This window comes from Pleurodeles waltl, chromosome 9 (assembly GCF_031143425.1).
Source record: "Pleurodeles waltl isolate 20211129_DDA chromosome 9, aPleWal1.hap1.20221129, whole genome shotgun sequence".
Classification (NCBI taxonomy): Eukaryota; Metazoa; Chordata; class Amphibia; order Caudata; family Salamandridae; genus Pleurodeles; species Pleurodeles waltl.
The window spans coordinates 1,138,789,766-1,139,043,402 of NC_090448.1; the positions used below are offsets into that span (position 1 = coordinate 1,138,789,766).

Consider the following 253,637-nt stretch of genomic DNA (forward strand, 5'->3'; position numbering starts at 1 on the left):
ATAATAGGAGTAAAATAACTGGTGGGCAATGACTTGGTGGAGAGATCTGCAAGCACTCTAGACACCAGAACATTGACCTGTCATAAAACAGCAAAGGGTTTATGTGCCTGCTGCAAAGCACAGCATTTAGTCATGATTTTATAGGAAGTGCTATATAAATTAATAGTATAATTACTCATATATACAGATGCATTTCACATTCTTACAGTGTATGCATATCTCTTGCATATTAAGCTTAGAAAATGCACAGTGCACCTGCTCCATATCATAGTTTATCTCGAGCACTTAAGAAGGGGCTAACTGATTTCCTTTGCTTCCTTGAATGAAGATGTTAGGCTACACCTAGCCAGGAATTAACTAAAACAAAAAGAGCCCTGATGAGTGAGACATCTGTGTTGGGCCAAGCTGGAACTGAAATTTAGACTCTTAGCTCTCCCTCCTCAGGTTAATACGCTGAACACAAAATTCACAAAGTGCCAGTGTGGCTGAATGTGTCCTTGGGTCAGGACCGGTACCAAGTCAGTACTTTTCTGGGTCGAGCCCAGATCCAGTATCTGACTCAATAATACCTACCTGAGCCACGTGGATCCCTCTAATTTCTACCCAGACTGACCACACCCTAAGCGAGACATAAAATGGTGCCCTTTGTAAGGACGTCGTCAGCGCCCTCTGCTAGTTGGTCCACCACCTGTAAAGCTCACCTACATGCCAGAACTTCGAAAGTTGCGATCACTTAGATTGGAAGCTGAGTTGTGACCCAGTTCCCACAAATTGAGGCTAAAGCAGACGTTTCAGTCCTGCAGTTTGAAGACTTCAACCAACTTGCGCTTATGGTGCTTGCTGGGCCAGGGCTGGCACCACGCCTGGATTTCTGCCTCAGACCTTGCTACTATCTTCTGCCTCAAGGAGCCCCACTCCGTGAGCCTAAAGGAGCCGGTGGCTCTAGGGCCGAGCGGATTGGGTGCAGGCTGGCAGAAGACCGTCTGGTGTTCCTGTGGACTGTGGCACTGAATGCAGGGCGGGGTCGGAGACTCTGAGGGAGCAGGAACTGTGCTCAGGACATGTTTGAAGGCCGTGGTATGTAGGTCTGGTGGTGTGAGGGATCTAGCTATAATCGCCACGGGGCAGTGGCACTGGGCTCCAGGGGTTTATTGGGGCTCAGGGCACCCCAGTTATGGCTGCCTGCTACTACCCAACATGCAATGAAGGAAGGCCCAGCTTCCTTGCTTGCTTTAAAGCTCCTGTGCTTTGCATCTGTGGGACGGGTCACTGGGGGTGTCTGAACACCATGCCCTGCAGTCAGGTTCCAGTGTGCACAGCCAGTGTGTGCTGTAGGCAATCTTTGGGTGTGGGAGCGGGGTACAGGATGCGGTCAGGGACCATTCAGTACATGTAGGGGCCACTCGGTACAGCCAGATCCCTCTCCACGCTCAGTGGATGCTTTCTTTGACTTGAGTCGTGATAGATTACAAACAAACTTGTTAGAGAGATCTTGTGGTTCTTTGTTAGAAGAGAAAATGAAGTGTTTTATAAAGAACCAGAGTAATTCCGCTAAGCGTGTTTAGTTGAAGGGATATTATGGTTAGTATGCACAATCTAAAAAGACGCTGAAGTTCACCAGTTCTGGTGAAAAACCCACTCGTATCTTCCCCTCGATCCTCGCTGAGATGCAAAGGTCGTGATCTCTCGGGACGCAGAGCGTGTAGGGTCAGGCCCTGCACCCAGACACTACCGGGCACAGCCAGGGGGTCACTACAGGGAGCTCTGGGGGAAGGGATGGTGAATATAGGGCTTGAGTCTATGGCACATACCACCGCCACAGACCACAGCCGAGGTCAGTCCCCGTGGGTTTATAGGGGAGAACGCCTATGTGCAGGAAATGCGAACGGCCTTTCACGTGTGGATCCAAAGGGACTGAGACTGTCGAGAAGATCAGGTGCATTAGAGGGGTCCAGGTGTGTTGACCAGAGACAGCAGAGAAGGGATCGCCAGAGCTGGTTGCTTTGCTCGTCTTGGGGATTGTCGTCTTCCTGATGAGTGAATTGGTGCTGTTTGCGGAAACAATATGGGCCACATCTGACCCCTGCGAGGTGTGTATCCCAAAAACCTTTACTATATCAAAATCAGGTCGAACTCCCAATCTTATTGAATCTCGAATGCACCCTAAACTGTCCCTGGAAAGGATCCGTTTTGGGATTTGACATTACACAATTCCAGCTTCCACATTTCTGGCTTTGAATGTACTTTCGCTTACACAATGTGTACATGCCTCAGTAGCATGACTTTTTATACTAGCAGGATAGCTCGGTGGGAGTTTGGCATTCTTCAACCTCCATGTCACTGATGTGTATCCCAGCCGGTCTGGTGCAGACATTCCACATTCCAGGGTCGATGAACCAGCCCTTTGGTGAGGAGATGGTAATCCCTGCCAGACGGGAGTGGTAATGATGGGGTTTTGAGTGCCCTACCAAGCAGGCTCCAACCTTCAGATTTCTACGGAAATTAGAAAAAGCCAACACCTTGTCCCCAAGTGGACTCCACTGTCCGCTGACAAATATTTTTGGCATCCCTTGTGCACAGCCCTTTACGGCTGCTAACAGACTCTGCCACGCTTTATAACAAAACATTAGATCAATTAAGATTTAAAAAGCTGTTACGTTTGGCCCATGGCATGAGCGTTTTTAAAAACGCCCTCGCAAAAAAATGTGAATATCTGGGTCGCCACTGCCATATACTGCTCGCCCCAACCGTGCCCCCACCTCTGACATTCTTTTACCGCCGCCAGTTGTGCCTGCCAGTGCCACCTCCGGGCCTGCGCGGCTGCCATGCAGGGCCCATTCCTCAGCCCCTGAAGAATGCCCCGCGCTCGCTGATAACTTTATTTTTGTCACTGGGTGGGTCCCTGCCAGCCGAGGAGGTGGCTGGCTGCAAGCTCGGCGGGTTGTCGCTGCTCGTGCCCTCTCTGTGGAGTTTCAGGGTTCGGACCACACCGGAGACCTCGAGGTAAGGGCTGGCAGCGTCGTGCTTTATTATCTCAGAGTGAGTGTTCGGTTATTGTGTGCCCAGGTCTGTCCCAGTACCGTCTGCGTCAAGAGCGCCTTGATTTAACCCCCTGTTCCCGTATTCTGCTAGTTAACCGACCCCCAGCAGCACAATATATTGTATATTGCACGGACATTGTCCGTTTTAGCTTTAAGAGGGTTATTTCTGAATATTATGGCGCTCTTATAGCCCACACGTGCCGCGGGACCCGCGCAAAGTGCAAACTGTTTACTAATCGTGTTACCGACATTTTTTTTGCTGTGCACAATTACAAGCCCCGGTCGTTACCGGCAGACAGGCCGTGTTACCGAGATCCCTCGCAGTAATACCACACGTATTCACGGAAATCCCTAAACTGTCCCCAGCAGCCTTTTTGGCCTGAAGAAACATTTCAGAATTACCAGGAAAAAATGGTAATTACCCAAATGTCGGTGCCGAGAAACAAAAATGACTGTCAGTAGTGATGTTCCAGTCTCTGTCCCGGCCCCTGTTTTTACCCCCACCTTATAGTTGGGTGCATGATGTTGAATATTCAAGGAAAACTTCTGATAATGGCTGCCTCATATTACCATTTCCCCACCACAGTTTCTGCAATGGTTAGGCTTTCAATGGAGATTTTTGGTAATAAATAACGGAGGCTGTTTCCCTTGGCGATTCCTGAAGATTCCTTGCAGTAAAAGGCTGCCACATATTCCAGATACTTTTCCATAGATGGTGTGTGCGGTATTAACAGCGCACGCCCTGGTAATTCCAGACATGTTTCAAGTGTCAGGAGAAGTACAAATTGTCAATGACCCAATGATCGGTCATTCTTTCATTTCAAGTCATTTCCACAAAGTTCTACGGGACCAGTTGTCCTCGGTCATTTAGACTCGGGTGCAAGCGCTAAAACCGAGGGGCACCTGTTTTAGCACTAGCAGCCCCAAGGGGTTGAGCCCGAATTGCCCCGACTCATCTGTTGGCACAGCAGTGGGTAGCAAGTATTTTCTCTGTGAGAGGGGTAAAAAGGTGTTGACAGCAAACACAAATACCTCTCGTACGAATAGGAGCCTCTTTTTGAGTGCGGGTACTAATTAGACGCAAAAACTCATTCGACAACTGAAACAAATGCTGTTTGCAATTTATACTGTTTATTATGTCAATTTGCATTTTAGTGTGCCTGTGGATGTCTGCAGAGTTCCAAACTTTTATGAGAATATTTTGCATTGCATTGGAGTAATATAGCGCTTAGTACCCCTGCCAAGTGTTGGAGCTCTGTACGGAGAGTAGACACCAGCCTGTAACCCCAGATCAGTGGTTAGTCCAGGGGGTATAGATCATTGGTGGTTACTGAGATGAATGTTCTGCTCTCAGTGCTCCCTGCCTTTGTCCCAGTTTCTTTGCGCTAGGTTAGTAAGAGGCAGGTGAGGCTGTGAGTTCTTGCACATGGTTTGTGTGATGAATAGATGGGTCAGAGGAAGTTATGGCTTGTTAGGCTGCAGGGGTATGGCTTGAAGGGGGAAGGCTGTGCTCAATGAAATGAAGTGCAGACCGTTTGCAGAAATACATGGAACTAGATGGAGTGAGACTTTCCTGCCACTTAGCGTGGGATGCACGCAGAGGGAGGAGGCCTGTGGAGGGTGAGCTAAGGGGGCTCATTCCAGAGGAAAGGAGAAGAACAATGAAAATTTGAAGTCGAAGTCAGATTTTCATGCATGGCTTTATTATACAATTGTGCAAGGAGGGTTTCTGGGATAGCATGCAATCTGAGGATGTAAAACTGTAGAAATGAAAAATATCATTAAACGGTTCGAAATAAGAAGTTCTGAATGCGTAAATGACTTGTGCGGTTGCTGTGGAAATAAAAGATTTTTTTAATATGCGCTCGTGCATCTGCTGTCATAACACGCTTTTGCTTCAGTAGGTGAATAACATGCAGTTTCTTGGTCCAGTAACATTACATTTTGCACTCCTAGGGCTAATCAAAGCCGGGTCTTTGCTGGGTTTATGCTCTTGTCTATGCATCCTGGCTTGAAATGTAGGATAAAACGTTGACCTGTAGTGTGCATTGTCAATGAGCAACACAACATCAGAGTTCACGTTCAGACAAAAAATGCACATCTGTGTACTATGTTCCTATAATGCCAGCTTGGGCTTCTGTAGTCAGATAAACCACAAGGCCACAGTTCCAGTGGTTTCATATCTTGTGCAAGCACCGAGAGCTGCTTCGCTCCGCTATAATGTACATTAACAAATATGAATTTCTTACACTACCATTAATCAATGAGAGGCAGAATACAATACAGAGGGTTAACGAGTTTATCAGGATCACCAGAAACACACATTGGCATTACATTGTTACAGGTTACAACAACGTTACCTTTATAATTTGGCACTGCATGGTTTAGTTTGGATCAGCGTGGCACGACAAATGTACGTTTCTGAAACAGGAAAATGTTGTTTGCTGAATAATGGTGTTCCACACCTGGTGGTTTGCCGTGAAAAGAATAGACAATTGTTACTTTTAGTCAAAAGGTGGAGTTTTAGTGAGAGCATTTTGTTACATATCCATTTGTTACAAGCAAGCTTTGTAATCAAGGGTGGTTGGTTATGACAAGCAAGTCTTTGCAAAGCTTATTTTACGTTGACTGGTTTGTTGCACAAAATATTTTTGTTGTCTTTATTTTTTGGCTAACTTTCTTTGGGAGTGCACCATTCGTTGGACAAAGGGGGGTAATAAAATGGCAGAACAGAAAGTAATTGACTGATGAGGAAATCAGCCCAGGTGTCTAGTTTTCTTACCATCCCATTATTCACAGAAAGCAGATAATCCACATTAAATATAGACACTAATCATAGATTTTGCATCATTTCTGTGAAGTTTGGGTTTAGTAAATTTATTTGCTTATGCATCTGCTAGGCGCTGAACATATATCATGTCTAGCAAATGATTTCTAACGAACGTGGTATTTTTAAAATGTGTGTTTCTAAGCATATTGCTTTCAAAACTATACGAAGTGCATCTAGTTCAATGGTACTCTAATTGTATTATATATTTATTTCTCTTACACAAACCCAATCATTGTTAGGTCCAAACATACAAGATACACACAGATTACAAAAAGGCCAGTGCTTGCAATGTATTCCTCATTTAAGTCGTTTTTTCAAGCCCTATCTAAAACTAAGACATCTGCACGGGTTTATGACCACCAGAAGTAATTAAGGATTTCCAGCGACGACAAACCGCCAGCTTTTCTGAACCCAAAAGCACTAATACGAACACAATGTTCTAGCGAACTGATATCGGGGATACAGGGAAGCAAATAAAGGTCGAGTAGGGAAACTGGGGATCCTGCCACAGCTACAGTCTTCCACCAGGACGTGGAGAGTGCTGGTCCTAGAGAAGTTCTGGAGATTGGCTCAATGAGTGTATCTAGAAATCTGCAGAGGAAATAAAGGTAAAAGATAGATGATAGCATGTGTACGTCATATGGTGACTAAAGGGGCATGCTAAAACCATAAAGGTCCAGTGAGGGAGAAAACGGATGCAATCTAATGTGAGAGTTAGGAACACCCCAAAACAAGACTCAAGTTTGCCAGGAAGTGAGTGTTTGCATCTTGCTGCCTTCTATCTTGTCTCTGCATGTCTCTAGAGAGGAAGTAGCATCATGACTGCAGTGACGGCTGCCATATTGGATTGGGCACTTGTGCAGTATCAGCCAGTGACTTTATAAGTAAACTCCACCATCTTGGGATGGGAATTGAGCTGACCATGAGCCCCCAATCTCCACCAGTGTCCTGTTTGCCATATCCTCCAATTCCCTTTGTTGCTTACTCTTATCGGCAGTCGCAGACCTCTATCAACCTGCTTGCTATCATGATGTGTGTGGGCTCTAACCTGTCAGTAAGTGAAACTGAGTCTATAGTGAAATTAGTAGTTGGTTACACAGCATGGCACTAAATATAGCAACATGTTTATCACCAAGCTGTGATTGTTGGCATCTGGAAATTGTTATTTTAGGCCCAGTTGCAGAGCATAGTCTAAGTCGTAGATGAACAAAATTATTACAATTTGCTAAGTACTTAGAATCCATCCATGAAGAGCCTTTACAACTATAAACAGATCTCTCATCATTATCTCATGAGAGATGCTAAACTAGACAAGCTCCTCCTGAGGCCGAATACATGATCATATTCAGATAAACCAAAAACAATCTTGATCTATTTCAGACTGCTAGAAGCTTACCAGTGGATAAACTCCCATACATTCTCCTAGCCTAGAAAATGCCATGCCTTGTACCAGGGCTATTCTGTGATTCATGCACAGTAAAGGGCACATCTTTGGTGAGTTATAAAGATGATAACGCACTGTCTTAATTTCTGATAGGGAGGAGGACTTCAGAGGTAGGAGACAATTTCAACTCAAAAGTAATTCCCATGTTTCAAACTGCTGAAACTGGCTAGGATGGAGGTTAACGGTGTAGTCTATAGAATGGTGTTTTGGGATTCTTATGACATCTTAAAAAAACAAGCATTGTCAAAACCAATCGGTCTAGATTGCATGTTGGGTCCTGATTAAAACATTCGAAAAACCCATCGCAGTAAAAAAAAAAAACTAACATTAAGGTGTATTGCAGTACACAAAAATAAAACAAAATGCTTTTATATAGAATATATCTGTGAGATTAATAATTTATTATGTGATGATTCAGTGTACATTTGAGAGGTAGTATAGTCCCTCAGGCATTACGACGCAATCACTCCACAAGAAACAGTAAAATACACCAAATAACCCATAGCATGAGGTGAGAGAATCATACTCCTGTGGGTGGAGCCAACGACCACTCAGTGTATATTTTAGGGAAGCGGTAACAATGTGTCTTGCTGACGGCTGCCCTACAGCTTAAAGAATGGATAACAGTAGGTTGTGGATAGTTGGGCTGTCAAGCCAGGGCTAAAGATGTCTCTACCTTCAGCCTTTTGTTTTATGACCCTAGAATGCCTCTGGTATTACAGGAATATCAAGGGTAGTGACCTATTACCCATTTTTTTAAATGTTTTTTACTACATGGTTTTCGGATAACACAGTGTGCACTGGAGGTTGTACTATAAAAAACAGCAGAATATACTTATTCTAATTTCTAGGCTTCTCATTGGCTGAAATTCATAATCCACTGGGCCAATGTCATTGTTGAAAAATTAATTAAAATAATTGATGGGCACGGCATTAATTTTGTGAAATATCAGGACTGAAACTAGTGTTGGGCGTGCATTACAATAGCCAACAATGTAACACACGCACATTAATACATAGAGTATGCCCCCGCAAACTGAATTATCTCGTTATTTAAACAACGACCTTTCTTATTACCCAATTCATTGTTAATTCGGACATGAATCTCGGAATAATGAACTAATGATTTGGGTTTGCCAGTGATCCAAGTTGTAGGTTCCCCATCGGTGCCTGCAGCAGGCGCCAAAAACTCTGGCATCTTGTTCGATGCATTGAGAAATGTCCTCTCCTTTCAGGCCCATCCTCTGGAGGGAAGGATAACGGCGGCCATGTTTAGAAGGTCAGGTGACCGGGCTGGGCTCGCATTTGCTATCAGTAGCTCTAAGTTTAGAAGTATTGGATGTCAGCCACATGCCTGGCATCCTTCGGCGAGTGTGCAGGAAAGAAAGCGCAACAAATGTCTGGTATCCGAGGACGGTGGCACATGCGAGGTGTCAGTGTCGGTTCTGTTCCGATTCATAAAACCTTTTCCGGTTATAGGGGTCACTTGTGGCTTTGGGAGGAAACACAGTCACACGGGCATGGATGTATGCAGTCCTTTAATAGGGCCCTCTGTTGAAGGTTTTGTAGTAGGTGTAATGGAAATCTACCAGTCGTATATTTCCTTTACCTGCCACGTTTTGTGTCTTCCATAAAATAGAATTCAGAAATAGATGCAGATCTTTGGTGTACACATTGGAGTGCCTCATTTTCTGTCAGGAGTCTCCTGCCTGAACCGGGTCTGTTGGCATGTATGTGAGCATTTCCTGAATTGTATAATTTAATTGCCATTTCAGATGTTTAGAGGGGCGATTCACAAAGGTATCTGAAAGAGCACTACTGGAGAACTATTTAGCATTCTCCAAAATGCTCCAGTATGTATGCAGTTGTTTTTATTATTAGAACACTTTAACATGTCAGAATAGGGTTTTACACCACCTGAACACCCCTGGCCATTCTGAGTGACACCTCACAGTGCAGGGAAGCATTGGGAAAGCACCAGGGGACGTTTGGTAACAAACAAATTTCAGAGACCTTAGTATGGGAGCTAAGAAGATAGCCTGGTGGATTATTTTACCTGTTTGAGACAAAACACACCTGCAGACCTCGTATTCGTATAGAGGCGGACTGACCAGTGTTCTCTTGTTCAGATGTTGGTATAATACATATCACGGCCCTTATTCCATGTCCCACCCAAGTACCTGGAGGTAAAGCCACTCATAGGTCTCACCCCACAAAGACTGTATGCTATATTCCTAGGAGCGTCCTCGAACTGCTTTTGTTGGCAGACAGCACCCGCACACCTGACGCGCATGATCTGGGGCTGTACGCAACCAAATTCCTTCAGGACGGCGGTCCTCTCAGTGCTTACACAGATAGACCACTCAAATACTCCCCGTGGAGGGTACTTCTTGATGGTCATCCTCAGCCTGAATCGGCTGAAGTTACAACCAGATTCCTGGATCTCGCTCCACTGCTAGCGGGCCGAGCTATTACCCATCACTGGAACTCTCGGACCCCCCTTCCATCGCTAGAGGCGTGGCACGCTGACCTCCAGCACCCGGCCCAGGCAGAAGGTACTGCCTTGAGGCGAGAGGAACCGCATGGGCTAAGATGTATCCCCTTAGCTCACATTTGGAACAACCTAGTGAAGGCCCAGGAATAAATGATCAGAAAAAAACAACCTACCACATTGAACACAATTAGTCCAGATTGTGTACACTACTGGCATTGTGACACCATAGAGCCCATCCCTCCACTTCCGCCACACTCTCTCCTCCCCTGGGATTACTCTAAACAAATGGGCCTTCTTATTCCTGTTCTGCTACAAGAGGATCCGTGTGTGTCCCCCAAGTGAAGCAGTTTCTAGTTTATCAGTTATTGATTCCCATGAGTGCTGAATGTGATATTTCTCATATGCACTGGAAGCTAATATGTCCTGAAACACCTATATGTTGTACTTGACCCTTTGACTGTGATTTCATGTTCTTTCTATGAAAATCATAAAATGGTTTTGGAAAAAAAGCCAGCCATAGAAAACTTTATACCAAACCCTGGGTTCCTTCATTCCTCTTTCTCCCCTTGCCCCCCATCTAGCTTCACCTCTTGATTTCGAGTTTCACAGGTTGTAACTCAGGATAACCTTCAGTTGTAATATTACAGCACGGTAAAGCCACAGGGCATATTTACTAAGACTTTGCATCTGCACAAAGTCATGCAAAGTGAATCAAAGCGGCACAAAGTTTTGCAAGGGTATATACTGTTGAGCTAGAAATGCCCATTGGCCAGCACAAATATCACTTTGTACCACACTGCATTACGGGGGCATTAAATGGGTGCGAAATGTGTGAGTCACTGCAAACAACCATAGTTTTTTTACTCAAAGCCCTGAATACTAAAATATTCAGACTGGGCTCTGATTAGTAAAGTTATGCTTCCTTGAAGCAGGTGTTAACCTGTAGAAATGTTTATATTTATGCAAACATTTAATGCATTGTATTTGTACTGCACTGTACAACACACGTCCAATGTGTGGAATGAATTTGTCTAGGCATAGGATTTTGGACTCTGTAAGCGCTTTCTTCCAGTACAAATCCTGGGCTGGACCTCACACAAATCTCTGCACCATAGTGCCAATGTTGTGCGTAGCGCTTCACACCTTGTTTGTGCTCCTGTTCAGGCGATGACAGCAGCAGCAAGCCATTTTTAGGTCTTGCATAGACAGGGCATGCGCTGTCTCCTCTCAACATTTTGTTTATTGTTAGTGGGCTTGGAGCCCTCCCATCACTTACAATTGGTGGGCTTCAAAGTCACTCTCGATTGTTTGCTTCCTGCTGGTCAGCTCTGTGTTCGGCACTTCCCACTCTTTTCATGTGACCCTCCCCTAGAGCATGGCCCAAGTACACTGCTTGCACTTTTGGGACCTACTTTTTTCTTTTTGTTGAGCCACTCTACAGAGTGCATATATCGTAGCTGGTTCTGTCACTTGCTTTTTGTTTTAGACTGACCCACCTTGACTACTGTCTCCAGTGAGCATTCCTTGTGCCTCCGCAGTACTACTGTCTGTAAACAGGCCTTTAAATCCTGTTCTTGTTTTGTCTCATTTGCTGTGCATTCAAATAAAGAGGTCAAATGTCAGGCTTTGTATTCCCAGGAAACTTGGTGTTCACTTATTTGTTTGCTGACTTCAAAGTGAAAGAATTTATGTGACAGTCCATCCTGCCGAGTACCCATGAGGACAGGCTATATTTAGGGTGTTATGTTTTCTAGCATACAACTAAAATGAACTGTGCTGATATTTTAGAATACATCAGAATGAGAATAGAAATGCAGCACTTTTTTGGGGAATTCTGAAGTGTGGTGGAAACAAACATTTTTTTACTATTCGTGCCACGTGCCTTTTACCTGGAGGGATGAGCAGCTCGCATGTGAGATTTGAGATTGATTTGTTCCCACTGTGAGTTTGCTGTTGACTTTTTACTGCTTGCTTACTACTTTCTGTGTCTTCCGGGGCTACAAAGCCTCTTTACCTGAGGGTAAAGGTAATCAGATTGTATAATCAGCCCTGCAAATGTGAAACAGTAAACTCAGACAAAACGTGTGTGAAACATTCAGATCGAAGTGTAACCTTTCTGCTTCCTCTTGTGCTGATTAGGGAATGCCAATTTAATTTTTGCTTGTTTGGTTTTACCCATAACAGAAGACGATGCATATATTTTCAGTATGTCTTTCGGTGACTCAAAATCAGTGAAACCAACAAGCTTACTGTAATTAACACACAAAAACAGATTGCAGGAAACGATAAAATATGGCAAACCTGTAATCATACCTTTAGTGTTTTCACAAGTGCACCCAAAACTAAAGCGCACATGGTCACCTGAGGCTGAACTCACTAATTGGGACACAAGTTGGAATTGGGTTTTACATTAAGATCAGACCTGCACACTACGTAAACCCAGAAATACTCAGAAATGCCTGCAACAGCCATCACAAGCTTTAGTGAACTCCCATACCTCTTTGCGGAACTTTAAAAATTACTCCTGCCAACCACCACCCTTGGAGCTAGTAAAAGTAAAGACCATATTGGATGGTTTGAGCTTACAACAATGATCAGGGTCATGGACCAAGAATACACGATGACTGTGTGGGTGTACTCACCATAGCTGGGCTTACCCTAGTGTTCTAAAACATAACACAATACAAACAGAAAGAAGCTTAAAGACACATATACAAATCAGGAAAACACCAATAATGACATGCGCAGAACAAAAGAAAGAATGTATACAAAATGTAAAATGAACTTTAAAGTCTAACACAAATTAAAATTAAATAGACGCAAATATACAAAGCAGCTAATAACGCTTCCCAATTCTCCGAACCTGCCAGGCATCCATCTGGAACTACAAAGAGAGGTCATGGCATTCAATAACAGACGGTCACGCCTAGAAAATAACAAAAATTCTCTGCGCCACTCACGAAACTGCACTCTGACACTGCATTCTATGACACTATAGTCTGCAAGACTCCACTCTCCGCCACTGAACTCAACGGCACTCTACACCGCACCACTGCATGTTATGTCACTGTACACCATTGCGCTTCATGTCACCCCACTCTTTGCCGCTCCATTCTACTCTGCACCACTGTGCTCTACACAACTTCTTTTTCCGCCATTCTACTCTGCACCACTCTACTGCGCTCTATGCCAATGCATTCTATGCCACTCCATTCTACTCTGCAACACTGTGCTCTACATGACTGCTTTTTCCACCATTCTACTCTGCACCACTCTACTGCGCTCTATGCCAATGCACTCTACACCATTCAACTCTCCGCCACTCTATTACACTCTACTCCAGTACACTCTACTCCACTACATTCTGCATCACTCCACTCCAATCTATTCTGCACTATTGCACTCTACACCACTGTACTCTACGCTAGTCTACTCTGCCCCTCTCTACACTGCATCACTCCACTCTATGCCACTTCACTCCATTCTGAAACAATCTGCTATACACCACTGCATTCTACGCCACTGTACTTTGTCACTGCACTCTACTCTGCACTACTCTGCACCACTGCACGCAGCACCACTCTACATCACTGCACTCTATGCCAATGCACTCTTCTCCACTTTACTCAAAACCAATGCACTCTAAGACACTGCTCTCTACAGTAATCAACTCTGTACCACTGTACTTTACACCAATTCACTTTAGGCCACTCTACAACACTCCACTCAACGATACTCCACTCTGACCCTCGACTCTATCAAACTCTACTCCACTCTATGGCACTTTACTCCACTCTATGCTACTCCACGCCACTTTAGAACACTGCACCACTCTGTGATGCTCTACGCAACTTGCTCTATGCCACGTCATGACATTTTACTCCACTCTGTTCTACAACACACTACTCCACTCTAGTTACTCCACTCTAATCTATACCACTCCACTCTGTGACACTCTATGCCACTCCACACTATTGAACACCACTCAACACTCTACTCCACTCTCCAACACTACTCCACATTATGCCACTCCACTCCACGACAGTCTACTCCAATCTACACCACTCTACAACACTGTACTCCACTCTACGCAACACTCTCTATGCCACTCCACTCTAAACCACTCCTCCATACTCTATGCTACTCCATTCTACAACACTCTACTCCACTCTGATACTCTCCTCCACTCTACACTACTAAACTCTACTCCACGCTCTTCCACTCTACTCACTCCACAACGCTCTAAATCACGCCACTCCATGACAATCCCCTATACCCCACTAACATTTAGCCATGATGAACAGCAGTCATGCTGGTGTGCAACGTAGCTAAAAGATATTAGCAAAGCCAATAGCTTTTACGTAGGTGAGACCTATTGGCTTTGCCAATGTTTGTTACTAAATATGGCTCTGTGCAGTTTTCCTCTTGCACAGCGGAACAACTCTGGTTGCTGTCCTGCATTGTGCTAAACATGAATAAATCAGTCAATATATATTTTATCTGGTCCCAGGCTACGGAACTTTGAGTCTGATTTTTTTTTTCTGTGTTCATTTCGCCATGTATTGACTGGTAAAATGTGCATGGAAGAAAATTACTGATCCAAGTGCGGATGAGACTCCTTAGAGTTTACCTGGGCATGAGTAGCCTGAGAAAGTGTTAGTGGGCTGAGGTTTGCTGGAGGATATGTGTGCCTCTTTAGAGGCTGGTGATTTGCATTTGAGTGTGCTGCTGTCTGGGGAAGCCCCCTTGGAGGAGAACGGGCATGTGTATTCCAAGAGTTGCACAAGTGGGCACTAGGGTCATTTTGAGCACTGATGAATGTTCTTCTTGCCGGGCCAGTCTACCTAGCCACTGCACAGAACACTGTAGCCTTGGAGCTGTTGCCATCTTGGAATCCATGAGGACAGTAAGTTGGTAGACATGCTGGGCCATTATATAGCATCATGTAACACAACAGAACTCCTGGATCTATGAAAGCCAAATCTAAAGTAGGTATAGCAGTGTAACCTAGTCAAGGTGGAGTATCCTTTTTATAGGACGAATTCCCTGATGCATCAAAAGTGGCATGCTTCATCATAGGGAACCTCCTCACACCGTGATAGCTAGTCACGGTGTGGGCTACAACCCCCTCACTTTTGAGAGGGGAGGTTGGCAGCTGTTTTAAGAGGGATCCCTTTAGTGAGCTTGGAAGTGGTGAGGTGAGCAGAGCATGTGTAGAACATGTGAAAGGAGTTACAACTGGCTACAGAGTATGCAGGTACTTTTATTAGGGCATCTCTGGGCCAGGATTAAAAAGCAAAATGCTGCAGGAAAAATTGGAACCTGCTAGGATTCATTGGTCAACATGTTTCTGCCTCTAACCCTTGAAAAAGGTGTAGGGCATTCTTCACGCCCAATTATATTAATGCTTCTGCTCTAAAATGTGCTCAAAACAAGAGGCATCAAAATGTTATTATTATATAATACGTGTAGTAATACAAAACCATCCCGTGGTCAACAGAAGTTCTGGGAGGGATCCACTGGCAGTTACCCACTACTGTTGGACTTCGTACCTCAAGTCATCCTGGCATCTACATTTTGATAGACACAGTCCGACCATTTCCGCATCAGGTCTAAGGGCCATATCTCATTTGGCCCTCTTTTGTGTTCTCATTATATGGCATCACCCACTCAGTGGCTGACTCTGGGCACTGGACAGACCACTACACTAGTCATTGTCCTATAGCAATTTACATGCTTACTGCAGATGACTTTGCCATCCTGTTGATTAAAAATACTAGATGCATATTCGTCATTGTATATAGGGAGCATGTTCTGTTCTCCCTTTAAAATTCCCCTTGCCCCCCTCTCTCGACTTTTATGTACATAAAGATGGCATTCTCGGTTGGGGGTCTTCAAAGCCAAGTCCTTTTAAGGGTACCTAATGAGGCTTTGGGAGGGGATCCCTGTTTTTGACCATCTGGCTCTGTACTGTCCACCTAGGAGAATTCTTTCCACTTTCTCCTACAACGGAGATGACCTTTAGTTTAGGGAAGCCACTGGGATTAGGAACTGGTATTATGGAGAGCCTAGTCTAAGTAAATACCTAGTAACCCAGGTGTCACACTAATCTCCTTCATAAATGTCGAAGCTACTATGGCCAAAATGGGCCTGTTTCCCTGTATGTGTGTAGTGAGTCCACAGACGGGTCTGGGTGGCATTTGATCTCCCCTCGATTCCCTGTAGTGTGCCCTCGTGCAATTCCTCCCCAGTAAGAGCACAACCACATCCTCTTTCCCACCCAATGAAGGGATCTAGCCCTTGCACCGGAACTGATTAGGAGGTCAGTGGATGCTCATAGAGCCCTCTGGGAGCTGCACAGCTGTGAAGGCATTCTGGCTAGCTGTGGTTATTGGGAAATACCGCATGCGCCCACGCGTGTGCATGCTGGTCGACACCGCAGGTTGTGTCCCACTCGTCCCGAACTAGATACCCTATATTGTGGACTTCAAGCCAAAAAGGGAGGCGGAGCCATAACATGGATTTATTTTTCATTTAGATCAAGTGTCCTCATAATGTGATAGGCGATTTATATACATGGTTGAAGCCTTAACCATTTCTATACATAGCAAATCTAAAACTGCACACTCTCCTAGTGTTTAAACAAATAAATGCTGTAAGAAATGTGGTTATTAGTTGGGGGAGTAGGTACCTACCTCAGGTAATCACCACAGTCCCTGACAGGGTGAACCCTTAAGGTCACCAAATTAACCTGAGCTCAACCTCCTGGTAGCCATGGCACAGAGCAGATAAGTATTCAACTTACAGGCAATGTGCAAAGTATTTTTGCAGTGCTAAAACAGTAATAAAGTTGAAATGCAAAACAATAAAAATCTCAAAACAAATCAGAAAGACTAGCAACATTTGATAAACAAAATGACACCAAAATGACAAAAATCCAATAGGAGGAAACACAGATTAATTTTTAGAGTTATAACTAGAAATAGCACCAAGAATCAGAAAGTGCCAATGATAATGGTCATGGTAGAACCAGACCTAGGTGCATTTTGACGCGGACCGCGACAGAGAGTGGGTCAGATACACTAACGAGGATCATCTTGGTCAAAGATTTTACCTTCTGACTGTAGTCCTTTAAGTCCCCATTCACCACAGAAGTACACTTCACTAGCCCCCCAGGATCGCAGGGGAGGCACATAGAGACTCACAGGGTGGCTCAGAGGCCAGCAGGATTGCCCAGTCAAGGTTCCATTGCCACTAGTCAGCTGGACAGTTGCAGGAAAATGCCTCTTGTTGCTTGTTGTGTCCCAGTAGCTTTAACCGGATGTCAGACTTATGACCCTTGGAGTCTACATCTTTGTCCTGGATTCAAGGAGAAAGAGCAGGTCCCCTTCTGTACGGCTTTACCCAGGTCCCAACAGCAGATTCAGTTTTCTTCTGATCTTCCACAGGTCACACGTGTTCTGAAGTGTGTGCCTGGGTGTGTCACATTCATGCCTGACACGAGGTAGTGGGTTGGAATGACCCCTGGGGACGCCCTAACCAATAAGGCGAAGGTTCTTTGGACACACTAAACTTGGGCTCTGAGGGCTGGGAGTGTACTATGGTAATCATAGCATTCTCTCACACCTTACACTAGAATTCAGTTTTTAGGCAGCCTGTGCACCCACACCAAACTAAGAGACAGAAGTCTGGTAGAGCAAAGCTGAGCTTTTAGCAACCAGACAGTGGATGCAAACAAATTCTTTTGCCATTCTATTTCCCTCCTTTAAAATGTGCCCCAAATGTTATATGTAAACCCAGTGCAGACCTGTGAAACAGACACTGCAATGTCAAAAAGTGTCTCACTCTGATTGGGAGCTGACTGGCTCGGAAGACAAAAGAAGGGTCCTGCCGAAGTGCAAGCTAATATTTGCCAATGACAGGAGAGGCCTCTGAAATGCACCCCAATTGTCAAATAAAATACCCCACCATATGTTTCATGCAGGTCTTGACACTCCATCAGGATGTGACACTGTGATGTCATCAAGAGGCCCACTGTGATGGAGGCCAGTCAGGCTGGGGAAAATAAAGAATGGTGCAGGCCAGGCCTGGATGTTAGCTACACCTGCTTGTGACAGGTTAGGCCTCTTTTTAAGTTAGTTAAGTCCTTAGGTCAAGCCCAAAAGCCATCCTATGCAGTATGAGCTGCATGGTCAAAGAAAAGGAATTGCTTCTCAGAGGGACCAAACTAGTCCTTCCTAAATCACTGAGAAAATGTGAAAAAGTGCCTGCTGAAAATATTGTTCACCACGAACTGGTAAAAGAAATGCTTGCCTCCTGCCATGTGTTTGAAAGCCTAAGCAAACAGTCCATTCCTGAGAAATGGTGTTTGTGCTACTACAGCCCTGTCAAGTGGTTTCTACAGGGCCCGGGTTAAAAAAACTTGCAGGGCTCTGTTTGTGTTCTCCCCAGACCATATTTATGAGCAAACACAGCAGCGCCAGCCTCTGGTATCTTCTAGAGGTATGAATGTGCTTAGCTCCCTAGTCAATAATAGGCAGATGCGCTTTAAACTCTATAAATTAATTCTGCGGCAGGAGAGCAGGGCTCTTGGAAACGAGGGGCCTGGGGCATAATGTCCCTTCTTGTCTCCCCTTCTGACTGCTCTGAGGTATCTAGAACAATTGATTTCTTTGGATCAGTCACAACCGGACAATTACTTATTTACAATCATTGATGTGTAGTGTAGAAAAGCAGAGCACAGTCCTCTCTCCTCTGTACTGGCAAAGACAAAAGGCGTACACCAGATAACATTCAGGGATACATGATACGCGTGTGTAACCTGGGACACTCACTGACTCCTACCTTATCCTTCTTCAGGATTTTTAATAGAGGTTCAGGTGCTGTTTCCTCTGAAAGTGAAGACTTCAAGTTCATCATCCTCTTGCGTATGGCTTTCCAATTCAGAATCTCTCATTTCTTGCCTTTTCCACAATATTAGCCCAGCTGAAGAACTTGTGAACAGAATGGTTTAGTTGTTTAGAGTTGCTACGTGGTCTTTGATACATATGGGGGGAGATGTCTCATGATGCTCAAGAGTGGCACACTTCATGTAAGGCATCTGCAGACATGCGATCATGGAAACATTTGGGCCGGGCCAGAGTGGACTTGCTTTGCCTGCCAATGAGTGTGGACCCCATAAACAAGGCTCCCCCTAAACAACGATTATAGACCGTACCTGACAATCGATTCCCATGGTGGGTTGTTCCTCATTATTCTTTGCAGTTTTGTAATAAAGTGATGCTGTGTGGAATCAGTTTACACATTGACACTGAGACAGGGCACTGCTGGATTAGATTGCAATTCATTTGTGTGCTACAAATTACAGAAGTACATATTAAACTGTCCTTCCCGGATGTAGTCTTCAGAACGTGATTTTGCCAGCCCAAAGGGTGGGAGACCACAAAACATTTTTGGTTGGCCCTTAAAACATGTCCTTTGTGGTAAACAATGGCATTGATTGATGCACCACCTTTTAATACTTTCAGGAAAGTTGATATCAGGTGGTGGCAAGGGTGACAAGGGTGACGCTGCACTTTTAAACACAGAGACTGCAACTCAGATACAATAACAGCAACAATAACAACATGACACCACAAGAACAGAATGCATCACTGCATTGTAACCGTGCAACACAGCATTGCACTGACACAGGAGCAGTGCAACACAGCACAACACATCATACAATCAGCACAGCATACAAATACAGCCAACGGCAGACCAACCCAACACAGAAACAACTCATGGCACAAAACAAACCAGCACAGCACAACCTACCAAGACAACAACATCGCACACTGCATAATGCAACAACATAACACAGCATGCATCACTGCATTGTAACCGTGCAACACAGCATTGCACTAACTCAGGAGCAATGCAACACAGCACAACACATAATACAATCAGCACAGCATACAAATACAGCCAACAGCAGACCAACCCAACACAGAAACAACTCATAACACAAAACAAACCAGCACAGCACAACCTACCAAGACAACAACATCGCACACTGCACAATGCAACAACATAACACAATACACCAGCACAACAAAATTCATACAACAGCTACATTATTTTTCATGGCTCTGCTGGTTGTGCTATGTTCTGTTTATATATTATGTTGTGTTGTCGATATGTGCTGTTATTCTGCTGTGCTTTGATAGTGTAGTGTTTATTTTATGGTTTGTAATATTATTTTGAGTTTGTTTAATGTGCTTTTGTTGATGTGTGCCCTATTGAGGTTTTGTTGCATTATTTGGTTGTTATGGTGATATCTATTTGTGTTGTTGAGTTCTGTTGTGGTGTTATTAAGCCATTCCACAGACTTAAAAAGGCTGCCACCATTCCTAGCTAACTTGGTGCTGGGTCAGGTGAGGGAGTGAAGATGTATGCCCTCTAAAAACAATGGGAAATCGACCACTGACGTTATGGATGAAAAGAAACCAATTAGTTACCGGGCACATGGATTAGTCGTGGTCACTATTGAAAAATACATTATATTGCTTATGATTACTTGACAGAGGAAATATCTTTTTTTTTAAAACAGTAAGTTTCATATCCTGTATATTAAGCTGATTCGTCAGTGTATTTTGTATATTGATGAATGATAAATAATTAGAAATAGTTATATTGGCTGTAATTGTTCACAGTCCCGCATTGTGGAAAAAATACACCTGCACACAGGTGAGTAGATACATGTGCAAGGGAAATGTTCTGTGAGACAATATAGACCATGTACATCTGATGTAGAAAGGATTATCAAAGAGCCTATTTGAAGTGCAGCCCTTCCAGGGGTTGTAGCATCACAATGCGGCTCTGCACAGTGTGTATAGTTACCATGGCACAGTTCAAGCTTGGAGCCTTTGGGACAAAGGGCCTCTGTAATCTTAGAAACTGATCATAACTCTCCTTCCTTACTCTCCATGTTTCCTATTAAGTGTAATCCAGTTGTGGTAGCTGTGCGTTCGACCTGGAGGACTGGTTTCCAGGGTCTTTCTCAGGACTGTACTCCATGATTCCTTGGTGTAGAAGTCAACATGCTTATCCTAGATAGAGATTTCAAATTTCTTTGCATTGCAAGAACAAAAAGTCACATATCAAAGGCTGACGGCATCGCGGGGAGGACGTTATAAGTCGAGTTGAACCTGTGTGCTTGTCTTTTTGGGTTCACATAGGCATCAGTAGCAAGGGTTGCAGAAGATTGCACATAGTCGTGTGCCCCAGTTTCAGTACTCAAAGGTAGTTAGTGGCTTGGTGCCAAAGTCAGGTTCCATTTCCTGACCAAAGCAGCAAATCCCCTTGCAGTTTTAATGAAAAACAAACATTTGCCACTGCCAAAGGAGGTAACCTACCACACTGCAGCTCTACAACTTTATAAGATGCCAGTGAGCTTAAAGCCATGTCACTGATCCTGCCATAAAATAGCATCTCCCAAACTAGTGTTATCTTATCCACCACATATACCTTCTGGTCTGTTATGTGTTCTTTATATAGATCACATTGGCCAATTATTTGGTCCAGGAGCGCCCTTTAAAGTATATGTCTGTCGTTGTGGATTTGTCCTTAAGTGGTCTTCAGTGGGGGTGTCTGCGGACTGACCTTGCTAAGCATAGTGCTGTTGTGTTTTCGGTTTCCCTGCAGTTGTGTTTCGTGATGAGTGGGGAATGGATCTTGCGACCTGCCACCCAAAGCCTTGTGTCGATGATGGAAACTATGTTATTCTCTTATAGGATGCATAACAGTGCGGCACAGCTTTTCACTCCTCACCTAACCTGTGTCGGCTCTGTGGTGTTGACTGCAGATTGTGCACTTGTTCGACCTTGCACTGCATGGCTTGTTACTGCACTTTCACTTTCCTGGGTGTTTGTGGAATGAAGTGCAGTTGCTTGTTGGCGTTGTGTAGGTGTTTAAGCTGATCTTCGAATTATGGCCACTGAGAAGATGGTTTCTTCTTACCATCATCCATCAAGAACACGGCAGCCAGACTCATCCTCAATCTTCCTTGCAAAACACACATCACACCTCAGGGACCTCTACTGGCCCCCAATGCACAAATGCATGCAATCAAACACCTTGCTCACACATTCAAACTACCACACAACACCAAACTTACCTACCTGACTAGTCTCATCTCCGCCCATCAACCACCCAGACACATCCCCTCTGTTGGACGCCTACATGCGCATGTTCCTTGCATACACAGAAACAGAGCCGGAGATTGAGCCTTCTCTCAGTTTGCTCCTGAAGCTTGGAACAAACTCTCCCTCCACATCAGATCCGTCTTGCTTCTACAGTCCGGAAGTAGCTGAGAACCTGGCTTTTCAATTAACCCCCCTCACCTCCCTTTAGGGCAAACCTGCCTCACCTTCTCAGCGCTGGGATACCTTTAGGGGAGACATTGCACTCTACACATAACATGGTTGTAGCAGATTCTGTGCTGTCATCTCCTCACTTTCTGCTTTTGATCTTGATAGTTCTATATTCGTATTCATCCTCACCTGTTTACTCCTCACTTGTTTTTGATCATGGGATTTGTATAATGGTTTTCTTCTTCAGCTCGTTCCCTGGTTCCTTTGTCTACATGTTCCTGTCTTTCGTAATTCGATTCTTCAGGGTCCTGTTCCCAACAATATGTGGGTTTCCTCAGAATGCTATTTCTGTTCTGTCCTTTTCTCAGCTTGTTCAAAGTTGTGTGCTCAGCAGTACAATCTATTATGTGTGCTTGCCAGTACTGTTCTCCTTCAGCCTGTTATTGTCAAAAAGGGGCCATGTGTTTCAACTCAAAGAAGCTGTCAGTGTTGTAGCTGCATGATAGAAGAATGGGGTTTTGTGGTTGTCCTCTTTGTAGGCTGGACTGCAATGAATGCCAGAGGAATAATTCCATCTTATGTTGGATGGTGTTGAGAGTGTGTGTGGTTTATTTATAGGGTTATGTGTGTTTATAGTTGTGCATGATGTGTTTTGGAGTTGTCCTGTCTTCTCCGTCAATCTCTGCTGGTGTTAGCTACCGTTCTGCTAGTCAGCGTTCGAATACTGAGACCTGGACTGAATCCCTGTTTAAGATTCAGTTACAAGTTGTTTTTTGTGTGTTGAAACTTATGGTGAGGGGTGGTGCTTGGTGTGGCGATGACTTGTGTTAAATTTGTGTTTAGTGAGAAACTGTGTTATGTTGGTGTCATGTTCATTATGGCTCTTGGCGTTGTTTGGAGCAATGAGGTGCATGTTGAGAGGTGCATTAAAGTGCACTGTAATTGGTTGGTGTGCATTGAGCTGTAGGATGTGGGGAGTGGGTTGGGTTTATTCGATGTGGTGCGTTGGGTGTATATTGAACACTTGTAGCTGTGTGCCTTCTTCACGGCCTGGTATTTAGTGTGATATCATGTATTGCATTGTATGGGGTAGTGTGGAAATGTTAGTGTTTTGAGTAGGTCATTTGTGCAATAGATGGTTGTGTTTGGGAATCGTGAGCTGACGAGGAACGTTATGAGTGGTGTTTGTTGTGGTGGGGTGATCAAGGTGAATTCTTGCACATCGGGAGTAATGTGGTATATGGAGCGGAGGTCTAAGTTTGTGGAAATGTGTGGTCTTATGTGTGATTGGCTGTGCTTGGTTCCAACCGTGCCAAGCAGGGGAACTAGGAGCAGATCTGTGTTGTACCCTCGAGTGTGTCTTCCTGTGCATGTATGTTCAGATCTTGTTTCTAGTTTCTACCAGCTGGAAGCAGAGGTTGCAGTGAGAAGCTGCCAGCTGCAAATGGGGATGTCAGTACCCTCTTATCTTGGAGTCTGTAACATCAATAAATAAACTGCTTTTGTACTAAACCTTGAAAGGCACTATATGATTTTGATCGCTGCCTGTGTCTGCTGTCGGATCTATTCCTGAAGCAGCGCGTCCGAAACATTTGAGAACCAAGATCTACTTTTTAATACGGCAAACATTTGTGACCCACCTAGCTTTAATGGACATGAGGCAGGCAAGTTTTTAATGTAGCTAAAGAACGGTGGGCCACTGTCATTTACAGACAGCACATTATACATTGAAATGGCCACTATGTTTGCAGAGACATATAGTTTTACATACAGTTTTGATGTATGTTATGAAAAATGACATATTACTGCCTTTCCTTTCTCACTTCCTGTACCCCAGCAAGATTGTCGCCTAATATACTTTACTTTTCTTTCTCTGACTACAAAGTGAGAGGAGTTTGTAAACACTGGTTCCCATGTTAAAAATATAATCAGCAGAAAACATAGCCTGACATTTGACCTCTGGCTTTGAAGCGCAGCAAATGTGCCCAGATAAATATAGAATCTAAAGACATCTATATTTATTCATGGTTTAGGAGACACTATCTCAAGGTATTTTTGGAAGAGACCCCTGGGTTGTTCAACAGTTTACTGTGAGATGATGCCCCACATTCTTCTGTAGCCTCCTTGCTTCTAGCGCAAGGAATCCGGCCCCCACTACCCAAGCACTATATAAAACAACAAATAAAACAGAGGGGCCTTGAATTTATTTTACTTTCTGCCACTTGGAGTAGAGACACTGTTGCTGTAGAATTGACCTTTTGCAGGGTGAAGTTTTGAAGCAGCTGGAATAGTGTTGTAATTATGTGTACATTCCTATCCCTTGAGTCCCACATACTTAGAGGTACAGAGACAGGTGACAGATAAACACTGCAAGGCCTTTGGAGCTCTGCTGAAAGCCTCGTGTAGACACAGGCTCAGAGGTAAAATCAGAGGCAAATGACATTTTCAGCAGTACATTTTTTTTTCCTGCTGCACCTATAACAAGATGAGCTCAAATAATGTTACCTAGTTGGGTTTTTGTGCTCTTGTTTACCAGTAGCTGTCAGCTCGCGCTAAAACAGAGTGCAAAAACTGGTAACCAGTGGTGCAAAACGGCATAAAGCCTGTTTGCATTAACTTCCCCCTGTTTTTGCACCAAGCGGGAAATCAAGGGCAGGCAGGATCCCATTTTGCACCAAACAAAACCTTGTCCACTAAATCTGAAATACTCTGCTGTTGCACCTACAGATGTACCCGACATTAGACACAGGTTATTTCTTATTTATAACTTCATAGGAGTTGCACAGACCGCTTTAGCTGTTTCTTTAAATTCAAGTAATCTGTCCAGAGACTCAGCCATTTATCACATTCAGGGGCCATTGGTTGATTTTAACTGTTCATGATGTGGACTTTTGTTCTAACACAATTAGCACTAGACATCTCACCATGTAATTAGTACAGCAGTGAGATGGGGCGAGAAAGCGATAGTTTTCTCTTTTTTTATTTTGAGCAGCTATTATTTTTTGTTTTCTGACTTGGAAAACATTTTCAGCAGCGACAGTAACTACTGAGCGAGGACTGTTCCTTGTAGAGTTGTCCAATGAGTCTGCTTTGTGTTTCTGGGTGAGACCACATGGCAAACGCTGCTAAAATCCACTAGTTGTGCCTCTCTAACACAAATGGAAAGGACAACAAACGAGTTTCAGAATTCAGAAAATTTCCTGTGTTGGATTTAACAAGCTAGGAGCTGTAATGGGCACAACAGACCTATTGAACAGATTAGAGCTTGGGAGGCAAAGCACGCTGAGCTCTGGCCTCTGGAGGAGTAGGAGAATGTTGGACCTGACCCTTTTTACAGTCATCCCCAAACTTTTTGCCTCCTTCCTCCTATTTTTTCTAACAGCTTTAGGACTCTGGACACATTACCACTGCTGACCAGTGCTAAAGTGCAAGTGCTCTCTGTCTAAACTGTATGGTTGACTGGTTCCTCCATGAGTGGCTAATTTGATTTACTGGTAATTCCCTAGTAAAGTGTGCCAGAGGTGCCCAGGGCCTGTAACTCAAATGTTATTATTGATTGTGCCACCCATGTGAGTAGCCCTGTAAACATGTCTCAGACCTGCCACTGTAGTGTCTCTGTGTGCAGTTTGAAACTGCCAGTTTGACCTGGCAAGTGTATCCACTTGCCAGGCCCAAACTCTCCCTTTTACTACATGTAAGTCACCCCTAAGTGAGGCCCAAGGCAGCCCCATGGGCAGGGTGCAGCGTATTTAAAAGGTAGGGCATGTACTGGTGTGGTTTACATGTCTTGATAGTGAAATACTCCTAAATTCGGATTTCACTATTGCAAGGCCTATCTCTCCCATAGGTTAACATGGGGATTGGCTTGAAATAACTGTAATTTCCCATTGGGAGCAGATAGAGATTTAGAGTTTGGAGTCTCTGAACTCACAATTTAAAAATACACCTTTTGGTGAAGTTGTTTTTTTAGATTGTAAGTTTGAAAATGCCACTTTTAGAAAGTGAGCATTTCCTTGCTTAACCATTCTGTGCCTCTGCCTGTCTGTGGAGGACACATCTGGGTCTGGATGACAGTTGGGCTGTTTGTGAATTCACTCTAGTCAGTCACACAAAGGGAGCTGAGGTGTACCCTGCATTCTGATGGGGGGCTTGAGTGGTGGGAGGAGCTGACACTTTCACCTGAACGGGGCTGTACTGTCCTTACACAAAGCAGTCGCCAACCCCCTGGAGTGTGTCTGGGGCCAGGGCAGGAAAGGGAGGGTATTGTGCACTACAAAGACTTTCCTTTGAAGTTTGCCTACTTCAAAGGCAGAAACGCCACTGAGACCACAACTCCAGAACACTTCTGGAGTGAGGACATTCTGCCAGGAAGAAGAGCTGGATGCTGTAGGTGGGACTGCCCCTTTGCCTGTTGCTTTGCTGTGCTGCCCTACTGCTTGCTGCTTCTGTCCTGGGAGTGACAGGACTGGACTTTGCTTTCTGCATCCTGCTTTCCAAGGTTCTCCAAGGGCTTGAACTGAGCTTACCTCCTGTTAGACGTCTCAGGGACATCAAAGACTTCATCTGCCAGCACCTGGGCTTTCTTGCTGAGAGTACTGACTTGTCAATTGGTGCCAAATCCAGTCCCTGGGCCCTTGGAAGTGAGTTCTGATGAAACCAAGAAGAAACCAAGTGTATCGACTCCCGAGCAACTTCCGAACTGGCCCCGCTGAGTGCAACGACTGTGACTGATGCCGCAGGCCTGATGCCACTGCAGCGCCTCAAAAGTTCTACCACAGCACGAGTCCTGAGTGTCATGTCCCCGATGTCTGGGACACATGACTCCTACTCTGTGCAGCACCTGTGGCCCCATGGTGTGATCACAACTCCGTGAAGTCGACGCCGCATGTCTTGAGCTGCTGGATTCATCAACCCCACTGAATCGTAAGGAACTGACGCCTCCCTACTGACGCCGCATCACCTCCCCTGCAGCCATAAGGAACCAGCACCTCACCTTCCCTGCCTCACCATAAGGCACTGACCCCTCACTTCCCCGGTAGCAGTAAGGAACCAATGCCACACCTGCTCCAGTGACGCGTCACTGCCTCAACTCCGTGCAACGTCTTTGCTTCCTCATCATTTTCAAGGGTACTGTACCTGGGGGTCCATGCAACTCCGTGACTGGCCCACACTCCCTTGCAAGTGGCGTTGGACTGTTGGGAACGACTCCGTCCATAGTTGGAGCTAATTTGTTTCCAAGCGCTTTACTGAGATATAATCTTTAAAAAATTGGTATCTTTACTTGAGTATGTTGGATTTTTGGCATTTTGCTCTTGTTTTATTCAAATAAATATTAGTTATTTTTCTAAACTGATGTGGAGTACTTTTGTGGCGTTTTCACTGTGTTACTAGGTGTTTGTATAAATACTTTACACATTGCCTCTGAGATAAGCCTTATTGCTCGTGCCAAGCTACCAAGGGGGTGAGCAAGGTTTATCTTAGGTTTGAGACTCCCTTACCCTGACTACAGTGAGGGTCACTACTTAGATAGGGTGCATACCACTGCCAACTAGAGACCCTATTTCTAACAGAAAACTGTTGATAAGTAAGTGCCCCTGAAAACCTACTAGGCTGGGGCAGAGTCAAAACACGTCAAGCGTGACTCTGATAGTTTTGCAGGGATGGAGCAGTCACTTACATACCAGCCTTAGCTCTGTACCGGCCAGTAAGGCTGGGGCAAAGTCAGTCAAACTGAAGTGCACATCTAAGTTAGCAGTAGAGCTGGATAAGACTTATTTGCAGCCCAAGGGCACCTCCAAAATCCCAATACTATGGGACAGAATCAGTCACATGCAATACTTGCATCTGAAAGTCAGGTAGGGATGGTGCAGAGTCTGTCATATGTTAAACATGAAAGGCGGGTGTCAGACCCTATTCAGGAGACCACCAGTCAGGCAGGGCTTACTGGGTCACAGCCGGGGAAGCTGGGGTCATTTGCCTGTATTATCCTGGGTCCTGTTCTACTGTGGCTTGGAAAACTAGGCCAAGTAAAATCCTTGCAGCACTTGACTGTCAGTGGTAGCCATGGTGAGACATCAAAGGATTATCAGGGTTAGTGTGGGGAACGTGGACTCAGCACTCAAAACCACCAGTAACAGCACAATATGGCCAATTTCCAGCCCTGTGCTTGTCCTTATATAAGACAGGTACCTTATTATGCAAAAAGCAGAAATACCACACACGGCAATCACATGGGAATACCAGATTCATGGTGTGAGTCTTAGGTGCTTTAAAGTGGACCCACTCCTTCTAGGTGCTATAACGTCCTTCCCACTCTTTCTTAATGTCATGGTCTTCAAGGTTTATGGCCTTGGCTCATCACATGTTGGCAGGGTCACAGGTGAAAGGCGGGGCACGGGATGAGGCGATGCAGCCACTGGATGCAAACAGCTTTCGGCCGAGTGGAAGTGTGTTTTTAGGAGGTGGCCCTCTTTTATGTGTTGATGCCTGTCGATGCTGATAGGCAAGAGGCCGCATGCAATAATCACACGCCATACCATCATGCACTGTAAATGGCCATTTATTGGGAAAACATTTAGGCAACTATAACGTAACATTTAAATAATGTCAGAACATTTGTACATTGTCATTCCCTTTTTCACCGAACACTTCTCGCTTCTCATCAAACTTCCCCCCCAAATGCCACATACTTTGCTCCATTCTTTCCCCCTTTCACTCACTGACCTCCTTCCATTCCCCAATCTCTCTTTCACTTCCCCTTCCAAACATTCTCCAATGAAAACTCTTTGACCTGTTCAAAGAATCCTGCACACCGTCTTCCTTTGCTTGTGCTCCCTTCATTCCCCCTGGAGGGTGGATCCGCCTGCATGTGACTCTCCACCCCCCAAAAAATACCCCCTGCACTCTTGCAACCTATCCTATACTGTACTGGCAATCGCTGCAAAACTTAATCCCCCATCCCAAGACCCAAATCTTTGCAGAGTGGGTGGGTGGACCTTTTTAATCAAACAAACCCTTTCCCTGGTGACGCTCAGGAGTCGGAACGAGGCCAAGCATGCCTCACCTGACTCCTTTATACTTAAACTAAAACCTGCCCCTTCCATCCAACCCTCCCTACCTTTGCCACTGTCTTCATAGCAGTCGTTCACAAAGTTCGCTCTGCGAGTCGAGGTCATTCGCTTTAGATTTGGTGGTGGATTCACCATCATTTCAGGCAAAGAAACCTCAGAACCTCGGAGGAGCTGGTCTTGAAGCCAGAGGAGTCTCTGGTGCAGTAGCGTAGCAAGGATGCCATGGGCCATGGTGCAAGCAAGGAAGGTGGCTCCTTTTACTGCTGTGGGCCCTGGGCCGCTGCGCCAGTGGTACCTACACCCTGCTCTGTGATGGTATATCTGCTGAAGGTGAGGGTCGGATTGGATAGTATCAGAGCAAGGAGGGGGAACTGCAGAAAGAAATCAACACTTTCTGAGCCCATCTTCACTTCTGTTCATTCTGCTGCCTTCATGTTATGCTTTGCATCCATGTAGGAACTACAAAAAAGTTATATGTCTTTTTACTGTTTCAATAGACCACGTGAGCTGTAACTGAATGCAAAAATTAAACTGATATCTAATATTCATTAACTCAACCAGAAACAACTTCTTGGTTATGAGTATGTAATTGCAAATGGACCCTTCTGATAAGACACGCCACATTAGCTGGGGTTTTTGTGTAGTTAGTGCTTTGTGCTTTAAAACCGATTAAGAGATAAAAGAGCCCTGCAGAAAAAAATCTCTTTGGGAGATAGGGATATAGTGGTATTTGCCTAATCTTAGAACATTATTTCCAGTAGCAGCTCAAGGGCCGCAGAAGGGGCGGGGAGGCGAAGGGGGGAGCTGCCACTAGTTAATTCAATTAACTTAATTTGACTAATGCATCAGGAGGCTAACTGACGTAGAGGATGGGTAGCACTGGACACAGTTCATTATATTTTATTTTATTTAGCATTTTCACCCTTGGAGAATCTTCCAGGCAAGCAAAGAAGGCTATACGAGTAAAACCTATGGATGATTTTTAAATCAAATAATCTTTACATTGATTGCGATGGAATGAATATTAGAACTCGTCCACAACACTGAGTATCCAAGGCACGTATATCCCCACCGAACAGTTCCCTTCATGTCCTGCTGGATACAGTGGGATGTGCTTTAAAGTGGCTAACAGGCAGCAGAGACACTGGTGGGCTGCTGCACACTTCCATGAGCCTTACCGTGAGGCGACTGGCCCACTGACGCTGTCTCCTACGGTGTAGCCCCCAGGGGCCATGCTGTAGAATTCCACGGGCTCTCCTGCCACTATCCCAGAATTCTCAAGGAAGGATTCATGGGAATAATAGAACCCAGTCCAAGATCGCTGCTATCCCATAACTTTTTATGAGATGTTTCCCAACTTATCATGGATGCACTATTTTATGAGATCATTTCCTGTTCTTGGTGTATATGAACACTTCTTTGCTCCTGTTGGTGTGTATCCTCGCTCCTGGTGGTGGTATTCCTTGCTCCCTTGAGGAGTTTTCCTCGCTCCTGTTAGTGGTTTTCCTCGCTCCTGCTGGTGTCTTTCCTCTCTCCTGTTTACTCTGGGATTCCGCCTCCCTTTCCAGAGTCTCCCGTTCTGTCCCTTGCGTCCTTTATCAGTCTGTTGGCTCCTTTCTTCTTATGCCCTTGTCATTTTTGCCTTCGGGTTTTTTCCTCCCTTGGGGCTCCTTCTGGAGGGCACTATCTGCTTAGGTGCTTAAAGTGTCAGCGGCATAGTGGCTGGAAGGGGTCGCTCTTACCACTGGCAAAACATGACTACCAAGAACTGGGCTCCAAGATCCTCTCGCTATCCAAGGTCGGCAGACAGAAGTTCTCCACCTGAGAAAGTTGAAAGGGTGCCACCCCAGAAAGTTAGACTAGTGTTTTGGTGAGGACAAGTGCTGCGTATCTTGAAGTGGTAGGCTGTACAGATGTTTTTGTTTATAGGTTGGTTAGTAATAGTGCCTTAGGGCAGAGCGGGCTGCACTAGGTGTTGTGTGTGCAGACTGGTTTCAGCAAATGTCTTGAAGACGTAGCTGTGGTTAGCTAGCATGGACTAGCACCCTCATTTGGGTCGCATCACACCAAGACATGTGACATGACTGAGGACTGGTGTCTAAGGACACCTCGTAGACTAATGATTTGATTGTGAGCCACAGTAAAAGGGTCTTGTGTTAGTGTTTGGAGGTGTTTCTTGGTCATTGTTCTCCATGAGGGACAATGGAAACGGAGCTAGATTGTTCGAGAGGTGATGTCTAGTGTTCAAGATGTTTTGCAGTTGCTTGTTAGTTCTGAAAGTTTCTTCAATGAGTGCATGGGAGGTGTGTGAGCCCGAGGGAAGTATTATTGTGTCTGTTTGTTGTATGTGTAAGGAAAGGTTACGATGATGGTGTCTTTTGGCCTGAATGTTTTTTCTGCACTTTGCCTGAGATGCTATTTAGTATGAGTGTAGCTGACATAATGTGATGATGCTTGGAACTTGGGAGTCTTGGCAGGGAGCTAGAGATGGAGGGAAGATGATTTATTGACTCAAACTATAGAGGCAATGCCTTGCTTATAACCTGATGGTAAAGAAAACAAGTCTTTGTACCTGGGTGTCTCCTATCCCTTCCTTGTGGACACCTATCCACTAGTTTCATCCGTCTTCCATAATTTAATTGAAAGAGCTCACGGTTGTTTGGGCTGTTTGAAATTCTAAGGTATATTTTTCTATGATCATCTTACAATGAATGCCAAGTCAAACATTCTAACTACTAGAGTTCTCATGTTATCTTAGGTCGGGATGAGAAGGTCTTCTGGTCCAGGTTTCTTCTTTGTGTTCTGGTATGTGTTTCTTTGGTTTCCTTTTTTTAAATGCAGAATTGAATACTAAGTAAAAAGACAGGGCCGAATGAGGTAATCTTTCTCTTAGATTGTCTTCTATATAGTGCTTTCTTACCCCCAATTAGGTTCAAAGCACTATCTGTGTGGTTTAGTAAGTAGCTACTCAGTTCCCATTATTTAGATGGCACGTCATACCCCAGATGGGCTCAGTGGCGTAATGAAACTCGAGGGAGACCCCCTGCAAAGTACATGAAGCAGCACCCCTTCTAGACTTTTTAGGAGCTTTCAGTGCCGGATACGGTGCTGAGGGGGCCCTCAGAAAGCTGCCAGGCCTGTTGTGCACCGACGTGCCCCGTGTGCAGTGCACACAGGACAGGCCGGTTCACAAGAGACCTGAAATGGCAGCTTTCACTGCCTACAATATTTTTGTCCGTTTCAGTCCCTGTTTGTGCACTAGTTTGCACAAACAACAAAACAAAAGAAAGAGACGAGGACTTACCTGGGTCTTCCAGGGGGTCCTCCTCTCCTCATCATCTGACGGCGGGAGTCTTCAACGGCTGCCTCCCTCTGGCCACTGCTCCGGTGCACACTGCAGCCCAGTTATGGGCTGCACAGTACAAGTGCAGACTGTCTGCGCTTGCGCTGTGCAGCCCATAAGTGGGCTGCAGCGTGCAACAGGTGAGCTCCACTCCGCTGACAGGGCTAGCAGAGTTTTTAGATAACCCTGCGCTCCAAGCAGCGTGCAGCGCTCCAAAAACTCCTCAAGATCCGCCAGCGGAGCAGAGCTCCCCGCACACCCCTAATAATAATGTGTATGAGCAGTGCTTACTATGTAAAAGAAAAAAGTGCATGGACCTACATTTTTACATAGACATCCCCCGATAGTGCTGCTGAATGCTCGTGTTGCTGAGTACCAAGCCTACCTAAACTTGATTGCACCTCATGCCTCTCTCTTCCACCACCCTACTATTCCTGTCCCTTTAATTCACTCTTGCAGTTTCTTTTTCATTCCTGCTTTCTCCCTTTGTCACTATTTTGCCATCTTTCTTTTCCTCCTTCTCCCTTTGCTGCATCTCTCTCTCATAGACTCGGTGAGCTACAAATGACAGTAGATCTTCATACCGCGTGTAGTTAGCAAACCAAACATAGTGCCTGATTTAGATATCTAAATCAGGCCAATGGTCATCGACCCTAAGATTTTTCCTCAAATATCTCTTTGCCTCGCTTCCTTCATGTTTGACACCCGGAACTAACTTGACGTATGGCCATCATTTGCAGAGCTAAGGGTCTTCGACAATTGCTATCTTTCACATGTGACATCTTCTTTTATTCATCATTTTTTATTTATCTTTTATAGTTGACCTCTCTGACCTTTGTTATTTGACTTTTCATTCAATCAGTGATTTCAATCAATCAGTGATTTTTAAAATGCGGCTAATCACCGATAGGGTCGCAAGGCACTATTTGTGGGTGTGCTGCTCAATCAAAGAGGCAGGTCCGAGGTCCTTCCTGACCTGCTTCAGTGATGCAGTCTGCCTGAGCTCGAGAGGTAGCGTGTTCCATGTCCAGGCTGCAAGGTAGAAGAAGGATCTTCCTCCTGCTGTGCTTTTCTGGTTCAGACTCCTTTGTAGAGTCATCGGACAGAGAGAGAATCAGTTGGGTATGGTCAGCCTTGCAGACTATGTTTAGCCCATGTTGTTTGATGATCTTGGCTAACTGGGCCATGTAGATGTTGAAAAGCGTTGGGCTGAGTGATGATCCTTGGGGCGCTCCGCAGCATGTGTCTTTGGGTTCAAACGTGAACGGCGGTAATCTGACACTCAGTGGGCACTAGCTCACTGAAGCTTTAAAGGTCTGGGAGGTAGAAAACAGACACAGAACTCAAGCTTAAGATGATTATGAGGGGTTTGGAAAGCAGGATGGTGCAGACAGGTTTTGAATCCTTTTCTGAAAGGACAAACCTCAGGTTTTTAGTTGGAAGGTAATTGTGCTACTTTACAGAGTCTATATCATTTAGAGAACATAGAATTCGATCGGTACTTACAACTGAAAACTGCTATCACTAAGGCAAACAGACGTATTTCTACTCTCTCCATTGCTATGCTGCAATCTCTAAATGTTATGAGATGTTTTTACTGAAAGATACAACATGAGTTCAATTACAGAATCGAAATGGAAAATGGAGGATAGACAGGATCCACTGACCTGTACCTGGGCCTGAATCTGGTCAAATGACCCCTTCATTGGCAAAAACAAAATGCTTTCTATTGCATAGGGCATATTGGACCCTTTAAAGATTACATAAACTCAATCATTGAGACAAATCCCTATGCTGGAACTGTGATGCTCATATAATGTTTAATTGTTCCAATTTACGTAAATTTTGTCAGCTGTATTTTATTTTATTGAGGGCATCTTACACATAATTCCTACCAGGAACTTTACACATCTATTGATTGATCTCTCTAATCTTGAATTACTCCCTAAAGATGATGCATATGTTTTGGATTTGTCCCTCACATTGGCGTGCAAAATGATTTTGTGTCATTGGAAGGATTTTGCAAAAATCTTTATTCAAAAACTAAAGGATTGCTTTTTTTTCATTAGAGGAGCTGCCCATATGGCCATGTCACAATCCCCATGGAAAACACATTCTCGACATATATGGGAACTGGATCTCTACCTAGCCAAAACCAAACCACCACAAACATTCTGTTGTACTATGTGAAATTTCCATATACATATTGCATACCATATTTGACTTCAGATTGATATTGTTATATGTTGTGTTTGAATGATAACACAAGAAACATCTTAGTATATTTTTATTATTGGATTGTGCTTCAATTTATTTGGAGGTATTTGTTTGTCATACAAAGTAACTTGAGCATTATCGAGATGTTCTTGCCAGCTGATTGCAAATGATAAGCCTGCCTGTTGTGCTTGCTACTGGATGTATTTTGAACTCTACTCCATGTTTGACTTTGGACATTATGTTGAGGTCTTTGATGTGGCATCTTTGTTTCACTGGTAGCAAGTACAGGTTTTCGATAGTCAGTGATCAGTGGCGTATTTTCTCTGTGTTGGAGATAGCGGAACTGGGAAATTTTATTGCATTAGTAGCTCCCTCGCCTACTTCTTCATTCCCATCTATAGGGTGCTGTGTGAGCCATTTTCCTTGGAGAGGAACACTTTGGTTGCAGACAGAAGTGTTTAAGAAGAAGCTATTTTAGATTGTGGATGCCCAGGTGGGCATCAAAGCTTAATGCCATCAGGATGTACCTTGGGGTTCGCTTGAGAGCAGTGGGTGGAGTAGAAATATTAAGTTCTTTACTGCTCATCCATTTGTTGATGTTTCAGCGAATGCTGTTGGCTTTCATCTCATCTGAACCCACCTAGATAAAGTTGGGTAATACCTACTCAATGTAATATCTTCCTGAGTTTTGTGGAATTTCTCAGATTGTTGGCCTACAAATTGAAGAGACCGGAGAGCACTGAACTTTGGGACACAGAACAACAAAAAACTGGAGTAAGGGGATAAGGCTACATCTTCAAAGGAAGCTCTGAGTGAATTGTTAGAACGGTGTAGTAACATGGCATGTCTGCTATGTCCTGGTTGTAAAGAAAGGGGATGATGTAGTGATGCATTGTTCTTGCATGGACTGAGGTAAGGTATGTTGTACAATGGTTGGTGTGGATGCGGTTAGAGAGGATCTGGCATAATGGCCAGAGCTGCCAACTTCAGAGTTAGGGATCCAGGTGCGAATCTCGGCATCGGCTCAACATCCTGTGATTCTGGACAAATCTCTTCATCTCCCCGTGCCTATGCACAGCGCCTGGATACCCTCACGGGTGATTAGCCACACTATACAAATCTGAATATTATTATAATGCTGTGGGAATGTGGGAATGTAATGATGCATTAGGTGATTTTGGTGTCCTAGTGCTGGCTGAAGCTTGAGAACTGATTACAGGATGGAGCTCCAAAAGGACCTATTGGACTGTGGCTGTAACAAAAGTCTAATTTGCGCATTAAAACATGCCGGTGCCCAAATCCCTCCTCTGAAACTCACAGCTGCTGCATTTAAATGCACAAGCACAAAATACTGAGGCAGCATAATCCTAAAGCCATCTCGGGCCTCTTTAATCCATTTACAGCCCCTCCCTCCCCCTTCAGCTTAATCTTGCAGCTTTCTGCTTTCTCCTTTTATGATGCTTTCTGTCTTTCTTTGCTCTGTCTTTCGAATATGTGTCTTTTGCTCGCAGTAGTTAAATAATGCAGAAAAATAAGTGCCGGCCCTCAAAAATAAGTCTGTGTGTCTCCCACCGGCAACCACCGGCTCAAATTAAGCACTGCCGAGCATCAGGGGGAGGGGAGAGCAGGGCACCTGGGGGTAGGAGGACCAAACTGGACACCGGCAGGAAGCAGGATAGAGTTTGAAGGTGGTCTGACTCACTATGTTTACTTGGTGCGGTATGGGGCTAGTAGTACAGCATTTTCTTGTGGGTCACAGTGCATCCCCGAGTTTCACCCAATATCCCCCTTCTTACTTCACAGAATGGGGATGCTGGGAAAATGCTACATAGGGACTGTGAACAAAGAATATCGGGGAGCACTAAAAAGGCATGGGAGGCAACTGCACTTCACAGGAGGGGGAGCTGGCAAAATGCAGAGTAACACCTTCCATGCCTGAAAAACCTTAATTCACTCTGCAGGAACTCAGGGTCCCAGATTAGACCAGCTAGCTCAAAGGTAACATTTGTGGGCTCTCACTTTAGGCACTCAGTCATTAGACGAAGACGAAATGTATGCCGTGAACCCACCTGCACAAGGTTCATTAGCACACATCTAGCACCCAGCATGCAGCAGCGGATAAGAGGTGGAGTTGGGTGCAGGGACTCACTCCAAGCCAACATGCAGGGATCACCCTCCGCGCTCCACATGTGACATGTTAGGATCGAAGCTCGGACGATTGCCCCCACTATTGCACCCTGATGTCTGCACAATGTGCGGAAAGGTAAAGTTAAGGGCGTGTGCTGTACTGTACAGAATACCCAATAAGATACGATTTAAAATTGATACATGGTCCCTCATTACCAGTGTCTCAGTAATTGGTATATTTATTGCGCTTAAAACATAAAAAAATCCAACTCTGCTGAGTTGGAGTTTATCAGATACCATTAATGCCACCTATTTATGAGTTTTTGAGGAATAGTGTGTGGATTTTGCTGCTTACTGCAGTAAAATCTGCATGCTCTACTAAATACATTCCATTTTTCACCTTAGTAAAATTACATCTGTAATATACTTCAAATGCCTTTCAGCCTGCCCTATTCATCCATTGGTCTGCTGTTGTGTCATTCACATTTCCTTCCACTCACAACCGCAAATAGAATGGGATAATGCTTTAGCCCACTTAAACCACTTGCTAACTTCACTGATGAGTGTCTGCCTCGTCCTTTCACAAAGGGCTCCTCCGCACACAAAATAGTGCCTACCCTTCAGTGCTAGGGACTACTATGGCAGCGTGTGCTTTTTGAGACCAAACAACGTTTAGGTCATGCTTTTGTGTCTATGTGGTGCCGATGGCCCAGCAATAAGGTTTCACAAAAACTTGACAAAAGCACGAGCATCGACAAAGCCCAAAGGCCGGCAGCCAAAGCATGACCTTTTGGCTTTGCCAGTGCTTGTTTAGTCCGTGTCACCTTCTGTTCAATCTTTTTACAGCTCTCAGCGTTCCCGTAACAAAGAGGGGGTGGCGAAAGGAAGGCACAAGGCAGCTGCTGATGATATGTGAGGCACAAGTCTATTTGAAGCTGTTCCTTCTTTTAAAGCTGGGCGGGGGTGGGGGGCGTCGGTGTGGCGCGAGGGACTTCTGTTCAGGCTCAGTCCGTCTTGGGACCAGGGACTCAATTTTGTGTTTATTGGCCCTTGACTCTGGCAGCAAAGGAATGGAGCGAGCAGCCGCCCGGCTGTTTTTCAGAGATACCAAACCTGTAAGTCGAGCAAGGGGACCTTGCAGTTATCGGATGGCCGCGCCTTTCCAGGAACCCCCTGCACTGGAGGGGAAAATGAGAATATCGAAAGAAATGCTTTTTAACACTCACTGTGGCATTTACAATTTTACACCTCAAAAGTTACATTTATTTATTTATTTATTTATTTACTTATTTATTTGATTTTATATAGCAGGGACCTTACCCAAGAGTGTCTTAGCGCTTTACAATAGAACAGAGAAGGTTGAAATATAAGTTGAGAGTAGCAGGGTATTAGGAACCAAAGTGTAAGCTGCTGTGGTAACCCATGACAAGTTATTTATTTACATAGTACTTAAAAATTACATAAAATATATTTAGAGGAATTGCAAAAGAGATCCAAGCCTATACACAAGGACAGTACATATTTACAGAATTAGATCCAGGGTACGGATATGCCAGTAAAGGTGAGGGTGAAGGTCTAGTATGATTCTTGACCAGAGGTGTTATTGTGAAAAATAACTTTGGAAGGGAAAAGTTTTGAGATCCGTTTTGAAGGTTCTGAAGGAGGCTGTGGTGTGGAGGTTTGTGGGCAGTGAGTTCCAGATTCCAGCAGCACTACCTGTGAACGACTGCGCCTAGAGTCATTCCCTTTTGGAAGTAGAAGGTTCCAGGAGCAGATTTTCAGCATTTCCTGAGGGTCTAGAGCCACCAGATAACTTGAGTTTGTTTGCTAGGTAAGGAGGGGTGAATGACTTTATGTGTGATACAAGCAGTCTTATATATGGCCCTGGCTTCAATAGGAAGCCAGCCAAGAGTTATCAGCCTAGGTGTGATATGGTAATTTCTTTTGGCCCCATAGACAAAACACGCAGCCGAATGGAGGCTGGACTTTAGAGAGATCGGTGAGTCTTGGGGAGGCCAGCAAGACAAGAGATACAATAATCAAGACTGGAGAGTACAGAGGATTGGACAAGAGTTTTCAGGTTTTGCTCAGAGATAAAACCTCAGATCCCCTCAGAAAAGATACAGTTGAAATTGTGCAATCTTGGCTCTGGTACTCATTTGGGATTGAAGGTTGAGTCTTTTCTCCAGAAAGGCACTGATAGAAATGGGGTTTCTGGTTGACTAGGGGATGCACCGAGGCCAGGCAGAACTCACCCACTCTAGTCAGTGCGAGGGCCAGGATAACCTCTGCTCACCCCCTTGGTAGCTTGGCACGAGCAGTCAGGCCTATCCCAGAGGCAATGTGGAAAGCAATTGCACAACACACCTGACGCACTATCCCCACCACAAAGGAAACACAACACCAAGTTATATAAAAATAAACTCTATTGTACACAACATCATTAGACCAAACATGTCAGTAATACCCTGGTAAACAAGCAGTTGTCAGAACAATTCTCAGTTACTGGTACTCTGCGAAAGTCAGCAGTAGTCACATGAAACACACAGGTTACCGGTTATTCTGCAACATAAGCAGTAGTCAGGAAAACAATATCACTAGAAATGCACATATCATGAAATATGCATGTCACCTACAAGGTCAAGCAGCATCATTAATTTACACGGTAGCAAACATACTGCGCAAAAATCACCAGGGCTGCACATATCACGAAAAACATGTTACCACCCAGTTCAAAACAGTATCCTGAAATGTACAGTAAAGTTTACAGTGCGCAAAAGTCATTGGAACACCAGGAATGCCCAGAACTATGAAGCATTACCTATTTTCTCATAGGCCAAGTCCCTGAGGCCAGATAGGGGGACTCCTGCGCTCCTTCAGCACACAGGGGGGTCCTAAAGCCGGCTTTACAGGAACAAGGCCTCCATGGAGGTCTCCCTCATGCCCAGCAAGCCAACCGGGCAAGGGGGGGGGGGGCGGCACGCACCTCCTCCCATCACCTGGAGAGGCCTCTCCCCCCACAGAAACATATGCCAAAAAGGGGCGCAAATCGTCCTAATGGCCCCCGGAGGTGACAACTGGCTTTCACGGGGGCAAAGAAGATCACCCAAACTTAAAGTACATATGGAGCATTCACACTCCTCATGCAGTGACTGAGGAATAGGGACCTACCCTTGCCTCCCCCGCTTCCTGCTCTTGTGGTGCCCCCTCCTCATCTGGGGGCCACCGTGCACCACCTCTCTGCCGGGCAGAGCCTCTGTTGAGTCTTCTTCACTGCCTGGTAAGAGGCGAGAGGGTCTAGCAGCCTCTTGCGCCTGGGGGGACCGCAAATCTCCCCCGAGCATGCCACACCGGCCTTATGGGCCCTAGGGTGGCCCAGTGAGCAGGAGTGACCACCGATGAGGTCTCCCTCCCTCCTGGGGCCGTTCCTTGTCACTGGCACTCGTCCGCACCCGATCTGGTGCGCAAGTGAATTCCAAGTCTCTGTTCTGGAACGCCTCGGTGAATCTTGCTAAAGTTGGTGCCTGCCTGTGCCCCGTGTGCACTTTTCTCAGCACTCCTCACCCCAGGGACACTACAGGGAGTACGCTTGCTCTGCTTTCTGTTCTCCCATGCCCCAGGGGCACTCCACGGAGCACGCTCGGATGCGCTAGGCCTGCCCGGGTCGCAGCGGTGATTACTCCCTCGCGGAGACAGATAAAAGCACTCCTAACGCACTCAAACAAATAAAGCAAAGTGCTCCTCACGTGCTACGCTCCAACACAGGAGCCTTCAAATATAGTGTTGTCCTCGAGCTTTAAGCACGTAGTCCACAACGCTTCCCTCACGCTGGGGAAGCAGAGAATGTAGCACTCTGCTAGCGCAGTGAAGCAAGGAACAGGGGCCTCAGCACCCAGCCCCTGGGGACAATATAAGGTAGCGTAGGGCAGTAAGGCCCAAGCAGGCCAGCACAAAGAGCTGCACTCAGTGGCAGTTCCTCCTAGTGACCCAGCAGGTCACGGGTCAGCACAACAGCAGCAGTCCAAGGCAGTTTCTGGTGAGTCCCTCCAGCAGCATTGTGATTTATACTTTTGGACGCAAACCTGCGTTAGCGCAGATTTGCTTCAAAAAGTTTACCGCCGGCTAGCGCTATTCCGGGACGCCAGCCGGCCGTCATATTTAAGGAATGATGCTAGCCAGCGGTAAGGCCCTATTAGCGTCAAAATAAATGATGATAACCGGGTGGGAGAGGCATAGGGGAAACAGGAGGTTGTACATCAAAGAATGGCGCTAGGCTTATATCCCCTGGACATGGCCATTAGGCACAGTGCCATGTAGGGGGGCCCAAGTAAGGCCCCCCTAGCCCCCTATGGCACTTAAAAAAAAAAAAAAACTTACCTGGACATACCTGGGATGGGTCCCCCCATCCTTAGGTGTCCTCCAGATGTGGGTGGGGGTGTCCCTGGGTGCAGGGAAGGGCGCCATTGGGCTGTTTCCATGGCCTCTGACCATGGAAAATGGCCCACAGGTCCCCTAACACCTGCCCTGACCCAGGAATTAAATAATGGCGCTAAACAGGCTTAACGCCATTATTTAAGGCACTCCTCCTCCAGTGTGTGTTTTTACACAGGAGGATAAATAAGGCGCAAAGGCCTTAGAGTCTTTTTTTGCCCGGGAACGCCTACCTTGCATCTCATTGACGCAAGGTAGTTTTCCGCAGGCAAAAAATGACGTTAACTCCAATATTTTGATACTAGACAGCTCTAGCATACAAATATTAATATGGAGTTAAGTTTGCGCCGGATTTGCGTAAAAAAATTACACAAATCCGGCACAAACAGAGTATAAATATGCCCCTCTGTGTCCAGTTCAGTAGTCCATTGATGTCTCAAAGTGTCTCCCTAACATGGGGAAAACCCCCTGTACTTATACTCAGGTTTGCACAAGCTTTCACAAAAGGGGGAGAAAAGGTTCCAACTAGTTCTAGGAGTATCGCCTCTCTCCTCCAGCACAGGCTCCAGACATCAGTTGGGAGTAAACAAGCCCTTTGTGTGAGGCCAGGGCACAGCCTTTACAAATGCAGGTGTGCCCCGCCTCCCTTTCTCTCAGCCCAGGAAGACCATTCAATATGCAGATGCACCCCTGTGACACCCCCACCCTTCCTGTGTACAGGCTGCCTGAAAAGTATACACAAAGCTCAGCTGTCACTCTGCCCCAGACATGGATTGGAGTCAAGCTGCAAAACACCAGAGTCATATACACAGAGATATGCCCAATTTCTAGAAGTGGCATTTCTGCAATAGTAATAAAAGATCCACGTACACCAGTAAGCAGCATTTCTCACTACCATTACAACCATACCAATCATGCCTACGCTCCCCCTCATAGATCAGACAATACCCCTTAGACATAAGGCATGGCATTTCTAATGTAATCCTATGAGCAAGGCAGCACTTACAGCAGTGAGAAACCAACTAGGCTGTTTGTCACTACCAGGACAGGCCACACAACCAGGCACATGTCCTGACTTACATACATGGCACCCTGCCCATAGGGCTAGCTATGGCCTACCTTGGGGGTGACTTACATGTAGTAAAAAGAGGAGTTCCGGGCCTGGAAAGTAAATTTAGATGCCAGGTCTCTGTGGCAGTAAACTGTGCTCACAGACCCTGTGCAAGCAGGCCTGAGACATATTTGAAATGCCACTTCTGTGGGTGGACCAAGCAGTGCTGCAGGCCCACTAGTAGCATTTAATTTACAGGCCCTGGTATGGAGATACAGAAATATAGGTACAAGGGACTTACTGGTAAATTAAATGTGCCAATTAGGTGTAAGCCAATGATACCAACTTTAGAAGGGAGAGCACTGCACTTTAGCACTGATCAGCAGTGATAAAGTGCTCAGAGTCCTAGACCTAACGGCAAGAGGTCAGAAAAAAAAGGAGGAAGGAGGCAAAAGGTTTGGCGATGACCCTGCAAAAAGGGCCTGGTCCAACAGACACCAGGGGATTCGGCACTGTCAACGATAGTGGGTTTGCTGTTGAGAATATTTAAATTATCCATCCATGTTTGAATAGGAACTGGGAAGTCTGAGGTAGAGATGAGAAGGAATTCTGTTTTAGAGAGATTCAGCTTAAGGTGATGAGACGTCATCTATTTTTGAATGGAGTTAAGAGTGGTGGTGAGAAGTGAGATGTTGTGTGCAGAGGAGACCTTAAGGTAGATTTGGGTGTCATCAACGTAGATGTGCCAGAAGATCCCAGATTTAAAAGGGCACCTAGCAGTTGAATGTAAAGATTTTAAAGGGCTGGAGCTAGAATAGAGCCCCGAGGGACACCATGGTCAACAGACCTTGTAGTTGAGCGACTGTTTTCAATTCTAATCATCTGAGATCTCCCTGTGAGGGAGGATTCAAACCATTTAAGTGCTGCGCCTTCAATACCCATTCTTTGTTTCAGTGTGTCGATGCGTATGTGATGGTTGACAATATCAAAGGCTGCAGAGAGGTCAAGAAGGATCAGGAGACAGGAGCTGCCAGAGTCTAGGACTCGAAGGGCATCATCGATAATCTCTAGTTGCGCTCTTTTGGTGTTGCATCCTTGACTGAAGCCAGATTGAAATTCATCGAAAAGATTATTGTCCTTGATATGTTGAGTGAGTTGTTTTGCTACACATCTTTCAGTGATTTTAGCGAGAAAAGGGAGGCTGGTGATAGGTCGGAAATTGTTAAGGTCAGCGAAATCAGCGGAGGATTTCTTAAGTAGATCACCTGACCAGATTTAAGGGCATCGGAAAAGGATCCTTGGCTGAGAAAGAGGTTAATCAGCTTTGTCTAGTAGGCAAGTGTGAGGGTATAGAAATCTACTACAATGTCGCTTGGAATAGGGTCTAGTGGGTGGTTAGAAGATTTGGTGTTCAAGATGTGTTTAAGGCAAGAGTATTCAGTGATAAGATCAAAACAGAACCAGGAGCCTTTGGATTTGCGTACCTCAAATGCAATGAAGGGGCTTGCCAGCGGCTGCCTTTCATGGGCTTTCATAATTTTCCCTTGGGTTAAGGTTCCTTGTTCTGCCTAAAATATCTGCAAAATGGAAGATGTTTACTGTAAGTATTGCACCATTTCGTTTCGCCAGACATTTGAGCTGAAGTGATCTCTCTGATGGGCCTGTATTGGGAGATGGGCAGGGCTGGACTGGCATATGGGGCAATCAGGCAGGGCCAGAAGGGCTGGTCTGACTGGTAGGTGGGTGGGTTGTTTTTAGCTGGTTGTGGGCCTGTTTTATGTTCTTCTGGGTCGGTTTTCATTGTTGATTTATTTCTGTAATATTACCGCAAGCTCAAATTAATACACTCTCCCATACCTTGCAAAACACCTACACAGCGTATTTTTACAAATTCAAAACTGCCCATTTAGCAAATGTGGACCACTTTTTCAACTATCTGATTCGCTAATAGGGCCCACATTTATTTTAGTGCCCGTATTTATTTTCTGCCCCAACTCTGATTGGTGGGGTGGGGTTTCAGGGAGGCCATGCTAGTGAAGCTCTGTGAAAGAGTCCAGCCTGCTGTGTTCTCCAAACATCCAGGAATTGAGCCATTATAAAATAGTAAATTAGTGAACATTATTGTACAGAAAGTCACTTACCACAGTGATGGCACAGATGGTTGTATGTCAGAATTTGTTATACGGAAATATAGTCAGAGATAAATATTGTGCCTAATATTATGTCGTTTACAAAAATATCCTGCCATTGAATACAGATTTCCTATTATCAACTCCTATACAGCGATATTTCTGTAATCAAAACGTCGGGTACAATATTAATGACAGACAGTATTCCAACTATGAGATCTTTTACCACACCGCAGCTGAGCTGTAAAAAATGACTCCAGCAAGAGTAACAGCTACAAACATCCATTTGCCAAGAAACCAATTCAGAGGCAGGACTTTAACTAGCAGAACATTTCTAAAGTCTTGTAAAACCCGGTAACATCAACACTTGGATTCCCGTCTTCACTACCATGTTTACAAACTACATCATAGGTAAATGGATTAACAACTCCCCCATTAAACAAGCCTTGACTCATACATATTTTGTGTTTGACATAGAATTGGGCAAATTGCCTATCTTGAGGATAGCTTGCACAACCTGGCTGAAGAGCCCAAAAGGTTGTATGATTCACTGATGGATTTTAATGGAAAATCTGGAGTGGAACAGTGTGGGCAGAGATGTGATATTATTTGGTTTTTCTTTCCAAATGCTGAGTGACTGGCTCACAAAGTGCCTGTCCTTTCCTGGTGGATTTTTAGCACTGTTTTCTCCACACCTGATGCTATGATTAAGTGGGCTGACATCTTTTTAAAACAGCAAATTTCTAAGAGAACAGATAATAAAGAGGATCTAACGGGCAGTAACACTTATCACCCTAAAACAGGCAAATGGTCAAAGCAACATTTGTAGTCTGTATTGTATTGTAAGATAAAGTTAGATGGGGAGCCATATGCCTGTATTAAAAACATCTATGCGGGATACTAAGCTAATACTGCCTAGTCATGAACCTCATGTAGAGTGTCTGACCCCAAATAACCACGGAGACTCAAATAAAGGGATTAGCAAAACAAGACAACAGCACTCTTATTTTTTTAACCAAACTTTTATACAATAGAGAATAATTTCAAATTGCCAACATATTTAAATAACATGCACTATCTATGCAACTCAGTCAAATTCGAAAACATATTTCCCATATCTTATCCCCGAACCTTAGTTTCACGTTAAATTTCAAGGCAATAGGCTAACAGATAATTGTTTTTACCCAGTGGTTTCCTGTATGAATTCTACATTTCCAGTCTGAGATGCTCAATATATATATATCTTTCATTCTTAAAAAGAATTTCAGATAAACTCATATTTGTCCACATTGCTATAGCATATCTTTTCCAAATATATCACTCTCATCATTTCCATCAGCCATTCTTCAATGTTATGATTTCTAATATTAAAGCAATATGAGATTGGCTACCAAATAAGCATGATGATAAGCTCATGTCATTTAATATGTTTACGAAATTTAACCAGGATTAGTTCAGATGCAGCCTTGCCAAAGTCATTAAGTTGGGTATTTCAGCATTCATGATGTCATTATTTTTACAGATACATCACTCCAAAATTCTTCAGTTTTTCCCAAGTCCAAAGAATGTTAAACAACGTTTCTTGCTTTATTATGCACATCCAGTATAGCCAATCTCTTTATATTATAAATCTCATTTTTTCACTGGTGTCCAGTCTTTTCTATGATAAAGTGTTGTTTATTTAAAGGGCTGAGCTCACCTACTCAGCCGTTACACACTCACCTGACACCAGATTGGGAACTGAGGGAGACAGTGGCTTCCCCAATATTCTAACCTTTTTTTTCAGACATGTAAGAATCAACATTTCTAAAAAGACATCCCAAGTCCACCAAATGCAAATGTTCATACGGGAATGGTTTTAAGTTTGGTAGAAATGGAACACCCTCTGCTTTCTGGAGGAAGGGCAAAAAGAGCATGTCCCTCCAGGTTTTGTTGATGTTTACAACACAAGCGCCGGACCACATTGATACAAAGGAGGAGGATGTGCATGGGTGCAAACTTAAGCAGAGTCTGAAATGTACAAGCCACTTAAGTGATGACAGGTACATAACTGTAGATTATGGGTATACACTAATGCCCCAGGAGGACTGAAGGCACACCGGAATTTCAGGGTGGCTTCTGACTGTGCAAATGAGTTCACCGTATGTAAATGTATCTTACATGATATACTGGAAATGTGGCATAGCTTTTGCTATTCTGGATATATGTTGGTTCCCCCTCAGATGAATTAGAAGTAGAATTTAAAATCTTAAATAGACAGACCTGGCTGATCTCAAGCAAGATGGCCCCGAAATAGGACTAGAATTGATTTATAAATATAAATATTAGAAAGTAGCATTTTTCCATAAACCTTAAAATAATGTTGGCTGTTCCAAACAAACAGAAAGGGTGCCTAGAGGTCAACAATGCTTAAAGACGTAATTTACATAAGAAGTAAAGCAATTATCATCTGCTCTAAGAATCACAATCTGGAATGGAATAGAACTTGTAAACCACAAAATGTCACCTTAAAGGCATCTTGACACTAAAGACAAAACTGAACTATTGTCAGGGTGCAGAGGGATAAAAACTGAATTAGCCGTTTAACAAAATAAAAATGTTTTAGGGAAGTTGTGAACAACATATACAAGGTAATCTAATTAATTCCCAAGAGAAGATTATTCTGAAGGTCCTAAACAGGAGAGGGCCTGTCTCCAGACTTCTTAGCAGGAGTATTGAAAAGTAACTCATTGGAATTGATACTGAGAATGCAAAGTCCTTGGGAAATTGATGACGCTTAAACAAAATAACTAAAGGGGATTTTACTGTTTTCATACAAAATCGTGTACATCAGACACCGTTTTTAAAAAAACAAGCCTCTGCTTGACAGGAAGTGAGTGCAAATTGATCCTGTTTTGTGAGACATGATCTACTTTCTACAATCCACATGTCAGTCTAACTGCAAAGATTTACATTCTAAGCAGATTTTTTAGAGAGGTCTGAGAAAGTCCTAGATAGACTAGGTTACAATAGTCAATTCTATTGAGAACACCTGCCAATACTATCAGGGCATGATGATTGGGTGGACATGGCAGAATTTTATAGATGATCCTGAATTAAATAAAACAAAGCAAACGAGTCTCTTTAATCTGCTGTTTCTTGAGAGGTGGGCATCTAGTTAAATTCCAAGGGACTTCATTTTCTGTGAAGGAGCAGAGCCTAAAGGAATGTGCCAGATATAGTCCTCCCACCTGGCAACTGGATTTCCCACCAATACCTCAGTGTTATTACAGTTCACCTGGAGAACGTTGGATGACATGCAAGACTAAAGCCCTGAAAGGCACAATGTCAGACCTGCCACTGAACTAGGTACATGCTGATCTAATCTTGGAATCAGCTGTGTGTCATGAGTGCAGGAGATGATAGTACATCCAAAAGATTTAACCTAAGCCATCATCAAGCAACCACCCCTTGTCAAGATTATCTTGACTGAGCCTCAATTAGCTCCAGTGCAAAGATTTTATAAGCTGTAGGAAAACTGACATTTTGTTGTTTCCTTGCACATTTTTTTGCATACCAAAAGGACATTTTGAGGCAATTTGTTCCAATCAGACATGCTCTTGCAACCACTTGTGGATGCATCTCAAGGCCTCGGCATAACCACAATGTAGCACTGTCCCTGAATCCAAGCCACACGCTGATCAATGTGTAAAGTGATCGTAACTGAGCCATGCAAGGAGACTTCTAATCATATACAGACCTCTGGTATGATCCAAAAAGGTCTGTGCACACATTAGTGTAACTTATGTGTGCGAAAAAAGCCATTCACATCCTTAATCATGAAATCAAGAGTAGAATTTTAAAAGCACACATTTTACTCCAAGAGTATTGTAGAGATTCTTCATGAACCATGAATGGTGGAAAGTGCACTCCAAACCTAGGAAGAAAACTATGGGCCAGATTTACAAGGCCCAAGCGTCCCCTAGTGCCACACTAGCGTAATTTTGTTATGCTAAGGTGGTGTTAAGGAGGCCATTCCCCTTCGCCACATCTACTTTGCGCCCCCTTGCGCCACAGTATGCCTGCACCAGGCATAATGTATGCAAGGAGGCGTTCCAGTGCAGGGAGGACTGTAAAAATGGCGCAGTGAAATCTACAAGATTTCACTGCACCACTTTTATCGTAATTTTTAATGCCTGCTCAGACGTGCTCATTACTTTCAGTGGGCTTCCCTTTCATTTGCAAGATTAGCGCCACAATTTATGGCGCTAATCCTGCAAAGTACCACAATAACATCATAAATTTTGACACTATTGTCCTAACGTACACCATGGTGCGCCGTATTGTAAATTCAGTGCACATATTTTGTCGTTAGGCGCCGGTGGGGGGATCGCAAAAAAAGTGGCGCATCAGAGCTGATGCACCATTTTCTTGTAAATCTGGCCTTATGTGAGGAGATTTCCATCTAACTAAAGACAGGGTTACCTATTTAAGTCTCTAGCAAAGGGACATGGAGTTTTGTTTGAATTATCAAAGTATAGGTCACCTTTTTGAATTTGCTATGTAGGTGTTTTTTATTTGAGTTTCTATGCAAAACTTTGGTTGTTTGTATCTGGTATGTATGGGCTTCTTGTGTAAATTTGCTCTGGATACTTTCTCTTTGATTTGATTTTTGCTTTTGGATGCACAGGTTTCATATTTGACTTTGGAATATATGATTATTATGTTTGATTTTGTTATACGTTTGTTTGATTTTACAGTGGTTTTCTGGTTTGATTATGCTATACATGGGACTAATATTGTTTTTTTAATGCATCGTCTTCGTGTTTGATTTTCCTATGTTTGGAGTCTTGTTTTAGTTCTCTGTGCAAGCTTTTCTTGTTAGATTTTGCTCTGTATGGATTCCTTGTTATAGTTTGCTCTGTATCGGTATCACTTTTGATTTTCAAAGCTTTGATTGTTTTATCCATTTTAGGGCAAATTTAGGACCAGTGCATCATTAGAGTTAAGCAGTGACCTGGCCACCATGTAAACAAACATAAATAAAAAGCGAGCAGTTGTGCCCCATTACTAGGAAGGCCTAGACCGCCCTAGATGGGGAGGAAGAGGAAGACGCTATGCTCAAGACAGGGAACAATGGCACTGTGGGCAGTGGAATGGGATAACAGCAGGTCAGGAGCCCTGGAAGAAGGTATAAGATGACAAGGTTCTCCTGAAGGGGGCAAGCAGAGCAAGCAGCAGCGTGGAGCACTTGAGTAGAGGACATATGAAAATTAAAAGATTGGAGCACAAGGCAAAAGTGTTCCAGAGTGGTTGACATAAAGAAGGGGTTGGACAGACAGCAGAAGCTGACACGTCTGAGAGGAAGTGTACCTACTTCAGGTTGAGGATACCAGTGATTAGGGGCAGGTTCATTAGGGCATCTGCCCCCTGTGCACCAGGTACAGTACCATGAAAAAGTGTGGCCACCATTGCAAGGGAAGGAAGAACTCCCTCACCTCAAGAGGGCTGGATATCAAAGATGTAGAAGGGGAATTGGGAGTTCGGTTTGGGGGGAATTCAGGCCGTAGAGCAGACACTTTGGGGGGTAGTGCTGAGGCTTACGTTCCTGGGGCAGGGGAAAGTGAACCCCTTGGCCAGCCGTGTTCAAAGTAAGGAGCTGTGCATTGGTAGATAATGATGAGATGACTTTGAGGAACTGAATGGGTCTTCGGAGGAAGAAGCAAGCCATTCAGAGGATGAGGTAGATGTTCAGGTGTGAAGTCCTGGAGAATAGGAAGACAATGGCAACCATCCCAATAGTACCTAGAGCCATGGAAAGAAGAAGCAAAGAGAAACTTTGGTAGGCAAAGGGGGGAGGAGAGAGAAGAGTGGCTAGCTACAGTCAATTCAGGGATGACAAGGTGCAAGGGAAAGAGAACAGAAGGAGGTTGGAGAAAGGAGAGGCAGGGATATGAAAGCCCAGTGTTCTGGGACCTAAACTCTCAGGGACACTAACAGAATGTGAGTATGAAGGGGAATAGTGAGATACATCGAGTCAAAAGGAGACTAAAATGGTGGATATGCCAGGAAAAGGAAGGATTTTGGGTTTATGTCATTTCAAAGAACATGGTGGGACTCCTAGGTCAGGTTTACATCAAGCATTCATAGCAACACAAAAGGATGATGGACAGAGTGCTGAACAATGCAAACACTCACCCCCAGTCACAGATCTGGGTTTAATCCATCGTTCTTTTGCTCACCATGCCACCCCAGTTTGGACCCAGCTGCCGAACTGCCAAGCCAGGTCCTCCCAGACGTGGGTCCCTTGCTCACTGTGCCACTGGAATCAAGCTAGCCTGGCTGAAGAAGGGTGATACCCTGAAAACCGGTCCCAGGATCCTTGTTTCTGGTCCAGGGAGGACCTGGCCTGGCAGTTCGGGCTGAACTGTTCCCATGAGGAACAGGGTCAAGACTGATTTGCATATGGCTGGGTCCGAACTGGGGTGGCATGGTGAGCAAAAGAATGATGGATTAAACCCAGATCTGTGACTGGGGGCGAGTGTTTGCATTGTCAGCACTCCATCCATCATCCTTTTGTGTTACATCAAACATTCATAGCCAATGAAGGGGAAGATGACAGCAAGAGAGGGTAGGCACCAGTGTTAGCTGCAGAGCAAGGTTTGCTAGCCATCTAAGTGAACACAGAAGCACACAAGTAGAAAAGCGGTGGTTGAGGTAATGGTAGAGAAAGGAAAGGCAAGACAGTGTGAAGGAAGCAGGCAAGAAAGGGATAGGAACAGAGGTAAAAGTGCCACATACGAGCTTAGCTGAACATTTAGGGGGTCACTTAATTACATATGTAAAAGAAAAAACGTGGACAGAGAATAAGGTCAAAGGCAGAGAAGTGGTAGATTGCAAACCAACCCAAGCTACCCACCAACATAGAAAGATGGACAGGGACATTCACCATTTATGCCACAGTGTTTTATGAGTAATACATAGAGATCAACGTGGCTCTTTTCAGATACTTAGAGGTCATTAGGATGGCCTAGATCAGCTTTGGGGGCTAGCTTGGCTGAGGTATGATGAAGAGGTTAGGGTGAGATCTGTTCAAGACATGGGGTGAGATTAACTATGATCCATTTGATGACAGTGACTAAACTTGTAACAGTGCTTCAGAGGCATGTGCTTTACTCCTCTTCCAAGTGCCATTTCAAGAACAGAATGGTGGGAGTATGATGTGATTCAAATAAAGGTGCTTGCTATAGATTGGCATATAAGTGCATGTGCAAATGCTCCAAATGCAACCGAAAACACCATCTGGTGCAATGGGTTAGTGGGCAAGGAGCAATGGGAGGTTTCAGAGGTTGGGAGAATAGAAGAAGGCCTTTGGGCAAGGTCCAGTACACCAATCAAATTAGAGGTTATAGATCCATGGTTGAGAAAATACCCAAACATTGCAGTGGAGTGAAATTTGAGGGAAGGAATTAGTGTCAGGTTCAGGATTTCACCCTGGGGACCTCAGCTGGGTTGTTGGACTGATAGCGTTAGTTCAGTGCAAGGGTGGCAAAGATTGCGCAAGCTAAGTTGATAAAAGAGAATCAGGTGGGGAAATTTGCAGGCCCCTTTGGCCATTACCCTTACCAAGCCTGTCATCTCATGGCTAGTAGTATTGAAAAAGGCAAAATGTGAGTCCATGCTGACTTACCCATTATCTTGGTCAATAGGAGGGTTGCTAATTGTCTGTATTGATAGTAGCAAGTGCTCGATGTTATAGTCGACCATTGACTGGACCATTATCGTGGTTTGAAAATGCAGGGTTGGAGCCAAGATGGTTAAGTCAGACATTCAGTCCACTTCCTAGGTACTGCTCATGCACCCAGGTGTGTTTTCCTTATTAGGGTTTCTATTTGAAGGTCAGCTATTTGTTGACAAGGCAATGCTGATGGGCTGTTCAGTGAAATTGGCAGTTTTCAAAACTTTCAGCACTTTTTTAGTTGTAAATTCAGTATCGGGATCTGAGCAAGTGCTGCATTATCTCAGAGATTTTCTGATAGTTGACTGTAATGGGAGCGCAGGAGAATTTGGACACTTAAGGAGAATGCTGGTAGAAGTACCTGACAAATCCTAGATGCTATGGGCACTGGAAAATATTAAAGACCCTGGTATCAAAGAACACCCTTACTGGCTTAGAACCAGGCTTTATGGCCATTGACTCACCTTTACCAACTGATAAGCTGGCAATCTAAGCTACATAAAGTGTCTGACAAAAAGAAATGTGAGATAAGAAAAATGCAGCAGGTTCTGGGTCGTGTGAACTATGCTTGCCAAATGGTCACTCTGGGCACTGCTATCTGCAAACCCATGTTGCTGTAATGCGAGTCCCACAAACACTCAACTGGGTTAGGATTTTGGATTAGGTGTGACAGGACTTGGTGACATGAATTAAGTTCCTGGACAGTTATAATGAGTTACAATGTGGCTGAAAACTAACCCAGTCACTTGAATGGTAGAAATATTTTTGGATGTGTCTGGGGGTTTCAGCTTTACTGGAATGGACATAGTTTTGCAGAGAAGTGGCCCAAGGACCAGAAGAGTGACAAACACAGCATAGCTTTATTGGTATTCTTTCAGTAGTGCTGGTGATGACATTATGGAGGAGGGAACTGGAAAACAAGAAGGTGATGTTTGTCATCTACAATGAGTCTGTGATGTAAGTGATCAACAAACTGTCAGTCAATAACCAGTGAGTACTGGAGGCTGTCACTTGTGTCAGTGTTGAGAAGCCTGCAACGGAGTGATATGTTTCAAGCAAGACTCATGCTTGGGTGGGCAATGAGGCGTCCAATCTCTTGTCTCACTTTCAGTGGTCGAGATTTAGCAGACTAGTCATGACAGAAGACCAACATTGTGAGTCAGTTCTGGAAGAAATATGGAACCTAATAACTGTGAGGTTGCTGCAGTTGGTGGACAGCTTGTTATCTCCATCTGTAAGGAGTACTTACTAGAAGACATGGGAAGAGCTTGCCAATAGCAGTGAAAAGGAGTGGCAGAGACTGGACAGGCATGATGTCAAGGAGGGTCTTATGTTGTGAATTTTGTGACAGCCATGATTGAAAAATAATAACGTTGCTGGGGAAAGCTGTCAGGGATAAAATTCCATGGGAAATGCTTTTGGATGCAAAATGAGTGAGGGTAATTGTGAGGCTGATGCTAGAAGGTTGGACCAGACAGAAGGGAAGGTCACAGGGCAGGAGGCGAGCACCAGGGTGCACATATTGGAAGAGATCATGCTTCCTGTGAGACCTGTGTGCTTCCACCTCAGAAGTATAATTATTTGGGGCTATATTTGCAATCTTATTCTTTGGGAAGATTAAGACACCTGAGGTCCTGGAAGCTAAGGACTATGAGGGCATAAACCTGAGGGTGATGCTAGTCGAAGGGGAGGTTACATAGCAGAGTCTGGAGTCAGATCAGAGAGGGAAAGGGAAGAGGGTGACGATAAGTAAGTTATGGAACTGCTGGTACCCAGATGAAAAACATGTGGATTTGCAACCTCTCCATTGTGATGTGTGCAGAGGAACACACAATGTGACAGTCTTCTGACCAATAGGTGAGCTTGAATGGGCATTAGAGCTCACTGAAAATGCAGTAAAGGTACACAAAGGTGATTCAGCAAGAGGGAAAGAGCAGATACGCTTTGGACACAGTTTAATAGAAAAATGTTGTGGAGGGCAACACAAACCTGCGGCGACTAATAGGGCTTGAAAAGATGTTAATAGGGAGGTGTTGGGGTCTGTGAGGCATACAAGGTGGGGTAGTGAGACATTTTGATTTTGGGAATAAATATCTGGTGTTCATACTAGATGGTGTGCACCTCACGGTACTGGTATTGGGGAACAGTATCTATGGTGCAAGGGAAATGGAGGTAGTAGGGGCGACACAGGACTGGATGGGAGTAGAAGGAGAAATAACACCTCTACAAAGGACTTTAGAATTAGCAAAGCAAGGGCAAAAACCTTAGCAAGGAATAGAACTGGAGGCAATGTGGGCCTGGTGAGGCACGCCTGACTGGTAGTCGATGGATATTTAGGATTAGGAGAATGCAATAGGAAATTAAAGCCATAATGGTTGGGTAATGGTTAGGAGTGTAGGGGTGTTACATATGCTGTGGATGGTAGAGAGTATGCGGGTAAGCCAAGGATTTTTAAATTGCAATTGAGCAATGCTTGTTTACAATAAAGCAGCCTTTTCCACAAACAGCAAGAGTTTCAGGAGTCATTCTTCCCCACGGTGCAATGCTCTGTCACACATAGAGTAGATCTGGCCATTTCGTTAGAGATTTTTACTTGAATCTCCTCCTCCTTGCAAGCTGACTGGAAACCTCGTCTTGTTTTTTTGTGGTGAAATTTTGTACCAGGACCTGCAGAGGAGCCATATTAGCCTGCTTCAATCCGCATGACCCCCAGCTAAACTGTACGTTCGTCGAATTCTTGAAACGCGTCATGCATTAAAAGTGATGTTCAGGCTGTTAGCTCTACTGGGTCGGGCAGTTGCGCACCCTGGAAGCCTCATAAGCACCAATGACCTACCTTAAGCTCCAGGACAGTAATAAACTGAAGTGCTACTGGCCTGTATTTCTTCTATCTCCCATTTTTAAGCGAGACATTTTCTTTTTCTTTATTTCAAGGACACTAAAACGTAAAATTGCTCTTCTTCCCTCTTTTTATGACTCACCAGTTTACATTTTCTGTCTTAAAATTTTTATTCTTTCATTTTTTTCAGAATGTTTTTATGATGCAATTTGGAAAAATTGTTATGGTTTTAATTAACTGAAACTATAAATAAATAAATACCACTTAAATTGTACCTTTAAGCGATTTGTTTTTAATGTTTTGCTTTTGAAGATGGATACAATTTTGGCTTTCTTCACACTTTGCAAAGTTTGTGAAGTTTGATAAGTATAGCAAATTTGATCATTTTCATGAGGTGCTTTCCATACCGAAAAAGGTTTTTGAAGGCGAAATGTCCTGTAAACAATGTTTAATTAAAGAATTTTCCCACCAGAAGTGTTTTTCTAAGAGTTTCTACCCCAAAACTGCTTTGACTAAAACGTTTAAAAGCTGCAATGGGATCTAACTCAGTTTTTCTTTTTTTCACTTTGCTACTTTATCCTTTGAGTTAACTCGCCATCAGGTAAAGGTTTCAGTTTCCCATTAGTCTTTACTGACTTTTCTCTACTTTAGTTTCAGTTTTGTATTTCTGAACATCCACCTTACACTATCCCAGTATTAGATTTGCTTTATGACAAACTAGAAATATTCAATTCATCATAAATATTTATTTTTGTTTTACACCAACAAACGCATTACTTAACCTCAGTGCCATTTATTGTCTGTACCCCAGTATGATGTCATAACCGGCTTACGCAATTAATTTAAACGTTTACCCCCACGTTTTTGTGTCTTACATTCTCCTTTTTAACTTTGTGTGCCCACAAGCGGGCTCTGGGCTGCACTTCCAATTGTGTTTCTATTTGCAAACACAGCTTGAAAGCTCAGGGATTTTTTTTTTATAATATTGCAAGTTGACACCCATGAAAAGCAGCCATCTCCCCATTTATATGGCATAAACATTAATTAGAGAGATGCCTCTCAAAAGGGATGACACAAGAAAATTGCAGTGCCAGATTCTGTATGACCAATTTGGATGTGCACCATCCAGGAGGGCATTCAATGTGATCAGAATTAATGTGTTTCTAGGAACATAAGCTGCACCATTTTGCTACAGATTATTAGATCTTACAAATATGTTGCTGCTTTGTTTGTATTTATTTTAAGCTCTCAAGTTTTTTTGGTCAAATGTGAGCACTATTTAATCAGAAAAACAATACTAAATTTAGCATAATTTAAAATAGACATGTGAGTAGTTGTATGATATTGGAACATAACAAAAGACAGTGTAATGGATCAGTCATAATAGAGTCACATCTTTGTCGTGTAGGAATCCTCCATGACCACAGCAGCTCCTGGACCTAAAAGAGGAAGAAGATGACCACCCCAAGAGATTTCGATAACTTGGAGATCCAGCAGCAATATAGCCACATCAACACACGCTGGGAAATTGTGGATGATGGGGTTGACAATGACAACAGTTCGGCACGGCTGTTTGAGAGATCCAGGATCAAAGCTTTAGCAGGTACTGGATACCGACCGACCGTCGTGTTGTTTCCAGCATTACGTTCTCTGTGTCATTTATGTGTTAGAGGTTTAAATTCAGCACTTGTTCCTTTTGATTGTTCAGTGGCATGTGGTTGTTTAATGCCAGATTCAAGGAGATAACTCATTTTTTGTGATTGGGATTGAAGTTTACTTTCAGATATAATTAATTTAAAACAAGAGCATGTATTGCTGTTTTATTTTTATTTTGAGACCCCAACGTCTTTCTTTATCTAATTTGAATAATACACAATCAAAAGCAATAGAACATTAAACATAATTTAAAATAGATATATGAGTAGTAGAGCAAAAGAACCAAAACATGATAAAAGACAGTGTACAAAAACGTATAAAAAATAATAGAATGAATAAGGATACAAACATATGTGTAAACTCATTTACCAGCAAGTAAAATAATGATTATGGCTTTTCTGTAAAGCATATTATTAAACACTTGTAGAGGCCTGACTTAAGTTGCTGTGCTGAAGTCTTGTTGTTGATGGTCAGAGCATGTGCCTATAGAGTACAAATTACTGAATACAACTATTGATATTCAGGTTTGAGTAAGTCTGTAAATAGTCCACACATTGTACTTTCACATTGCATGATATAGATTGGCCATTTGGTATAAACACAAGCTGATTAAAATGATTTTTGAGAGATTAAGAAAGAGAACTGATTTAAGCACCAGTATAAACAACATAACCTTTAGTAAAATTGTGCCTTCTTTTGTTTTAGTATGTTTTTCACTTAAATATAGATGTTCGCCAAAGGCCAATAATTGATGAGCTGTAGAATCGCAAATGATTTAGTTTCCCACTCGCCTCATTGCATTTGTTGTCAGTTGTCCTTAACTAATGCACCATCTTTTTTGGGGACCCCTGATGTTTATACTGTATATGTACACTAAATGGTAGCATTGTGATGTTATGGGAGTTGACAGAATAACCAACAGAGTAACAAAATATGAAATGTAGGTGATCAATGGACTGTAAGGCAGTTGTCATTGTCCAATGTGTGTAGAAGAGGAACTGCTTGTTGTGTATGTCCAAATATATGACTAATGTTGGTCCATAAAAACCATACTGGGACCCATTTCCCAGTCATCTTTCCTGTCTTTGTGTTCCTTAAGACAAAGGGCCTGATTTTAACCTTGGCGCTCCGCAGCCATGGAGGATTCCCCCGAGCAGCGGAAAGTCGGCGGGAGACCGCCAACTTTCCGCTTCTGACCGCGGCTGAACCGCCGCGGTCAGAATGCTCGTGGGAGCACCGCCAGCCTGTTGGCGGTGCTCCCGTGGTCGGTGGCCCTGGCGGCCTCCGGCCACCAGGGTCAGAATGACCCCCAAAGTTTCTTTAAGTGTGAGGAAATATGTTCCCTTGGTTTTACTCTGATTTATCTTAAGGTTGTGGGATATTTTGTTTGCTATTTAAAACATATCTTTGTAAAACCTGCTATATTTTGATGTGGCATTTAATTTCATTATCAGAGATACAGAATTAGCATTAATTATTTTGTTTTGTGATTTATTGACGTTGATGACGTCAAGATCACATCTGAGATCAGAGATTATATTTGTTCCCCTTGAAGACTTTCTGTTCATAGAGTGAACTGCTTGCTTTGCTAAAAGCAATCAAGGAGGGGAGGGCCGGACTCTCATGAGAGAGGGTGATCCAGAGAATAGGGGCTATAATGACAAATCTACCACTCATCTCCCCCACCCTCCTTGGAGATTTGCAGTAGGGACAAGGCAAATTCAGTAAATGATATCCTTGCAATTGGAAGGATTTGGCAGGCACATATTGTTGCTCTTTTTCTGCTATCTACAATGCTTCACAAGTGTAATTTTGGGATTTAAATATTGCTTGAGGAAAGTTTGAAAATAAAAAAGACTGCAAACCCTCAGGTGTGATGTTTTGTCATTGGGAGCAGCGGTTGTGTGTTTTTTTTTAGAAACTGAACTTTGTGCATAGTTGTAAGTAAATCCTTTGATTGGATAATGAAGATTTTGAACCATTGATGTCTCTTATTGAGGTTGGTTGATGCTTCCTGTCTAGCCATGTTGGAATCAAAGTGTTCGTTTTCTATTTCAGAATCTATGCTTCTGCTTTTTCACTTAAGAGTTTATTATAATTATACTTCATTTACATAAATGCTTGAAGGTATGTGTGCTCTCTGTTTGTATGAGTACATATTATTTAAAAGTTATTTATATTAGCTGATTACTTCTTTATAAACCTTATTTTCTTTCATAATTACGGAGGTCATAGTAATACAAATTGAGGCCTTATAGACATTTCTATCCTTGCTATGGTTCATCATATTGACATTCTTCTAAGAAATGTTTTATTTTGTACAAACTGTAATTTGTTAAATAACTTTTTAAACATTTCGTTCCGACAGTAGTTGATTGCCTTGATCATTTAATTAGAGACATATATTTGTAGGATTGTAGTCTAAAACAAGGACAGGGAGAAAACAAGAACAGAATAGTAAATTAAGCCTTTAAACTTTTCCATTTTGTATGTGTGCTGAATACACACAGTTTTTGCACACATCATAGATAGTTTGCTTTTCAAGGTCCCATCATAACATTCAGCTTTCTCAGAGGACTCAGGGTAGTAAGCACAATGAAGGTATTGTTTAATCATTAAAACTTTACACAGTTTCTGATCTACAGAGGACACAAAGTGGGTTCCATTGCCACTTCTGATTCGGAGAGGATTCCAATCTTTACAATAAAATCTCAGAGCAGTTCCTTACCACCAACAATAGCATTAAATCAGTAACACAGGTCAGCATCAAATCACTCTGAGAACATGCACACCACAACTAGAATATAAACAAAAGAACAAAAGTCAAACATTTGAATTAAATCTATTTGTATATTGGCAAAGGGGAACCATAGAGGTGGGTAGGCAGCCGGGCATGTGGCACATGTTTGATAATACAATTTAAGGGGATTTAGCAACACACCAGTGGTACTTGTAGCACAAATCATGATTTCTCAACTGACAAGGGCAACATATTGGTAACTGAATACATTAAAATACATAATAGCCGTTTTTGACAGGGCTTTCTGCTGGATTGAAAACCTTTGTTGCCTCCGCATGAGTTCAAAGTCATGGGCCTCTCCAAAAGCGTATTACAGTTTTCAGTCCAGCTGAGATGCGAGCACGAGTGAGGGCTACCAGTTCAGCTCCATAAGCAGAATGTACATGAAGTAAAAAAATAAAGCCAACAACTTTATGGTGCAGATAGTAAATCTAGCAACTAAATTTATTTTGATCATTTCTGCAACATAAACCATCAATGCAATGCACAAGATCACAATTTGTTAAGTGTGCATCAGTGAGGTCAGTACGAGGGTTGATCAAGTGGGCAGTTGTTAGAATACAATCTTGAGGTTCCACATCCAGAACCATAGAGAAAAGGGAAGCTGAGGTAATTGTAACTGTTAGAAATGGCCCTTTCTGCAGGATTATCCCCAAACATTTTGTCTTTTTCCTCCTATTTTTCTGACCCTCCTTTTGCAGGCTTTAGGACTCTGGGTACTTACCACTGCTATTCAGTGCTAAACTGCATGTGCTTTCTCCCCTAAAACCTAGTATAATTGGATTACTCATACTTGGCTTATTTAATTTACCAATAAGTCCCTTGTAAAGTGGTATACCATATACCCAGCGCCTGTATATTAAACGCTACTAGTGGGTCTGCAGCTCTTATTGCGCCACCGACAGAAGTAGCCTTTCAAACTTCCCTCAGGCCTGCTACTGCAGTGCCTGCTTGTGCAGTTTACTGCCACATTGGCTTGACAAGTCCAGCTACATGCCAAGGCCTTAGCTCCCCTTTGACTACACCTGAGTCTCCCTAAGGCAGGCCCTAGATAGCCCAATAGGCAGGGTGTTGTGTATGTAAAAGGTAGGACATATATGTTTACATGTTACATGTCCTAGTGGTGAAAAACAGTCTATTTCATTTATATATGTCTAGGTGGTGACTTCTGATCTGTGAAGAGTAGCATGGGCATGTTTGGTATGTTTGGAATGGTGGTGAGAAATCCTGTGTACTGGTGTAGGTGGTTTTTACATTACTATTTTAGAAATGCCACATTTAGAAAGTGGCCATTTCTCTGTGCTCATAACTCTGGTGCTTTGCAGCCTGACTCCAATCCATGTCTAGGACTGAGTGACAGCTCCACTTTGTGCATACTGTCCAGACAGCCATCCATCATGGAGGGTTAGGTGGGGCAGGGTTACAACTGCATTCACCTACATACTGATGGGCTTCCTGTGCTGGGAGAGAGGGAGGGTCATTCACACTTTACACTTTAATAGGCCGTGTCCTGCCCTCACACACAGGGCATATTTACCCCCTACTGATGTCTGGAGCCAGACTGGGGGAGAAGAGAAATTCTGGGAACTGGTCAGGTCAGATCTGGCTGGAGACCTCTCACACCTTCTAGAAGCTAGGCACCTGGAGACTACGTACCATGATTTTTGGAGCACTTTTGGTACTGGAACTGAACCTCTGTCGGAAGGACTGCAAAAAGGACTTATCTGGACTGCTCTTCTGTGGTTGCCCTGCTATCTGATGCTGCTGGATGTCATAAAAGACTCCCTGGAGTGTTTTTCTGCTAGTTGCCCTGCTGCCAGTCTGTTCACTGATCCTGGACTACAAAGGCACTGCAGGACTTCCAAGAGGAACCGCCATTCAGTGCATTAAAGTGCTCGCCTCCATGCACACTGCTGCCTGCCTTGTGTTCCCTTCAGTGTTCTCCCAGGGGCCAGCATGGGATTACTGTTGTGCATTGGCTGCCCCTGGCCCTGCAACTATACCGGCTGTAGAAGCGCTATATTTTGGTATTGGTGCCTGAAAGTATAGATTGGGGAGCATTTTATTGCTTCTCAGCACGTGAGGAGCGATGTACACTCCCCTGAAGTGAACACGTTCTGAAGCGGTTTGCATTGCCGGAGTGCCAGCTGACCTCAGCTTAATCTGCCAGTGTGTTCGGGGTGCTTGGCCCCAGGAGAAGTCAGCATGGCCAGAGTGCTCCTTTGTTTTCTCTCCTTAGCGTATGTTGAGCACCGCCTGCAGCTTCCGGTCACCAGAAGCAGCACATAGGCACTTCCTACACTCCCCCTCAGAGACGTGTGTGTCTCACTGTTATCCCTGGATCAGCGGAGGACTCGGTGAAAGAAAGGAGTGGTACTCTTGCTACTGCAGCTGCGCGCCCACTCGCAGACAGCTGCTGTGTGACAATCCTGTGTGCGGGGAGACCTCAGGGGCCTCCCTGCTATATCCCCGGTGACAGCCCCTGCCCTCCTGTGTTAGTCCCTACCTTGGGGAGGGGTACTGTTGCTAGTGGGTGGAAGCCCTTAGTGAAGGCTCCCCTTCCTGGAAGGCTTGCCATAACCAATCACCATAAATTCACTTCTTCCATGTAACGTGTAATAGGAGTGCAAAGTGCACTGGCCCCTACTCTGTTGTGGGAATAATTGGTGATGTATGCCTTTCTGGTGACATATGGTGGGACTTGTGCCTAATTCTTGCTTGGTCACATCTCATGCTCAGTATAATCTCTGATGCTATGATGACACCTAGTATATATGTGAAAACTGCAAGATCTAGGTGACACATGCATACAAAGTAATCGTTTAGGTATTATGGATGCTCTACGACCAAGAATATATTATCTACACTGAGGTAATGATTCATGTACCTTCGTGTTCCTAATTCGTTCACATTACACACACAGTGGTTGTGATTCCTATCATCCTGCTATCTGAGGGTTGATGTATGCATATGGTATTGCCTGTGGGGATAGTATGTGTCTCCTGCTGCATTTAGAAGGATATTGGGAACTGTTCAGTAGCTGTGCAAACTGCATTGTACTTATGACCTATGTGGTTTTGTGACCCAATGATCTATTTACAATATATGGCATATATGTTTACATAACCCTGTATGTTGTCTCTTTTATTGTGCATTTACTGTGTCACTGGTGTTAGTGTGTTGCACAAATGCTTTACACATGACCTCTGTGGATAAGCCACGACTGCTGTGTGCCAACCTATTAGAGGGTGAGCCAGGTGATCTCCAGTATGTAACTAGCTTTCCCTGACTAGAGTGGTGGGTTCTGCCTGGCTTAGGTGCAACCAGAAACCCAATATCTAACAGTAACAATGTTATATGTGAATCAAAAAGTAATAGTATTTTGTATCTTGACAGCTGCAGCATGAAGTACAGCAATAAAGAGAAGTGATCCAAACACAGTGCATTAGATACTTCAACCAGGTGGGCAGCAGCAGCCACTGTACACAGGCAAAGTGTCAGCGCCACCTCCATGGCTTGCAAGGTCAAGGGATAATAAGCTATTGGGTTTGTCACGATCTTGTGCCAACAAACCCAAAGCAAATCCCTCCTCTCTTGGCAACATAATGTTAATGATTTGGCATAATCGGGTAATCTTAATGTTGGTGTAGAGGATCATTCTTGTTTCAGAGATACAAACACTTGTTCTACCTCTTTTAACCAATGCAAAGGTTCTGGGGTTTACTTCTTGATGATATCTTACAACGATTTCACAATATTAGCACACCCCAGAATGTACTGCCTACACTACCTTGCCATCACCCAAAGAGTGCATGCCCGGGAGACAGTTACAGGCCTGAGGAACTAATGGATACTTTCCATCCAGTCAGCAGACATGCGTCTTTCTACTGCCAAGATGCTGTAACTTAAATATCAGGCATGATGTAAACAAAAATGTTTCTCTTTAGACACTTTGGCTCTCATTTCGAGTTTGGCGGGCAGAAAAGCCTGTCCGCCTAACTCTGACAGGGTAGCCGCTGCCTACACAGTGACCTCCCCGCCAGAGTGATTATGAGTTTCCCGCTAGGTCAGCGGGCGGAAACCTGAGTTTCCTTCCGCCGGCCCAGCGGGAAACAGGCTGCATTATTGTCTCCAGCTCATAACTGAGCTGCCGGTAATGCTGTAGCTTTGCAGACAGTGGACATTGCGAGGGTGCTGGGCAAGGGGGTCTCTGCACTGCCAAGTGCATGGGTAGTGCAGGGGCCCCTCTGTGGCCCCCTGCACATGTCCTTCACCAGCCTTTTCATGGCAGTGTTACCGCCATGAAAAGGCTGGCATACAACGAGGTCGTAATCCGCAGGGCTGTGCTTCATGCAGTGCTGCTCTGACGGATTAGGATCTCTGGCACTGCCGGGATACAAGATCCTGGCGGAGCTGGCAGTTCCCTGGTGGTTGGACCGCCAGGGTTATTATGTGGCGGTCGGACCACCGCATAGGTGGTGGTCCAGAACACCACACTTGTAATGAGGCCTTTTATGTCCATTCGGTAGCCATTTCAGTCAGCCAATGAAGTAGAAACTTTCATCAACAAATTGAACCACCTTGGTACTTTGGGGAAGCTGAGGCTGTCCAGATCTTTCTTGATTGCCAAAGAGAAGGTAGAATGTCATCCAGTATACACTAGTGGTAATCAAGTTAACCCCCAGAAAACGAGGAAGCAAAAACATATTGGCTATCAGTGCATATGGCAACAGAGAAGAAGACAAAATACAACTCTACAACAGTGAAACATGCAGGAGTCATTGGTATACCTGACAGATTGGTTGCAGGGTTTGATATAACAGGAATACCCAGCAGAACAACAGCATCCATCGCACAGACATACTGACCAAAATATTAGCTTGTTTTACCAGGTGATGTGTAAAACCGAAGGATTACAAATGCTTATGGTAAGCACCAAAATCCCTTGCTTCAGCAATGCAGCAATGATTGGGCAGGTCCCCACCTCTGCCTAATGCATATTGTGGTAAGCCGGGAAGTTTTTTCAGTGAGTTACCCTAATTTAACAGGTTCAACTGTTAAACACAATCTGTGGCTTGATCTTGTTCGGAATATAAAGTGGAAAGTACATCAGACATTGAGGTGAAGATTTCACAGATTCATCAATTTCACATGAATCCTTATTTTTTCACAGATTGACCAGTACAGGATTCTCATTTTCAAACAGACCAAATAGGCACCATCACTAGCACAAAACACAATAGAGCTCAATTTACCTTTCCAGGTAATGCTGGCCTCAAGCAAAAGGCATACCTGTCAGTAACTGGACCCAGAGAGAGTGAACCAGGATCAGGAATGTAGTGAGGCATGAACTGAAAGGTTTGCACTTGCAAAGACATTCATTTTAGTTTCAGTTGATTCTTTCTTTGGATCTTGCACAGCAGCACACTGATTTGCAAGTGAATTCAGTTCTCAGAGACCCTTCATTTGCCAACCAATTTGTATTGTGCTTAATTGTTCCTGTATCTTGGGCAATAACCATTGAATGAATGCCCCTCCAACAGGTTCTTGAGTGGTTCCCATAGTATTAACAATACCAGAATTACAATCAAACATATTTTTCAAATGATCAAGATAATCAGCAGGGGTTTCACATTTGTTTTTTGCGAAGTTCTTAATCTGTTTTAACAGCACATACTTTAACAATGCATCTCCAATAGCAATAAGAGCAGCTTCATCAATGGGCACTTGTCCCAGCCAATTGGCTTTGTCTAACAGTCTTTCTTTCCTTGCCCCATTTGTGTTCCTAACTTTCAAAACACAGATTGCAATTGCTTTCGAGACTTTTGAAGTTTATCAAGTAGTTAAAAAAAATGTCAGGTGAGTTTTAGGAGATGGGAAGGAGAAATCATGTGGGTCATCACGGTCCTCCTCTCTAGTTAAAGCAGTTGTTATTCAAGTGGGGTGCTCTTTCAAGCTGACTCGCCCTTTATCCTCCGGAGATGATTAGACTATCTCAAAGGATAGTTGACCGCGAGTCCAACATCTTCTGCCTAAACGTGAGTAAGGGATGGATATGTGCTAATGTAGCAAAATGAAGGACTCCAAAGTAGAAGAGAGGTTAAAGATGGTCTGGTTTCTGGAAACTTTGATAAAGAAATTCACAGTAAAGTGCTGTTTTCTGAAAATAGGTGTGTCCTAAGAAGGGAAGAGAAAGGAAAATAGCTAAAATGGGAGTGCTTGGGTTGTGCTAAACCTGATTTGTATTTACAATAGACATATTTTAATAAATCTCACTCATAATAAATATTATTACACCCATACGAATAAATACATTATGAAGAAGAAATGCACTTATTTATTTAAATACAAATGAAGACATAGATTATGTCTTATAATTAGTACTCTGGATAACATCAATGGAAACAATTTTATAATGCTCTTTTATCTCATGCATTTATTCCAAAGGCTTCTCTTCGGTAAGAGCTAATTATATCATCTAGTGGCCCTGTGTGTATGTGCTATGACTCGACTGCTGCAACTGAAGAGTATTTGTGGGGGTGATGGATGATGGACAGGAGCAGGTGCTAAGTTACTTGCTCAATGCAGCAATGTACAAACACTGGCAGTGCACTTATTTCCATTGCATAATCAGCTGCATGCTGTCATACCCAGTTAATACAAAAAGCATCTGTTTATGTCAGTGTTACCAGGCAGAGTTAGATTAAAGACCCCTTTTTTCGTAGTGTTAGGATGACTGGTTCGCACGTGTACCAAGGCTTCTGAGCCAACCTGGTCAGGGGGTTTATTTTTGTAATGTATTTAAAAAACAGAAATGAGTTCAAGTTTATTAAAACATTCCCTTCAGAATAGAATATGTCCTATAGAATAGAATAGAATAGAATAGAATAAAATAGGATATGTCAACAAACATATAGGAGTTCAACTCCTTTTAACAGTACAGCATCCACCAGAGTATTGTAAACTGTCTTTGAGGGAGAGATGGCCTTGTAGAGAAGAGAACAAAGCTACAAATTAAGAGTATGAAGGTTGCCGGAAGAGGAATTAGAATTTGGTAGCGTACTAAAGGTGAGAATCGGTGACAAAATGGACACAGAGGCGAACACCGCCCTGTGGAAGCAGCATGCTGAAGTGTCAAAGGAGGTCAAGGAGGAGGAGAAAGTGAGAAAAGTGAGAATGTAAAAGAGGAGCAGCCAAAAGAGATGGGAGAAGAAAGAATAAGATAGGAAACCGGATGGGCAAAGAAGAAGCAAGGTTCAATCGAAGTAAAGTTTGAACAAATGGGTTTTGAGGTGTTTTTCCAAATAGTGTTTGGATCTCTGAGTGTCTCAAAATGACTAGAGGTGGATTCTACAGGTCATAGATGCTCCAGAGAACGATTGTTATCAGTGAGTGAGTATTAAATCTTTTTTGTTTCCTGTCATAAGTTATGAACGTTTTATAGGTTTTCAGTGACACTAGATATATTGAGGGCTGACCAAAGGTACTTAAGTTATTGTAGGTTGAGTGTTTTAATCCACTTTGAACTTTATTGTGGCTCCAGGGGCCGATGAATAGCTCTAACCCCATTTTACGCAGCAAGAAGACACGGCTATTACTCCAAAATGTCATCTGGTCATGGCTGGACGTGGCTAAAAATAAGGGGGTAGTCAACTATAAAAGAAAACACTTGTATATTCCAGGAAATCCAGAAAGGGAGCACCTGCCTCACACTCCAGCATGCAGCCAGCCCCAGTGCATCATGGTAAATGCAGTACAAGTTCGTTTTTTATCCTTAAAGTAAACCAAAGTTTTTCACCTTAGTAGGTGTAGCAAGTGCTGTAAATCTCTGGACACGTGTTTCTGGGTTCAGCCCTTCATCAGCAGAGAGCAGCTTTGTCTGTGGGGTTGCTGGAAATGCTGCTCTCTGCTGATGAAGGACTTACCCAGAAACACGTGTCCAGAGATTTACAGCTCTTGCTGCACCTACTAAGGTGAAAAACTTTGGTTTACTTATCCCATTTGCAAACAAAAACTAAGCCCGAATGTTCAAAGGTCTGTCAGTTTCCTTTTTGTGCAAAGGTGACACCCAACTCTGTTACCAGTATGCACTGCTACATCATGTGGCTTTCAGTTGAGAACAGACTCGAGTCTGAAGACACCCGCCTTCTGCACATCATCCTCTCCTGCCAGATACTGTTTATCACTACATTGACATGGCATGGTTGACTCCATGAGTTGGACGTTTGGTGCTGCAGGGTGCAGTGAACATCAGATCTCGGGGTCATATGCCAGCAAGACCATCTCAGCCGTCTACCCTTCTGCAAGTCACTAAATTCAGTACCAGACATTTCAGTACAGTTTTCATGCATCTACTTCTCAAGCATCACTGGGAAGCCCAGCCTCCTTCTCAGCATCATACTTTTATATGCATTTAAATGCTCAGTAAAGCTGGATTTCTTGGTATTTACTGCTTGGAAAAAGATCTTAGAACAGATTAAGAGGGATCATTTTTTAAAGTGAACTTGCGATAAGGAAATACTTCCCTTTATTTGGTTAATATAGGGGCATAAGTTGGGAAGTGCACTGCATAAGGAGAATTATATTATGCAGTTTTACTTTGCTGAAGAGGATCTACCAATGTATTAGATGAATTTGTTTATGGATGTCACTATGGTTTTTCATTCATGTAATTGACTCATCCTCCTCTGCAACTTCCAGACGAACGTGAAGCCGTGCAGAAGAAGACCTTTACAAAATGGGTGAACTCGCATCTAGCCCGTGTGAGCTGCCGGATCTCAGACCTCTATCTGGACCTTCGAGATGGACGGATGCTCATCAAACTGCTGGAGGTTCTGTCAGGAGAACGACTGGTACGATTAGCTTTTCTTTCTTAAAACCTAATTTGGCCACCACAGACTCCATTAATCACATCCACCTTACCCATGTTACCTTTTCAGCTTTTTTACGCATGGCATTACAAGTGAATGTCCTGTTCCTTTGATAGTGCATTAACCCTTGTGGAATGCCCGTCCGGTGGCCTCCTAATGCTGGTACTTGGTAAGTAAGAACTCAGCTTTAGAACTTAGATCTCCTGGTTCCACAGTGAACAAGCTAACCGCATGATCACTCCTTACCCTGATCAACTGCACAGAATCTTAAAATGACAAGTCACACATTTCCTGTCACCCTGAACATGACTTTTAGAATGCCGGATGAGTGTACCACCCAAGAGGAATTTGGGCATCTCTAAGAGAAACATTTAGGATTTGTTTTGTTCTTTCTGGTTCCTAGACTATATAGTAGTAAATTAGAGGCAGCTCAAAAATATATGTGTATATAAAAACAATTTTCTGTAGATACCTCCTTCACAACGTTGTAAATCTTGTTGGCACACTGGAACAACAAAGCCTACAAAAAAATAGCAAGAAGTTTTGTACACCTGATATCGCTTCGGGAAGAAAGGACGTTTTTATGCGTTAATTCCTTCATCAAAAAGAATAGGATCACTGGAATGGTCAACGTGCACAAGTAAACATTTCAATTGCTCAAATAATCCTGGAGAGTTTCTGAGGTAGTAGGTCGGCCAAAAAACCCTGAAATTGTTATATTTTATTTCTATAGTTTTATGAAGAATGTGCTCATGAGACTAAGCTGGAGAGATCACAAACAATGGAAGGGATATTGATTAGCTTTACATATGTAGACAGCATGAAAAAAAGATTTAAACAGAACTGTGTTTCTAATTGACGCCCAACTAAGTTTTTATATTGATTGTAAAATTTGGTACTAAAAAACTCTAGAAATGATCATGAAATAGATATGAAATACACATCTTATACTGATAATCGATGTTCACAATACGATACCAATATGTCAATGACAGTGCATTAGCAATTACAGAGTGGCCAGGGAGTGGCCATGGTTTCTGGCACTGGCTGTAATGAGTACTTCGCTGAAGAAAGCTTACTGTCTCCAATGTCTTCTCCAGTTAGTAGATATGATATGGAGCCTGACTCAGATATGGCAGCTAGATTGTCCATCTCCTACGCCTGACCTCCTGACCTTGGCAAGGCAATTCTAACAGGAATGAGTCAGCTCTCAGGGACTTCCATGGGGCAATAAATGTACATTCCGTTTCCAAGAAAGTCTGATGTGTTCCTTTTATTTGCTGCTTAAGCTGAAAGTGAATTTTTAATTTCTTCACTGCTTATCATTGTCAGCAGATGCAGTTACAAGGGAAAACGTTTTCCTGCAGAATGTCCTTGCTGAACGTTTGGCTTCGATGGGGGTCTGAAATGAACATATACTCATGCCTCTGAATGCTTTAAATGAAAACATTGTGTGTGGCTCGATGTTTAAAAAAGATGTAACATGGCCCCACTACCTCCATAGAAATTCTATGATTATATGAGATCTTCCTGAATAAGGAGGGGCAGAGAGAGGAACCAGATGCCGGTGGACATGCTCTCATCTTGGTGCATTTGACTCAACACCCACTGTTCCACAGCACGGATGCAGGGTCTGATATGACTCTGCAACAGAAAGCATAATAGCATAATGCCACAGGACAAAAGGGAGTTCTAGACCAATTGATGAGAGACCACAAGCAATGTTTGTGTTCTATGTTTTATTTACCCTGACTACATTTATACGTTTTGAGTTATCTAATATGATGGTGATAATTCCAGTACATATGACTTATATTAGCTTAGAAGATAATAAAAACTAATTATATCTAAGAAACAAAGCTTGTGTGCTGAGACCAGGGTAGGTCCCTTATCACTGCAATAATAAGACATTCTGTGGCAGGTCTCTTGGAGGCTAAAACCAACACACTTTTTAATACATACTCCAGAGGAGCGGGTGGGCACTACCTATCTGTTTTCATTGAATTCATGGAAGTAAGGATAGACTTTTGGGCTAAGTTTTTACCTGAATGTCACCCCAGGTTAATAAATGCATTTGATAAAGTGTTGCTGAGGGGACTTGGGGATCTGATCACAATTGCAAGGAAAATCTTGTTAGTCTTGAATAGTAAACACAATACAAATGACCCACACATGTGGAGATAAAACTCCCAGTACATCATGGTTATGTGTTTTTGTTTTTCAGAAACAACCCCTGTTTGGGGGACTGGTGGGTCACCCGCCAATATCTAAAGGATCTCCTAGTCTTTATGAAGTAGTTCTAGATGCCTTGGCTGGCAAAAGGAATTTTGATCACCTGGGCAAACAAAAGCTGTGTTGGTGTGCACAAACAACAGATGTGATGAAAGATAAATTATGTACCTTTTCATGGGATATCCAAAGTTCCTTCCAAACCCTCAGTGTAGGAGGAGGTTTACACTGGTCCCATTGTTTCATGTCCAGAAATGGAAAGTCTCAGTATCGCAAACAGAGATTGGGTGGGTAGGAGCCCCAACATTTGGAAGGAAGGGAAGACTGTGCCATGAAGAAATTGAATCCTTCACATTTATTTTATTTCAATGTGGTACACTGTTTTTTACTAATAGAATCCTTCATCAGTTCAATTTTTCTAATATATTCTTTTATAGAGAGTTTGCTAAACTGAATGGTTTTATGAAAACTGAGTCTCAGAATGTGCAACAGCTTTGATTACATTTGATAGGATGTGTAGGACTGTTGTTAATATGCTTAAGTGACTAATTGTTTTTGTAATTTGTGGTAGTGTAAACTAACAAAAAATGTTATTACTTTATTCGGCTACAACTGTAGAATATATTGAATAGCCTTGTAGGCAGAGGGGCCAACTTTCTTCCAACGTGGTTGCCTATGTTGGATTACTTGGCCAACAAATATAAGGAAGTGGCTTGCCCCAATGGTTTCGAGGTTTTGCACTGTTCAGTTAAGAAAGTGATTCTTCTGAGTTTTCACAGGTATTCTTGGTCAATGTACAGGAGATAACAACATCAATTACTCGTGTTGCCTGTTAATACATTATTCTACATCTTGTTATACCAGCAGATCAGTTAGTAGCGAGGAGTGGTGATGGAAGGGCCTTGGTTACTTGGGATTAGCAGAGGACTTGGTCCATATATTTGTTAAGTGATGTACTCTTTTGCTGCGTTCCTGTCTTTTCCTCAATAACGTTAAAGGGATTGTCCATTTTTCTCAATTTGGTTCAAAATAAATTACTGCTGCACTCCAGTTAACTATATTAGTTTATCCTAGTTTAGGATGTCAAGAGAGTTTTCGGCTGCCCCTGACAACTACAGCACTGTATGTCTGTTTAGGACTAAAGGTGGCCGGGAACATTGAACCGGGTGAGGACTTGCTGAGAGAAGATTGCGTTTTGCCAACATTCTGGAGATGTGATGAGCACTTAGGATGGGGCAACCATGCCTCACCTGTGCACACAAAAGAAGGCAAATTTGTTAATGTGTAAGAATGAGAAACAGTAAAAAAAAAGTTATTAAAGCCTAAGATTCACAAAGGCCAGGAGTAGGGGATAGTCATATATAAACATGACATTGATAGTGAAAATGTTTGACTTAGTTTTACCCACTTGTTATCACTCTGGGAAGCCTGTGTTTATTTGCTCACTTTGTCACTATAAATGGAGACCAACTGTATGCAAATTAGGCTTGGCCCAGCTCCCATATGAACAGCACAGCCCAAAGTGCTAGACCAAGTTTTCTCTAAAGGAGAAAACAAGAAGCCCCAGGCTGGTTTCTGCCTGTGAGGTGCTGTTTGTTCCTGTGGAATAGTGACCTACATGACCACTTCAGGGCATGACAGTCTCACCAAGGGAACCTGGCTGGGACACAAAAGGTGGATGGAATGCTCAAAGCAATCCTAGCTGATGTCAGTATACCACCCACCACTTTGTATGCTGGTAGTTCCATAAAATGCAGAACCTAAGAAGGTTCCTTAGGTGCTACAACAGGTAGGGAAATGGACAGGGTAAAGCATATTTTTTTCTGCTGTCCCCTCAACCAAGTTTGTGTAAATCAAGGAAGAAACTGACTGCCCCAAAAATGGTTTTTCAAAGAAAATTATGACTGGTCAAAAAATGGCTTTTCAATGAAAACTATGACTTAACCATAACTACAGAGTTGCTGATTCAACCAGACTTCGTAAGGACTGGGGCGAGGAAGATGGTCGAGGAGGTAACTTTTTGTAAAAGATTCAAATCTACAAGTTGTAGGTTTGCTCCTAAGATTGGCACTTTGTTTACGTTCTGGGTACTAAACATTAGAGTAGTTATGGAAATATATGCCAGTGGTTATTTCACGCATTCTTCAACTTATTCTTGCAGATAACCAGCTGGAATAATTGCTGCTGATTTTTGTTTAGCAGAAAAACTCCTCACCTCTACTCTTCCGTAAATGTTGGGAATGTTCACTTCACTTTATCACCCTGGAAACAAACTTACCCCAACCGATTTTTGGAGCAATTTTAGGTGAATTTCCAGATTGGGAATGACTGTGCAGAACGCCTGTGAACACACACAAAGCTCTGAATTTGTGTTTGTTCCCTGCGTTATGCAAGGCTGCTTTCCTGGCCCTTCCATCTTGACCAAGGACAATCTGCCTTGCTAGAATATCTCCCCCTGTGTTTTATTCTGCTAGGGGGTTGGATACACCAAAATATTCACCAGAAATAAACAGTCTCTTAATATGAGCGTGCGCTTTCAGGACCATGCCCTGGTCCCGTATGGAGCCTGCACACAGGCGCAGAAAGACTCGTGCACCGGAAGTCATGCTCTTTGCAGAGTTAACAAATGCAACACTTGCGCTCCACGTTTCCAAACTGTGATGTCCGGAGTTTATGCACTAACTTGAAAAAATTGCATTTGATTGCTGCCCTGTTGGGACGGTAAATCTTCTGCATGTCTCTGGAGAGCGTGCTTCCCCTGCTTTATGGTGATCTACTGGCGAATCACTTAAAGGTTGCTGTATGGTTACTGGATCCCTATCTCAGTGAACATAACAAACATGCATGCTCACTGAGGATCTCCCTGTTTGCATGGACTGGGACCCTAAAGCTTAGCTCTGCGGTCGAGGGGGAATGCATAGTGCACCCCGATTTTACAAAGAGTGGCTACTGCCCTGTCTACCAAGGCAGCTGTAGACTGACAGTGGTGGCAGCAATAAATCTATAGTCAGGGATTCGTGTATCCTTGTACCCTTGGTGGGGAGGCCACTAGACACCCTCCTGATCTAGTCTGTGCAGTCTTCTTTGCCTGTGGTCATTTGCCTTTGTCTACCTGGGATGTGTGTTTGAGAGCCAATAGGTTTCCTTGAGGAGAATGGTGATGTGAGCCATGGTGTTTAACATGAGCTGAACTGTTCTGCTTGATATTCCAGCCCCCCTATGCCCCTCCCTATTCCTTGGAGAAGCCTGGTGGGCTGGGGGTAGACACTTGCTCTTAGCTGTGTGTAGCTGCCCTAACTCTGCTAGGAGGGATGATGGTCAGTGCCTTCTGGTCTGGAGGTAATTAAAATTCCTCTCTGGGAAATAGCCTGGGCTGATACCAAGAGCTTGTCCTGAAGGACAGCAGCTCATCCTTGCATGCCTTCACACGCAGTGGGCATGACACACATGTGTCTCATGATTGGAAAGGCACCCAGGATTCAGAAGTAGCAGACCCTCTGATTGGATCAGCCCATCAAATAGAAGGCATACAAGTCTGACCTGAGTGGTTGTTTAAGACTTCAGTTCTAACAAGCATCTACAGAAGCCAGCTGTGTGCATGTGGTGTAAAGGCAAGGAAGCTTGCTCACCACATCTGAACTTGGGGTTTTTCTCTGCAAAGGCATCAATCAGCAGCCTGAAAGCAGAAGACCAGCTGTGTTGTGAGGCTTGTCGAGCATCAGCTTGGAAGACAAAGAAATTGCAAACAGCTGCTCAAGATAAGGAAGCTTGCAGCACATCACCAGAGACAGTGGGAGACAGGGAAGCTTGATTCCAGTCTTTGAAGTTGAGATCACTTTGCCTAGACCACATCCCAGTGCTGTGGGAGCCTGTGATACTTCCACTTACCATCTGTACCTGGGGAACAGTGCCCTGTGGTACAGGCCCCCTACCTTTCTCTTTGTGACACATGGGGGTACCAGGGTGTACTGGCACTCGGCCAGCCATCTACCCTCCTACAACTAGCCAGTGGCTCCTGGACTAGTGGGACTCCAGTAAACTGTGCCAAGACATCAGGCACCTGTGATCAGATCCCTGACGCCACCAGAGTGGTGTTCTTGCTAAGGATGGGAGGGCACTTCTTTTCTTTGGGTGGTATGTTCTGGGGCTGATCTGGAACGTTTGACTTCACATCATATGCTGAAACTACACCATTGCAATACAAGGATTGGTATCCTGGCTCTAGCGAATGAGAGCAACCATGTGCAACATGGTCTGTAATATGCAATGCTAATTGTGTGTCTACGTTATAACTGTGTTTTTATAGAGCTCAGTGTCTAGGTGCTATAAAACTGTTTGGGGTCAGAACTCTGGCCCAGAGGGTTGTAGAGATATCTCATTTTCACTGTTTATCCTAATTTTATGTGTAATATCGTTCTCTTTGTGGGTATTAAAGTACCTTTCTTTTTAGTAAGTAAAACACTGACTGGACATTGATCTTATTAGCTGGTAGTGTGGTGCGCTCTGAACGTCTAAATCCACCTCACCTCTTTGAGTAAGCCTTGGACTGCTCTGTCTCGCTACCCTGAGAGAGTCAAGTGCTGGAGAGGAGTACTTGGTTATCCAGTTATGGGTTCAGTACTACTGAGGCCCCAGGACACCAGCAGGGAACACCCCAGTTGATGCAATTGGAGCATAGTAACCTCTGAGTCCCCTGGTGCCCATGAAACTGGGTCCAACATGCCCACATTGTGATTTACAAACACACACAGGACTGTAATATAGGGCTTTATAAGTGGGAATACAGAAACATTTCAGAAACACTATTCATTATTACATTTTTGTTGCTCAAAATTTCTTCATTTCACTTGTGCATTTTCATACTATAACTTGTTCGTTTTGGTAGGTCCTTTATGGGATTTGAGCTATTCATTTGGCCCAGCACCCCTTAGCTTGTACCATTTGCAGGCACAGTCTTGCTTGCAGCTTTGGTTTCCTGTTCATTTTGCTTTCCGTGTGGGTGTGTCTTTTCCAGTGATTTCCCAAGTGAGTGCAGTGGTTGCCTTTTGTTGTGTGCACCTCACAGCTCTGCGTTACTAACCTCTCAAGTGGGTCAAGAACAGTGGAACCCACCTAGACAAAGGAAAAAGCATCTCCTTTGTCCAGCTGCTCTTGGCTTGCATCTTACATCAGGCCACATCCCCATGTACTTTCGACTTGTCTTATGATGCCCTCAGGTCTGCTAAGGCCCAGTCTCTGTGTTCATATAATCGAGACCAGGGGTCAACCTATGGAACTCTCCCCTCCCTGATCTACGCAATGAATATTGATTGTTGACATCTGTCTTTTCCCCAAACAGGATAAACTTGAAAAACTATGATTACCTGTCTAATTATAAAGGTAACTCTACTGTATTGGGCGAAGACAGTCGCTCCCTTCAAAATCAGAATGTCCTTCTATCTGAAGTCCAGGATCAATAGGGTTTAGGGGGCTGGTTCCAGTCAATATCCAGTCCTCATAGGATCAGATGTACACAGAGTGGCTTTTATCTGAAGGAGAAAATTATTCTGTCACTAAGTTTTAGAAGGACGTGATTTTTATACCTGGAGTGGCTCTGATGGAAAGGCAAGTTGGTCACTGACCACAGGAATCCAGGCAACTCCAGCCTGAAAAGAATCCTTGATTGCCAGTAGGTATTAATGGGATCAATGTATGAGCTGAGGAAGTATAAAAGTGAGTAGTTAGGCAGGAAGCATGTGTCAGTACACATATCCAGTCATGAGAATGCAGAAACCAGATAAACATGAATTTCAATAATCAATTTTAGTGATTTGTTTTTCAGCCAAAACCAACAAAAGGAAGGATGCGCATTCATTGCTTGGAAAATGTTGACAAAGCACTCCAGTTTTTAAGAGAGCAAAGAGTTCACCTTGAAAACATGGGCTCCCATGACATTGTCGATGGAAATCACAGGCTGGTGCTTGGTCTGATCTGGACAATAATCCTTCGATTCCAGGTAGGTGAGCACATGATGTATGGCATGCTGTGATATCCTATGCTTTGCTGGCAGCAAGCTCTTCATCAAAACAAAGGGTCATTGGGCCATATCACTGGCAAGTAGTAATAGGACAGATCCATGTCTATGATGAGTGAGCCCATCCAGATCTTGTTCTAAGAATTCAGAGGCGATCAGCCACAGTTGGTTGTTGTGGATCTCAGTAATGTGTGCCCTACTGCTGTCAGCTCCGGTCCAACATCATTTATCACTCACGCTCTGTTCTCACTCAAAATCATCTGCCCACAGCCACCTCCCACACAAGATTTGTTTATGTTCATGAACAGCGCCCACTCACAATCAGCTCATCCACACCCCAGAACCCCAAAGGTTAGCTCCCTCTCAAATTCAGCTCCCAGTGAAGATCCACTTCTGCCCAAAACCGGCTTCCAGTCAAGATCAGTTTCACCTGCGATCTGCTCCTACTAAAGATTAGCTCCTGCCCAAGTGCAGTTCCTAGCCCAGGTCCCATGCAAGACTAACTGAAGGCATTTATAAAGTGTTCACTAACTGACTGCGTATCTAGGTGCTGCACAGTTTAATTGCTCATATGCTTTCAGTGTAAGCCATTCTGAAATTGTGGGTGGATGGGGGGAAATTTGACATGTCATATATGAAATGTGCTCCTGTTCCACCAGTCATAGGATTCAATATAGCTGGAAGTGAATTTAGTATATATGGGCCAGCTTCAAAAGATGAACAGTGTTGGGTATGACAGTGATGGGGCTGGAGACATTATTTGTTTCCTAATCATGGTTCAGTGGATAAATGCATAAGAGGGATACATTGATGTTCATGTATACTAAATAAAAAGAAACTGCAAAGTGAAAATTGCTGTGCTTATGAAGCATAAAATAAAAGTAAGAGGAAGGGGCCGTTATAGGGATATGCAAAAGTACTCTGATATAACAATTTCCGTAATATGGACATGATTACGATCTTGGCGGATGGAATACTCGGCCACAAGCGTGACGGAGATTCCGTCCGATTTATTATGATTTCAGTAGGATATATTGGAAACGTAATACGGCAGGTCAGATATCTGTCAGGTTTGTGATGGAGTAACCCCATCCGCAAAGCTCATAATCAGGCCCTAAATTGTTTAATCTGAGAAGGGTGACAGAGACAGCCCATACAATGGGAATGATTCCAAACTTTAGAAAAGTCTAAATTGCAAAGAAATGTCATTGTCTGTGATTCTTTACTATGTAAAAAGGAGTAGAACCCATTTTGATGCTCACGGAACCCGGGAGGAGAGTGAAAATAAAAAAAAAGGAATTTCAGGAGGGTGGGAAAGGTAATTTGTATAAAGAGATGGTGGCAAAGAACACAAGTAGGAGAGTGAAAACCAACAAAAAAGAGTAAGTATTGGCAAAACCAATAGGACTAGCTTACAGTTTCAGGCATGACTAGCGCATTATACAATCAGGCTTCAAAAAAAAAAAAAGATAGCTTTTTGTATGCTCTGTGTTTATGAGATAAAGAATTTAATATGTGACTTAGTTTTGAGATGTAAAATAGTCCCTTGTGTATTGCAATGCACATACTCTGTAAGAGTTGGAATGATACACCAAAAAACGAATAGCATAAAGTGAAAGAGTAATGTTCTTCTAACTCAGTGTATAGTACATTGGTAATAATAGGTCTTAAAGACACCTGTGCTATCCAGCCAATCTTAACAATAGCACAGACATGAAAACAAACTTTGTAGACAAATTATTGTGACAGAGAGTGCAGAGGCAGGATTATCTGATTTAATGGAAAATACAAACGTATTGTTCAGAGGGTGAAAACAGACTTAGGGGGTTATTCCAACTTTGGAGGAAGTGGTAATCCGTCCCAAAAGTGACGGTAAAGTGACGGATATACCACCAGCCGTATTACGAGTCCATTATATCCTATGGAACTCGTAATACGGCTGGTGGTAAATCCGTCACATTTGGGACGGATTACCACCTCCTCCAAAGTTGGAATAACCCCCTTATTGATTAAATAATTTTGGGAAATCATGCCATTGAAAACCATGGATCTTTGTATACAGTTGGAAATGAACATATAGATGTGGTGGCTTAAAGGACGTACAAAAGACACAGGCTCAGATTAGGGCATGCAAAATTAAATGTTGATAAAGCAGTGAAGCCAGAAGGGACACATCCTAGATTCTCAGGGAAGATATTTGGAAACACCCCTGGCACCACTATTGTCATTCTCTTGAGGTAGGTGGTGTGACCCTAGTTTGTTAAATTCTGTCACTGTAGATTTGTCACCTTCCTAATCAACTCTTGAAATGGAAGTAAATATATATTTTATTGACGAAAGGTGTATTTCATTAAAGAAATGTGTAGTCTATGCTATCCATCCAACTTATGTAGAGATCTAAGACATTAACGTGTTCCCAAGCCTTGCTATAGCAACATGTGTGGTAATCAACAAAGACAAATTTCTCACACACACACATATACATTTGTTTTTCACCAACTTTGTTTACATTTTTAGATACAAGACATTATTGTTCAGACACAAGAAGGTCATGAAACACGCTCGGCTAAAGATGCATTGCTTCTCTGGTGTCAGATGAAAACTGCAGGGTAAGCTACCCCTTAGGAAATTAGTATGTGGTGCTGTTTAAAATAGCTTTTAATTACTTTCTCCAAATAATATTACATGGAATTGCACAAGGGATCTGCTGCTGGGACTTGCCTTACCTATTACAGTACCATGTGCATTAAAGGCTATATAGCTAATTTACTTGGTTCCATAGCTAATAAAAAGTTAATGATACAAGTGATTTTAGATTTTGGATTGTAACGCTAAGATCTGTTAACCAGATTGCTTACCGTAAGTGACTGTAAAATGTGGTTCCTTGACAGAGAATAAATCAAAAGGCTGAATGCCAAGTTGTTTGCAAATGTCATCAGAATCCTGAGATTACAGTAGTGAAGTGCAATGCACATTTCACATTATGCATTTTTTGATATTACTTTATTTGCCAGGTACGGTTCTTATTGACAGTAGTTAGCTGAATTCTGCACTAAACAATGTGATTATCTGCAACTTTAAGCAAAAATAATACAAGCATGTCTATCTATGTTAGTCAGTATGTTGAGCTAAAGTGAATGATTTTTACTGTTTAAAATGTGTAGTTTGGATGCTGTAATTAGGGGTTTTGCAGCTGGCCTGTGAAGTGTTCACTTAGCAATGGCTAGTTAATACTCTGAATCTTCAGAGCTTGTTTATCTGTTATGAAGGGATGGCTGATTAAGTTGCACCGAATTATGATCTTTTTGATTTTTTATATGTTGTGGCATACTCCAAGACACCTTACCTCTTGATTGCACTGAATGTTGGTGATTTGTTTATTTTTTTACAGCTACAGCAATAAATTAACAAAATGTACAATTACATTTAATCTTCATTATTCAAAGGGTTTGCCTTGTTTAGAAAACAAAGACTGCCTGATTAGTGTGTCGGAAGCAGAGTAAACTGCTGTGTTTCTATAAACATTTCTAAGTTTTACTGATATGTTAAACCACAAGCCAAAATGCATGTTTACCTATTATTTGATTACTATTTTATTTTGTTTGTGTTTTATCAAGTTTTGCATTCCCTAGAATGGGCAATGCTCAAGGGATTGATCCATTCCAAAGAATTAAGGATTTTTAAACCAATACTGAACTTAAAATAAGACACTATTGTTGTTTAATGCACATAGATATGTGTGTTTGTGTCTGTGTAGAATGCACCCGTGTGTACATTAATGTTCTTTTGATATTTTTATAGCTATCCACAAGTTAATGTTACCAACTTCACGTCTTGCTGGAAGGATGGTCTGGCATTTAATGCACTTATACACAGGCATAGGTAAGAAAAATTGTATATGTGCAAATATATGTAAACCAAATGTGAACATGACCATTTTTGTGTTGAAAACTTGGGTGCTGTATCTTAAATTTCATTGCATCTCACATGAGCCACTCTTAAGGCAAAACTCAGATTATTGCATGAGTCCACTATTGCTAAATGTAGGAAGACACCAGGGGGATCAATAAGAGATGCTTCAATAAAACAACTTATGTTATTTTTTTATCAACCCCCTTTGACCACTTTCGATCCTTATAAGTGTGGGATTAACAGGACCATACTGAAAGATAGCTGTTTAGGTGAATACATCCTAACACTTCAGGGATGACAATATTTGGACCATGGGACCTAGAGATGAGCTCATTAACTCACCAAATAGTAAGCTTCACTCAGGCTTTTGTGATAACCTCAATGAATAAGTGTATGACAGATTCACATAAGATAATTTTCATTGCCGATTCTGTGTGTTTTTCGTAATAATCTGGATAAATTTCACAAAAACATTTGGAATTTGGTGTACAAGTGCAGTCTTCTGGTCTGCATGGGCACCGCATCAGAGCACATGTGGTCGTTTCCTCAACAGCATTTTGAAATACATAAATCCGTGTTTCTGTAGGAGTCTTTTACATACTCTTACATACCAGTACATGCCCCAAAACGTTTTCCATGGGAATACAATAGGACTATTCAGGAAATATTCATATACAATTAGTACAAACATAAAAGGTTGGGCCCTCTTACACCTTTAGCAGTAGCGAGCTGGACATTTTACTAAGGCATGTAAGAATAGTAAGAGTACTATTGTATTACTACTTCCCATACTTGTCTTTTTGTGAATCAGCACCAATGTGTGTGGGTGCAAAGTTCCCAAAATGTTTTCCACTCTTTGATCATTCATATTCAAAGTCAAATTTCAAATTTCAAAACAATCTTTATTCGGATTTTACTCCATAAAAGATAAACAATCTCTTTAAAATAAGAAGGTTATACAATAAAATACTTCAAGATACATTACTAGTAAATAAATAAATAAAAACCTTGCTGCAACAAATTAGGTGGTTATTCATTCTCATATCGGAGTTTTTCTAGATAAGACAACTTTTTCCTCTGTTCTATTGCATGTAGGATAAATGTTATCACTGCTTCACATTTCTCATTGGTATCCAATTTAGATAAGTAGTTAAAAGCTTCTCTGCAATAAAATAACTTGTTAATAATAAATAGTGGTTTTAAAAATTGTTTCCTAATGTCATGATAAAATTTACAAGATATAATAAAGTGCATTGTAGATTGTGCAAATTGTCCCACACAGGGGCACTTCGGTAGGCTTTTACTCCAAATCCTCACCTTTGGGAAGGCTACCAAAAAGTGCAACATTCTGAAACGTAATCGGGTCAGATAAAATCTATGCTGAGTGTTTACAACTGTCAGTAAGTAATTTGGTATTACCTCGTTGTTTTCGATCATATAGAGTGCTACTGTTGATTTCATGCATTCTCTATTTTCTCTATCACTAACCCTCCATGCCATTAATTGGTTTTTCAATTCTTTCTTACTAAATTGGAGGACTATGCCTGGGTTGTCCAAATTTGGTGTTAGATTTATACCTTTCAACAGATCTTTTAAATGCATGAACCATGGGATTCTATCCCAATATTCTAATGTAAGACAATCTTTAATAATCTTTTGGGTAAAATGCGCCCCTTCTTTTGACCAAATACCATGCCAAGCCGACAACGCATTAATATATATTAGATCTTCCACGTAAGGGCTGCCCAGTTCCTTATGTACCATGTATGTGGAGGTGGTATTTGGGACTGCAAGTAATCTGTTAAAAAGGGGCAGAACCATATGTGATGCTGCTGATTGATTTGCATTTGTAAATTTGCAGCATTTCCCTTAGGGGTTAATTACCAATTTTTTGGGAAAATCTAAAGACAGCCTCAGTTGTCCTAATATACTTCATCTTAATAATTTCTCTGTGTTGTTTCCAATGACCCATATTAGAAAATTGTATACCCAAGTATGTAAATCCATTCACCTCTTCACATTTATGGCCCTTAATAAAGTATGTTTTCTTCCTGGCCTTTCCCTGTCCACAAGTCATTACCACTGTTTTGCTCATATTCAACATCATATCTCTTTCCTCCATAAATTCCACAAAGCCCTCAATTAACCGCTGCAACCCATTTGCAGTTCGTGACAGCAGTACTGCATCATCTGCGTATAAAAGAATTGGGATAGAACATTCTCCTATTTTAGGGCTATCAATTTCTATATTTTTTAGGTGGGCATCTACTCCATTTATGTAAAGGGAAAATAGGAGAGGCGCCAAAACACAACCTTGGCATATTCCTCTTCCTATCCTAAAACCTGGGGTACACTCACCATTGCTTCCATATCTCACCCGTGCTATTAGATGATTGTATAGTTGCGCCAAGAAGCTTACTATATCTGAGGGCGCACCCATATCTGTTAAAACTTTCCACAATTTAGCATGATTCACCAAATCAAAAGCACTGCTAAGATCTGCAAAACAAAGGAACACATGGCCCTTCTTTGCTATTGTATTCAAAGTCAAAACTCGAAGATAATCAGAAATATTGCGCGGCACCCTTGAAGATGTGCTGGATCATGCACGAAAATTACTTGGTGTCAAAACAATTTGTACTATAGTTGTTGAATCCATTTTTTCAAAGACTGTCTCACAGAAACTCCGCATGAATGAGGGACAACAACAAACATGCAATATAAAATGACCGAAAAACACCAGAACTGAATACAAAAAAGTTAAGTAATTTGTTAACCTTGAGGATATGTGAGGAGAAAAGATGGAGAGAGGGAAGAATCCAGGGCCCTCATTATGAGTGGCCTGGTGTTTGGGCCAATATTTATCAGACCCGATAAATTCCAACTCTGATAGTTTGGAATATATCTGACTCGATGAATAACTCTTTAATAGGAGTTTTCCTGGAAAAGGGGGAATAACATGCAGATTTTGGTTCTTAACACCTCAACATTCTGCATGTCCTGATAATTATTAGGCATTTTCCAATCTATAAATTTCCGCGGGTTGACACACCCAAATGTATTGTGTGGAAAACTGCAGGTATGCTGTGTTTGTAACTCTTGAGATATGTACGGTAACAGGAATTACCACACATATCACTATTAACTGGGCCAATTGTTATGAGAGGGACACGACTTGGTGAATTTGTGAACTTAGAATTATATGACTTCTAAAATGAATGGGAAAGGAATTATCCGGTCTCTTTGGGTTGATGAACTATTTTATATTTGCTCTTTTTAGACTAGATAGCACAGCTGGATAGTCCGGTTCCTGTGTGTACTAAAGGTCATCTACATCATCGTAAGAGGCATCTCTAGCTCTACTAACTTCTAGAGAAGAAGCAAACAATTCAGAAAGATAAATGCAACAATGTGCATCAAAAATTTGCACCACATAAAGGGGGCGATTCTGATTCTGACGGAGGCCGCCCGCCAGAATTCCGCCCTCCATTATACCGCTCCGCAGTCAGAAGACCGCGGAGGGTATTATGAGTTTTTCCCTGGGCTGGCGGGCGGTCTCCAAAAGACCGCCCGCCAGCCCAGGGAAAAACTCCCTTCCCACGAGGATGCCGGCTCGTAATCGAGCCGGCGGAGTGGGAAGGTGCGACGGGTGCAGTGGCACCCGTCGCGTATTTCAGTGTCTGCAAGGCAGACACTGAAATACTTTGCGGGGCCCTCTTACGGGGGCCCCTGCCGTGCCCATGCCATTGGCATGGGCACGGCAGGGGCCCCCAGGGGCCCCGCGACCCCCCCTACCGCCATCCTGTTCATGGCGGCTTTCCCGCCATGAACAGGATGGCGGTAGGGGGGGTCAGAATCCCCTCGGCGGCGCAGCGAGCTGCGCCGCCTTGGAGGATTCTTAGGGGCAACGGAAAACCGGCGGGAGACCGCCGGTTTTCCTGCACTGACCGCGGCCAAAGCGCCGCGGTCAGAATGCCCTGCGGGGCACCGCCGGCCTGTCGGCGGTGCTCCCGCCGACCCTGGCCCCGGCGGTCTAAGACCGCCGGGGTCAGAATCACCCCCAAATTCTTCTAAGCTGCAAGCCCCCCACTTACAAAGGGAACTTGCACATTTTGATGGTAAAATCAGCCTTCTAGCTCTCGAATATTCAAGAGGTGAAGTGATGCCCACCTGCTATGCATTGGTCTTCTATGCACACCAGGGGGACGAGAGGCAGAAAGTGAGAACTAAAAGGGTTCATTCTAAGAATTTCTCACAATTTGCAAGTATTTATTTTCACAGTGGCTGTGCTCCCCTTTTGGCAGACCATGTGCAAGTGCCATACCACATCGGGCCCCAAATGTGAACATAAGCATGAAATGCATATTTGGTGTTCACATTTTGAGATGTTGCTACACAGTTTTCCCATATTTTTGTGCATTTGCTTAAATGTGCTTTGTACTTGGGAGAAACATGTGCACAAGATCAGATCTCCTATTAATTTGTTTCAGAATCCTGTATTGGGTGAACAAGTTATTACAAATGTATCTTACTACAGCCTTGGTTCACACAGATCACCCTTCTTTTTAAATCCTTGTCATTTTCAGACCAGATCTGATAGATTTTGAGAAGCTGAAGAAATCAAATGCCCGGCACAACCTGGAGAACGCTTTCAATGTGGCAGAAAGACAGCTGGGGATCACCCAACTTCTTGACCCTGAAGGTGAGTTACGATGGGAAATACACCAAGCGCTTCATTATCAGTCTGGTAATACTGGTGGTGGTAATATGACAGATACCGTGTATATTAGTATTACTAGGTGCTGTACTTACATTATAAAAGAAGGAGTGCTGGTGGCCAAGGATGTCCTCAGAAGCATTCACCAGTGCTATTAGATGTTGGTGCATCGAACACCAATGTTACGTAGTGTTGATTCCACCTCATGCCTCTTTAATCCACTACCGAGCACTGCCTCCTCCTTTAACTCACTCTTGCGGGACCCTGCTTTCTTCCTTTGTGATGATTCTCCCATGTATCTCTTCCTCCTTCTTTCAACTCTGTGTTTTTTCCTCTCTTGCTCTCTGTAAATGTCCAATGAGGAAAAATAAGTGCCAGCTATTAAAAATGAACACCAGTGGGCTCCACCAGCAACCACCAGCTCAAATTAAGCACTGACTATGTGTGGGACCACCAAAGAATTATAACTTTTTCCCTATAAGCCACTATGTTATAGGGCTGTGACTGGAGCTAGTGCACCAGTTTCCATGTGTGAACCTGTAGTTTCAGGCCTTTCTCCTGATTTAGAATTCTGCATGTTCAATTTGGATGATTTGTCCCTGGGAAAAATACAGTATTAACATGCGATAATATCATTTTCGACTGAACCTCATCTTTCTGCCTTAAACACTGCTAAAAGGCCATTGTAATGAGGGCTAGCCAGGTTAGAATACATCCATCCACCTGTACCCATCTGTTCTATCTGTTTAACCACCCTACCCTCCCATCAATTATTGATCCACCCATCTACACCTTTTGGATTTCAACTGTCCTTGTTTTGTGGATGCATGCCTGCATGTCTTTACCCGAGTGTGTTTTGGCTGTGTGCCTCTGTGTTTTCTTTGCTCATACATGTTTCAAAGGATATCCTGATTTTTCAGGGCTTTTATATTAGATTACTTAAATCATTGTAGTTCCAGTTCAGAGATATTTTTCTATATGTCACAGTAGTCAATCGTCAACACACCAAATGCAAGGGAAACGGACAACTGACAGAAGTACAGGCCTTATCATTGACCAGGCATAACAAAGAAAATCGAGATATGCTACAGTGATAAGGGTATTGTTTAACAAATTGAAATCAGGGAAAATTGTGTTAATTGAAAATCCAAATGAAGAGTCTTAAATCCCTAAAGAAATGTAAAATATGCAAGTAGGAATTGTTGTATTTTTTAAGATGCTTCAGATTAAGTCAACAATTTGTACAGTAACAGTATCTCTGATGGAAAAAGAGCTCACAAATGAGAGCACTCATGGTGCTGCGACTACAGTCATCTTGTTTTGCCGAAACTGTTGATGAGTCATCTTTATTTGTGGTCAGGAGCATGTTGTCTATATTTTGTAATGTAGCTGTCTCCATGCTGCAGCATCATCTGATGCCAGGTTGGTAGTTGTGCAGGAGATGGTTGCTGTTGATGTGATCTTGAAGTTGTGCATGGACTGCTTTTTCAGTGATCTTTCATCTGAATGGTAGGTGAGTGATGGGCCAGTAGTTGGTGAAGTCATCAGGGTCCAGTGTAGGTTTCTTTAAGAGTGGGAGGATCTAGCCTGTCTTGAGAGCTTCCAGGAAGATGCCTTGAGGACATTGACAATGACGAGCGGGATGTCTTCTCTGGAAAGGGCATTGATGAAGGACAAGATGAATAGTACTCCTGGGAATTTATCACGTTTTTAGAAACAGTCCTAGGGACTTTATGAACCCCAGAAAGTGAGAAATGTTCTTACATTAAAGAAGGATGCTGTAAGCGAGACCAAGGGCCAGATGTATCATCACGGCCCATTGTGATTCGGTAATAGCGATTTTTAAGAAATCGCTATTACCGACTCGCAAAGGGCCATGTATCACATTTGCGATTCAGTAATAGCGATTTCTTAAAAATCGCAAATGCTATGACCGAATCGCAAATTGCGATACCGGCCCCATTCGCAGCTATGGGCCCGTTGGCCCATAGCTGCAAATTTTTTGCATTTCCAAAATTGCGATTTCTGAAACAGAAATCGCAATTTTGGAAATGCAAAAGGCCAGGGTGCACCCCAAAATCATTTTTTTAAACATGTAAGGTACACACATGCCAAAAGGGCATGTGTGCTTTACATGTTCAATTTAAAAATGCAGTTTTACTGCATTTTTAAATTTTGCACCAGGTTACCACTTGGTTGCATATCATGGTATTTTGCAAGTGCAATTTGCAATTTTTTCCAGCATAGCCTTGCGACCTGGAATTTGCGAATCGCAAATTGCGACTCGCAATTTCCAGGTCGCAACGCAAGAAAACGCAATTTTAGCAATATCTTATTTGTGGTCTGCGAATGCATTTCATGCATCGCAGACCACTGTTTTGCACTCGCAAACGGCCGAATTTACCAATTCGCACCATTTGTGAGTGCAAAACCTTTTCATACATCTGGCCCCAAATCCTAAGGGTACACGCGTTGTTGCCAATAGGCCCACCTCCTGGCAGCTCCAACTGTACAATCCTTCTTAACAGCGCAGAGTCTTAGAGTGGCCAAGTGGGGGGTAGGGAGTTAAGGAAGGGTGCAGCGGGGAAGGAGGCCTGCGGAAACAAGAATCACAGATACTACAGAGAAATATCAATCACAGAACTCTTCAGAATCTGTCAACTATAAATCCAGCAGTCTCTTGGAACAATAGTAAATCATAGCGCCTTTCATAAGTTTCAACAAATGAAAGGTTAACACGGTATTCACTCAAAGAAATGTTACTTCACATTTCAAAAACGTTCCAAGATACACGATTTCAGTTTGTGTCTGTATTTTACATTAACCATAATCAAATATTCCCTTGAGTTCAAATTATTGCCTTAGCATTTATTCATACCATTTAAACCTCTTCTGAATAACCGCGCTTATACAATGTATCTCTGTCGCTACCGAGCGACTCCACAAGTAAGCAGCTGAAGTTGAAAAGTGACCACGAGAAAGCGGTAACGCTGTAACAGCAAAACATTCGCTTAGTTTGTTATCAGTTTAAATATTTACAGCTGATTGCCAAAGATTACTACTTTCTCCAAAAAAAAGAATATCAACCTTTAAACAGTTTTATCAAATAAGAAAACGGATGATGGAAGATAGAACCCACCATCCGTCTTACCGCCCTGGGTGTCTGCTACTCACTGCTTCAAATGCATCCACATGGGGAAATCCCAGGTGAACAAGCAGGAACATGGAAACACCCGACTTCAAAAAGAAAAGCTCCGGTCCTCACGAGATCCTCAGAATAGTGAGCAGTGAGAACTGGGTGGGGTCACTTAAATAGACTTGTGCCCCGCCCCATGTGCCACACCCAAAGTGCCCCGCCCAAGATGGCTGTTATAAAGGTACTTGGGACCAATGCCATGAATAAAAGATAATGTTCATATAGCGCGCTGCAGCAGCTACTAGACTGTGTGGTGGAAACAGTAATGCACGGATTCTGGTATCAGGCAGGCCCTGGAGCGCACCAGCAGCTCATGGTGTTGACAGATACAGACAATGAATAATTTATTGACTTTTAAAAATAGGCATGTGGTTCACCACTGTTTGACTTCATGGACAGTCACATCTACTCACCAAAATATGTCCCTGCCCGCAACAGCCTGGCTAAATAAACCTTATTTTACAGACGTGTTCACTGAAAATCCGGATGAGAAGTCCATCATCACCTACGTAGTGGCGTTCTACCATTATTTCTCCAAGATGAAGGCTTTGGCAGTTGAAGGCAAGCGAGTAGGCAAGGTAAGGCAGGCTTTACTTGGTTTATGATTTTTCTGTTTGTTTTTAGGGGTGGGCTTTTAAACAACCATTCAGCCTCACATTCAGTGAGCCCAGGCTTTAGATTTTTCAGACATTTCTACCTTTGTTTCTAATGCACCACTATTTAACCTATAAGGCAAGTAACTCTCTTGGTACCCAATTATAAATTGCATTACAATAATTCCAAATTACTCTTATTTCACCTTACTTTTAAGCTTTTAGATAGTGCCATCAAAGAGAAAATTGCTATTATCTATGTATCATATATTTACTTTTTAAAGTTCTATTCTGGTTGTGAACCAGGATAGGAGATTCCAGTGATTTTACAAAGAACATGAGCAATACCTACAGCAGGTTTATGCTATGAAGTTTGGATTTACAGTAGATATATTTAGGCCAATATGTGTTTGGTTGTCTCTGATTGTGTGACCATAACTTACACCGGCCCAACCAGCCTCCCACAAGGATAAATCAATGAAAAAATACATTGATCTCTCTATTGGATTTATAAGTCAGATGTTAGCAGCACTAACTGAATATGTAGCAAAATTGGCTAGACAACATGAGTAGAAGTGATATTAGTTAAACACTCTGACAAAGGACCCTAGCTCCTACTCACTATTGAGATGCAAGAAGCCCAAAACCTGTCCAAAACGCAAGTCATCCGAGACCAGTCTGTGGTTGCTTTTGCTCTAATACAGAGGGGACATAGCCTCGTAGCATGGGTTGGAATGCTTCTATTGGCGCAGGAACAAGGTTAATTTGCATTAGATCATTTCTAGAATGGTACAATGAGGGACAAGGATGGACTACATCTGTATTGTAATTACCAGTGGCTGAAATCAATTAAATTGTGATGCTACATTCATTTCCTGAGAACGAGGCACTGGAGTGGGGGGGGAGGGAAGGGCATGGTCCAGATATAAAAATGGGGTTCAGGCAACCAACAACAGAGTGCCCGGCAAAGGCTATGATGGGGCCTGCAGCAGGCTGGAATCTAAAATGAGGACAAATGCAGCACACCCATCCAAATGTCAGTGATCATACAGATGACCTAGAAAACCAAACAGGTCCCAAGACTCTGGCCTTCTCAGGCTCCCTCCTAGTTCAGATGGCTTGGCTGGACGCAGGCCACGTTGTCGGGGCAGCCTGCACAGAAGCACGTCCTATGGTTATTTGGCTAAAAACGATGGCCTCTGGATTTCCCAGCTGGAATGGTGCAGCTTGTCCCATTGCAGTCCCAAGGAGGTCCTGTTCTTCATAAAACTTCAAATTTGCGTACATGCTTGTAGCACGTGGTACACTGCCTGGCTCCTAGATGTACACTTATTGTGAAGGGATGAAATACCTTGGCTCTGTGGCTCTAACAACACAGCTCTTCTCAGCGTGACTGTCATTGGTACAATCAGTACGTGAAGAAGTTGAGCTCTGCAACCAAAACTGTTGGGATCCCTTGGGAGATCCCAAAACATCAAAGCATGGGCTTAATGCTAAGGAGCCCGGCACCAATTAATCTTCTGTGCCAGACTGTGCATTTGCCTTACATGCACATCAAAACCAGGTCTCTAGGTACATAGATTTTGCCTTCCTCAAGGCCAAGCCCTCCCATTTGTCCACAAAATCTTCTGATTAAGAGCATCAAGCAACTGTGCAAAGCAGCAAAAACGCAGTCCACTTATTTCATTAGTGTGCTTCCAGGTTAAACAGCCATAGTAAAAGATTGATTGATCACCTTTATCCAAAACTAATGAATATACATATGATTACCATTCAGATCCATGGTATGTAAAGATTGCTTGTGAATAATAACTTTGGAGATCTTAAATTCTTAACTCGAGTCACACCTACAGGATTCAAGAATTGTCAGTGCCTATTTGAAGGATTAATTTATGTGGTTGAAAATGTGGACCTCCAAACAAAGCTTTCCCAAAGATGTGTATGGTGATAAACAAAATCTTCTTTCTTAAGGTCATAATGTTTGGTATGATGTGGTAATATGGGGCTTTTTTGCTGACATCATGTTATACAAGCATATTTCAGTTTCGGCTGCCTTTTGTCCACTAAATTAAACATTTTACACGTGTGCCATACATTCCTATCCACGTCTTGGGCATTTTGGAGCAGTTGGTGCAACTTATCCCACCTTTGGGCCTGGTTTGATAACCTATTAAGGTGTAAGTTAGGTGTTCCCATAAGTCTATCACATGCACTTCTAGACTCTTGCACAGGGTTCTAAAGTATGTTACTTTGTGAGGTTTCAGGAAATATCCACTGACACTCCTCCAACACTTCTCTTTTTAATAGTTAAGGTCCTTTTAACTGACACCCTTTCGCACTTATCTCTTGGTTATGAGCTTGTTCTAAAATATTTGCAAACATTTTCTATAAGTAACTTGGAAATTCTTGAGTTATTTCTTGCATGATATAGCGAATTACATTTAAGTTATGCAAGCATGAAGGAGTGAGTCTCACTTATCCTAGAAAAAGCTTTGTACATCTAGGCCAGTGTTGACTGTCCCTGAATATAAGACCATCTAATCTCATATCCTGGGCAGTTGTGCCCGTCTTCATTCCTAATAAATTCAATACTGTAGTACTGTTTGAGTAAAATCAGTGCATCATTAACAATGTTCCTATGTCCCATGCCTGTGTAAAATAGACATAAAAAATCATTTAAAAAATATGATGACTAATTATGAGGTGGACCACTGAAGGGGTTGTCCAACAGGGTGAATGTAGGGTGATATGCAGGTAGATGGTATTATTATACGTCAGATAATGACTTTCTGTAACGTTGAAGGTTTTGGATCATGCCATCGAGACAGAGAAGATGATTGACAAGTATGGAAGGCTGGCGTCGGATTTGCTGAAGTGGATTGAAAAAACCATTACTATCCTTCAAAGTCGTAAATTTGCTAACTCGTTGACTGGCGTACAACAACAGCTCCAGTCATTCAGCACGTACCGAACTGTGGAAAAACCTCCTAAGTAAGTAGCATTTTGAAAATACCTGGGGGCAGAAACCATTGTGGGGTTCATGTTAGAAATTACATGATTAACAAAAAAATCCCTTAATCAATGGAAGTGGTCTGTTCTGTTTCCTTGTCTGTTAAATATCATAAATAAGGATTTATGACGTATCATTGGTGTCGGGGTAGCAGCTGTGCCATCACACTTCCTATTACCCCAGTGACATCACATGGTTGACACCATATCCCACTCTTAGATTCTTAATGGCCTCCTTTTTGCTTTTGAGAGGGAGAGGAAGTGAAATTAATAGGAACTTCTCTTTACTTTCTGTTTCTACCACTGCCTTTGTGACTTCTGAGACTAGGAGTACAAGGGGTAAGGGCAAACTAGAGGTAGTAGCTGCTGCCCCTCGCTTGCTGTAATTGACCTCCATGTTTTTGTAGATGGGTACTTGCTACAATGACAGAGACACACGGGGCAGGCCATTCACAGCTAGAAGTAGGAGTGATTCTGTATGATGTCACACACAAAAAGATTTCTGGGTCGATACAGAAAGGCATTTATGAGTACTTAAAGTAGAACTCAAACATAATTTTATGAATTGTTTGATAAATATTGGCTTCCCTCTGAATTTCTATTTCTTTTCCACAGGAGTTTAATATACGCCTCCACACCCATATTTTTATTGGATAGTAGCTTCAGATGTCTTCAAGTATGAATTCTCATATATTTGAAGCATTTTGATCATTATTAGAACTTTGGAATGCTGGGAGTTCCTCCATTGAAGACAATGGAATAGCTCCGGGCTTATAACGCTGGAATAAGCTCGGGCTCCAACATTACAATGTTTGTCTTTATGTTTCCCCCTTTTTAATTTAGAACATTCTACCCTTAGTAGGTGGAATGTTCTAATAGCCTTATAGCCTTTCTGCCTTGGGCTATACTGTTGTTGAAGGTCCTTTCCCTTGTTATAGAGGCCTTGCCGAACAACCAGTATAGCGCTCAGCAGTGGGCTAGAAGGCTATAATACGTCTTAATGAACAGCATGCTGACTCACTTTGGTGAAATGTTTGCATTCTAAAAAGAAATTAAATTCATTAGCAAATATGGCAATGAAGGAACTGACAATTCTAAGAAACCTCCTGATTCCTGGAGAGGAAATATATTATTATCGAGGATGACACAGTACTAATCTCTTAAAGAGCATCACAATCCTATGTAGTGTGGATTCGATGTAGGTTACCACAACTGTACAGAAATTGTGTAAAGCCAGGGTATGCATTGCTTGGCCAAGGATCTAATTGATGATCTGTAAACACAGTAACTTTTGTAGAATCAAGATTGGCATTTATGGATTCCTTTGGGTCGTCCACTTGTCACGATCTGATTGCTTCTTACCGCGATTGTCTGTTAATCTCGAGGCACCACCTGGTCTCTTGCTGGTTCTGGACTGACCAAGGTAAGGGTGACCCTTTCCAGTAGCCACAGTCCAGCTGATAGAGTAACACCAGGCAGACAGTGACCTCCAGAAGGAGTCCCAGAGTTAAAAACCCAATCCTGGGAAAAACCTCAGAAGCAAGGAACTCCTGAAAAAGAGGTAAGAAAAAAGAGAAGCGTAATATGAACTGAAAACAGCAAAAACGGCAGACAAGAAAAAACAGAAGTCCACAAAATCACCAGATACAGGAGCGAAGAGCACTATCAGAACGGAAGTGTTTGCAACGCAAGGAACAGAAGACAAACTGTGCGTATATACTGGCAAACAGGAAGTGACACACAGGAAGTTCTGAAGACACCATCTTGAATTGGGAAAAGCCACATTTGAGTGAATGGAAAAATAGCCATGGTGTAAAAGAGGAAGCAAAGCATGCAGGGAAGGAAACACAGACTCCTGGGAAGAAGAAAAGATGGCTAAGAGGAAAACCATAAAGAAAGAGAAAACAATAAAAACGGCAGAAAGAATAGGTAAGAGAGATTATAAGGGCAAAAAGCGGGTGCAGCGAAAGCAAAGAAAGATGTACCAGTCGCGTAGACCAAAAAATAGGCATCAGCCCGAAACGTGGCCTGGACCACTGATCTGACCGCGGTCCGCAATTGGGGGGTCGCAGCGTCACACCACTTCGCCCTATGTTGTATATTGCAGCTGCATGTTCCTGTCTATTTTCTAATTTTTAAGTTGAACACTACCCAGGATGGCTTAATTTAAGTGTATGCTCCACACACTATCTTCCATGGTTGAATTTTAACTGGTTACATGTGATTTTGCAATTATTTAAATTTTTTATACTGGTTGTATGATGATAGGTTTTCATCCATATCCAGTGATTTTATAATGACCAAAACCTTATGATGCCACTTCCTGTGAAGCCACTGAAACAAACTCATATAGTAATAATACTTTCTGTGATGTTATTAGGAGGCCAAAGACTGTGTGATGTCACTTCTGCTTTCCCTTAGTAATTCTACACCTGCCCAGCAAACAGGTTCTGAAGCAGTGAATCCTTCTTTTCGATGTACATTTTTCATTAATTAAAACATTATACAGCTTAGTTGCAACTCTGAAATGTACCATACATTAAAAATAATAATTAAATTGTTCTGTTGTGTTACAGGTTTCAGGAAAAGGGAAATCTTGAAATTTTGTTGTTCACAATTCAGTCCAGAATGAGAGCAAATAATCAGAAGGTGTATACGCCTAATGATGGGAAGCTGGTATCTGATGTCAACAGGGTAAATTGATGGACATTTATTTATCTTTTTAGTTTGTATTTTTTCCAAATATAGATGATCATTTGTTTTTAATGAGTGCATTCCACTAGAACTCATAACTGTATCTGAAACATATAACTATAGTCCTCTCTCTCATACAGAACAATGAACTGTGTTAATTTTTTCTCATTGTTTATGAACTGCTGATATTCTCAAAGTATCTCTGATTTTAAATGTTCTCATAAAATTTTATCTGCTTTGGAAAATATATTTTTTTATAAGGAATTGATGGCAGACCTTCTTAATCATATATTCTTATATCATATATTAACAGTTTAAAATGTAATTCTTAAATATTTCTAATATTTCGCCATTACTTTGTTATTTGTATCACATTTTATCTGTGGTGATCATCATTGAATGAGTTTTATTTTTTTAACTCTCCCCATAATGTTGATTCTAATCCTTAACTTGAAATCAAACTTTGTGAATGTTCCCCTTGATTACTATGCTAGTCTTAATTATCACCAAGAAGTCCAATGCTACAAATTGCCCCATTGATTGACATTCATCCCAATTCATCACCAGAAGATACACTTTGGTAAAATTTCTCATTTGGTTGACCTAATCCTAATTACCAACTCTTACATTCTCCCTGCAGTTGATATCCTAGGCCAATGGCCTGATTTAAATCTTAGTGAATGGGATATTCCGTCACAAACATGATAGATATCTCGTCCACCGTTTTACGAACCCCATAGGATATAATGGAATCGCATTACCGTGGACAGGATATCCATCACATTTGTGACAGAGTAGTCCCTTCCACAAAGATCTAAATCAGGCCCCTGACTGTCACCACAAGTTTTCTTAGGTTAGCATTCTCGTTTCTCTGTGCAGACCTATTGACACATTCAAAGATGAGCACATGTGCTGTTTTCATAATTTTTTGACTGTGCCACATGCTGTTTTACTCTTTGTCTGACTCGAGGATTGGAATTTGTAGAAATTAGATGGTTTACAGATATTTTACTATCACAATATTATCCTACTCAACTTACATGGTTTACAGGGCTTCATATTTTATGGCGCGAAGAGAACCTGTTTTAACAATGTACCGTTAACTTTACAGCTTGCTAATTTAGTAGCTGTTGTGATAAATGTACATACCACTCACCCTTTACATCTCAATTTCAAATGCAGAAAAAGCTAAAACTCTGAATAACCAAGTGACAAAAAAAAACATTCTTGGCAATGCCTCTGGGCATCCATGTCCTTCAGAAGTGATTGCCTGCCGCTGTTGGGTCATTGCTCATGTGCCAGTCAATCTTGTGTTTTCCGATGTGGTCACTTGTCGCAGTCAGATCTTGTCTCTATTGTGTCTTCTTTTGTGGTCATGTGACACATTTAGAAGATCTTAATACAGCAACTGCGGCTTCCTCTTATGCCTGCCAACACGGCTGTGTGCTGCACTTGGCGGGCTTTGAATCGTCATAGCCTGATTCCAGATGGTTATTTCTTTTTCCCATAAAATCCATGTAAGACATTATTATGAGATAAGGTATTTTTAAACATATGCTGATATTTAGCTTCACAGCCTATGGGTAGAAATTAATTCCTATTGATCTTGTTCTACCTCTTCCTGGTTAGGAATACAACAGCATATGTTCCATAGAAATTGATCTGCTTGTTACCTTTTTTTTCTGGAATCCACTTTTTCCTCTGAATGTTTTGCCTTTTTTCAGACTCCAATCCTACTTCAATCTGGATTTCAGAGAGATAACAGGGAGTGGCAGACCTTATCTCTGTGTCACGAAAAAGCCTCCAGCGTTACCAAATAATCTAGCTTTTGGCACGTGAAGCCAAAGACTTGTATGTTAAAAAAATCACACGGTGCTTGTTTCAGTACATTAGGAAAAAGTAACACCTGAATAGTGGCAGAAGACCCGATGGGCAAAATTCCTCTTCTGAAGAAAAATAGTAGGAGCAGAAGCTGGAGACTTTGGGTACCCAATCACAGTGTGGCACATAGGTTAGGGCATAACAAAAACAAGTCTTATGAGTGGGCATTAGTACAAAGGGTGTTGATAATGCTGAAAGAACCCCATCCTAGTTTGATGTTCACCTCTTTCAGACCTAGATGAAGAAATGGATTTTCTTGCTAAGGAGTTTAAGTCCCAAGTTTGGGATGAACAATTTAAATTCTGAGAACATATATTTTCTAAACTGTACTTCAAAGATAGGATTGTCTCACACAGCAATTAAAAAAAAAAAGTTTGTCTGACTCAACACCATACTATAGGATGTTTGCTACCCTTCCAAGGTATCTCAATGCTGGTATATCTGATGATCTCATCCAGCTGCTGGAAGTCAGACTACATCATCAAAGTAACAACGTCCTAAACTAGTGCAATCCTCAAGCAAGCACAAAGACTATCCATAGCTCCTGCCCAAAGATTTTATGTATTCAAGTTTTGGAGTGCTGGGAAAACGAGGCATAGAGATGAACTGAGCAGTTGCTGTCTCCTCACGTTGCAACAAAAAGGGGACGGTAACCAGATTATTAACGATAATCATTTCATCTAAGTGATGGTTCTTAGCAAAGCAAGCAGACAAACTGAGCCAGTGACTCTGATAAATGTACTTTGGTTTGAGATACCACAGTCCACGTAAACTGGAGATGAATTTGTCTCATTCTAGAATTTCCTAGCTAAAAAAAAGGAAGTTTGTGCAGATTAAGTGAAATCATTTGTCGACAGTGATTTGGTTTTTAGGTAACTGGACATGTACCTAGACATGTAAATTGAAACCAGAGATCCAACTTTTAAAGCGGTTGCACGAGGACACATATGCTCAGGTGAGATGGGGGAACCTAGGCGAATTAACGGAAAAAATCCCCATAAATAGGGGTGTTCGCCAGGGTTGTGTGTTGGCCCCATTTTTATTCTCTATCTTTATAAACGAGGTTGTACAGGTCTTAATGATGTGCCAGAATGATGCCCCCACCCTATGCGCTCAAAAAATTCCAATCCTCCTTTTTGTCGACGATTCTCTTCTTATTTCTAAATCTCCCATGGGCCTTCAAACTCTTATCAATAGATTTAACTCCTTTTGTCGAGACTACGGCCTAGAGGTAAACCACAAAAAGACCAAGCTAATGGCGTTCCGCTCAGGAGTGCGGAAGAAATGCACTATTCAGCTAGAAGGGAACCTTCTGGATAAGGTTTCCTCCATAGACTACCTGGGCGTAAGGATTGCTGATAATTTAAACTGGGGAGAACAGATCAATAAAAGTGTGGGTCGCTTGCAGCATGGTGCGGCATCAATCCTGTGCTTCTATAGGGGTACTACAGCAAAAATTGTCTCCCCGGCGATCAAGATCTACACCGCAAGAGCACAGGGTGCTGCCGCATATGGAGCAGAGGTCTGGGGTTTTTCTGACTATAACAGGCTCACTATTAGCGAGAATAGTTTTGCGAGGTCCCTGTGTGCTTGTCCTCCTAGTACTCCACTGATACCTCTGTTCTTAGACTTGGGCCTGAGACGCATAGCCGATATAATTATCTTAAGACCATTATTATATTGGATACGACTATGGACCAACCCTGAACTAGACGTTTATAAGACCTCACTCCATGACCTGCTAATGTGTCCCAATTCAACCTCCATTCCCTGGGTCAAACATGTATCCAGTTGGTTTAACAAACTCGGCCTCAATCACTTTTGGGAGGAACCCCACAAACTAGAAAAGGCTCACTCCATTGCACTGAAACGCATATATTGGTCCTATGTATGTAATGACTATATTACCCACAGAACTTATGGCACCTTAACAAATCGTTTCATAGATTTTAAATGGTATCCTCAATTTGAACCATACTTAGATAATATTCCTGACATCCTCGGCAAAAGCTTATATGCCAGATTCCGTTTTGGGTCGCTGCCGTTGAAGACATTGATGTGCAGATGGGGTACAAAAACAGATACAAGTACATGCCCAGCTTGTGGTGCAAAATCTGAAACGATTGAACATTTTATGTTTCTTTGCCCTGCATACTCCCTTCCTAGGTCCAAGTGGATTAGTCATATTTGCCGCGATATGGGGATAAGAGATTGTGCCTCTGCTTTAAGGATTTTAAAAAGTCATCATTCCACGGTTTTAATACTTGCTGTCAGCAAATATTTATTAGCAGCATGGCGAATACGTAACTCCATTGTAAAGACTGTGTTCTGATCTAGAGCCTTCTTAATTCTCTTACTCTTACAAGAAATATAGGAAGTGGGTTGAAACTGTATTATGTGTATTATGTGTACCGAGAATTTTTAATTAGACTATGTTTTTAGGAACCCATGTTCCATAATAATTTTTATCTATGTTTTATAATATTATTACCATTATTGCTTTTATCTCTATTCTTATTATTATTGTATTTTTGCTTTGATGATCGACTGATCGAATAAAGCATGTGCTAAACAGAAACCAGAGATGCCAATATTGGTAGACATTTCTAGCAGAGGTCTCTGACAAATCTGTGTGCTCCCAAATAGACTATCTTCAGGCTGGAACAACAAACCAACCCAAAAAATGACAACCCACCATCCAGTCTAAGAGACTTCTATGATTTCAACTCCATGACTATTCTCTCAGTTGAGAGACAATTACTTTGGCACACCTGGGTAATTAATTATTTGTCCCTTTATGATAAATCTGCTTTCAATAAACAGAAGAATGCCTGGTTCACTGGCTGCTGAATAGGGCTTTTGTTCAGTTGTTCTTGTCAGCGGTAATCTCTGAGAGGGTACCCTGCATTCATAGAGTGAATAAACAACCCGCTTCCCTTTGGGGGGGGGTCAGCGCAATTCTTCTATTTGCACCTGGAACAGAGAGTCGATGCGCTTAGCTTCCATGGGTCTAAGTTATGTTGTAACCAGAAATGAAGTGCATCTTTTGGCTTTAAATGTAATTGTGGCTGCCATCAAGTCCATACACCAGCAGTGCGACTTTGTTTTTTAAATGTTGAGAGTAAATATTCAGACCAATAGTCTCTAAACATTAGTATTCAAGACAGCTACAGGTCCAAAACCTCAGCATTTGTAACTTACATTTATGTCATTGAAAGTTTTGATGAATAGCAAAAAGACTTAGATTTGTTTTTTTATCAAAAACCATTTTTAACAACAGACATTCTTATTTTGCCAAGTACACCAACTGTGTATAATAGGCATTTAAGAGTCTGTAGAAACAGTGCATAGCTAGCTGTCTTAACAAATGATTCATTAGTCCCTCATACATTTCTGTGGAGTTTTCGCATACAGTATTTACTTGAAATCAACCTCCCTTTCCCCTAAGCATTCATGGTAACTCTTTCTAATGTAGTTATCTTTCCCATATCTTCTACCCAAACCTCTATTTTAAGCTTCCTGGTTGATTTCAAATTACTTAGCTCAATATGCTTTCCAGTGGTGAAACACCTTTTACAGGTCTGTAGTTAAAGAACATCAATGATGCATTGCTAAGCCATTTAAACTAAAGGTCTGATGATATTTTTGAGAAGGAGAATAGTAGCCAGATTTATTCTTTGTAGTATATCAGCCCTAAGATGTTCAACTTGACAGGTGCTGATCTGTACCGTTTATTATTACACCTATAAGCTTTAGTTTCCACATTTCATCTGGAACATATTACAGTCTAATGCATATCTAAAACTGTTTATATTTGTTTTGAGTCTTTTATTCAAGTTTAATTGTGCCATAGAGTTCCAAGTTACCTGATTGAGTCCCCAAAATTATGTTTTTTAATACTGCGTCACCTATAAGTCCTCTGAGGGTCATGATGTCAAAATATTCCTTAATCACCCTTTTCAATATATCATGATTTTATGGTTTGTACTTTGGGAGATGAGATTTCAATTTCAGAGTTTTAAATGGTTTTAATTCACCCAGTTCTATTAAATGAAATATAGTTCATTTTCCCAGTTCAGTTCAGTTTCGCAATTTCAGTGTTCTTCTGTCTCCTCTGATTTTCTTAGTTAGTTCACCGTTAGGGCCTGATTCAGATATTGGCAAATGGGTTACTATGTCACAACGATGACGGATATCGCATCTGCCAAAATCTAAACCCCTTTGGACATAATAGGATTTCGATTTCGGCGGACAGGATATCATTGTGACATAGTAACCCATTCGCCAATATCTAAATGATGCCCATAGTTGTCTTTTTTCTGTTTTATTGTTTTGTTGGATCATACATACAGTACAGAAGACATCTGTCAATTGCTCTGTCGACCAATGTAATATCTTTCAGAGTGTAGATACCCAGCTGTGCTATAATTGATTGGTATTTAATCACAATAACAGTCTATAATAAATAGCTCCATAACATACCAATATCAGTGCCCATACGCACACTACACCTTGGTCATAATGAAATTGAGGATTTGTGCTAACTGTTGTTTCACAGGCCTGGGAGTGCTTGGAGAAGGCTGAACATGAACGTGAACTAGCTCTGAGACAGGAACTCATTAGACAAGAGAAACTGGAACAAATGGCGAGACGGTTTGATCGCAAGGCAGCTATGCGAGAGGCCTGGATCAGCGAAAACCAACATCTTGTTTCACAGGTAATTTCCAAGAATAGATACAAAAACATTGGTAAAGTCATTGCAGAGTACTAGATCTGTAGAACATGCAATGGGTACATTTGACTAAATGAATATGATCAAATATTAGAGTACCTCTTAAAAGTTTATAAATTAATTTCAGATTGCTGGCCTTCAGATGTATGGGTAATTGGTCTAGCCGGCTTTAGGTTGCCCACTAAATATTAACCTGGGTTTGAAGGAAAGTGGAAAGGACCCCATTCCCAGGACCCACAGATTTTTCTGACATTTTAAAAAAAGAGTGTTTTGCTGCCCTTTTCTGTTAATTAGCCTCTTGGTGGGCCAGATCCTGGAGGAATTGGGGGCTTTAATAAAGGAGAGGGCGCCACAGCCCCCCCCCCCCCCCCACTTCTTGGGCCTCTATTAACTCCGGGGGCCGTTACCTCCCCAGGGCAATCAGAATGAAAAATGCACAGGGGCCCTCCCACTCCCGGGGACTACCACCTACCACCTCCCTGGGGCAAAAGAAAATTTTCATATGGGGGAGGCCCTGTGGCCTTTCTCAGAGCCCTGAGGAGCGCTACCTCCCGGGTTAAAACTCGAGACTCCCGGCTCAACACTTTTGCCAGTTTAACTAGTGGATCACAGCTCTTCTTAAAGTTTCATTTGTTTCAATTGTGTAATCACCACTGCAGTTTGTAATGCTACATGTGTATATATATATATATATATATATATATATATATATATATATATATATATATATATAATTTTTTTTTACTTAAAAAAATGTGAGCCTAAATAAAACGTCCCCGTAACCAGAGTATCACATAAAGTCTGACTAGTATCAATGAGCACTATTCAGGCATATCTACTACCTGATGTACCAGGCACATGCATAAGAGATACCATTTGCCAGACAACGCAGGCCACCTGACGCCTTGTCTAGCACTGAAAAACATCACACCACTGCATATGATCAAGACAGTTCTAAAATTCTGAACATGCAAATCATTATACAGTCATGAGGTAGGAATACCAAACCAAAGATAATTCTGATGTATGGTCATCAGGCCACATTTCAGAAGCCTTTGCACGACCATCCTAGGAAAAAAAGAGCTGCACGTATGATGTCTTGAACCCAGACTCACTTTACAATTATTTCTCCTTTTCCTTTTGTGTAGGATAATTTTGGATATGATTTGCCGTCTGTGGAAGCAGCAAAAAAGAAACAGGAAGCCATTGAAACCGATATTGCCGCCTATGGTGAGCGGGTGCAGGCAATTGTGGATGTTGCGGCAGAGCTGGAAAGGGAGAGGTACCATGATGTAAAGCGCATCAATGTACGAAAAGATAACATCCTGCGCCTTTGGGATTACCTGCTGGAGCTACTGAAGGCACGGCGGGGAAGACTGGATATCAACCTCACTCTTCAGAGGCTCTTCCAGGAGATGCTGGAAATAATTAACTGGATGGATGAGATGAAAGTAAGTGAATGAATGATTTTATATTGTACATTTCTTTGACCATAATTTCTTGGAAGACCTTCCATCTGGGAGGATTGGATGTATTTAGACAGGGCAGACAGGATTTTTTCTCTCTATAGATGGTCCCTCGGAGCCCAAACTCTAGAGGAATCTTTTGAATATGCAGTACTCTCCTCCTTTGAAGTTGCATAGTGTCTGGCTTTTCTATTGTAAATGTGGACTGATGTGCAGATGGTGTATTCAAGCATTGCTTTTATGAAGTAGTTTGGGCTCTTCTGGAGATGAACCATTGGATTTTGAGGTAGATTATTCTAGGAGGGATTGACATACCAGTCTCTTGGCAGCATGAACCTCTTGATGATGAGAGATGCTTTGTTTCAACAGGTTGTAGGAGAGGCATACATTGATATTCATTCCCACAATGAGTGGCTATGCCTCTGGCCCATACAACACATACTAGAGAGGTAACTGTAAGATGTGTTGACAACAGATGCAATATGCACTTTGTGAGCCATGTTTTGAGTTGATTTCGACTTCTATGATTTAAACCTTTTGATTCGGGGGAAGGTTTTGGTTCATGAAGAAGGTTGTTCTGTGTGTAAGGGCTGCTGGTGTGTAGTGGCACTGTGGCACAGAAAGCTACGTTCTGCAGGTATTGTTCTTTCTGACTTGCAGACTTCAGAACTGACATAGGCAAATGAACATTAAGTAGACTTTTGGCGCTATTCTACTTCTATGTCTAGGTACTAGCAATGGTGTTTCAAGACTTGTCAGTGCTTAAACAGTTTAAAGCATAGCCAGCAACATAAAACAAAAACTATGAAAAAAACTATTTACTTCCTTGTAATGTCCACACCTTTTGCCTGCTGAAACTGGTGTTAATTGCTGAAGGCCTCCTCTTTTTTACAGCGCAAATATTGTAAAGAGGCCATGGGTTCCATTGTCAAATTCAATAGTCCTTTCCCTATTAAGTTGCAGAAGGGTTGCTCCTGTAAACCTTAATTTTAAGGTTTCTGTAAGTCTGCTGAAGGGATATCAGCATATCCTCCAGAGGTCATCAGTGCAATGACAGCCTGAAGAGCTATATATATTTTCAATCAAAATAAGAGAGAGGGCCCCACGTATCAAGGGGACAGAGCACAGTATCTGAGAAGCAGCTGGTGCTGTTACAATTTCATGTAATGTCCAGGAAGGAGTGCAATATGGTGTCTACATAATTCGCTACCGAAAGGAGTCGTGTTATTGAAATTGTAACAGCACCAGCTGCAAATACAGCTATATGCGGAGGAGATTATTCCCCTTTCATTGAAGTTGGAAGCGTGCATCAACGGGGCACATTTCTAGACAAGGAGGATAATTTACCTGGTCTATTATTTGGAGTATTTTTTATTTGTGTAAGGTCACAGTCTTTGGATTTTATTTTGGGGAGTGTGTTCCGTTCTGTCCTGAGGAAGGTGGTATTCAATCAGTTAACCACTGAAACGTGTTGACACTTCAAGTCATTTGAATCTGTCGAAAAAACCCAGATATGACTAGTGAAAGTTGCACAACTCAGCGGCAGTAAAAGCTTTAAGGGCGCAAGTTCAGAAATTAACAGTCGGTGTGCAGCATTAAAGGCACAGCTCTCGGAACTTTACTGAAATGTTTAATATGTTTTTAGAAGTAAAGACTGGTGATAATGCGGCTCCTCAAAAAATTCCCTATGTCAAGACAAAAGTGTCATTCTTTGAGGGTGGTGCCACAGAGCTTCTCTCAGTATTGTGTGTCCAATGGGGATTTGGGGGCAGCCAACGGGGAAATGGAGCAGTCCAACGACTGCTCTTGGGTTGGGGCTACTTTTGTAGCCCAAGAGGGTTGAAAGCTGACATTTTGAGTTACCACCACCAATTTGTATTGGAGACATGGTGGCTGGAATATAGTCAGGGAACGTTTGTGTCGTGGCAGTTTGTTGGGCATTTGAAGGGAAAAAATATAGGGTGAGGGGTATATCATTTTAGACTTGTGTCTATATTAGGGCTTCTGAAATGTTGGCGATGCCCAAGGACGAGATGGTGGTGCAGGCGTTGCAGCTCCTGGAGGCCGCTCATTAGTCAAAGTCCAAAGCACAAATTAAACCAGACATTTATTAGCCGATGAGGAAATGTGGTCAATATTCAGGTCAAAGACCCCATGTGTAATAATACATCCAAGAAGCAACCAGCAGCCGACACGTGTTTCGTCTCCTAGACTTTGTCAAGGCATAAAGTATACAACTATAGACAAGAGTAGGTATTGGAAAAAGGAGGTCCAACGGAGGCGTGTCTGGTATACAGCCTCAACGGTAGCCAATGTAATCCAAAAATTTGGGAGTGAGGATTGCCCTGATAAGCCAAATGCTGAGCGATAATGCCGTGCTTCCAGCATCGGTGAGAAGTCAGTGACTTCTCACTGATGCTGGAAGCACGGCAATCCTCACTCCCAAACTTTTGGATTACATTGGCTACCGTTGAGGCTGTATACCAGATGTATTAATACACATTGTTACACTTTTGTTCATTGTCAAAACTAGACTATGCATCAGTTTTCCCATATTTATGTTTTTCACGCAAATCTTATTAAAGTGCTTTGTCCTTATCAATCCTGCAAATTGGTGTATTAAAATTAAGGGGGTCATTCTGACTATGGTAGTAACTGAACCGCCGTCTTTTAACCGCCATATAATGAGTGTGGCGGTTTGGCCTGTGCCAAACCATCATTTCCCCGTTCCTACCACCAGGGCAGTTGGACCAGCCGGGCCTGAGACGAGCATCTCCGACCCAGCGGGCCACCCAATACCACCGCTGGTATTCCGAGTCACCTTTCCGCAAGGGATTCTGTGGCAGTAGCACCGCCATGAAATCCCTGGCAGAAAGTCCACCGGCAACAGGAATTTGCATTTCTGTTGCCGGTAGATATCTCCCCCATCCCCCCACTCCCAGTAGTGACCCCCCCAAGACTCCCTCCCGGTAGTGACCCCCCACCCTCCTCGATCCCCATACTTAAATCCGCTCCCTGCATACACAATGTACCCACAGACATGCACACATCGACAAACACACTCACAGCGCCCTTACACTCACACGCACACACACGCGCATCACCATCACCACATTTACACACAGACACACACACGCACACACAAACACTCCCCTCCCACCCCCGCATTCATGACACGAATACACACACTCACACACACCCATACACACACCCCACCCCCTTCCCTTGCGGCGGACACTTACCTCGTCTGACGAGGTGCTCCAACCTGAGGGGACGGAACCCGGCTCTCCCACTGCCAGCCCCACCCCGCCATCAGGACACAGCCAGGACGTATTATGGGGTGTAATATGGCTGGCGGAGTCCTTTTGGCGGGACGGGCCCGGCGGTGGAACCCCCTCTGCACTGCCGACCGCCAGCATGACTACTGGAAGATTTCCACCCAGATTGAGGCGGAAATCCTTCATTACTCGGAATCTGGCACCGTGACTTCGGCGGTCTAAGCAAAAGACCGCTGAAGTCTGAATGAGCCCCTAAATGTGCATAGTCCTACGAAATCAGGCCAGTTGGCTTGCTAGAATTTAATAGGATAATAATTGTATCTTCCAAGGTCCTAACAGTCAGTTATCTAATACCTTTCCTGGTATGAGGAGGAACTCTATATAACCCAGTAGATTTTGGGAGAGCATAGCCATTGTAGTGATATCCATTCAATAAAGGGCCACATGCTATGTCAAATCAATCTTTGTAACATGGAGTTGAAATGGTACCAAATCGCAGAGGTCCATCCTCATAATTGACAGAGCTAAGTGCCTCCCATGCCCTTGGCATCTTCTCCCACAGCATGAAGGGAATTTTTCGAGTTATTCTGTTCAGGATCATTGTGGTGCACGTGGCAGGCCGAAACAAAAAAGATAGCTGGTTGAAATGGTGCCAGAAGAGCCACACTAAATTGTACAAACCCTCAGGTGCCATTTCTAGTGGAGTCAGATCTGCCTCAAGGTTTCTCTAATAGTGGAACATGTTATGGCTCTGCCATCAGGAAAGCTGTATTCTACCTAAGTGTAAATTATGTTAGGGTAATAAAAGACTGCAGACAGGACATCTGACAATTTTTGTCAGATTGCCTGTTACAACTCTCTTCTAAATTGGGTAGTATTGTTTTTACTACCCCTAAAGATTGTTGAAGTGCTTTACTGGGCGTTGCACTCTTCTCTGGAACCCAAAGTGGTTACATTAGTGTTTTTTGATTAATTGGTTTAGTCTTGTGTTCTCAGAAGAAATACTTAAGAGCATTTCCCTAGTTTCTTTGCAGTGAATACTGACACATTTTGACTATGAGCAAAGTCAGGGTTTGTGCCAAACATTACAGCCCCTTTAAAGGAACTGCAGTCTCCCTGTAGGCGCCACTCATCCACTTTCTCTATGATATACTGATTTCTGACTTTCCCCTGGCCTGGGGTTATATGATTTTTGATTAGAGAGATGCCAAATAAAGTGTGTCCTTACAGCTCTAGAACAATCAATTTGTGTGATCACTCAGGAGCTATGTGATACCAGTGGAGTGGATTGTCTAATCCGCACTTAAGCCCTACCTCTATGCTCTATCGAGAGACATGTTTCTCTGCAGGCATTTAATACCACTTTTCTAGGCCCTCATGGATTCCAGGAAGGCTTACACAGTGCAGCACTGAAAAGTCAATCAGCTCTAGTGCTCTTGTAGCCCCAAAAACCTTCAATGGTAATAATATGTGCATATACAGGGAATATCAGTATACAATTAGTACAAGGATAAAGGACTGTGCCCACTTTTTTCTAGTAGGAAGTTGGACTTTTGGGGCTGTTTCACAAAGGAATGTATGAACATGTAAAATCATACTCTTGAAGGACTCTTTCCCATAATCATAAATCATTTTGTGAATAGCAAGATATGCTCTCAATGGGCTCCAAATGCCGTGGGACCAGACATAACAGGTTGGAACATAGAATTCGTTTCCACTTGTTCATCACAATCTTCCATGTTCATGATATAGTCTATCACCATGGCTCCCAGTTGTAGGAAATATGATCCTCTGGCCTTAGCTGAGGGATGTAAGGACCCAAATCAATGGGTATGGATGAAAATAGACCTCTCATACTGCCTCAACCGTGGGCTGAACATCTCTAGATGGCACACTACCCATAGTCCTCTAGGTTCAAACAGTATGATGAGAAGGTTAGGTAAATGTATGGACGTCGAGTCACTAAAACTCAAGGGGTCGCAGAAGAGACATCACACACTCTCTGAGCATCAGTGACTTCAGTTAACTACTTTTCCTGTGCTTATCCGCTCACTAGCCTCTTGTTTGCTCCTGAAGGCCCAGAGGATGGGCAAACACTACACACTGCAGGAGGTAAGCAGTTCCATCAGAGCTCTCTTCATGCCTCTTTACACAAGAGGTAGCAATGCCAAAAATAGCACAGGGCAAGCTAGCAGGCAACCCTTTATTGACGTTTGCCGGTCTGTGACCTGCCTTGGCCATTTGTCCTCAACTCCTGAGGTGCTGCCCTGACTGCATCATATGACATAGGGATCAGGGAACTTGCCTTTGTTCTCCTGGGAGGGACTCTTCTGTCCTCATGTCTGAATGCAATGAGGACATGCTCTTTTCTGGAGCCATACTGGGGCTCATCCGAATCTTTGACTCAGGTGACTGTGGGAGGAGGAGGAAGAGTACCAAAAACGAGGGAGGGCATCTGGTGTTTTGAATTACAATATTTAACTAAGAACTCTCAAAGCTAACTTTTATATGCATTTGTGGGTATAGGTTATAGGTTATTCTACTCATCCAGAATTAGGATTAATTCTAAGAAACAACAGGAACACACTTTTAGCAACTAGGTCTGTACAAGTAAAAAATCTTTTTCATTGAGATCTGTGCCATAATCCCTTTTTCAAATTTAATCCCTCATCATGATCTCTAGCCCCTATTCGGTAATGGTTTCTTACCTGCATCACTTTAACTTTGGATCCTCACAGGGTCAGCTCCTATCTCCAGACCTTGGAAAGCACCTCCTGGAAGTGGAGGACCTGCTTCAGAAGCATGCACTGATGGAAGCGGATATCTCAGCCCAGGCAGAGAAAGTGAGATCTGTCAATGCAGCTGCCCTGAAGTTTGCAAATGGGGATGGTAAGTGTGACTTTTTATAATCATTCAATATAATATCTCATTTAGTATTGCTATGATTAGAAACTGGGTCTGGAAGGCAGCCCGACATCTCAAAAAGCTGGGAGAACATGCTTTGTTGAACAAAGAAAAAGTGCTTTCAGCTTGAATAGGGATCAAAAACAGATGAGAATTTGCTACACAACATAAGTAAGTCTTTTTTACCCTTCGTGTAACCAGGCTTTTTGCAGGAATACGCAGGCCCAGTCCAATCAGTGAAAATCATTGGTGGTATATATGACCTTTTTTAGGCCACAAAAAATGTAGTGTCATAAGTACACAAATACTGAAGAATATGCTCCTTTTGGTACCCTAATCCCCATCAGACCAACAAACAAGTGGTGTTAACCAGCTTACAAAGTATGTCAGGCATCAACTATTGGAACAGAGTCTATTCAAGCCTTAATAAAACAACAATTAAAAAGTTACGAATATTGCCAAACCAGGTGGCTGGTACAAGCTTCAGTATGAAGAACCAGAACAAAAGTCTACCCTTAGAATTGCTATTCTAGCTCTATGTGGATTATAGTCAGAATAATATTTGCACATTGCATAAAAAAGTCGCTGTGATACATGAACCATGATAGGCTTTGCTGACTCAGCCCAGAGCCGAGTACCTGTTTTATATGCTGGAGTGCGTAAAGTGAATTCATTTAACTGAACATTTTTCTGAGTTAGTGCTTTATTTTAAGAGAGTACAGCTAGGAATTAGTTATCCAGGTTTATATTTAGAAACAGCACAGTTCAGAACCAGAAATAGGCAAGCCATGTTCAGTGTTTCTAAGCTGTACTAGCTGGAAAAACTACCAACGTTTTTTGCTTGAAATACCACCAAATCCCCCCCAGCACATGCTAATAGTCCAAAGTATGTACATTCCTTCCAGATTTTTTTAATGAAAATCTGGTATGCTAAAGCCACATGTTTACCTACATAAATTCGGGATGTTCTGAGCTACGCCCTTGTGTGCCTGGAACGTTTTGGAACTGTGCGAACCACTGTAAATTTCCAAACATGTGGGCAAGTGCCTTACGGATCCTTATATTTACAGTTTTTGTGTTAAGTAGGCCCAAAATGTTTAATTACATTTAGTACTTGTTGCAGTAGTAATGTGGAATAAAGCCTGCATTTACAAATTTCCTTTTCCATTTTAGGATATCAACCTTGTGATCCGCAGGTGATCAGGGATCGTGTAAACCACCTTGAATTGTGCTACCAGGAGCTTGGTGCTCTAGCAGCAGAGCGTAAATCGCACCTCGAACAGTCCAAACGCATGTGGAAGTTCTTCTGGGATATGGAAGAGGTGGAGAGGTGGATCAAAGAAAAGGAACAGATTTATTCCTCCATGGACTTTGGTAGGGACATAACCAGCATCATGATCCTACAGCGGAAGCACAACACATTTGAAGATGAACTTAAAGGCCTGGAGGCACGCTTGCAGCAAACTGTGAAAGAAGGTGATCGAATGATCGCCAGGAGACATTTTGGGACACCAAAGATAAGAGCCAGGATTGAAGAAGTCATGCACATGTGGGCTCAGCTGAAAGAACTGGCAGCCTTCCGTGAGAAGAGACTTAGAGACGCGGAAAGCTTCTTCCAGTTTCAGGTTGATGCGGATGAGCTCATGGTTTGGTTACAAGATACCTATCGGATTATGTCGAGCAGCGACTTGGGCCACGATGAGTATTCTACCAAGGCGCTGGTCAAGAAGCACAAAGACCTCATGGGTGAAGTTGCGGATAATCAAAAAGTTATTGAGAACTTAACTTCACAAGTTGAAAGCCTTCCCAAGGAATTTAGGGACTCGCCAGAAATTAAAAGCAGGCTAAAGAAACTAAAGGAAGCGTTTGCCAATGTGGCGTCGTTAGCAGAGCAACGGAGGCAAAGGCTGCAAGATGCTCTTGCGCTCTACACAATTTTCAGTGAGACTGATGCATGTGAGCTCTGGATAAGTGAAAAAGAGAAATGGCTTCAGCAAATGGAAATCCCTGATGAGCTGGAGGATCTGGAAGTTATTCAGCATAGGTGAATATTCTGATCTATAATTTCTGGATATTATATTGGTCTAACTTTTCCTATTCAGAGTTCAAATTACTAAATGTTAATAATGCTCATTTTAGTATTTTGATTTCTAATTACTAATAGTAAAGTACCCAGATTTGTGTAGCAATCGAAGTTCTAACTGTTGGCAATTTTAAAGTTCTGACTTTCTTAGTATCCTGAATTCCGATTACTGAATAGTATAATGCATTAAATATTTAGTATTCAGATCCCTCCATATTGAATAGTGTAATGTTATTATTTTTTTAGTGTTTATATTTCTAATTACTGCATACTATAATGGTCAGATTTTTTTTGTATTTGGATTTCTAGTAACTGAACATTGATATTCTTATACTTTTAGTGTTTTGTTTTCTAATTAGTGAATATTATACTTTTCTCAGTTCTTTAGTATTCAGTTGTCTAATTACTGAATGTTAAAATACTAATACATCTTTTTCTTTCTTATTTCCAATTAATGAATATTCTAACACTTTGATGGTTTATTATTCATTTTTAGTTATCTCATATTAAAATTATTTTACTCTTCAGAATAGCTGAGACAATATTGGATGGCATAAAACCAAAAACATGTTGGAGCCAATAGGGTAGCAGAATTAACTTTATGAGATTTTAGAAAGTATTGCACCTTTTGTTAGCCTTGCACAGTTTAGAGGCAGTGGTTTTAGTGCCAACTGCATTGCCTTATTTAGTATAATTCAGGTCACAGGTTTAAATCTCTGGAAGAGCAACTTAACATTTCATCCCACAGATGTCCATTACAACTAACCTTGGTATTACTAACGCCTTTCAATGAAGCACAGTCGGGCAGTTTTGTTTGTGGTGTGTGCTTCAAAAATGAGTCATAAGATATGCATATTTCCTATATTTGGCCTGTTACTAGCCAATAAAGGCATTTGCTTTAGTTATTTTACACAAGTAAAGTTTCAATTGTAATTCATTATTGCATGTTGCTTCCCAAAGGAAAGCTTTTCTATATCAAAAAAACAAAATCAATCTAAAGTAGCTCTACTCACAATTGAATACCCAAACATTTTAAGTAGGAACATTTGAGGAGAATTAAGGATATGGAGCAAGTGCACATGTCAACCTCTTTGGGGTTTCAGTCTCAGACAGAAAAGCACTTTAGTCCAATCCAGGTGCAGGGTTAACAAGGGCTTAATTCCTTCTTCTAATCCCCCAAAACAGGGCCATTACTGCCTGTTCCTTAACCATCCACAGCCCCCAGTTTTCCTTACTGACCTAGGTACCTGGGAGGGGACTGTCACCATAAGACCCCAGATTTTAAAAGTGCCTTATCTGCTAGGGAAAAGAAAACCCTTATGGTTGCAAAGAGTGGCAATTGGGTGCTCCAGGTACGACTGTCATTCCCAGCAAGGGAAACCAGCAATGGCCCATGGTGGACCCATTCTGACATAGATACAATGTAAGGGCCACAATTCCTTGGCAGGATCCACCACACAGTGAATGGTGTTGCATTCGATTAGGTAGGACAACCCACGAGATAGGATATTCTGTGACCCTCTCTACCAGCGTATGCACCTCCAATCCTTTACTTGATATTTGCTGAATACCCTGCATAGGGGACTGTTCTAGGGTTAAACCTGTGAACTCAAGTATACATGGAAGTAAAGATGGTCAGGATTCCAAGGTGAAGTTTCTTTTGCTTTTTCATTACAATTCCCTATGCATATTGAGTTGGAGTGGTTGAGATACTTGTAATTATGTATTTTTTTCTCAAGAAAAATACACATCACCTATTCAACCAACTACCAACAAAGGATGTCACATGACTCTCTGGACTCCCAGTTCCACCTAAAATAATGGAGCCAGATTGAGTGGCTGTGAAAATGAAATGCATATCACTGACTACAAACAATCGAGCTGATCTTGCAGACTCAGGATATCCTTTGTGAAGCTTGAGGCTGGTCAATAACCTGTATTGCAAAACATTTTGGGCCTTATTCACAAAGATGTTTTGGGCTGTAAACATAAGTTTACTGATGGCAATACCTTATTTATGTCTGGATGGAGCTCACAAAGGGATTCTTGGCAGGTCTATATGCATCTACTTCCATTGATTTCTCCACCACAAGTGCTCCACAGGAGCATAGAAATCTACAGGAGCAAATCCCACTTAAGGGGTGGGAAATGGGTGTTCCCAACCTGCTCTCCCACTTCTTTCTACACTGCAAATAATTTGAGATTTACTTAATCTAAGGGCTGGAGTAACTACCATTTCTAGGATGGAAAGGAGTACCCATCACTCCCAGACTAGCTGGTGGTGATGGGGATGGGCTTTCTCCATAGGGGAAAAGTGTTTCTTTGCAAGGAAGACTGCACTTCCCCTGTGCGGACCACTATGCTACATAAAACTCCACACAATAGGAACAGGTGTTCATGAGAATAAACATTTGACATTCTCTGTAGTACTCCTAGAAACCTCCACCTATCACAGCTCTCTAGACATCCCAATGTGAATATTAGTGCATAGGGAAAACAAATTAAAACACTTTCAGGCAGGGATGTATATCTGTACCCATATGTTTACTTTTTTCAACCTGAAAAGGTCTCTTTGTGAATTAAGAGAGCTGAGTCTTATTTTCCTCCATTGCTTTGGAAAAATCCTGAACCGCAGAATACTAACGGCAAAATGAACTGAATTATTTATTTTAAATCAGAAATACGTATTGACTTAGGGAGGGAAGTGAGGACATCATGCAACAGCAGTGCTTAATTTGCGCTGGTAGTTTCCGGTGCGGGGCACTGGTACTTATTTTTGAGTGCCAGCACTACGTTTTCTGCATCAGGCATTTACTGCGAACAAAAGACACATAGGGGAAAGGCGGAGGAAGAGTAAAACGAAAAATCGTCAGAAAGGGAGAGAGCAGAAAGCTGCAAGACTGGGCTCAAGGGTCAGGGAGTGGCTGTGAATGGATTAAAGAGGCCCGAGATAGCTTTAGGATTATGCTGCCTCAATGTTCTGTGTTTGCACATTTAATTTCAGCAGTCGCATGATTCACAGGAGAGCTTTGGGCACTGGCACGTTTTTATTTACAAATTAAGCACTGTGCAACAGGAAGAGAAGGTTGGTAGAGCTTCTAAAATATAAATCATTCTCTTGTGCCAGTAAGGCTCCATATTTCATACTTGACACTGTTTATATGTTATGATATGTTATCTTGTGCTTTACTTATGATGTGTACTGATGCTGAAAATATATGGTGCTGCATGACCACAACACTCTGACTCTTAAAGCCCTCCGTAGCAGGCTATACCCGCCATTAAAGGCCACTAGAGGGCAAAATGTTCTAATAAATAAAACAAAGGTCTCATTTAGCCCAAGGGGATTGAAATCCCCTCAGGCTCCGTGTGGCCTTTGTTCACAGCAAGAGCTGTGTACAAAAACAATGGAATGTTGGAGCTCCGTGCTTCTACTGGCTATTAGAAGCCCAGAGCACTCCACTGTTTTTAGTGGAGCTCCCAACATTTCAATGTTCTAATAAATAAAAAAATGGGTCTCATGCAGCCCAAGGGGATTGAAATCCCCTTGGGCTCCATGAGACTTTTGTTCACAGCTTGTGATGTGAACAAAGAACATTGGAATGTCGATGCTCGGGCTTTTACCAGCCATTAGAAGCCAGGAGCACCCCATTGTCTCCAATGGAGCTCCCAACATTCCAAAGTTCTAATATAGCCTTAGAACCCGTCGTAGCGGGCTCTATCGGCTATTAAAGGCCCGCTCCCGCGTTAAATGCCCGAGCCGAAGGCGAGGGCATTTAACAAGGGAAAGGGCCTTTAATAGCCGGTAGAGCCCGTTACGGCGGGTTCTAAGGCTATTAGAACATTCTGCCACTCAGGGCAGAATGTTCTATTAAAAAAAAGAATTGCTCACGGAGCCCGAGGGGATTAAAATCCCCTCGGGCTCCGTGAGACTTTGTTCACAGCTTTTGCTGTGAACAAAGCAAACATTGGAATGTTGGCGCTGCGGGCTTTTACCGGCCAGTAAAAGCCAGCAGCACTCCATTGTTTTCAATTGAGCTGCCAACGTTCTAATGTTCTAATAAATTGTTAAAACAATCAATATTACAAATGTAAAGCCAGGCCTTTAACAGTGTACAGCCAGCTGTTCAGCTGGTTTGTAATAATTGAGTAATGTGGGTTGAGCAACCAGTGTCCCAATATCTTTGTCGCTGCCACCAAGAAAGCCCTATTTTCAGAGTGGGATTTAGGTTGTGAAGTAATGTACAAAGATTGAAATTTATGGACAGCTGCTTGTTTTAAAAAGGTCATTATAATGCTGTGAATGTATTTGTAGGTTTGAAATCTTGGATCAAGAGATGAACACTTTGGCCTCTCGGATTGACAGTGTTAATCAAGCTTCACAACATCTAATAGAGACTGGACATCCAGGCAGCCTCAAAGTAAAGCAGTGCCAAGATCACCTGAATACCAGGTAACTTTGTTTCATATCTGATAGGGTACTATCATGGGCTAAAGTACCTGCTGCAGAAATATGTGAGTAATCTATATTTCACATGACCTTATGCCTTTGGGGTCAACTTAGCTTCTCACTATTCTAAAGTAGCTGCAATGAGTTTCGTTAGTTGGGTAGGAGCAGCACCTGGACCTGGGCATTAATCTTGGTGGAGGAACTTGTGGTACCCAGGGTTTAGTTGTCATAGTCTACTAGGTCTGCTGAGTACAGTTGTTCAAATGGAGTGGAACGAGATCTGATTCAACAGTGTTCTTAAAGTAGATGAGTGGATGGGCATCCAGAGGCGAAGCAGAAGAGGTGGTTCTTTAATGCTCTTCTGAGCATCAACCAGCCTGGACCAAGACAGAGGAGCAGGAAAGAGAGTTCCAAAATCACAAGATTGCCCTCCAAACATTTTGTAGTGGACCGTTAAAGACTTGGGGCCTGATTTAGAATTGAGCGAATTGGGTTACTGCATCACAAACATGTCAGATATCCAGTCCACCGTATTACGGTTCGATTTTATCATATGGAAATCAGAATATAGCGGACGGGATGTAATTTGTGACCGAGGAACCTGTCTGACAAATTCTAAATCAGGCCTTTGATTTGCATTCAGGATCTGGACAGTCTAATGATGCAAGTTTGGAATGGCTAGTGATGGAGAAATGTATGAGGCCTCCTGCATCTATCTGCTCTTCAGCGGTCCAATGAAGAAATCTGTGTTAAACCTCAAGGCACAGGATCAAATTCCAACAGCACTCTCTCTCTCTCTTACAGCCTTTCAAACACACTCAAATGAGTACAGCTATATAGGGAAAAGGGGACAACTAGTAATCAAATGCAAAGAACCAATTTAATTTGCAGTCAATACCATACTACCATAGTATCACATGGTTTCAGATCCTTCTGCTTTGCTGACTGTTCATGAATGTTCTCACCCAATATGGTGACATCAAATGATTTTGGAAAGGGTGTGTGTGCATGTGTGTGTAAGATGAGGAGCAATTGGAAGGTGGGAAGGTCAGTTGTTATTTCACAGGTCATCTCATTGGGAGTCATTATCACATGGGCATCACATTGGGAGTACTTTTACTTTGCATTCCTTGCTATAACATCAGGAGTTCCTTCCCTTCCCAGTTAATACTACTGTAAGCATTTTTTGGGCTGAAAAAAACTATATATATATATATATATATATATATATATATATATATATATATATATATATATATATATCAACATGTACATGTCCCCTAATAATTCCTCACTCCTCTATACAGCCCCATCTCATAAGTACCAAAATAAACTGAAACAAATTAAACCCATTACTTATCATTTAAAGATTAATTTAAATTTAATTACTGAAAAAACAATTATTTTATATATATAAATATATATGTGCATCTGTCTGTATATAGCTAGATGTATGTATATATATTTATATTCACTGAAACAAAAAAAGGGTATAGTTTGGTACGAGCATTCACTAAAAAAATCTAAAACACAGAAATTAATTGAAATAACCAAAGATTAATGTGACATTATGGTTAGGTGTTGAAATCAGACCACAGCTAACCACGGGTGAAGTATCTGATATTCGGGTTGCAGGTACATCTCAAATGTCCCAACTAAAATAGCAGTGGCCACAAGGTGCATGGGAGAGATGACCAAGTTTTGGGATGGAATGTTCCCATGAGGAACAGCATCAGTAGTCATTTGCATTAGGTGGGCCTCTGGGACTGATTTAGAGTTTGGTAGACAGGTACTCCACTGCAATGGCGACTGGGTAACCTGTCCACCAAACGCAAGTTTGCCCGCCTGATTTTGAGCCGGTTGGACTGCAAGTTTTATGCAGAGTAAAATTTACTGCATCAGTGTAAAACTTCCTCCGATGCCTCGGTGGAGTAGATGTCATTGAAAGTATGCCTGATAGTGACAGACTGTAAAAAATATCTGACCGTCCTAATTAGAGTAGACAGTTGAATGTTTTTCTTCATGTCCATCACCACCAGCAGGTATGTCCCGGTGCAGAGGGGCAGTAAGAAAAAGAAAAAATAACCCCACACCATGGGACAAAACTTCAAAGGTGTGGGGGCCATTATGTTTTGTTTTTATTTTTCAAAAACAAGATACCTCTTTGGTAGTTTGTTTTTAAATAATAAAAAAACTTTGGAAAAATGTCATGGCCAGCCATTATGTTAGAGGGATAAGTCCATCAAACTTTTCCTACATTGACAGGAACCGAAATGACAGCTGTTCCTGCTAATGTATAGAGATGACTGCAGGCCAGCGGACATCCCTAATTTTGGCACATAGAGTACAGGCAGGGTGGTGGACGTAAAGTCTTCCCACTCTCTGCCTACCTTTACTCCATCTGCCAAACCCAAAATCAGGCCCTCTACCTAGAGTGACTCAGTGGGTGAAAAACAATGGTTTGAAATTCTACCCAATGGGATTGTGAATGATTAGACTACCTACGAGCGTTCATCTGACCAACGTTTTGGGTGTTTGATTGCCAGTAGTATGCCTGGAAACATGAGACTGGCGCAGCTTTCCAAGCCTACTACTGCCAATGTTAATGAATTCTAAAAATTAGTACATTTGCATCTATTCAAGGAGTACTTCTGTGCTTGCAGATTTGCTACATTTATTGTAAACTGGTTAATTTGTATATATATATATGTATATATGTGTGTGTGTGTGTATATATATATATATATCAATGACAGCAATTCCACTTAATACTGGCTACGTCCACCAAACGAGGCTGGTGCTGACCAAACGGTTGTGGCCTCCATTTATAATACAAAATAAATCTTTCAGTTCCTTTTTAAACTGTAAGAGAAAGTCGCACCCAACGTGTATGCATCTATGTATTAATTCTTTATTCGGCTACGCATTTCAACCCCGAAGGGTCTTCTTCATGGCCTGATAGAAGAATTGTGCTTAATCCCCCATCAACATAAATACACCAGTTTCATAAACATAGAGAAAATATTCAAAACAAGATAAATATATATACATTACTTTCCAATCTCCTAAACTCATCAAATAAACTTCATTTCCTAAAACAAATTTTGTAGGCGGTCTAAAGTCTTAAATTATAATACAACTGTAAGTGTCTTAATAATTCTTATCTCATAATACATATAAATATGACTCCCATGAATTACACCATCTTGGTTTCTTAGTTGATTTTCTCACAATCACGTTATTATCATTATCTGCAAAAACTCAATATTCTATGCTATATTCTAAATCTTAATAATCAGCCAAGTGGCCATTCATCTATATTCATGAAATAATTCACAATTTATATAACTTTGCAAGACATGATATAACTAATATTTATGCTATCTCAAAAATATAATAAGCAACCCTATATAAAGCATTCAACCCCCAAACAGTGTAATAAAGTTTTGAACTTGTCAAAAAGACAAAACATGTGAAATGAAAATAAATAAACTGCACTCAATTATAGTGAAACAAGAAAAACACACAATCTTCCAATTCCAGTATCCAATCCAGTGGAAATGCAAGAAGGAGACATTTCATGCTAAGATGCTTGAAAAAGACATATACAAATAATGAAAGACTTGCCCTTTACATGTAATAAGAAAAATGATAGTGAGAAGAAAGGATAAAGATACATGTAAAGGTAAAGAAACATTGAAAGAAAAAGGCAAAAAGAAAAGCAAACTCTGTAATTGTACATCCCATAGACAATATATGAAAATGGACCACAGGCTAATAAAGTCTGAAACCACTAATAATGCTGTCACATCAGCCGACGTGTACATAAAGTTCTTCATCCTCATTCAGACCTCCAGGCGACTTACTACAGAATAAGATGAAATATTCTGACTCTTTAACTCTCAAAGGCCTTCCTCTGTCTTCTCCACGTATAGTCTTCTCAATCCTATCAATACCAAAGAATATCAAAAGATCAGCATCCTGGTTGTGTACTTTTGCCCAATGTCTAGCAACAGGATAAGAAACATCATGATTTCTAATCGCTCTGTAATGCTCTAAAATTCTCTTTTTCACAGGACCAATAGTGCTGACAACATATTGTAATCCGCAGGGACATTGTAAGACATAAAGACAATGATCTGAACCACAAGAGATAGATTTGTTTATCTTCCGAACCTCCCCCAGGGCCGTCTTGTATGTTTTCACATTCTTACTCTTTTTACATGCCTTACATTTCCCGCATTTAAAAAAAAAACTTTTTGTTCACTGAACCATCCAGTTTTTTTTACACTGTACCCCCAGATGGCTATGTACTAAAATGTCACGTAATGACCTCGATTTACGATGCGTAAATTGAGGAAAAGGGGCAAGAGTCTTCCAATCACAGAATCTTGTTTTATTATATGCCAATGTCTCATCACCATCCTCTTAATAGCTGTACTTTCTCGATTGAAGGTTGTTATTACTCTCATCTCTGGTATACTACCCTTACACTTACTTCTTTTTACCAAAAGAGTTTCCCTGGTGGTTTTCGCCACTTTATCACTAGCTATCCTCAAAACCTTGTTCCGATAACCTCTTGCTCTGAACCTGCCAATCATTCTACTTTTCTCCTCTTTATAGGCTTTCAAGATGCTGCAATTCCTCCTAGCCCCGAGCAATTTGCTATATATATATATGTATAATTGTGTGTGTGTACATATAAATAGAATATATATATTTATGTATAAATGTGTACGTGTACGTATATATATATATATGTATATATATATACATTTATATATTTATTTATTTAAGTTCCTGATCCAAACAATGAACTAGTTTAATCCTCTTAGTGAAACCAGGACACCCAGAAAACAGCCCAGACATAGCAGACCCAACTGAGGGCCCCCAAATAAAAATAATTTATATTTAAACTATCACCAGAAAATAGAAATTATTCTGTTTTCTATTTTTTTCTCTTTTAAGGTGGGCTCGGTTCCAGGACTTGGTCGCCCAGAGGAGAAAGGCCGTTGACTCAGCACTTGGTCTTCACAATTATTTCATAGACTGCGATGAAACAAAAAGCTGGATTCTTGAGAAGAATAGGGTGATTGTATCAACCAAGGAGCTTGGGAAAGATCTGGCTGGAGTTATTGCCATCCAAAGGAAACTGTATGGCATAGAGAGAGACCTAGCAGCCATTGAGGCCAAACTTGGAAGCCTACAGGAAGATGCCCAAAAGTTGGCAGAAGACCGCCCTAGTCACGCTAAGGAGATCAATGGCAGACTGAAAGATGTCAACAATGTTTGGGCAGATTTACAAAGAACTCTACAAAACCAAGAAGCGTCACTTGGGGAGGCCAGCAAGCTGCACAAGTTCTTGCAGGATCTTGATGATTTACAGGCATGGCTTTTCAAAGCTCAGAAAGATATTGCCACGGATGATATACCTAACACATTGACAGAAGCAGAGCAGCTCCTCCAAAAGCATCATCTTATCAAAGATGACATCAAAGAGCATGAAGATAACTACAACAATGTCATGGACATGGGTAACAAAGTGACCTATGGACAAACAGACCCCCAGTATCAGCAACTGGGCCAAAGACTCAAAGGAATGGACACCGGCTGGAAGGACCTCCTTATGATGTGGAAGAGCAAAGAAAAGTTCCTCTCTCAGTGCTTTGGATTCCAGCAGTTCCTAAAGGAGGCAAAGCAGGCAGAAGCGGTTCTCAGCAATCAGGTAAGCCAAGCATTTGTGGTACTTATTTGGAGTCTTCTTTATGGCTTCTGCTTCTGTTCCACCTTCTTTCTTCTCTCCCTAATTTTATTTCCATTATTTGTTGTGCTCATCTTATATCAATAAGTGTTTGTATACATTTTACAGTCCATAAATGTGAGTTTATTTTCCTGCCTGTGCCCCTCCTTCTGTTCTACCCATCTCCGTGTTCATGCCCCCGCATCTACCTTCTCAGTCTCCTCTATGTTAACAGCAAACAGATACTCAGTATGAAAACATCAGAACATAAACCCTTATCAAAACATTCATCATTGTGGAGCAGTAAATAGATACATGTTTAAACTTGAAGAATCCAAGGGAATCTACAAATACACCTTGGAGTACAATCAATTTGAATAAAGTCTAGAAGCCTTATTTAATAGTGGCTGGTTCAGAATATCTGCCAGAAATGGTGGATGTCCCAATCTCCCATATGCTTTCTTCTTAGCTCATTTAGGGTACAGAAGATTGCAATTTGCAAGGCTGTAGCTTTGGGGGGAGGGGTGGTTGTTTGGGGTGTTACATCCCCTAATAAATGTATTCTGTATTCTCTGGCAGATAGTTGGGTGCATGTGTTTTTGATTGGGTATGATAGGTGTTTGTTGGATTTCACCAGGACTTTTTACATGAAGAAAACACACACACTCTTTCTCCCTCTCCACTTTGAAGGTCTTCAAAAATACTAGTTATTTTGCAAAGTATTGTGTTTTCTCTCATTTACTACCCCTACCAATCCGCATTTGTCTCCCCTTCCACTGCCCCTTTAGCCACTCTTGTGCAGTCGCGTCTCGCTTCGCCCATAAGGGGTGGGCGGGTGCAGCACGCTGGGGAGGAGGGTAAACTTGAATTAAAAAAACATAAAAATAAAAACGTACCTGATCCGCTGCGCCTCTTTCCTTCGTTGCTGCAGGCACAGGCTCCCAGCCTGTCTTGCGGCCAATCCTGATGCTCCTCAGAGCAGCGTTAGGATTGGGTGGGAGCGCCCAGCCAGGGCACCCCCAGGCAGACTGGGAGCCTGTGCCTGCTCTCTCCAGCCCGGCAACGCAGTGCCGGGCTGGAGAGAGCACAGTGCACATGTGTATTTGGCCGGCCCAAGACAGCTGGCCAAACATACATGTGCACACTGCTTGTCACCCCCGTGGCTCCACCCCTTTAACAAACGAAACGATAATAAACATGGTTTATTAACATTTTGTTTGTTAAAGGTTTTGCAGCTTCTGCTGCTGGCGGGGGGCCTACGCTCCTCCGCCCTAACGGAGGAGCCACCGCTGCTCTCATGTGCCCTGCTTGTTGTATTTGTTTTGAAAAAGTTAACCCTACCCCCCTCAATCATACTGACCAAGCTATGCCCCTGGCAATTTTATCTACACTGCAGCAGTCAGCGGGGCACTAACAGTGGAAACACAATGAAAGCAGCTAAACTATTTAGGACAGCCCATTTGCTGCCAATCTGACCTTCCTCCTGTCAGAAAAAAAATGAACAAATATGCCACATGCCTGGGAAAAAAAGATTAAAATAGATAAAAAAGCTACAATTTTCAAAGAGAGCAGCACATCTTTGTTATTCTGTGGATACTGCAACTTTAATGCAAGTATCACTCAGGTTTACCACACTCTTCATTCGAACAAGGTTGATCATGAGGCATCGCCACCAATCGGCCTAAATTATCAATATTCAGAAGGTTATTACAAAACTGTTTTTAATTCATTTTCTTTTCCAGGAAATATATTTTTCCCATTCGACATGGGAGATCTCATTATTATAACATTTTTCATGTGTAATTTGTATTTATCTTCCATTTTTCTTTTTTTTCCTAAGGTTCTTGTCAGTTTTTTTCGCTTGTGTCTTTATTTTCTTAGGTGTTGGTTTAGTCTACAGCACCAAAAAGTTCATGTGCACTTTGCACTATGTAAATGAAAATTGTTTTGTTTTGGGCTTGAGCAGAACAATTGGGTCCCATAGGTGCAAGAGAGAGACAGCCTACTAAGCTTGACAAAAGATTTTTTTTTATTATAATTGCAAAAATAGGTCCAAAAATTGCCCAGCCTTTGTTTGTTGATTTCAGACTCCTGTCTTAATATTTTCAGGTCATTTAGTACCAGCGTAGAATTTGATTTTTGGTTATTTCTGAATTGTGACTAAAAATAATTTGAATTAGCCAGAGATTCAGTTATTAATGGCTAGAAGATTTTTCAAGCAACAAATACAAATTAAAATTGTAAAAGCTGAAATGCATAACACACAAGAAGTCAATATGTTATTCTAGGTCTTGTAGCAACACCTGAATTTTTATCCAGTGACATAAAAGATTAGTTGTTCTAACAAAAATGTTGCCCCTTTTACACAGATTATTATAAATAGACACACAATGGATAAAATTAAAGTGCATGGGGAAAATAGCTTGCTCATTATATCTTTCAAGACTTTGGGCTTCATTTTAATGTTGGCGGAAAGGGAACTCCGTTGCAACGGTGGCGGACTCTATTCCCATCAAAATTGTGGCCTGCCCGCCTGATTTAGAATTGGGAATACCAAAGTTTTGATGACAGAGGAGATTACTTTGTCTCCGCCGTGGTCAGACCCCTCCAACTGCCCAACAGAATAAGGGCTGTTGGAGTTTTCGGTGTATGTCTGTTTTGCTTCACTAATGACCGAGCTAAAACACTCATGACGAAAATCTCTGGAATGCGTTTCTGAGTCTAAAGAAGACATTTATTATTTCACTCTGCAAGGTTCCTAAAAGGAGATTAGCATCCTGAAAGCACATATTTAAAAATGGTCACAGCAATGAAATGAAAACATGTACAAATGATTCTCCACTGCAATATACACAGCAAATATGTGTAACTATATTATAATGCAAAGCAAATAATGAATTAAAAAATATGCATCACCATGAGGAAAGGACATCACTGCTTCATCTCCCTCCTATTCAGCATCAGATCGCCAGATCCCAGAATCGATCCAGGAGAACAAGAGATCAATTATCCTCACTGGAAGGATGACACACTTCAGCGTCCTCGATATGCCTGAGATCTGCAAACACTGTCCCTGGTCCATCCGGTCTCGGCCTCTTATACTTTCAACAAACAAGAGAGGAACATTTTAGAACCTCCCTCTCACTGCAGAAGTTTATTTATTAAAAAAATGCTGATTGCTTTAGGCCAGCTTTGAAAATAACACGCCTGGACTTGGCCACAACCCCAGGGTGCCAATACAAAACAAGACCGTTCCCTGCCTCTTGGTACATTCTTATTAGCCTAAGCCCTTGGTGGGAAAGAACACAAAAAAAAAACATGTGCACAATTTACAATGTGGAAAACTACTTGCAGCCTTTAACGCGGCAGTGGCTAATGCTAAAATAAAGTCAATAGGCAAGATTAAGCTGATGGTCACTAATGTGACGGTGTACTGCTAGGCTAAGTGCAACGTGGAGTCAGTGGTCAAAACTCACATATCATTACAATGTCGCCCTCATAATTTTGGTGGACATACTGCCGATTTTCAATGCCTGTTACTGTCAGAAAAAACCTGAGAAGTATTCAAAGCCTCCCTCTCGATGGTAGGAAACTCCTGTGGCAAGGAGGGGGAGAGGGATTTTTTATTTTTTATTTTTATAAAGAAAATACAGTTTTGGTATTTTCTTTTTGATAATAAGAAAACGTTGTAAGTGTGCAGTGCAGTTCCATCATGTTTATGGAGCCACCTGTCAAACTTACAATGCAATGACAGGAACCACCGTGATGGCAGTTCCTGCCAAAGCTAGAAATGCCCGCTGGGCCAGCGGACGTTTCTAAAGTTAGGCAGGCAGCACCTCTGTCAGGGCGACGGAATAACTTACTCCTTCGCCTTTGGCGGAGAACCTGGCCACCCGCCAAAATATAAATCAGGCTATTTGTTTAATAACAGATTGAAGCTGATGAAATCACAATGCTAAAGGCCTTTCAAAGTATGGTATAACTAACTGAAGAAGAATGAAAATGCAACTAAGAGCAGGAACCAAAACTTGGATTCTCCCATTTGATCAGAGAATGCCTTGACTAATGTCTGGATCCAGTTGGTACAGTTGTATTGCCTTACAGACACCTCTGCCATAGTGGGTGTTGCTTCCTAATGAAATTATATAGTGCATACTGAGCCAGCCTTTTATTTATTAGTTTTGTTCCTCTAAAAATAAATTCTAGACATTGGGCCCTATTTCGAGTTTGGCAGATGGGAAATCCCACCTGACAAACTCCCACCACGGCAGCCACCGCCTACACGGCGACCTCCCGATGGACCTCCCCACCGGTGTTATTAAGAATTTCCCACTAAGTCAGCGGGGCTCCCTGTACCTGTTCTCTGCCAGCCTTTTCATGGCGGTGCTCCTGCCATAAAAGACTGGCAGGGAACGAGGTGGTAACCCCCAGGACAGCGCTGCTTTAGGACCACCACCAACCCTCAGACAGCTGGGATCTCTGATCCTGGCAGAGCTGACGGTTCCCTGGCGGCCTGACTGCCAGGGTTGTAATGTGGCAGTTGGACCGCCACCGCGAGTCTGGCAGTCTAGTGACAGCCAGACTCGTAATGAGGCATCCTGAGCATAAACCAGTGTGCAGGATTGGACAAAATGTGACACTGTTGTTATTAAGAGGTGAACCTGTCTCTATGGTAATCTATATATGGATAACATTACTGAAAAATAACATCACCTGGCCTCTGTCCTGATAATGAAATACCCATCGCATGACGTAAGACACAGAGCAGAATAAATCAGCATGTAACCTCTGCCAAAGACAATACATAGAAAAATAAAAGGTATGACATAAATGTGTGGCCTTAGTAGACTACAGAATGCCATAGAGCCACTAACACGTCTTCATTATTAAACATACCTGTGCAATGTATTCCTGTCAATGAGTTACCCCATATGCTGTGGTGATTGGTGCATTTTACAATGCAACACAAAAGGATGAACGGAGTGCTGAACAATGCAAACACTCACCCCCAGTCACAGATCTGGGTTTAATCCATCGTTCTTTTGCTCACCATGCCACCCCAGTTTGGACAAAGCCATATGCAAATCAGTCTTGACCCTGTGCCACATGGGAACAGTCCAGCCCGAACTGCCAAGCCAGGTCCTCACCGGACCGGAAACAAGCATCCTGGGACCGGTTTCAGGGTTTCACCCCTCATCAGCCAGGCTAGCTTGAATCCAGTGGCACAGTGAGCAAGGGACCCACGTCTGGGCATACCCTTCCCACTTAGGGCAACTTTAGCAACACAAAAGGATGAACGGAGTGCTGAACAATGCAAACACTCACCCCCAGTCACAGATCTGGGTTTAATCCATCGTTCTTTTGCTCACCATGCCACCCCAGTTTGGACCCAGCCATATGCAAATCAGTCTTGACCCTGTGCCACATGGGAACAGTCCAGCCCGAACTGCCAAGCCAGGTCCTCACCGGACCAGAAACAATCATCCTGGGACCGGTTTCAGGGTTTCACCCCTCATCAGCCAGGCTAGCTTGAATCCAGTGGCACGGTGAGCAAGGGACCCACGTCTGGGCATACCCTTCCCACTTAGGGCAACTTTAACAACACAAAAGGATGAACGGAGTGCTGAACAATGCAAACACTCACCCCCAGTCACAGATCTGGGTTTAATCCATTGTTCTTTTGCTCACCATGCCACCCCAGTTTGGACCCAGCCATATGCAAATCAGTCTTGACCCTGTGCCACATGGGAACAGTCCAGCCCGAACTGCCAAGCCAGGTCCTCACCAGACCAGAAACAAGCATCCTGGGACCGGTTTCAGGGTTTCACCCCTCATCAGCCAGGCTAGCTTGAATCCAGTGGCACAGTGAGCAAGGGACCCACATCTGGGCATACCCTTCCCACTTAGGGCAACTTTAGCAACACAAAAGGATGAACGGAGTGCTGAACAATGCAAACAGACGTGGGTCCAGTGCTTCCCATGCCACTGGATTCAAGCTAGCCTGGCTGATGAGGGGTGAAACCCCGAAACCGGTCCCAGGATGCTTGTTTCAAGTCCAGGGAAGACCTGGCCTAGCAGTTCGGGCTGGACTGTTCCCATGGGGAACAGGGTCAAGACTGATTTGCATATGGCTGGGTCCAAACTGGAATGGCATGGGCAGCAAAAAAACGATGGATTTAGGCCCAGATCACTGTACTGGGGGTGAATGTTTGACAATGTTCAGCATTCCGTCCATCACTTGTTTTTGCTTTGTCGCCCTAAGTGGGAAGGGTATGCCCAGACGTGGGTCCCGTTCTTCCCATTCCACTGGATTCAAGCTAGCTTGGCTGACGAGGGGTGAGACCCCGAAACCGGTCCCAGGATGCTTGTTTCCAGTCCAGGGAAGACCTGGCCTAGCAGTTTGGGCTGGACTGTTCCTATGGGGAGCAGGGTCAAGACTGATTTGCATATGGCTGGGTCCAAACTGGAATGGCATGGGCAGCAAAAAAAATATGGATTTAGGCCCAGATCACTGTACTGGGGGTGAATGTTTGACAATGTTCAGCATTCCGTCCATCACTTGTTGTTTTTGCATTTTACAATGCTGCACAACACTCAGACTCTGGCCATTCTCTTTCTACTCAGGAAGTTTAAATTGAGCTTCAAATGCTCTATCTACAGCATCTGCAAAAGCAGTAAGTTGACCCAGATAGTCCTGAAGGCTGTTGTGTGGTCAGAAAGCAATAGGGCATTTGAGGTCTGTTAAGAATGGGTGTTTTTTTAAATAACTTCTGGTAGCAACTAGAGAAGAACTGGACATTGTGGCCTGGGACTAAAAGCTGCCCTAAATAATGTGTTCATAACAGCCCCATACCGAGTCAGTGTATGAAGCCAGCGAGTCAACAGTCTCCATGAGCATTTGGAGGTTTTGGGGACAACTTCTTTGTGACAGTTGTTTGGGTTCACACATGTCTGTTTGCCAAGCGTCAGAGCTGATGATTCCTCTCTCCATCCACTACTACCAGCAGCCCAGCATCCTCATGTTTTTCCCTCTGTCCCATATCCTCAGGGTTTTTTTTCTGTCCTACATAAGCAGTCCTGCCCTGGCACAAAAGACATCACAGTAAAGCATCTTTCAAGCGGTGTTGGGGCTGTTGGCCACAGGGTTGTTACTAAAAACAACAGGTTTTGTAGAAACTCTTTGGATGTGATTGTACAACACAACCTGGGATAACAAGAAACCACTCCTGAAATATCAGATTGGAAGTCACATATAAATCATAATATTTGCCCCATTTCCATTGCTGTTGCTAAAGATGCATTGTGCATTGCAGGCAGCATCCTTTATTGCCAAGAAAGAAGAATTTCAATTTTAACTAATATAATTGGGGATGGTATAGCTGGAGAGTGGAATGGAGGGCATGTTGGTGAATAGCCGAAACAATTTATTAAATGTATGCCTAAAAGGCAAAAAATAGATACTACAAATGCTATGTGCTAGCAATCAAAAACAGTTGCAAAACATAAAACCAGCCCTGTAACTTTGGCTGCATGACCATATAAGTCCTATTTACTTCCAGTATAATTTACAACAAAGCCTGGAAGTGTTCTGCAGGCAATGTGCTTTATCAAGGAGCGGTGCTTCCTACTTGTGAGGGTGTGGTACCAAAATATCGGTGTCAGAATATCATCTAACATAATTATCTTGTTCTAAATATCACCTACAAAAATATTGCCGCGTATAAGTTATTAATAGAAAATCTAGACCCAATGGGACAACATTTCTGTAAAAGGAATTTAGGGCACAATATCTTTGTCAGAGTATTTCTGTATACAATATTCTGCGCTACAACCCAAGATCCAGCAGTTTTGTGCCAGCCTGTTGGGTTCATGGTATTCTTGGGGTACTGGATTATTGCTGTTTCTAAACATCAACCTATAAGATGATAGTCCTTACAAGCCACTAAAACCCTCAGTTTAGTTGTGACTGTGTTTCAACGACCAAGGATGTTTGAGAAACCTTGAAACTATCTTTATGATAACAACATTTTGAAAAAGGCCACCCTCTTTATCAAGCTCTTCATAGTCTGGGCTCTAATGACCAAGGATGTTTGAGAAACCTTGAAACTATCTTTATGATAACAACATTTTGAAAAAGGCCACCCTCTTTATCAAGCTCTTCATAGTCTGGGCTCTAATGACCAAGGATGTTTGAGAAACCTTGAAACTATCTTTGATAAAAACACTTTTATCATGGCCACCTTTCCTCCAAAGCTCTTAGCAATGCTCAGACTTAAAATGTAATTATTTCCTCCACCAGAAAAATGTCCTAAATTAAAAACATAATAATTGATACAGAAGTCCTACTGATTTCAGCCCCATGTTTTTTCTAGCCCGTTCTGTCTGTTAGTGACAAGTGATCTAGATAGACCCATGAGCATCATTGCCACATCCTGTCCACTAGTCAGAAAGATGCGCGGGAAAATCAAAGGAATCGCAATGTATGCCAGAGTTTTTCTCAATTCCAACTGAAGTGAAAAGCATCTGATGCATTATGGGTTGCTCACCTGCCTGTGAGTCGGTATGCTTAGGTAGGGCCCGACAGGAGATAGTGCTAGAAGAATGGCCAACAAAAGCCCAGTGAGAGGGCAAAAGAGAGACTGAAGCATATGGGAGAATCCGACAAAAAAGTGCTGCTAAAACCCAGTGGATCAGTGAGGGAGCCAATGCAAACCATTAGTGCCTGTTAAAAATACTCTGTGCATGTTAGCATTCATATGCAGTCTTATAATAAACAAGGTATTGCATGATTACTAGGATTCATGAGTGGCACTAGAGCCACACTAGGGATTGAACTCAATCAGCAACTATTACACTCATGATCTAAGACAAGAATGCCGCTACATAGATCCAGGAGGGCTGGATCAATGCATGATTCTCAGAATATCTACATAAGCGACTTCTATGTGCCATAGATGTAAATGTGGTTAATTTACGAAGTAAGGGGTTATCTTGAATAACCTGTCATGGATCGGCCCATCCTGGACATTTGTTGGACAGCACCAATCAAAGTAATATATTTTTCTTTGGTGTTTTTAAGGAGTACAACCTTGCTCATGTTGAGCCACCCAATACCCTAGAAGCCGCTGAAGCTGGAATCAGAAAACATGAAGATTTTGTGGCGACCATGGAAAACAACGAAGAGAAGATCTCCGGAACGATTGCTCATGGAAACAAACTGGTAGCTGAAAAAAATATGTATTCAGATAAAATCAAAGAGAAGGTCCTTTCAATCGAAGAAAGGTAATTTTGGCTTGTGGTTAATACTGAGCTATGAGCCGTCTGAGCTCAGTAGTTGTAGGAAGACAGAGAGTTTTCATATTTGGAACATTGCAAATGTTGGGAGATGTGTTGCAAAGGCCTTCGCAGAAGACATTAATTCAATTGAACAGAATAAACCATCTACACTTTTCTTGATCAGAAAGCTCTTGACCTCTCAGTACATTTTCAATCACTTGGTTTGGTGCTATCTAGATTTATAATCGGTTTGGGCTGCTCACAAGGTGTGTTGGTGTTTGTAAAATCTCAAGTTTGTGTTATGCTAGTTTTTGCAATTGTTTAGGACTGGTTCTGATAACTGACTTTTAAAACTGTAATTTGGCATTTGCTTAAAGGTTTTACAATTTTATAATGGGCGAGAATATACTTCTTGAATAGTAGGAAACACGTTTGACCATGATGTATGGCAGGTTGATTAAGACAAATGTCTCCAGGTTTTAAGTGCTTCGAGCAAGGAAAAATGGGGGCACTGTGAGTCCAAAGTTTTTGGTAGCTAGGAAGGAGAAGATCCGCCTGTGGATTGAGACTGTCAAACACAAAGGATACTTGCTACATAAGTATGTGTCAATCTGAGATTCTGTCGAGAAGAGCATCAAGAGTTGCAGGTTCAATGAAAAAGAGGACATGAGTTGTGCAGGAAAATGACAAATGCATAAAACCGTAAAGATTGCCAGTTTGTGGATGGGGAGCCTGTGCTCTATCTTAAAAGTTTGACATCATAAACGGCAAAGAACACTATATCAGTAAGTTGATAGAATCGACTGCTCTCGCCATCCATTCTTGGGTAACTCTACTAGTTTCGCAAGTCAATTTCCCCAGAAGTCTAAAAGCAGCAAGTCCATAGGATAGCTGTGAAGGTGGCGCAAGACATGTTGGTGAAATACAATAATGAGAGACATAGGCAATGAAGTACCAATAATTTGGATTGCAACATTGGAATGTTGAGTACTCCATTGAAGACATGGAGTACTCCGGGCTTTTAATGGCTGGTAAAAGCACTGAGTATCATCATGTTTGCCTTTCACAGCTGGTGCTGTGAACAAAGACCTCACAGAGCCAGAGGGGATTTCAACCCCCTCAGGCTCCGTGAGGCCTTTGTTTTACTAATTAGGTGGTCACTAGACCGCCAGGGTCACCGTCGTAGTCAGACAGCTGCCAAAGTGGCATTACGATTGTGGCCACGGTCGGACCAATGGCACCGCCAGGTTGCCGCCAGTCGACTGCAGTCTTGACAGTTGCAATCTACCAGGGTAGCGCTGCTTGCAGCGGTGCCCTGGTGATTATGAGTCCCCTTTCCGCCAGCCTTTGCATGGCGGTAGCCCCGCCATGCAAAGGCTGGCGGAAAGAGGGTGCCAGGGGCCCCATGGGCTGCCCCTTCGCGCTTTCCACTGCCTGAATTACAGGCAATGGAAAGCGCGATAGGTGCTGCTGCACCCGTCGCACTGTCACATTGGCACCGGCTCGATTACGAGCCAGCGTCAATGTTAAGGCCCTTTTCACCGCAGGACCGGCCGGCAGAAACACTGTTTCCGCCCGCGTGCCCTGTGATGAACTCCTAATAGGGCCCGCGGTGTTCTGGCCACAAAGGTGGTCTGATGGTGGTATGAGTTTGGTGGGCAGCCTCTGCCGCCCACCAAACTCATAATGAAGGCCTTAGTTCTAGGGGCAATATGTTCTAAAAGCCTCATAGCCTGCCATAGCTGGGCTATACCAGCCATTAGAGGCCCACTCCCTAGTTAAAGCCCCTCACATTCGGCTCAGGACTTTAACGCTAAAGAGGGCCTTTAATGCCTGATATAGCCCACTATGGCAGGCTATAAGGCTATAGTAGAGGATGGAGAGCAGAGATATTACACATATGCTAAATACGACACAGCTATGCATACAGTAAAGGATTGTGCAGCATAGGATGGTAGGAGGCTAGCAACAAGGGTAGGAGAGTAGAAGTGATTGATTGTTTTCATCTATTCTTACATGTCTGGGTAACTCATAGAAACATCCAACACACAAAATACACTATTCCTGGCACACAAGGTGGATGGGTACAAAAAGATTGGACAATGGCCAAAGCTGGAGCAAATGTTTTCTGTATGAGTATTAATCTGTACTTTATTAGCAAGAACAAAAGTCTATTTTACTGCAACTAGACAGGCCTCTGAGGGAAAGCTGCAACTATGTAGTAAGATTCGAGGAATGGATTATGAAGCAAACAGTAGCATAGTCGAAAGTGACTTATGCAGGCAGAAGTTTTAAAGAAGAATGGCAGTGTAATACAAGTGATGACTACATGGAGAGGCATATTAGATCAAGCTTAAACCTAATGTGAGTATGATTTACTTGTAATATTCATATTTAATGTAAGAGGAAATGTGGACAGCTCATGGCCTTGTTCATTTAGCATTCTCGTCGTACAGAAATAGTCCAGGAAGAGATTAGGACTATATCTTACTCATGCTGGCCAGGCAGACGATGGCATTAAATTCAGTGGTAAATTTAGAATGAGCAAAGATGTGCCTTCAGTATTCCCCTGCAATTTTGATATGTATGCTACAGCCCTGGCCTAGCAGTGGATTTACTCATGGCTTAGTCTGCATTGACACTATTCACCGTAACCAACTATGATTGCCATCATCATCATATATAGATATTTGGCTCAAGGACATCCACCCAACATCACATTCCACCATCTCTCACTGATACTGCAATTACACATGAAAGCGCCCCTTCAAAGGTGTTTTCAGAACAACAGTACCACCATGTTTCTGTGACATTTCACACCTTGATGACTTCTGTAGTATAAAACTTTATCGAAGAACAACATAATAAAAAACCATTTTTGAGAAACAGATTAATTAAGGTCAATGGATAACCAGAAGAGCAATTAAAAAGATGCAACATTACCCAATAACAGGACTTAGGAAAAGAAGGGGATGAAGGTAAAAAGGAACTAGGAAAAGCCCATAACTCCATACACTCGGAAACACCCAATGACCCTTACCCCCACCACATCTTCATTTTTAACCTCGGAAGCAAGACAATCTGTGACGAGCTCAGGAACGTCCTCAATACCTCCATCACTACGGCCTCCTTCCCGGATGTCTGGGAACACACTGAAGTGAGGCCCCTCCTGAAAAAATCATCCGCTTATCCACTCAAACTATGGGCCCATCTCTCTGCTCCCCTATCAAGCAAATGTCCTCAAGAAAGAGATCAACCAGCAGCTCACCCCACGCCTAGAAGATCACAAGCTCCTGGACTCCTCCCAATCTGGAGCTCGAGCTAACCACAGCACGAGACAGCCCTGATTGTATTCACAGATGACATCAGAGCCCTCCTGAACCATGGGGAAACAGCAGCCTACATCCTCACACCACATCCTTCTTAACAGACTCCACCACATCAGGATTCAAGGAAACACCCTCAAATGGATCCCATCGTACCTTACCAGGTCGAACCCAAAGGATTAGTCTCCCACCGTTCACCTCAAAGCCCAAGAAGATCATCTGCGGAGTCCCCCAAGGAGCGTCCCTCAGCCGGACCCTCTTGAGCACCTACATGACCCCCCTGGCCATCACCGTCAAGTCACGCGAACTCAACATCATCTCTTATGCCTCACTGTCTGAAGATCCCTCCACCACAAAAAAAATAAAAATAACTTCCACAGATGCATGGTGAACGTAGCTGATTGAATGAAGGACAACGGTCTCAAACTCAACATTGAAAAAATGAAATCCTCATCTTTGGGAACAACACCTCACCATGGACTGACACATGGTGGCCCGCAGAGCTTTATACCTCCCCACCCCAACAGACCAAGCCCGCAACCTCTGTATCATCCTGGATAGCAAGCTATCCATGAAGAAACAAGTTGACACAGTCTCATCTGCCTGCTTCCCCACCCTTTGCATTTTCTGAAAGAGCTTCAGGTGGCTCCCAGCAGGCGCAAGGAAGACCGTCACTCAGGCACTCATCACCAGCAGACTTGACTACGGAAACACGCTCAACCTAAGAATCATAGCACACCTCTTGAAGAGACTCCAGACAATACAGAACTCAGTGGCAAGACTCGTACTCTACCTCCCCAGAAGGACCCACATCATACCCCATCTCAAAAAACTACACTGGCTCCCAATTGAGATGAGATGCCAGTTCAAGATGCTGACCCACAACTACAAGACCGTGCAGAACGAAGGACCAGCATACATCAACAAACTCTTGACCTTCTACCAACTGACCAGACACCTCTGATTAACTTCCCTCTGCCTCGCAGACACCCCACGGATACGTCAAGCCAACAGTGGAGTATGCGCCTTCTCGCACCTGGCAGCCAAGGCTTGGAACAACCTCCCCCCTGCACCTCAGCACCACAACGTCACTTCAGCAATTCACAAGAGAACTAAAGATCTTGATGTTCGAAAGATCATTCCTCCACGAGCAGCACATGTAGCAGCATATAGCCCCAGTGCCTCAAGACCCTCACAGGTGATTTGATGCGCTCTATAAATGTTTGACTGATTGATCAATATAGCCTTAGAACCCGCCGTAGCGGGCTCTACTGGCTATTAAAGGCCCGCTCCCGAGTTAAATGCCCGAGCCGAAGGCGAGGGCATTTATCAAGGGAAAGGGCCTTTAATAGCCGGTAGAGCCCGCTACGGCGGGTTCTAAGGCTATTAGAACATTCTGCCACTCAGGGCAGAATGTTCTCTTAAAAAAAACAAATTGCTCACGGAGCCCGAGGGGATTAGAATCCCCTCGGGCTCCGTGAGGCTTTGTTCACAGCTGCTGCTATGAACAAAGCCCATTGGAATGTTGGCGCTGCGGGCTTTTACCGGCCAGTAAAAGCCCGCAGCACTCCATTGTTTTCAATGGAGCTGCCAACTTCCAATGTTCTAATAAACTTTATAAGAGAAATGCATTTAAAAATGATACCAACAATTCATAAGAACAATTTAGAAAAAATAATATATGTATTGACTACAAATGTTTTATAGTGTAAAAAAATATGTATTTTATTAAAGAGAAAAAAACAGCTGAGTAGAGAAGTGTAGAGAGCAGGTGGGAAAGGGTTAAGAGGAAGGACGAGGGTACGGAAAGAGGCCCTCACAAAAAAATGAAAAAAGGAGGAGCAGGAGCCAGGGACAAATAATGCAATTTTCAATGTTCATGAAGGTGGGGGCTGGAAGGATGAATTTGTTCGAAATAATCGAAAAAATGAACAGTTTAATCAAAATAATATTAGTTGCTACAAAAACTGGGTTTAACAGGAATTTAATCCTTTAATATTAAAGTGAAAAAATAGTTAAGAATATAAAGGTTGGGAATGGGTTAAGAAGAGGGTAGGGAACAGGTTAAGAGGAGGAACGAACAAAAAATGAAAATAAGGAAGATTATATTGGATGTGGAAAATAATCTAATTTTACCATGGGTAAAGTGGTGGATTGTAAGCCTGTTGCCCCCCTCCTGTACAAGAAAGGGTAGGGGAAGAAAGTGGAAAAGGAGGATGGAAGGAGTAGGGAATAGGGAAGGGGTCACAAATCTGGAAAAGAGGTCCAGGGATAACCAGAATAGCAATTAAAAAGCAACATTACCCAGTAACAGGACTTAGGAAGAGAAGGGGGTGAAGGGCAAAAGGGAGAAAATAATAGCAATTACACCTTAAAACATGCAAAATACAGTTATGGAAAAAAAGGTATCCAATTAACTGCTGTTAACCAAATGGTAAATACCTGTTATTTTGAAAATATAATTTAAGTACTTTAGGGGAAATGGTATTTTACAATTGGTATTCCATACGTTTGTCGTTCTATGAATTGCTCACAGGCCATAGGTTCTGCTTGGTATGATTCTGCATGTATGTGATTTCAGTGGGTGCTAGCAGCATGGTATATGGATACAGCACAGTTGGGAATGTTTGGCTCCGGCTGTTAGAAAAAGGGAGTAAGTCTTAATTATCTTTCTTTCCAGACACAAAGCGAATGCTGCAAAAGCTAAAGAAGTGTCATTGCTGCTAATGGACAACCGAGATCTGCAGAGCTTCTTACAGAACTGTCAAGAGGTAAACATGTAGCATTATTTCCAGCTGCGGCTCGATGCGCTCACAAGGGTCGGGGCGGGTGCGGTGTGGGTGCGGTGCTCAAAAATTACAACTGCAAAAAAAAATACCTGATCCGCTGCCGCGCCACTCCTCTTTCTCCCGTCGCTGCAGGCAAAGTCTCCCAGCCTGCCCTGCGGCCAATCATGACACTGCTCAGAATAGCGTCAGGATTGGCTGGGAGTGCCCAGCCAGGGAGCTCCCAGGCAGACTGGGAGCCTGTGCCTGCTCTCTCTATCCCGGCAACACATGCGTACTGAGGGAAGTGCACAGTGCACTTCCCTCATCCTTGTCATCCCCAATGTCCGCCCCTTTTACACAGACGAAATGATAATAAACATGGGCCCTCATTCTGACCTTGGCGGTCGGCGGAGAGGCGGCGGTCGGACCGCGAACAGACCGGCGGTCCAAAAAATGGCATTCTGACCGGGGCGGTCACCGCCGCGATCGACCGCCACTTCCCCACTCCGACCGCCACGGCGGTCATGACTGACGGGCTGGAGTTTGCGCACTCCGGCCCGGCGGTCGCCCCAAGACCGCCACCCGTATCATGACCCTGCTTACCGCCGCGGTTTCTGGCGGTCGGGAACCGCCATGCGAACCATGGCGGTAGGCACTATCGGGGCCCGGGAATTCCTTCCCTGGCACTGATAGGGGTCCCCCCCCACCCCCCACTGCCCCCCCGAGTCCTCCCCCCACCCCCTCCACCCCCCTGCCACCCCCCAGAGGTGGTACGAACCCCCTCCCCACCCCCACCCCGAAATGCACATACACGCACCCCGACATGCACTTACCCCAACATGCACATCTGCACACCCCCATGCACGCACACATCACACAACACCCCCCCACCTCCTCCCCTCACGGACGATCAACTTACCTTGTGCGTTGGTCCTCCGGGAGGCGACGGGAGCCATAGGGACGTGACCGCCGACAGCACACCGCCAACAGAAGACCGCCACACAGAAATGTGGGTCGTAATTCTGGGGGCGGTGTTCTGCTGGCGTGGCGGTGGAGGTTGACCAGTCTCCACTTTCCCGCCGACCGCCAGTCTGGCTGCCGGCGGTTTCCCGGCGGAACGCTCCCAGCGGTCGGAATGCGCACAGCGGCATACCGCCGTGGTCGGCGGTCTTCACCGCGGCGGTAACTCGGCGGTCTTGCGAAAAGACCGCCGAGGTCAGAATGAGGGCCATGGTTTCTTATCGTTTCATTTGTTAAAGGATTTGCAGCGGCTGCTGCTGCCGGGGGGCAACGCTCCTCCACACTAACGGAGGAGCAGCCGCTGATCATTTCCTTTCTTTTTTATTTAAATTATATCTGTCTATATTTTCAGAAAGATAGGAAATATGCCTTTGTTTCCACATATGTTACAAAACCTGCAAAACACATATCTAATAAATATACCTGAGTCACTGTCTGCAAAATCTTTTATGTTCGTAGACCTAAGTTCAGTGTTTTATTGGTGGAAGGGAAATAGTCCTTTAATGTGGTTATTTTTGCCAACTAACTTTGGGCAGACAGTACCTACTAATTGTAGAAAAAATGTGCCCCGTCTTTGCAGAAAACATCCTCATGACTGATGAACATTAGTCAAGACAAATGTAAGCATTTGTGTATTGAAATTCTAAATTAATTCTCTACTGGTCATTTTCAGCGACCAATACAAGTAGGCTTAGACTGAGCGCAAGATGAACCACAACCTCACTCGACTGACTGTAACATCTTCATTAATGCTTAGTGTGTTTATCCCCTCTGAGTGAACCATATAAAGAGTAAAAACATAGTCGGCTGGTGACAACGTAGTCATGCTTTTGTGGGGTAGGGATTGCTGGACTCAATAGGCAACATAGAGTCCTGTACACACATGTGCAATGCCTTTAATACCATAAGATTGTGTTCTATAATTAGGTTAGTCCATATATGTTATACCAGTCTCAAGTACACAAGATGACTGCAATGCCCGGGCTGTGACATTCACGTCTTCTCTAATGGGTATATCGTCCTGATGCTGTGGTGATCCTTTTAAGAAAGCCATAAGAGTCTTAATCAGGGCGGATAACTCGTTTCCAAGCTCTCCCGGCGTTTCAGAGATATGGCATGTTAGGACTTAATCCTTTTCCAAACATGGCTAGCCTGTCTCTGGCTCCAACAAAAATTATTTTGTGTTATGAACTGAGTGGATTGTCCTCTTCACTTTTTCAACAACAAAAGAGACTGCAACGTAGATATATTAAATAACATCCTTTAGCTGGGAGTTAGTTTCATCCAAGGCACATATTCTATATGTAAAACACACACACAAATAAAAAACCTAGTGAGTGGTGAGTGACGCAAAGAGTGAGAGACTGAGGCCCTGATAGTGAGTTTGGCAGGCGGAAAAGCCTGCCGCCAAACTCCTGCGGTCGGGTTACCGCCGATGGGGCAGCCCTCCCACAGACCCTATTACAAGTTTACCGCTGGGCCAGCGGGAAACAGCCCACAACATTGACTCCGGCTCGTAATTGAGCTTGCGGCAATGTTGCAGTGCATCGGGCCTAGCAGACAGTGAAAAGCGCGATGGGGCTGTCCGTGGGGGCACCTGCACTGCCCATGCCAAGTGAAACCACCATGTAAAATCCGGCGGAGAGGGGACTCGTAATCCCCAGGGCAGTGCTGCCCTGGCAGATTAAGACCATTGGCACCACCAGGCTGTCAGCCGGCGAAAAAGTGGCGGTGCCTCCGACCATGGCACGTTCACCACAGTCATAATGTGGAGGCGGGACCATCCTACCGCCAGACTCGTAATGAGGGCCTGAGTGTGGAGATTGTTGTAGCATAGCAGCAAACTCTCTGCTTATTTTAATATATAAGATTAAACATATGAAGTGAAAGATTCCAGGGTATGAACCCTGAAAGTGATACAGTTTTTGCAAACATTTAATGAATCTGATGCTGCCAGTTGCAGGACAAGAGGTAGGTTTGTTGTGATTTCTGAGCGTTAAGGGACAAGTGAACTGCGCAAGGAGATGGATGTGCGAGTGCAGTCGAGAGTGCGGTGCTGAAATGTAGGCAGAAGGATGAATATGTGGGCATGAAACAGTGTACTCTCCTCTGCCACACCAAAAAAAAGCGCCATCACTATGGACAGGGAGCGAAGCATGGAATGTAACAGGATAAGCTGTGGAAAATTGATTCAATGTTAAGCTGTGATGTAAATGCTTTCCTTGATGAACTTGCAGCTCACTTTCTGGATCAATGAAAAGCTGCTGACGGCCCAGGACATGTCCTACGATGAAGCTCATAACTTGCACAGCAAATGGCTGAAGCACCAGGCGTTCATGGCGGAGCTGGTGTCCAACAAAGGTTGGCTGGACAAGGTGGACAAGGTATGGGATTTTGCAACTGTTTCCACCTCTCGTCTAAGTAACACATTTCCCTTAACTCACGTAGCCTCCATCTTACAATAGGAACCACTGTCGTGCTCATTTAGCTTGGAGACATATCAACTTCCAGGTCTAAACCCCTCCTAGCCCCCCACCAATATTGAACTTTGCCACAAATCAAGAGCCCCCCCCTCTTCATTTGAATTGGTACCTTTTGTATTCTGTAGCCATGAAGAATTGGCTTTTCCTACATTCCTTAAAGAAGGTACTGCAGTCTATAAAATTTATTGTGCATTACTAATAATGTTTTAATCGGTACCAGATTTACAGATCAAAAACTCGTTCCAACCATTTAAAGTGTATTTCCCTTACGTAAATTAGCCTCCCTTCTGTGAATTTAATTCATAGCTTGAAACAGGAAATGACATCAGAGAAGGACAGGAAATGCAGTGTTCTGTGTAGTACAGCAGTAAAGTTCCACATGCCCTTACACTGTACCTTTGGTGCTGTGATTGATCTTGAGACTGCCCTTCCAGACTACTGAATGTGCATTATAATTATTCACAGCTCTAGCAGTGAAAATGTGTTTATTTCTCTGTGATATGTACCTAAGGAGAGCTATAAGCGAAAGAGGAGAAATGTGGGTGAATACCAGAGATTTTGCGAAGTTTTTATTTTAAGTGGGGAGCCCCAGAGAGGTGAAAGTAGGGTGTGGAAGGGCATTTTGTGTGTAGCTACCCCATAACTCCTCACCCTACACAAGGGATCCAAGGGACTCACTTTCAGGGGTTCTCACAGAGGAGAGCCACTGACAACACACAGTGAGGAGGGCCATGGACAACACACAATGAGGAGGGCCATGGACAACACACAATTGTAGATGGTAGATATCAATAAAGTGGGCTTTTGATGCCTGGGCTTCCAAGTGATATGCACAACTCAAACTTCACTCTTCGCTCTCATTGCTTATGACTACACTTGGAACTCCTCAATCAAAAACAACCCGCTACTGATAATTATCCATCTATAATTCTGCTTGTTCCTGTTATCCGCCACAATTCTTTTCTCATTTATGAAATTTGTGGATCAGAAGGTAGAGTTAAGTCATTGAGGGGGTCATTATGACCCTGGCGGAAGGAGGAGAAGCGGCGGTAAGACCGCCAACAGGCTGGCGGTCTTTTTTTTTGTATTATGACCATGGTGGTTACCGCCATGGTCATCCGCCGCTTCTCCGTTCCGCCCGCCGGGCTGGAGACCTGGGTCTCCAGCCCGGCGGCTGTCACTATACCGGCGGCGGTATTTTGACCCGGCTTACTGCCGTGGATTTCCTGCAGTTGGATCTGCCATGAAATCCATGGCGGTAAGCACTATCAGTGCCAGGGAATTCCTTCCCTGGCACTGATAGGGGTCTCCCCCAACCCCCACACCCACCCCGACTCCCTCCCCTACACCCCCCACCACACCTGCCACCCTTCAAAGGTGGCAGGACCCCCCTCCCCACCCCGACCCCCAACATAACATCATTCATACACACACGACATGCACACAGGCACCACCAACACACATACACACACACACACCGACATACATGCCAACATCCACACACACAGTGAGACACGCACACCCACATTCAAACATACACGCACACATCCATACAGACATACCTACAGACATACACGCACTAATTCCCAAACTCACAACACCCCCGCAAGCATACACGCACTCACACCCCCCCACTACATACACACACGCACACCCCCATGCACGCACACAACACTCAACAGACAACACCCCCTCACCCCCCTCCCCTAACGGACGATCGACTTACCTGGTCCGTCGATCCTCCGGGAGGGGACGGGAGCCATGGTGGCAGCTCCGCCGACACCACACCGTCAACAGAACACCGCCACGGCGAATCACAGGACGTGATTCGCTGGGCGGTGTTCTGTTGGCGTGGCAGTGGAGGTGGAGCAACCTCCACTTCCCCGCCTCCCGCCAGTATGGCTGTTGGCGGCTCTCCGTCCGTAAAAGGACGGAGAACTGCTAACGGTCATAATAGGCTGAGCGGCAAACCGCCACCACTGGCAGTCTTCCGCACAGCGGTCACTCAGCGGTCTTGGAAAAAGACCGCTGAGGTAAAAATGACCCCCTATGTGCTTACAACAACACACTAACTGTGAAGCCATCAATATATGTAACATTACTTCAGTAAAAATGTGCAATTGACAAAATATAGAAATATACACAAGTAACAGTGATAAACAGGGATGTGTTTTGCCAAGGGGTTCTAAGTGACATCAAATAGACAATGAGTGTGGATCCCAAGCGGTGTATGATGTCACTCAGACCCCAGGGTAAAAACCTTTCCTGTCATTCACTGTACAACTCTACAGTTGTCTTGTTATGAATTTGCTTACTCAATTCACCTGGGCCTGTTTTCAACACCTATGCAAATGTATACGAGTATTGGGTGAGCCATACGCAACATGGCCAAACCTGTCTCAGCCAACTTTTCCATCTTGCACCTAGTGCCCTCACACCCACCCACACCACCTTCTGTCCATCAGTCTTCTTCCACCAAGGATACCTAACAGCCTGCAACATCCCACAGAACACCCTGAGAATGATCTCCCCCCCCAAAAAAATAATAAAAATTAGATTGGTATGCTGACAACCACCCTGTCCACCTTATGCATTTCCCACCGACTCAAATGTTTAAAAACCTGGTGTCCTGCCACTACACCACAATACCCTCTCTTCAATCCACCCCTGACCCGTTCAGATATTTAAAAATAATACATGGTCTGCTGCCATCTACCTTCCATTTGTGCCTTCCCTGTCATTCTCAGCCTAAACTGAACTGAACTGAACTGTTGGTCTCTGAACTCAGTTGGAGCAGAGAGCCAGCGTCTCACTGACGGTATGTCTGAGATACCTAACTGCCAAGCCTGGAATTCCTCCATGATATCGCAAGAATGGGAAACAACTCTTGCTAGAGAAACACTCTAGTTCTACTCTGTTGCGACATCATAGAAGTGAATAACCAGATTTAGAATCTGGTATTTGTTCTACTTGCTCTCAGTGAGAGAACTTACTTAGTGTAACAGGGAATAATAGGGATATTGTTCTTCAGAGTGACATCAAACAGACAACAAAAGTGAAGTTAAGATGTCACTCAGTACCGCGACTCGAGTTGTCTATGATGTTACTCATAGCCCTCTTTACCCATCTATATCCTTATGTTACGTATTGCCCCCAAAATGTTCTGCCCCTACTTTCACCAGCTACACAGGGACAGTAGAGTAATGGGACCCCACGGATAACAGGCCGTCTCCTCTGTGTCTCAAATGTAAAAAACACCTGGGGCCAGATGTACGAACACATTTTTCCATAGACACAGAATGGGCAAAACTACTTGCTACATCTGGCCCTCGGTCTCCTCCTGCTCACTCCCACACCGCTGTGCCTTTTCAGTTCCTTCCGCCCCAAGCTTTGCCAACACCACACTGGTGGTCTGTCAGGGGCCCATTCAGAGCAGCCTGAAACTGCTTTATTTGTAGCAACTGCGAGAAACAACTTCTGTTTCCCATAATCGCTCCGTCATTGTAATTAATAGCTAGATTTAGAATCTGGTATTTACGATAATGGCACTCAGTGAGAGCCATACTTAACATACAGAATTATAGATAAATTCCAGTGAATAGAATATTTTCACTAAGGAGTTCTGAGCGAAGCTCATGTCGTCTTTGATGTCACTCAGAACCCTGAGGTTGGAAACATCTGTTGTTCATTGGTGTACATCTACAATTTTATGTTATGCAAGCCCCCCCCAAATCATCTTTCCCACTCTCTTGTGCTGGGCAGGGCCAAAGGAGCAATGATGGAATAACACATAACAAGGCCTTTCCTCCCTGTCCCAAATGTAAAAAAAACTGATCTTCTGCCACCCACCCCACCACCTTCTGTGCCTTTCCTGCCTGTCCAAAGCTGTGCTCTCTGCCCTCCATAGGACCAGAAAGCCAGCGCCACGCTCACAGGTTGTCAGAGAGCCCTGTCAGAACAGCCTGGAATACCTTTATGACGTAGCAACAGTGGGAAACAATGGGTGTCTCCTACTTTTGCCACAGTAGTGTCCAACCAGTCTCATTACTCAACTTGTGCTCTGTGTTTTATTTATGTATTCATTTATTTATCTATTTATTTTAATGAACGTTCTAGAGGACATTATCATGGGATAATTGCAGCTGCCTGAGTTATGAGCCAAGGGCAAGAGCATATAACCAGAGGGGCGATGTATTATTTTTTTGATATTACCTTTGAGAACATTCATCATTGCTACAAGTAAATGCTCAGTAATCTGAGTTAGTCTTACAGTGAGCTAACATGAGGCGTGTCCTTTTGCAAATGTACCTGCAAAGAAATGTTGGTCATTTGCCACTGTGGTGTGACGTAATAATTAATGATTGAAAAGTGTTCAACTGTAAGAAACACATCCTGATTAGTTGATGGGGCATTATTGCATCACAAGCTCCAGAGCTGTGGAAAGTGGGCATTTCTCCCTAGCCAGTGTCTGTTTCCTTTAAAAGCTGATTGGCCATTGCAAACTGAACATTCGAGTGTTCTAAAATAAGGTGGAAGTTGCTGTTTTTGCATTGGTCCATCACGAGGTCCATTACCTTTGTTTCTGTAATGTACAAGGATACAAACAGAATTTATTCAATTCTTTCCAAACAATATTTCTTATCCCAGAGATATTTTATTAGAGTCTTTCCATTCCTTATATAGTGATTGTTTACATTATCAGTTAAATTAGCATAATATCTTATACCCTTAAATAAAAGAGTGCCAAGTTAAGTCATATATTTTGTCCATACTTTTAACATCAGGAGGGAATTACTCTGGCTGCTGGGAAACCCAAGTTGAAGCCACTCGTGAAAGAGAGGCTGGATGAACTGCATCGACTCTGGGATGAGCTTGAGTCCACGACGAATAAGAAGGCGCAGCGGCTTTTTGACGCGAACCGCTCCGAGCTGCATGCACAAACCTACGCCGATATAAAGCAGTGGATCAGCGAATTGGAAGACGAGCTCAACTCCCCAGATTATGGGAAAGATCTAACAAGTGTCAACAAACTTCTGAACAATCATAAGGTCAGAAAAATAGCTTTGGAGATGTTTTCTTTCTAATATATGAAAACAAAAAAAGTCAAATGATATGGGTTGAGCAGTATATTGGGATGGCCCCCCTTTGCTTCAGCCTGCTTGCAACAAGTAAGTCACAAGTTCAAACCCTGGTAGGGGCACTCTAGCCCTTATCTTGTGTACCACTGTTTGTTACAATAATATCAACTATGGATGAAAGTATTTCGAAAATGCAAGCTTGTTGGTATAAATAAATGTGTGTTGTTCATAAAATATAGAAAATTATAACATTGTATTTGTCTAATGAATATGATTACCATTATTACTACAGGAATCTCAAGTAATAATATTGATCACATTATGATTATTATTATTATTGTTATTATTATTAGTAGTAGTATTAATATGTAAAATTGGAGCCTGTGAAATGATTAAACATTTCTTGCACATTAACTGAGACAGTTTGATTACTAAGTCAGCATGCTTGTCAATTGTTTTTAGATGTATTTATTTTTTGTTTATTTTTTCCCCTTTTATGTATTTTCCAAAATATTAAATACAAATACCACATAAATGTAAGATAATAAAAGTGAACCTTAGTATATAAGTTAAACCAATAAATGAATTTTGGGAATCATACTGTTGTAGCATTTCTATACCTGGGTTACCTAAGGGAAAAAGTGACCATATATAGTGCACAAGGAGCCTCACGTGTTGTGATGTAAGAGGGCGTTCCGCATACTGAGATCATACAATTCTCACTCAGGGTCATATAGATTAAATACTTCAGAAGGCTCGGGGACAGGGTTTTGGAGCTCGTTCATAAAGTAATTTCTGCAATAGGTAAAGGATGGAAACTTGCATATTTGTACAAGGGAGCTGCAGATCAGGAAAACTTTTCTGCTTGCAATACCACTGATCAATTCACTGATCTGTCAACTCAGTCCAGACATTATTCATTCCGTGTACTGCTCAGATAAGTAAAATGTTTATTTAACATCTGTTTATCTACAGAGGCTGGAGGATCAAGTAAGTGTGCGGAAGATGGAGGTAGAAGAGCTCTTGTCACAAGCACCTCCTTTACCAAAGGATGGATTGGACCAGGCTGATGCCAAGGAGAGGGACATTGAAGCCAAGTTTGTGCAACTCTTGCAGCCACTGCAGAACAGAAAGAAGAAACTGCTGTCATCCAAAGCTTTGTTTCAGCTTCACAGGGACTTGGCTGATGAAACTGTGAGTGATATTTTGAAATCCTTTTATAATTATTAATGATTATCACCTTGCCTGTTGTTCAACAATGAAACAAAGTCATGCTCCAAAAGGTGGTGCACTGCAAACTATACAGAAGACAATATACAAATGGACAAAGCCAGTGTAACAATGTAAAGAAACAATATTTCCGGTTTAATATTTCGTTGACAGTCCAAAATATTGACTTTACACCACCCAAAGGGGCAGTGTAAATTCTGACCACAAATAATATATAAACAAAAAACAGAGAGCCTTATATCCTTGTAGCGAGTTCATGAACAGATGATAAGCTCACGATGAATGGCCAACGCGTTTCGCCCAGCATAGGGGTTCTTCAGGGCTGTAACATTACCAGAGAAAACATATTTATTCTATACTCTAGTGCAGAGAAGAGCGGATAGATGTATGAATGTAAAAGTACCACTGCCAGAAATAGAGATAAAGATAAAGATAAGTGTACAAAAAAATCAATCAAAAAGATCAATCAAAAATGTATATATCAACATATATTTAATGTGGGCAAACCCGTGCATGGCATGTTCTTGGTCATGCATTCGCATAATGTGCAGCGTGTACCCGTAATAAAGCAAAGGAAAGGTAATTCCGATGGGGTGTATATAGCAGATGGTAGTACGTGTGATAAAAAGTAAAAGTGGCAACAGTAAGGAGAAACTGAAAAACGTACCCTAAAAGGTATCCAGTCAATAGTAACACAATGTGTATTGGTGTATCAGTCACCTAAAGAACAAGTTCCAAAATAGATATAATAATTTATATTGAGTAACAGGACTATGGGATGTTAAATCAATAAGATCTCATGGTCCAAAAAGAGAGTGAAAGAAAATGAGGAGAGAGAGGCTTACCGCTATGTGGTCTTTCAGAAAAGTAACTCTGCAAAAGAAGCAATCCGAAAAACATAGAAAGAAACATGTAGCCAGCCCAATATGTGGCACAGGGAAGGAGAAATATACCTAAAAATCAAAATCAAACCTATAAGGTATATGCAGTAAGGGTGATGGGCACAAAGAGCCCGAGAGTCAGTAAATAATGGGAACCATGTAAGGTTCCAAGGAGGCTTACCGTCCGTTTAGGAGTGAAAAATGAGGTGGCTCCAAATAAATTACTGTCAAAACACGGTCCGAAAAGGCCGCCGGAGCGCGCGTGTGGCCGGCTAATTAAAGAATGGCGGGCCGTAATGTAGAAGATACAGCGCGAATCAAAAGCCGGTCCCGAAAGGCACAAAATATGTGCCCGGAATCCGGAAGTGGGAGTGCCGGTCTCCCTAACCTGAGAGTAAAAATAAAAGACGGACTAGAAATGCCGCCATGTTGGGGGTGGTTATATGAAGAAAGTGAATAAACAACAAGGAACAAAAGGGGGGGAGGCTAGATAAACCCAGAACATTTACCATGTTGGAATGAATTTGTAAAAGGACAAGAGGTAAAAGCAGAAAAATGTATTAAACTGAAAAAGGGGCAAAGATTCTTAAAAAAATAAAAGGAAAAGAAAAGTTGCGGATGAGCTTACTGCATACCTTTTGTCTGAATGAAACAAAGTCACTTTGCAAAGTATTTTAAAACCTAAACTTTATAGTAAAACAACACTCACACATAGGTTTTGAGCAAATTGCATTTAAATGCTGACAAAAGTAGTTAAGTTCCATAACTCATAAGCAAACCATTATGATAAAATATGTTTATTGTTTCAAATGTTGAGAGACAAGTTATGTTTCGCCTGCTGACACGTTTAATTTCCAAGAAAACAACTAATGTCTCACCATTGCAGACTTTGTCATTTTATACGAGACCAGAATGGTCCTTGATATACTTTTGAACAGATTAAAAGAACAATTACAAACAGATAGGACAACATAATGTTGAAATGTTACATACCAGCTAAGTATGGGTCCAATTCCTAAATACTCATCTCAAACATTTGTTAGGTTCAGCTTTTTCCATGAAAATAAATGTTTCCTTCAAAATCCTTTGAACTCTGTTTAAATGCATCAAATAACCAACCAACTAAAATGTACATTGAATCTGGGAGAACATTACAAAGCAGTATCCCTCATACCTTGATACGTATAAGCCTATTAACATAGGAAAAAAATAATAGATATTCAGTTGTCAAAACGTCATTATGCATTGACCCTCAAATGCATAATCCTTCTTAATCTTGAAAACTGGCACACAAAACTGAATGTGCAGACTCCTCTATATTCGGCCAAGTTGGCTTTTTGGAATCTAAAAAGATGATCATTTTAGCTTCCAGGTTCCTGACAGTTAATACTCTAATACCTTTCTTAGGATGATGAGGTACTCTATAAAGTCAACCAGATTTTAAGAGATCATGGTCATTTTACTGATACTCATTCAAATTAGTATTATGTGATAGCTCAAATCAACCTTTGTAAACACTTGCACGCTTTATGATGCAACACCTAGTGTCCCCTACAAGTGGAAATCTCCAAAATGGAGGAAATTTTTATAGCTATTCTGTTCTGAATTGTCAGAACCCAGTCCAAATAAAAGGTATGCATAGTGGAAATGGTGTCAGAGAGGCCACCATACATTTTGCAGCCTTTTCAATGCCATTCGCCCCAGTGTTAGATACACCTAAAGGATTTTCCTCTTAGTGCGCTCAACAGTGGCCGTGCCATTGAGAAAGCTGCCTTTTGCCAAATCTAAATGAGATGGGCAAGCTACAGGTCGCAGACTGGACATCTGCCAATTTTTAGTAGATTAACTGTTATATCCTCCTCTAAACGAAGCCCTGTGTATTGCACAACACAAGGGCATATACTGAGGATGTAGATTCACAATTAATAAAATCTCTAACGTTATATCACAGTGTTGATAATGGTCCTGATTTGGATCTTGGCGGATGGGCTGCTCTGTCACAAATCTGACTGTTATTCTGTCTGATGTATTACAATTTACATAGGATATAATGGAATCGTAATACGGTCATGTTTGTGACAGAGTAACCCCATCTGCCAAGATCTAAATCAGGGCAAATATTTGTTAGTTCCCATTGATTTTACAATGCATGCCTTTACTACGCATGCCTTGACCACACATCCTTTACCACACATATGCCTTTACCATGCACGCCTTTACCACAGAAGGTAAGTAAAGTTATAAATGTGTGTGTGTCTGCTCACACATGTGTGTGTGTGTAATTAAAAAAAAAAATTCATTTTTTTTTTTACTGGGGTAACCACCGAACCCACCTTTTTTTAAATTACCAACCTATGCCCCCACCCGCCCCTGAACCGTGACAATACACTTACCACCCTATACCACTACCCTCTCCAAACCCTATATGTGTGTGTGTGTGTGTGAATGTGTATATATATATAGTTGGGACTTGTTTTGCCAATAACTTTGGCGCAGCATGACAAATCTTCACAAGATTTTCAAAACGTATACTTTGGTCAGTTCAGTTGCTTTCAGGAAAGTTTCAGGGTGATTTGTCAAGCGGGGAAGGGAAAAAGGGAGGCCCAAAATACCTTTTCCCATTCTGTGTCAATGGGATTTTTCAAAATTTTGAACACGACTGCAGCCTGAACTGCAGAATGGAATTACACCATATTTTCCCGAAAGATAGCGCTTGGTCCCAAAAGCACGCTTTTTATGATTTGGAGTAAATCCGTTCAGTAGTTTCTGAGAAATTAGACTTTAAAAAATATAGATATCTAGGGATGCGGCTCTCAGTGGATCCGATTGTCCCCGTATCTGATTGACTGCCAACACTTCAACCATGAAGTTGGCAGCCATCTTGGAACTTGGCTTCAGCTGTGTCCCAGAACAAAAAGAAAATAAAAAAAGAAAATAAAAGGGTCCGGAGTGGGACATCCTGACCCCTTAGCTCTGGTGTTGGGGTCCCAGAGGGACGGCCCCCGGGGCTAAGAAGCATTTTTTTTAAAGAAAAATTCAGAAAATCCACAGACCTGCAGATTTTTCCATTTTTTTTAAATAAAAAAAGGCAGTCTCACCACCTTTTCTTTTAATTAGTCCCTGGGTGGTCCCGGAGACATTGGGGTCTTTCATTAAGGAGGGGGGTGTATGGGGCCCCCTCCTAGGGGTTCCATTAGCCCCAGGGGCTGCCACCTTCCCCAGGGCGATCAGTAATTAGAATGTGAGGTGGGGGCCATGTGGCTAACTCCACGCCCTGGGGACCATCAACTCCCTGTGGCAAAAGTTTATTTTGAAATGGGGGAGGCCCTGTGGCCTGGAGTCCCGGGGACCACCTCCTCCCTGGGACAAAAGTTTATTTTAAAATTGGGGGTCCCTATTGCACCCCCTGCAGCCCTGGTGACCGCCACCTCCCCAGGGCTCTATTCAAATGTGATGTCTGGGCCACTTGCCCCCAGCACCCCCGGAAAACACCACCTCTTGGGACTAAAATTAAATGAGGCAGGTCCATTTCAGACCCCCCCCCCCACCTTCAGGACTGCCACCTCCCAGGGGCAATGTTATACTGTGTGGGAGGGGGGCAGCCCCATGGACCACCACCTCCCCGGAGCAAAGATGAAAAAAAGAAAAGGGAGACTGTTTCGGACCTCCACGGCCTCGGAGACCACAACCTCACTGGGACTGTTTTAGTTGGCGGGGGATTGCGTGGACCCCCTCTTGGAGCCACAGATGGCCCCGGGGACTGCCACCCCCCCCAGGGCTGGCTCCTGCTGTGTCCCAGGATGCCCACACCCGGGACATAGTTGTTTGCTTTTGCTTGGTGGGAGCTGCCATTTTCCACCAAGCAAAAGCAAAGTCCGCTTTCTGCAATTGACAGCTGTCAAACAGCTCTTACTTGCAGAAAGCAGAGTTTTTATCTGTCTTCCCTGCATGCAAATATGCTTGCATGGAAGACAGAAGAAAATATTGCTCCCATAAGCAGGGAGCTGCTATTTAAATCAGTTACCTGCTTGTGGGAGCAATGCTGGCTCCTTCAGGATGTGGGGAGCCAGTGGGACTGCGGGACCTTCAGGCTCCCCTTGTGGTCCTGTCACTCTCTCTCTCTCTTTCATCCTATAATCAGATGGAAGAGAGAGAGAGAGTCATTGCAATGGTCTCTCCATGTAATGACTTCTAAAAAAAAAAAAAGTCACATCTTAGTAAGGAGTCCCCTGTGGCATAATGGTTACGGTCACAGACGCTAACACTAAAAGTTGAGGTTTCTAGTCCAGGTGTGTCTGTGGTCAGTTTCCTAATATCATTTTTTTTCTACTTCAAAATTTGAAGGTTCATAATAAAAGGTGATCTCACTCTTTTTAACTGGCAAATACATTTTTCTTTTCAACTTGTCTAGAAATATCTAATTCTAAGTATCTTATTCACCAAACCCTAAGAAACGCTATCTCTCTCCCCCTCAATTTCTCTTTTTCAGTCTCTTTCTCCCACTCACACACTTACTCAGACAATTATACATCTACCCACGCACCCACTCACAGACCCACTCAGACTCTCACACACCCAGTCACAGACCCACTGAAACCCTCACGCACCCACTTACAGACCCACACTGATGCACCCACTAAGACACTGATGCGCCCACTCTCACACCCAGACAGACACTCTCCCAGTCACTCTAACCCCCAGATGCCCATCTCACACCTATTCTCACACCCAGACAGACAGGCCGCGACCAGCTCCCGCTTCGCACAGCCAAAGGGCTGTGTGCAGGGTAGGGTTGGGCAGTTAGGGGGATTGGCAGCAGGGTCTGGCCACAGACCAGGCCCTGCGGCCAATACCCACTGCGTACGTTGCGTACCTTGTGCGGCGGTGGTTGGATTAATATATAGTAATGAAAATTACTTATAATTATAATAATAAGCATATGAATTTACTTAAAAAAACAAAGGTTACAGGGATGTTATAGTTAGGTTCACATTTTAAAAATACAAACCATAGAAATTCACCTGTTATAGTTATCAAAAGGGCCCTAAGATCCTTTAAGATCCATAAGGTAACTATAACTCGCTCCCTCGCCATGCACTGCTAATTACCCCTCAAATTACGGCACTCATGACATCTTTGATAACATCATTGATAATATCAATGTAATATTTGCAATAACATTTTTGCCGAAAAACTGTGCATGGCGGGGGCCCGAGTTATAGTTACCTTAGGGCACAAGTTATAGTTACTTCAGATCACTCTAACTATAACAAGTGAATTTCTATGGTTTTGTATGTTTAAAATGTGAGTCTAACTGTAACGTCCCTGTAAACTTTGTTTTTTTAAGTGACTATATATATATGTCTATAAATATATATATATATATATATATATATATATATATATATATATATATATATATATATATATACACACACACACACACACACAGTAAATAGGAGGGTAGGAGTAGGCAAATTTCAGTAGTCAAACTTCTTTGATTGGTAGTGCTAGTTTTTGAGAATGTATTGTATCTACCAACCATGGAACAAAATAAGAATTATACAAATAATGCATTTCAGCAGTATATGATACAGCATTTGATGGACTTACCAATAATTAAAGGGTAATAAGAGAGTCTAGAACATTATAAACTTGCAAATCACCGCCTACATAAACCTTAACTCTTGAAAAAGTCTTGGTTATTGGGGCATGCAACATCTGTCAACTGTATTTCTGTGTCTGTTTATGTGCATCACTTAATAGGCTTCTTGTAGAAAACAAATAACTTAGCCAGGGTCCACCTTTGCATGTGATAAAAAAGGGACATACCTAGGAATCTGGTTGATCTAAAGCAGCAGTCTATCCCTAATAGGTCATATGGAATACACTTCATGTACTTGGGGGTGCTCATTTTAAGCATGTAAGATGCTGTTAGAAGCCATGCGTTTCCAGACCATGTTGGCATCAATTTTATCCCACAGTTTTTTAAATAAAAAAAACAATAAATCATAGAATTATCAGCTATTTAACTATCAAGTCACACTTGTATTCATTTGATAGAATTATCAGCTATTTAATTATCAAGTAACAATTGTATTATTTTTTTTTTACATTATTGGTTTAAATGTTTAACTGTCATCCCAATAAATAACCCATCCGTGTAAACCTAAACCACAGTGCTGCATGTTTACAAAGGTGACCCAATGCGCCATCCAATGTAATATTATTCTTCTAGTGACTGTCTGATTTGCATAGAAAAGTGAAAAGCAGAAGCCCATGACAGTGCACTAAATCTACAAGTAAGGCTGACTATCAAACAGAAAATCATTATGGAGCAAGAAATGAACTCTTGTAAACTCAATAACATTACTTTTTTGAGTAACAGAAAGACGAACAGTCATTCAAAAAGTATCCCAAAGCTGCAAGGCCATAATTATTTTTGGCGCTAATATGTAAGGGTCTCGTGGTTATAGAGGAAAGAAAAATAAGACTGATTTGAAGAGAGGAGCACTTTTCTAACAAAGCTGGGTGTTGCATAACTAGTGGTTAGTCCTCCAGGAGTCAAGCCCCTTATATCATAAATTTGGGGTAAAGAAGCCTGTGCAACACCCTTTTATCTTAATTTTTCTTTGTTGTATTTGGAAAGAAAAATATCTCTGCTAAAACTTAAAGCAACAGGAGATTGCATTCAAAACTGATTTAAAAAAACAATTTTAACATCACTAGGAAACAAGGCATGGAATTTATGTATGTATGTATATGTGTAAGTAGTATTTTTACAGTGCACTTTGGTAAAATATAATACTTCATTATCTAGCAAATGAACAAGAGCAGTGAAAAATGTGGCAACTGAAATTCAATGGTAAAAAAAGTCGAATTGTAAATAACTCAAAATATCTGAGAGAAAAAATAATATTACGTCATCTTCAACAAACAAAATATTATAGAGCAATGAAATATGAAAAAAATGACAAATAATGGTATTAACATAACACATAGGGCCGTATTACAACTTTGGAGGACGGTGTTAATCCGTCCCAAATGTGACGGATATATCACCTACCGTATTACGAGCCCATTATATCCTATGGAACTCGTAATACGGTAGGTGGTATATCCGTCACATTTGGGACGGATTAGCACCGTCCTCCAAAGTTGTAATAGGGCCCATAATGTCAGTGGGACCAACCATAATGAACAGTATTCAGAGTGATAAGTTATGGTTAGGTAAAATGATATTAATTATTGATAAGGTTGTCCAGAACGTAGGCAAGCCTTGTCTCTGACTTTCAAACACTTGCAGTCAGATACAAGTTGGGAGGAGGAGGAGGGGCTTGGGGTTCAATGAAGGATTATGCCTTAGTGCTTAGAAATGTCTATGGAGCTCACAAAACATCGGAGAAACCCACCTATGGACTGTATACCATTTGAGTTCCTCAAGGTTGCTATGGAATTGTGAGAATCCTTGGCCAACCATGGTCCTCTAGTTCAAAAGGCTCAGGGCCCTATTACGAGTTTGGCAGACCGGCTTTCCCGCCTTCGCAGTGACCTTCCCGCCAGAGTTATTAAGAGTTTCCTGCTAGGTCAGTGGGCGGAAACCTGAGTTTCCGCCCGCTGGCCTAGTGGGCAGCAGGCTACAGCTTTGTCTCCGGCTCATAATTGAGCCGGTGGCAATGCTGTAGCCTGCAGGGTGCACCAGCACCCTCACAACATTGCGAGGGGGCTGGCCAGGGGTACCCCTGCACTGCCAATGCCAAGTGCATGGGCAGTGCAGGGGCCTACCCGGGGCCCACTGCACCTGTTCTCCACCATCCTTTTCATGGCAGTGCTACCGCCGTGAAACCACTGGCAGAGAAGGGGGTCGTAATCTCCAGCTGCCCTGGCAGATAAGGACCGCCATCATCCTCCAGACTGCCGGGATCTAAGATCCTGGCGGAGCTGGCGGTTCCCGGGGAGGTCCGACTGCCAGGGTTGTAATGTGGGGATCGGACCCCTGCATTGGTGGCGATCTGGACTGCCACCACGAGTGTGGTGGTCTATAGACCACCACATCCATAATCTGGCCCTCAGAGTGGGGGAAATGCACTTCTTCTGACCTTGGTTCAATGCAGACTTGTCTGATTGAAAGTGTAACTACCTCCTTATTAGGTGTCTGGTTTTCTTGTTGTCGCAAAACTCTCTGTAACAATTTCTATTGACCCTGCACACTTGGAAACCATCTTTTGAGGGCATCCTGCCACGGAAACCCAGTCCACTCATGTCAATTTTACTCATCACCACTGGTTTCAGTAGTTTTCTCTAGAGACAGAGGTCCCTCTGCAAGCCAACCACTAGGAGCACAAATTCACAGAAGGCAAACATAAATTCCACCTAAGGGGCACAGGGTCAAATGTGTTTGAGTCTGCTTACAACCTCATACATGTCTAGGTTGAGAGTTTGGCTAATTTGTTCTTCCCCGTTCCCGTTCTTTCTTCTGATTTTTAACATATATGATGATGTTAAGCTCTTCATGGAAAAGACTACCAACTATGCCACTGAATATGCAATTCCTAGTCAATACTTAAATAATTTCCACATCAACTAGTGATGTACGTAGTTGCCATGAAATTTACCCTCCACCTATCAAAATTGTACAGAATCATCTGGGGCAATTTCTATTGGCTTCCTAAATGTAAACAAGCTTACAAGTCAAAGTAAAATTCTAGAGGAACACAATTGTCCCTCTAAAGAGAATACCTTCTATGTATATTCATAGCAGTAATAGGGCCACTCACTGCTGGTATCAGCTGGTTATGAGTCTGCAGCTCTCATTTACTGTGATTAGTCGCTGTCTTTATAGCTCAGTGAACCCCATTACATCCATGGAGAGGTTGTCCCCTACACCACCAACCTCTTCCTACCCTGTGTCCAACAAGGCCTTTGATCTTCCTGTATCAAACGGCATTTACTGCAGGAACCATAATCATAAGCTAATTTGACTTAACTCCAGTCCAGGAAACATAGTTCTCTTGGGAATTCATAAAAAACATACAAATGCAAATTATTTAAAATTAAAATTAAAACCTTCCTGAAGAATTATTCCAGATAAAATACATTAAGGCTCTTACAATTCAAACATAGTAGATTTTCAGTAACCCTCTGAAAATCATATTGTGGTATTACTGATACAGCTTTGAAATATCACGGACTCACTGTCGAAAACTGGACATTGAGAAGGTTTGTTGAGTCTCGTTCTTGATTTCCCAAGGATAAGGTGGTGCCTCCCAGCAGCCACAGTGCCATCATTCATTGAAAAGTACATGTGAAAGGTGTCAAGTTATCCTTAAAAGAATCCCCAATAGGAGAAAAAAACACAAAAGGTAAAAAAAAACCTTTCTTCAATCTTGGAGCTCTTGATTGAAAATGAAGATTAGTACTGAAGCAATAGCAAGGCACCAAACTCCCTCTGACACCAGAAAGAGGATGGAGCCAAACTTAGGTAACCAAACATAGATCCAGGAGAAGTTTCAATTCAACATGCAGGGACAGATTTAGACCCTAGTGGACGGACTACCAGATGTCAGGGTGGTGGGGGACCTAATGTTCTGAACTGGTGGGCAGGTCTCCCTACTATTTGGGGATGACCACCAGCCCAGCAGTCATCTCTGTACATTGAAAGGAACCACTGTCATTGCGGTTCCCTTCAAGATACAAAAGCTTAAGTGGATGCTTGCCATCAGTTTTCACTGCCATCCACCAAACTATTAACATTTTGAAAAACAAAATAAGAATGACCCCCACGCCCTGGGAGCTTTTTTCCCAGGCTCTGGTGGTTATAATTATTTTTTGGGTTTCTCACCACCAGATTTTCCCTGGTCGCGACGGACAGAAAAAAAAAAACAGCGGACCGTCCACTCTACATAGTGTTAATGGAAAGCTGATAGTTCTCCTGCTCCTAAGTAGGGTGGGTGGACCACCAGTTTTGCAGACTTGGTATTTGTAATGGAATACCCTGTCTGCCAAATTCTAATCAGGGACATAAATAGTAGCAAGGGGTGGAATAATGCAACCAAAAAATACATAAATACATGCACTGTGATGCTTCCATCATATGGAAACGCCTCCTTCTGGATGATCCAAACCATAACTGTCATCATAGGAAAAGACTCTCCTTCATCTTGGATTAGGTACCTCAAAATAGCACTTATGGCATCCATTTGCCACATGACAAAGCCCAAGTTTGACATCTTAACTACATGCTGATGGGGGCTTCCAGTAACATGCCACTTGAGAGGCGTGCTTCTCTTCATAGATGCTTATAAGCTCCAGTAAGCTATTGGGACAGCCCTCAGCACCAGCACAGATGTATCACTCATAATGAAGCCCCAAGTAGTAGCCATAGGCTGCAAATACCTACCTAGCCCGGATACAGAAACATAGTGCTCCATAGCCCTGCAGCGCCACCCTGCATTGCAGGAACCACCAAAGGAGAATGTCAAACTCGGACCAGTGATAGTAACTGAATACAGTAGTAATGCCTGTGGGAAGAAGCTCTCATGTATCACCTCATTGGCCCTGTCATTGATCTCTACCCATTGATATATTAAATGTAATAGACCCGTTCCTATGGGCTCTGCTGCCCGAAATGCACTTGGCTTCAAGAGTTGCGCCTTGTTTTACCAGAGGATTGTGGGTGCTTCTGGGACTAGAGCCTGAAGCTTACATTTACTGGCATCCTTTGCAGAGCTCCAGACTCCAGCCTTCACAGAGACTGCTGCAGGCAGGGCCATGCAGATGACAGGGCTGCTGGGTGAGTTGGGGACTCTTCCTCTACACAGATCTACAGGAGTGCCAGGGTGTAGGTTAGTGGTGCTCCAGGACCAATGTGGCCTCGAATGCCCTCCACTGGTGTGTGTCCTGTCTCAGTAGTGCACTGCACACTGGTTTCTGTCAAATACACTGGAAGATAGTGTTATTTGTTATAAGGCTTTCAAGTCATAAACTTCATGGAATCAAACAGTTATAGTTGCACTTTCTGGGGCTTAAACTACAACTTGGTAGATTTGGGAGCGGTCATGCTTGTATTGAGCACCAGATGGTAAAACGGTATCATGTTGTTTTAATACTTCTTTCTTTAACCATGCATTTTGAAAAGTTTGAAGTTATAATTTAAATATTAGTTATAAGGAAAATTAATCCATTTCAAACGTCTTTTTCTGAGCAGATACTGGTTCTTTTGGTGAATGCGTGACATCTCTCAAAGATGTATCTTATAAATAGAGGAGTGTAGTAGGCATGACAAGCTTTTTGTATATGAGGCCATGCTTACCCATCATAGGTAGACCTGATACCTGCCAATGGGTTGAGATGTTGCTTAAGAAGAAATGGATCTCCCATGATATTGTTGGTTCTTCTTTTTCCAGCTTTGGGTGAAGGAACGTTTGCCGCTCGCTGAATCCACAGATCACGGAAATAATCTTCAAACGGTCCAGCTACTGTTGAAAAAAAACCAGGTTAGTACAGTAAATCCCTTGTTTGTACGTACACATATTTCACAGGTTTCCTTCACACCAAGCCTGCTTCCTCTGGAATCCATGAAGCTCAACTAAAAGGAATGTGTGTGTAGTGTCCCACCAAGATTTACTGGCGAACCGCACTTGTATTTCTAGTTCTATTCCATTTTTTGTTAAACTTTCCGGAGATAATGTCATTTTATTTAAGGAGATGCCTGGCTTTCAATCTCCATTTGATTGTAATTCAGGTTCCACTTTCTAATTTTACATGAGTTCTAGCATCAAATTTCCTTCAAATTTTTATTTGGCTGACCCATTGTCTATATTTTGGGAGGCAGTATGGCACTTACATTTCAATATGGTATTAATTTAGTGGGGTCTTGCCATCATTTTGATTCCATTTGCTAATTTGAGAAGTTGAGTCTGTCCCTATATTTTCATATGGTTGCAATTTAGGGCATCTCATTTATTAATGTAATGAGTGGGTGTGGCCCTTAATTTTCTATCTGGTTAGAATGGGCGGTCCCATGTTCTAGTTTTGAGCGGGAGGTCTTAAATTTGATAATCACAGAGGAAAAGGACTGATAATACAGAAAGGCCCTGCACTTTCATGTGGTGAGTGAGGTAAGTCAGTAACACACACAGGCAATGGCTGTAATACTTTCAAAAGTCTCAGCCAGTGGCTGTCTCCTGGCCTTCCAGGTTGGGCCTGGCTGTTGTTACTGAAACAAGACAAAGTCTGATTTGCAGAGGCCTGTCTGGGATGTCATGGTGGGTATAAACACATTAGACCCTCAGTGATGGCCAGTGGCTGAGGCTTATGCAAACATTCAGCCGTCACCTTTTGTGTTTCAGTGCAATGCACCACGTGCAATGGGTTTTTCCAGATTTGGGTCCTACGCTGGTTTGGCCACAGGACTCCAGCTTCACCTCGCTGATGAGGTCCTCTGAGGCTTGGTTTGTGTTTCCATCTGGAGGAGACCTGGCTGTTCAACCTGGACTATTCATATTGAAGCAGAACCAAGTCAGATTTGCATGTGGGTTGTCCCTGTCTAGATTAGCAAAGTGTGCAAACAAAACAATGGATCTAGAGCGACTGCCGGGGGCTGAAACGTATGCAACAATTTCTCCCATCACCCTTGTGTTTCACAGTTTAGTGACCATAACACTCCTCTTCTTGGTGGCATATTACAGCAAAAGACCAATAAAATACCCTTTCTTAGGTGTATGTGGAGCACTAAAGGGGGAAATTATTTTTTTACTGAGCACTGAAAACTATTGTACCTTTATTGGACACACGAGTGGCTAAAGTAGATTGTGATAAAAAAGTAGTGATTGATTTGAAAGTTGTTGGTTGCCCTGGCAAAAGTATGTCCACTTGATAACAAACTATTTTTAAAAAAATTGCCTTTCCTCTACAGACACTACAGAATGAAATCACAGGTCACCAGCCGCGAATCAATGATGTGCTCAGGAGGGCCGAAGCCATGAAGGCGGAACCGGATGTTGACGTCAGAGACATTGACAAGCAGATGGGTTTGTTGCAAGAGCTGTGGAGCAGACTACAGGCAGAAACTGCCAAAAGAAAGAAACGCCTGCAAGAAGCCCATGAGGTGCAGCAGTACTACCTGGACGCCGCAGACACTGAGGCCTGGATATGCGAACAGCAGCTGTTCATGATTGGCGATGAGAAACCTAAGGTATTATTAACACATTTTCATCCACCGTTTTAACCTTACGTAGATCTTTGTGGAGTAAATGTTGTAAAAAATATCAGGAAGTGTTTGTTCATGGTCCAAAACAATTACAAGGGTCTACAGCACAGAGAAGAAAGTAGGCTGGGGCTTGACAAGAGAGGACTTCACTACTGCACAGTGGGAGGTCTCAGTAGGTGATGCAGTCACATCTGTTGCATTGCACTCAGTACTTGTAATTTTTCTTTTTATTTTAAACACAGGTGTTGAGGTCCCTGAATGCAGAGAAAAAAACTGCGCTTGAAATTTCAGTGTTACACCTTTTTACGTATTCAACTCATTGTCACTCTATTTACACATAAGAGCACTGCACACTCATGCACCCCGAAAACTTAACAGATGTGAAGTAGCTTTCTGCCACCTCCAGTATTGGGCATCTGAACATTTTCCAAAACTATAAATCCACAAACATTTAACATTAGAACAATTAACACATTTAAGACTGGAAAGACATTAGGGGGGTCATTATGACTTCAGGCGGACGGTTTACTCCATTTGCTGATGTCCCGACGGTCAGGTTGCCGCCAGTGCGGCCGCATTCCCGTGGGCCCCATTGAGAGTTCCCCGCTGGCTCAGTGGGGAACAGGCTGATAACAGAGCTGGCGGCAATGCTGTAGTGCGTAGGGTGCACCAACTGGCCGGGGGGGCCTGCACTGCCCATGCCAAGTGCATGGGCATTGCAGGGGCTCCCCTGGGGCACCCTGCACCCCGTCTCCGTCTGCCTTTACATGGCAGTATTACCGCCATGTAAAAGCTGGAGGAGAGGGGGGTCGTAATCCCCAGGGCGGCACTTCGTGCAGCGCTGCCTGGCAGATTAAGACCGCCAGTCTCTCCTATGGGGGAGAACTGTCTGTGCTGGCAGTCCGACCGCAGCACGACCGCCACAGTGGTAATGTGGCGGTCAGATAGCCGCCAAAGCAGTCTGACCACCGCTTTGGTGGCAGTCAGACCATGACCCTGGCGGTCTGAAGACCGCCAGGGTCATAATCAGGCCCTATATAATCTGGCAGGAAGTCCGGAAATAGGGCATTTTACCTAACAGGAGATCGCCTCTTTTTCCTCTTTGTATGTGTGTCTGATTACACAAACCGTACATCAGTAATAGTGCATCACAGCAGTTTGTTTCAATGTACAAAAAGATTGGAGGGCTGTCACTGTCAGTTTTGACAGCTGTTCACCAAACATTTCCAAAGTTTTTGTTTTACAGTTACAAACTCCTAAAGCAGGAGTCTGTTTCTGAAAAACAAACAAACTAATGACCCCCATGCCGTGGGAGTTTTTCCCCAGGGTGTGGGGGGCATTAGTGTGTTTTTCTGTCCCTCACCACCTGGTTGTACCTGGCAGTGACGGACAAAAAAAACCAAATTACCTCATCCACCCTAAATAGGGCGGGCAGTGTAATATCCTTCCCACGAGGGCCATTGGAGGAAACTTTCCATCAGCAGAAAGATTAGGATCCGTCTGTCTCTAAACGAGGTGGGTTAACCAAGAGTTTGGTGCACTGGGTAACTCTAAATCCGGCCCTTAATAAAGATCTCATTGTACCTAAAACAACCCACCACCCTTAATAACGCATATACCCCTTGGATCTCCAACGAGGAGCCTGGGAGCCACTGGTAGCTCACCAACACCTTTGAAGTAGCCCTCCAAAGTGACCTCATTCAAAGAGTTTATGCATATTAAAGAAGACAGCACTGCTCATCTCAAGACAATATAGAGTGTCTTCTGGCCAAAACAGTGGCAGAATTAGAGACAATCATTCACATGATGGCAAGCATCCATGCCATGTGATTGTTGAGCATGCACAGTTAAAGAATATTCTTTCCATGTGAAGCATTTCTATATGTAAGTATCTGATGAAAAGGACAAGTTATTCACTTAAAATGAAAAATAGTATTTTGAAGGCAAAAATTATGTTTCTTTCAGAAAAGAAATTTGGGAAATTGAGTTTGTTTGTCCAAAGCAGAAGAAGTATTTGATAGAAAAATAATTTGATTTTCATAAACTGGCATGCTGATGAAGACAAAATGCCCCAATTTCCAAAAACAATTATAGAGACATTTGAATGGTAATTCAAAGTTTGGAGAGATTTATTGATGTGATTTCTGCTTCAGCTGTTATTTCATTTGTCATGTGGAGGTATTTCATATTGATAATGCTTGTTCTGGCATTTCTACTGGTATATTTGCCTGAAATACTGAATGGTGACTAGTCTATTGTTAATCAGCATGGTCACTATCGTACTGTGATAAAACTTGCTAGTAGCCCAAGATGATTTTCCTTGAGTGGAAGTAGCTCTCAGTACAAAAAAGAGGGGAACCCCCTGGTCTAACAAATATTAAGAAGGTATAGTAGATTGATAGGGAGAACAAAACCTATAATACGATGCTTCTTGTTTTGGGCCAAAGGATGAAGAATGTGGCATTGCGATGCTTAAGAGACAACTCAATCTGCAACAGGCCATCGAGCACTACGGAAAAAATATCAAGCAGTTAGCAGACCAGGCCCAAAGAATCCTGGCAATGGAGCACCCTGAAGGGTATGTAACAAGGATGTGAATATTGCATTACTGTTTGCAGCACATACTACTTGGTTTCTCAATTACTCTTTTGACATATACGTATTTATGTATGTATGTGGTATTTGTATAGCGCAAAAAGGCAGTGGAGCACTGTACAGCATTAAAGACCAGCATAAAGTCAATGAGTAATAGCAGAGGAAGATGGGTTATGGATGGTGGTTAATGGATTATAATGTTATTTTCTTTCCTAAATTGGAGCAGCGTTGGGGCGGTCCTGATGGATACAGTAATGTTATTCCAGATCCTGGACACATAGATAGAAAATCTATAAATATCTATAAATAAATGTCTAAATATATTACATTGCTATACTGGTAAATACATCTTTTTTCAGCTGGATTTAGAGTATGGTTATAAGCCTCTGTATATTCAGTGTACTGGGGAACCTAAATAGTTTTGAGATGCACTGCCCACTTATCTTAAAAATGTATGATTTAAGACCCAAAATTTAGTTTCCAAAGTACTATTTTTTAATGATTTCATCATAGTGCAGTTCTATTGCAGACAAAAACTTAGCAAGAATAGCACTTATGTCATGAAATAGAATAATGTCCTGTATAAAATAATGAAGTACTCATGTGTAAAGGTGTAGACCAACATTGTCATGATGGTGACATCATGGCAACAGAAAACAAACATTGGCAAAGCCAACAGGTCTGGCGTTTTTCCAGTATTCAGAGCTTTGTCAATGCTTATTTTGTTATGTCATTTTGTTTTGTGAAATGTTATTGTTGAGGAAGTTGCAGGGCCCTCATCATCTAAAAAACTGTCTATAAACAAAAATATTTGTGATTTCCAAAAGCACTCATTGCTATAATAATCCTGAATACTCGATATTACTACGTTGTCGGTGGATGCGCTCCTTGAATACGCAGAATACTATCACTCACACCCACTGCCCCATGCTGTTTGCTGTAGTGAGCAGAAGAAAAATGTTAATGACAGACCAATATATGAAGAGGGCTGGTTGAAAGCCTCTCTAAGTAAGTATAGTATTCATATAATTCTAGCAAAATCAGAAAGTCTAGACTAACATCAGCCCTAAAGAGTGTCTTTTCATCTGTTTCCTCTTCCTCATGTGCTTCTTTGTACAAAGACGGAATTCATAACTTTAGATAACTGTGTGAAGAGAATACTAGTTGTGCTGGTGGAGCAAACCATTCAGCTTGAACTTATATAACATTTATAATGTTTCCACTGACCCACTTTCTTTTGCTTACAGGGAACAAATCATTCGGCTCCAGGGGCAAATAGACAAACAGTACGCAGGACTCAAAGATCTAGCTGACGAGCGTCGGCAAAACCTGAATAACATGTATCACATGTTCCAACTAAAGCGAGAAGTCGAAGATCTGGAGCAGTGGATAGCAGAGAGGGATGCGGTGGCGTCATCACAAGAAATGGGGCAAGATTTGGATCACGTTACGGTATGTGCCCAAATGGAAGAGCCGCCATTTTTCTTACCAAATATTCACAAGGGTTGTCAGTGCTGTAATACGACATGCGGGCAGGATTAACTGAGAAATGTCCAAAATGCGCCTAAACCTTGCGACTGAAGCACATGTCATATACTTGGTATTAAGGGGCTGTACGGGTCTGTGGTCTATTCAGGCATGGCCTATGGGTGTCCTGAGCACTTTGGCCTATCTAGAAATTCAAACAGATATATAGTGAATGGAAAGGGCAGACATTAGAGATTGTTTTATAGAACCGTAGCAGCAGCTGTGTGGTAGCTTATTATGACTTGTTTTCAGAGTGACGTCTTAACTTGGTCATCTATTGAGGCAGAAAGCCAAAAGAAGCAAAAACATTAATACATCATGTGAACCCCCCTCACCCTGACCTTTCAGAAACAAGATCCACCCTAGCTCTCTCATTTTCAGGTCATGTTGCTAAGATCTGGAGTGGTGTTCCAAGTGAACTAAGATTTACACCCATATGTGTGTGTCTCCAAAAATGTTTTGGAGGGTCACTTGCTATCCAAACAACTACAATGTGTTTAAATCAGACATCTTAGCCAACATATAGAAACACAGATGTACTCCTCATCTCTTACACTGTTCCTGTATGGACTGTTAGTACCCCCATCTCTTGACAACATGTGCTTATAGCTCCCACTATAATATATCTACTTGTAGTGTTTATCCTGCTACAGTTATCATCCTTCTTCATCAGATATTCAACAACGCCCCTTATACTATTGTCCCTGGTACATACGTTGGCGAATGTTGTCACTACCAAATATTGTCACCTTAATTGCCATCACTGTAGTTACTCCCCTCATAAGGCACCATTCTCCCTTGTTAATCATATGGGTCCCTGCATGGACGCCAGAGTAAAAACCTACTGTAAAGCACACAAATGTCCTTTAGAAAAAGGCTTTGCTATTGAAAACCACTGGTATCTTGAAATTATAAGGAATGTCTAAAGGAATGATCGCAGACAGGTATATGTATATCTTTGCAAACATCATCAGTGGGTTTGGCAAACCTGAAACACCCTCAACACTTTTTTAAATGTCAAAGAGCATGCAAGATTTAGAGCTGTAGTGGGCACATTAATTTATGAGAGTGGACATCATAAAGAAAATTAGGAGCAATATACTAAAATAATTCAAAAAGAAAGAAGTCACTGAGTGAAACTGTAGATAAGCATTAAAGCCTAAGTAGAATGTCTTTGCCAGAAATTTGACTACAGTTTCTGTAATCAAGCTTTGGATCTTGGCCAAGAAATGCTTGATGCCTAAATAACATGCAACTATGTAAACAAAATCCTAATCAATGATTAACAGCTATGCATGTATCAATTCAAACATTGCCATGGGTATGATTTTTTTTTTGATAGATCACTATTTTGAAATCATCTCCAGAATTGTCCCTATATTAAATTTGGACATATTATAGAACATTTTTATTACTACATTAGCACTTTTAAAACTAAAAACCCACATTTCTAATGGTTTTTAACTTTTACAACACATTTGTTTTTGATAGTAAGAACGCTGGATGCATGATTACTAGATTAGTAGAGTAGAGTCTCAAGATTTGCTTAATAAATATATTACTGGTATGGAAGAACTGATATAATATTTCCATTATTGCTTTTTTCCAATAGTTGCTTCGAGACCGATTCCGTGATTTTGCCCGAGAAACAGGAGCTGTGGGACAAGAGCGAATGGATAATGTCAACCTGTTGATTGAGGAACTGATTGATGCTGGCCATTCCGAGGCAGCTGCCATCGCTGAATGGAAAGACAACCTGAACGAGAGCTGGGCAGATCTTCTTGAGCTCATTGATACACGCATGCAGTTTCTGTCCGCCTCCTACGAACTTCACAAGTACTTTGACGATGGCACCGACCTCTTGATCCTCATTAAAGATAAGCACAAGGAGTTACCAGAGGAACTTGGGCTTGATGCTTACACCGTGGAGTCCTTCCATCGAATGCATAATGCATTTGAACGTGACATGCATTCAATGGGAACGCAGGTATTGCTTATGAAGAGTGCTCTGCTTGAGTACCGGTTGGGTATGCACTGTGAATTTATTGGTTGACCAGCCAATCTGCTTATGTTTGCTGTGAAAAAACTGAATTTATGCAACAGTCGTCAATAATGTATTCAATCAATGGATATATACACCATTCATGTAGTTTTATAAGGTGTTGACATTATGCAGATTATCTCAGAGGTTAGTATTCCACATACCTAGTAGGTTACAAACAAGGGCCATGTACGGTGTCCTCCAGAGTTAGAAAAGGAGGGCGACAAGATGCACATCAAGATATCACAGTAAGGGCATTAGTTATTTGACATCTCTCATTTTCAATAGTTTTGTTCAGAAGAATGATGGGAGGTCAACGATAAGGGTGGTTGCACCATGGTTGCTCATTTGCCTTATGTAAGCGGCTACTGCAGAACAAACAGCGTAAGAGAGTTTTTGAGCTAAAGATTTGAATTTTTATCAAGAAGGTAAGTGAAGGTAGTGTGGTTACAGAGAGTGCAAGTGATTGTACTTTTTTGATCAGTGATCTCATTTGCAGCACTATGGAAAGTGGACTATAATGGCAGGAGTGTAGAATCTCAAAATCTGGTGATTGGGATATTTTCTCAGCTTACAGAAGAAGTGTGTCTTGAGAAGCTTATATATGTGGAGGAGACCAATTTGGTACCAGGCTAGTAGAGACTTCTTTGACAGAGAGGCTAGAGTCAATATGGGATCCTAGGGACTTGGCAATGCCAAAAGGACAGGTAAAAGCTGTTAAGCTCCACAGCGTTGAGACACTTCTCAATCCAAGTTTGTATTGTCCCTCTATTAATGGCGACAAATTCAGTGTCTGTTAGGCTCAGTTTTAGGAATAATTTGGCTAAACAGGCCTGTTTTAAGCAGTTGACTGTCAGTTGTGGAGTATACCTTAAGCAAAAAAGGTTATCACTTGCATATTTGTTCAGTGCACTATCTTGTTTCAAAATTAGAACTTCGAGGGACTCCAAATAAAGACTGAATCGGTTTATTAAAGTGCTTTTTAGTCTATTTATATGCTGGTCAGAGTCAAAATGACACTAAACATACTACCACTAAGAACCTTTTACCTGTGTATGTACTTTAGAAAAATAGAAGATAATATCCTTGCATCTGTGTGTTCGTCCTGTCAGATGCTTTGACCTGTCTACACTACAATCTATAACATACTCATGGACACACAAAATGTCTCAGGGCCCTAACTGCTCATGATCCCCAAACACTAGTGACAGACTATTTCTACAGCACAGCCCGTACAGCTTCTTGAGGCTGTAGGGTATGAAATGAAATGTCTCTACGACTGCTAGACATTGCCTAAATTCCTAAATACAAGTATCTTCTTTTCACTACATATACTTGTTGACATTAAATTCCTGAAGCTATACTATCCATTAGAAAAGTAAATGCAACAGCATAAAAACGTGCTCACAACAATCCAAAGTGGCTCTACATCACTTTGTACAACAATCAAAGTGGAGCTCAGAAACCTGGGACGCCATCTTGGTGAATTTACAAGAATGAAGAAGAAACTAGGTAAGGAAATTGTACAAAAACAAACACTAGCTGAGGGGTAAAGGCATAAGAAAGTTGTAATAGAAAATGAGTAAGAAAAAAGGAGGAAGGAGTTATGGAGATAAGAAAGATGTACTGGAGTACACAGAGCAGTACTATAGTATTGTTAGAAGTACTAAATTAAAGGTATGGATAGAGTTATTATTGGATAGGTAATTGTACAGCTATTAGGTTACAGGCAGAAGTAGCATTACTAAAATACATGTACTTGTACTAGCTTACAGGTACAAGTAGAGGTACTATGATGTAGGTGGGGTACAGGCACTGAATTTATGTAGGAGTAGAGGTCCTGCATTGCAGGTAGGAGTAGACATGCTAGACTATTGGCAGGATTGAGAACAGTACTACAGAGGAGAAAGGTGGAGGCACTGACCAGAATAGGTGAAGAGGGTTGAAGAGAGAAAGAGAGAAGATAGTGGAGGAGTGTAAGGGTTCCAGAGAGGGCAGACAGGAAGGGAGAATAATGTAGGTAAGAATTGGGGGCTTTACCCTGCAGAAGGGCAACAAGAGATCTATGTGATCCTGGAAAAAACACAGTCTGGAGTCAAATTTGTAGGAGATTCTGGGCATTCACAAGGATGTATTCAACAACCATGAAATGTCATTTGTTTGGAAAGATTCAAGAAAAAAAGGCTTGTTGATAATGTTTCTAAAGAAACCATTTCCTTGGGTATGCTTTTCTCCTAGATAACATACAACTCCCACAATCCTTTTATAGAACTTATGAAAACTCTCACACTCAATAGCCACGAGGCTACACATAATTTTTCGTGGTATATGATAGACCATAGGTACAAATTGTTCATGTTCCCTTGTGTGTTGGAAACCCAGCACCAAATCTACATTTAATTTTCAGGAATTCCAATTAATCTAGATTGTTTGCTGCATCAAAGCGCTAAAGTAGACACAGCCCAAAAAGTTTGCTTCAGTGAATATGTTGGCCAATAAAAACTTTTTCATGTGTGCAGGTTCAACGGTACCAGGACATCGCGACACGGCTCAAGGCAGCTTATGCAGGCGATCAGTCTGTAGAGATACAGAGAAAGGAGAAGGAAGTGGTTGATGCCTGGAAGGCGCTCCTGGACGCATGTGAAGGACGCCGTGCACAGCTCGTCACCACGGCTGAGAAATATCGCTTTTTCAGTATGGCGCGAGACCTGATGTTTTGGATGGAAAGCATTATTAGACAGATTGAAACTCAGGAAAAACCGAGGTAAGCATATAATTTGTTTGTTTTGATCCTAAGTTTAGAAATGTTTACTCTTTTATCTCTTCATATATATAGATGCCATTATGAGTCCCAATTAAGCAACACAAACACCCAGTTAATAAGAGCTTTAATAGTACTAATGCCCTGAAAGCCTGAGACCACTTACAAGGTATGAGGGAGTCAGCCTGTGGACCTCACTACAATCTGCCCCAAACTGTGGCGTGGCCTAAATGATCAAGAGGAGATGGAGTCCACGTTGATTGGAGAATGAAAGAAAAATAGGAAAAGATAGGAGGGATAGAGTAAGAAGATACACGATGGAGCTGTTCATTGCATGACTGAAGTGGTGGAAGAAACCTTACCTGAGCATGCACTGTGCGGCCTGCTGCCGGCCCGTGGCTGCAATGACAGCCCGCTGTCTCTGTGTTCCATCTAATCTGATGATCTACAAGACTTTATGCCCACCTGAGATGTGCCTGAAATCTGCTTGTGACTCAAGTTCTGCCAAGCCTTTTCCATCCCGGCCGGTTGATACCTCCCTCTTTCGACCTCCTGATGTATGGGAGGCGGACGCTGTTGACAGCAGTGATATCCCACAGGTGCCTGCAAGTGGCTGCTACCTAGCTGGAGGTGTTGTTTGTCTGTCAGGTATTTTCTCTCTTGTTGGAATCTTTCTGGCTTTTGGTTCCTGCTCCTGCTTCTTGGAGAGACAAAAGGGTCTCTGAGAACCTTTTGAGGTTTAGGGAGCTATGTGGCAATGGTGGAATGCAAGTGAGCTCTCTCGAAATAAATGCAGTGAAAACCTGCAGAAAACTGTTGGGGCAGAAGCTACTTGCACACAGCTCCCTCCCTTCCCACCTTTACGTACTTTACTTGTTACAAGCTCTATACTATCCCCATGCCACCCATGTGCCCCTCTGCTTGTGAGTGTTAAATGGGCTTGGAGGGACCAGTCCGTAATAGCCAGCAGGCACGCAGCAATCTGGGCTCATCCTAAAATCAACAGATTCCAAAATCTGCATCTCCACACATATCTGACAAAATACATGTTGAGATGCAGAGGGCTAAGGGTTTGAAGAGGTCCAACCCATCATAAACCCTAAAAATACCTATACACCCAAATGCCCATACCCACCCTAAAATACCCTTGCCACCCAAATGCCCTTACCCACCTTAAATCCTAAAAATACCTATACCACTCAAATGCCGTTACCCACCAAAACCCTAAAATACCCCTACCATACAATACTCCTACCCACCCTAAACTGGAAAAAACACCCCTGCCTCCCAAATTCCCTTACCTACCCTAAACCCTAAAAACGCAGCTACCCAAATATATAAATGCTAATACAAATATATATATAAAATAAATTTCCCTACATAGAGCCCCACAACAAGCAAACCAGTATTTCTGTTTTAACAGAAAATCTCCTGTTTTGGCAAAACCTAGAATGCAAGTGTTCCAGTACTTCACTTCTAGGTATGTGCAACACCCACAAAAAGCGGGTACAAATATTAAAATGTCCAACATCCTTGAAATATACTAGGATCATGGCACAGTATTACTTCATGCCCAATGTTATTCCTCTTTCAAATGTGAAAACTTGCAATAACCCAAAAAAGTGCAGTTATCCCTCCCTGTTTACATAATACTGGGTGCAGTATTTTTGGACCACATTGAACATTGAGCACAGAAGCTCTAAAGGAAGGCTTTAAAAAACGAAAGTGCTGATCTTTGTGAACAACACCTCCCCATGGAACGACTCCTGGTGGCTTAGCAAACTAGGACCAGCACCTGTTTCAATAGACCATTCTCACAACCTTGGCATTATCCTGGACAGCAAGCTCACCATGAAAAAACGGATCAACGCAGTCTCTTCCACCTGCTTCCTCATGCTTCACATGCTCCATAAGATCTTCAAATGGCTCCCCGTCAACACCAGACGAACCGTCAATCAAGCCTTGGTCATCAGCCGGCTGGACTACTGCAATGCACTCTACGTAGGAATCACCACTCACCTCCTGAAGAGACTACAGACCATACAGAATTCAGCAGCCAGACTCATCCTCGACCTCCCCAAATGGACCCACACCACCCCCCACCTCAAGAAGCTCCACTGGCTTCCCATTCAGAAGAGATGTCAATTTAAGATGCTGATCCACACCTAGAAGGCCCTTCACAATCAAGGACCAGCATAGATAAACCACCACCTGAACTTCCACCAACCCTGCAGACACTTGCGCTCTGCTTCCCCCTCTCTCACACACACCCCCGCATCCGCTGAAAAAACAGTGGAGAGCCCTTCTTTTCCTACCTCACGGCAAAATACTGGTACAACCTCCCCCTTCACCTACAGACCTCATCCTCTCTTCTGGAATTCTGGAAAGGACTCAAGACCTATCTGTTCAGCTGAACTCCTTAGCAGCTATGTTCTCAGCGTCTGGATACCCTTGTGGGTGATTAGCCCCACTCTATGGATCCTGTTTGATTGATTGATTGATTAATTGAAATGTTGGGAGACAACAATGTTTAGGCAACATTGAATTTACAAATGTACATCTTTGCACCTTCTTGGTGGGGATGGAAACTTCTGAAAGTAAACAAAACGTTTAGAAACTGTTCTGTGAATTACTTTAGTATTTTATTGAGGAACTCAGTGACAAGTCATCTTTAGTTTTATCAAATATTTCAGATCACTGATTTTAGATCCTTCTTTCTCAAAACAGAGATGTGTCATCCGTTGAGCTCTTAATGAAATACCACCAGGGACTCAAATCAGAGATTGAGGCACGAAATCCAAATTATTCCAGTTGTGTAGATCTTGGAAACTTGTTGCTGTCTCGCAAGCATCCGGCTTCAGTGGAGGTAAGAGCTTTTTTGTTAATAAACCCTGATTAACAGCGGTATCTTCCTAGGGGTTGTATGAATTACACAAGGAAAAGTCTAATGTAATTTATATTAGATTCAGAAAGCATGACACTGTGTAAATTGACAAAATTGAACTGCACATTTTGCTCAGTCATAGGTAGATTACACAAATGTAGTTTTAATGTTAACATTTACTAGTGTGTGTTCCTAGTGGTAAATCATTAGGTGATTAGGGTAATCATGTGCAAATATGTACAGACACCCAGTTCTACATTGGCAGGCACAAAGTACCATAAGTGCATTTCCATCTTTTTTTTACACATTAAATATCCAGGCCTAAGTGTTGCACATTAAATATCCAGGCCTAAGTGTTGCAGAATATGTGAAAACACTACTAATTATTTCATCTTTCATAAAGCATTGATACAAAGGGCGACCATTTTAGAGAAAATATTTCAGAACAGAAATTAGGTAAGACCTGGCACCTGGTTGTCATCAGCTCTCCTTAGGAGGTAATCAGGTACAGGCTAAATGGCAGACCTTATCTGGAAACTGCCTCACCTTGAACAACAGAAGATTCAGTCCCAACCCTCACCTCCTTCCAGCAACCAAATGACAGTCATCACAAAGAACTAATCAGTTCCCCTTTGCTAACAAGTCCACTGAATTTCTAAAGGTAGCCCTGTCTCCATCCTCCTGCAGTGTCTGGATCCCCGTCCTCCAGGCGAAGGAATGCCGGCAATACACTTCCACTGTCTTGAAAAGCTGCCGTTTCCCCCCAGGAGGATGGAAGGGTGGGAGACACTTTTGTTACTGTGGGACGGGTTTGTAGCATTGCAGCAGTTTTAAAAGCACTGCCCCTTGTATAGCCAACTGTTTTCAGGCAACAATAAAAGGGCCAAGGTAAATCTGGTTATTAATGCACCTGCTGGAGAGATATGGGAGTTTTGTGTAGTGTCAGTTTTGACTCATCTAAGGTAGCACAGAGGGTTAATATGACTGCTGCAAAGAACGTGTGCTGTGCAGATCATAGAACAGTATTTTATGTGCATAGCTCAGTGGGATGCTGCTTTTGTCACAGGGCTCCTTTTGTTACTGTGCAGTTCATAAGTTACAATCACAACTAGCAGAGTGAGCTATGATCTGCCATCAAAGACCTCCATGCAAACTGCATGGTGCAGGTTAGAAAGTTATATTTTTTTCCCAATCTTGGATTATCCTAATTTAGCTAAAAAGGGTTTGTTTGGGTAGAAATAGATTATTGGTGAAGTCAACCCTAACCACTGTGCTACGTTCTGAATCCTGAGATTATGGTTCCCCAGACCAAGCATTCCTACAAAATACCTACCAGGATGGATGACGTGAATCCTACACCTTGTAGTCCCCCCTGTCTTATGTAACATATTCTATACACTGATTTACACATGTATGATTCATTGTCTCTGTATGTCTTTGTGTGTTGGTTTGAAAGGCGCTATAAAACAAATTGAATAATTGTGTGAGGGGGTTATGAAGAGATGAGAGGCACTGTCAGAGGGTGATGGTGAGGGAATCATTAAAGAGCCCCAATCAAGATTGCTGTATCCTGGTGGTCTATCAAAACGTTAAAAACTAATACAATTGATTATATAATGAAAATGTGTTGTAGAATAGCTGTTTTTGCCATTTTCCCCCAAATTTTCTTGGCGGGGGAAATCCCCAAGCCCCATTGTAGTAGTCAGACCTGCTCGCAATGCACTCTACGGGGGCTGGTCTGACAACATTTGCCAGGGCTGCTTTTGGTTCCAAGTCCGGCCCTGGGAGGAAGCCATCATCCTCCCTCGTGTGCCATGCTAAATCAGGGCCACAATCCCACTGGCCCCGCACACAGACTCACACAAGACACAAAGGCCCATATTTATACTTTTTTAGCGCCGCATTTGTGCCGTTTTTTTACGCAAAAGCTGCGCAAACTTACAAAATACAATTGTATTTTGTAAGTTTGCGCCGCATTTGCGTCAAAAAATGACGCAAATGTGGCGCTTAAAAAGTATAAATATGGGCCAAAGTTCTACTATCATATATGTGATACACACTCACTGCAAATACACACAGGCCCATATTTATACTTTTTTAGCGCCGCATTTGCGTCGTTTTTGACGCAAAATCGGCACAAACTTTCAAAATACAATTGTATTTTGAAAGTTTGCGCCGATTTTGCGTCAAAAAACGACGCAAATGCGGCACAAAAAAAGTATAAATATGGGTAACAGTATCTACATACCATGTCAGTGCAAGGTTCTGGGTTTCTCATAATAGCAGAAATTTACATGAGAGGAGCTAGCAGGCCTGCCTCTCTCTGACACACACAAAAAAGGTCTGGTCAGACTGTTAATTCACAAAACACGAAATGCTGCCACATTCACTTTATGTGATACAACCAGGGCATGGACAGTAATCCAGTGCCCACCATGATAGCACATGCTGTGCTCCTCTGTAGGTCACATAACCGGTTCTAGACCCCACATTACCTTAGAGAGGACTAGGCCTCTGTGCACAGGCTAGATACTTAGCAAGATCCTTCTCATTGTTCTTCTCAACGTCAGACTGCTTTTCACACTTTATGTGTATGCAGAGACCAGTGATATCTTCAAACAGTGCATACAATATTAGCACACCTATTACACTACTCCAAAAAATGTACCTCTTTGTGTATGTCAAGATAAACAGGGTCTGTTAAGATTGACTATTACTCTTTCTTTATGCTTCAGATTAAAGAAAAGCTTGTCCAGATAATGGAGAAGAGAACAGAAATGATAGACAAATGGGAGAAACGATGGGAGTGGCTCCAATTGCGTAAGTTAAACTCCTAATATATACTACCTGAGGTTGTCTTTGCAGTTCAGTCACTCTTTTATCACAGGATGGGGTAGATGACTCAGTGGAAATGATATCAATGAACAAATTGTCTTTAACAATCTTTATGAAGATTCTTTTGACGCGCCTGCCTGAAATTTCCATTTTACGTACCCTTATAACCCTCCCACGAATATACCTGCTGCCCTTTCCAATTGCCTCTGCCACTTATCACAGTTTAATTTATTTATGAATATGATAGCTGCTTCACTTCTGACATCTGGTGACAACCCAGTCTTCAGGTACAGTGAGGATGGGGAGGCAGAACTCACTGAAATCTTCTCTGGGTTGGAAATTTAAAAACAAAAAATCCAAGATCCCATACATTGGGGCTCGAGGGTTGGTAGCAGAAAGTGGGTAAATTTGCAAGGGTCGGAGTGCTGAAAAGCAGGGTCTGACTGCCATCTTATACATTTATGTTTTTTAACGCTCATTCCACAATGAAATTGCAAACAAGGACAAAGGAGGTAGTAAAAGTTTTCTGGCTTATTTACGTATTCATAAACAGATTGCATATTAAAATATCTTGGGCAGTGTCCCAAACTGTGGGTTGTTAAGCCGATTTTTGGTGCGTCTGGAAAAATCAGAGCAATGAATAAAGATGCCTTTAAATTCTGCATTTAACTGGTGTTTGAAAGACAGAAGTTGAATGTCAAACTATGGGCATGATTTAGATCTTGGCAAAGGGGAATACTCCCTCAGAACGTGACAAATATCCTGTTCGTTGTATTACAATCCCATTATATCCTGGGGTGATCGTAATATGGCGGACGGGATAGCCATCACGTTTGTGACAAAGTATTTCCCTCCGCTAAGATCTAAATCTGGCCTTATTGGCCTGATTTAGATATTGGTGGATGGGTTACTCCATCACAATGGTGATGGATATCCCATCTACCGAAATCTAAATCCCATTATTTCCTATGGGATTTAGATTTCAGCGGATGGGATATCCATCCTCTTTGGGATGGAGTAACACATGCGCCAATATCTAAATAGAGCCCTATGTCTTCTGATAAATTGCTGCTTATTCTTTTAACGTGGGATTGCTGTATCCTTTTCTTTCTCTAACTGCAAAGTGAGAGGCACTTTTTAAAGTGAACTCTGTGACAATCTTGCTGTAGTACGGAGACTGTGTATGGACAAGGCTTAAAGATGTGGTTTTGTTTTGCAACACATAACAAAATGTAAATACCTGTTAGTGAACTATATGCATTCAGCAGACAGGAAAGCAAAAATGAAGCATTTTTTTGTAATTCGAAGCGTGCTGGAAACAGATTTTAATAGGGTCAAACAAAAAAATCAAGACAATTTACTTTGTGATGCACAAATGATAAATATTCAAAGAAAACCAGTTTCCACACGTTATAATTTGAGTTCTATTTAGTTTTATCAGTAAAACTATAAGTTGGTGCAAAGTTAGTTGGCATTTCAATGATAAATGTGCTGTCTGTAAATGACAGTGCACTACCACACAATGCTTTAGTTACATTAAAAAATCGCCCGAACCATGCCCTTTAAAGGTAGGTGGGTCACAAAGGGTTGTCATTCTGAAAAGTGGGTTGTGGATCAAAAATGCTTGGGAACCAGTGTTCGGGGTTAAGGCACCTGTTGTTGAGGTCTTTGTGTAACCAGCAAGTTTCATGCTTTAATAGCAGTGTGCTAGCTCTGGTGATTAATGCACTCGTTGGAGATCTGTGTGCAGTCAAGTCACAGGTTTGGCTCATCATAAAATAGCGTAGAGTGTTTTGTTGCTGCTGCAAAGCGTAGCATGTAACAAACAGCACATAGATTATTATGCTATGTAGATAGTAGAGTGGATCACTGTTTTTGTTGCAGAGATACTTGCAGGTCAAAAGTTAAAGTTGTGTTACAAAATTTCACACTAAGTGTAGAGAGTTATAAACCATAATCAAAGAGCTTCCTGCAAACTGCAAGATATAAGTTTAGAACCCTACTCTTTCATTATATGCTTGCTTTGGTTATGGTTATTAGTGCCATTATCCATACAGGCAGACAAACCTGACATTCTCACTGTGCATTGTGCTGGGAAAACTCAAAACCTTTCCTTCAATGCATAGTTCATGATTACTTTCAGCCGTGTTGCCCACAACCACGTAAATGTGCAACGTGGCTACAAAAACATTAACAAAGCCAATAGATTTTGCATAGGGGAGACCTATTGCCTTTGCTAATGCTTAATCGTCAACTGAACTTGAAGGGGGTTTGAGGGTGGGCAGTGGAGGAGGGTAGAATACAAGTTGTATTTGTGCTACTAAATATTAACCAAGAAGGAGGGTGTCTTTCAGTCACACATCCAACAATCTGCCACACAGCCACACAAATTTGAGAGGTTCTGTTAACCCTTCAAAACGCTTTTGAGGTCACTGCAGGATGGACCAATGAGCGTGTGGGAATTGAGTATGGCAGCGGAAGGGTACAATGTACACAGCTGCTATAAATGCTGACTTAAAAGGGAACATTCATTGTGAGTGATCTTATTTTTTGGAATCTGCTGACGTTGAGTTGAGTGCCTCGTTCAGCACATGCGCATTCTACATGGAAACAGCTGTAACCAGTACGACAAAACTGTAGACTGTGTCGCGCATGCATATTACGAGACCCAGAGCCGAACTCAGGGCCTGATTTTGAGGTCGGTGGCCGGGTTACTCCATCACAAATATTATGATATTATGCTACTATATCCAATGCACTTGTTATTTGGCAAATGGGATATCTGTCAAGTTTGTGATGGAGTATCCATCCGCCAAACTCAAAATCAGGCCCTCAGTTTTTTTTCTCATCAAAGTTTGCTTTCTAAAGTGGGATCAAGTCACAGGTTTTACAGCACTTCTATAGCGGCAAGGACACTTCAAGTTGCCGACGGTCTTTTTTGAAAGGGATGACATAGAAGAAATTTGCATTGGCAAAGGCAATAGGTCTTGCCTATGTGACATCTATTGGCTTTGGTAATGTTTTTTAGCCATGTTGCACATCTGCGTGACATAGAAGAATTTTCTGAATTGGGATCAAGTAACTGTTGATCGGCTTCTGAGGGTTTAACCAAGCATCAATGTTTCAACCCCTCTTCAGGGGTAGTAAGCGCTATAAAAATGCAATTATATTGCAATATATGTTCCATGGAAGGGGCCCACCAAACATCAGCACGCAGCATGGAGTGCATGTTTTTGATAAGTGACCAGTTTTCAACTGGTTAATACAAGGCATAGTGTCTCTCAGCTGTGTAATTCACATAATCATGCTCATATACATAAAAGCCAGTTAGTGAAACAGAACATTCTGGACATGGGATTCCAATGAACCAAGCCCCGACACCCTCTTTTATAAAAAATAATTGTAAAACAGTGTGTTTGTTTGCTTATGCAGAGCTGCATAGTACATCATGTGTTTTATAGCAAGAAATTAGAAGGATAACGCTTTACTTTTCGCAGAAAGTGATTAACATATGTACTACCTGCCACACAGATAAGAACAGCATGACAATGATTTTCCAACGGCATGAAATTTAATTTGCCTTTATGCTCAAATTACGTTTTAAATCTCGAGGAAGGGTTTCTTCTCATCCTGACTACGTAGTCCATCTGCCGGAGTACTGTGAATCACCTGCTTGTACACGCACAGGCGGCGGTACCCCGGAAGTGCATAGCTGCCAAGGTTTAATATTGCTGTGTGTGACATTTTTATAATTTCGGTGTAATTATGAGTGACATTTCAATGACTATGAGTGACACTTTCTTGCAAGCAAAATCAAGCGATTAAGACAAGGGAACCATACAAATATCGTAATGTATAGAGAATCCTATACCTTACTTTGTACACCAACGCCACCTTGTGGCCTTTGATAAACACTACTCAGAGGTTACCTAGCAAAATCAGTGGCAGGAACACAAGGGGAGCTCCTCAATAAAAAACGTTGTTTGGGGCTCCACTCCATTTGTTTTCCCTCAGTTTTTTTTGTTACACTAATAGTGAGTAATGCTTCATTATTCACTATTAGTGTAATAACAAATGGAGTACAACTAGCTGTAATATGATATTCCTGGGCAGTTGAGGTAAGAAAAAAAAATGTTTTTAAATGTATGTAGTGTGTGTGGTTTGAGTGTGTGTGTGTTTACGCAAGAGAGTGTGTGTGTAAGTATGGACGTGTGTGTGTATGTGAAAGCATGTGTGTTTGAGTGAAATTGAAGAGCAAAGGGAGTGTAATGTCACTTCCGCCACACATGGCATTTTGGTGAATTGACGTTCATGGGCCCCTCCGGTTCTCAGAAAGAAACATAGCACCGTTATGAACCATCGGGATACATAGCCGTGAATGTTCCTACATCAATAAAACAGCCATTAGCTAAATCAATAGGTCTCAGCTTAAGGACTGTTTGACTTTGCTGAATCTGTAGAATAAATAACCATGGTGTATGTCAAATCTAAAGAGGTGAAACCAAAACCCTCCCAAAGCGATCAGCTTGAGTCTAGCCCTGCAGTCCAGAACATTTAAAACAAAAATAATGAAGCCTGCTCTGCAAATTTATGCTAGATAAATGTATGTTAGATAAATACGCAGGGCAGGTTCATTTTGGCTCAATGCCAATTTTGACAGAAAGAAAACCTCACTGGGAAGCACTTACAGATTCAAACAAAGCAAGTACCCAGGTTGAAGCCTCACTTCTGTGAAGTACTAATCATCCTACTTTTTTGTGCAAGGTTGGGTGATTACAGGGAGTTGGCCGCAGTGCTGACGGCCGTGCGTGACGGTGGTTGGATTAACATAAAGTAATTAAAATGACTTTACATTAAAAAAGCATAGAAATTCACAGAAAAAACAAAGGTTACAGGGACATTATAGTTAGACTCACATTTCAAATGTACAAACCATAGAAATTCAGCTGTTAGTTATTTCAAGTAACTAAACTCGTGTCTTAGGGTAACGATAACTCGCCATTCACTTCTGATTACCCCATATATTGCAACACTCACATCTTTGATAACATCAATGTAATATTTGCAGTAAAATTATTGATAAGATAACTGTGCATTTCACTGAAAAAACAAAGGTTACGGGGAAGTTATAGTTAGGATGACATTTTACCCACAAAAAACCATAGTAGCAGCTATAGTTATACATAGGTCAAGAAAATATAACTCATTGCCCAAAGTTACTTTCCAGCATGAGTTATAGTTTCTTCAAATAAGTATAACTATCACTATAACTGCTGAATTTCTATAGTTTTGTATGGGTAAAAGGTCAACCTAACTTTAACATCCTTGTAACCTTTGTTTTTTCAGTGAATTTCTATGATTTTTAATGCGTATGTTAACATGACCACCTACATGGGCCATGCATGGGCAAAGGCCGTGAGCACCCTGTGGCCAAACCCAAGCATGCACCCAATTCAATGCTGCGCACAACCTTCGGCCCTGCGTAGCAGGTTTTGGTATGTTACTAGGTGAAAGGTTCTTTCATTTTTTTCATGGATCCTCCACAAGTTTACACTGGGGGGGCTTCGCTGAGCCAAGCCGTGAATCCGCAGATTGGATGACAAAAAAAAGTAATTAGGCAACTTTTTGCCCAGGAGTGGTCCCTAAGGGACCCCTCCATAGCTATGGGGTCAGGATACCTGTATTCTGACTCCTTATATGTTTTTACACTTTTTTAACATTTTGTTTCCCACCCCATAGCCAATGTGACAAAACAATGGCAGCCTCAACTTTTCTGTCAGCATGCAGCCAGTCAATCAGGCCCTTGCTTTTCTCCCGGATTCGTGGACGATTCCAGGAGGATCGGAGGAGGATCTGCGCCTCCAGATATACACATCTCTTTTTCTTTTAATATCTCAAAAACTACGGAATGGATTTACACCAAATAACAAAAAAGGCACTTTCTGGACCAAGATCTACCTTTCTGCCAAATTTGGTGTAAATCCATTTAGCAGTTCGGGCTGTAGCCGTGTCTAAAACTTTAGAAAATCCCATAAACGTAGAATGAGGAAATGCGTTTTGGAAACCCTCTCCCCCACCTTTTTCTCGGCCTCCACTTGACGGATCCCCTGAAACTTTCAAAACAGCAGCCAGAGTGAGTGGCAAACTAGTTTTGACAATTTTGTGAAAATTTGTTAAACTGTGCCAGAGTTATTGGCAAAAAAATAAACACTCTGTCTATGGAACAAGTTGGCCCTAACTATAACTACCTACCTGCTGTCACCAGTATGTAATATACTTACCTGGCATATACTTACCATTTCGTGGTAAAGGGATGCGTGGTAAAGGCATATGCATGGGAAAGACTTGTGTGGTAAAGGCAATGTGTGGTAAAGCATTGTGTGATAATGGATGCGTGGGAGAGACATTGTGTGGTAATGGATGTGTGGTAAACGCTTGTATGGTAATGGATGCGTGGTAAAGGCATTGCGTGGTATTGGCCGCATTATAAAGGATGTTTATTAACATGCTGAAAACGTGTTTGTGATGAATGACTACAATTACAAATACAATGGCATTCGTCAGGGTCAAAGTTCATGTGACGGCACCAAAGATCTGAGGGGGTGTGTTGCCACTTTCCCTACCTGTGTGATTTAGATGGAATGATGTCACAAAGTGATGGGAATGTGGTCGCAAACTAACCTATGTCATTTGGAGCTGATGAACTTGCACATGGTGATGAAGTCATCAGGCGAGTGGTGCCCTACTCTTTAGGAGGGCACAAACTGAACCGATGCTGTATGACACCTGCTTCTTTCCATAAGAGAATCCAAAATGTTGAACAAACAGCTTTTGTGTTTTTTTTAGTTTTATCCAAGTATGCTTTATCCCCACTTTTAGTGCTGGAAGTGTGTCAGTTTGCCAGGGACGCCTCGGTGGCGGAGGCTTGGCTCATCGCCCAAGAGTCCTACCTCGCGAGCTGTGACTACGGGAACAGTGTCCATGACGTGGAGAAACTCATCAAAAGGCACGAGGCTTTCGAGAAATCTACAGCCACCTGGGAAGAGAGGTTCGCGGCTCTGGAGAGGCTCACTACGGTACGTTTATTCCCCAGGGTGTCCACAGAGCGATCAAACACAGCATCACTACAAATGAAGATAGATGCAGTAATCATGCAGTTTGGGCTTTAACAATTAATACTGTGAGTGAAACATGCATCCGCCTCAGGATGGGTTCGTCACTAGAAGCAGACATCTCGCAAAAGACACTCTGGCTCATATTTATACTTCTTTTGCACCGCATTTGCGTCATTTTTAGGGTCGAGCCTGCGTTGCATGCGCTCGCGCATTTGTATTGCAGCGAGACGCTTTAGTTATTAGAAAAGGGCTCGGAGCCCCGTCTACGTCACGTCAGTGTTTATCATTGGTTCGTGGGCTTGCCTATTAAAATCTGCTTGCTTTCATTAGTTGAAGGCATGCATACGTCATGCCTTTTCCGGTGGCTAGCCCTCCTCGAGCGCATCGACCAAGTACAGAAAACATGCGAGGCTCGCTGTTTTCTGTCTGGCTCGTGGACTACTTTTTCTCTATTTTACAAGCGCGATTTCGCTTGCCAGAAGTCGAGCGCTTTACACAGTTAATTGCACTTTTTCGGGTTACGTACATAAATACAGTTTTGCTGATAGGTAAAAAGTCAGGTTAGGAGTTTACAACGCTATCATCTCCAACATGAGCAAACGCGAGACCCGTTGCATTGCAAATGCTTGTTTTTTTTGTTGCAAAAGCAGCACAAACCTACAAAATACATATTTTGTGTTAGCACCGCTTTTGCATCAAAAAATGACGTAATGCGGCAAAAAGTAATAAATATTGACCTCTTTTTTTTTTTATTACAAAGAAATTTAATTTAACAAAAGAAAAGAATTAAAAAAGTTGTCCTTTCCGTCCCCATGCCTTGTCTTCCCTAGTCAGTTTCACCCCAAATTAACATTTACTTTCAAATTATTCTGTTACTATTTTGCCAGTCAAAATAATTAGACAAACGCTACCAAAGCCAGTAGGTCTAGACTTGGCGAGCTGGTGAGATGGTTAATATATAAATATTTATATGTGCAAGCACAGAAAGAAAACGCTGCAATCCCGGGGGCTCCAAATTCACACAGATTGAATTTGCATTAGCAATGGCACCAAACGCCACCAATGCGTTTTAGCCACTATGGCCACCGTCTTACGTGAATTACGAAACATATAACCATCTTTTGAAGATTTTACAGGTATTTACACACACGGGAGGGTATGCAATTAGTCCTTTTAGCATATTTCTGATATTACGATTCACTTCCATACTCCTCCCCGTTTTACGCCTTCTGCCTTCACTGCTGCATAGTCCCAATTATTCCACCACCAAAGCTTGCATTCACAGGAAAGATATTTGGATAAGTTCCCAGAAGTTCTAATCGGGCACTCATGGTTGCTCTCACGCCAAAGTGATAAGTGAAGCCCCCAGACCCCAAACAATTGTAGGGTCGCATCAAAATGAAAGACAATATGGCCAAGGACACGCACTAACCATATTCCTCGAGGCTGTCCTCTGCACCTTGTTCGTTTCAGAATACCAAGGCATAACCAGTGTATAGTACACATACAATGATCAGTATCACTTGTTTATCTCTGGAGCAGTTTTAGGGGCATATTTAGCATCCTCCTACTGCCACCATGTGTGCACTGTATCTAAGATACGGCACACCATTGTGCACAGTAGGGGGCAATAGCATCATTTTTATTGACACTATTGGTGTACTCTGCAGGCGTAGCGCCAAAATATTGGTGCTACTCCTGCAGAGTACATAGGGGCCCATTCTAAAGAAAGGAAGTTCCCTTTTAACGCCTGCTCTGAGCAGGCGTTAAAAGTACCGTAAAAAATGACGCAAGGAAATCTGTTCGATTTCCTTGTGACATTTTTTCGGCCCACTAGTGGGGGAACACCCCCTTTGCATACATTATGCCTGGTGCAGGTACAATGTAGCACAAAGGGTTACAAAGTCCACTTTGTAAATATGGCACGAGGATTTTGGAATTGTTGAGCCACATTAGCATAATGTGGCGCAAGGTGGCGCTAGTGGCTTATAAATATTCCCATTAATCTACTAAAGTTCCTGTTATGCCACTGATATGAATCCAAAAGCAATGTGGTAGTTCACGCAGCGCGCTCGAGCTGCTGTTGTAAACCTTGGCATATGACCAGTATCCCGTAATATTTACAATCAATTTGTGGATAAGGATACTAGAACAGGTGTAGACACCCATGTGAACTTTAATGTGCACTACAGGGAACTATGACTCTTATTAATGGAAAGAAAAGGTAGTATTGACTTTGAATTGCTGTAACCTGAAAACATAATTCAAACACACAAACACACAAAAACAAAAGTTTTAATGTACTTTTAGAAAGACTTTTAAAAAAGTGTTTGTCCCATCAGGTTAATAGACACATAAATATTCACCCATTCTCTTAGCTCTGCTGGTCATAAATATTTGATTCATATTTGTCCAAGGATCTAAAGAATTAATACCATTTCCTTAGACCAAAAATACATGTAACTTCTCTATCCTTTTCCTTGAAGAACTAGAGACTGATGTTGTGATTTCATCAGAAGCAGATAAAAATATATCACACACGAATTATATACATAGTATAATCAGTTTGTAACCAATTAAGCAAATTTGTTTTCAGAGTGTTTTTACATTGTGCACTGTTCTTTTTCAGCTTGAGCTGTTGGAAATGCGAAAACATCAAGAGGCCGCACGATTAAAAGTGGCACGAGGCGTCGTCCACGAGCATGAGACGTCACCAGGGCAACAGCATCAGACACAGTATGTTGCATGTTTTCTAGACAGCTGACAAGCTCAACACTGGGAAATCAATGTCTTGGGTTAATTATCTTAACGCAATTAACCCAAAATGGCCATGCACAGACATTACAGTTCAATAGCTAAAACATTTCTCAGCACTTGGATATGTTCCAGTGAAATTATGGGCAATGGGAATACACTTCATCAATTTCCTGAAGGGACATTTTAGGTCAAAGTCAGGACGATGGAGCTGTTGTGAATCTCTCACTGCTGCATGAAGGTGGGAGAAGCAATCTGATGTTTTCAATCTATAGTTTAACCTCCAAGAAGTGAATGGAATCTGTTCATCTTACTCTGTTGACAATGTCCATTTTGTTGACACGCATGGAAGAAGGAAGTGAGGTAGAGAGATAGGGAGGGAGGGAGGGTTAAAAGCAAGAGAGAGAGAGAGGCAGAGGGATAAAAGAGAGTCAACAAGAGCGTGAGAGGTGTGGCTGAAAGGGAAAGAGCAGGAGCAGGAGACAGTGAGACAGTGAGACAGAAAAGGACAAACAAAAGAGATAGAGGAGGTAAGAAACAGATAAAGAACTAAAGCAATCTAGAAAGTAAGCAAGAACGAGAACAGAGATGAAAGGGATAGAGAGAAACAGAATTAAAAGTTCACTTATGTGCATCAAGGGGTCTGTGCACTGTGAGATTTCCAAAATGGCTACATTAGGTCTGAATTGCTAAAATGAGTTGTTCAGAACTCAGAGACATAGCTTATTTTACTATATGAAATAAAGTTACTTTTTATTTATTGTTTCACAGACATGAAGAAGTCAGAGGAGAGACTTCTACTTCAGAACAACACAGTAGACGATCAACAGAGCAACCCACAGTGGTTAGTTTCCCTCTACAGTTCAATGTATTGTTGTTAGCAGAAAAATCTACTACACACTGTACACAAATACACATTGAGGATTTAAGAACTCACAGTTCAAAACAGACCGCTCTAAGCATCCACAGAAAAATGGAGTATTGAATGCATGTATGTTACTCCTGTGCCAAAAACATCAACCCAAACAGTCAAGACACCCTCTACGGATTTGATGAACATGGGGACCTTTAGGGTTTTGAAGAGGACACACCAATCTGTTGCCATCTTAAGATCTGCTTGTGCATGGAGTGCCTCTGGAACATTTTAATTATATGACAGACTAGCAAGTACACCCTTACGCTCCACAGAAAAAACCTTTATAGCTTAAGACATATTGATGAAACCTCGATGTACCTGGGCGAGGCATGGGGTGTTGCGAGTCAGAGTTACAGTGGTTGAATAGTAACACAAAGATTGTTAGTCCTAGGTTTGCAAACAAAAGCAACATAAATTCCAACCATTAGTATAACTACACACCAAGCCCAAATAACAATCAGTAGTAAAATACCATGCCCTCAGGCATCATTTGGAGGCACCGTGATGGAATAAATACCGGTTAGCACAGATAAAGCATACTCATCCTCAAGTGCAATATTGGGATTGGGCTCGGACATAAGTAAGAGTAGGTTTTCTTCCAGGAGGCAAACCATATTGAACACCACCAGATTTCAAGTGGGTCTGCTGAGAAGGGCTGCTCTACAAGGAGAAATGTTTTCCAGGTAGTGAAAAAATGTAAGACAGAATCATAAATCATTGGATTTACAGCGCAGAAAAGTAATCGATGTGTCACTGGGCCAACAATACGAACTTGAAAATGCAATATCATGCTAGCTTCCAACACTACAAAGGTCCCTTCCTTAAAAGCTGATAGATTGAGTTGAGTGGGCATTCTTCTGTGAGCCCAAGTCTGCATACTGTGTGCCTAGAAAACTGTGGTTATCACTCCAGTTAGAAGTTTTCAAGTAGTGCTTAGTTTGTGCCAGTGTTTTCTGGTGCTTGGCACCAGCACTTATTTGTAAACACAGGCATATATTTATGAGAATTGACCACATGGTGGCACTGTGTGCATATTTTCAAGCAAAGTTCATTAGGGGAGCTTTTAACTTTTCAATTTTAATATTTCTAAAAACAAATAAAACTCAGACTTAAACCTGAAGTGTAAAGTGACATTTGGGATGTGCCAGCTGCAGAGGACCTGTGTTAAATACCTTGGGCCTTGGAACGTATTCTTTTTTTTTTTTTACAAATTACCTTATGGTTTCAAGGTATGACCATTAAGAAGTACAGCATTGTTCAAGACAACTGTCTGCACCTGTGGATTGGGGAGTAAGTATTGGACACAAGATTGTGTAAATTGCAGCCACACCAGGCCGTTTTTGTTTTGTTGTTTTACATAGTGCAAACTCATCCTGAAGGTATTGGAGCACTTTACATGAGCACCAGTTACATTGCACAAGGACACATTCATTTTTGGTAAGCACAGGGAGATTGTGATTTGCCTAGAATCACAGAATGTTGTGCGAACGCCGAGACTCGAACCTGGTTCCCCAGCGCCAAAGTCAGCAGCTATGGCCATTACACCACATCGTCACCTAATGATACCACGGAATTTTGAAACAGTCGCTTTTTCACTGATGGTTAGTACACATATCAGATTGCAGGGTGTTTGCAGCCTACACCACAAATGATCACAATACAACCAAGCTACCCACAGCAACATGCATAAGGGCTATAACTTCCACAAAAGATAAAAGCATTACAATAGTACCAACAGTAAGCAAGCACTTTAGAAAGTCATTTAAATAGTTTAAAGATGTTTCTTATATGTGTGATTCCTTCCCTCTCCTTGCCACCTTCTTACACTAACCACCACGACCTACTGCAGGATATCATAGCATTGTCATTGTCACTAATAATCCAGTCCTTGAGTTTTATTTCTTCCCTTTCGTCTGCATGTTGTATTAAGACCAATCACAATTGTTATCATTAATGATTAGATAGAAAGAAAAAGTGACTACGTTCCCCAACTCGGAGCTGCACCAAACTACTTCATATTCAAGAAACTTCTCAAAACCGGGCGCTTTAAGAACGTCTTTGCCTAAGATGGCACCAGGACTACCAAGAATGTTGGGTGTGATGTACTCCTGGTGACTAGATATGTACCTCTATTGCAGTACATATCTGTATGTAGTCCATAGTTACCTGTAATCTCCTCGCTCCAAACTTATCGCAAGATGACAACCGGTGCTTTTTAAAATACTAAAATAAATAAATATAGTGTTTCTGTCCCCCATTGATTGACTTACACTACTGGTAAGGCACAGTTTGAAAGGGATAATTACATCACCACTTCACCATTGGATAATACTGTACTATCAAAATATATCAATAATATTACCTAAATTGAAAATAATATAGCACAGTTTCTGAATTTACCCACATTTTCTCAGAATCTGGCAGTCTTATATTTTCTGTAAACGTCAATGACAATTATTTCTATACAAACCGAACATGGAGGGCCTGAAGGTAGATTCCTAATGGTGAGTAGCTTTGTCTTGCCATCATGCATGGTTCAGTCTCAGAAAATAGCTCTAGTTGGGTCCTTCTAGTAATGCCTGTAGCTCATTGATAATCACTGTCACAACAACGGGATTCTCTCGCTCCCTGGCAAAAGAAACAGCTTACCCAAAAAATAGTCTCCCCATTTCTACAGATGTTGGAGAGAAAGGGAGGCAGTCTTCTAAAATATCTTGCCCACTCTTCTTCTTCAGGTGCCTTTGGTAAAAGATTATTAGCAGGTACCAATACCCTTTCTCTTTGCCTCTGCAGAGGTGCTTACACTCTTTTCTAAGTTTAATTATAACAACTGGGCTCAGAGGACATCTTACAATTTGTTACTTGCTTTTTGTTTACTTTGATGCTGACTTCTGAATGACACGTTAGCACATCAAACTCTGCATGATTACTAACACAGAATCGAGGACAGGATGCTAGTTTCATACCTTAATAGCCATTAATTTGTTCACAATTAGGCTGGAGATGTAGAGACGGATCTTCTAGAGTTTGGTCAGTCAGATGAAGACGCTGAGATGGAGACCGAAGGAAGGACTGGCCATGAAGAACTAACAGAGGGACTACATCACCAAACATTGCAAGTACCAACAAGTGAGAGACAACAGGCATCTACTCTCCCTCCGCAGCCAGAAAGCTCCCACAGCACCCAAATGAAAGGCTACCTTGGGCGCAAGCATGATCTTGAAGGGCCCAACAAAAGAGCTGCAAACAGGTCTAGTATACACTTTGTATTATTTGATCACACACATAAATTATATATATTTGTGAAAGCAGTTCAAATATAAATTTTTCTACTGTCTCTGTGACTGATGTATGGAATTAATAATATTACGCTCTTTGGTGAAAAGTTGTACCACAGAAGAAGCATCCTCTTATCGTTCTCAGCTCATTTTAGGGATGCTTTTTTTAATTGATGCTGAATAAATTAGGAAATTGAACTCTTTATTACAAAGGAAACTGCTACTGGTACTCAAGAGAGCTGTTTACTTGCCCTGGTTGTAGGTCCTGGAATACTCTGTATTGTGTGCTCCAAAACAATGAGTTGTCATTCTACAAGGATCCCAAGAGCTCAGACTCCAGTTCGCCATTCCACGGAGAAGAACCCTTCAAACTCACTAATGCCACATGTGAAGCAGCAAGAAATTACAAGAAGAAGAAATATGTGTTCAGACTGAAGTAGGTTAAACGTTTGTTATTACACAAAGCCGAGTGGTATTGCGAGGTTTCACCCATAATGCCCATGCAGGCGCTGTTATAGCATTATTGTGGAAGGTTGGGGTGGCATAACACAAGAGCCGAGATGCTGTGTTTGTGTATGTTTTGCAAAGAGCATGCAGTACTCTACTAGGCTTACTAGACCACAAGTAACATACAGTGAGAAAGCATAGGGGTTTCAGACAGTGCAATGTTGAACAAAACTGATGACCAACACATTTTACTGTGAGGCTAAAATAATGATCAACAATGCAGCTTGCAGACAGTGTATTTTATGTGTACTCAATCATATTTACTCATCCTCCCCTTCTCATTACTCTCAAAGAATTCTCCCTGTCTCCAGTTCTGAATAAGATCCTAAAGAACAGTGTTCCCCTAGGAATCATTCAGTTTTTGACTTCATTCTTGAGCAAAATGACCAAAAATGTTCAACACAATTACACTAGTGATCTATGTTCTGTATTAATGACAGTCACAATTATAAAAGTCAAAGCAATGTAGGTATTACAAGTGACGGTGCAGTGTAAGTGGAAGTATGTGACCCAAACATACATTACATTGACAAATGAATCATACGGGGTCTTCACCAGGACAGCAAGAGATAGTAGCAATCTCCAGTTCTGAATAAGGCCAGATCAATCAATCAATCAATCAGGAATTTGTAAAGCGCACTACTCACCCGTGAGGGTCTCAGATAATTGCATCATTGATGATGACTGTGGACACTGTGCTGGGTGAAGGGACGGCCCACCTCTAAATCCCAAAAGGGAGTCAGAAAAATAGGAATAGAGCAGGGCGGGAGGACTGTGTAAAGGTATCAGGATGGAACACTCCAGGGGCATCATTAACATCTCCCCTTAGAAGCTTGAGCCGGGGTAAGTTTCATCCAAACGTTCTGTAGCACATAAAACATTTAAGTTGTATGTGGCTCCTTTGAAGCTGATAAATACAATACCTTGGCATGTAACAGAGGGAGGGGTGGACAGGAGGGACAGAGAGAAGGGTGATGGGAGAATGGATCGATGAATGTAGGGATAGATAAAGTGATGGATGGAGAGAAAGACGGAGGGAGTTGAACGGATGTAGAGACAGATGGGTGGAGAGGAAGATTAAGTGATGACGAAGAGAAGGGTAGATGGGAATCAAGGATGATGGATGGAAAAACAAGAGTAGAGAGATGGAAGTAAGCATAAAAAGAAAACGATGTAGAGAAGGAAGGACAGCTGAAAAGTACAGAAACATTGGAAAGAAGGTAGGAAAGCAAGATGGATAAAAGAAACAAGGATGGAAAGAAGAACAAATAAAGAAGGATGCAGAGAAAGAAGAACAACTATAGAAAGGCTGGAGAAGAAGGACAAAATCCTGAAAGATCGATAGCGAAAAGGAAGGAAATTTAAGAACTTCAGAATTCCCTCAGGTGAGCATCACCTGAATGACTGCTTGGTCACATGGTTCATCCATTCTCTCAGAGCTGTTTGGAAATGGTTTAAGTTGGGGGTGTATTATTTTGTGGGTACTCCCTTGGAACACGGCATTGTGTTTGGCCATGAACTTCACCTATGAAACATTTCTCGAAGCCCACTTGGTGCCCTGGCACAGTCCCCGTGTGAGACTCAATAATTTAATAATCCAAGACATGCTTTAACTGGGCATCACTTGAGTTTATAGACAGTCCAGCTGGTTGTGGGGCGCATGTGGAAGAGGATTTATGAAGAAGGATCTTGGACTGCGCTCTGCTAGAAGGAAAGTGATTAAAGGGAGCCACTCCACAAGGAAATGACAAATTTGCGCATGTTGCATACTCACATTCACACACATAATACACATTGCACTGTGTGCTGGATTACATACTTACCTCTACTGCACTACATATGCGTGGGCTGGATTAAAATAACATAAGGGTTTAGACCAGTGAGTCTCGGCACTGGGGAAAGGTTATGTTTGTGCCCATGTTTGTATGGAAGATCCTTGCAGAGTGCAGCCCTACTTATGTAGCAGCGGAGTGCTGTGCGTGCTAGGACATGGGTACGGTTGTTTATCCGGGTACGCATTGAAAAGTCGGTCTTCAAACAGCGTCTGGTGCTGAGCATTGGGCGTGTTACTTCTAGTGAAGTAGGTGATTCTTGAAGAGCTGGGTGATCAGATCCGTGGAGAAGTGAAGAGCTCAGGTGCTCATTGGATCTTTGTCTGGATGCTTTTGCAGATCCTCGGAGTGTAGTAGGGGAAGGTTTGTCTCCTCATGTTCTTGTTCGTCCTCTGCATCATCTCCATGGTCACAATCAGTCATTCATTCATTCAGACTAATTCTTACATGAATGCAAGGCAATGAATTCAATGTGTCTCTTACCAGCTCTGAATATGGACTAAAATGGCAGATGTTTCAGGTGAGTTCCACAAAGTTGTTGCTTCCCTTACATCGCCAGGATCCTTCAGGCAGTGCACAGGAAGACCTGCATTTGTCCTGTGACTTGAAAAGACGCCTGACAAAGGCCAGTCTTGAAGTTAAATAATGGAATATTTCCCCCAGAGGAGCTACGTGCAGTGGCGGCTGGCAGCTTTAGGAGGGAGGGGACGGCGGGAAGCACCCACACACACTCATTCTTTCACACACAGACACGCACGCACATCCATTAACAACACTCATAACATTCAAACATGCACGCACGCACCAAACATTCATTTTAAAACATCACACACACCCTTACCTTCAGCCTCGAGGTCCCAGGAGGGTTGGGACTGGTGCCTTCCCTCTTTGGTCAGCCAATGAGGAAGGCAGCAGTGCCAGCCTCGTCACAGAGTGGGATGGGGTCCGTGAGACTGCTGACCCCACCCCACTCTGTGACGAAGTGTCACTAATAGACACTCGCACTGGGCGCTTCAGGGCTTAAACCTGAAGCGCCCAGGGCGAAGTCAGTGGGTGATGCTTTCCTCGTCACCCAGGGGAGGGCCTCGAGACACCTTTGCTGATCCGAGGAGGTCACGCCCATAGGAACTGTGACCTCCTCAGCCCAGCAAAGTTCAGCTCAGGCAGCCAGGAGTGTGCGCAAATCGTGCATGTCTGCTCCTGGCTGTCTGAGCTGAAAATGAAGTGTTTGTCAGGCTGACCTCTTCCTGAGGGGCAAAAGGTGGGGGGGGTGGCCCCTCCGCCCTAAAGAAGGGGCCGAGCCTGGCTATGTGTAGTTGTTGCTTACTCTTAGGTGCATGGCTTACTCCTGAAATTTCAAGATTAAGCCATGAGTACTTTGGGCTACTGTTGAAATTCAGGAGTAAGCCAGAAGTACTGCAACAATAAGTCACAGTAAAATGTGTGTGAATGAGGCCTGCAATCTTTAGATCACTACATTTTTCAGCAGTAGGCATCCAGCTCAATGACCATTGTCCCAACTGTAATGCAGAATTAGCACACACAAACAGTTAATGGTGAGAAACCGCAAAACGTTGCATTCATAGCGCAGGTATGGGTCCAGCACAAGGAGCCAAGTCCCCCCAGGCATCAAGTCAAGAAAAGCAGAGAAGAAAACAAAAAGAAGTATTCTGCTGCTAAATCATGGGTTCCCCGAAAACTGCGTCCTTTAAAGGGGACCAAAGCACCTCTTCCAGCCTAACTAAACACTGTTTCTTTTTCTCCTTAGCTTAGAGGGTCCCCTACCCTCCCCATTCCGCCCCTTGCACATATTTATTGTCTGGTCTAGGCTTTGTGATGTATTTTGATGTTCTTGAAAGGGCTGCATGTGGGGGCAGCAGTAAAATCTATTGAACAATGGCAGCCTCTGGTCTTGTAATGAAATCCTTCCTTACCCTATGTACAACACTCTGTTGATTTCCTAGCTAGGGATGCTCTATACAGATACCAATACTGACACACATCTCATCAGATAATGTTATTACTGCTTGAGACCCTCATGGGTGAGTAGTGTGCTTTACAAATTCCTGATTGATTGATTGCTAGAGGTATGGACTGAAATGTAGCACCCAAGGCAGACCAAGATGTGTGGCTTGCTTGAGACCAGTCCGTCATGTAAAGATCTGCTCTGGAGGGTGTAAGTGCCATGTGGATGCCCTGTCTGTGCCTTCTAACTCCATGTTCATTACCCCACAGACGGGCGCACTGAGCACAGGGAGGGCATCTGTGATGGGGGAGGGAATGGTAAAAGTCGCTGTATTAAATACATAATGTTACATTTACTTCACCGGATTGCTGGAATTTACAGAAAATGTGTTTCCTTTTGCAGACTGGACGATGGCAGTCAGTGGCTGTTTCATGGGAAGGATGAGGTAAATGCATTAGTATTGTTTAAGGCGCGTTACTTCTAACATAGCATCCTGTGTCTGATTACAAGAAGCTTATATGGTTTTGCTAAATTGTGAATCAGTGCAAATAACAAATACAAATGAATAGGCACAGAAGCTGGAGTTATGGCTTAGTATCTGGTAAGATTACACCTGGCACTTGCCTGCACTTTTAATCTTACTCCTGACTAACGAAGGTCTCGCCCATGTGGGAGAGGCCACCAGTACACCCCATTAGTATGGGAAGGGTGTGAGTGGGGACAACAACAATATTTTTGGAATTTCACTATTTTCAAAATCTCACACATGAAAACTCCTAAATGGTAGAAAATATCCACCCATAGGGCCCAGTCACAAAGACATTGCCTGTACTCCTCTTTTACTTCTGAGTCCCAGAAATAAATCAAGAGCTCTAAGCGAGTAAGTCACCTTCTCATAGCACATCTCTGTGAATCAGGTTTATATGATGAGGGAAACCAAGCTCTACCAAGAAGGGTATGTAAAATACCCCTGGATGCAAGCACTACCAAGAAGGTACGTCAAACACCTCTGTATGCAAGCACTACCAAGAAGGGTATGTAAAACACCCCTGGATGCAAGAAGGGTACGTAAAACACCCCTGGATGCAAGCACTACCGAGAAGGGTATGTAAAATACCCCTGGATGCAAGCACTACCAAGAAGGTACGTAAAACACCCCTGGATGCAAGCACTACTATGAAGGGTATGTAAGGTACCCCTGGATGATCACGTGCTCAGTGGTGCATCTGTGCAACGTATAGACATATACGTACACATCACAGGATTCACAGATTCCACGAGAGCCAGGCCTACTATGGTACACACCTGCTACATCAAGCCCACTACCTCGTTTGGCACTACATGGCCACTTCTACACCGTGGCACATTACATCATTAAAGGTAATGAATACAAATAGGTTAATGGTTAAATAATTGTAGTGTGAAGGTAGCTCAGTTATATACATTTAGAAAGGCGGTGTTGGTCTTAAACCCGAGACGGTGTATTATCACAGAACATAGTGGCACTCAATATAGTGACATTCATCCATCCTTGCCTACACATCATCTCACTCTCCTGCAGTACAAAATCCTATTTTCTCTATTTTCTGAAGATTAATAACACCTCATTCCATCAGCCGTGCTTAGGTAGAGGTAATTAATGCCCCAATAATTAAAGTATATGCGAATATTCAGGCTAAAATTGTATCCATTCATGGTATAGCTTAAAACAAATCTAATAACCTCTAAAAGTTAGGGAAGTCTTTATTGATAGCTGGCTCATCTTAACTACCATTTCCACCCTTTAGGGCTGCATCAAAGTGCCACATTAATCAAGAAAACAGTACTGCAGAAGTACTGACAACACAGTGTGTGGCATTCACTGAGTGAGGAATTACTTACTCATTATAATGGGACTGAAAGCGTCATCACATGTGAATCTGCATATGTAGTTTATGCCATATTTTCTCATCTCGTCTTCTTATAAGAAAAAGTTTTTAACCAAAACTAGAATGCTAGGGATTACAATTGTGCAGCATTGTAAAATCACATTAAAGAGAACTGGGCCCTTATTTCTTAACCGGTGCTCTGTCATTGTTTGCGCCACAATGCACCTTTAAGCAGATGCACCAGCCACAAGCAGGGGCAGTGCGCCCTACTACAATGGACGCGCTGCCCCAAGGGCAGCCATGAGCCCGCGCTCCGCATACAGTGAAATACAGAGTGCCTGCTTCAAAGCCGCTCCCTGTTGCTCTCTGCAGGTGGTAATCCTTCTGCACCTTGAAGAAGGAGGAAGATCCTCCTGCAGGCAGGATTGCTGAGTGACGCGGGGTCAGCGGGCCCCCTGCCCCGCCCAACACAAACGGCTCGCCTCAGGGAATGCATTGACATTGCGCACCTTTTCATGGTGCAATATCAGTACACCTCCTAAGGGCATGTTTTGCCTCTGTGCCCGTGTTGTTCAATGGGCGCAGACACGGAGGCAGTGATTCCCTCATTTGCATGGGGCATAACCCCATGCAAATGAAGGAAAACCCTCTGAGATGGCCCTACTGCTACATGTGCACGAGCGCTATCAGTATCACAGAAGGAGCAGGCCAAGCATCTGGATCGCGTTCTGTAGTAATGTAGCGCCATGGGGCAGGAAACCAGGCACACATGCCCGCTGCACACCCAGGGCATTATGTGTGATATGGCCCTTGGTGAACACTAGGAGAGTCGTTCCCTGTGTATTTATTACATGGCATCCGAAAGGCAGTAAAAAGTATTTTTCTCATGTCAGTTTTATTGCACTGTATTAATAAACGTGAATGTGACGTGTGCAGTGTAGTAAATGAGTAAATGTGTGTTTATTAGTATGGTTGCTCTAAACAAGTATTATTGTGCTACATTCATCACATTTATTTTCACTACCATGGCAGAAATATGTAAGTTTACCTTTGTGAATTGGGCACATAGGGCCTGATTACAACTTTGGAGGAGGTGTTAATCCGTCCCAAATGTGACGGATATACCACCAGCCGTATTACGAGTTCCATAGGATATAATGGACTCGTAATACGGCTGGTGGTATATCCGTCACTTTACCGTCACTTTTGGGACGGATTAACACCTCCTCCAAAGTTGTAATCAGGCCCAAAATCTCTAATCTTATTGGTCGTGAACAGCCGAGTAATTGCTCATGAATACCTTGATTTGTGCAGGACGAGATGGAGCACTGGATCCAGGGACTGACGTCGGCCATTGCATCGGCGCATCCCCAAAGAATGACACTGAGTCTACCTCTGCCCTCAGCCTCCTCCGCCGAGGGCAAAAAAGAGAAAGAGAAGAGATTCAGCTTCTTCCCTCCCAAAAAATAAAACAAACAATAAAAAAAGGACAACTCCATGCATAACACTCCTTGGTGCTGTGAAACAACATGCTGTACTCTATTCTAAAAATTGTTACTTTAGTTAAATAAAGACGATTAGTCTGTTTTGTTCACAAAATGTCTCTCGAGCAGTCTTTTTGTAATCTTCCACGACTCAGATGCTGTGCTTTAAGCTGGTCTTCCATTCATACTCCGGCAGCAAAGGCTTCTGGGACGTTCATCTCACCATGAGTAGCCAAGTGTTTTACACCATGAATGACAAGAATGCAGGCACTCAGACATATTGTCGATGTTACGTATTACGTATTTCCTTAAGAAGGCACAATCTGCAAACACTGGTTAAAAAAGAAGGAATTAATATACTTAAGGCATGAACCCAACTGCCCTGTTACAACTGGGTAAAAAAATGCCCAGGGAAATGCTTTTTACAATCATTTTGTACAATGGAGAATTATCTGCAAAAAGGGTACTTCCATCTTGTGGAGTTGGTGCAAATCAATGGAGTCATTGCTAACTGGTGGACTCAGTATCAGCTTGGGGAGTCAGTGCCTGCTTGTGGAGGCAGTGCCAGCTGGTAGAGGTGGTGCCCGCTGGTACAAGTGATGCCTGCTGGTGGAGGAGGTGCTTGCTGATGTGGTCTTTGACACCTGATGGAATCAATGCCCTGGGAGGGTCAGTACCAGGTGGATGTGTCAGTGCCTGCTGGTAGAATCAGTGCTTACTGGTGACGTCAGTGCATGACAGGCTGCCATTGCCTAAAACCATCACTGTCTTCTGTTCGAGTCACTGCTTTTTAGCTGTCACTGCCAGGCTTAGTCAGTGCCAGCTAGTGGAGGTGGTGCTTGGTGGTGGAGTTGGGACTGGTGGGAGTGTGCCAGTCTCTTCTGCTGGAGGAGGTGCCTTGTTTGGTGTCAGTGACGACTGGTGGAGTTGATGTACAGTGGGCAAGTCTGTGCCAAGTGGAATGTCGGTTCCTCCTGAGGGAGTCAGTTACTGCTCATGGAAACACTGGAAGGTGGAGTCACTGCCTGCTGGAGGAACTGATTCCTGCTAAGTCTTCTCTCAATGCACGTGGAGGAACACGGCTGACTGCTAGTGGTTCTGTGTGGCAGAACAAGGTAACAGGAAATCTGAATAGCCTCTTAAGTAGGACAAACTGTCAGTGAGCTTGATTGGTATTCTTGAGTGAGTGAGGCTGAATCTGCAGGATGGCATTATTGAGTGAGTGAGGCTGAATCTTCAGGATGGCATTATTGAGTGAGTGAGGCTGAATCTTCAGGATGCCATTAATGAGTGAGTGAGGCTGAATCTACAGGCTAGCATTATTGAGTGAGTGACGCTGAATCTTCAGAATGGCATTGTTGAGTGAGTGAGGCTGAATCTTCAGTATGGCATTACTGAGTGAATGAGGCTGAATCTTCGGATGGCATTATTGAATGAGTGAGGCTGAATGTTTAGTATGGCATTACTGGGTCATTGAGGCTGAATCTTCAGTATGACGTTGAGTCAGTGAGGCTGAATCTTCGGGATGGCATTATTGAGTGAGAGAGGCTGAATCTTCAGGATGGCATTATTGAATGAGTGAGGCAGAATGTTCATTATGGCATTACCGAGTGAGTGAGGCTGAATCTTCAGGATGGCATTACTGAGTGAATGAGGCTGAATCTTCGGTATGGCATTATTGAATGAGTGAGGCTGAATGATTAATACGGCATTACTGGGTCAGTGAGGCTGAATCTCCGGTATGGCATTATTGAATGAGTGAGGCTGAATCTTCGGGATTGCATTATTGAGTGAGTGAGGCTGAATTTTCGGGATGGCATTATTGAATGAGTGAGGCTGAATGTTTAGTATGGCATTACTGGGTCATTGAGGCTGAATCTTCAGTATGACGTTGAGTCGGTGAGGCTGAATCTTTGGGATGGCATTATTGAGTGAGGGAGGCTGAATCTTCAGGACCATTATTGAATGAGTGAGGCTGAATCCTCTGGATGGCATTATTGAGTGAGTGAGGATGAATCTTTGGGATGGCATTATTGAGTAAGTGAGGCTGAATCTTCAGGATGGCATTAATGAGTGAGGGAGGCTGAATCTTCAGGACCATTATTGAATGAGTGAGGCTGAATCCTCTGGATGGCATTATTGAGTGAGTGAGGATGAATCTTCAGGATGGCATTATTCAGTGAGTTAGGCTGAATCTTCAGGATGGCATTAATGAGTGAGGGAGGCTGAATCTTCAGGGTGGCATTATTGAATGAGTGAGGCTGAATCCTCTGGATGGCATTACTGTGCGAGTGATGCTGAATCTTTGGGATGTCATTATGGAGTGAGTGAGGCTGAATCTTCAGGATGGCATTACTGAGTGAGTTAGGCTGAATCTTCAGGATGGCATTATTGAGTGAGTTAGGCTGAATCTTTGGGATGGCATGGAGTGAGTGAGGCTGAATCTTCAGGATGGCATTGTCAAGCCAGTGAGGCTGAATCTTCAGTATCGAGGAGAGTCCCGAATCTGGATTTCAAAGAATGAGATCACCGCTGAGTATGCATCATAGTGAGAAGTGGCTCAACTATGCAAGTCTGTTTCTCTGTCAGAATGAGCTGTAACATGGAAGGAGTAAGCATGGAGCGACTGTATCACAGTAAATGTCCTAGAAGGGTAACTGATGATAAAATCCCATTAGCGGTGCCAAGTCAATGATGTCATACAGATGCACCCACATCCATAATACTAATAACACATATGTAATGTCAGTGGCTGCAAAATACCTAGGGAGCATTGACTCATTTACATAAGGGAATTGTCCTATTCCTTGTATTTTTTTAAAAATAATAATAATAAAGGGATTCCACCTGGTAGGCTACTGGAGAGAGATGCTTTAGCCTTGATCTTAGCCGTGATCATCAAACCCCCAAAGTAAGAAACTGTTTCCCCAAAAAAACTTTATTAGATTGACTCCACAGGATGGTCGCAGAGCTTTTGTGAATGTCCACAAAAAGTCATATTTCTCTCATGGTGAAGGTACTGCTCAGTGGTGCTTCAGTTTTAATGCTAGTCCTGCCAAGATAGTACTGGCAATTCTTCAGAAGCACCTCCAGTGGACCAGGCAAGAGCTGCAGGCTATTTTATGCACAGGGCAATTCAGTTACCAGGCAATTCAGGCTTGGTAGGCTATATATATGTCACAGGCACTGCAAGTGCAGAAGGCTAGCAGTCTTCCCTATGCTCTGCAGCAGGTGCCTAGTCCACTAGAGACTCATAGCAGAGGTCAAGTCAGCTCTCCTTGTCTCTGTTTTCCTTCTGCAGTAGTAGGAGGACTGTTCTCATCTTCTCAGGGTCAGAAAAAGAGTAAGGGGGTCCAGTAAGGTGTGTGTCCCAAAGCTTCCTTCAATATAATGAAAGGCAAAGGATTCAAGAGTTGATGTCAGATCTGTGAACTCTTTTTAACTACTTTTTGTCGCAACGAAGATGGCTATGAGCAAAACCTCTTCCTAGGTTAATATCCCCAAACCTACAACTTCAAAGACATTCCAGACCACCCAACAGAACAAGAACTCCTCTCCCTAGCTCAGAGAGCTAGAAAGTCCACTAGCAAACATTCAGGTAGCCAGAGGCGAGAACCATAATTCACACTTTGACTTGATCTCCTGGAAAAGGGCAAACTATCCGATCCCTTGATTCTTTCCTCCAACATTATTGAAATGGTCCGGCAGGATGGCGAATGGCTTTTAAAGGAAAGCAGCTCGACTCAGTTAGATTTCCCATATGGACACTAATGTGACTTAGATTTTATCACTGATTTCCTGGCTAAAGGTGTAAAACTTTAACTTCTCGTAACATTTGAAGTCTTATTTGTAAATATGTAGATCTTCAAAAGAGTATAGGTACATCAAAATGTACACAAAAATTGAAATATTAATTTTGAAGATATTTAGCAGGAGCTGTGTGTGACTCACAGTTGTGTGGTTGTCAAAAACCACAAGAAGCAATGTTAGGCAGTGTGGACGTGTTAGTAACTCGAGTGCCTACATGTGACTTGACATGAGTGAGCATGTTCACAAATAGCCAACTTACAATGCAAGGTTTATAAAATATTTAACTGAATAGTGTTGTCATGAGGTTCCTTTAGCATTTACAAAGGCACATTATTTAGCCCTGGGCCTTAGGCCTGTGTCCTCTCACCTACTTTCCTTTCGCCTTTATTCATTTTATTATTTTAGAAAAGTTTCATTTTAGCAGAGATGTTTTTATTCTTTTATGAGTTGTCCTTCTACCTAAAGTACTAGGGCCCTGATTTATACTTTTTTTGTGCCGTATTAGCGTCATTTATTGACGCAAAAGCGGTGCAATACAATTGTATTTTGTAAGTTTGCGCTGCTTTTGCGTCACTAAATGACTCTAATACGGTGCAAAAAAAGTATAAATCAGGGCCTTAGTACTTTAGGTAGAGATGTTAGACAGGCTTTTGTGACAATATGATGGGACTCTTTTTGTGTTTCACTCTCTTGAACACTGCTGTGATAACACTGTGTTTCATTATCCTTATAGTCTCAATTCGTGCCTTTTGAAATAGAATGCGGTTGCTTCAATAAAACCTATTGAACCAGGATCCTGCTTCTGTTTTGTCATTGCATGCATGAGACTTATTTAACTGAGAGAAAGGGGTAAGATCTGTTCCACCACAACTTTCCTGGGGAACAGAGTGTCATGCAAAAGGCTGCCACAAATAATTTATACCTTTGATTCTTGTGAGGTGCTGCTAGCTAGCCTGAAAGGGTTAGGCCAAAAGCTGTCACACAGCTATTGGCTTGAGACTTTGTGAATCAGTCTTGGTCGGGCCCAGTGGGGCGCTCAGCTACCAACTATTTCTCCTGGCAGTTTGGATGCATCCTTCGACCTAAACCTGAGTACTTACATTGAACTGTACGAGGAACTACATTAAAAACATAGCTCTATCTGTCTGTTCCTGCTTGTTTTCTGCCATATGCTCTATCTGCTAGTGCTACATGTGTTAGTACAGTAAACAAATATCTATTGCCTTTCCTATGCTTGTTTACTTAATATCAGCAGCTTTGAGACATTTCATCTGTAGCTTATTTATTTTCTTTATTCTTTCCTGTGCAGCTGGTTTCCCATTGAGCCAGGACGAGGCATGAGATGATTAGGTGTTTAGGGTGTCCTGAAAGGTGCCTACTCCCCAGGGTGGCCTTAAATAGGGAAAGCATGTCGGATAGAGGGTGGATATGCCAGGCAGTGTTGGGTATCTTGTAACAGGCCAAGGCTGGAGTAGTGCCAAACTTTCTGGTGGTGGACTTACTCATGCCAGGAGCCATGGAGGCATGCATGCTCAAGTCTGCCTCACCACCAATGTAATGTTGGTGTTTGTAGGGCGACAGACTGGCCAAATCAAGAAACTGTCAGGGAGACCAGATCCTCGGGGCTTGAACATGTTCCCAGCATGTCTACCTCTTGGCAGCTCAAAACTCCACTAGTTATATAGCACAGAGTTAAAGAATGGCCAAGTGGGGGAATGGGTTTTGGATTGGAAACGGCGGGGAAGGAGACCTGTGGAAGCAAGAGTTAAACAACACAATTGCAAGATTAATCACAATGACTTTCAATAAGTTTTGTTTCAAATAAACACTTATGCTGAACACATGAATGGCCTAAGGCTTTACTATAACGAGGCCTCAAGAATCTGGGTACCTGGAAATCAAGAAAGGTTATGCAAGGTTTTCTCATGAACATTCCAGAATTAGCATTTTATATTTTGAACAATAAACTCTCTCCAAAATACTTCTTAGAATAATCTCTGCACTGTAGCAAGAATCAAAGAGCACATGTTTTGTTTTTCCCTGCATAAATAAACTGTACAAGTACCATGAATAACACTGCCACGACACTCTCTGATTAAGAGTTTCAAGATTCAAATGTTCAGGGAATAATATTATGCACTTTAATCAAAACTGCACATCTAGGTTTCAATGTCTAGAAATGATCGCACACTCAGCCGATCTGTATTTCTAAAGTTAAACACCAGGAAAGAATTGCGCACTCTGTTGCAGATTCGAACATCTAGATTCACATGCAATGAAACGATCGCACGCACTGCCGATCGATGGCTCAAGAGTTAAATGCCGGGAAAGAATTGTGCACACTGTTGCTGATTCGGAATTCACAATACACATGTCATGAAATGATCGCGCACACTGCCGATCTGAATGCCAAGAAATAAATGCCTGGGAAGAATTGCGCACACTGTTGCCGATTCAGAATTCACAATACAAATGCCACAAAATGATCGCGCACACTGCCGATCTGAATGCTAAGAAGTAAATGCCTGGAAGGAATCGCGCACACTGTTGCCGATTCGGAATTCACAATAGAAATGCCATGAAATGATCATGCACACTGCCGATCTGAATGCCAAGAATTAAATACCTGGAACGAATTGCGCACACTGTTGCTGATTCGGAATTCACAATACAAATGCCACAAAATGATCGCGCACACTGCCGATCTAAATGCTAAGAAGTAAATGCCTGGAAGGAATCGCGCACACTGTTGCTGATTCGGAATTCACAATAGAAATGCCATGAAATGATCATGCACACTGCCGATCTGAATGCCAAGAATTAAATGCCTGGAAAGAATCGCGCACACTGTTGCCGATTCGGAATTTACATACAAATGCCATGAAATGATCGCGCACACTGCCGATCTGAATGCCAAGAAATAAATGCCTGGAAAGAATCGCGCACACTGTTGCCGATTCGGAATTCACAATACAAATGCCATGAAATGATCACGCACACTGCCAATCTGAATGCCAAGAAGTAAATGCCTGGAAAGAATCGCGCACACTGTTGCTGATTCGGAATTCACAATACAGATGCCATGAAAATAATCACAAACGCGATTTCAAAATTAGGCCCAAAACTCGAGTGTCACTGGAAAACGGGGTCGGGGGCCTAACCCGACCTCCGCCTTACCGCCCTGCTAGAAGATCACCAAATACACGAGTGCAGGCCTGGAAATGACTGGATAGGCCTCCGGGACAGGAGCTCTGGAAAATGCTGCTGCTCTGCACGGGGACCTCTGAATAGTGAGCACGTGGAGCTGGGCTGGCTCCCTTATATAGAGCCAAGCCCCACCCACGAGCCACACCCAACAATGCTGCAAGAAAGGCTTCTAGAAAGTCTTAGAATAAAGGACCACACCTTGTAGTCCTGCAAACAAGCCTTGCAAATGAACAATGAATTGACAAACAGCATTAATGACTTTTCAAGGTGAAAGCTCTGCAAAGCAAAAGGTTAACATACTTCATAGAAACATAATGCACGAAATATGCCTTTGCATAAGGACTGGTTTTTTGCATTTACGTCGCCCGTAGAGCACTGTCCTGATGTTGACAGAAACACACATGCTTGAGACCATGACAGGGTGAGAACGCAAAAAATCAGAAAACCAGACTGAATTTCTTACAAATAATAATCACAGTTGATTTATGCAGAAGCTTCGAGATACAGAAGCTTGCACAAGCACAATGGATCCCCAGGGGAGGGGCTGAATCCCTACCATCCATAAGGTGATAGACATTAAGGCCCTGATTTAGAGTTTAGCAGAGGAGGTTACTCCATCTTAAGCATGACGGATATCCCATCCGCTGTATTGAAATTCCCACAGAACTTGTAATATGACGTATGGGATTTCCACCTGGAAATAGTTTGCTTTGAGGCAGCTATGCCGGTTCTCATGGGGGCCATAGTTTACAAATAATTGATCAGATTGTCTGATATCTTTAGTCATATCAAGATAACATTTTAACACTCTTTTTAGATCTCAGGAGTGAAAAGGGAGCGGTTTGGGAAAGAATGTTGGAAGAGAAATGGTCTGGTTAAGATCCGGTCTTCACAGAAGCCTCCAGTGAGGATTTTCTGATAGGAGATCCATGTACCACCATTGATGGGGCAATTCTAGGGCTATTAGTATCATCCTGGTTTGGGCCCTGTAGAATTTGTTGATCACTGTGGGAATTAGGGGAATGGGTGGAAAAGCGTAGAGAAATGTCTCTGACCAGTCTATCAACAGGGTATTCCCCTTTGTCCCTGGTCAGTAAAACCTGGAAGCAAAGTTTCTGCATTTTTTGTTGTTTTCGTCAGCATACTGGTCAACCTGAGGATACCCCCATTGTTGAAAAATGTCTCATACAAAGTCGTTGTGAAGCACCCAGTCATGTGAATCTGAAAAGCTTTGGCTGAGGGAGACCGCTTGTGTGTTCTGGGCCCCTGGAAGGTGAACCGCGGTGATCGACAACCTCCTTGCTAATAGCCAATGCCAGATGGTCTGCGTCTCTCGAGCTAGAGACAAGATTGTGTGCCCCCCTGCTTGCTCAGATAGTACATCGTGGTCGCATTGTCTGTTTGGGCTAAGATGGAGATGTCCTTGGTGGATGGGCAAAAAGACTTGAGGGCTAGATGAACTGCCCTCAACTCTAGCAGGTTGATGTGGTATTGCTGCTCTTTGTCTGAGCATAGGCCTTGGGCTTGGAGAGAGCCCATGTGAGCCCCCCAGTCCTGAAGCGATGCATCCGTTTTAAGCGTTTGAGTAGGAATGCTCTGATGAAATGGGACTCATAAACAGATGCTGTCGGTGAGTCCACCATCGTAGTGAGTGTTTTGCCACTGGTGACAGAATTATTCTGTCATCCCATTTGTCTGCAAACTGACTCCACTGACCCTCCAGATTCTCTTGGGGAGATCTCATGTGTAACCTGACATTCGGAACAATGAAAATGCAGGAGGCCATGGAACCTAGGAGTGATGCAATTTGCCTGGCTGTTGGTTGCAGAGTGTGAAGGATGCTGTGACACTTCTGCGCTATTGATAATAGTCTCTCCTCCGAAGCATACACTTTTTTGAGGTTTGTATCCAGTGTTGCAAAACCTACAAAAGTCTATACAGACTCCAACCCAGAGGATTCACTACTTAGAGTGAAGTCTCTGGGTTGGAGTCTGTATTGACTTTTGTAGATTTACTTGAAGGCCGAGATTCTTGAAGATATTTAAGGTGATTTTGAGATGTTGTATCATCTGAATTGAGGTTCTTTTCAGTAGCCAATTGTCAAGGTATGGGTAAATAAAAAACGTTTTCTTCCTCAGGTGTGCTGCTACTACTGCACCACACTTGGAAAACGTGCACACGGCTGATTTTAGACTAAAGGGTAGTACCCTTTACTGGTACTGGTGGGATGCAACTACAAAGCAGAGGAATTTGCGGTGTTTCACTGCCACTGGGATGTGAAAATATGCATCCTGTCGATCTATGGAACACATCCAGTCCCCTTGATGGAGTTGGGGAAAGATTTGATGAAGGGAAAGCATTTTGAATGTTTCTTTGCGAATGTACTTGTTGAGATGCCTCAGATCTGAAATGGGTCTGAAGTCTCTATTTGAGGCTTTTTTCCACCCCAAGAAATAGGGGGAGTACACCCCTTTTCCTCTCAGTGAAGGTGGAACTTCTTCAATAGCCCTTTTTCGTATCAGAGTGAGAACCTCGTTTTGCAGGAGAGGTTGTTGATGACAAGCTGTTTTTGTTGGTTGTACTGGAGAAGGAGGTGATTTGAAACATAGAGAATACCCATTTTCTACAATGTTTATAACCCATTTGTCTTTGGTAATGAAGCGCCACTCGCTTCTATAATTTGTAATACTGCCGCCCCTCACCACCACTGGTGTGGGTGACAGGATCAGGCAAAGCGATCCCTCATTGTTTCCCTGATGTTTTAGCTGCAGACTGATTTTGACTGTTTGCTCCTCGTTCCCTTGTTTGTTTTTGGGATGGGTAGAAAAGTCTTGCTTGCCTTTGCTGTTGTCTTTGGGCCCTCTGCTGATATGGACATCTATCGTAAGGTCTATATCTTCTACAGTATTCCTTGCGCTTTTCTAGACCCACGGCCTTGAGTCTGTCCAGTTCAGACTTCATTCTGGCCATTTCTTCATCTGTGTGGGACCCAAATAGAGAATTCCCGGTGAATGGGAGAGTCATGATGCAATGCTGGGCCTCTGGCTTGAAGCCTGTTAGGCAGAGCCAAGATAATCGTCTTGCACATATACCATGCGCATACCCATGTGCAGCTAGATCCAAGCCGCCTGCAACCGCGCTAATTACTTGATTGGCTACTAGACCGCCTTCCTGTAGGAGTTTTTGGAAATCCTGTCTGTCTTCTCTAGGTAGCTCATCGACAAACCTGGTTAGCAAATCCCAGAGAGATCGAGTGCATCTTCCTAAAAGAGCAGATGCACTAGATATCTTCATAAAGGAAGCAGAGGTACCACACATCTTTCTCCCCATTGAGTCCAGATGTTTGCTGTCTTTATCTAGAGGAACTGTGGATGAGGACACCACAGAATGGGTTTTTCTGGCTGCAGCTAGAATGACAGAGTCCGGGGAGGATTGGTTCTGATAAATAATTGGTCCTGATCTGGGGCCTTATATTTTTTTAGAATTCTTGCCAGTGCTGCACGTAAGCTTGCTGGTTTGAGGAATGTATCCATTACTGGTCACAAAAGTCCTGGAACCAGAGGAAGGAGCTGCCTTGAAAAAGAGGGATGGTGCAGCGTTTCAAATATTACAGACGATGACGCTACAGATTCAAGGAGGTCTATATTAAGCTTATGAGCTCCTCTGACCAACACTGTCATCCACTGGAGAGACTTTCGCCGGAAGAGTGTCGGTTAATGTGGGCGAATAGTTCTTAATAGATGACGTAGATGCAGTAGACCAGGAAGGTTATCTGTGTCTTTGGTGATGGGATTGAGAGCTTCGAGATCCTCTGGAAAATGAAGGTGATCTTGGGGATGTTTGAGGCGATCTACCCCTTGTGTGTGACCGAGGAGTCCTGCGCCTTTTTTGCGGTGAGGGGTGACTAATAGAAGACGGTGATGTCACCCGCTTGGTTGGAGGCGTTGGTGATGGTGTCCTTGGAAGGGATCTTGAGGGAGAATACATCCAAGAGTATTGTGAGTCCGGAGACTGATGGGCTGGGCTCTTGTTAAGACTCTCCAACCATCTTGGCGACAGATTTATAGGTGAGACTTGACCTCCTGAATGCGACGAAGCTCTTGAGGATGCCAGAGAGGACCTACTTGGCATGGTTGTTGTAGGGTCATGTCTTTGAGGTACCTACGTTGGTAAAGTACCAGTAGGTGAAGTTGTCTTTGCTGGTGGATGATGTGCAGCCATTGATCGGCGTTGTGGAGAACATGAACGGTCTTGTTTCAATGTCAAAGTTTGTTTTGACGTTGACCAAATGGGTGAGGGTGTATCTCGACATCGAACAAAAGTGCACTGTTGTTGACGGAGACCGCTCATATCTTGACGTTGAATGTCTTGAAGTCAAGTGTGATGCCACTGTTGGCATATGTCTTGACATCAAACGGCACCTCGTTGCCATCAACGGAGAAACAGATCTTTGACGTCGATTTGTCTGACGTTGTGGTCTTCAACGTTGACTGCTTCTTTGTCAATGCGTCATGGTGTACCCTCAATGGAGTATCAGCACACCAGTGCTGGCTCGACGTTGAGCGGTGGGTGAACACCAACGGAGACTTATCTTTTTAAGTCGACTGTGTTTTTGACGTCATGTCCCTTGACGTCGTGTATGTCGCCATTGCAGACAAGTGCTTCTCGACGTCGGTTGACGACGTTGATGCGATGGCAGAACTGATGTCGACGCTGACGGTGAACAAACAGGTATTTTCCTACCTGCTGAGGTACATCTTGCTCAGCGTTTTTCTGTTGCACTTTTTTCTCTGGAGACCTTCTTATGAAGAGAGGTGGATGTTGTCTTCTCCCTCTCTTGTAGACCATGGAGCCGAATCCTTTCTCTGTCTTTCAGTGTTCTTTTTGAAAGATTCTGGCAGTGATTGCTGGTCTCAGGACAGTGGCTTTGAAGCAGGCACACTATGAAGACTGATTGGGGATCAGTCTAAGCCTTCTTTTTGCCACAAGCAGGGCATTTGACAAAAAGGGTTGGCTTCTTGTGAGGAAAAATATGTTATTTTACTTAGAAAATGAATAAAGACGTCGAGTAAATGTAGAAAGTTGAGTATTATTAGAATTTTTCTGGTAAAAAAACTCTGAAAATTAGAGCTTAATGATCCAGGGTCCTAACAGAAGGAGCCTGAAAAAAGAACTGACCTAACTGTAGCCCAACTGTCACCTCATTCTCACCTGTGAGGCATGATGGGATACTGGAGGTTCTCAGGGCCTTAAAGGCACAGTGCCAGTTTTTTGGTTCTGCTATGTTAATTTGGATGCAGCCTATTGGCTAATAATGCCTTTGTATTTTCATTGCAGTTTTCTCTCTATAAGAGGTTGTTAGTGCTTTCTATGCTCTCTTCTATGATTACAGAAACGTTTGAACTCTAGTTGAAGAGTTTTATTGAAGACAAACTTTACAAAAATAGGGCATTTTTAGCATCTGTGTCAACATAGACTGCATGATTGCTTACAAATGTATATGATATATATGTATCAAAATTCTCTAAACAACTTTTACTTTTACATATACATTTAAGGTATACATATGTGTGTTTATATGTGCTCTTGGGTCCCCGCACATGGACAGGAAGATTCAGTGTTTATGACTATTGATGTGGATCCCCTGGAAGAGAAATTTAGTTTCACTACTGCCTGACACTCTAACCTCATGCACCAGGAATTAAAGACAATGTAGTGAACTTTAATGTAACTCAGGCGAGACAAAGAGAGTCAATTCTAGTGCCTGAACTGCACATCTATTGGCTGAATTGCACAGTGTGAAACCCTAGCTTCCCTGCTTGAGCTCATTGTGTGATTCTATACATATATTTTATTTCACCGAGCCTTCTTTTTCTTCATTATCACATATGAGAGCATCCTCAAGGATGTGAGCTCAGGAACTGCACAGTCCAGAAAACTCTGGTACTTGATTTGATAAACTATAATGTTCCATGTATAATAAGACTGTAGCCCACACATGGGATGCACATGACAACTGGCTCGCCTCTTAGTTCAGTAGTGGCATTGTCGTCAGGGCTGGGGGCAGGATGTTTCTAAGTCCAGGTTTAAAAACTATCACTTTTAAACAATGGCTCTCAAATTAGCAATATACTATCATGTACTATGGTGAAATGCTCCCCGTGTTAAACAAATAAACCTCTGAATTTTGACAGGACTTTTCCATATTCTTACATATTTGTTGCATGATTTATATGCTAAATATTTTTAGGGCTTGGCTCTTGCACATGCTTTTAGAGTCAAACCAGAGCCTAGTTTCTTCTCTCTCTTTTAATTTGTTAGCTCGGTCACCTCTATGTTTCTCCAGGCAAATCTGTCACAATTTTTGGTCCAGTGTTCAGTGGCGTAGCGTGGGGGGTGCAGGGGGGGACCGGGCGCACCGGGCGCAACATCTGGGGGGGGGGGGGGCGCGCTCGCACTCGCGAGTGCTAAAATCCACGGGTTAGGGGGCGCAAATTACTTGCCTTGCCCGGGGTGCTGACAACCCACGCTACACCACTGCCAGTGTTAGCCAAGACCTTTAGACTTCATAAAATTATTTTATATTCACTTATATGGGCTTTCAGACATTGGTCTGTTTCTGTGTCATCCACATTTTTCTTCTGCCTCTCACATCATGAGCATGGGCCAGTGGGTCCGACCTCTTCAGCCAATGGCTAACTTTACCGTGAGTAACGGGTTCCTCCGTATCACAAGGAGCACATCCACATACAACGTAGTTCCCTTCAGTACCAGGGGCTTCAGTGCACAGGACTCCATCCTGATCATCGGATGTCTTTCAGAAGTCAATAAAACAGCGCCATTTACTCCCACAATAATAACAACTACTTTTAGGCGCTAGGGCGCAACTTAGTACGCGGTGTCCATAGAGTAACGGAAAGTGAAGAGCCTCCGCCCCCGCCCCCACCCCACACACACACACCTCCACCCCTCTCCCAGCAGAATGTGACGAGGGCCCCCCCTTTATCTACAATATCTCGCAAATATTCATGAGCCCTAGGTTAAATGTGACCCCATGAAGGGTTGGGGGACCCTGAAGACTGGGGCTCCTGGACAGCAGTAGCTTGCTTTACCCCCAATAGGGTGCGCTTTATAAATGGACAATATTGCTGCACTCACCTACCTAAGTCAATAATGTCTGCACGGACAATTTTCTCTTTGACCACTAGAGAGAGCCCTTGTCTAATGTATCAAAACCGGGTTTTTCTCCCAAGTGCTATCTTTTATCTGCTCTTATCGAAGCAAACAACAAATATACCTGCGCTCCACCAACTCTTTTGTGGGAAGCTGACGGCACATTCGGTAGCCGAGAATATATAAAGTGAGCTCAGTTTCCGCCTGGCACAGGATCAGTTGATACATATATCATTTTTGTTCTTATTTTTACGATAGATTATGTTCTTCATGCAATTATGGTAGCATTGACACAATCAATGATTTTAAAAGAATAACAAAATTGATGCATGTATTCATATATTGGTATTTATATAGTGCCAACTCGACTAGGGACAACATAGCTCTTTCTGTACATTAGGTGCTGGGAGACGAAAATTGTGTAAATTAAGTGGGGATTCTCCGTCTTTGAAATACACACATTTTAAATATTTACTTCTGCATTTATTTAAATTCATAGGTGAAGTGTACTGTGTGGCGCAGGCTGGAGAGTTGGGGGCCCTAGGCCTTCATTGCAACACATAGACACATACTTGTGGTTACTTGAACTGACCAAGGCCACGTGCGTCCTGCCCCTTTTACTAGCAGGGTCACCTGACCAGTGATGGGTGTGGGGTGAGTCTGGAAGCCAGCTCTCAAGGAGTGGCTGTTGGAAACACGTCATGTTGGAAACACTAGTATCAGTCCAGCCGGACTCTACACAGGCCACCCCGTACGAGGATCCTTCATAGTGCTGGGCTGGTGTATGGAGTGAGCGAGCATGTGCTCAACTCCCTTTAATAAGCACGGTTACCTTACTGGTGACCAGTGGCGTAACACAAAATGATGGGCCCCCCTGCAGAACGTGTTGAGGGACCCCAGAGTTTCCTATATCTCACTATTATTCATTGGCCCTTGTTTGAATGGGGCCCACTTCAAGGGTGGGAGTCCTCTGAAGGGGTGGGGGGGGTCTGTGCCGCAAGGGCTGCAGGGGCTTGTGTTATACCCCTGCAGGCGACAACTGTCAGGGATGGGTCTGGGTATGACCCTGAAGGCGACAACTGTGAGGGATGGGTCTCCGCAGTGCCTAATTTGTAAAACAAAAATGAAATTCCAGGGCCCAAGTGTAGGAGGCTGGACTGGCTTGTAGTGAGTACCAAGGGGTACTTGCACCTTGCACCAGGCCCAGTTATCCCTTATTAGTGTATAGGGTGTCTAGCAGCTTAGGCTGATAGATAATGGTAGCTTAGCAGAGCAGCTCAGGCTGAACTAGGAGACGTGTGAAGCTACTACAGTACCACTTAGTGTCATATGCACAATATCATAAGAAAACACAATACACAGTTATACTAAAAATAAAGGTACTTTATTTTTATGACAATATGCCAAAGTATCTTAGAGTGTACCCTCAGTGAGAGGATAGGAAATATACACAAGATATATATACACAATAGCAAAAATATGCAGTATAGTCTTAGAAAACAGTGCAAACAATGTATAGTTACAATAGGATGCAATGGGGAAACATAGGGATAGGGGCAACACAAACCATATACTCCAGAAGTGGAATGCGAACCACGAATGGACCCCAAACCTATGTGACCTTGTAGAGGGTCGCTGGGACTATTAGAAAATAGTGAGAGTTAGAAAAATAACCCTCCCCAAGACCCTGAAAAGTGAGTGCAAAGTGCACCAAAGTTCCCCTAAGGACAAAATAGTCGTGTTAGAGGGAAAAGGCAAGGAAAACACAAATCAGCAATGCAACAACGATGGATTCCTGACTGAGGGTACCTGTGGAACAAGGGGACCAAGTCCAAAAGTCACAAGCAGCTCGGAGATGGGCAGATGCCCAAGAAATGCCAGCGGTTGGTGCAAAGAAGCTCTTACTAGGCTGAAGAACTGTGAATACTGCAGGAACGACAAGGGCTAGAGACTTCCCCTTTGGAGGATGGATCCCCCACGCCTTGGAGAGTCGTGCAGAAGTGTTTTCCCGCCGGATGGACGCCAACAAGCCTTGCTACACGCAAATCGTGCGTTTGGCGTTTTTGGACGCTGCTGGGGCCCAGGACGGACCAGGAGGTCGCAAATTGGACCTGCAGAGAGAGGGGACGTCGAGCAAGACAAAGAGCCCTCACTGAAGCAGGTAGCACCCGGAGAAGTGCCAGAAACAGGCACTACGAGGATGCGTGAAACGGTGCTCGCCGAAGTTGCACAAAGGAGTCCCACGTCGCCGGAGACCAACTTAGAAAGTCGTGCAATGCAGGTTAGAGTGCCGTGGACCCAGGCTTGGCTGTGCACACAGGATTTCCGCCGGAAGTGCACAGGGGCCGAAGAAGCTTGCAAAGTCGTGGTTCCCAGCAATGCAGCCCAGCGAGGTGAGGCAAGGACTTACCTCCACCAAACTTGGGCTGAAGAGTCACTGGACTGTGGGGGTCACTTGGACGGTGTCGCTAGATTCGAGGGACCTCGCTCGTCGTGCTGAGAGGAGACCCAAGGGACCGGAGATGCAGCTTTTTGGTGCCTGCGGTTGCAGGGGGAAGATTCCGTCGACCCACGGGAGATTTCTTCGGAGCTTCTGGTGCAGAGAGGAGGCAGACTACCCCCACAGCATGCACAAGCAGGAAAACAGTCGAGAAGGCGGCAGGATCAGCGTTACAGAGTTGCAGTAGTCGTCTTTGCTACTATGTTGCAGGTTTGCAGGCTTCCAGCGCGGTCAGCGGTCGATTCCTTATTAGAAGGTGAAGAGGGAGATGCAGAGGAACTCGGCTGAGCTCATGCATTCGTTATCTAAAGTTTCCCCAGAGACAGAGACCCTAAATAGCCAGAAAAGAGGGTTTGGCTACCTAGGAGAGAGGAAAGGCTACTAACACCTGAAGGAGCCTATCACAAGGAGTCTCTGACGTCACCTGGTGGCACTGGCCACTCAGAGCAGTCCAGTGTGCCAGCAGCACCTCTGTTTCCAAGATGGCAGAGGTCTGGAGCACACTGGAGGAGCTCTGGACACCTCCCAGGGGAGGTGCAGGTCAGGGGAGTGGTCACTCCCCTTTCCTTTGTCCAGTTTCGCGCCAGAGCAGGGGCTAAGGGGTCCCTGAACCGGTGTAGACTGGCTTATGCAGAATTGGGCACATCTGTGCCCAACAAAGCATTTCCAGAGGCTGGGGGAGGCTACTCCTCCCCTGCCTTCACACCATTTTCCAAAGGGAGAGGGTGTCACACCCTCTCTCAGAGGAAGTTCTTTGTTCTGCCATCCTGGGCCAGGCCTGGCTGGACCCCAGGAGGGCAGCTGCCTGTCTGAGGGGTTGGCAGCAGCAGCAGCTGCAGAGAAACCCCAGGAAGGGCAGTCTGGCAGTACCAGGGTCTGTGCTACAGACCACTGGGATCATGGAATTGTACCAACAATGCCAGGATGGCATAGAGGGGGCAATTCCATGATCATAGACATGTTACATGGCCATATTCGGAGTTACCATGGTGAAGCTACATATAGGTAGTGACCTATATGTAGTGCACGCGTGTAATGGTGTCCCCGCACTCACAAAGTTCAGTGAATTGGCTCTGAACAATGTGGGGGCACCTTGGCTAGTGCCAGGGTGCCCTCACACTAAGTAACTTTGCACCTAACCTTTACCAGGTAAAGGTTAGACATATAGGTGACTTATAAGTTACTTAAGTGCAGTGTAAAATGGCTGTGAAATAACGTGGACGTTATTTCACTCAGGCTGCAGTGGCAGGCCTGTGTAAGAATTGTCAGAGCTCCCTATGGGTGGCAAAAGAAATGCTGCAGCCCATAGGGATCTCCTGGAACCCCAATACCCTGGGTACCTCAGTACCATATACTAGGGAATTATAAGGGTGTTCCAGTAAGCCAATGTAAATTGGTAAAATTGGTCACTAGCCTGTTAGTGACAATTTGAAAGTAATGAGAGAGCATAACCACTGAGGTTCTGGTTAGCAGAGCCTCAGTGAGACAGTTAGGCACCACACAGGGAACATATACATGCACACCTATGAGCACTGGGGCCCTGTGTGACAGGGTCCCAGTGACACATACATATAGGCCACAAACCTATGAGCACTGGGGTCCTGACCAGCAGGATCCCAGTGACACATAACAACCATACTGAAAACATAGTGTTTTCACTATGAGCACTGAGGCCTGGCTATCAGGATCCCAGTGAGACAGTGAAAACAGTGACAAACACCCTGACATACACTCACAAACAGGCCAAAAGTGGGGGTAACAAGGCTAGAAAGAGGCTACCTTCTCACACAACCCCCCCCCAAACGAAGGACAATAAGGCTAACCTTGGCCAGTTGAGACTTTATTGTCTAAGTGGTGATAAGTAGAGAGTAGCTCTGCAATAGACTGGTTACTCCCTTTATCATCCACTATATGGTTACTTCCCTGTGGGGATGTAAACCACCCTGTTTGAAGTTTTTTAGCTAAGCAACAATGTGAAGATGTATTTTCAGAGTTTCTATCAGTAAGTTTTAGTTTAGAGCAGTGGGAATTGTCCACTGAACCTATTTGTAGTGATGGAAATGCCAGACAGGGATGCTGTCTCAGAAAAGCCATAGCTGGGCAAAAACTTTGTCCATCTGGCTGGAAGAGAGAACAGGGATGCTGTTTCTCTTGAGTTGGAGCAGGGCAGGGATGCTGTCCTATCAGCTCCACACTAGGGCAGGGATGCTGTCCTAAGTGTTGTGAGGCAGTGCAGAGTTTCTGCACTAAAGTTTCTCTGGGAGGGTTGGAGGTATGCTCCATGTTAACTAAAATGGTGCTCTTTTTCTCACCAATGTTAGTTATCCCACAGAGAGGTACTTCTACCTCAGGGAGTCCAGCTTTGCCAGCTGATGATTCCCTTGGAACAGGTGCCACCCTAGGAGAGGTTTCTCCCACCACAGGAATAGTATCCTGAATGGTAGGGTGGTTAGGGGATACTGTGATACCCTTTTTACCTGTTGATGGAGAGGGATCCTGAGTTTTCAGGCCTTCTCTCCTTTGCTTTTTCATTTCACTTGAAATGAGAGGGAACAATTCCTCAGGGATGCCCAGCATGGCTGCATGGGCATAAAACTCTACATCAGCCCAACCTGAGGCCTCTAGGTCATTACCTAAGAGACAGTCTACAGGTAAGCTAGGTGATACCACCACCTGCTTCGGGCCAGTAACTCCACCCCAACTAAACTGAATTATAGCTAAGGGAAGAAACTTAGTGGAGTTATGGACATCAATAATCTTATACTGTTGTCCAATGATGTGTTGTTCAGGAGGCACTAGGTTTTCAGTCACCAAAGTGAAACTGGCACCTGTGTCCCTGTAGGCCAAGGCCTCAACACCATTTATTGAAACTGTCTGCCTGTACTTATCCATTGTAAGGGGACAAGCAGCCAGTGTGGCAAGGCCAATGCCACTAGGTGTGACAGAAACTGTCTTGGGACTGATTACATCAGTTTCCACTATGGACCCATAAGTGAACCCAACTACACCCTTTGCTTGACTGTTGCCAGCAGTCCCACCACTAGTACCACTACTGCTAGGGGCACTAGAGCTTGATGTATTAGTGGTGGTAGGCTGAGGGGGTTTACCTGGACAGGACTTATCCCCTGGCCTATGGCCTCTGTTTTTACACACAAAGCACCAAGGCTTTTTAATGTGTGCAGGTTGGGAAGAAGAGGAAGAATTTGTTTTATCCCCACCCTCTGAAGAGTGTTTAAGATTTGAAGTGGGATCTTTGGTTTTACCCTTATCCCCATGCTTATCTTGAGATTTTTCACCATCTTTCTTCTTATTGCCATCTTTGTCACCCCCTGTATGAACTTTTCTGTTCACCCTTGTTCTGACCCATTTGTCTGCCTTCTTTCCCAATTCTTGGGGAGAGGTCAGATCAGAGTCTACCAGGTACTGGTGCAACAAATCAGACACACAATTATTAAGTATATGCTCTCTCAGGATTGTGTTATACAGGCTTTCATAATCAGTAACTTTACTGCCATGTAACCACCCCTCCAAGGCCTTCACTGCCTGGTCAATGAAATCAACCCAGTCTTGTGAAGACTCCTTTTTGGTCTCTCTGAACTTTATCCTGTACTGTTCAGTGGTTAAGCCATAACCATCCAGGAGTGCATTCTTAAGAACTTGGAAATTATTAGCATCATTTTCTTTCACAGTAAGGAGCCTATCCCTACCTTTTCCAGTGAATGATAGCCATAGGATAGCAGCCCACTGCTTTTGAGGGACATCCTGTACAGCACAGGCCCTCTCAAGTGCAGCAAACCACTTGTTAATGTCATCCCCCTCCTTGTAAGGGGGAACTATCTTATGCAGATTCCTGGAATCATGCTCTTTTGCAGGATGACTATGGGGAATACTGCTGCTGCCACCATGGGTATCTAAACCCAACTTCTGTCTTTCCCTCTCTACTTCTAAAGACTGTCTATCCAAATCCAGCTGTTGCTTCTTGAGCTTCAGTCTGGTTTGTTCCACTCTCAATCTATTGAGCTCCCTTTCTAACAATCTGTCATCAGGGTGGGTGGGAGGGACATTTCTGGATACAGAGGTATGATGGGAATGAACAGAAGGAGACCTGTCCCTTACAGAGGGCACCCTAACAGCTTGGCTACCAGCATAATGTGAGAGCACATCATCAGTATGATGTGATTCAACCTCTGTACCAACTATGCTAGACTGTCTAGTAATGGGCAGGCTGAGAAGTTTCTTTCCTGAACCTTTTCCTGGGGGAGTCCCTGGATCAGATTGAGAACCATTAGCTACTTTTTCTACAGATTGGGCACTTATGGCCTTATCCTGTACTCTAAGCATATTAATTAACAGTTCTAAGGAAGGATTCTTCCCTACACTCAAACCTCTCTCTATGCAGAGACTCCTTGCTCCTTTCCAGCTAAGGTGATCATATGCAAGTTTGGACAGTTCAACTTTTTGGCCTGTGCCAGACATTTTTAGAGAGAGTTAAAGTGATAGACAAAGAGAAAAAAGTTTTCAGAACTTTTTGGAAAGACAGAAAAAAAACTTTTTAAACTTTTAAGAACTTTTTGAAAGTTTAGAAGTACTTTTCAGCACTTAGAAAAGAGTGAAAAGAGGAAATGCAAAACTTTTTGGCTATGTGTATATACACTGACCTTGTTTTGTATATTTTTCTCTTATGAAAAGTACAATGACAAGAGTGGTAAGTAGTCTCAAGCACTTATCCCACCACTGCACAACCAATGTAGGAGGCTGGACTGGCTTGTAGTGAGTACCAAGGGGTACTTGCACCTTGCACCAGGCCCAGTTATCCCTTATTAGTGTATAGGGTGTCTAGCAGCTTAGGCTGATAGATAATGGTAGCTTAGCAGAGCAGCTCAGGCTGAACTAGGAGACGTGTGAAGCTACTACAGTACCACTTAGTGTCATATGCACAATATCATAAGAAAACACAATACACAGTTATACTAAAAATAAAGGTACTTTATTTTTATGACAATATGCCAAAGTATCTTAGAGTGTACCCTCAGTGAGAGGATAGGAAATATACACAAGATATATATACACAATAGCAAAAATATGCAGTATAGTCTTAGAAAACAGTGCAAACAATGTATAGTTACAATAGGATGCAATGGGGAAACATAGGGATAGGGGCAACACAAACCATATACTCCAGAAGTGGAATGCGAACCACGAATGGACCCCAAACCTATGTGACCTTGTAGAGGGTCGCTGGGACTATTAGAAAATAGTGAGAGTTAGAAAAATAACCCTCCCCAAGACCCTGAAAAGTGAGTGCAAAGTGCACCAAAGTTCCCCTAAGGACAAAATAGTCGTGTTAGAGGGAAAAGGCAAGGAAAACACAAATCAGCAATGCAACAACGATGGATTCCTGACTGAGGGTACCTGTGGAACAAGGGGACCAAGTCCAAAAGTCACAAGCAGCTCGGAGATGGGCAGATGCCCAAGAAATGCCAGCGGTTGGTGCAAAGAAGCTCTTACTAGGCTGAAGAACTGTGAATACTGCAGGAACGACAAGGGCTAGAGACTTCCCCTTTGGAGGATGGATCCCCCACGCCTTGGAGAGTCGTGCAGAAGTGTTTTCCCGCCGGATGGACGCCAACAAGCCTTGCTACACGCAAATCGTGCGTTTGGCGTTTTTGGACGCTGCTGGGGCCCAGGACGGACCAGGAGGTCGCAAATTGGACCTGCAGAGAGAGGGGACGTCGAGCAAGACAAAGAGCCCTCACTGAAGCAGGTAGCACCCGGAGAAGTGCCAGAAACAGGCACTACGAGGATGCGTGAAACGGTGCTCGCCGAAGTGGCACAAAGGAGTCCCACGTCGCCGGAGACCAACTTAGAAAGTCGTGCAATGCAGGTTAGAGTGCCGTGGACCCAGGCTTGGCTGTGCACACAGGATTTCCGCCGGAAGTGCACAGGGGCCGAAGAAGCTTGCAAAGTCGTGGTTCCCAGCAATGCAGCCCAGCGAGGTGAGGCAAGGACTTACCTCCACCAAACTTGGGCTGAAGAGTCACTGGACTGTGGGGGTCACTTGGACGGTGTCGCTAGATTCGAGGGACCTCGCTCGTCGTGCTGAGAGGAGACCCAAGGGACCGGAGATGCAGCTTTTTGGTGCCTGCGGTTGCAGGGGGAAGATTCCGTCGACCCACGGGAGATTTCTTCGGAGCTTCTGGTGCAGAGAGGAGGCAGACTACCCCCACAGCATGCACAAGCAGGAAAACAGTCGAGAAGGCGGCAGGATCAGCGTTACAGAGTTGCAGTAGTCGTCTTTGCTACTATGTTGCAGGTTTGCAGGCTTCCAGCGCGGTCAGCGGTCGATTCCTTATTAGAAGGTGAAGAGGGAGATGCAGAGGAACTCGGCTGAGCTCATGCATTCGTTATCTAAAGTTTCCCCAGAGACAGAGACCCTAAATAGCCAGAAAAGAGGGTTTGGCTACCTAGGAGAGAGGAAAGGCTACTAACACCTGAAGGAGCCTATCACAAGGAGTCTCTGACGTCACCTGGTGGCACTGGCCACTCAGAGCAGTCCAGTGTGCCAGCAGCACCTCTGTTTCCAAGATGGCAGAGGTCTGGAGCACACTGGAGGAGCTCTGGACACCTCCCAGGGGAGGTGCAGGTCAGGGGAGTGGTCACTCCCCTTTCCTTTGTCCAGTTTCGCGCCAGAGCAGGGGCTAAGGGGTCCCTGAACCGGTGTAGACTGGCTTATGCAGAATTGGGCACATCTGTGCCCAACAAAGCATTTCCAGAGGCTGGGGGAGGCTACTCCTCCCCTGCCTTCACACCATTTTCCAAAGGGAGAGGGTGTCACACCCTCTCTCAGAGGAAGTTCTTTGTTCTGCCATCCTGGGCCAGGCCTGGCTGGACCCCAGGAGGGCAGCTGCCTGTCTGAGGGGTTGGCAGCAGCAGCAGCTGCAGAGAAACCCCAGGAAGGGCAGTCTGGCAGTACCAGGGTCTGTGCTACAGACCACTGGGATCATGGAATTGTACCAACAATGCCAGGATGGCATAGAGGGGGCAATTCCATGATCATAGACATGTTACATGGCCATATTCGGAGTTACCATGGTGAAGCTACATATAGGTAGTGACCTATATGTAGTGCACGCGTGTAATGGTGTCCCCGCACTCACAAAGTTCAGTGAATTGGCTCTGAACAATGTGGGGGCACCTTGGCTAGTGCCAGGGTGCCCTCACACTAAGTAACTTTGCACCTAACCTTTACCAGGTAAAGGTTAGACATATAGGTGACTTATAAGTTACTTAAGTGCAGTGTAAAATGGCTGTGAAATAACGTGGACGTTATTTCACTCAGGCTGCAGTGGCAGGCCTGTGTAAGAATTGTCAGAGCTCCCTATGGGTGGCAAAAGAAATGCTGCAGCCCATAGGGATCTCCTGGAACCCCAATACCCTGGGTACCTCAGTACCATATACTAGGGAATTATAAGGGTGTTCCAGTAAGCCAATGTAAATTGGTAAAATTGGTCACTAGCCTGTTAGTGACAATTTGAAAGTAATGAGAGAGCATAACCACTGAGGTTCTGGTTAGCAGAGCCTCAGTGAGACAGTTAGGCACCACACAGGGAACATATACATGCACACCTATGAGCACTGGGGCCCTGTGTGACAGGGTCCCAGTGACACATACATATAGGCCACAAACCTATGAGCACTGGGGTCCTGACCAGCAGGATCCCAGTGACACATAACAACCATACTGAAAACATAGTGTTTTCACTATGAGCACTGAGGCCTGGCTATCAGGATCCCAGTGAGACAGTGAAAACAGTGACAAACACCCTGACATACACTCACAAACAGGCCAAAAGTGGGGGTAACAAGGCTAGAAAGAGGCTACCTTCTCACACCAAGGCATTTGACACAGGTTCACTGCAGGTGGTACAGAGTCTGATTTTTATCATAGGTTTATATATATTACAATTAAAAAGTTAAATGCTCCCCTAATGAACTTTGTTTAAAAACTATACACACAGTGCCACCATGTGGTGGATTCTTCTAAATATGTGCTAGTGTTTACAAATAAATGTTAGTGCCGAGCACCAGAAAACACTGGCACAAATTAAGCAGTAGCTGTGGGCAAAGTGTAGGGGACAGCCCCCTTGGAGAGAGTGGGCCTCGCTGTTGTGTCCACAGGGATACTACATTCCTCCCAAAAAACAATAAGACGTCAAAGAGTCAAACAAGGAAAAACAAAACAAACTGGACAAGGATGGGTCTATCAGTCTGTGAGTCAATCAACAGGAAAGAGGAAGATGCTGGATAGATAATGTCAGCTGCATCTGTATGTGATCGGTCAAATTCATAGTATAACCTGTTGGTGAGCCAGGGAAAGAACACTGATGCCCACTCCTGATCCAGGGTCTTTGATCTCATGCACAGCAGACCAATGCTTGGAGAGTTCAGAGTCGGTCCACCTTGCTAATGTCTTTGAGAGTTTGTTGTTATTGTCCGCAGGTTCAAACAGTGCACCAGGGAAGGAAACCTACTGTAGACACGATGCTCACAATGCTTGACTGCCATGAAGGGAATGGCAAGCTTTTTGGCCAGTTTCTGAAGTATCCATGTGGACCATGCTCGAATCTGGTATCCTTCAGCTTCCGTGTGAATAGGTGCCTTGGATGTGTCGTCACAGGCTGTGTGTGGGCTGTGTTGGGGTTGTGAGTGCGCAGCGCATGGATTATGTTCACGATGCACTGAAGACTGACTCTGGATACCAATGGGGTGAGCAGATCGATCATCACTGTTCTGCTGTAGCTTCGGAGAGCCATGGCGCTGCTTTTCCTCTGGCGTAGTTCTGGTGGGACTCCAGGCATATCATAAGTCACTATCTAGGTGGCGTCATCCGTGTATTTCTGAAAGGAGGTGGAAGGGTGGGGTCAGCCAGTTCAGTTACCCTTAAGACATATGTTTGGATGCTTTGTAAGATGATGTTGGTGGGACCAGTTCGGTGTGGGTCATCGAGAGTGGTGGCTTTGTAGGTGAGTTGTAACTGCTGTAAACTTTAAAATAAATAGTCGTGACTTCAACTTGTAACTTCTTGGAGGTTGACAGCCTGCCTATGGATCTGAGTTGGTTCTTTCATTGTATGTTGAGTATTCTCTTGATCGCGAAGAGGCTTTGTGTGTTGGTAATATAAAGTATTTCAAATCCTGCTGGTCTGATCATCACTGTTGATGGATGAATGTCTTCAGCTTGTGAAAGACATTAGTGATTCTGCTTGGTGCAGATCCAGTGGTGCATAGGTGCAGTCAGTGATTGTGTCTAAACAGTGCTGTGGGAAGGAAAGTGTAGAAACTGATCCATCTGTGTGTAGCTTATTTGTGGTTCTTCAGCTAGGCGTTTGCAAAGGTGTTTTTGCTGTACTTGCGGTGAGTTAATTTGAAGCACTTACAGCCATTAGTAGGAGTCGATTATGTTGGTGCTCTTCAGGTGTGAAGAACATCCTAAGAACAGTCTTGTGTTTCCAGTAATGCTATGAGATTAAAGCTTGTTCGGCTGGACTGAGGACCCTTGTCGTAAATGGGGTGCAGTACTGACCCACGCCATGATGGAGGAATGTCTTGTGTGGTTAGGCAGAATTTGAATAAATTGTTGACGGTCTCTGTCCAATATTCTGGCTCTTGTTTGAAGATGGCAGCTGGTAGTCTATTTCGGCCAGAGTCCCCATTTTCCCTATTTTTTCTGATGCATTCCTTTTTCTTTTTTAACCAAATTTGTATTGTTTTTGGAATAAACATACACGACATGTCTTCCATCAGTATCTTAGGCTTCCTTACATTAGTTTTAAACACTTTTCATGTTCATCAACATGTTGATCTGGTTGTTCCTCATCTATCCGTCTGGGATTGTGCTGTGGCCAATCAGCAGCCGGCTCGAAATTGCATCATTCTAAACATGCTCTGGTAGTCCGCCCAGAATGCACTTTTAACAATCCCGCGACATCCCCTCACCCTCCCCATGGTGCATACAGTCATTCTGTGGAGTATTTCTGCCCTATAGGTCCTGTCCCAAGTATATAGCGCCGCTCTATGATATTGCGCTCTCTCCCTGGAAACTCCACCACCCCAAAGTCCCTTTGCATGAGTGCTGTGCAGCTGCCCCTTGTTCATTCATCTTACGTCTCGTTCTGTGGTTGTTTCCGGATGCATTCCTTTATTTGTTTTCTTATGATGCTGTAGTGGGAGTGATAAAATAAGAACATATAGGCCCACATTTATACTTTTTTAGCGCCGCATTTGCGCAGCTTTTTGACGCATAAGCTGCGCAAACGTACAAAATACAATTGTACTTTGTAAGTTTGCACCGCTTTTACGTCAAAAAATGCCGCAAATGCGGCGCTAAAAAAGTATAAATATGGGCCATAATGTGCTGTTTACTAATTAGGAGCTGCTGTTGATTTTGGGTTGGTCGTTGCTGTAATAAATAGATGGAATATATATGAAAAAGGGCGGGGCTGTATAGCGGGAAGCAGCAATTACAACACGGCCGGAACCACGCACGCCATTACCACGCATGGTTTACAACGCATGCGTCTTTACCAAGCATTCCTTTACCATGCAGGATTTTACAACGAATATGCCTTTACCAGGCATGCCTTTACAACGAGTTTTGTGGTAAAGGCATATTTTTTTTAAAAGTTTAACAGGTAAATGTAAGTATTTCACAGGTAAGGGAACTGGCAGTACACTTCCTCCCCCCTTTCTTCTTGGTGCTCAGACGTGCCACTGTGTTGCCAGAATATGCCAATGTGGCCTCTGTGGGTGAGTTACACTCATGGTGGTGAGGAGGGGACACTCTGGGGGCAGGCGTTGAACCTCTCCTCCTCTACAGGCACTCTGCAGCCTAGCGTGCCATCATGCAGCTTGTTCTTCTTCATCGGGGACCTTCATGTCGCTGCTTGGAAGTGACGGCCGCAGAAGGGTTGCATCTCGAGCTGCAATCATGCAATCAAGGTAAAGCAGTGTTGTGGTTGTGTTGAAAAAAACCTCATGAATCAGCATTGGGGCTTACTGTGGGGCCTAATTAAAGCTGGTCTTTCTATATGCTTATGACAGGGGCAGTTGCCCAACATTTGCAGTACTCTGACTTTTGCAGATGTTGAGTCACTGCTGTTTATTCAATTACATAGTGTTTTTCCATCGATAGTTTATGGCATACCTTAGGTACACACGTGTTCATTTAGAATTTTGGGTGCAACAACTCATTGGGTGCAAAGACTCATTTGTCCTGATGAAGACCCCCCCAAATGGTTTCTAAGAGGTCGAAACGTACAATGGCTAGTACTTATGGTGTTGAACTGTCCTTTCCTTTAAGGTGTGCCCATTCAAACAAAGACTTTCTTGTAAGTGAACCATGCTGTCTGATTCTTAAATGTTACAACCAATAACTTGTTTACTAACGTACAACTGAAAATGTTAGTTTGCTCTTCATTTTTATTTTTCATTTGCACCATTCACAAGCACTGTGCTGTTGCCTTTGTTATACACCACAGCACCTGTGATGATTCACATCGAAATTAGACTGAATGTTTGACTTTTTTGCATTCCATATACACAGATGTATTACTTTTTTACATTGGTGCATCTAATTCAAGTTGTGCTCCTACTACTCAGTAAGTATGGATTAGTTGCCCTACTACACCCATGCAATGCTCTAAAATGAACTCCAGAGAACCAATGTTCTTTATTATAGCTATTGCCCAGGTTCTGAGCTATACAGCCCAGCACTTTTTAGCTCGAGCGCGCAAGTGCTCTGGCCTGTCGTAAACAATTTTAGCCACGCCCATCACTTTCATTCGTTCGTTGGCTTGCCTTTCAAAAATAGTTTCTTTTCATTGGTAAATGCTTTACATTTGTCCCTCCTTGGGGTGGTTTTGTTACCGCCTTGCAGACTGCCTCTATTACATGGATAATTGCATGTTTGCCGATATGTTTGACTGCAAGCAAACTTCTTTTTTCTTTTGTGTCTCTCCTTCACGTTCATACTCATGGTGGCCATGGCGCTTTGAATCGGCTTGCTTATGTCAACTGTTTTATTTTTCATTTTCAATTTATGTGGCAAGAAAAGTTCAGTTAGGGATTTACAACGCTAACTCGAGCAAACGCGGGACTCATTACATTGCAAATTCTTGTTTCATATGTATTCCATCTACTCATTTCAGCAACATAAACCCAAAATCAACAGCAGCTCCTAATAAGTAAACAGCACATTGTATGTTCCTATTTTGTCACTCATTTTGCAGCATCATAAAAATCAAATAAAGAAATGCATCAGGAAAAATAGGGAGGATGGGAAGCCTGGCTGAAATGGAGTACCGGCTGGCATCCTCAAACAAGAGCCGGACTACAGGATAAAGACCTTCTACAGTTTACTCAAATTTAGCCTAAGATCACAAGACATACCTCCATCATTGGGTGGGTCAGTGTTGCATCCCATTTACACCAACGGCCTTCAATCCAGCCCCAAACGCTATTATCTCATAACATCACTGGATGTTGAAGCCAAATATTTTGCAAGTATGATATAAGCTGATTTGCAGTTCAAGCCCTGTAAAGAACATCTAATTCAGCGTAATAAATCAAGATTTAAAGCAGTGTTTAGTACTGTAGCCAATGTAGTAGTAGTATAAATCATAATTAAAAAACTATTCACAAAAAAAACTTCTTTATTCCTGCTTCATTGAGTTCACAAAAGCCTTTGACCACATACCCTGGAAAAAAGACTGGAGAGCTGGCGCATTCTCGCCAATCTATTACGCGCCGCTAAAGTTCTTTACACTGACACCTGGGCTCAAGGTAAACTCATCGCAAACCAGGCCCTGTCACCCAAAAATCCACACTCAGAGATGGCCGAAGCGGCCTATGACCTCTTTATCTCCCGCCTCAATGTCCATTGGATGCAGCAGGCCCTCATCCCCCCAGCACTGGCCCTAAGCGCTTGACATCCTCACAAGATGCTGAAGATGGGATTCTCCTGAACTCAACAGGCACTGGGCTTCCAAAACTACTTAACGCCCTGAACAACTTCTGCAAAGAAAATCAAATGGCAGTAAACTTTGGGAAAACATAAAAAGTGATGCTCGGATGTAAAGTAAAAAAGGATCTGATACCTGGTAGGCAGGTTCATTACCAAAAATAGTAAATGCAAATAAATGAGAGTCTGGCTACATGATCGGGGGGACAACCTGCTACACCTCAATTTGTTAAAACGTAGGGTGACCTCACTAACATTTGCCTTTCAAGCACTACTAGGAAAAGCACTTAACCCCTCACTAGCTCCGATATTAAAAGTGATTAAAGAAAAAACTCACCCCTAGGATTAATCTCTAGAACTTCAGATGGGACAGAAGCCTTCCCGGATACTTGTGGACCTTTCTTTAACATCAAGCAGTGAATTGGCTGGAATTTAGTCTCCCATAGAGGGGCTCTCAGAGGCACGCAAAGTTAGTGTGTTCTAATGCAACATATTGCACAAAATGTCTAAATTATGCGTCTGCAGTAAGAAACTTTAAAATCACCCATTTGAGAGGAGGGCAAATCAGGTCTGACACCAAAGCCAATAATGCACACAGGCTGCTGATGACGCAACTTCACAACTGATCGTCTGATTTACTAAGAGCAGAGGTCCACCATATACTGAAATAAATATTTTTTACTTTGTCTTTGGCCTCTGCATCTGCAGGTCGAGACGAAGAAAACTACTGAGCACATCACTCTAAACAGCATTTATCTCAAAACGTGAAGTGTTTCACCCGGATCCATTGGACCCGCCCCAGTGCATAGTAGCTCATAGAGCTGGTACTTCTAGCCACCAGTAGCAGGGCGGGATGGGCACGATGAAACCCACTCTCCTTTCTGCAACGGTCATCACAGCAAATCTCTGCTTACCCAACCATATCTGAAGTTTCCTCTCTTCTAAAGCAGCCGGCCGCCAGCTGGACCATTACTGGATGAGTTAATGAACCTAGTGATTAACATGTCCACACCTACCCTGTGAGATATGCTTCATTTTCATCCTTCAGAAAGTTGAAAAATCATAGTTACCCAAACACGATTTGGACATTCTGGACACAGATGTCCAGGCAAGAGCTCTATGGTCCTTCCCAGAGCCACTGTGGGGGAACCATATTTAGATAAAACAAGCAACAACGACATAGCCTTGCGTCCCGCTTCCTTAATGATGGCCTGATTGATGGACAGGCAGTAACGTTAGTACTCTGATTTATGGCTCTCCTCTGTTCAAGGACCTTGCCAAACATCAGGCTGTTTGGGATGCAGCCCCTATGTGGTTTCTGTGTACCCTATATACGACCCAGCCTGCGCATAGGTTATACAGAAGTACATCTTACCCATGGTTCTCTTACATAGTTGCCCAGAGCTTTCAAGAGATTGCAAAGGTTCAGAAGGCTGTGTAATTCTTGCATAGTCCTGCATCATATTGCAGCACACTGCGCTCAGTGACTATTCAGGCATCCTTTCTGCCTAGATCACGCTGTCTTTTAGAGAGGTGTCTGTGAGCTGTGTGAAGCATAGGGTGAGAATGGTGGCAGCGGTGGATCAGCAGAGGTCAACGCTGGACACAGAATGTTAAACTTCCTTCTGCGTGCGCCAAAATGAGGACATGAGTTTCAAGAAAGGATCAGGGACAAGGCTAATAACCTTCCCTTTTAAAGATGGTGGTCTGGCCAGAGAATTGGTTCTGAGGTTCCCAATTGAAGATGAAGTTGAGTCTTTTCCTGTGAAGTCACTTCCTGTTTCAATCACACATAAGCAGGCATTCACAAAAGATGGCTGTGTGGCAACACATTGGTTCCCTTGGTTTCCATTCTTTTCTTTGCCAGTGTGCTACTGTTTTTGTCCCTGAATTTTGCTTCTTGCAGTTGGAACTTCTACTGGATCTACTTTTGGATATTCTTACATGTCTCTTTCCACTCCCCTGATGTGAGTGGCAGTTCGGTCCCTTACTGTTAACTTCTGTATTAATCTTCAGCTTCAATCAAGAGCTAAAGGTCCGACAAACGGGCTTTTTACCCTTTGCGTTTTTTCTTCCTAACTTGGACCCTGTTCAAGAGGCACTTGACACCTTTCACGTGTACTCTTGAATCCTGTGTGATCCAGAGGGACACAAGGACTGCCCATTGTGCCACCCAGGAATAAGGACAGTAAGAATTTTAAGAACACAGCTGCCCACCGTGAATTCATTTCTGAAAGATGTCTGCCTATTCCCACAAATACAATTCAAATGACGGTTTCAAAAGAAAAATATGAATCTTAATATTTAAATTCAATAATAAAATGTAGTTCTGTGCTCACAAAAGTGATCACACAGTGCAACAAATGTGAAAGGAATGGAGTCTATACAGCTCAAAAAAGTATACGTGAGCCTAGTTCTTTGAAAGTCGATCACGTTTCAAACTATGTTCTTATTGGATGGCCATCATCAGGACTAACTGCATGGCTGAAAAAAAAGATTTTAAAAAGTATAAGACTAGGAAAAGTGAAGAAAAACTACAATAAATGTAGGAAAGGCTTATTGATTTACAGAGAGCTAAAAGGTCTCAGAATAGAATTGGCCATTAAATGGCAAGAGTGAAAAATAAAAAACAAAAAATTATAAATTCATTATTTTGTATTTGCAATTAACGAACAATTGGCCTAAGAAAGTATGACCTTGAAGGGCAGGAAAACCCAGCAGTACCCACCTGGCCGGAAACTAAGGGCCTTATTTAGAGTTTGGTGGACGGGTTACTCCATCACAAATGTGAGGGATATCCCATTCTCCGTACTATGATTCCCATAGGATATAATGGGATCGTAATACAGCGGACGGGATATCTGTCACGTTTGTGTTGGAGTAACCCCATCTACCAAACTCTAAAGCAGGCCCTAAATCTGTCCCTTCACAAGGTTCAAAGGACAAGAGCAATTAAAAAACTTAATCAATTTACTGAACGAACATGAAGGTGAGTGAATGAACAAGTCACATGAGAGAACACCCAATATACTCACAGAAACTGGATTGGATTAAAGAAAAAAATCCTTCAAGGGAGTAATCTTTGGGAGAAAACCAATCAAAATTGCAGATAAGGTGAGTACATCAAATTAAGGACAAGGGAAGCAGTGAAGCATGTCACGTACCACTTACCCAGTAAAACAACATCAAGAATCCTGCTGTTGTGAAACTATATATATCTATATATATATATATATATATATATATATATATATATACATATATATATACAGCGTAGGTCTGTACAACAAGTGTGGCCCACGATCCAGTAACTGTCAGATACTACTCATGGACACTGAGATTACGTGACATATGCATTTCAGTGCACGGGGCGTGACTTGTGAAAGGGAGGTAGTTAATGCAAAATTAACATGGACAAAATTCCAGAAAATGGAATCTATAATTCAAGACAAATTACTCTTACACCAAGAGGCGTGGCACTCTGATGCACCAGGTGTGGGTGGTGTGGCGTGGCAGGTCCCCTCACATAGGACATATTATGTCAACAATCACGGAGAGCGTTCAAAATACGGACGAGTCAGCCCAGCAGGGGGGCTCCTTTGCAATGGTGAAGGAGCGCCGCCCCCCTGCCAAGCCAGCAGCTAAAAAGTAAAACGATAGTATACTATTATTTTGTTTTACAGCTGCGCCATGGGAGGGGGCGTGGGGGAGTGGAGTGCACTTAAGTGTGCATGTGTGTTTGGCCGGCCATACAACATCAATCACTTGCCAAGAAGATAATCTACAGTTTGGTTGGTTGATACATAGTGATCAATGAAAGGCAGCGACATAGGTTTGTCAGTAAGATTGGGGGGGGGGGGAGTTTCGATTTTCCGACAATCGAGCTGGCATGCAATGTTTAAATACATTATAACACAAGCAGGGTGCATAAGCGGCGCCTAAGGGGCAGTAGACACGGAGAGGAAAGTGGTTTGGGAGAAACACTAAGGGAAAACACAACATTTTGTTAACTTATATATATATATTTTTTTTTGACATCAGTACACAACAAGATACATTGTCACTTTCACAAAATGAAACAAAAGAAAAAAAAGATCAACCAAGCTTGTCTAAGAAATAATTTCCCCAGATTAGAGAGAACTTTTTAACATTACCTATTCTACTAGCATATCTCATCTCCTGCAGTCTAACTTGAACCATCCTATTATACCATCCTTGACTAGTAGGAGATAATTCAGACCGCCAGTTTCTCAGCAACAATGACCTAGCCACTGCGGTGGCTATAAATACGAGCTTCTCCAATCGAGAGGAGAGTCTTGCCTCTGGATCATAGCCCAAGCTCAACAAGCGAATACTCGGATATATGGGTACCAACACAATGGATGTTAAAATTGAAAAAAAACCTTCCCAGTATCTCTGTATACATCGGCATGTCGCAATCGTATGTATCCAGCCTGCCGCCCCTATTTCCTTGCACTGAAAACACATATTAGGGTGGCCGATCCCCATACGAGATAGGGCTTGCGGGGTTCAATACAACAACCATTTACTAAAAAATATAATTCGATGCCAATTAGTCCCTCGTAGCACGGAGAAATTTAGGCGGTTAATAGTCTCCCAGTAATCGCTTGAGACCACCATGCCCTCCTGACTAACCCATTTAATCTGAACTCTTATCCCCAGATCCACTTTAACCCTTTCTGCCAAGAGCCTTTTCCATGCCCCTGCATTCCCTATTCGCGAAGGTGTAACTAATTCTGTTACCAATGATTGGGCATTAATGATAGAATTAATATCCAAGTCTTTAAAAACCTGCAGCAAAATATTATAGGATCTGACCAGCAAAAGATCATTTGTAATTGTGATCATGATTTTCCATGGGGCTTCCCAGTTACCCTCAACACGAAAATCTCCAATTTTACTAAATCCAGCGCGCTCCCACCTTTTCACCATGACTTCGTTAAGCTGAGTCCCTGAACCTAGATAAATCTGTGAGAGTGGAGTGTCAAAATGTACAGAAGGGATTGAATATTTTCTAAAAAAATCCACTCTTTTCTTGAGAAACCATTTAAGAATTTTATATCGAACTTTTTTAGGCGATTTGGTCAAAAGGGCTGGGTTCCGGATATTATGCTCTCTGCATATTAGTACCTGAAAATTAGTAAAAAACTTAGAGCCCACGGAGTATTCTAATTTAAAGCTAGCATAATAGTGTGCAAAAAATGCATAATAATAATCTTTGAAATTGGGTAAGGCCAGTCCCCCCTTCTCCTTATCGGCGTACAGTATACTCAAAGCGGCTCGAGCCTTTCGGATCTGCCAGATAAAGGAGCAAAATAGAAATTCCAGTTTTTTTTTAAAAGGTTGTGTTAAAACACACGGAATAGCCGCAAACAAGAAATTGAAAAGTGGTCAAATTGACATTTTAATTAACGCAATGCGGCCTAATATAGAGAGAGGGAGAGGCCTCCAACGAGTCAGTAAAGCCTGAGTTTTCTGAAGTAACGGAGCGAAATTCAGCTCATAGAGATCACTTATATTGGCCGAAAAATAAACCCCCAAGTATCTTTTTGGGTTGGGATTTATGCATTCTCTTAATTCAGGAAGAAGACAATTAGGAGTAGTACCACAAAGAATGATGTCGGTCTTGGTCCTATTAATTTTATAGGCACTGATTTGCTGAAATTCTTTAAATAAATTAAAGGCCGCTTCCTGAGAAGAGTGTTTTATGTCCAAAAACAGAATAATATCATCTGTATAAAGTTTAATCTTTCCCATTGATTTTAACGGTGCCTGAATATGACTATTCTGTCTAATTTTAATGGTGAGTGGTTCAATAAAGAGGGCAAATAAAATAGGGGATAACGGGCACCCTTGTCTAGTCCCTCATTGTATTTGAAGCTGTCCAACAGACTTTGAGTTTATAATAATATTAGCCTCAGCGTTTGAGTACAGCCTTTGAATTAAAGAAATAACTTGAGTGGGTACCTTATAACTAGATAAAATTGAATAAAGCGTGTCCCAAACAACCAAATCAAAGGCTTTCTCTGCGTCCAGCAAAAGAATAATAGCAGGGACTTTATTAGTCGTAAAATAATCAAGAGCCTCTGCTAAATAGTGTGTGTTTGTAGCCAGTTGTCAACCAGCCACAAAACCGTTTTGATTGGGATGCACCAATTTATTAATTACCCCATTGAGCCTATTAACCAATAGTTTTGTCATTATTTTATAGTCTGTGTTTAACAATGAAATTGGACGGTAAGCATTTGGATCCTCCCTATCTTTATTTTTCTTCAGAAAGCTAACCACATTCCCTGCATGCCAAGTTCTGGGGATTTCCTCGCCCTGTAATAAACCATTTGAAAGGGCTAAGAACTCCCCAGCAAATGCATTTATGAAAGTCTTATAGAACTCAGCCGGAAAGCCATCCGGACCGCAGGTTTTCCCTGTGGGGAGATTCTTAACTACGTCTAGAAGTTCCGGCTTTGTAAATGGTTGAGACAATGCCACACGGTCCTCATCTGAAAGAGAAGGAATATTAAGGCCCGTCAGGAACATCTCAATGGTCCTGGAATCTATAACTGAAGCGTCACTATAGATTTGTCTATAATGCTCCAGCATAATTTGGTCAAGGTCTCTGGGGTCAGTGCGCCTAACCCCAGTAATCGGGCATCTTAAAGCGTGTATAACATTGCCAGCGATACAATCTCGAGCTTGCCATGCCAAGAATTTTCCCGTAAAATTGCTTTCTTCAGAACTCTTCTGTTTATAAGACCCATATTCTATATCAACTTTTTTTTTTTTAAATCCCACCAGCGCTTTCGTGGCAGCTTCGAAAGCCTTCCTATTAGTTTCCAAAGGGGCATTCAAATAGATGACTAAACACTTATGAACTACGTCTTCCAATACCGCAGTTTGTTGTTTCAGAGCCTGTTTATCAGCTACCTCTTTGACGATTACCCAGACCCTGAAGTAGGCCTTAAATGCATCCTGTCAGAGTCACCAGATCCTCGGGGTCCGTGCACGTTCCCAACACTTCCACCACAAGACAGCTCCAATACTCTGATTAGATTTATCACAGAGTCTAAGAGAGTCCAAGTGGGGAAAAGGGGATTAGGACAGGAACAGCTGGGAAGGAGACCTGTAGGAAGCAAAAGGTTAAAACACAACATCAAGATTACATCTCATGAAATCAGTACCATGCTAAAACATGAACAACCCTGGAATAATCCTAAAACTGACTAGGCTTTAGATGACCGAATACCTGAGGAGGAAACAGGAAAAGTTAAATAGGACTTTCAGATTCAAATACTTTCTTTAGCATGAGAATCAGGAAACACTCTGAGCAATTTCTAAACAACCATATGAATCTCCTTTTATGAATACATATCAGGAACACACAGCATTACATCTAGAACTTTGATATTGTTGTGTTCATCTCAGAAAAAACATTTGGAAGTAAACTGCGCACATTGCAGATTTTTATATGAGTATTAAACACCATAAAGGTTTGTGCACCATGAAATCACACAACGTAGATTCAAGGAATAAATCATGCGACGTGTCAACTTGAAATGCTACCAAGAAAATGTCTTAGAATGGAAGCGCACAGTAACTTACATTATTTATACACGAGGAAAGAATTGCGCGTCTTGCCGATTCAAATGCCACCATACAAATGCCAAGAAATAGTAGCACACAATGAACAACATGAAAAGCACTCAGGGAAAGAATTGCACGTCTTGTCGATTCAAATGCCACCATACAAATGCCAAGAAATGGTAACGCACAATGAATAACATGAAAAAACACTCAAGGAAAGAATCGCGCGTGTTGCCGATTCGAATGCCACCGTGTAAATGCCAGAAAATGGTAGTGCACAATGAACAGCATGAATTACACACGAGAAGTGAATCGCGCGTTTCGCCGATTCGAATGCCACCATGTAAATGTCAAGAAAAGATAGCGCGCAATGAACAACAAAGTTAAATGCTCATGAAACGAGTTGCACGTCTTGCCAACTCGTAAAACATTATGTAAATGTCAAGAAATATCAGCGCGCAATGAAAAATAATGTAATAACGAAGTCAAATCTTTATGGAATAAATTGCGCGTCCTCCCTATTTGCAAAACACTATACAAATGTCAAAAAATGGCAGCACACAAATAATCTGTTATTCATTTAAGAATTAAAAGAATTAAAAGCAAGAATATGAAGATTCTCAATTACGGTGTTGGGAAATGTCCAAACACCGTCTTACCGCCTGGAAACAGTGATCACCAATGAGAGATGAGTGCAGAAGACTGGAAAATCCAAATAGGCAGCCGGGACAGGAGCTCAGGAAGAAGCTGCTGCTCTGCACCGGGACCTCTGAATAGTGAGCACTGGAAGTTGGGCTGACTCTCTTTTATAGAGTCTTGGCCCAGCCTAGAACCACGCCCAGGCATGTTGCAGGGAAAGTCTCCAGAAGGCCCTGGAAAGGGACCACACCCTAACACACTCTGAATGTCTGCAGCAATACATTGGAAATGTACAGTATTTATAAGCACCTTAAAAATGAATCTTTTGGATGGAATTCTGCAATGCAAAAGGTTAAACAATAACATATCATCACAATGCATAAATTACTTTATCTTGCAAGTGTTGGGTTTTTGCATTCTAGATGCCCGTAGAGCGCGCACTGTCCTGGTGTTGACACATCCAGGACTATTGCTGGGGTTGAAGACCCCTGATTGCGTTGAAAGAAATCCCTTATTTCAACCGGTGAAGTCTGTATCCACCCTACTTCCGATAAAAGGCGGAGATTAAAAATCCACCCTCTAATCTGAGGTAGGTGAACTGTAGAGTGGAGTGAAATTTCCAGCAGCAAAAGGGCATGGTCTAAAAGACCAGAATGCTGGACCGATTGAGATCGATAGCACAATGTTTCAGAGATAAAAAAAAAATCTATACGCAAGGAACTTTTATACCGTGAAGAGATACAGGTATATTCCCTCACATCAGGGGTGTTTGTCCTCCAGGGATCACATAGCGCCAAAATCTTAACATAATCTCGAAACGTCTTTGCTACTTTAGGTTTATACTGTCTTTTGCCTTTTACAGTAGTGTCTAGAGCTGGGTCCTGAAGAAAGTTGAAATCCCCCCCAATAATAATTTTCCCTGTCAGCTGCAAAAGGGAGTGGAACAAGTCTATATACGGGGCCGGATCACCTGTCAGAGGGGCATAGAAACTAACAAAAATCTCTCCATTGCGACTGTACACTGAACCCAGCACCAACGCCCCACAGGGTCGGAGAGAAAGTCCAGTGGTTGTGCATTCAGGGTTTTAGCTAAAAAAAACTGCCACCCCTCTATGAGCCGCTGAGGCTGCCGCAAGTACTTTAAAATCAGCCATTTTTTTAAACATTTGAAAACCCGAAACTTTATGAAATGGAATATGGGTTTCTTGAAGAAATATAACTGAGGAATTAAGAGCAATTAACCTATTTTTTCGATAGCGGACTTTTTCCTATGATTATTTAATCCATTAATATTCCAGGATAGAAATCTTAATGGCAAAAGCGATTTTGTCATTTAATTAAATCTTGAGCTAGTGCGCCTATAGCCTCCCTAAGTCTGGAGAAAAATACCCTAATCAATCGTAACGATCCTTTGCATTGACAAAACAGATCCTGATATCCATGCCTCTCCCCCCTCTCCCACTCCCCCCCCTCTCCCTTCAGTGGCCCACACCTGGAGCCCTCCCGCCTGGACGACCCGGGGCCACATCCCTCCCCCACCCTTTGTCCCACTTCTTCCCTAACAAGGTGCCTTGTCATAGCACCCTAAGCCAGATGCTGGAGAGAGAAAATTAGAATAGTCTGTCCATACGCTGTGGCAAAAAAATAAAAATAAAAAATAAAAATAAAAGGGGGGGCGGGTCTCTACTATGATACTGTCATTTCTAGTATTCAATATATCACCTTATAGTCTTTATTACGTTCTTCCCCCTTCTCCTCCCCTCACCCCGCCCCCATTACTCGTGCCGACTGTTCGGAGTTCTGAATTACATGCAACAAAGCTTTAGCAGCGTCAACCGTATGAATGAAATTTGAATGACCCTGAAAGAACACTTTAAGTTTCGATTGTTGCACGAGGCCTGCCTGAGCCCCTGCTCTTTGGAAAGCTGGAATCATGTCTTTTAGCTCTCTTCTTCGATGCGCTGCCACCACTGACATATCTGAGAAAATCTTAAATGCATAGTCCTCGGGAATCTGAAAAGTTTTGGTTCTGATTGCTATCTGGAAAATCTGTTCCTTATTACGAAAGTCACCAAAATTCACTAGTATAGTTCGAGGATATTTAGAGTTTGACGGTTGGACTGCCGGGACCCGATGGGCCCTCATGATTGTTAGATCCGGATAATTATCCTCAAACCCTGTTAGAACATGACTTTTAATAAGATCTGTTACCAACTCTGTGACTGTCTGAACGTTTTCGCGCCCTTCAGGGACTCCCGTAAATCGCAAATTGGATCTACGTGATCAATTTTCAGCATCGTCCAGACGGATCTGTAGATCTAGCAGGTCAGCTTGGCACTTTGCCAGAGAAGGTTCTACCATCGCCTGAGTATCCTCGAGAACAGAGACTCTTTGTTCGATAACTGTAATTCGTGAGTTAAGTTGTTGGATGTTACTACAAATCAGGTTCAATTGAGATTCTGTTCTCTGATTTGCATCATCCTGGGAGACTTTTAATGCTTTCAACTCACTTAGAATCTGCAGAAGTAAGTATCACACCCTGTGTAGAAGCTTCACTTAGCACATTAGGCCCGGCCGAATCAACAGAAGAAGCAATAGAGGAGAAAACATGGGTAGAAGATTCAGTTACTGCGTTTGCCCCGTCTCTGTTGATCAATTCCTGTGCTGACAGTGAAGCTGAGTCATCCAGCTGCGGAGGGGGAGTGTGGCTGATGCTTGATACCGGATGATCTTCCTTACGATTCCTCCTACTTCCAAACAAAGGAAAAAGGGGTCTAGAAGAGGATCCAATGTTCACTGTTGGATCGCAGGCAGTCTCGGAGCTGCTGCCGGCGATCGGCCGAGTCAGTAATGGCAAACCCTTAAATAACCCCAGACTAGGATCCAGATCAGATGGGGGGGCCCTTGAATCATCGGACGGACAATCCAAGCTAAGGGGGGAGCTGGACGAGTTGGCTTCTACGGGCGGAGAGCCGAGAGGGAGAGGTGAAAAAAGACTAGAGGCTGAATCCATAACTGAAATTAAAGGGGGGGGAGCAGAATCCGGAGCCTTGTACAAGTGATTATCCGAAGGCGCTGGTCGCTTCTGTTTGGTAGTACGAGTTGCCCTGGGAACTCTGGCAGCAGAGCGACCTGCATAATGTGGAGACCGCCGCATTTTCCCTCTTCCAAAAAAAAAAAGGAAAGGAATCGAATTACAATAGCAAATTAAGTGTCCAGATAGGGCGTCTGCCAAGAACCCCACCTCTAAATTAATTTCTTAGCCATGTTTGCGAAAGTCCCCCCAAAAAAAAGGGGAGGGAAAGGGGGGGGAGAGGTGAGACCTCTCTCGTAAGATAGAAAAAGAAAAGAGAAATAAAGGAGTCCTTTGCCAGCCTTAATACAGTCCTTTTCCAAGTCCTTTTAACCCCAAATAAAAAAATTAAGAAAAAAATGTTTCCCCCCCCCCCCTATGTGCCAAGTGAAATGAGCCTTGAGTGCTAGGCAAATCAGGAAAATTTTATAATCAGACCCACAAATGTCTTACCAATGTAGAGAAAAACTACTATAAGAGCTACTCAAATTAGCATGAAGATACCATCATCTTCATGAACCAACACTATGGTTTTAAATGATAATAACTATATATTACTGACCAGTTGTATACTCATGATATTAGGCTACTATACTTAGGCACTTCGTCACAGACAGAGTAATCCTATTACATAATTTTATATGAAATTATTTTAAAGATAAAAATATTTTATTATTCAATAATAATACAATCCTGAAAGATATACATTATATCAAAAAAAGGGGGGACATACGAAGCACCTAAATCAAGCATACCACATGCACACTAAACTAGGCGGATGAAAAAACGTGTCTTATTTACAAGTGAAACAGCACATCAAAAAAGACTAATCCAAATAACATAATGAGGCTAAAGCAATTTTAGATAATAAAGATATGAAAATATAAATTGTTCTAATACATTAGTATTGATACTCTAATACACAAAAGAAAAACAATGCTAACATAGTTCTATCCAAATGGTACCGTAGGGACCAAGGCCACAAATGTCTTACCGCCAGGTCCTCACCTAAATGCTCAAGTCCCAATGTGCAGAACAAATTCTTCTAAAAAAAAAAAACAAGAAAAAGGGAGAAACAAAAGAAAATCTTGAATCAAAGATATGCGGAATTATGACTCTCTGCTTCACCGCACCTTTAAAAATTCCTTGGGCCATTGCCTCTCCCCTGAGAGAAAAGTCCTGAAAAACCACCTCTGCTCCGTGCCTCCGATGTAGGTTTCTTTCCAAGACTGGCCAGGACCTCCCGATAGGGAGCTACACGTCTGCACCTCCAGCGGTCCGGAATTCGACAGAGGAGCCGCTTGGAAAGGCCTCCGCATTAATCCAGCGAGGAACGCCTGGCTCGGCGTCCCTAGCAACCCAGCCCGGCTTTAGTTTCAGCTCCGGGACGGCTTCCGCATTCCGACATGAATGTCGGCATTAATCCAGCGAGGAGCGCCTGGCTCGGCGTCCCTAGCAACCCAGCCCGGCTTCAGTTTCAGCTCTGGGGCGGCTTCCGCATTCCGACATGGTTGTCGGCGTTAATCCAGCAAGGAACGCCTGGCTCGGCGTCCCTTACAACCTAGCCCGGGTTCAGTTTCAGCTCCGGGGCGGCTTCCGCATTCCCCAGCAAGCCGCAGCGTGTCCTGTCTTGGCGCACTCTCTCTCCCACTGCCTCACAGCCTCAGCCGCAGAGCGTGACGGGAGCTCTCGCGGCCATCATCCCCTTATATTTTTGAGGACTTTCAAAACACAGCAGGAGTGTGTGTGTGCAGTTTTGTCTGTGTAAACATTCCTGGTGAAATCTGACAGACATCTCACCATACCTGACTAAAAGCACCTATACCCAACTATTTATCAGAAAATATATTTATTAGGGGGGGTGTAACACCCCAAACACACACCCCAGAGAAACAACGCACTAATGAGAGGAGGGTTCACGGTCCTGAGGCGGATCCAACTCCAGTGTTAACCAAAACAAGATCTGATTTCCTCAGTGGTCTGTAACATTATACAACTAGCGAAACTGGAGACGCTGCAGTTTGAAAAGGATTTCAAATCATACCTAATGTAGTGATGGTCACACCCTTTAGTGTTGAATGTGTAGTTGCACGCCACACAAATCCCACAGATTGTAATGGACCTTGACTGGAGGGAGACCCAGAACAGAATTGATTGTGGCTTCATAAGGGGGATGATTAGAGGCCCTAACAATGTGATCTCTGATAAAAAACAACCATGTTTATAAGATAGCAGTGGTAGGCCCAGTGCAAGAATGCTTGATTTCCACATTTTCATAGGCCATTTCAGCAGATTCCTCAAGTACCCCCTCCCATGGCTTTCTGACAAAGAATGTTGGTCTCCCTGAAGAAGTTGTCTTTCACTTTGCAGTAACTGTGCAGCCTAAGGCCCAAAATTGAGGCCGCTCTTCAGAGCGCTAGGTTGGTGACTATATATTCAATTAAAGTATTTTTCTCAGTAGTCTTCCTTTATAGCGTGATGTACTGTTTGTGATGTCTTCAATATTAATGGTAAAGCCCAAATAATCAATTTTAGAGCTGCTGTTGTGATATATGAGTGATATATCAGTTTGGTGAGTATTCAACCCCTCCTCATCCTCAGCTCGACTGTTGGCATCCTCTGACCAGACCATAAACACGTCATCGAAGTATCTTTTCCATACTCAAATGTTTGCAGCAAAGGGAGTCAGAGTATTTAAAAAAGTAGTAGACTTCAGGGTGCCTACCAAAAGAATGGCACAATCTACAGCAGATATAGATGTCTCTTTACATTAGAGGTCAACATAACCAATAAAATAAAAGACATTTTGGGTGAGGGGGACACAATGGAGTGAAACTATGAAATTGGTAGGAAGCTGGACGGGTACTCCTCTAGCATTCAGTGGTTTCTCTATCGCATCTACAGCGCAGTCCTTAGGGATATTCGGATATAGAGAATTTATGTCGAGGGGAACCAGCAACTCCTTGGAAGGGTCAAAATCTTGATCTTCCTTTAAGTTAACGAAATGGGGGATATTCTTGACATAGGTGATGAGATAAAATATTGAATTAAAAAACACAGGATCCAAAATGCATCCACAACCAGATAATATTGCTCTGATTGCCAGAGGGTTGATCAGAGAGTTGAGAAGCACCAACCCAGTGCACACTAGAAATAAACATATGGGTGACATCTGAACCTAACCCACAATATGAAGGAGGCTGCAGGGGGGCTTCCACCTACCAGGCTGTGCTTCCAGTTTCACTTCCCCGGCTAGGCTTCCTGATATGACACTTGTATTCGGAAAGCACGCCTTCACCCAGAAATGTGTCTTGGCATTGAATAACAGATGTTTATCGACCTCGGAAGGATGGAGGCTAAGCGGACCCACTGTGATCTGAAGATGTGACCATGAAGTGAAACAGATTACTGCAGCGGGTGCATCACTCCACTGAGCCACCAGACCCTACTTTTTTTGCCCACGCAGCTGACAACGTTTTTGATTCAATGGGGAGACGCAGGTCTGGTGCTGATTCTGAGGCCACAACAGGGAAGCAGGGAAGCAAAATTGGGGAGCAGAATGTACCTTTCTTCAAGTTATCTGTTCTCCCACCCTGGCCGTGCCAGTCCAAGATCACCAGTCGGTGCCATAGTGGCAGTGTCATCAGAAGGCGTCATATTTTGGGGGCCCTGTTCAGAACAAGATGGAATTTTATAACCTAGTTTCTGATATATTAGGCCTACGTGATGCCAATTAATATTACACTTAAAACTTCACATAATAACAGCTGGAATATGTCTTGTTCAGCGTCCACAAATCCTTACAATAAAACGACTGTGGACAGGGAGAGGAAGAGAGATACAGAGTGCGGGAGAGCGGCAGGAAGAGAGAGAGGCATGTTCTGGTACATAAATCAATACAAGTGTGAGTGAGTGAAACTGAGAACAAGACCTCTTTACCAGGGGGGCCTTAAACGGTGGGGACACGGGCAACTGCCCACTTTGCCCTCGCCTTGACACGTCTCTGCATCATTGCGACATATGGCGGAAGAGACACACCCCCAATTGTCTCCACGCCCGCCAGTGACGTCAGCTATGACATGGCCACCTGTGACGGGCTTTAGCAGGACACGTTGCACGTGCACGACAATGGCAAAGCCAACAGGTCTGGCTTTATTGTTCTGGCGTATATAAACATAAATTGCACAACAAGTCTTTATTTCTGCATGCCAGTGCGTGCATGCGTAGGCACATTAAAGCCAGACCTATTGGTTTTGATTCTGCTTTTTAAGCAATGTTGCAGGCATGAACGCTAGTGAACATGACAGCGTTGTCTGCAGAGGTTGTATAATTGTCATCACATCTGTCTGGTGTGTTGTACAAGCTTCACTCATTTTACAGATGCCTGCTAATGCTTTGGTAGTCAAATACTGCTGGGGCAGCTGCTGGAACAAGTGTATCTGGCCGGAATCTAAAAGTAGCTCATTTGCATTTAGCACTATTTTGCAAATTTACAGCTCTAGCTTCGTCGCTACAAAATGTTCTATAAATCTGCAGGCGCACGTAGGCTCGTTAAACCACTGCCGCAGGAAGAGCACTGACTGTGCAGTTTGCCTGTGAGCAATGTTTTTTTAAATCACTTCATCAGTGGATGGTAGAGAATTCCGGATTTTGCAACCCAAAACATGCCATGATCCCCAAAAACAAACTAAAGTCTCGTTGTGTGATGCAAAAGGGCTCGTGCCAACATTGACTTAAAGATGCAACGCACAATTATATACTCTTTTGAGCAGCAGTCATAACTGCCAAATGGTACCATATGGCATCTGGTATGGTAATCCGTTAAGGTTTTTTAAACCTGCAGCTCTTTGCATTCTGGGACTTGTAGTTTTAGTCACCATTATGTATCTGTGGCTTGGAGCCATAACATGCAAAGTGCTGCTGGTTATAAAGCCAGGCTCAGCTCATAATGTCATGTGTGGCCACTTGGCAACTACGCATTAATTGTGATTGCTTGTTTACACTGAACTCAACTGCCAGGCCAGGTCTCTTCCAGGTGCAGCAGAGTTTTTACTAGTGGCTGAGATTAATTCCAGCAATACACCCATAAATGTTTTATTTCTTCAGTGCAATGCATGGAGAATGACGTGTATGTCTCAAAATGGGTTTTGTGTTCACTGTATCACAGGACTAGGGTTGTATGATGGAACCACGCATGTGGCAACCACGCACGCCTGAACAACCCAGTCGGAACAATGACCGCATTGTTTCCACGCATGCCTTTACCACGCATGCCTTTACAATGATTTTTTGTTGTAAAGGAATGCCTAGTAAAGGATTGTGTGGAAACGACATACGTGGTTATCGCATGCCACCCCCACCCTAAAGACAGAAGTACCCCGACCCCCCCACCCCACCCCTAAAAACAGAAGTACCCCGACCCCCCACCTTTAAAGACTACCCCAATATCCCCCACCCACCCTCAACACTAAAACCAACCCACACCCCCCCAAAAAAAACCTACCCAACCCCTCAAAATAAAATTACCCTGACCCCCATCCTTGCCCCTAAAAACCTGACCCCGCCTGCCCTGAATACAAAATTACCCCAACCCCCACCCCGCCCCTAAAAACTCAACACCCCCACTGTAGGAGGCTGGACTGGCTTGTAGTGAGTACCTAGGGGTACTTACACCTTGCACCAGGCCCAGTTATCCCTTATTAGTGTATAGGGTGTCTAGCAGCTTAGGCTGATAGATAATGGTAGCTTAGCAGAGCAGCTTAGGCTGAACTAGGAGACGAGTGAAGCTCCTACAGTACCACTAGTGTCATATGCACAATATCATAAGAAAACACAATACACAGATATACTAAAAATAAAGGTACTTTATTTTTATGACAATATGCCAAAAGTATCTCAGTGAGTACCCTCAGTATGAGGATAGCAAATATACACAAGATATATGTACACAATACCAAAATATGCAGTAATAGTATTAGAAAACAGTGCAAACAATGTATAGTTACAATAGGATGCAATGGGGACACATAGGGATAGGGGCAACACAAACCATATACTCCAAAAGTGGAATGCGAACCACAAATGGACCCCAAACCTATGTGACCTTGTAGAGGGTCGCTGGGACTATTAGAAAATAGTAAGGGTTAGAAAAATAGCCCACCCCAAGACCCTGAAAAGTGAGTGCAAAGTGCACTAAAGTTCCCCAAAGGACATAGAAGTCGTGATAGGGGAATTCTGCAGGAAAGACACAAACCAGCAATGCAACAACGATGGATTTCCAGTCGAAGGTACCTGTGGAACAAGGGGACCAAGTCCAAAAGTCACAAGCAAGTCAGAGATGGGCAGATGCCCAGGAAATGCCAGCTGTGGGTGCAAAGAAGCTTCTACTGGACAGTACAAGCTGAGGATTCTGCAGGAACGACAAGGGCTAGAGACTTCCCCTTTAGAGGATGGGTTCCCCACGCCGTGGAGAGTCGTGCAGAAGTGTTTTTCCGCCGAAAGACCGCCAACAAGCCTTGCTAGCTGCAAATCGTGCGGTTAGGGTTTTTGGATGCTGCTGTGGCCCAGGAGGGACCAGGATGTCGCCAATTGCGTCTGGGGACAGAGGGGGCATCGAGCAAGACAAGGAGACCTCTCAGAAGCAGGCAGCACCCGCAGAAGTGCCAGAACAGGCACTACAAAGATGCATGAAACGGTGCTCACCCGAAGTCGCACAAAGGAGTCCCACGTCGCCGGAGGACAACTTAGAAAGTCGTGCAATGCAGGTTAGAGTGCCGTGGACCCAGGCTTGGCTGTGCACAAAGGATTTCCGCCGGGAGTGCACAGAGGCCGAAGTAGCTGCAAAAGTCACGGTTCCCAGCAATGCAGTCTGGCGTGGGGAGGCAAGGACTTACCTCCACCAAACTTGGACTGAAGAGTCACTGGACTGTGGGAGTCACTTGGACAGAGTTGCTGGATTCAAGGGACCTCGCTCGTCATGCTGAGAGGAGACCCAGGGTACCGGTGATGCAGTTCTTTGGTGCCTGCGGTTGCAGGGGGACGATTCCGTCGACCCACGGGAGATTTCTTCGGAGCTTCTAGTGCAGAGAGGAGGCAGACTACCCCCACAGCATGCACCACCAGGAAAACAGTTGAGAAGTCGGCAGGATCAGCGTTACAGAGTTGCAGTAGTCGTCTTTGCTACTTTGTTGCAGTTTTGCAGGCTTCCAGCGCGGTCAGCAGTCGATTCCTTGGCAGAAGGTGAAGAGAGAGATGCAGAGGAACTCGGATGAGCTCTTGCATTCGTTATCTAAGGAATCCCCAAAGACAGAGACCCTAAATAGCCAGAAAAGAGGGTTTGGCTACCTAGGAGAGAGGATAGGCTAGCAACACCTGAAGGAGCCTATCAGAAGGAGTCTCTGACGTCACCTGCTGGCCCTGGCCACTCAGAGCAGTCCAGTGTGCCAGCAGCACCTCTGTTTCCAAGATGGCAGAGGTCTGGAGCACACTGGAGGAGCTCTGGGCACCTCCCAGGGGAGGTGCAGGTCAGGGGAGTGGTCACTCCCCTTCCCTTTGTCCAGTTTCGCGCCAGAGCAGGGCTGAGGGGTCCCTGAACCGGTGTAGACTGGCTTATGCAGAAATGGGCACCATGTGTGCCCATGAAAGCATTTCCAGAGGCTGGGGGAGGCTACTCCTCCCCTGCCTTCACACCATTTTCCAAAGGGAGAGGGTGTAACACCCTCTCTCAGAGGAAGTCCTTTGTTCTGCCATCCTGGGCCAGGCCTGGCTGGACCCCAGGAGGGCAGAAGCCTGTCTGAGGGGTTGGCAGCAGCAGCAGCTGCAGTGAAACCCCGGGAAAGGCAGTTTGGCAGTGCCAGGGTCTGTGCTAGAGACCCGTGGGATCATGGGATTACACCAACAACGCCAGGATGGCATAGAGGGGGCAATTCCATGATCTTAGACATGTTACATGGCCATATTCGGAGTTACCATTGTGAAGCTACACATAGGTAGTGACCTATATGTAGTGCACGCGTGTAATGGTGTCCCCGCACTCACAAAGTCTGGGGAATTGGCCCTGAACAATGTGGGGGCACCTTGGCTAGTGCCAGGGTGCCCTCACACTAAGTAACTTAGCACCCAACCTTTACCTGGTAAAGGTTAGACATATAGGTGACTTATAAGTTACTTAAGTGCAGTGTAAAATGGCTGTGAAATAACGTGGACGTTATTTCACTCAGGCTGCAGTGGCAGGCCTGTATAAGAATTGTCAGAGCTCCCTATGGGTGGCAAAAGAAATGCTGCAGCCCATAGGGATCTCCTGGAACCCCAATACCCTGGGTACCTCAGTACCATATACTAGGGAATTATAAGGGTGTTCCAGTAAGCCAATGTAAATTGGTAAAATTGGTCACTAGCCTGTTAGTGACAATTTGAAAGAAATGAGAGAGCATAACCACTGAGGTTCTGATTAGCAGAGCCTCAGTGAGACAGTTAGTCATAACACAGGTAACACCTTCAGGCACACTTATGAACACTGGGGCCCTGGCTGGCAGGGTCCCAGTGACACATACAACTAAAACAACATATATACAGTGAAAAATGGGGGTAACATGCCAGGCAAGATGGTACTTTCCTACACCCACCTGCCCTAAATACAAAATTACCACGACCCCCCCACCCCTAAAAACCCTTCCCCGCATTAATACAAAATTACACCGACCCTCCCACCCCTAATAACCTGCCCCCACCCACTCTAAATACAAAATTACCCCAATACCCCACCCCACCCCTAAACACCCGACCCCCCCACCTGCCCTGAATACAAAATTACCCCAACACCCCACCCTCGCCCCTAAAAACCCGACCCCGCTACCTTCCCTGAATACAAATTTACCCCAAACCTCCACTCCGCCCCTAAAAACACGACCCCCACCTGCCCTAAATACAAAATTACCCCAACCCCCACCCCGCCTATAAAAACCCGACCCCCCACCTGCCCTGAATACAAAATTACCCCACCCCGCCCCTAAAAACCCGAACCCCACCGACCCTAAATACAAAATTAGCCCGACCCCCACCCCTAAAAACCCGCCCCCACCCTAAATACAAAATTACCCGGCCCCACCCCTAATAACCCGCTTCCCACCCCCTCTAAATATAAAATTACCCTAACCCCCACCCCATGACTAAAAACCCGACCCCCCCACCCACCCTAAATACAAAATTACCCAAACCCCTACCCCTAAAAACCCGTCCCTCACCAACCCTAAAAACATAATTACCCAACCCCCAAATACAAAATTACCATGAACCTCCACTCCACCTATAAAAACCCGAATCCCCTCACCTGCCCTAAATACAAAATTACCCAACCCCCACCCCTAAAAGCCTAACCCACCACCTCTCTAAATACATAATTGCCCCCGACCCCCACCCCCACCCCTGCCCCTAAAAACAAAATAACTCCAACCCCCATCCCTGCCCTAAAAAACATAGTACTCACCCCCCAACCTCACCCCTAAAAAAAAAAATAATAACCTAACCACCCCAACCCCTTCACCCCCGCCCCACCCCTAAAAACTACCACCAACCCTGCCCCAACCCCACTTACCTGACTGCGCCCTCTCCCAATGGGTTTTCCTTTTTCTCTGCCTTAACCACACATGTGCGTTGTTCAGCACATGCGTGGTTAAGGCAGAGAAAAAGGCCTGCGTTGTTCAGGCAAGCGTTGTTCCGCTTGCGTGAACAATGCAGGCGTGGTTCCGGACTCATTGTTCTGGATCTTTCCCCTAAAGGTATACCTTGCTGACAAGGGCATAGCTTGAAGGGGGATTTGGGGTGTTAAGCCCCCCCTAATAAATGCATTTTTTGACAAATGGATGGGTAAATGTGCTTTCAGTCAGGTATGGTGAGATGTCTGTCGGATTTCACAAGGAACCTTTACAGAGACAAAAAGTCCTAAAAAAAATTGGTTAAAAAAACATTGTGTTTTCTCTTAGTACTCCTCCCAATCCGCATTCCTCTCCCTTTCCACTTCCCTAGGCCCCTCTCATGCATCCTGCTTGTGATATAATGTATTTAGACTTTATGTGACAGCCCGATTGTCAGAAAATCTGAAGATCCCACCCCCCAATCCCACTGACCAGGCTACGCCCCTTCTTGCTCATAGGCCTAAATTAAGCCGAACCTGAAATGGCATTTCTTGTGTTCCTGGTCAGTAGGAACCTGTCCTGGCAGTTCTGACTGGACTGCTCCTATTGGAGAAGGACCAAAGCTGGTGTTCCTCCGGCTGCTTCCTGCCTGAGGCGTCATGGCAGCCAAAAAACACACAATTACCCGTTACTGAGATTAATTCAAGCATTCCACCCATCACTTTTTTATTTTCTCCCATATCTGGTGTGGCTTTTCAGCCAGCTCTGTCCTTTTATCCAGCAAACAATTCCATGGTGTGGCTTGTAGCCTGGCTTTTAACATTATTAACACAACAATCCCAGCATGGAAAGCACAGTTCATTAAAAGGTCTGACTGGCGGAAAGATGGCATTTCATCCCCTTGGACAGCACGGTTTGGGTCTCCGTCAGTCTAAGTACATTCCATCAAAATTCTGTTTTGTTGAAATGTGTGAAGTGACAACTACTGAAACAAAATATGTCGTTTTTGCTATTGTGGTTTACATTTGTGTACCACGTATTGCAGGGGCCCGAAGCACCACACCTCGGTGGGGTGTGGGGTTGCAGGGATGTTCTACATGTCGTGAGCCTTTGTTGGAAACATTTTTATGTCGCATGTGAGCGACCGGAGCGGCACTCATCATGTCTTGTGTCGCAGCGCTTTGGATTGTGAAGGAGGAAGCATGAATTAAGAGGTAGAGTGAACTCAGATTATATTCGCTGGATGTCACTCTGATTACTGAAGGTTTTCAGTCCACCTCCTATGCTGTTTACAGGATTTAGGCCATCCAAGCTACAACTCTTGTGGGTCTGCCAAACTTTCAATATTTATTTCACTGAAAACTATTTGGTAACAAGATCGCCGCTGCAGAGGGTATTATTATCAACAAACCTCCCTTTTGTGGCATGATTTTAGAAGTTTTCCTGAAATCTTGTCATAGACCTACCTAGCCCGGCCACTAATAAAGGCAACTCTCCTAATCTTTAATCACAGCCCAAATCGTGCCTTAATGTAAACCAGATTTTGTCTTAAATTAATTTCCTGGCCATAACTTACCTATAACCCTAACCTTGATCTTAAACTTTATTCTAAATCAAACATAATCCCCAGGCTTGAAACTACCTTTGACTCTGATCAAAACCTTGACCAGTACTCTAACGCCAGCCTAAACTAATTCTGACCTTTACCCTGATGTTACCATTATAGCTCAATCTAACCCTACCCAACCCGAACCAGGACCCTAATCTTAACCTTAACCATTAAGTGGTCCCTAACACTTACCTTGACTCTTAAGTAACCAAACCTTAACATGAACAGCAAGCATTGGCAAAGCCAAACGGTCTCGCATTGATAGGCCTTTCTAATGTGAAAGCCAAGCTATCAGCGTTTGCAATGCTCCTTTGGAAATCACTGTTTAAAAAACGAAAAGAAAAAATGAAAATACTGGAAGAAAAGCAAACGTATATCTTAAGGTATCTCGAAAACTGAACACTGACTAACTGACATGGTTTGCTATTACAATTTCATGCAAGAAACTCTAAAAACAATTTAAAAAGACTGTTGCCTGTTGATCCAGTTTAAAACTAACAGAATTCTCAAAATAATATAACAGTGCCAAGTGTAATAATTTAAAGGAAAATGCTTGACATTTACATACCACAAGATTCTGAACTAGAACAAATCAATCAATCAATCATGGTATTTATAGAGCGCGCTACTCACCCGTGAGGGTCTCAAGGCGCTAGGGGAGGGGGGGGTCACTGCTGCTCGAAGAGGCAGGTCTTGAGACGCTTCCGGAAAGCGAGGTGGTCCTGGGTAGTCCTGAGGTGGGCAGGTAGGGAATTCCACGTCTTGGCTGCCAGGTAGGAGAAGGATTTCCCTCCAGCGTTGGTTCGGCGGATGCAAGGGACGGCGGCAAGAGCGAGGCTGGTAGAGCGAAGTTGACGGGTGGGCGTGTAGAAGGCGAGGCGACTGTTGAGGTATTCGGGGCCCTTGTTGTGAAGGGCTTTGTGTGCGTAGGTGAGGAGCTTGAAGGTGATCCTTTTGTTAACGGGTAGCCAGTGCAGGTGATTCAGGTGGGCGGAGATGTGGCTGTGGCGGGGTAGGTTGAGGATGAGGCGTGCAGAAAAACGCCTCTGCATGCCTCATCCTCAACGTACCCCGTATGCGCTGAAGACGTTTCTGAAGTTTTGCGGTGGTTCCTGAGTATAGGGAGTTTCCGTAGTCCAGGCGACTTGTGACGAGGGTGTGGGTCACAGTTTTTCTGGTGTCGGCGGGGATCCAGCGGAAGATCTTTCGGAGCATGCGAAGTGTGTGGAAGCAAGAGGACGAGACGGCGTTGACTTGCTTGGTCATGGTGAGAAGGGGGTCCAGGATGAATACGAGGTTGCATGCGTGGTCTGAAGGGGTCGGTGCGGTGCCCAGGGCCGTGGGCCACCAGGAGTCATCCCCGGCGGACGGGGAGTTTCCGAGGATGAGGACTTCCGTCTTGTCTGGGTTCAGCTTCAGGCGGCTGAGCTTCATCCATTCGGTGACGTCTTTCATTCCATCTTGCAGGTTGGCTTTGGCGGTGGCTGGGTCTTTAGTGAGGGAGAGTATCAGCTGGGTGTCGTCGGCGTAGGAGATGATGTTGATGTTGTGTTTGCGAGCGATGTCGGCGAGGGGGCTCATGTAGACATTGAAGAGAGTAGGGCTGAGCGAGGAGCCTTGTGGGACGCCGCAGATGATCTCGGTGGGTTCCGAGCGGAAGGGCGGGAGGTAGACTCTTTGGGATCAGTCCGAGAGAAAAGAGATGATCCAGTCCAGGGCCTGTCCTTGGATACCGGTGGAGCGGAGGTGGGTTATTAGGGTGCGGTGGCAGACGGTGTCGAAGGCAGCCGAGAGGTCGAGGAGGATGAGGGCGGTTGTTTCTCCGTTGTCTAGTAGGGTTCGGATGTCGTCGGTGACTGTGATGAGGGTGGTTTCCGTGCTGTGGTTGGCCCTAAAGCCGGACTGGGAGGGGTCGAGCAGATTGTTGTCTTCGAGGAAGTTGGTCAGTTGCTTGTTGACGGCCTTCTCGATGACCTTGGCCGGGAAGGGGAGGAGCGAGATGGGGCGGAAGTTCTTTAGGTCGTTGGGGACAAATGCTTATGTCGCAGGAGAAGAGACATCTTATATCCAGTCACTCTAAGAAAATCGTCTGCCTCAGATGCAGGCTGAGTGGGTAAAGCTGCGCATGCCTCCCACAGCGCCATATATTCTGCCTTTATGTGCTAATTGAATAAGCTACTTACCTACGGTAACGTCTTACCTGGTGGAGAATTTATGTAGCAAAAGTTTCCTTGCCTTCTGTTATCCTACAGGAATCAGACTAGATCTGGAAATTTTTGAGCAATGCCCTTGCGCGCCGGTAGGTGAAGTTGTTCAGGTCCATGTCGCCTCACTGGCATAGTTCGCGCCAGAAGTGACATCTGCTGTGCCTAAATAGGCACCACCCGCAGCATGTTGAGCTCAGTTCTTGACTGTTTTTCCACACTAGAAGCATGGAACCAAGCTCTGGTGTAATGTGCCAAAGTGAGGTCTGAAGGATCTTTTTATATGATACGACAGTTTGCCGAACGGGAGGAGTTGGAGGGCTGGTAGGGGATTTACAACTAGATACAGCCTGTACCAAATAAGGGGTTACAGAGACTTCTAGCTGCAAATTCCTTGCCTTCGAAGAGATATTGAAGCAATCTATCCGCAGAGACGGGTTTGCAGACTGTTTAGACTAAAACATCCTGGAGGACCAAATGAGAAAATGCTCATCACGCCAGACCTAAGCAATAGCTGCCTGACAGACGTCCAGAACTGGGACCCTTTAGCTAACATAGTGGTCACACCTTAGCTCTGGTATAATAAGATGTTTCTTGGCAATTGCGTAACAGATCATAATACAAAGGATGATCCATCGAGAGATGGTTATTTTCTGAACTGCCCTTGTCTTCTTTGCCCTGCAAATCCAACAAAGAGTTGATAGTTTACCCGTGATTCTTTGTTACAATCAATGTAGCACGCTGTTTTTGGATCCAGGTGGCGGTGTCTCTCCTCTTCCTTGGTGGGATGGAGTAGTTGGGGGGAGGCTAGGCAGGGTGATGTTTTGCCCGACGTGGAAGGCTATGACTATATTTGTCAAAAAGGATGCCCTGGTTATAAGAACCAGCTTGTCTGGCAAGATGGAAGTGTATGGGGGGTTAACAGAAAGTGCTTTTAATTCACTAACCCTCCTGGCAGATCTTATTGCCACAAGGATGACATTTTTTAAGGTTAGGAGTTTTAGGGGCAGCTGTGCATTGGCTCAACAGATGAACATATGCTAAACGTTAGAACTAAATTCAAGTCCCATTGGGGCATAATGAATGGCGTAGGAGGAAACATATGCTTCAAACCATTAAGGAATCTAGCCATAACAGGTGTCTTGAACAGGAAGGGCTGGTCCGGCGTTGCCAGGAAGGTGGAAATGGAGGAAAGATATGCCTTAACCATGCCCAAAGCCAAACCTTGCTGGGTAAGAGGTAGAACAGACAAGAGTGCAGACAGAGGATCAACAGATTTAGTTGTACACCAAGCCCTGTCAGGATCCATATATCCTTTTAGTGAAGGGGCACTTGGCTGCTAGAATGACATCACACACTTTGGGAAAGAGATCAAACACCCTTCACTGTCACCGCTCAATCTCCATGCATGGAGATGTAGAGTGTACAGGATCAGGTGGGGGAACCTGCCATGCTGCTGCAACAGGAGATCCTCCCGAGAGGGCAGCTTGATCAGGGGACAGATGCCCATGCTCAGGAATTCGAGATACCATATTTTCCATGCTCAATTGGGAGCCACTAAGATGACTTGAGCCCAGTCATTGTTGATCTTCTTAAGAACTCAGGACAGGAGTGGTATCAAAAGAAAGGAGTATAGGAGTCTTGAGTTCCACTCAAGATGAGATGCGTCTCCAAGCGAGAGGCACGCAGAAGTGCTGACATTGCCAATTCTTGGAGGAGGTGAATAGATGTAAACAAGGATCTTCCCAATCTCTGAAGAGTTCCTTCACCACCTCCGGGTGAAGATGCCATTTGTGATCCGCAAGGCATTGATGGCTGAGTTAGTTTGTTCTGGGATTCAGAGAGCCCACCAGGTGTTGAACCACCAGGAATATGTCCTGACATTCCAGCCATGCCCAGAGACACAGGGCCTTTTGACAAAGGGTCCTCAAACCCACCCCACCCTGTCCTGCTTGTTACAATACCACATGTTGGTGGTGTTGTTTGTGAACACCTGAACTAGCCTTTTCTTGATACAAGGAAGAAAGGTGTTCAATGCCAGTGGAATTGCTCTCAGTTCCAACAGGTTGACAGGTTGATGTGGAGCTGAGACTCCACTGGAAACCAGTGTCCTCTGATCTCCACCTCTCTCAGATGGCTGCCGCAACCCAGGAGTGACGCATCTGTCACCACTGTGAGCTTTGCGTGGGGAAGTGAGAGGAGTCTGCCGCTGGCCCAATTGCTGTCC

General features: G+C 43.3%; 1 protein-coding gene across 1 annotated transcript; it reads left to right on the forward strand.

The window, feature by feature from the left end:
- Nucleotides 1–2,898: 2,898 nt before the first annotated feature.
- On the forward strand, nt 2,899–197,059 carry SPTB (spectrin beta, erythrocytic). The gene is made up of 36 exons (XM_069208909.1): nt 2,899–3,003; nt 56,495–56,689; nt 68,243–68,394; nt 76,463–76,636; nt 79,172–79,263; nt 80,456–80,536; nt 85,153–85,268; nt 88,945–89,057; nt 91,876–92,063; nt 94,658–94,775; nt 101,215–101,373; nt 102,537–102,839; nt 108,871–109,021; nt 110,210–111,080; nt 115,435–115,572; nt 120,538–121,294; nt 130,389–130,591; nt 136,592–136,682; nt 139,937–140,083; nt 144,967–145,230; nt 146,236–146,454; nt 158,777–158,866; nt 160,288–160,566; nt 163,029–163,159; nt 164,424–164,628; nt 166,316–166,690; nt 169,264–169,508; nt 172,233–172,371; nt 175,125–175,209; nt 182,104–182,300; nt 184,969–185,075; nt 185,865–185,937; nt 189,006–189,259; nt 189,550–189,723; nt 193,995–194,037; nt 196,775–197,059. The coding sequence occupies exons 2-36, from the start codon at nt 56,542–56,544 to the stop codon at nt 196,928–196,930; spliced, it is 7,038 nt and encodes a 2,345-aa protein (XP_069065010.1). The 5' UTR covers nt 2,899–3,003; nt 56,495–56,541; the 3' UTR covers nt 196,931–197,059.
- Nucleotides 197,060–253,637: the final 56,578 nt, after the last annotated feature.

What these genes read in the sequence shown, in the direction of transcription:
- SPTB (XM_069208909.1), top strand. Translation starts at nt 56,542, where the DNA reads ATGACCACCCCAAGAGATTTCGATAACTTGGAGATCCAGCAGCAATAT. An exon ending in GCAATGGAGCACCCTGAAGG is followed by an intron (nt 163,160 to 164,423) that starts GTATGTAACAAG and finishes TTTTGCTTACAG; the next exon opens with GGAACAAATCATTCGGCTCC. An exon ending in TGTTTCATGGGAAGGATGAG is followed by an intron (nt 194,038 to 196,774) that starts GTAAATGCATTA and finishes TGATTTGTGCAG; the next exon opens with GACGAGATGGAGCACTGGAT.